Raw genomic sequence first — 288,358 nt, 5'->3', positions numbered from 1 at the left:
CAATATGACAAGCAAAGAGCGCTTTTTCTCAGAGTTCCCTGTCCTCGAACAACGGGGATTTACACGTAAACGAAAGGAGCTATTCACAAAATTCTTTCACAGTGAGCGCTATAAGGCTGTCATGAACACATTGATGTATTTTTTTTGTCCCTAGTGTAAAAAATGTGGACACTAGAGCGAATTGAAAACAAGTGACATTTCTGATTTTGTAGTAAAAGCGCTGTCAGGATTATAATGGGAGTCAATCGAAACGTTGTTTGCCATGCTCATCTCTCCGATTGCCTGTGATGTTGCGGTTTGTGCCATTTATCAAGCTGCTTTGCTCCTCAAACTAGCGTATTGCTAGCGCAAAATGGACAGGTTTTTGAAGAAGAGACCGAAGGAACAAACCAACAACCCTGCTGTGGAGGACACTGCTGCGAAAAAAACTAAGAAGTCCTGGCCAACTAAAATCCGAAAATATGAGGCAGCATACATTAAGTATGGCTTTACAGCCATACAGAAAAATGGCCATGATTGCCCGAAATGCGTCCTCTGTCTGGAGACCCTGTCAAACGAGTGCTTAAAATCTTCGAAACTTCAGCGTCACTTGGTACAAAAACATCCGACAGATGCCGAAAAAACAGTAGATTTCTTCAGACGCAAAGAAGAGCATTTGGTCAGGCAATCTGCTGCATTCACCCAGCAAGCTACTGTCCCCGAGCGGGCCCTGAAGGCATCATTTTTAGCCTCGTACCACATTGCTCGTGCTAAAAAACCTCACTCAATTGGAGAAGATTTGATTTTACCAGCCACCAAAGACATTGTCCGAGAATTGCTTGGTGAGGATGCTGCGAAAAAAAATCGATGCTGTCCCACTCTCTGATAACACCGTGAGCCGATGGATTGGTGACATGGCTCAAGACATATCTGCTCAGCTGTTGGAGCAGGTGAGAGCCAGTGAATACTTCGCACTTCAGCTGAATGAGAGCACAGATTTATCCAATGAAGCCCAACTGCTTGTGTACATCAGATTTATTTCACAGGAAAGATTTGTGGAGGAAATACTATTTTGTAAAGCACTTGAAAGAAGAACTACTGGGAAAGACATTTTTCAAGTTTTGGATGATTACATCGAGTCTAACGGATTGGACTGGACCCATTGTGTGGGGGTGTGTTCGGACGGAGCCGCGGCAATGACCGGGAAGATCAGTGGAGTGACCGCTCTCATTAAGCAGAAGGCCCCGCATGTAGTGGCCACACACTGCATGGTCCATCGCGAGGCACTGGTCGCAAAAAGGATGGATAACGAGTTGAATCAGGTACTACAGGAGGTTATACAGTTGATTGTTCAGTGCGAAAATATTTGTGTTGAAAACATGTTAGTTAATAATATTCTTATGCTAAACAAATGTAACAATTATTGACTATTGAATAAAAGTAAGAGAAAACATTCTAAAAGTTGATGTTTCTTTACATATTTTGTAGCATTGTCTGTGGGTTTGCAAAGGGGGTCCCCGGCCAGAAGCTAATGCTGTTTGGGGGGCCTTGGCATGGAAAAGTTTGGGAACCCCTGGCCTAGATACACAAAGTCATGAACAACTTCTAGTTCATAGCCAGCAATTTTGATTGAGGGTGGGCAATCTACATCTTGGCCCATAACTTGTTTTTTTTTCAGGTTGATGACGAGACCAAAATCTTGGCACGTGGAACTGAAGGAATCGATTAGTTTTTGCAGTTCTTCTTCTGAATGAGTGGTGATAGCAGCATCGTCAGCAAAGAGAAATTTTCTGAGACATCTCACTTGAACTTTGGTTAGTGCTTTCAGACGGGAGAGATTAAAAAGCTTTCCATCTGATCTAGTGTATAGATAAATGCCTTCAGTAAACGATCCAAATGCCTGTTTCAGCAGTACGGAAAAGAAAATCCAAAATAATGTGGGAGCAAGTACGCATCCCTGTTTGACTCCATTTCGAATGACAAAGGGGTCAGACGTTGAACCATCAAAGACAATTGTGCCATGGGTATTGTCGTGGAAAGACCTGATGATATTGAGGTGGGGTTTACATTAGACCGTATCAGCGGATCATCAGATTAATGTTTTTAAAACGATTAGTGTGCACACAGCAACACCAATACACGATTCGCGTGCACATAGCAACGCCAATACACGGATACGCTCGGCTCCACAGGCATCCTGTGCTCCAAATCACTCCGCCCTGAACAGCAAGTGCCCTCTGGAGGGTGCGCACTCCGGCCCTGCGCAGCTCACAGAGCATGCGAGTGGAGTGCACGAGCAGTGATTTGGGACTGAGCCGCTGTGTGTGTGATATCTCAGTGCATGTCGGGCATGCGCATCACTTACCACTTGCAAGTGGAAGGATGGCAAGCCTAAAGACAATCATAACTACACAATGGGCAGTATTTGCATCAGTATTTGCAGTATTTTCATACTTTTATACTCTTAAGAAAGGTGATACAAGGCGGAAGTCCACGCCGTTTTTCAGCAGTCGCATCACATGACCAACGCCAGCGAATCAGGAAGGTGGATGTCACAGTGACATTGTCCAATGACGACGCCAGCTAGAGCTCAGCACAGCATATCCGCGTATTCTCAATGTTTACACAGCACCGGACCAGACACGATCTAGATTGAATACGTGGACCCTGGCGGATTCCCGTTTCCCGGCGTTTCCAGGCGTTTTAATGTAAACAGACAGTGCATCCGCGAAGAAAACGAGACAGATACGGTCTAATGTAAACTTGGCCTAAGAAGTAGGGGAGGGCAACCAATCTTATCCAAGATCTCAAACAAGCCAGCACGACTGACAAGATCAAATGCTTTAGTTAGATCAATGAATGCAATAAAGAGCGGTCTAAGCTGTTCTCTACATTTCTCTTGAAGTTGTCTAAGAGAGAACACCATGTCGATAGTCGATCTGTTTCCTCTAAAAACACATTGAGATTCTGGATACACTCTTTCAGCAAGAACCTGTAGTCTTTTCAGCACTACTCTGGCAAACACTTTGCCAACAATGCTTAAAAGGGATATCCCACGGTAGTTGTTGCAGTCACTCCTGTCACCTTTGTTCTTGTAAAGTGTGATAATGTTGGCATCACGCATGTCCTGAGGAATGACTCCTTCGCCCCAGTATAAACAAAGGATCTCATGTAACTCGGCAGAATGTCATTTGTGCAGCATTTCAGAATTTCAGGGGGTATGCCATCTTTACCGGGGGCTTTTCCAGAGGCAAGTAACTTTATTGCCTTGTTTACCTCATCCAGATCTGGCTCTCTGTCAAGGTCTGCTAGCACTGGTAGTCTTTCGATAGCATTCAACGCACCTTCATTTACCACAGTCTCTTTTCCATAAAGATCGAAATAGTGTTCCACCCAGCGTTCCATCTGTTTCTCTCTGTCCTGTATGACTTCTCCAGCCAAAGTTTTTAGAGGGGCAGTCGACTTCTTTGTGGGGCCAAACGCCTTCTTGATACCATTATACATTTCTTTGACATTTCCAGTGTCTGCAGCGTTTTGTATTTTGGAACAGAGTTGAACCCAGTACTTGTTTGCACAATGCTTTGCTGTTTGTTTTACTCTGCTGCGTGCTGATTGTAAAACTTGAAGATTTTCCTTGCTAGGGGTCTTTTTGTAAGATAATAGTGCTTGTCTCTTCTCTTCTATGAGTAGTAGTATCTCCTCTGAGTAAGCTTCGAACCAATCAGGATATTTATTTTGTTTTTTACCAAAGGCTTCTAAGGCAGAGTTGTAGAGAACGTTCCTAAAATGCTCCCAACGCTTGCAGGCAGAGTTGGTAGCTGTGCTGGGTAGAGCACTTTCCAATAACGATGTAAATTTCTGGACCTTTTCTGGATCACATGTGTTAGTTGTGTTAATGTGAGATAGACACTTCTTTTTGCGTGATGAAGCTTTTTAGAGATTAGCTTCACTTTGCTGCAAACTAAAGAGTGGTCAGTATCGCAATCAGCACTGTGGTATGAGCGAGTGAGCTTGACGCATTGTAAGTCCTTCCTCCGAGTCAGAATCAAATCAAGTTGATGCCAATGTTTAGAATGGGGATGCCTCCACGAGACCCTGTGATGTGGTTTAGTGTTGAAATAGGTGTTGGTAACACAAAGATTATGCAGGCAGCATAGTTCAAGCAGCCGTTGACCATTTTCATTTAGCCTTCCTACGCCAAAGTGACTCAGACAGTTTGGCCACGAGTGTTGATCTTTACCAACTCTAGCGTTAAAGTCACCTAGAATGAAGATTTTATTAGTGCTGGAGATCTTTTTGATGGCTACACTGAGTTCATAAAAAAACTGGTCTTTAGCATCATCAGTAGAAGACATTGTTGGAGCATAAGAGTTGATGATTGTCACTAACCCAACAGATGTCTGTAGCTGCAGGGACAAGATACATTTACTACCTTCTTGTGGAGGAATAATGGACTCTAACAAGTTGTTTCTGAATGCATAACCAACACCATATTCTCTCGTGCTCCCTGATGGACGACCTTGCCAGAAAAAAAGTATACTCTTTTTCCCTGATAGAGCCTGAGTTAAGTAGTCTAGTTTTACTGAAGGGCAACAATATCCAACTGTAGTTTGCATAGTTCCAGATCTATCACGGCAGTCTTTCGAGCATCACATATTGCATTTAGGTCTTCAGTCAGGCCAGGTGTCATTGTCCTGACATTCCAAGTGCCCAGTTTAAGAGTGTGTGATTTATGTTTTCCTTTGTTTGTGCCTGGTGATAGTTTTATGATCCGCTGTTCGGTATTATCCTAGACCTCGTCCACCTTACGAGGCAGGCAGATCATGACGAGACAGCATCTAATTGACTGGGGGCTGCCCAGCTTGAGGAGGGCGGTAGCTGTCTAATGAGGCTCAACAGCCTCTCCCACCATCGGAAGAAGCCCCTGGTGCCTAGCTCTACGTCAATCGAGCCGTGACTTATAACCGGTAGACTGCTGCTTCCCGTGTTGTGCCTACGCTGTTATAGCGAAGATGGAGTGTCCTCTCCAGTATGCAGGGCCTGGGTAGGAAATTCGGGAGACTGACTGTTACCCAGGCAGAAAGACTCCCCTCTCCACGTTGATGGGTGGTCCAAAGGAAAGGAGTACACCAGTACGTTATGGGTCCAGCAACATCGCAGGAGTTGTCAGAGGGATCCTGTGCACAGAAACCAACTGCCAATGGGACTCCGGCTCCAGATTTATCCTCAGGGTTTACTCCCGAAGCCTTTCCCGCAAAAGGGTATGCCCGCAAGGCAGCGGAGGTTTGAGATTGGAGTTTTCCCTTTCCTAGATGAGCTGCCTGCCAAGGCTATCGAACCCCATCTGTCCGTGAGACATCATATCCCTGACAGGGGAGGCATTAGGGTGTGCTAATGCTTGCCCAAGGCGTACACCCAGGCTAGTGGAGGGAAGGAGGTGCCTTACTTCTCCATTCTAGACCAGCTCCAAGCTGGGTCTAGCCACTGCCCAATGTAAATGTAAAACTCCCAAAACCCTCCGTCGGTAAACTCATGCCCTTGTCTGTCCCTTCTCGTCCATCGTCACATGTAGCGGTAGACTTTGTCACTGACCTGACCCCCTCACAGAATTGCATGGTCATTCTGACCATTGTTGACAGGTTCTCATGTAGAGTTAGATTTATTCCCTTCGTTAGCCTACCCACCGCCTTTCAGACAGCTGAAAGCCTTTTTAATCGTGTGTTTTGTTTTTTTTTTTGTCTGTTTGGTATCCAAGAAGATAGTGTCTGATCGAGGGCCCCAATTCACCTCGCATGTCTGGTCTGCTTTCTTTGAGAGACTGGGAGTTAATGTCAGCCTCAGTTCCGGTTACCATCCCCAGTCTAATGGTCAATGTGAGAGGGTTAACCAGGAACTGGGAAAGGTGTGTGGTTTGTTTTTTTTTGAGACTATACGGTCATGAAAACCCAGCCGACTGGTCTGACTATTTGCCCTGGGCCGAAATGGCCCAAAACTCATTAATTAGCTCTGCTATGGTTCTCACACCCTTTCAATGCATGCTGGGCTACCAACCCCCCCCCCCCCCCCCCCAATGCCATGGTCGGCCACACCCTCTGACAACCTGGCCATGGACAGTTGGATGCAACGGAGCAAGCAAGTCTGGGAACAGACCCACCTGCAGATCGAGAACACCCTCTGCTGATCACAAGAGGCTGGGGTATCATCATAGAGGGGACACCCCTACCTACCTCCCTGGGGACTGAGTGTGGCTGTCAACCTGGGACTTCAGGTTTCCTGAGGGAGGTAGAAAATTATTACCCAAATACATAGGTCCAATTAAAATTCTCCAGCAAATTAATGAAGTTACATACAAATTGGATCTGCCTGTGCATTACTGTGTTTCTAACTCAGCCTTTCTCAACCGGGGTGCTGTGGCAGCCTGGGGTGCTGTCTAGCTTCGTTAGGGGTGCCATCAAAAAATTATATATTCTAACATTGAAATAAATAAAATGAATTAAAATTCCAAAAAACGATAGTTACACTAATGCAGATCATCGCCGCCTCATGCATCATCAAAATTTGTCTCACGGCCCCCTTTCCCATGTCACAACGTCACTGCCAGGGTCAGCGTGACTGTGTATATTTTATATGGGGATGCCTTGAGAATTTGCATACTTCTGAAGGGTGCCATGACTGAAAAAAGGTTGAGAAATGCTGTTCTAACCCTTCATGTATCTCTCTCTTGAAACCTGTTGTCTCTGGTCTGTTGGACGAGGCCACAACCGATGTTACACCCCCACCTCTGCTGGACATAGAAGGTACCCCGCTGTATGCTGTCCACTGGTTGCTGGACTCCAGAAAGAGAGGAGGGACTCTGCAGTACCTTGTGGACTGGGAGGGCTATGAGCCTAAGGAGCATAGCTAGGTTCCCGCACGAGATATCCTGGATCCAGGGTTGGGGGAGGAGTTCCATCAGCATCATCCAGAGAAGCCCGCGCCTTGGCCTAGGGGCCATCCCAGGCGCCATGGGTCCACGGTGACGATCCTCTGTCCAGCACCGTGGCAGTTCTGATGGCTCGCTCAGGAGTGTTCCCGGCAACGTGGGTGGTGGTCGCCCTTGTCCTTCGGCCTCGTTGGGTGGGGGGGGGTACTGTCATGCTCCCGGGCTCACCTAACACTCAGGACTCCACTTCCCACAATCCCCCTTGCACACCTGTCACTACCACGTGCACTCCATCAGCCAACCCGGAGCCACTTCCTAGGAGTGGCTCCCCGGAGTTCTAATTATCACCTGTACCTCTTTGTTTATATCTGTATTTATACTCTGTTTTTGTTCTGATTGCATTCCTGTGTATGACCTTTTTTGCCTTCCAGTTTCTTCTTATCTCGCCTAGCCCTTGTGCTTGCTCGTTTCTCTCGCTTCCTGGTTTTTCGATCTTCACCTGTTTCTCGACTCCAATTTGCTTAGCCCTTGTGTTTATAGTGCCTGTGTTTTCCTGATTCCCGGTTCTTGGACTATTGCCTGTTTCCTAACCACGATTTGTCTAGCCCCCGTCACTGTGTTGGAGTTCCCGGTATTGACCTGGCCTGGCTTTTGTACATTGTCTTCTCTCACTGTGTTTATTAAAGCCTTGAGTTTAATTTTAATCCGCAAGCATCTGGTTTGTCACAGCCACGTTACACTATCTTTCAGAGATTTAAAATAAATAAATAAATCCATAAAACGGTTTCAATTTTGGTCTCCACCTGAAATTATTTATCTGTAATATATTAAGGTGGACTTGTCCAGGGTGTACCCCGCTTTTCACCTGTAGTCAGCTGGGATAGGCTCCAGCTTGCCTGTGACCCTGTCGAACAGGATAAAGCGGCTAGAGATAACAAGATTAAGGTGGGTTATTTTGGACTTTTGTGGGACCAAATGCAACAGCACCACCAGCAGTCATAAGAATATTACACAGAATCATATGAAGAAACAAGGCTGGGACTGATTTTCTTTCTAGCCCAGACAGTAAATTCATCCAGGCTGTCAGGTACAAATGAACATGGAGACAAATTGCACCCACTGTTAAAGTATTGATTTATGAAAAACAAATATGTGAACGATGTCACATACAAAATAATCTAAGGAAACATGCAAATGAGACTTCTGCATGTAAGATTCATCCTCAGAAGCCATGGCAAGTTTGGTCAAAGAAAATCCTTTAAGAGTAATCTGAACAGTAAAACTTGCTACAAATGTGAATTTGATAATAAACATTAGAAAGTTCATCAAAATACAATATTAAAGGTCATAGGCAATGGTCGGAAGTGAAACATAGAATATCAACTTTATTGTCTTGAACGACCCAAAAAGCGAATTCAATCTTCCTAGTGTCTAATTTGCACCCTAAAATTGAATAAAATGGTTAAAATATACTGTTTTGCCCAATTTCCGAAGGTTTGTTTATATCTGCGCACTTTTTCACCGTCAGGGGACAGTCGTCATGACGTCATTCAAGCCAAACAGACTGGGAGCAGTTCTGTGTTTACCTGCAAACCGAGCACACGTGTACGGACTTTGGTTGTGTAAAATGTCTGATAATGATTTTTGAAGTAGGAACTCTCCAAATTGAATATCGAGAGGTGAAACCATATATGTATGAACCTATGGCCATTGCGAAGCAATCGGTGAATGTGGCTCACTGGTTTGATCGTGCAGCCTCAGAATCGGACAGCGACTTGGCCGATTCTGATCGCGGTGACCCTGGACCTCAACAAAACTCGCACCCAAAAGATTTATCCTGGTAGTTATGGTAAATTCTTACTTTCGTCGTAATACTAAACAAGAGCCCTTTTGAGGAATAATTAAACCGCCCTCCCTAGTGGATATAAGTAACGATTACTTGACAGTGCGCCGGTAGGCCACATTAGCCTGCCATCCGCGGCATTATACTATTTATGGGCTACTCCAGACCTGGGCATTTTATGGCCCGTGGGCCGCATCCGGCCCTTTGGTTCATTCTGACCGGCCCGCGTAAGGTTAATGAGAAATTACAAAATAAACATATTTTCTAATTTTACCTCATGCATGGACTGAATGTGCATTGCTTTTATTTTGAAGTTGTGTTCAACAAAAACGCAATGCGCGCAACATGAAAATGACATGAAATCCCACGAAACCTAATCCAGCGATAACTACTTCCGTAATTTGTCCAGACCAACCACAAACTTGTACGTCATCCTTCAAACGGTCCAGCCAATCACATCGTGTGACATCACCAGCAGGCGCCGGAGCCAATCTCCGGCGAAAAGCACCAAATGAGGTGATTACACTACAAATGTGGGCATCATTATTATAATATGATGTATCTTGCTTGATATTTGGAGTAGAAAGACAATATTGTCATGTCTTTATTGTGTTTTGGGGTGAATGTGACTGAAAAAAAATGGTACAAACGTTCACATTTTGTTAACCATTGTTTTGGGAAATTTGATTGAATAAATTACATTTTTTGTAAGGCAACCTTGTTTTTTCCATACTCTTACCAGACTTAGCAGCTTGTAAAAACAATGTTATTTATTGCTTTATATAAAGAAATACAATTAATATTATGCAGAATTTAGTTCAGCCTTTTGGTCCGGTCCTCCACAAAATTTTCTGTTTCTCATGTGGCCCCATGGAAAAAATAATTGCCCACCCCTGGGCTACTCTAAGCAAGGAAATATCCCTTTGTCTCGTTTCCACAATGATTGTACAGGATCCCTCAGGATTCTTGACTTGTCAAATGTAAGCAAAAGTAATAATGTTTACCTCCAATCTTCTCCTTTTTGCTTGAGCGTTGCTGGTCCGTTTCTTCTTTGACTGCTTGATTTTGTTTCACACGCACAATCCACTCTCTTCTCCTCTTTCGGAAAAAGCCAACCCTCTGGCTTCACGCGCACAATCCACTCTCTCCACCTCGTCTCCTCTAACGGAAAAAAAACAACCCTCTGGCTTCACGCGCACAATCCACTCTCTCCGCCTCGTCTCCTCTTTCGGAAAAAGCCAACCCTCTCGCTCCACCTCTTCTTCTCTTCTGGAAGAAGCCAATACACTCTCTCTGCCTCTTCTCCTCTCTCGGAAAAAGGTAAAAACTTCTTCCTGAACCGGTCCCGTTGTTACAGTTCACTGCACAACAATAAGGCATGGTTTTTCTTTGGAAATTCACGAACGCATGTCTGCACTCAAGCCGAACGGCAATGCAAGTAAACAGAAGTGGACTCAACTCAAGCAGTTTGTTTGTCTTAAATGGCATCATGCACCGAGTGGTCACGAAAATCACCAAACAGAAATGCGCCGCGATCCGCACTAACTCATTTTAATTATTACTTATTAACAATACTTCTTGGGACCAGAAGAAAATTACAGAGGGTTTTTAACATATAAAGTTTCAAATGTGCATAAATTGAAAACTGTTGCCTATGACCTTTAAAGTAGATTAAGGACATACAATATGATTGCGGATTTTGCAAGAGCTGAATACCCAGGGACGAAGTATTGATTGAAGTTTAACATTCCAAGGGATCTCTCCCATTTTTCAAATGGGGTTACTCCAGTGGCCTTTATGAAGTCAATTTGATATGCTCTCAACTTGACTTGGATGTGTAAAAACTCCATGGTCATCAATGATGTGGCCAAAAGATTTGATGAACTTCCTCACAAAGTAGCATTTGTTGGGAGCCAATTTCAAGTTATGTTCACAAAGTCTACTGAACACCATTTCTAAGTGAGCTAGTGCAGTGCTTTCATTTGGTGCAAACACCACAATATCATCCGAGTAACATAAACTGAGTAAATTTTGATCACATTCAAAATATGAAAACTAACCAATCACTGAATGCCCATTTAGCATGCTTGTCTATGGTGGGCACCAAGGGGAGGAGTTTGTGTAGGAGGAGTCAGTATAAAAGTCAATGCATCATCAAAATTGTAGAAGAGTTTCCTGCTCCTTCATATGAAGCTAATTTTGGATCTGAAGAGAGTAATTTTGAATAAAAATGCTGTCACTAACAAATAGAGGAATAGCTTTAAGCTCAGTAAGTACTTAACTACACTCACTGGCCACTTTATTAGGTACACCCATACCCCTGCTTTATTATGCAGTTATCTAATCAGCCAATTCCTTGACAGCAGCACAATGCATAAAATCATGCAGATACAAATTAAAGGCTTCAGTTAATGTTCACTTCAAACATCAGAATGGGAAAAATTGTGATCTCTGTGACTTTCACTGTGGCATAGGTGTTGGTGCCAGATGGACTGGTTTGAGTATTTCAGAAACTGCTGATCTCCTGGCGTTTTCACACACAACAGTCTGTAGAGTTTACACAGAATCTCTCTCAGGCCAGTTTCAGTCGTTTCCGGCTATGCCAAGTGAAGATTGTCATTCATTTGTGGTTGAGAGGCGGGACCATTGTCTCTTGAGTTTGTCTGAGTTATTTTGATGGTCATGCCTGATCCCTTGATGGAGGCACGCACGCCATCTATGCCGGTCGTGAGCAGCACTGGTCCAACTGGTGGGTTCTGTCTTGAAGTCCTTCAGATCGGGCTTCAGCACATCCTTATAGCGAAAACATGGGTGCCTTATCGGATGGGTACCCTCCTCCAGTACACTGTGTAGTACACCATGAGGGATCCTGGTCTCTGGCATCCTCTCAACATAACCTGCCCACCGGAGACGAGTATATTTGAGCCTGGATGACAATGATTTGGGAATTGATGATGTTAAACAGGGTTTTGTTGGTCATTTTATCCTTCCATGTCATTCCAATAATTGATCTGAGGGATCTGGTATGGAATGCATTGAGTTTATCCTCCTGTCTGCAATAGGTTGGCCAACATTCAGATCCATACATCAGAATGCTCAGTACATAAGCCTCATAAACTTGTATTTTGGTCCTGATGGTGAGGTGTTTGTCCATACATGTTTTGTCAGCTTGCCAAGAGCAGTGGCTGCTTTGCCAAGATGTGTGGAGAGTTCCAGGTCAAGCGATAAGTTGGATGTCATGGTCAACCACAGGTAGGTGAACTTATTAACATTATCAAGGGTTGTCTCATTGATAGTGAACTCATGTTTATCAGAAGAGTGGGATAGCACCACAGTCTTTTTCGGACCAATTGTGAGGCCATAGTCTTCGCAGGCATTGGCAAATCTATCCAGGAGCTCTTGTAGCTTGCTTTTGGAGAAAGCACAGAGGGCGACATCATCTGCATACAGAAACTCACTGATGAGATGGTACAGTTTGCCTGCTAGTGCCATTACACCAGCCTTCAAAAGCTCGCCTGGGATTGCATCTTCACCTGATGCCTTAAGGCCCGGTCACACAGCGCTTTACGGCTTTATCACGGCCAAAACCCGTCAAAAAGTGCTCTCCCGTGAAGCAGACGATATTGTTCGTGTTGATGTCGAAGTTAAGACGTGTTACAGTCGATATACAGACGTGACAGGACGCAGGGGAAAATCGGAACGGCGTCGGACGCGGCAAAAAGTTTTGGACTGCTCAAAACTTTAGACCGCGGACAACCACGGCCGGCACACGTGGTAAAGACGTGCAACACAGGTGAAAAACACGTGATAATCAGTGTCCCGGCCGTTATTAAAACTTGGGGAGACGTGGTAAGACGCGAAAGTTTGGCGGTCTATCACGGGCAGAGCACGGTCATCGGACGGGTGTTACGCGTTGGTATCACGGGATATAGCGTGTGTTTAGCGGCTTATCACTGAGAAATGGATTTTTCCGCGTACATAGCACTGTCTAAGCCTGTTAAACGACGTCTCAAACAAGTTCTAAATTCGATTGATCACTGTCTAATCACTTCTGCATCACTTCTGATTTGCGGCATGTAAATACCGTAATTTTCTGAGACCTCGGCACTTGCAGTCTAGATGTCAAGGGGTGAACATGAACCCTCAACGCTGTGATGTCCTCATCTTAATGCTCCAGCACCAACAGAACCAACTGATACAGGCTCAACATATCCTACCGCTTTTATATGCGCAGCAAGCCGCTCTTCCAACGACGCTGAGCCGCGGTTACCCGTGATTTGGCAGTGCTATGGCAGTGAAACAGCCGCCGACGGCCATACCCCGTACAAAGCACGGCAAAGCCAAAATTGACCAAAAATTACCACTTACGACCACGTCCACCTGATTTTTGTATCTTTTTGTACGTGAATAGACGCGGAGTGCTGTGTGACCGGGCCTTTATTAGGCTTCAGTTTGTTTATTGTCACTACTTCATCAATTTCAATTGATGCTCTTCAAGCCAGGACAGTTTAAGCTTCCTCGTGTGATCCTTAACACTTATCGAGAGCTTCTCTCATCCCCAGCTCATCTAAATCAGACGAAAGGTGGGGCCAGTACATCTGAGATTCACTGGGGATGTAGGAGTTTCCATAAGAGTCAGCAGTGCTGACTTTGAATACCTTCATGGGACTCCAGCTCCATTTGGTAGATGGCTGTTGACTCCATGTGATCAAGAGAGTTCTTCCGCCCTTAAATAGACAGGTCTTGTTTTTGTCCTGCCAGGGTGTCCACCCACCCTCCTCACACCTAGGTGTGGGGTTGCCATTACACAGAATGGTGCAAAAAAAGCAACAACAAACAAAAAAAACCATTGAGTGACAGTTCTGTGGGTTGAAATGCCCACTAATGCTATTTGAATTTCTATTTTATTTCTATATATAACATGCCCAATCCAAATGTTTGAAATTGTAATTAAATATGAAATCGATGTGTAAAATTAAGATAACAGTTAGGGTTGGATATGAACTTGTGGGTGCAATCAGTTAATTATTGAAATTAAGTGATCAATCTCGTTAAATCAGTCTCATTAAATTTGAAGGTTAATAATTAAAATGAATTAATCCCATTGAATCGTTTACTTTGACTCATTTGAATTGAATCATACCATAGAATCAGTCTCATTTAGTGAATTGTTCAGTGAATCGTTTAGTGAATCATTTAGTGAATCACACCATTAATCCTGGTGCTTAATAATAAATTACCAAACAGCTAGATTATGGTATATTTCCAAATTATTACAATCACTTACCACATTACATAACTTTTATATGCACCCTTTTGAATTCGAGGGAGATTGGGGACTTCATATATATTGTTCACACAAATAAACACAGTTTGTTTAATAAATGAATTTATTATAACAAAGATAAAAATAATAAATCAATATATACAAGCAGTGAGGTGTGTATATACATGTGTGGTGTGTGTGTATGGCCTAGCTTGTTGCTAGCTAAAACAAAAGAATGTTATCTAAATAGAACAAAGGATTAGCTCTGTTGTTAATGTGTGCTTGTGTGTGTGTGTGGGACTTGACCATGTGTTTAGCCTCGTGTAGCTAACTACACATGGTGAAGGCCTAGATTAGCCTTGTGTTGCTAGTGTGTGTTTGTGAACGGCCCTATGGCCTAGCTAAAGTGTGTTTGTTAGGCCTGGTGAGGCCTACTGAGCACGTGTTGCTAAAGACAAAGGGAAGCTGTCTAAAGTGTATCAGGCCTGGTCAGGCCTGTTGAGCACGTGTTTTCTCAGTAACAAAAAGATTCCACACTCATAACATTACCAAACTCACTGAAACCTTGATAAGGTCAAAATGTATGATAAGGAAATTAGTGTTAGTCAGAGAGAAGCATGCACAACCTATTAAACAATTGAGAGAACATAGAACAAAATAAATCAACATGCTGCGTGTCTAACAGTGTAACAGATAAACCTGGGTTTAAATTCACACTATTTCAAATAAAAGCAAATTCCTAAGACTATCCTAATTATGCCCAAATGCCAAAATCTTACTTAATCCTGCCTTTAGCAAGATATGAAGAACTATTCGCCGGTGTAGTTTCGGGCCTCGCCATGGGAGCACGTGAGCCGCTCGTGATGGAGGCGTAGAAACTTTCGGGTCCAGCGGAGCACTTGGGTGGTTCCCGTGGAAAGCAGAGGATTCTTGGTCCGAACCTCAGCGTTCGTGAGGAAAAGTCTCTGATCAGAATCAGATGCACAGTGCTTTTGAGTTAAAAAGGATTCAATCGCTTCTTAACTTTTAACTGCCTGGGCTGCAGTCGTGACGTCACTTCTAATACAAGTAAACCGGTTGTAACTCAGTTTGAGTTTAAAGATCGCGCGACTCTAGAGTTTACCTTTGCCAAGGGTAAGAAAGAAAATCGTGCTGAGTGATGGATCTTGCAAGAAAGAAGACGTCTTTTTGGGTGGAGAGCATCCCTTTATGCGTCTAGATTCATCGGAAGCCAGACGCGAGAGACAAAGATGGAAGCGTTGTCCCATTGTTTTATGCTTCCTTGTATGATGACGTAGATGATCCTGCCCCGGCATGACGTAGGTCAACGCAGAAGTAGGCTGATGGGAAATGTAGTTTCTTAAAGAGACAAAATGGCGGCATGATACCTACAAACTGTGCAATAGCTGTGTACAGGGAAAGTTGGGAACTACTCCGAGAAATGAAATATACTGCCGTCAAAGATCTGACTGAAGGCTGCCATCTACTGTGCAGAAACCTACACAAACTGGGACGGAATACTATGCATCAAAAACCAATCACTGAACGTAGAATTAGTATCCACTCTCCGTGGTGAGTCACAAGGGGTGGAGTTTCTCCACAGTCAGCATAAAAGTTGATGCATCTTTCCTGTATTTCAAAACAGTAGTAGAGTCTCCTGTTCCTCCAGAAGTATAAAGATGGCAGCACAAACAAATAGAGGAATACCTTTATGCTCAGTAAGTACTTACAGGCTATGTCTCAACTAAAAGAATACAGTGGTAAATCATGTCATACATTCTTAATAGGAGACAGATCTGGATTTGCAGCAGGCCAGTCAAGCACACACACGGTGTCTACGAAGGCAGGCTTTTGTCGCCCATGCAGAATGAGGCCTGGCATTGTCCTGCTGAAATAGGCATGGACTTCCAGGAAAGAGACGTTGCCTTGATGAATATGTCTCTCTAAAATCCCAATATATGCCCCAATATATCAATGGTACCTTCACACGCATGCAACTCCCCCATGCCATGAGCACTGATGCACCCCATACCACCACAGATGCTGGCTTTTGCACCTTTCTCTGATAACAAACTGGAGGGTTGTGTTCACTTTTGGCACTGAGAACTTCATGTCTGGTTTTCCCAAAAACAAACAAATGTGGACTCATCTGACCACAACCCACACTTCCACTGTCTTTCGGGTCTATCTGAGATGAGTTTACTTACTTAATCCTCTTTGTGCATAAGGCCGCCACCAGAGCTCGCCACCATGGTCTGTCAGAAGCACACTTCTCTAGGTAACCCCAGGTCCATCCCTGCTCCTTCATCTCCTTTTCCACAGTCCTCCTCCAGGTCTCTTTTGGTCTGCCCCTGTTTCGCTGGCTGTCTGGAGTCCATCTGAGGGCTACTCTCTGCAGTTATACTGGTAGCATGCGTAACACATGTCCAATCCATCTCTATCGGCACAGTTGAATTTCTTGTGTGATGGATTTTGTCGAAGTTTTTCCATGCAGTTCAGCATTGGAAATAGTGTTTGGCGAAAAGATTTTCAGAATTCTTCTGAGGCAGTGGTTCTGGAAGACTTCCAATTTGTGGCTGATGGTCTTGGTCATTTTCCATGATTCTGAGCCATACAGGAGAGTGCTCAAGACATTACTTTTGAAGAGCCTGATCTTGGTGGTGGTGCTGATGTTCTTTGCTCTCCAAGTACTTCTCAGTGCTGTAAAGGCCTGGCTGGCTTTGAAAATTCTTGCTCTGATCTCCTCCTCTGCATCACCATTCCTGCTTATTTTGGATCCCAAATAAGTGAAGTGTTCTACATCTTTTATTTCTTCTCCATTGATAATAGCGGAGCTTTCATGTGGGCCAAAGGCCCGCGTGAGCAGAGCTCCATACTTAAGAAAATATGGTAACACATCAAGTTGATTTTTCATGGGGACGCAGGGATCCCTGCCATGTACATCCGTCCATCCATGCCCCCAGGGCTGGATTACGGACCGGGCCAGTGGGGCCAGCGCCCAGGGGCCCAAGGGGTCCAGGGGCCCAGGGGGCCCATAGTGATGCCGATGCCAATTGTGACATCAGAGGGCTTCTATTCTCTAGGATCTTATGACTACTTACACTGTTATAGGGCATATCTGAAGAAAACAGAGGGAAGGGGTGGGTTGGTGGGCGGCAGGGGACAGCAATCAGAGGGCCCCTGGCCCTGCTGTAGTGCTTCTCATGAAAACTCCTGAGGCCGTAATGTCTGCCAACTAGGGGTTCAAGGAAGTAGGGGGAATGCTTTCAGAGGATCCTATGATTATGAAAGCCCCTGCTAAGGGTCGTGACTTCTGGCTATCTGGGGGCCCTAGAGAGAGCCCTAACGGGAAAGCATACTGTTAAGAGTAGCACCAAATTCTGGGCCCTATGGACCTAGCTCAAATGGACCCCCCCACACACAAAAAAAACCTGACTCCCTGTGGGGCCCCCCGATACGTAGGGCCCTGGTGACTGAGTCCAACTTTCCCCCCTACTTCGACGCCCCTGAAGAGAGCCCTCTGATTACAAATGTCCTTACAAAGGGCCTCTGATTTACCAAGGGTTTTGGTGTTGGGGTTCGTTTTTGTTCCTTACTTCATGTCATGTCATAGGCAGATAATAACATGCCTTGTGTGCCTCACGCCAGGGACACATACACGCGAATTTGGCAAAGCGAAGCGAAATTCACCATTCATTCCTATGAGGGAAGCGAAGTGGGGCGAAGGCAAGCGAACAGGGCGAAGCAAAGTGAAAATATTTGGCCAAGTTTAATATTATGCAAATGAGGAGTGAATTTCGCCTGCAGCGGCCAATCAAATCAACAACATAAATGTTTTAATCGATTTGATTCGCCGCTACGACCTCAAAGCCATTGTAAGGACTAGTGTATTTTCAGTGAGAAATTTCGGAAGTCTAAGTAAAAATCTAATATCGATTTTCCAATGGACTGACCAGAAGGGGCGGAGACTTGGGCTCTCTCTATATATAGGCTCCCTGCTTCAGTACTCCTCACAACATTCTGACCGTTCAGCTTGACAACTTGCTCTGTGTTCAGCCTGTTCAACCAGACTTGTTCAGCAGTTTAGCATCCAACAGCTTTTTTAAAGGCTTATATCCATTTATATATTATATTATATTATATTATATTATATTATATTATATTATATTATATTATATTATATTATATTATATTATATTATAACACATCACTGCACATTCAAAGGTTCAAAGCCTTTGTAAAAGGCTAGTGCATTTCCAACAGCCTTTGTGAAGGCTCATTGTCTTTATTATATTATATTATATTACTAGAAACAACACTTCACCTTCAAAGGTTCAAAGCCTTTTTAAAGGCTCATTGCCTTTAATTATTGTATTGCGTGTGTGTGTGTGTGTGTGTATATATATATATATGTGTGTGTGTGTGTGTGTGTGTGTGTGTGTGTGTATATATATATATATATATATATATATATATATATATATATATATATAATTATTATTATTATTATAATCAGTTGTGAGAAATTTAGGAAGTCCAAGTGAAAATCCAATAGATATAACACTCCCACATTACACTTGGCATCAGTAATATGGATTGCAAACAAAAAAGTGGGGCTTCAAAACGAAAAGACAAAAAATTAGGGAGGCAAAGCAGGCCGATTTTTTTTAAAAAATGTGCCTCTGATTTCTAACTTTTTCGACAAGACTCAAGATTCAAGTATTGATAATGCCATCAGTGGCCCGAGTTGTAGCAATGAAGAGATCACTACTGCTTGATCATACAGGAGCCCTCACAGACCCAATCAAGTGTAGACCCGACCTGTCAGGCCTCAGGCCCACAATCAGACCAGGCATCGCCTGAGAAAGTGTTTCCAAGTGAGGAGGAGTGCACAGAGCTCAGTTTCACACCAGAAGCTTGGGACTCCAACTCCAGTTGTGAAACATTTAATGACCCTGCTTTACGGCCAAATACCACAACCGACCAAGACTGCACTCTTGTTAGTACAGGAGACTCACTGTCAGACCAGGCATCGCCTGAGAAAGTCTTGTCAAGTCAGAAGGGGTACACCGAGACCAGTATCACACCAGAAGCTGGGGGCTCAAACTCCTGGTGTGAAACAGATAATGACCCTGCTTTATGGCCAAGTTCCATTACTGAACAAGCCAAGTCGATTCTGGTTAGTAGAGGAGTAGCTGCTTTTCAAAATCGAAGTGAAAAATACCCTGCCTCAAGTAGGGATAGGACAATGGAGGGCATGACTAGGAGTTTCACAAATTCCTTACTCAAATGTTCTCTACCTAATGGCCAATCTGTGACTAGGCAGTGGCTACTTTACTCCCCTTCAACTGGTTGCATCTTTTTGTTTTGCTTGCAAGCTATTTTCAATAAGCACAATGCGTTTGTCCATGGGTTTTCTGATTGGAAACATTCTGAGTGTATCGGTGAGCATGAGAGGAGTGAGGGGCATAGGGCTTGCATGCTAGCATTACACAATCGCTCCAAAAACACAGGAAGAGTTGATTCTGATCTTGTCAAACAAATAGATGCAGAGAGGCAATACTGGCGGGAAGTTTTGAAAAGAGTTGTTGCTGTAATCCAGTTTTTGGGGGAGACGATGAGCAACTGGGATCACCTCACAATGGTAATTTCTTGGGCATTGTCGAACTGTTGGCCAAATTTGACCCTTTTCTAGCCGACCATCTCCAAAGGTTTGGAGGCAAGGGCAAAGGCTCTGTGTCCTACCTCTCATCAACAATCTGTGAGGAATTTATCCACTTAATGGGAGAAAGAACAAAGGAAGCAATTATCAGCGAGATTAAAGAGTCCAAATACTTTTCTGTTATAGTTGATTCCACTCCAGACCTTGCTCATGTGGACCAACTCACTTTTATTTTCAGGTTTGTAAATAATGGTGGAGAAGTAGTTGAGCATTTTCTGGCTTTTGAGCCTATTGGAAATCATAGTGGGAGCAGTTTGGCTGAGTGTGTTGTTGCTATGGTGGAGAACCTGGGCCTAGACTTAACTAACTGTAGAGGCCAGTCTTATGACAATGCAAGTAATATGCCAGGAAAGTACAATGGAGTCCAAGCTCATCTGAAATGAATAAACCCATTAATTTGTTATGTCCCCTGTGCAGCACATTCGTTGAATTTAGTTGGTGTCAATGCTGTTGACAGTTGCCCAGAAGCTGGCCATTTCTTTGACTTTGTGCAATCACTATACACATTTTGTACCTCGTCAACACACAAGTGGGGAAAGGTGTTTCGTGATACAGATGTGAAACTCACATTGAAAACGTTGTCAGGTACTCGCTGGAGTTCAAGAGCTGAATCCACAAAGGCTCTTTGGAAATATTATCCACAATTGAGAGAGGCGCTGAACAATATTTCCAAAGAGTCACAGGAGAAATGTGAAACTAGAAGCGAGGCCTCTGCACTCTGTGGCAAGCTGGACACCCTAGAGATAGCCTTCATGGCACACTTTTGGGATACAATACTGCAGCGGTTCCAAGCCACAAGTCTGCAGTTGCAGAAACATAACATTGACATACACACGGCTTCTCCTTTCACTTCGTGACTTTGTGGCCGAACAGAGAGACAATTTCGCCTTTTTTGAAGGGTCAGCTTTAAATGTTACCCATTCAGTCTCCCAAGACTACAGGCATGACCTCCAGCGCACAAAGAAGCGCAAACATATGGCTGATGAAAGTGAAGAGCCAGGTGTTGAATTTAGTGGAAAAGAAAAGTTTCAGATTGAAACATTCAATGTTCTAATTGACAAACTTGTGTCCTGTCTTAACCATTGGTTAACTGCATACACACACTTGACCAATCTTTTTCATGTTCTTTTCATGCCTGACAATATGTCCAACAGTGAGCTCACTTCAAGGGCCAAATCACTTGCTGCAGCATATCCCACAGATTTGGACATGAGCCTGGCAGATGAACTTGTACAGTACAAATCATTCATGTCAGAAAATCAAAAATGCCTAAGTACAATGCTGAAGACCATGGTGGATTTGGATCTACAGTCCACTTTTCCAAATGTCTACATAGCACTCAGACTTTTTTTGACCCTGCCTATTACAAATTGTGAAGGGGAACATTCATTCTCCAGACTGGCTCGTATTAAGAATGAACTCAGGATGACAATGTGCCAAAACCGCTTGAATTCACTTTCTCTTCTGGCAATTGAATCAGAGTTGGTCCGACAGCTTAACTTTGATGAATTAGTGGATGACTTTGCAAGAAGGAAGAGTAGGAAAAAACTTATATAGCCTAGAATGAATTATTCCTTAGGTACGGCTTAATTATTGACATATCCTAATCAGTTTCCTTGTTAACTTCTTGACACAATACATATATCTTTAATCACTGACATTGTATGCCTTAATGTTCTAAACATACAGTATGTTCACATGTCACTTTATTTACTTCATTCACATGTTGCCCTCTGCTAGTTTGCGACCTCAGTAGCCTTTGTGTGTGTGTGTGTGGGGGGGGGGGGCTTTGCGAACTCTTGGCCCCGGGGCCCAGACCCCCCATAATCCGGCCCTGCATGCCCCTGACGATTCTGATTGGCTGTTTGATTTTGGCGGGAACTAGAAGCGAGTGCGCCTACATAACTTTTGTCTACAGATAATTTCATATTTATCAGGTTTTCCACCGAGAACAACTCAAACAGCGCAACAAAATAATAATAATTTTTACAAACTTTAATACAAGCTTTAAAAAGATGTCAGAACAAGTTAACCAAGGAGAGAAAGATGAAGTCAAAACTGGGAAGAGAAAGAGAGTTTTGACAGGAAGAAAAGGAAAGAAGACGTGAAAGAGCTAGAGAAAGGCAAAGAAATCTTTCACAAGAAAAGCAACAAGCTGAAAGAGAAAGAAAATGTGTAAAAAAAATGAATTAATAGAAACGAGTTGTAGGAATTTAATTCTAAATAGTGATGTTGATTTTGAAATCACTGCAAAATCCTTCGGGATCTGACAAGTTGACCTGAATCCAGTCAGTGTTTTCATGAATCCTGTATCTTTTGTATTCAAAACATTTTGCTATAAATCCCTAAAGCACACTGTAGTTTATAGTAATAAAAAGAATAATATACATGTGAGTTTGGAGACATTTATCTTCTTGTGATAAAATTGAAATTGAAACACATCAAAGTACTTCATCTGTTGCATGTTTGTTTTCATTAGAATGAAAGCTCCACTATTAGGTAATACCTAATTTTATATCAATGGCTGCTTCCATCCTGCTGTTCATTCTGAGGTGCTTGGTCTTCTTGGCGCTGATCTTCAGCCCAATCTGCTCTGTTGTACTTGCCATGGTGGTGGTCTTGGCCTGCATGTCTTGATGTTGGTGTGAGAGCAGCGCTACATTTTCCGCAAAATCCAGATCTTCCAGCCATGAGGTGAGAGTCCAGCGGATTCCTCCTCTTCCCTCTGCAACTGTCTTCTTCATGATCCAGTCCATTCCTAGGATGAACAGATACAGAGAGAGAATGCATCCTTGCTTCATGCTGCTGTTTACATGGAATGCCTTTGTCAGTTTCGTGTTGCAAATTACTTTTGATACAAAATCTTGGTACAGCATCTTCACAATGTTTACCATCTTCTCTGGGATGCCATAGTGGCGAAGAATCCTCCCCAAGGAGTCACAGTGGATAGTATCAAAAGCCTTTTCCATATCCACAAAGTTGGCTGAGATCGGTTTGGTCTAAATCCTGCCTGCTCCTGTCTGATGTGACGCTCCAGTACCTGTACCATTCTTGTGTGGATGACTTTGCTGAGAATCTTGCTGATGATGGAGAGCAATGTGATCCCCGCCAGTTGTTGCAATCTACAAGGTCTCCTTTCTTGGGAAGTTTGATGATCAATCCAATCTTCCAGTTTTCTGGCACAGTTTTCCTCTCCCAGATGTCTCTAAAGATCTTGGCATTTCTGTCTCCTCGGCCTTCAACATAACTGCCGTCACTCTGTCTATGCTTGGTGCCTTCCCATTCTTCATCTTCTTGATGGCTGCCTTGACCTCCTCTAGGGTTGGTGGCTCTATGCTGATGTGTAGGTCCTCTTCTGCAGGGGCTATCTCTGCTACTACTAGTAGGTCAAGTCTATTCAGGACGCACTGAAAGTGTTCTTTCCACCTGACAACCTTCTCTGCTTCACTCGAGATTATATTTACTACTTCATCCTTCACGGGCCCATCACTACTGTTGAAGCCACCCTTGAGCATCTTTGTGATTCTGTAGAGGGTCTTAAGGTCCTGTCTCCCTGCTGCTGCTGCTTCTTCTGCCAGCCCCTCAATGAACTCCTTCTTGGACATCTTTTTCACCTCCTTTTCCAACTCCAAGTATCTAGCCTTCAGCCAATCTTTGATCCTCTCTGATCTCGTGGAATTGATTTTCTGCTTCACCTTCTTCCTCTCGTCAATCTTCTGCCAAGTTCTTGTCTGTATCCATTCTTCCTTTTTCTTCTTCTTAAAACCCAGTACTTTCTCTCCTGTTTCCCTAAAAGCTTGATTGAAAGTATCAATGTTCATCTCTTGTTAATCTCCCAGAACTCTGAAATGGTTCTTCAGCTCTAGTCTGAAGGCTTGTTTGGTCATATCATCTTTCAGCTTACTGCAGTCGAACTGCCTTCCTTTCTCCTTTCCACTTCTAGTCTTGCGAAGTTTGATACTGATGCTGGCTACAAGAAGACTGTGGTCACTTGCTACATCTGCACCTCTGCAAGCCCGTACATCCCACAGGGAGCTTCTCCACTTTCCATTTATAAGGATGTGGTCAATCTGGTTCTTGGTTACCCCATCTGGTGATGTCCATGTCGTCTTGTGAGTGGTTTTATGCTGGAACAATGTCCTACCAATCACCAGATCATTCTCTTGGCAAAAGTTACATAGCCGTTCTCCGTTGTCATTGATGGTACCGCAGCTGTGTCGCCCCATCACTCTTTCTCTGCACTTGTTGTTTTCCCCAACTTTAGCATTCAGGTCTCCTATGATCAGCAGCATGTCATGCAGCCGTACTTCTTCTGTTGCCGCTTGTAATGGTTTGTAAAATTTATCCTTATCTTCCTCGTCAGTGTCCTCAGTCTGTGCATAGCATAGTATCACTGTCAGCTTCGTGTACTTAGAATTGAATCGGGCCATAAAAAGCCTTGGTCCCAGTGGCTTCCACTCCATCATGGTCTTCTCCATCTTGTTGCTGATGATCAGAACAACCCCTTCTGTATGTTGGTTATCTGATCTTCCTGAGTAGACAATAGTGTGGCCAGACTGAAGTTTCTTCTTTCCTGTCCCTGTCCATCGGGCTTCACACACTCCTAGGATGTCTAGCTTGTAGTGGTCAAACTCTTTCACCACCTGGGCAAGCTTGCGGGTCTGGTACGGTGTCCTCACATTCCAACATGCCACCTTCGTCCTCTTCTTTGGTTTCAGGGAGTCCCCTGTCAGGATGGCAGCTCCTGGCTGGGTTTGGCTGTCATTTTTCATGGACATGCTTCATCCCTGTCACCACTTGTAACTTCATCTCTGGTGTTGGTTTCCATGACAAATTATTTTTGATGAGGTGGTGTTGTCAGCCCCATGCTCAACCCTCCTCCTTTATCCGGGCTTGGGACTGGCAGGATTCCCTAAGGGGACTCCAGGCAGAGTTTTGAGATGAGGTTGGGCCCAGAGAAATCAGTGGCGTTTCTGCATAGAATTGATGAATGGCTTCCTCCTGGCATAATACAATTTCTCGCTACATTTCTGGATGCAGTGGCAAACTGTGTTCAGTGATGATTTTCCGAAGAACTCCAAAGCCCATGTGGCTATATTTGTCACATTAGCATGACAGTTTCTCAGGCAGTGTCGCCTGAGAGCTTGAAGGTCGTGCACATTTAACAATGGTGTCTGACCTTGCCTTTTATGCACTGAGAGGTTTCCAAATTCCCAGAATCTTTTCATAATATTATGTACTCTAGATTTTGAAAACCTAAATCTTGCACTGAGAAATGTTCTTTTTGAATTGACTAACAATTCTTTCAGGAATTTTGGCACAAATGAGTGAGCCACGACCCATCCTCACTTGCAAAGACTGAGTCTTTGGAGCATGCTCCTTTTATACTCAATCATGTTCCCAATTAACCTGCTTATTGTGGAATCTTCCAAAATGGTGTTACTTGAATATCCTATAAACTTTTCTGTCTTATTTTGCTTCTGTCCCAACTTTTTTGATTGTGTTGTAGGCATCAAATTCTAACTTGGTTTATATTTACAAAATACAATTAAGTTGGTCAGTAAAATGATTGAAAATATTTTCTTTGTACATTTTTCAGTTAAATAAATGTTCATGTGAATTAACAAATCACAAATTTTTGTTTTTATTGCTTTTTGAAAATGTCCCAACTTTTCTGGAAATGGAGTTAGTATTACTCTTTACAAGGGGTGGCAATAATTGTGGAGAGCGCTGTAACTTACATCAAGATATTTGTTTATGTTTGCTGGCTTTTGGATCTTCCTTCTCAGCTCCTTGCAGCACTGCACATGTTCCAAATGAAAATCAGATTGAACTGTCTGTGGCACATTTCAGTGAGAGTAATGTGGAGATCATTCAGCCTCTGGAAGTGACAAATACACATGATCATAGAAGTCCAAAATCTGTCCCCCTTTGGCCTGCTTAAAAAATGGTTCTTCCTGGAAATACCCATCAGTGCCCAAGTTCTACTCTTCTCCAAAAAAAAGGAAACAGTGAAAAAACTACACATTCACCTCTTGCCAAACAATCTCCTCTCTCTCTCATTATCTCTAGCGGCTTTATCATTTTAATTTTATACCGGATGTTGTTGACAAGCCAAGGGCTAAAATCTTTAGATTTTCAGAAAAAGTCTTTGTTTGTAATGAACACAAATTCCACCAAACTATCAGTGATATTTGGTTTAATGATTTCAAGTTAAATTTTAGTTCATGTTAAAAAATTATTCACTAAAATATTTTTCTGTCCATGAAGGTGCAGAATCAACATGAGGGTGACACATACATTAAGTGTAGCTCCAAATGTCAATTGACCCCTGGTGAAAAATACAGACCACTCTGTGAGCCTTATGTATCCCAGCCAAAGGTAAACTCCACTTTTATTCGTGGAGAAATAAGATTTCTTGACACATTGAAATAGTGTATTCAGCTATCTTTGGTTTTCTTAGGTTCAGACATTTAGCTATGACGTTGGCCCCAACTATCACCCCATATTTGAAGTGATCCTTGATCCCAAGGTTAAAGACCTCACATTGAGTATTTTAGATGAAATTGGCCAGTATTATAGCATTACAGTATAGCACTGAATCTTATTTTCTGCCATTATTACCTCAGCTGATAGTCAAGAAGCAGTTCCAGTCAGAATAGATCAAGGTAAGACTTTCTGACTGAAATTGGCATCATGTACAACCCTGATTCCAAAAAAGTTGGGACAAAGTACAAATTGTAAATAAAAATGGAATGCAATAATTTACAAATCTCAAAAACTGATATTGTATTCACAATAGAACATACACAACATATCAAATGTTGAAAGTGAGACATTTTGAAATTTCATGCCAAATATTGGCTCATTTGAAATTTCATGATAGCAACACATCTCAAAAAAGTTGGGACAGGGGCAGTAAGAGGCTGGGAAAGTTAAAGGTACAAAAAAGGAACAGCTGGAGGACCAAATTGCAACTCATTAGGTCAATTGGCAATAGGTCATTAACATGACTGGGTATAAAAAGAGCATCCTGGAGTGGCAGCAGCTCTCAGAAGTAAAGATGGGAAGAGAATCACCAATCCACCTAATTCTGCGCCGACAAATAGTGGAGCAATATCAGAAAGGAGTTCGACAGTGTAAAATTGCAAAGAGTTTGAACATATCATCATCTACAGTGCATAATATCATCAAAAGATTCAGAGAATCTTGAAGAATCTGTGTGTAAGGATCAAGGCCGGAAAACCATACTGGGTGCCCGTGATCTTCGGGCCCTTAGATAGCACTGCATCACATACAGGCATGCTTCTATATTGGAAATCACAAAATGGGCTCAGGAATATTTCCAGAAAACACTCCAGAGAATATTTCCAGAGAACATGGTTTGTGAATTTCCAAGATGGCGACGCGTACACACGCAGCGGCTCCTCTCTGTCCGGACAGAACGGTGTTTTCGTGTTTTTTGTGTTTTAAAACAGTGTGTATCTGTTCATCTTTGTCGCGTCCAACAGTCTTAAGGCGCATGTGGCCTTGGGCAGAAAACCAAGTGTTGACTAAATTTGACCTTAAGCAGAAGAGCAATTACTGACTACGCCACCAGGGGACTTTCACCCCAGGAATATCAACCAGAAAACACTTCACAATGTTGACACGCAAGGTTCGTTTGACTAAAGACACCAGAAACCAAAGTTATGAAAATACAAAAAGGTTATTTTATTTTGTTACAATGTTTACAAAAATAAAAGTTCCTTCCTTTACTTCACAAACAATCACTTTCATTCACACTCACAATCCAAAATTTGACTAACATGTATGTGGGGCAAGGGTAAGGGAAAAATCAATATTAACAGGGCTGAGGCCTACCAGCAGGGGGCAAGATACCAGGAGATGGAGAAGGGATCCAAGGAGGCACACCATGCAAGCCCACGTGTCACACTCACTACAAACCAAATCGAAATAAATCAAATAAATCAAAAACACGGCAAAAGGAGAATTCCACACAGGCACATGTGAACACACACATGGACAATAGGAAAACACCACCACCTAAGGGATCAGCTGCCACCCCGCCTTGGGCACACAGTACCTGAAAAGTAAATAAACAGAAAGGAGGTATGAAGAGAGAAAATCAAACAAAGAAATAAACACAGCTTGATCACAACAAACTAACCAATTAAAACGCACAACCACACACGATGTAAACTAAGGGAGGGGAACTACGTGGACCACTGATGATCCACAGCTTGCAATGGCCTCCCACCAGTACTGGCATACAGTTGGCAACCAAAGGCTGCTTGCCACGGCAGAAAAGGTTGGCAGACGTGGTTGCTAGCCACATACAAATTCACATAAAGTAAGCTCTCGCGAGCATTAAACCAAATAAACAAATAACAAAATAAAGAAAAGGCATTAACATAAATCAGGCCCAATAAGATAGCCCACTGGCTATCCGCAGCTATAGAAAAAGAGCCTCCTGCCAGCAGGTGAAACCTGAGCAGGACTAAAGCAAATAAACAAAAATACCCAATTTAACAGAAAAGAAAATATCCCTCACACCACACTCCAAGCACACATACACGCACACTGATTATAGATGAATGATGATCAGACACACAAACACTACAAAGATTAAAACTAGTGTTAAAGTGCTGTAGTGGTTGGTGGTTTCGCAGCCCTCCTCATGCAAGCAGCTGCGCCAATCAGAAAAAGCAGCACTTGATAAAAACACGTTGGCAAGAACAGCAGCAAACCGGGACCAAAACCAGCAACACCTAAAGAACACGAAAAATACTCAATTAACATCACGCTTAATAAACTCAGAGTAGTAGGAATTCAAGGGGAGGGGCACATACCACACGATCCAAAACTTCTCGCCTAGTCCCAGCGAGGCTCACAGAATTCCATGGGTCATCTGCACTTAATAACAGACGCCAAGAGAACGTTTGGAAATCACCGCACACAAAATGCGCAGCTGGGCAAGGCCGGAGGAAAGCCAAACAGTGGATGCACTGAAAAGCAGCCAGAGCCGGTCACAACTGAAACAAACAAAAGTCAGCCAGAGTAACAGACAATTCCAAACAAGCGTGCTTACCGGCCACAGGTAAATGGGAAGGGGTGTGACAGGAAACAGCGAGGGGGGGTCATCACGCCTCCAGAGTTCAAAATCACTCTGCCATAAATAGGCTGGCAACGCACGCCATTGGTTGAGGCTGCCCCAATTGTTAAGAAGCACTTAACTCAGTTCATCTCGCCACACGCACATACTCCCGTGAGTTTCTGCTCGACATCCGCAGAATTATATTCACGGATATAAATCCTGCTGAGGGAATTTACAGTCATACTGCTGGTAGCAATATACATCCCTCCCGGCTCCAATAACAACAGGAGTGAAGCACTGAATGAACTCTATCAGCACATCAGTGAGCAGCAGACAGCCCACCCAGATGCTTTTCTCATCCTGGCTGGGGATTTCAATCATGCAAACCCCAAGAGCGTGTTTTCAAAACTCTATGGACATATCAAATTTCCCACGTGGACACAATACTCTGGACAATGTTTACACCATGCATAAAGACGCCTACAAAGCTCTCCCCCACCTTGGGGCCTCAGATCACACCACTGTTATGCTAATGCCAGCATACAGGCCGCTGGTCAAAGTCACCAAGCCAGCTACAATGCAGATACATGTATGGCCAGAGGGGTGGCCAAAGGAGTCCTCAGAGGCACTCCAGGACTGTTTTTCCACCACTGACTGGAGCATGTTCAGACAGGCGGCCACCTACAACAACATCACAGATCTCCAGGAGTACATGGAGACCATCACTACCTACATGAGGAAGTGCATGGACAACATTACAGTCACCAGAACCATCTCCATTCGGGCCAATCAGAAGCCATGGCTGACAGGGGAAGTCCACAGTCTCCTGTGGGCTCGGAACGCCGCCTCCAGAGCTGGGGACGAGGTGGGCCTGAGGACAGCTAGGGCCAACCTGTCACGAGGCATCAGGGTGGCCAAGAGACCGTATTCCAGGTACATTGCTGACTATTTCAATGACAGCAGAGACTCCAGGAACCTGTGGCGGGGGATTCAGACCATCACAGACTACAAGCCCTCGCCGCAGACCTGTGACAACTCGACGTCTCTGCTGAATTAGTTGAATGACTTCTTCACTCGCTTTGAGGCAGACAACAGCACCACGGCACAGAAGACCCCACCACCTCCTGGTGACCAGGTGTTGATGCATGAGGAGAGCTCTCAGGACGACAAATGCACGAAAAGCCCCGGGTCCTGATAACATTCCTGGTCGTGTCCTGAAAGACTGTGCCGAGGAGCTCACAGATGTCTTTACAAACATCTTCAACATCTCGTTGAGCCAGGCTGTTGTCCCCACGTGCCTCAAAGCCACCACCATCATCCCGGTCCCGAAGAAGCTGTCTCCCTCCTGCTTCAATGACTACCTCCCGGTCGCACTCACTCCCATCCTCATGAAGTGCTTTGAGTGGCTAGTCATGTGGCATATCAAGTCTGCCCTCTCCCTGCCCTGGACCCTTTCCAGTTTGCATATCAGTCCAACCGTTCGACCGATGACGCCATCTCCACTGCTCTCCACTCAGCTCTCACCCACCTGGAGACAGAAGACTCGTATGTCAGAATGCTGTTCATAGACTTTAGCTCAGCATTCAACACAATCATTCCTCAGCAGCTCATTGATAAATTGGACCAGCTAAGACTCAACACCTCCCTGTGCAACTGGCTGCTGGACTTCCTGACGGGGAGACCACAGGCTGTACGGGTCAGCAGCAACTCCTCCAGCACCATCACATTGAACACAGGGGCCCCCCAAGGATGTGTGCTGAGCCCCCTCCTCTTCACTCTGCTGACCCACGACTGCATGCCAAATCTCTTCATTAAGTTTGCGGATGACACGACTGTGGTGGGTCTCATCAACAATGGCGATGAGACAACCTACAGGAGTGAGGTGAGCCGCTTGGCCTTGTGGTGCAAGGACAACAATCTCCACCTGAACGTGGAGAAGATGAAGGAGATTGTTGTGGACTTCAGGAGAGTGCACACCCAGCATGCTCCACTATCTATCGACGGTGCTGCAGTGGAGAGGGTGAGCAGCACCAAGTTTCTGGGTGTGCACATCTCTGAAGACCTGTCCTGGAGCAACAACACCGCATTACTGGCCAAAAAAGCCCAACAGCGTCTGTACTTCCTCCGCAAACTGAGGAGAGCAAGAGTCCCAGCCCCCATCATGCACACATTCTACAGAGGCACCATCGAGAACATCCTGATAAGCTGCATCACCGTGTGGTACAGCGCCTGCACCGTGTCCTGCTGCAAGACTCTGCAGCGCATCGTGAGAGCAGCTGAGAGGATCATTGGTGTGTCTCTCTACCTTCTCTAATCGTTATTTATAACTACCGCCTCACCCGCAAAGCCATCAGGATTGCAGGTGACCCCACCCACCCATCTCACAGCCTCTTCAGTCTGCTGCTGTCGGGGAGGAGACTGCGGAGTCTCCGGGCCAAAACCAGCAGGCTCAAGGACAGTTTCTTTCACCAGGCAGTGAGGAGGCTCAACTCCCTCCCTGTTCTGCCCCTCCTCCCCCCTCTGCCCCATGCCAAAGATTCTGCTCGCACACCCCCCTGCCCCCCCTTCAGCATCTGACATGTCACCCTCACAGTCCCCCCCCCAACATACACACACACACACACACTCTCAACGTTCATTAACACACTGAACTCAGGGACTGCACATTTCACTTTACCTCGCTCATTTGCACTATTCCTCACTACCTCACCTTAACAGCTATTAGTTTATTGTTTACACTGCTTATTTCATGTTTAACTGCTATACCTCAAGTGCCCTTGACTGTTTATTTGCACCAATTTGTGTGTGTGTGTGTCTATATATATATATATATACACACACACACACACACAGTATAAACACTCTAGATAAGAACTAGACATAGACTAAACACTCATATATATATGAGTGTTTAGTCTATGTCTAGTTCTTATCTAGACTGTTTATATTGTTTATTTCAATTATTCTACTTTTATTTATTGCATTGCCTGTTGGGGCGGCACGGTGGTGTAGTGGTTAGCGCTGTCGCCTCACAGCAAGAAGGTCTGGGTTCGAGCCCCATGGCCGGTGAGGGCCTTTCTGTGTGGAGTTTGCATGTTCTCTCCGTGTCCGCGTGGGTTTCCTCTGGGTGCTCCGGTTTCCCCCACAGTCCAAAGACATGCAGGTTAGGTTAACTGGTGACTCTAAATTGACCGTAGGTGTGAATGTGAGTGTGAATGTGTCTGTGTCTATGTGTCAGCCTTGTGATGACCTGGCGACTTGTCCAGGGTGTGCCCCGCCTTTCGCCCGTAGTCAGCTGGGACAGGCTCCAGCTTGCCTGCGACCCTGTAGAACAGGATAAAGTGGCTACAGATAATGAGGTGAGATGAGATGAGCATTGGGTCAGAGAGGACTGAAATTTCATCTGTGCTGTATGTCAAGCATGTATCGCATATTTGACAAAGTTGACTTGACTTGATTATCTGTGAACACAATTCACCGTGCCATCCGCCATTGCCAGCTAAAACTCTATAGTTCAAAGAAGAAGTTGTATCTAAACATGATCCAGAAGCGCAGACGTCTTCTCTGGGCCAAGGCTCATTTAAAATGGACTGTGGCAAAGTGGAAAACTGTTCTGTGGTCAGACGAATCAAAATTTGAAGTTCTTTATGGAAGTCAGGGATGCCGTGTAATTCGGACTAAAGAGGAGAAGGACGACCCAAGTTGTTATCAGTGCTCAGTTCAGAAGCCTGCATCTCTGATGGTATGGGGTTGCATTAGTGCGTGTGGCATGGGTAGCTTACACATCTGGAAAGACACCATCAATGCTGAAAGGTATATTCAGGTTCGAGAGCAACATATGCTCCCATCCAGATGACATCTCTTTCAGGGAAGACATTGCATTTTCCAACATGACAATGCCAAACCACATACTGCATCAATTACAGCATCATGGCTGCATTAAAGAAGGGTCCGGGTACTGAACTGGCCAGCCTGCAGTCCAGATCTTTCACCCATAGAAAACATTTGGCACATCATAAAACAGAAGATACGACAAAAAAGACCTAAGACAGTTGAGCAACTAGAATCCTACATTAGACAAGAATGGGTTAACATTCCTATCCCTAAACTTGAGCAACTTGTCTCCTCAGTCCCCAGACATTTACAGACTTTTGTAAAGAGAAAAGGGGATGTCTCACAGTGGTAAACATGGCCTTGTCCCAACTTTTTTGAGACGTGTTGTTGTCATTAAGTTTTTAAAATCACCTAATTTTTCTCTTTAAATGATACATTTTCTAAGTTTAAACATTTGATATGTCATCTATGTTCTATTCTGAATAAAATATGGAATTTTGAAACTTCCACATCATTGCATTCTGTTTTTATTTACAATTTGTACTTTGTCCCAACTTTTTTGGAATCGGGGTTGTATTTTTCATCATTTATTTTGATGAATTCTGTTGAAAGACTCCTGCAGAGTACATTATATAATTTAATAAAACTCTATTTCAGGTGCTGAATTTGTAGATAAACACAGAGACATGCCCATACAGAGAGTTTAATCAGTAATGGAAATAGCAGATACTTTACTCACCAAGAATAATGAAAAGTACAGTGATATCAATAAGGCACCAACACCACAGGAAAAAGTGAGGATATTGTACAGATTTCTTGACTCAGGAGGAATGAAAACGAAAGCAGAGTTCTACAAAGTCATAAAGGAGAAGGAGCCTTTTGTAGTTCATGACCTGGAGTCTAGATCAAATAATACATAGATGGTCCTCAAAGGAGACTTTTACACTCTGAAGTGTGAATCAAAGTTAAGATCCCAGTAGTGGTTAGTACAAGCACGTACTCATTTCCTGCATAAACATTTATAGAATTCTGCAGAACACAAGCACATATTTCTTTGCATATTTTTAATCAATATTTTAGATAATGAAGATAAACAAAGGCATAGCCTATGTTATATCAAAATAAACTACCCAAACATTTTTACCAACCCCTTCCTTGACTTTATATTTTGTACTTTTTCTGAAAAATGAATTTGGGTGCATTTATGAACTTTTAATTGATATGTACAGCTACTCTATATCTAGATATCTAGACAATCTATAGAGCCTAAATAAATAAAATATCTGCAGTTAATTACAGGTTTAAGAATTTTGTTGATTGTATCCGTTATATTTAAATCTATGGCCCACTTTACACGGGGACGGTCTGAAACAAAAACGCAAAAGTCCGTTTTTGTTCTCACTTTTTTCCGCGTCTACACGACCGTTTTCAAGGAGGAAATCTGCGTCTATACGGTGACGCATAAATGTGTGGAATTCAATTGGATGTTGTAATAGAGTGTGCCGAGCGGATGGATGGAGTAGTCAGTCAGAATGATGAGCAAAACAAGGAAAATTCTTGTACAAAAATAGTTTTCATTTTATTCTTAAGCCGGCAGTTAACACAAACAGGACAAACAAACAAACAACAACAAAAAAAAACACTGATGACAAAACCAAACAAACAAACAAAAAAAAATTCTGGGACAAAATGTCCACGCAAGCTAGGCTACTCTGGCATTACTCACACAGAGCTCAAGTCATGCGTCCTCTCCCTGCCGAGGCCGTCTCCCCAATGAACAGTGCAGCGCATATTTAAAAGACTACGGCACAGTCTTAACACAATTAAAATCAATCAACACATCTAGACAGATTTTAACAGCTCTAAACATTTTCACTGCATGCATTACACTCCTACAACAATGTGCAGACCTTAAATATTACAACAAACACTTACGTAAGATTTTTAGACCATTTCTCTCCGCTCTAATGAGCTGCTTTCCCGCGCATCGCGGAAGAAACCTGGAAAAGCGCTTTCAGACCTGCATTCTGGTTTGGTCCCGCACCCGGAAGACTACAGCAGGTAAATGGCTACAAACATTTCTGGCTGATGTTAGATAAACTCTAGCAGAAAAGGATTCAGATGTTAAACGTGCGCACTTAATGAATCTTTACACGCTATTGTTTATAGTGAAAACTAATAAATGCTTGCGCCGTTTTAACCTGTGTCGCGTCTTTTACTATGAACACATGTACCAAACATTTCAGGTTTACATATCTAAAAGTTGTAACAAATGTACCCGTAAAGCCCCCATTACCAAACCCACAACAAACATACAACACAGATTGTATTTGGAATGTCTTTGCAACTGTGGTTTAGTCCATTGCACTTGACCATTGAAACATGACCAGCGGGAGGAACCGCTGTTTAGTGACGGACGCATTGCGCTCTGTCACAGATGTGCATGCCAGGCGGTGCTGTGAAAGACCTCCGCTATGTCTGCACGCATGCGCAACGTCTTCCGTCTTGTCTGATCTGCACATCTGCGCCGCGAAAACTTTGACTACTCTGGCTATGGTAAGTAAGAAAGTAAGTAAAAAAGTAAGAGCATACTATACCCGCCTCTGTTCATTAACGGTATATGTGCAGATTCGGTATAGATGTTCGAAGGACTCCTGGACGTTTATTAAAGCTGCCAGAGCAGCTTGAAGGTCCGTTGGATCGATATAATCAGACATGCTCTTACTTTTTTACTTACTTTCTTACTTCCCGGGCTGGCATGTACAGTATATGACATATGTATGACGTAAACGCGTACCCGACGTGAGCAGATCCGAGCAGAGTTTCGCGTATTGGGTACTTTAGACGGATATGCAACGGGGGCTGTTTTTAACTTATCCACTCTGGAAGGCGTTTTCAATTTTATCCGTTTTTCAGCCTCGGAAACGCCGTCCCCGTGTAGACGAAAGGCACTTCCGATAAAATATTTAGTCGTTTTTACCCGACAGCGTCCTCGTGTAAACGGGCCCTATAAATATTTCCAGTGAAGTGGGTGGTAAATGTAGAGACAGGACCAGTAAAATGTTTGGATACACCTACTCATTCATAGATGTCATGACGCAGTGAGAGGTGGATGTATGTGCAGAATTATATTTATTCAGATAGTGCAAAAAAAACACACACACACACATTACTTGACACCAGGTGTAATGACTTGAGGCCTCTGCATGCTCTTGCGACAAGGCTTTCGCAGATAGCTTTTCTCAGACAGTTGTAATTTATCGTTGAGCGGGGAGTATAGGCGTGTATAGGCGTGCGTGATGTTATTCACCGCCACAACCAGGCCCGCCGACAGGGGGGGACAAACGGGTATGTTGTCCCGGGCCCAGGAATGGGGGGCCCAGGAATGGGGGGGGGCAGAACTGGGCTCTCATGAAGTTGCGATTATTTTATTTCATTTCAAAATGTGTTGATTTGGGGGAGAAATGTGCTATATTTGCATTCAATAAATGATTTCTAGATCTTTTGCCTTTATTGTCTTTGAAAAAGGCGTCAAGAACCCCCTACCACGCCTAATGCAAAGATGGTTTGGTCTGACTCGTTGATTAAGGGGAAAAAAACAACATCGTTCGATCATAGCGCTTCGACAATCAGCGTGCGTGCCATTTGCCAACATGCACAAGTCAGGAGCACAGAAAAGAAAAGAAAAGAAAAGAAAAGAAAAGAAAAGAAAAGAGAAAAAGAGAGGAAGAAACCAAGAGACTCAGGGGCTCACTGCATAAATATTTTAAAAAAGATTCGGATGATGCAGCAGGTACTAGCAAAGGCAGTGGGACAGCTGAGCCAGGTAAGACACAGCCAACTTTTTCCAGCCCTGTAAAGTAACCCCAACCAAGGCACGCGCGGCACGCAATTCATGTTACAAACGAGGGGAGAGCAAGTCACACTGAACACCATATCAAACGCACAGGGCATTGAATCATTTCATAACCACAACGGCTTAATAACATTGTGTTTCATATATCTGATTGAAGCTAAGAATATTCACATTAGCCCACAATCATATCCCGCCGTTTCTCGAGCAGTGTGTTCTTCTCTGCTTTTCACACTGGACAGTATGCACGCACAGTATACTATGTTCGCCCCCAGCCCTGCCCGAAATCCCCCGTCCATCGCTGCTCCTTCAAGAGCACCCCAATCGCGTGATTATGGACTATCCACGAGTTTAGGAAGGCATTGCGGGGGCTGTCGCATGCAGGCTTGGGGCGTAATGGAATACATTTAATGGCGTTCGGTTAAAGGATACAAAATAACAGTAACCGCTTATTCCATTACAGTACAGGGGGGAAAGATTCAGTGAAATTGGAGATTACTTCACAGGATCACAATGTGTGTGAGGTTGCTGGTTTTGGGCTTTTTTTTCAAGCCTGCATTTTACATTGGCTTTTCATTTGCTTCTGCTCCGCTAAACCCACACATGCACAAACCCGATAGCAGCTGACAGCGGCTCCGACTTTGCAAAGCAGCACACTGTGCTTCTGAACCCTGCACTCACGTGCCGAAATATGCGGGCACCAATATGCTGGCACCGCGTCTCAGCCCCCTGGTAAGATAACGTGACATGCGCTCAAACATGTCACAGGAGAGGCTCAATGGGCTGGCAATGCTCTCTGTACTGTATACTCGCTCCTCCTACTCAAGCGAGTAGGACGCTTCTTTGCTTTGCTCCTGCTTTGCTCCTGCTTGATCTTTATTTTACTTTACTTTCTCATTTAATTTCCACTATTTTTTCATTTTATTTTTCATCTTTATAAGCTTTTAATTTAATTTCCACTATTTTTTTCATTTTATTTTTCATCTTTATAAGTTAGCTTTTAAAACAAAATGCCAGGGGGCAAAAAATCCAGGAGATCCTGCAGAAAATGCACAGAACTAGAACAGAGGATTTCTATCCTGGAATCAAAGATTGATGCTCTGCCAAAGACGGACGAGTTAAGAGCGATATCTCAGGAAAGGAGTACAGAAACAGTGGCTGAGAATGCAGAGAATGCACCCCGACAGGCCGATGGCATTGCAGATCGAGTGGATGAATTCATCGATCTAACAGGGCAAAATGTGAGTACAGAAAACTGGCACATGATGGGTGGCAGGCCCAAAAATAAAAACAGAAGAGTAATTACCTCAACACCAGCTCGTTCTGATACTATGCAACCCATGCTCCACAGCCATGCTATTAGAAATAGAGCTAGGTCTACAAATTACAATAGGATTTACAATCCTATGGAAAATCCACAGCCCATAAGGCTTCAGAACAAATTTGAATGCCTCAGGGATGTGGAAGCGGAATTTTCAGGCGGACAAACGCATCGTAAAAAGAGATCGCACCACAACCGAAGAGCTGTTGGAAGAGGCAAAAAGCAGCTCATAACACCACCTGATCCCACAACCCTTGTTCTTGGTGATTCCACTGTAAGACATTTGAAAGGACATGGGATGATTATTTGCTGCCCTCCAAATGCATCCATCTCTGACACCAAAGACAGCATTTTGAAGCTCATGTCCGAGCATAAAACTATCAAACGTATTGTTGTGCATGTGGGAGCAAATGATGTTTTCAGAGAACAGCTTTTTGTCCAAGATGATTTCAGAAAACTTTTTTCTGATCTCTATAAGACTGGAATACAATCTTTTATCAGTGGCCCACTCCCTGCAAGGGGAAGCTTTGCATTTACTCGACTCTTCAGTCTTAACACCTGGCTTGGAAAAACTTGTTTTTCATCTGGTATGAACTTCACAGACAATTTTAACCTTTTCTGGAATCACAGAGAATTCTTCAAGCCAAATAGCACTGAACTCAGCTGGATTGGGACCAAAGTCTTAGCAGATCATTATAGACTTGCAATTTTCTCTCAGCCAACATTGAGGAAAACAGTTGATAAGATGTCGCAGACTGACCTAGTTAATATCAACAATACCTCTGCAAAGCCAAAACAATCATCTATGCAAGTCTTCGCCAAGGACACACAGCCATCTGGGGCAGACTGCCAAGAACCATCTGGGGCAGACTGCCAAGGACATCAACAATCACACGGAGAATGTGAGCATGCGATTTTATCATGCGATTCCATCCAGATTGAGGACCTGACTAAAGATAATCATGTCAAGGCTGCATCGTCCACATCTCGACCCCATGCAAGTATCACAGAGACTATCAGGGAGACAGTCACCACAGAGACAGTCATGGAGACACTTACAAAGACCTCACCAAAGTCTCGCTCTTCTGATTTTATTGTACCATCTCCGTCTCCCCCCTGCATGGATTTCCCTAATAGTATGCAGAGACTGCTGCCAATGGCTACACTCTCTTTTTCCAGCCCAAATCTGTCGCGACAAGCAGTGTACCCAGTTCATCAAAAATTAACCAACAGACTGAACTGTGTTCGCCCAGGACTTTCAGCTGACTACCAATCTTTTTCACCATCTAAAAGATACATGACATCTCCAATTCTTTCACCGTCAAACCAAATGGAACATACAGAAAGTCTTGTATGATGTGCTGTGGGTCCCTGCATTGGGTGTAGTTTTGAAAACAAGCTGGGACCCAGTATGCCTATGCCATTCTCTATTCCTGTGTTGATAAGAAATAGAAAACATAGAGCATATTTAACCCAGGGGGTAAACCAGTCTAGTCTCCTTCCTGTTTCAAAACAATATCAGAATGCCCAAGCGGATATTACTTCTAGACTTTCTGTAAAGCTAGCTCTTCTGAACGTTAGATCACTTTCAAACAAGTCATTTTTAATTAATGATCTTATCTGCAAACACAATCTTGATTTTTTGCTTCTAACTGAAACTTGGCTGGATCAAGCAAATAGTGCTACCACCCTTATTGAAGCAGCTCCCCCAAATTTTAATTTTATGAATGTTACCCGACAGGGGAAAGGTGGAGGGATCGCAAATATATTCAAAGTCTCTTTTCAATGTAAACAATCCTCACTTGGTGATTTTACATCCTTTGAACACTTATGTGCACTTGTTACATGCTCTCCTAACATATTATTATTAACTATTTACAGGCCTCCGAGACATTCAGCCAAAGTTTTTCTGGAAGAGTTTGGTGAACTGTTGTCAGTCATTTGCTTAGAGTTTGACTGTCTTATTATATCTGGGGATTTTAACTTGCATGTAGATAATCCTGAAAACACTTATGCCAAAGAACTACTTGCACTTATTGACAACTTCAACCTAGTACAACATGTACAGGGGCCGACCCACTCTCGTGGTCATACCCTTGACCTCGTCATCACAAAGGGTCTTACTGTTTCTACTACTGTTGTTGACCTGGCCTTATCTGATCATTTTTGTGTTTTCTCTGATGTTTCTATGTCTCCTCACATTCAGAACAGCTCAACGACTATGGGTAGGAGAGTCATAAACGACAACACATGTGTTCTCTTTGAGCAAGCTCTCTCTCGGATCTCAACCAAAATGTCAGACTCTGTAGATGATTTACTGGAAATTTTTAATTTAAATATGACCCAAATTATGGATGATATTGCTCCATTCAAAATTAAAAGAGTCAATAATAAGCAGAAAGCACCATGGAAGCAATACCCAGCTGTTAAACTGCTAAAGAGAGAATGTAGAAAGACTGAAAGAAAATGGCGCAAATCTAAACTTCACATCCATTATCAGGCGGCACGGTGGTGTAGTGGTTAGCGCTGTCGCCTCACAGCAAGAAGGTCCTGGGTTCGAGCCCCGGGGCTGGCGAGGGCCTTTCTGTGTGGAGTTTGCATGTTCTCCCCGTGTCCGCGTGGGTTTCCTCCGGGTGCTCCGGTTTCCCCCACAGTCCAAAGACATGCAGGTTAGGTTAACTGGTGACTCTAAATTGACCATAGGTGTGAATGTGAGTGTGAATGGTTGTCTGTGTCTATGTGTCAGCCCTGTGATGACCTGGCGACTTGTCCAGGGTGTACCCCGCCTTTCGCCCGTAGTCAGCTGGGATAGGCTCCAGCTTGCCTGCGACCCTGTAGAAGGATAAAGCGGCTAGAGATAATGAGATGAGATGAGACATCCATTATCAAATCCATAAAGAGATGCTTTGTAAATATAATTATGAAATTCATAAAACAAGACAGTCTTTCTTCTCCAACATCATCAACAGGAATATGAACAATGCCCGTGTGCTATTTTCAACAGTAGAGAATCTAACTAATCCCCCACCACAATTAGCACCTGAACTTCTCTCAGTTAATAAATGCAATGAGTTTGCATCCTTCTTCAAAGGTAAAATTGATAAAATACGGCAGAATATTGCTCATAATATATCTCAGTTGCAAATAATTGAAAAACTGCAATCACCAGTGACACAGACAGATAACTTCAACACAATGTCAGAATTTTGTTTAATTGATTATGAGATTCTTGAAAAAACTGTACAAAATCTCAGTTCCTCAACATCTGAATTGGACATTCTGCCCACCAACTTTTTTAAGTCTCTTCTTCATCTTATAATTACAGATGTGCTTCAAATCATAAATACATCCCTAGAGACTGGCATGGTTCCTGTGTCCCTGAAAAAAGCCGTTGTAAAGCCCCTACTTAAAAAGAATAATCTGGATGCTTCAGTATTAAATAACTACAGGCCAATATCAAATCTACCATTCATCGGGGAAATCCTTGAAAAAATTGTCTTCAATCAATTAACTGCCTTCTTGATATCAAACAGCTGTTTTGATAACTTTCAGTCAGGATTTCGTGCCAATCATAGCACTGAAACAGCGTTGATTAAAGTTATAAATGACATACGTCTTAATACTGATGCAGGCAAAACATCGGTCCTGGTATTACTGGACCTCAGTGCAGCTTTTGATACTGTTGATCACAACATACTGCTATATCGACTTGAACACTGGATTGGGTTAACTGGTAAAGTTATCAATTGGTTAAAATCATACTTAAAAGATAGAAGCTTCTTTGTTACCATGGGAAATTGTTCATCAACATCAATGTCCTTGACCTGTGGTGTCCCCCAGGGGTCGATTCTTGGACCATTACTATTCAACCTTTATATGCTCCCACTTGGGCAAATTATCAAGAACTATTCAATTTTGTATCACTGCTATGCAGATGACACCCAAATTTATTTTGCTCTATCGCCTAATGATTATGCCCCCCTTGAATGTCTCTACCAGTGTATCGATCAAATCAACAACTGGATGTCACAAAATTTTCTTCAGCTGAACACAGATAAAACAGAAGTAATTCTATTTGGGAAAAAAAGATGAAAGACTCAGGATTACCACTATTCTTGACACAAAGGGGATTAAAACAAAAGAAATGGTTAAAAATCTTGGTGTTTTCATTGACAGCGAGCTAAACTTTGACAGTCACATGAAAGCAATCACTAAAACAGCATTTTATCACCTAAAAAACATTTCCAAACTAAGAGGACTTATGTCAAAAAATGATCTGGAAAAACGTATACATGCCTTCATCTCTAGTAGGGTTGATTACTGCAATGGCCTTTTCACAGGCCTGCCAAAAAAGACCATCAAACGACTTCAGCTGGTTCAAAATGCAGCAGCTAGGGTTCTCACACGAACAAAAAGAACAGAGCACATTACTCCAATTCTATTGCCGCTTTTCCACTACAAACGCGGCTGAGCCGTGCCGTGCCGAGTCGTGCTGAGTCGGGCTGAGCGGGGCTGTTGGAGTTGCATTTCGACTACAACCGCGCTGAACCGTGCTGGCTGGAAGTGGGTGGACACATTGGGTGGAGTTAGTGAAAGTGGGTGGACGTCACGTGATGTCGTTAAGCAGCGCAAACAGTGACATCAGTGACAGTGGCGGAACAAGTCAGAGCCGGGCCGGGGGCGGGGCAAATGACCGGGCCCTTTATTAAAGCTTATCATAACATCATTTTAGGCTACAAAATATCCGCAACTGCGGTGTTTACCAATTTCAACACTACCGGGTGCAACTATATGTTATTTAGTACATCAAGTCCTTCAAACTAACATGTAACTCAGAAACAAAAAACATTAGGATACTGTACATGGCTCATAATAAAACATCAATAGCCTATACTGCGCACATTATTTGAAGGGCATACGAATGAGCGCTCAGAGTGGTGACAGGAAGAGTCAGAAATAAAAGGAGGGCGGTGCAAACCTCACTGAATGCACTGTGTTTACCAATTTCAACACTACGGGGTGCAACTATGTTATTTTGTACATTAAGTCCTTCAAACGAACATGTAACTCAGAAACAAAAAAACATTAGGCGACATACTGTACATGGCTCATAATAAAACATCAATAGCCTACTGCGCGCATTATGTGAAGGGCATACGGCGAGCCTTGCGCTCCGCGAACTCGTCCACGATGCTCTGTATGTCACTGATTCAGTGATCTTTTAAGCGGTAGTCTCACGACCCGGATAGTAAACAATAAGCATGGAGGACATGGAGTCGTTAGTGTTGCTGGTCTTGGTGCTGTGGCTTGTTGTCGGTGACAACGCCAACAGATACTGGCAAGAGCGTATAGATGAGGCGAGGCGCATAAGGCTTCAGAAATTCTCGTAATTCGTAATTATTCTCCTTCCGGGTTTGCAGTGTTTACAGATCCCAGCGCGCTCGCGGGGCGTGTGTGGGTATGTGAGGACACTCCTCCTCACCAATCAGTGCACAGGGGAGTGTCTGCTCACGCCTCCAGCCTCAGTCGGCACGGTTTGGCTCGCTTCAGCCCCACTCCAAAACGGTGCGAGTTTTAGGGGCTAAGCAGGGCTGAAACGAGCTGAGTGGTGCCGGTTTTTGGTAGTCGAAACGCGAGCCGTGTCAGGCTGAAGTGAGCTGAAGCGAGCTGAAGTGAGCTGAAAAAGGGTAGTGGAAAAGGGCCATAAGGTCCCTTCACTGGCTTCCAGTAAGCTACAGAATTAACTTTAAAGCATTGCTGCTGGTGTACAAATCTCTAAATGGTACAGGGCCCAATTACCTCTCTGATGTGTTGCAGCGGCTTAACTCAATCAGATCTACCAGATCGCAGCAGAAAAATTTACTGGTAAAACCTGTTGTTAAAACAAAGTGTGGTGAAGCAGCTTTTAGCTACTATGCAGTACAGCTATGGAACCAACTGCCAGAGGACATCAAAAATGCTCCTGCTGTTGGCAGCTTCAAATCTAGGTTAAAGACCAAGCTGTTTTCAGATGCTTTCTGCTAAATTATTAATATTGTCATCTCTACATGTTTTAAACTCTTTACTTTTACAGTCTCTGCATGTTTTAAATTTTACTTAACTTTTATTCTATTTTATTCTGCTGTTTTTTTAATTGAACTTTTACTTCATTTTATTATTTTATTTCTACTATTGTTTAATTCTTATTATTTTTCTTCTCCGTTTATTTTATGTAATTTTATTTTCTATTGCTTACTGTTTTGCTTTTACTTCTGTAAAGCACATTGAACTGCCACTGTGTATGAAATGTGCTATATAAATAAACTTGCCTTGCCTATAGAGCACGAACTTGCGAAAAAGCTGGACTTCAATGACCTTATTGACGACTTTGCCACAACAAAAGTCCGGCGCATTGCATTTTGCACCTGAATAGTTTCAGACTAAGGAAATGTTAAAATGTTAAAACTGTAAAAATCTTGAAATGCTAAAATGAAATGGTTGTTGACCGGTTGAATGGTTTTTGAATACCTGTCATTTAAGGGTTGGAGTGAGTAGAGACTGGGATAAGAGAGGTGTGTGTGTATGGGGGGGTTGGCCCGGAGGGGGTTGTTGGGGGGGCCCATTCAGAGCATTTTGTCCCAGGCCCAGCCAAAGCTGTCAGTGGCCCTGGCCACAACGCAAGGGGGTGCGAAGTCGCGAAATCGCTGGGAGTAGTTGGTGGGTGTGGTTAGTGGAGTGTTTATCTTCCGGTTACTGAGCAACAGGTCATTCAACACCGCTGTCCTTATAATGCGCTGTCCTTATAATGACTTGAACTGGAGTCATATAGATGTACGTACTTCCTCACTTCCTCGATCAACCGCTCTTCGTGCTGCTCTATCTTCGCTCATGTTTTTAAAAATGGCGGTTGTGAAAACAAACCAAACCGGGGAAGTAGGGAAGCGGAAGTGCGTGTACAGCGGATGTAGAGTGGACCAATCAGAGCCCTCTTGTCTGCGACACTGTCTGCGAGGCTGTCCGCAGTGGTCACAAATTTTGGGAGGTGCGCGCAGAGCGTCTGCGAAGGTGGGGGGCTTCGCAGACGCCATCTGCAAGGACTGGGTTGTCAGCATAAATTGGCCCTTAGCCACTTTATAAAGAAACCTTTATTCATCACATGCACACTTCAAGCACAGTGAAATTCATCCTCTGCATTTAACCCATCTGAAGCAGTGAACACACCCACACACTCAGAGCAGTGGGCAGCCACACCAGAGCGCCCAGGGAGCAGTCAGAGGTCAGGTACCTTGCTCAAGGGCACCTCAGCCCAAGGCCGCCCCACGTCAACCTAACTGCATGTCTTTGGATTGTGGGGGAAACCGGAGCACCCGGAGGAAACCCACGCAGACATGGGGAGAACATGCAAACTCCACACAGAAAGGCCCTCGCCGGCCGCTGGGTTCAAACCCGGAACCTTCTTGCTGTGAGGCGACCATGCTAACCACTACACCACCGTGCCACTCTTATCTTCCCTGACCCCGCCCTCCATTCACAAACTGCCGCTTGGCCACGCCCCCATTGCCACAATGGAGTTATGTGATAAATAAGATGTTTCGTATTTTAGATTCTTCCAAGTAGCCACCGTTTACCTTGACGCTTTGCACACTACTGGCATTATCTTAACCAGCTTCATGAGATAGTCACCTGGAATGCTTTTCAGTTAACAAGTGTGCCTCCTCAAAAGTTAATTAGTGGAATTTCTTCCCTTCTGAATACATTTGCGATCTAACTGTAATATTGTAAACAAATATTCAGGGAAAAATCATTTATTATTATTAAGGTAAGCGTACCCAATAAGCCCATGTACCATTTAAGCCCACTTTCAACTTTGGGGTCAAATTACAAAAAAGGAAAACATTTTTTTTGCCAAAAGTTACTTCATTCAGTTAAATAATTTGTTCTTTACGAAGTGTTTTTTATTGCATACCAATAACATTTTGTATGGTTGAATTAGCCCCGCCCATGTGTATACAGTCCCAGGACAACTGACGAGAAGACACAGAAAAACTTTGCACTTTTGCAACCTGTTAGAAATCCCCAATTTTCAACACTTTTCAGCTACATCTTTGGTAAGTATATTGATATTATGTCAAATAAGAGGCAAATGTGCTGATTTTTATTGAAAAAAATGATGTGTTTTCTTAAATTATATATTTTCTCTTTTAATGAAAAGATGAGTTTTGTGAGCTTGCAAAAGTAGCTAACCTCTCAAAAAAACGCTAGTGTTGCTAATCCTTCTCCAGCAGAACAGTTAAAGTTGTTAGATAGAAATAGTGACCATTTTATGATTTGTTTAACATTGATATTTAAATATATGTATCATAAAAGGCCCTGTTTAGTTGTGTGTTTACATAAATTAGCCTTTTGTACAGGTGGGCTTAAATGGTACCACCCATTGAAATGTATGCAAACTACAGCTAGCAAATGCTAGTCAAAAAGGGCAGTGCTACAAGCAGCATCATTTTGAAGCATTATATATGTAACGGCCAAAGTAGAATTCATATAGATGTGAATTACAATTTATGTTAAAAGGTATATATATAATTTCATTTGAGTGTGTAATTTCATATAAGTAGTTTATTTCATGATTAAGATGATGAATAATATGTGGCAAGGTTAAAAGAATTAGAATTACAATCAGAATTCATATGTTAAGAATTAGAACTGTCTCACGCTTCTTAAGAATTCATATGTGAAGAATTAGAACAAGAATTAGAACTGTCTCACACTTCTCAAGAATTAGAATTAGAATTCATTCAGCTATATAAAAACGGTCTCACGCTTCTCAGGGGAGATCTCAAGAAGCCGTGGAAGCGAACAGTTTTTCTTATCTGACTCTCTGACTCGCCGACTCTCTGTATCTTAGAACCTTTGTAATTGTTAAACGAGGATTAAAGAACAACTTTCAAGACGTTTCAAGTGGATTTATTGCAAGGCACACGGACACTGAGAGTGGAAACAGTTACTTTGGGACAGAGACTTCGTCAGCGTAAGCTATAGCACTTTTCTCAAGGTCTCACTACGAACGAGCCTCTACAATATAAATAATATATAGCGCGAGTCCTCAATGAGTCCACGCCACCAGAGGGTGAGACGTCTTACGTCATGAAATTTCTTGACCGGGGCCCAAACAACACGCACCATCTCCCTTCAAGGGAGAAGGTTGAAGATGTGGAAAAAAGTTCATACTGTGCAAGGCAAACCTAGTGGGAGCTGGCCCATTCTACCTCAGCAACTACACTGAGGTGGAAAATGTATACAAACAAAAACTTAAGATGATCAAATCCGCTCGCTGATCCGCTTGCCTGAAATGAAACAAAATTAGATGAAATGATTCATTGTTCTAGGGCGACATGGTGGTGTAGTGGTTAGCGCTGTCGCCTCACAGCAAGAAGGTCCTGGGTTCGAGCCCCGGGGCCGGCGAGGGCCTTTCTGTGTGGAGTTTGCATGTTGTGTCCGTGTGGGTGTGCTCCGGTTTCCCCCACAGTCCAAAGACATGCAGGTTAGGTTAACTGGTGACTCTAAATTGACCGTAGGTGTGAGTGTGAATGGTTGTCTGTGTCTATGTGTCGGCCCTGTGATGACCTGGCGACTTGTCCAGGGTGTACCCCGCCTTTCGCCCGTAGTCAGCTGGGATGGGCTCCAGCTTGCCTGCGACCCTGTAGAAGGATAAAGCGGCTAGAGATAATGAGATGAATGAGATTCGTTGTTTTGTCATGTTGATCAGATGGTCATATTTATGAAAAAGAATGTTTACAGCACACTTTCATTGTTATTTCATGTATTGATTATTTATATTTCATTAAACAACATTATTCTATGAAATATGTTGAAGTGGGCTTAAAGGGTACCGATGGTACCCTTTAAGCCCAGCCAGACTTTTGACTTTTTTACTAAAATATCTTAATCGTGTATTTTGAAATTCACATCAACTCATCAATAAGCATTGAGATGAGAGGTAAATCTTACTATTTAGCAAATCATTTCACTAAAACGTGTGAATATGGATGAAAAATAAAGAAATTTAGATTTTGGTGGGCTTAATGGGTACGCTTACCTTATATTTTGTCCATGTTTTGTTGTGCTTTTACAATAAATGTCAATGCAACTGGTGTAAGTTTGATGGATGTAACAGTTTCCTTGTATTTGGCCTGGAGGTGTGTATACTGAGCCGACTGCATCTTGTGTTTGCTCATCTTCAGCATCTTTTTTTCTTCTCTGATAGGATCAAGGTGAAGGTGGTAACATGTATAATTTAATATGCACCTCATTTTGCCAGTGTAGCATCTGAATTTTCAACAGATTGCAGAGGGTAGAATTCATTGCCTGCCCCCCCCCCAAAAAAAAAAAAAAAAAAAAAAAATATATATATATATATATATATATATATATATATATATATATATATATAGATGCCACTGCCACTAATGTGTCAGTTAATTCAATTTTGAAACAAATGTGTGTTTGTAGGGCGGCATGGTGGTGTAGTGGTTAGTGCTGTCGTCTCACAGCAAGAAGGTCCGGGTTCAAGCCCCATGGCCGGCGAGGGCCTTTCTGTGTGGAGTTTGCATGTTCTCCCCATGTCCACGTGGGTTTCCTCTGGGTGCTCTGGTTTCCCCCACAGTCCAAAGACATGCAGAGGTTAGGTTAACTGGTGACTCTAAATTGACTGTAGGTGTGAATGTGAGTGTGAATGGTTGTCTGTGTCTGTCAGCCCTGTGATGACCTGGTGACTTGTCCAGGGTGTACCCTGCCTTTCGCCCGTAGTCAGCTAGGATAGGCTCCAGCTTGCCTGCGACCCCGTAGAACAGGATAAAGCGGCTAGAGGTAATGAGATGAGATGTGTGTTTGTATGTAAAGTTACGCCTGGACTGAAGATATACACAACCCCTGATAATATATGAATAAAATATTTTATTCTCTGTGCCCTTTGCAAATCATTTATTTTGTGCCCTACTAAGAAAATGTACTTAAACTTTAGACATGATGATACTTGCTAAGATTTTGAAAGTAAATTGGCACGTTTGCTCTCTACTGCATGTACATGCTTGAAGAGGCTTGAAAGGAATAAACAGTCAAAGTATGTCATAACAGGTTTTCCTTCTGCTCTTCTTTTCGCTCTGGTCGAATTCATGTTGTGAGATACTTATAAATGAATGTGGTTTGCTTCTTTTCAAATTTAGATCTCATCATCTTAGGAAGAGAGAACGTTGTTATCTGCTTCTGTTCCGAGAAAACTTATTTTAAGATTAACTTTCTATTTACAATTTAATTTACCCAATCCAGATGTTTAAAGTTTTAATGAATATCAGATGTGGTGGATTATGGTTTGATAAGAACTCTGTAGTTTCTCTATACAGGAACATTTGGGAACTATTCTCAGAAATGAAACACAAAGTGTAGATCTGATTGAAGGCTGCCATTTAGAACAGCATTCCTCTTCTTTGAACTAACTGCACAACTTCCTCGATCATTTTATTTGCCTTAACCACATTCACAAGTTCTGACTGAGGTACATGCAATTACCAAACAGCACAAGAAAGAAAAGCTAGAATAAACAATGTGCAAAAGAAAACTCATGGCATACAGAGTTATCATAGTACACTGATCATACAGCAGATACTCTTTCACACTGAGAGGAATTTGTAGCTTATTTAGCATAATTTATTCCTGTTACGGTCAGTTCACATCAGTTTTACCACTATGTATCTGCATTCACAAATAAAAACATAGTCCATGAAATCCTGTGAAAAAGCTACATCTTGACTAACACATCATTCTATCATGTTATTTGCCAGCACTGTTTGTTATTTCAACTAATATTCATACTTCATTTCACAGTGAAAAATTATTTTATAAAAAAATATGAAATAATTGACGGAGCACTCCCTATCCACACAGTAAAATCATGACCTTTTAGCCAGTTGCTAAATTTGTCACAAGCTGCCCATTTAAGAGCAAAAAACTCCAATCATTGGGCTGGACAGTTTTTCTGTGACTGAATTAAATACTTGTTAGCAAATGCTATCAGCATAACTACTGTATCACCCTCCTGTACTTGAAACAAAACAGCCCCAAGACCATCCAAGGAAGCATCGCTTGACAAGAAGCATTGACCAAAGTCTGGGTGAGCCAAGACAGATGAATTAATGAGAGCTTTTTTTTTTTTTTTGAGCTCAGCAAAAGCATGATCCTGATCAGCAGTCCAATCAGTTCACTTTAGCACCCAACCCATTACAATCCATAACAGCACATACACCACACAAGGGGTGGAGTTTCTCCAAAGGCAGCATAAAAGTTGATCTATCTTTCCTGAATTTTGTAATAGTAGAAGAGTCTCCTGTTCCTTCAAGAAGCATAAAGATGGTAGCACTAACAAATAGAGGAATTCCTTTATGCTCGGAAAGGACTTACAGGCTATAACTCAACTAAAATATGAACAGCTGTCTTTCTATATACAGTGGTGCTTGAAAGTTTGTGAACCATTTAGAATTTTCTATATTTCTGCATAAATATTACCTAAAACATCATCAGATTTTCACAAGTCCTAAAAGTAGATAAAGAGAACCTAGTTAAACAAATAAGACAAAAATATTATACTTGGTCATTTACTTATTGAGGAAAATGATCCAATATTACATATCTGTGAGTGGCAAAAGTATGTGAACCTCTAGGATTATTTGAAGGTGAAATTAGAGTCAGGTGTTTTCAATCAATGGAATGACAATCAGCTGTGAGGGAACACCCTGTTTTATTTAAAGAACAGGGATCTATCGAAGTCTGATCTTCACAACACATGTTTGTGGAAGTGTATTATGGCACGAACAAAGGAGATTTCTGAGGACCTCGGAAAAAGCGTTGTTGATGCTCATCAGGCTGGAAAAAGTTACAAAACCATTTCTAAAGTGTTTGGACTCCACCAATCCACAGTCAGACAGATTGTGAACAAATGGAAGAAATTCAAGACCATTGTTACCCTCCCCAGGAGTGGTCAACCAACAAAGATCATTCCAAGAGCAAGGTGTGTAAAAGCCGACGAGGTCACAAAGGACCTCAGGCTAACTTCTAAGCAACTGAAAGCCTCTCTCACGTTGGCTAATGTTAATGTTCATGAGTGCACCATCAGGAGAACACTGAACAACAATGGTGTGCATGTTAGGGTTGCAAGGAGAAAGCCACTGCTCTCCAAAAATAACTTTGCTTGTCTGCAGTTTGCTAAAAATCACATGGACAAGCCAGAAGGCTATTGGAAAAATGTTTTGTGGATGGATAAGACCAAAATAGAACTTTTTGCTTTAAACGAGAAGCGTTATGTTTGGAGAAAGGAAAACACTGCATTCCAGCATAAGAACCTTATCCCATCTGTGAAACATGGTGGTGGTAGTATCATGGTTTGGGCCTGTTTTGCTGCATCTGGGCCAGAACAGCTTGCCATCATTGATGGAACAATGAATTGTGAATTATACAAGCGAATTCTAAAGGAACATGTCAGGACATCTGTCCATGAACTGAATCTCAAGAGCAGGTGGGTCATGCAGCAAGACAACGACCCTAACCACACAAGTCGTTCTACCAAAGAATGGTTAAAGAAGAATAAAGTTAATGTTCTGGAATGGCCAAGTCAAAGTCCTGAACTTAGGCCAAGTTTACATTAGACCGTATCTGTCTCGTTTTCTTCGCGGATGCACTGTCCGTTTACATTAAAGGGATAGTTCGGGATTTTTGACATGAATCTGTATGGCATCCCCATCAATAGTGTCATGCAAACACACTGACTTACCCCTGACAGCATCCTGTGAGTCCAGTTCTTGTCCAGTTTTGGTCCAGACGAAAGTAGTCCGGCAAGTTTGTTGGGGTCACGAAAGTAAAACGTTTTTCGTCTCAAAACAGTATGTGTTCAAAAGAGTGATACATTTGCTTCACAAAACCATTGTCAAATAAAAATTCAGACCTCGAAATCTCTTGGCACTATTTTCTCTCCCTTCTTATCACTGCGCGCTGCCGCCAGGTGACAGCCACGGCTGTTTCATTCATTGTTTACTAGTGATGGGAATTTCGGCTCTTTTGGCTCTTCTTACTATAAGGAGCCGGCTCTTTCGGAAGATTTTTTATAATTATTTCTCATGACTTGTACATTCACATCGAGTACACATATCAATGCAAATTAACACGAAGGGATTTACTAGACCAATTTATATCTGGAACTATTTTCAGCCACAGCACAGGCAAAGCACCGCTGCAGGCGCAAAGACACCGCGCAGCGCCTGAAAACGGGTGCACAGCGCCTGAAAACCCGTTTTCAGGCGCTGCGCGGTGTCTTTGCGCCTTCCTTTTCCTACCTATTCCTTTAATTGCTGCAATTAACTAGTTAATTCTGATTCTATTTCTCCTCTCAGTTATAATCTGTCCTGCTTTTGAAAAGATCCTCTCTGGGGGGACAGATGCTGCCACTATACACATCCTCCGTGCCATCACGTGTGTAAGCCGTGGATAGAGTGCAGCCTTGGTCTCCCACCAGCTTAGTGGGTCTGCGTTTCGCTGTCACCTGGCGGCAGCGCGCAGTGATAAGAAGGGAGAGAAAATAGTGCCAAGCGATTTCGAGGTCTGACTTTTTATTTGACAACGGTTTTGTTTTGCAAATATATCACTCTTTTGAACACATACTGTTTTGAGACGAAAAACGTTTTACTTTCGTGACCCCAACAAACTTGCCGGACTACTTTCGTCTGGACCAAAACTGGACAAGAACAGGACTCACAGGATGCTGTCAGGGGTAAGCCAGTGTGTCTGCACGACACTATTGATGGGGATGCCATACAGATTCATGTCAAAAATCCCGAACTATCCCTTTAAACCGCCTGGAAACGCTGGGAAACGGGAATCCGCCAGCGTCCACGTATTCAATCCAGATCGTGTCTGGTCCGGTGCTGTGTAAACATTGAGAATACGCGGATACGCTGTGCTGAGCTCTAGCTGGCGTCGTCATTGGACAACGTCACTGTGACATCCACCTTCCTGATTCGCTGGCGTTGGTCATGTGACACGACTGCTGAAAAACGGCGCGGACTTCCGCCTTGTATCACCTTTCATTAAAGAGTATAAAAGTATGAAAATACTGCAAATACTGATGCAAATACTGCCCATTGTGTAGTTATGATTGTCTTTAGGCTTGCCACCCTTCCACTTGCAAGTGGTAAGTGATATGCACTGAGAGCACACACACAGCGGCTCAGTCCCGAATCGTGGCTCGTGCACTCCACTCGCGCGCTCTGTGAGCTACGCAGGGCCGGAGTGCGCACCCTCCAGAGGGCACTCGCTGTTCAGGGCGGAGTGATTTGGAGCGCAGGATGCCTGCGGAGCCGAGCGTATCCGTGTATTGGTGTTCCTGTGTGCATGTTAATCGTTTTAAAAACGTTAATCTGATGATCCGCTGATACGGTCTAATGTAAACACCACCTTAATCCAATCGAAATGTTGTGGAAGGACCTGAAGCGAGGAATAGGCTAAAATTCCTCCAAGCCGGTGTGCAGGACTGATCAACAGTTACCAGAAATGTTTAGTTGCAGTTATTGCTGCACAAGGGGGTCACACCAGATACTGAAAGCAAAGGTTCACATACTTTTGCCAGATATGTAATATTGGATCATTTTCCTCAATAAATAAATGGCCAAGTAAAATATGTTTTTGTCTTATTTGTTTAACTGGGTTCTCTTTAACTATTTTTAGGACTTGTGTGAAAATCTGATAATGTTTTAGGTCATATTTTTGCAGAAATATAGAAAATTCTAAAGGGTTCACAAACTTTCAAGCACCACTGTAAGAAGTAGATGTGTTAAGTTAAGATAACAGTTAGGGTTAGATATGAACAGTGGAATAGCTGTGGACAGGGAAAGTTGGGAACTACTCCCAGAAATGAAATATACAGTTGTCATAGATCTGACTGAAGGCTGCCATCTACTGTGCAGAAACCTACACAAACTGGTACGGAACACTGTATGCATCAAAAACCAAATCACTGAACGTAGAATTAGTATCCACTCTCCATGGTGAGTCACAAGGGGTGGAGTTTCTCCACAGTCAGCATAAAAGTTGATGCATCATTTCCTGTGTTTCAAAACAGTACTAGAGTCTCCTGTCCCTTCAGAAGCATAAAGATGGCAGCACAAAAAAAAAGAGGAATTCCTTTATGCTCGGTAAGTGCTTACAGGCTATAACTCAACTAAAAGAAGAATAATTATTTGTATAGTGTAGCAATAAATGTTACATTCATGTTAATAAATGAAGGTTAGTAAATAAATGTTAATTCATAGAAAATTATAGTCACAGATGTAGTTCTTTGTCAATGGATTTTTAATTCACTGCCCTGCATATTTAATTTGAGATGCGTGAACTTCAACAGTATGGCATGAAGATAAATCTCATCTCATCATCTCTAGCCGCTTTATCCTGTTCTACAGGGTCGCAGGCGAGCTGGAGCCTATCCCAGCTGACTACGGGCGAAAGGCGGGGTACACCCTGGACAAGTCGCCAGGTCATCACAGGGCTGACACATAGACACAGACAACCATTCACACTCACATTCACACCTACGGTCAATTTAGAGTCACCAGTTAACCTAACCTGCATGTCTTTGGACTGTGGGGGAAACCAGAGCACCCGGAGGAAACCCACACGGACACGGGGAGAACATGCAAACTCCGCACAGAAAGGCCCTCGCTGGCCACGGGGCTCGAACCCGGACCTTCTTGCTGTGAGGCGACAGCGCTAACCACTACACCACCATGCCGCCATGAAGATAAATAATTGACTTAATAAATAAGTTAATTTTATCAAGTAAAATTATTTGAATTGAACAACTGAAGCATACCTTTCAGTTTCCTTTTCTCAGAATTTTACTTCCTTGTGTTTAGTAGGATATTTGTTTCTTCATTACTGTACTCAGGCGGTGTGATTGTTGTTCAGGTAGGAACAAGTCTATACTGTGTGCTTGATTAGCTGAAATGAGAGACAGCTGTGAATCATCAGTACTCAGATGAACTTGTGTGTTGTTGGGATCTGTAGTCTGTGTTGCCAGGTTTGTAAGCTGTTTGGATTCGTGGGAAATTGTGTCCTTAGTAGATTTAAGTGCAGATGTAATAAGAATTGGCAATAGTTGCGTGGTGAGCTTTTCAAGTCTAGAAGCGGTAGGTATACAAAGCATATCTTCTATCTCAAAGTGTTCCAGTCCATTTAAAGCTTTAAAAACCAACAAACAAGCCTGTGTACTTAATCCTACTATTAATTGGAGATAATGAATGGAAGGCAAAACTGGGGTAATGCGATTCTTCTTCTTTGCACCTGAATGCAATTCAGATACAGAATTTTGAACTAGTTGTAGATGTGCAACAGATGGCTGGCTGATCTCACTATATGTTTTCTTGCTCATGTGAGGAATGTTGTTTGATATGGTGATTGTTCTGAGCTGAAGCTGATTTTAACAACTTTTCAAATTTTGTCTCTTTAAATTTAACTGTTAAAAATTACCCCAGGATTTTCTCCCAAGTGGCGCACAACACAAAGGTGTTTGCCCTGTTATTCAGAAAATGTGAGTTTGAATCTTGATGTTACCGGTATCTTCATCTATGGCTGGAAAAGCCTCTCCCCTATCAATCACAGTGACACTAGCTATTCATGGGCATCTGTGAGCTCATGTTTGCAGAAGAGGGCAGACAGCACTTTCTTGTCACAATTTTTCAAAATAATTAAAGAATCTTCAGGCTCCAAGAACGTGAACAGCCAAGTTTTCAAGATCTGAAATGGCACTTGCAGCCTGTCTTCCTTCCACCGATGATCAGCCCTCCTACAAAAAGGGAGTCAGTTAGACTGGTAGGAACAAAGAATCAACATGATTTTAACACAATTTTGTGAGTCTTTATTATTATTATTATTATTATTATTATTATTCATTTTTTAAGCAATTATACTGGCGCTCCCCAGTATTATAGGTGAGTGCAGCTTCATACTAAAGAGAATATGTTGATGCATCAACCTGATTTTTGATGGGTTTTGTGACCATATGACATCCATACGTACATATGTGCATCCAAACGATGTATGTATAGAGGATTTCGACGTGATGTCACAGGTGACGTGACGCCCCGGTGTCCACCATTTTGAAGGTCAAGCTAGCTAATGTCAACAACAGTAGCTAGTATGTTACTGTAGCAATGTTTACGTTCAGTCATTTGGATGACTGTTAAAACCTTTCAGTCTCAAGTTTTTCCTTTACTGTATTTACTAGTTTACTGAGCTAGCGCGCTCGCTCCCAGCCTGCCCGAGCGCGCTAGCTCAGTAAACTAGTAAATCCAGTAAAGGAAAAACTTGAGACTGAAAGGTTTTAACAGTCATCCAAATGACTGAACGTAAACATTGCTACAGTAACATACCAGCTACTGTTGTTGACATTAGCTAGTGCTAACAGCTAGCTGCTAGTGCACTACTACAACTACACCGACCCTAATAATACAGTTCTTGGTCATTGCCTGGTAACAGCAAATTTATAACGGGCCATGTCTCAACAGACTAAGAAGTTATTTCAATGACATTTAATAACATTTTGTTTATCCTGAGGACCGAAAGTAAATGAAAATGTGAACAAACTTTAGCTGTAATAAGATGGCGACCACCGGCTCCAGGGATGACCCGCTGATGTAGGCATGTTACCCAGCCTGGTTTTTAACGACATAGGTATACAGATCATGTGGGCCGAAGTCAGGTAAAGACGAGGGCTTGGTGTACTTCCGTACGTCAGTGAACAATCCTGGTGGAAGCAGGTAAACGTCGTTCTCTAAGCCTGCTAACCTCAATTTTTGCAAATACCTCTCCCTCTGCTCGCCCTGTAAATGCCCTACGTCGCTGGATAGTGAAGGTGTTTTCTGCATCTCGCTCCTTTTTCTTTTATGTTTTTTCCCTGGTATTTCCCACACGCCTGACTGCAGGTCAGGAAGATCACCCGCGCTGCAAAGCCAGAAAAAGATAGCCTGGTAACGTGTACGGATCACGTACACCAGCATCATTGATTTTCTGGTGATATCACTTCTTACTCGCGTCATCTAGGCCGGATAAAATACTCGACAATGAGACTTCGTCATGATCAACAGTGTATCGCTACCGGTAGTCGCCATATTTGTGACCGTCAAAATGGCACCGGCTACTTGTTGACATGGCAACGGTCACATGGGTCGAAAACCTCTATAACACCAAAGGGGACCCAGTCATAAATGCAAGGCAAGGTATCTCAAACACTTGACCATCAGAAAATGAAATTTGTATCTTTATTTACATAAGATGGATGGGTTTTTATCCAGCGGTTAATCCTAATTTGCTTTTGAAAAAAGAAAATACGATGGGATTATTTATTAACACATTTTCCCCTCCTTCATGGCTGTCCACTGCTCTGGGTATGTGTGTGTGCTCATTGCTCACTTGTGTGTGTGCATGAATGTGTTCACTGCTTCAGATGGTTGAAATGCAGAGGAGGAATTTTGTTGTGCTTGAGTACATATGACAAATAAAGGCCTCTCCTTCTTCCTTCTTCTTTATGGAAAATATTCACGATAGTTTCATATAAAACTAGTTAAAGCAGTTTTATTAATCTACTAGCTTGTTGGACAATTGACAGTCATAACCAGACACCTGCATGACATCAACCTTAAAATATCAAGATTGCAGCTCTAACCCTTGGAGCTCAGACGCTGCATTCAGTTAAAGAGTATGTTTACTTGTACCCCCCCCCCCCCCCCCCCCCAAAAAAAAAGTTTTTTATCCTACTGTTTTATTAATAACTGGCAACATATTTTTGCTTTGTATGCTTTTGTAGCTGAACAATTCCTTACTTTGCACTCTCGTGGAAACATAATTATTGTATAATTCAATAGCAATCATGAGCATCTTTCCTTAGTTTGAGAATCTAAAACTACCACAGATCAATATCAATTAGTTCTTATGTCTGATAATATTCGATCATAACCATATAGTAAAGATGAAAATGTAAATTGAAAGTGGTGGTTCACTGCTCTCCACCAGGCACCAAGCAGAGTCACACCATCATAAATGTTGTGCTGTTGTTTCTGGCGCATGACATGCAGGTATCAAAGAAAGGAATAAATATGTAGTCATAAATGCCATGCATATCTCATTATTGGTCTCACTGTCACAAGACAATGCAGCAATTTATTGATGTGAAATACACAACCCTACGCAATTCAGTGGTTCATATGCTATAATATTCTCTTCAGGTTGATTTTGTGCCCTTGAAAATATTTTCCTCAAACACTTAAAAGCTCCACTTTTCGGCAGTGCCTTAATATATATATAAAATGCTCTTCTTAAAACCGTGTAAGGCTTTGCAAAAGACATACTGTTATATTTAAATAAAAATGAATCTTGAAAAATTATTCTTCCTTCAGGATGTGATAATATTGTGAAATGACTTTTAATATGCTATTAAATGTCATTTCATGGTAGTGTAAATCTGGAGAGCTGAGCTAGTATTGGAATATTTATAGATATTTTATTGCAGCATTATGTGTCAAGGTAATTAATTATAATATGTTTTCTTCCTAAAGATCAGTCCACGGTATCTGCACACAAACTCCACAAGCCACACCTGGCCCTTTGGTGCCATAGCAGAACTGATTGGTGAGTCAAAATGGCTTCTTTATTATTTTCTTCATTCCTTCATCCATTTGATTACCGGACTGTTTTTCATAAACAATTGAAACCTTCCACATTCTGAACTATAGGCAATAATCTGTTTAGTTGACAAGGGCAGTACTAGAGATTAACGCTGAGGAATCTCACACCTCCCACTCACAGCCCTGAGACATCTGAACACCAGGAAGGGAAATTATGTGAAATTGCTGTTTTTGTGTTTTTTTTTAACTACAGTTCAGCATTCAACACTATAATTCCCTCCAAACTTACCACCATTTTGGAGGACCTGGGACTTCCTGTAGCCTGTCCCTGTGTCAGTGAATTTTCAAGTTCCTGACGGAAATCACAAGCAAAATGGTTGGGCAAACATGTTTCACTCTTCCTCACCCTCAGCATGAGAGCCCTCAGGATTGTGTCCTGAGACCCTACTGTACTCATTGTACAATTATGACTGTATGGCCACTTCCAACTCTACCAAAATTGTCAAGTTTGCTGACAATGCTATTGTGGTTGGCCTGATCTCTAATAATGATGAGAAGGCTGACTTGGAGGAAATTAAAAGCCTGGAAAACTGGTGCCAGGAGAACAACCTTGTCTTGAATGTCAGCAAGACAAAAGAGTTGATAGTGGATTTCAGCATGAAGCAGGAGAGGAGCTACCAGCCCTCCTCTCTTTTTTGTATATAATATGCATACAGTGGTGCTTGAAAGTTTGTGAACCCTTTAGAATTTTCTATATTTATGCATAAATATGGCCTAAAACAATCAGATTTTCACACAAATCCTAAAAGTAGATAAAGAGAACCCAGTTAAACAAATGGGACAAAAATATTATCCGTGGTCACTTATTTATTGAGGAAAATTATCCAATATTACCGTACATATCTGTGAGTGGCAAAAGTATGTGAACCTCTAGGATTAGCAGTTAATTTGAAGGTGAAATTAGAGTCAGGTGTTTTCAATCAATGGGATGACAATCAGGTGTGAGTGGGCACCCTGTTTTATTTAAAGAACAGGGATCTATCAAAGTCTGATCTTCACAACACATATTTGTGGAAGTGTATCATGGCACGAACAAAGGAGATTTCTGAGGACCTCAGAAAAAGCGTTGTTGATGCTCATCAGGCTGGAAAAGGTTACAAAACTATCTCTAAAGACTTTGGACTCCACCAATCCACAGTCAGACAGATTGTGTACAAATGGAGGAAATTCAAGACCACTCTTACCCTCGCCAGGAGTAGTTGATCAACAAAGATCACTCCAAGAACAAGGCATGTAATAGTCAGTGAGGTCACAAAGGACCCCAGGGTAACTTCTAAGTAACTGAAGACCTCTCTCACATTGGCGAATGTTCATGAGTCCACCATCAGGAGAACACCGAACAACAGTGGTGTGCATGGCAGGGTTGCAAGGAGAAAGCCACTGCTCTCCAAAAAGAACATTGCTGCTCGTCTGCAGTTTGCTAACGATCACATGGACAAGCCAGAAGACTATTGGAAAAATGTTTTGTGGAAGGACAAGACCAAAATAGAACTTTTTGCTTTAAATGAGAAGCGTTATGTTTGGAGAAAGGAAAACGTTGCATTTCAGCATAAGAACCTTATCCCATCTATGAAACATGGTGGTGGTAGTATCATGGTTTGAGCCTGTTTTGCTGCATCTGGGCCAGGATGGCTTGCCATCACTGATGGAACAATGAATTCTGAATTATACCAGCGAATTCTAAAGGAAAATGTCAGGACATCTGTCCATGAACTGAATCTCAAGAGCAGGTGGGTCATGCAGCAAGACAACGACCCTAAGCACACAAGTCATTCTACCAAAGAATGGTTAAAGAAGAATAAAGTTAATGTTTTGGAAAGGCCAAGTCAAAATCTTGACCTTAATCCAATCAAAATGTTGTGGAAGGTCCTGAAGCGAGCAGTTCATGTGAGGAAACCCACCAACATCCCAGAGCTGAAGCAGTTCTGGATGGAGGAATGGGCTAAAATTCCTCCAACAGTTACCGGAAATGTGTAGTTGCAGTTATTGCTGCACAAGGGGGTCACACCAGATACTGAAAGCAAAGGTTCACATACTTTTGCTACTCACAGATATGTAATATTGGATCATTTTCCTCAATAAATAAATGACCAAGTATAATATTTTTGTCTCATTTGTTTAACTGGGTTCTCTTTATCTACTGTAACGGTTCAGTGTTTGTGGGTGGAGCACAGAGGACGGCAGGACAGAGATCAGGTTTGACAGCACGTTTTATTGCCACACTTTTCAGCATAACAATTATGTATGCACTTTTCAGACACACACACTCAGCGTCTGGTTCAGGAAGAGCTCCCCTGCTCTCTGCTCTACCTCCCTAAATAGGGCGCGGTCACTGGGAAGACACACACAAACAGGTTAATTGCCATCAGGTGTAGTGATTCTGCCACTTACCTTCCCTGACTCCGCCCTCCTGTCACAGACCGGCACTTGACCATGCCCCCGCTGCCACATACCCCCACCGCCCGACTCAGGCCGGGCGGCTGTCCGGCCTGCAGCCAACTCCCCCCCCCCCCCCCCCCCCCCCGACGGGAGAGGAAGTCCGCCACGACCATCTGCGCCCCCGGCCTGTGGACCACCTTTTAAATTGAAGGGTTGGAGTGCCAGATACCAACGGGTGATCCGCGCGTTGGCATCTTTCATGCGGTGGAGCCACTGGAGGGGCGCGTGGTCCGAACACAGGGTGAAAGGGCGCCCCAGCAGGTAGTAACGGAGGGCGAGGACCGCCCACTTGATCGCCAGACACTCTTTCTCTATCGTGCTGTAGCGCCCCTCACGCACTGACAGCTTCCTGCTGATGTACAGGACGGGGCGGTCCTCCCCCTCCACCTCCTGGGACAAAACCGCCCCCAGCCCTCTGTCCGACGCATCGGTCTGCAACACAAAGGGGAGAGAAAAGTCAGGGGAGTGTAAAAGTGGCCCCCCACACAGTGCAGCCTTTACCTCCGAAAAAGCCCGCTGGCATTGCTCCGTCCACTGGACCGGATCTGGTGCCCCCTTTTTAGTGAGATCAGTCAGCAGGCTGGTGACGTCTGAATAATTAGGTATAAACCTACGGTAATAGCCAGCCAGCCCCAGGAACTGTCTCACCCCCTTTTTGGTCTTGGGCCTCGGGCAGGCCGCAATTGCTGCGTCTTATTAATTTGGGGACGCACCTGCCCGTTGCCCAAGTGGAAGCCCAGATACCGTACTTCCACCCGCCCAATCGCACACTTCTTTGGGTTGGCTGTGAGCCCCGCTCGCCTCAGCGACCTAAGGACGGCCCTCAGATGTTCGAGGTGCCGCTGCCAGTCATTACTATAGATGATGATATCATCTAGATAAGCGGCCGCATAAGTGGCTTGAGGGCGGAGGACTCTGTCCATCAGCCGCTGAAACGTAGCGGGCGCCCCAAACAGCCCAAACGGAAGGGTGACGAATTGGTGTAAACCAAACGGTGTGGAAAAGGCCGTTTTTTCTCGGGATAGTGGAGTCAAGGGGATCTGCCAATATCCCTTCGTCAAATCCAGCGTCGAATAAAAGCGAGCAGTGCCGAGTCGATCGAGCAACTCATCAATGCGAGGCATTGGGTACGCATCGAATTTAGACACCGCGTTGACTTTTCTGTAGTCCACACAGAAACGGACCGACCCGTCGGCCTTGGGTACCAAGACCACCGGGCTACTCCAGTCACTGTGGGACTCCGCGACGATGCCCATTTCGAGCATGGTCTCAAGTTCTTCCCGAACCACCTTTTTTTTGTGTTTGGGCAGTCTGTAAGGGCGGCTACACACTACTACCCCCGGGGGCGTCTCTATGTGGTGCTCTATGAGGTTAGTGCGACTGGGCAGGGGTGAGAACACATCCAAAAACTCGGCCTGCAACTGGGCGACCTCCGTGAGCTGGGTCAGGGAGAGGTGGTCTCCACAGGGGACCGGAGGGGTACGTGATGTCAATGCCCCTTTTTGAACCTCCGGCCCCAGCTCTGCCTTCTCCGGAACCACCGACACCAACGCCACGGGGACCTCCTCCTTCCAGGGTTTAAAGAGATTGAGGTGGTAAATTTGTAGTGCCCCACCCCTGTCCGTTCGCCTCACCTCGTAGTGAACGTCCCTGACTTACCGTGTGACCTCAAAGGGACCTTGCCACTTGGCAATCAATTTGGAGCTCGAAGTGGGCAACAGTACGAGTACTTTATCTCCCTGGGTGAACTCCCTAAGGCGCGTACCCTTGTTGTACAGGCAGGCTTGCCGTTCCTGGGCCTGCCGCAAATTCTGCTGGGTTAGGTGGGTGAGCGTGTGGAGTTTTGCGTGCAGGTCCATAACGTATTGAATTTCGTTCTTGCTTTGTGAAGGTCCCTCCTCCCAATTTTCCCGCAGCACGTCTAGGATGCCGCGCGGCTTACGCCCATATAATAATTCGAATGGGGAGAACCCCGTGGAGGCTTGGGGAACCTCTCGCACTGAGAACAACAAGGGTTCGAGCCACTTATCCCAATTACGTGCATCCTCACTTACGAATTTTTTAATGATTTTTTTGAGGGTGCGATTGAACCGTTCCACTAAACCGTCCATTTGTGGGTGATACACACTGGTGCGGATCAGCTTAATCCCCAATAACCCATACAGTTCCCGCAGTGTCTGTGACATAAATGTAGTGCCTTGATCAGTCAGAATCTCTTTCGGGATTCCGACTCGGGAGATGACGCGGAAGGGTGCCTCTGCAATATTGCGTGCTGAGATATTGCGCAGAGGCACTGCTTCCAGGTATCGCGTTGCATAGTCCACCAGAACTAATATAAAGCAGTACCCTCGTGCTGACCGATCTAATGGCCCGACGAGATTCATCCCAATTCTCTCAAACGGAGTCTCGATCAATGGAAGAGGGCGCAAAGGCGCTTTTGGAATGGCCGCTGGATTTACTAACTGGCATTCGCGGCATGCCGTACACCACCTACGAACATCGCCGCGAATCCCCGGCCAATAGAATCGGGCCATTATTCAGGCTAGTGTCTTGTCCTGCCCTAGGTGTCCAGCCATGGGATTAAAGTGAGCCACCTGGAATACCAATTCCCGGCGGCTCTTTGGAATTAAAAGCTGCGTGATTTTGCTCTTTCGTCTGAGTGTCCTGCGTCACTCGGTATAATCTATCCCTCATAATAGAGAAATAGGGGAAGGACGGGGTGGCGTTCGGCGGGAGCGTTTGACCATCGATTACTCTCACTTGGTCAAACGCATGTCGCAGAGTCTTGTCTCGCGACTGTTCTAACGGGAAATCCACGAGGGATTCCCCGAGAGAGTGAGGAGGAGCCTGGGGCTCCTCACTCTGACGCGGAGATGACGTAGACGGCTCTGTGACAGCTGCTCCCGCCAAAGCGACATCGGGACCTCCCCATGCTAAATGGCAGGACTCTCTACTAAGCGCGTCAACAACCCCCGAAATCCCGGCCAATCAGTCCCCAAAATCAGAGAGTAGGTAAGGCGAGGATTAATCGCCGCCTTCACTATAAATTTTTCCCCTCTGAAAAAAATGTGGACTGACACCAAAGGGTAGCTGTGAACATCCCCGTGCACACACAACACCTTCACCCCCTGTGCTCCCCCCAATGCCTCGTTCTGCACCAGGCTTTGGTGAATTGAGGTCTGATTACAGCCAGAATCCACCAACACCTGATATGTATCCTCTTGGATACTCACCGGTATGCGATATGCTCCGGCCCGATCGAGGGCGGCCTCTGGCACGTCGGGGATCCGAACCACCGCGCCCACCTCCATCGCCGTGCACTGCTGTTGAAAGTGGCCCGGGTCCCCGCAGCACCAGCAAACTGGCCCGGGCTTTCCCTCTGCACCGGTGATCTGGGGCTCACTCACCTGAGGGGGGGGAGAGACAGACACAGAAGGGAGAAACGGGAGGGCACCGCTGGTGCGGCAGGCCGGCTGGAGTGGTGCCGGCCCCCGCCTCCGCGGTGAGGGAATGGGGCGAGGACAGGACACAGGAGGAGGGGGAGAGAGAGAGAAGAGAAGAGAAGATGCCATCTGCTGTCCTGCCGCCGGGACAGCCGCCAAATGGTCCTCTGCCAGCTCGACTGCCTGATCCAGCGACACCGGGCGGTGGCACCAGACCCACTCCGCCGTTCCTGCTGGCAAGCGAGCGACGAACTGTTCCAGCACCACCTGGTCAATGATTCCCTCGGCGTCACGGTTGTCGGCCCTCAGCCACCGCCAGCAGGCGTCCCGGAGCTGCTGGCCAAACGCGAACGGCCGGCCGACTTCCTCCAAGCGCAACGCGCGGAAGCGCTGGCGCTGCTGTTCTGGGGTGCGCCCCACGCGCTGGAGGACGGCCCGGCAGAGGTCCGCGTAGGCCAGCCGGCGGCCGGCGGGGAGCTGTAGCACGGCCAGCTGTGCGTCTCCCGTTAGCAGGGGGAGGAGGCGCGCTGCGCGCTGCTCCATCGGCCACCCCGAGGCTTCGGCAACTTGCTCGAAGAGCATGATGAATGCCTCAGGATCGTCCTGTGGGCCCATCTTGGTGAGGGGAGACGGGCCCACGGTAGGAGTGCTGGTGGACCCCGCCGACGCAAGGAGGTGCCGGAACGCCTCTCGATCTTCTTGTTGGGCCAACACCAGGGCCTCGAACCATTGTTCTTGCTCCTTTCGGAGGGTGAGTAGTGCCTGGTGCTGGCTTTGCTGGGCCGTGGCGAGGGCATGGACCAGTTCAGCGAACGGGTAGGACTCCATGGGGCTGTTAGGCTGCTGTGCTCCAGTCCCCGGGTTTCGGCACCACTGTAACGGTTCAGTGTTTGTGGGTGGAGCACAGAGGACGGCAGGACAGAGATCAGGTTCGACAGCACGTTTTATTGCCACACTTTTCAACATAACAATTATGTATGCACTTTTCAGACACACACACTCAGCGTCTGGTTCAGGAAGAGCTCCCCTGCTCTCTGCTCTACCTCCCTAAATAGGGCTCGGTCACTGGGAAGACACACACAAACAGGTTAATTGCCGTCAGGTGTAGTGATTCTGCCACTTACCTTCCCTGACTCCGCCCTCCTGTCACAGACCGGCGCTTGACCACGCCCCCGCTGCCACACTACCTTTAGGACTTGTGTGAAAATCTGATGATGTTTTAGGTCATATTTATGCAGAAATATAGAAAATTCTGAAGGGTTCACAAACTTTCAAGCACCACTGTATGTGAACAATAGCCCAGCAGAGCAACAAAGAGGTTCCCTAGTGGGCCAATCAAATGGTTCACTGCAGCTCCAGAAACATAAGAAAAGAAAATGATTCAATACGCTCAAATAAAAAAGAAACAATAATGATTTAAGGTTGGTCTAGGAGAAATGGGGGGGGGGGGTGTTCCATGATGTATTCCTGCTCTCACGCCCAGTGTTCCCAGGAAGGGCTAATTGCCACTATCCTGACCAGAATAAAGAGATTACTGAAGATCATGACTGAATTAATGTTTTTTGTTTGTTTGTTTATTTGTTTTCCATGGTTAACTGAGGTTTATGATTTTTAGAGCTGGCTAAGAACATAAACACTCTTGAGAACACATGAAACAGTGTTTTTCTCCCCTATTGACAGACAATGCTTATGACCCAGATGTCAGTGCAAAAAAAATCTGGATAAATAAAACAGAGGTCAAAGGTCTGGACTGTCTCACCTTCACAGACAATGGAAAAGGCATGGACTATGACAAGATGCACAAAATGCTCAGGTATGATTGTATTCATGAAGACTGCCTTATCCTTCAGAGTGCAATTACATCATCCAGCAATTCATTTTAACTATGGAGACTAGATACTAACTGTGTAAACAGTATACTGTTTCTCTTTTTACTGACTCTCTCTCTCACAGTTTTGGCTTCAATGATAAGCAGACAGTAAGAGGCCATGTCCCAGTGGGCCTTTATGGTAACGGCTTTAAGTCGGGCTCCATGCGCTTGGGGAAGGATGCTATCGTGTTCTCAAAGAAAGCCAACACCATGTGTGTGGGTCTCTTGTCACAGACTTACCTCAAGATGATAGGAGCACAGACTATTAAAGTGCCTATTGTCATGTTTACCGGCACAAACCAGACTTATATCCTTTACCTAGAAACATCCATCCATCCATTATCTGTAACCACTTATCCTGTGCAGGGTCGCAGGCAAGCTGGAACCTATCCCAGCTGACTATGGGCAAGAGGTGGGGTACACCCTGGACAAGCCGCCAGGTCAGCGCAGGGCTGACACAGAGAGAAACAACCATTGACACTCACATTCACAACTACGGTCAATTTAGAGTGACCTATTAGCCTAACCTGCATGTCTTTGGACTGTGGGGGAAACCAGAGCACCTGGAAGAAACCCATGCAGACACGGGGAGAACATGCAAACTCCACACAGAAAGGCTCCCGTCAGCCACTGGGCTTGAACCCAGAACCTTCTTGCTGTGAGGTGATAGTGCTAACTACTACACCACCGTGCCTACCTAGAAACAGATAGATCAATTTCATATGAATGTTGGATAGAAATATTGAATCTAAAATTTGCATTGCAGGAGCATTTATAACTGCAAGAGAAAATAAGATGGTTAACAAAAAAAAAGACATAAAACAAATTATCACCAACCACTTAAACTACAAAATTGTTCTTCAGTTCATTTATATTATAGCATATTACATAGTAACTACTATAAATTATTCATTGTGTAAAGTAATCTTCTTTTGGCTGCTCCCGATTAGGGGTCGCCACAGCGGATCTTTCGTCTCTATTGCTCCGTGTCTTCCGCATCCTTCTCTACCACATCTGCCACTTTCATGTCCTCTCTCACCACATCCATGTATCTCCTCTTTGGCCTTCCTCGTTTTCGTGTGCCTGGCAGCTCCATCCTCAACATTCTCCTTCCCACATGCTCTGCATCTCTTCTCAGGATGTGCCCATACCATCTCAGTCTCATTTCTCTTAGCTTAATTCACAAGCTCTCTACATGTGCTGTCCCTCTGATGTGCTCGTTCCTTATCCTGTCCAACCCGGTCACTCCCATCGCAAACCTTAACATCCTCAACTTCGCCACCTCCAACTTTGATTCCTGTCTCTTCGTTAAGGGTACGGTCTCCAATCCATACATCACAGCTGGTCTCATTGCTGTCTTATACATCTTACCTTTCACTTTTGCTGGGACTTTCCTATCACAAATGACTCCCAAAATCCTTCTCCAACTGCTCCACCCTGCCTGCAGTCTCTTTCTCACCTCACTATCGCAGCCCCCATTTTCCTGCACAGTTGACCCCAGGTACTTGAATTCACCAACTTTCTTTACGTCTACTCCTTGCATCTTCACTACACTCTCATCCCCATTCTCATTGATGCACATGTATTCTGTTTTGCTACTGCTCACCTTCATTCCTCTTCGTTCCAATGCATACCTCCATCTCTCCAAACCCAACTCAACCTCCTTTCCACTTTCACCACATATCACAATATTATCCGCAAACATCATGTTCCATGGTGACTCTTGCCTCACTTCATCTGTCAAGCTATCCATCACTATGGCAAACAAAAAAGGACTCAAAGCAGATCCTTGATGGAGTCCCACCTTCACCTTGAACCATTCAGTTGTTCCAACTGCACACCTCACTGCTGTTTCACTCTTCTCATACATGTATTGCACCACTCTAATATACTTCTCATTCACTCCACACTTTCTCATACAATACCATAACTCATCTCTCAGCACTCTATCATATGCCTTCTCCAGGTCTACAAACACACAATGTAGCTTTCTCTGGCCTTCCCTGTACTTCTCCATTAACATGCTTAAAGCAAAAATTGCATCCGACGTGCTCTTCCTTGGCATAAACCCATACTGCTGTTCACAGATTGCTACCTCTCTTCTCAATCTCGCCTCCAATACCCTTTCCCATAGCTTCATGGTGTGGCTCATCAATTTTATTCCTCTGTAATTACTGCAGCTCTGTACATCTTCCTTATTCTTGTATATTGGGACTAGCACACTCTCCATTCATTTGGCATTTTCTCATTCTCTTGGATCTTATTAAACAAACAATCTCGTTAGGAACTCCACAGCCGTCTCACCCAAACATCTCCAAGCCTCAGTTGGGATACCATCTGATCCGACTGCTTTCCCAGTCTTCATTCTTTTCATGGCTGCCCTCACCTCATCCTTACTAACCAACTCGGCTTCCTGATTTGCTGTCTCCAGTGAATCTGTCCTTTTCTCTCTTGGATTCTCCTCATTTAATAAATCCTCAAAGTACTCTTTCCACCTTCGTAATGCACTCGGTTTGTCAGCACATTTCCATTTACATCTTTCATCACTCTTACCTGCTGTACATTCCTCACTTCCCTGTTTCTCTGCCTAGCTAGTCTGTACAGGTATTTCTCTCCTTCTTTGGTCTCCAGTCTTTCGTACAACTCCTGGTATGCATCTGCTTTCACCTTCGCTACCGCTCTTTTTGCCTTCTGTCTCGTTTCTCTGTATAACCACCTGCTTTCCTCGTTTCTCTGATCATCCCAATTCTTCTTTGCTAGCCTCTTCTTTTATAATTTCCTGAACTTCTTTGTTCCACCACCATGTCTCCTTGTCTTCCTTCCTCCTTCCCGATGACCACCCTAGCACCTTCCTTGCTGCCTCTCTTACGAGTACAGCAGTAGTATTCCAATCTTCTGGCAGACTTCCATGACCACTCAATGCTCGTCTCATTTCTTCCCTAAACTCCTTCTGATGTTCAACCTCTTTTAGTTTCCACCACTTAATCTTCGGCTCCACTATTTCACGCTTCCTCTTTTTCACTTTCAAGCTCATCCTGCACACAACCACTTGATGTTGTCTAGCTACACTCTCCCCTGCTATCACTTTACAATCTCCAATCTCCTTCAGGTTACCCCTTCTGCAGAGTATGTAGTCCACCTGTGTAGATCTTCCTCCACTCTTAAACGTCACTCTGTCCTGCTCTTTCTTCTCAAAGTATGTATTGACTATTGCCAAATTCATCCTCTTTGAAAAATCAACCACCATTTGCCCTTCCACATTTCTCTCTCTTACACCATATCTGCCCATCATGTCCTCATCTCATCGGTTTCTCTCGCCAACATGTCCGTTGAAATCTGCTCCTATCAGCACGCGCTCCTCCCTCAGTATACTTTCTACCACTTCATCCATCTTTTCCCAGAAAGACTCTCTCTTCATTCTCACATCCAACCTGTGGGGCGTACGCACACAACATTGATTACCACTCGTTGAATCTCCAACTTCATGCCTATCACGCTGACACCCTCTTCACATCAATCACACTGTTGACCAACTCTCCCCTCAAAACAATACTGTAACAAGTGTTCTAGGTGGGTAGAGCACAGAAGCATGGCAGGCCAGAACTGAGTTCTCAAAGACTCTTTTTACTGAAGCTTTTCAGCTTTAAACTACACACGCACACAAGCATCCAGGTTGGGAAAGAGCCCCTTTCTCTGCTCTCCCTCTCCTCTTATAGGGCGCAGTCACTAGGGAAGACACACAAACACAGGTTAATTCCCGTCAGGTGCAGTAATTCCGCCACTTACCTTCCCTGACACCGCCCTCCATTCACAGATTGACGCTTGACCACGCCCCTGCTGCCACATACCCCCACCGCCTGACTCAAGCCGGGGAGCCATCCGGCCTGCAGCCGACTCCCCCCACCCCCCCTTGACGGGAGAGGAAGTCCACCACAACCATCTGTGCCCCCGGCCTGTGGACCACCTTGAACTTAAACGGCTGGAGTGCCAGATACCAACAGGTGATCCACGCGTTGGCATCCTTCATGTGGTGGAGCCACTACAGGGGCGCGTGGTCCGAACAGAGGGTGAAAGGGCGCCCCAGCAGGTAGTAGCGGAGTGCGAGGACCGCCCACTTGATGGCGAGGCATTCCTTCTCTATGGTGCTGTACCTGCCCTCGGGCACCAACAGCTTGCGGCTGATGTACAGCACTGGACGGTCCTCCCCCTCCACCTCCTGGGACAGAACAGCCCCCAGCCCTCTGTCCGATGCGTCCGTCTGTAAAACAAAGGGGAGAGAAAAGTCAGGGGAGTGTAACAGTGGCCCCCCACACAGTGCAGTCTTTACCTTAGAGAAAGCCCGCTGGCATTGCTCCGTCCACTGGACCGGATCTGGTGCCCCCTTTATAGTGAGATCAGTCAGCGGGCTGGTGACATCCGAATAATTAGGTATAAACCTACGATAGTAGCCAGCCAGCCCCAGGAACTGTCTCACCCCCTTTTTGGTCTTGGGCAGGCCGCAATCACTGCTGTCTTATTGATTTGGGGACGCACCTGCCCATTGCCCAAGTGGAAGCCCAGTTACTGTACTTCCACCTGCCCAATCGCACACTTCTTCGGGTTGGCTGTGATACCCGCTCGCCTCAGCAACCCTAGGACGGCCCTCAGGTGTTTTAGGTGCCGTGGCCAGCCATTACTATAAATAATAATGTCATCCAGGTATGCGGCCGCATAGGTGGTGTGGGGGCGGAGGACCCTATCCATAAGCCGCTGGAACGTAGTGGGCACCCCAAACAGCCAAAAAGGAAGTGTGATGAACTGGTTTAAGCCAAACGGTGTGGAAAAGGCCGTTTTCTCTCGGGATAGTGGAGTCAAGGGGATCTGCCAATATCCCTTTGTCAAATCCAATGTCGAATAAAAACGAGCCATGCCTAGTCGATCGAGCAACTCGTCAATACAAGGCATTGGGTCCGCGTCAAATTTAGACACTGTGTTGACTTTCCTATAGTCCACACAGAACCGTACCGACCCGTCGGCCTTGGGAGCCAAGACCACCGGGCTGCTCCAGTCACTGTGGGACTCCTCGACGATGCCCATTTCGAGCATGGCCTCGAGTTCTTCCCAAACCACCTTTTTCTTGTGTTCAGGCAGTCTGTAAGGGCGGCTGCGCACTACTACCCCCGGGGGCGTCTCAATGTGGTGTTCTATGAGGTGGGTGTGGCCGGGCAGAGGCGAGAACACGTCAGAAATTTCTGTTTGCAACTGGGCGACCTCCGCGAGCTGGGTCGGGGAGAGGTGGGCTCCACAGGGGACCGGAGCGGTGGGCGATGCCGATTTTCCTTTTTGAACCTCCGGCCCCAGCTCCGCCTTCTCTGGAACCACCGACACGAGCGCCATGGGTACCTCCTTGCTCCAACGTTTTAACAGATTGAGGTGGTAAATCTGTAACACCCCATCCCTGTCTGTTCACCTCACCTCATAGTCGACGTCCCTGACTCACCGTGTGACCTCAAAGGGTCCTTGCCACCTGCCGATTAATTTAGAGCTCGACGTGGACAATAACACGAGTACTTTGTCTCCCGGTGTGAATTCCCTAAGGCGCGTGCCCCTGTCATACAGACGGACTTGACATTCTTGGGCCTGCTGCAAATTCTCCAGGGTTAGGTGCGTGAGTGTGTGGAGTTTTGCGCGCAGGCCAATAATGTATTGAATTTCATTTTTACTGGTTGAAGGTTCCTCCTCCCAATTTTCCCGTAACACATCCAAAATGCCACGCAGCTTACGCCCGTATAGTAATTCGAATGGGGAGAACCCCATGGAGGCTTATGGGACCTCTCGCACTGCGAATAACAGGAGTTCGAGCCATTTATCCCAATGGCGTGCATCCTCGCTTATGAATTTTTTAATTATGCTTTTGAGGGTGCGATTAAACCATTCGACTAAGCAATCCGTTTGTGGGTGATAAATGCTGGTGCGGATTGGCTTAATTCCCAGTAACCCATACAGTTCGCGCAGTGTATGTGACATAAATGTAGTGCCTTGATCAGTCAGAATCTCTTTGGGGATTCCGACCTGGGAGATAACGCGGAAGAGTGCTTCTTTCGAACAGGGTCTCGATTAATGGCAGAGGGCGCAAAGGCACTTTTGGAATGGCCGCTGGATTTACTAACTGGCATTCGCGGCACACCGTACACCACCTACGGACATCGCCGCGAATCCCTGGCCAATAGAACCGGGCCATTATTCAGGCTAGTGTCTTATCCTGCCCTAAGTGCCCAGCCATGGGATTAAAGTGAGCCACCTGGAATACCAATTCCCGGCGGCTCTTTGTGATTAAAAGTTGGGTTATTTGTTCCTTAGTCTGAGTGTCCTGCGTCACTCGGTATAATCTATCCTTAATAATGGAAAAATAGGGGAAGGACAGGATGGCGTTTGGCTGGAGCGTTTGAACATCGATTACTGTCTCTTGGTCAAACGCATGCCGCAGAGACTCGTCTCGTGATTGCTCTAACGGGAAATTTGTGAGGGATTCCCTGAGAGAGGGAGGAGGAGCCTGCTGCTCCTCACTCTGATGCAGTGATGACTTAGAAGGCTCTGTGACAGCTGCTCCCACCAATGCCACTCCGGGACCTCCCCCCACTGAACTACGGCAGGATCCACTCTTTACTAAGTGTGACATTAAATCCTGAAATCCCGGCCAATCAGTCCCCAAAATTATCGAGTGGGTAAGGCGAGGATTAGCCGCCGCCTGTACTCTAAATCTCTCCCCTCGAAACAGAATGTGGACCGACACTAAAGGGTAGTTGTGAACATCCCCGTGCACACACAACACCTTCACCAACTGTGCTCTTCCCAATGCCTCGTCTTGCACCAGGCTTTGGTGGATTGAGGTCTGATTACAGCCGGAGTCCACCAAAGCCTGATACATATCCCCTTGGATACTCACCGGTATGCGATACGCTCCGGCCCGATCGAGGGCGGTCTCTGGTGCGTCGGGGATCCGGATCACCGCGCCCACCTCTCTTGCCGAGCACTGATGCTGGAGGTGCCCTGGCTCCCCGCAGCGCTAGCACACTGGCCCAGGCTCTCTCTCTGCACCAGTGTTCCGGCTATCACTCACCTGAGGGGGGGTAAGACACAGACATGGAAGTAGGAAACGGTAGGACCCCGTGGGTGCGGCGGGCCGGCTGGGGAATGGGGTGAGGGCGAAGAACAGAAGGAGAGGGAGAGAGAACGGAGAGGGGAGAAGGGGAGACACACTGTCCTGCCGTTGGAACAGCCGCCATATGGTCCTCCGCCAGCTCAATGGCCTGATCCAGCGACGCCGGGTGATGGCACTGGACCCACTTCGCGGTTCCTTCTGGAAGTCGAGCGATGAACTGCTCCAGTGCCACCAGACCAATGATTCCCTCGGCGTCGCGGTTGTCGGCCCTCAGCCACCGGCAGCAGGCGTCCCGGAGTTACTGGCCAAACACGAACGGCCAGCCGACCTCCTCCAGGCGCAGCGCGCGAAAGCGCTGCTGCTCCGGGGTGCGACCCACATGCTGGAGGACGGCCCTGCGGAGGTCCGCGTAGACCAGCCGGCTGTCGGTGGGGAGCTGTAACGCGGCCAGCTGCGCCTCGCCTGTGAGCAGGTGGAGGAGGCACGCTGCACGCTGTTCCACCGGCCAACCCCACGCCTCTGCTACCTGCTCAAAGAGAGAGTGAGGAAGGCCTCAGGGTCGTCATGCGGGCCCATCTTCGTTAGGGTGAGGTGGGAAGGGCCCGCTGTGGTGGAGGTGGTGGACCCCACCGACGCGAGTAGGTGCCGGAACGCCTGGCGATCTTCCTGCTGCGCCAGCACCAGGGCCTCGAACCTTTGTCCTGTTCCTCCCGGAGGGCGACCAGCGCCTGGTGCTGGCTCTGTTGGGCCGTGGCGAGGGCATGGATCAGGTCCTTAAAGGGGGAGGACTCCATGGGGCTGTTCTCTTCTGCGCTCCATCCCGTGTTTCAGGTCCACTGGAACAAGTGTTCTAGGTGGGTGGAGTACAGAAGCACGGCAGGCCAGAACTGAGTTCTCAAAGACTCTTTTTACTGAAGCTTTTCAGCTTTAAACTACACACACGCACACAAGCATCCAGGTTGGGGAAGAGCCCCCTTCCTCTGCTCTCCCTCTCTTCTTATAGGGCGCAGTCACTAGGGAAGACACACAAGCACAGGTTAATTCCCGTCAGGTGCAGTGATTCCGCCACTTACCTTCCCTGACTCCGCCCTCCATTCACAGACCGACGCTTGACCACGCCCCCGCTGCCACAAATACCAACACCATTTCTCTTTCCATTGACTCCATAATAAAACAACTTGCATCCATCTCCAATGTTCTTGGCCTTGCTTCCTTTCCACCTCGTCTCCTGCACACACAAAATGTCCAACTTGCTTTTTTTCATCATACCTGCTAACTCTCTCGCTCTGCCAATGTTCCCACATTCAGTGTTCCTACCCTCAATTCTAAGCTCCTTCCCTTCCATCTTTCACGCTCTCTCCTAACACGCCTCCCCCCTCTCTTTCTCCTTCTCCGTTTTGGCGCAACAGTAGTACGCTTTCCACCGGCACCCTGTTGACCAACAGTACCAGAGGTGGTTGTTGTTAACCCAGGCCCCGACCGATCCGGTATGGTATTTCTCTTTTCATTCAGCATGTTAGATTTGGCATAGTTTTACACTGGATGCCCTTCCTGACGCAACCCTCTCCAATTTGTCCGGGCCTGGGACCGGCACCAAGAGTACGCTTATGCACCCCCAGTGGCTGGATTGTATAGAGCAGTGGTCACCAACCTTTTTATGCCCGAGATCCCTAACCTCTGCCTAGATGGCAAGCAAGATCTACCCCTTGAAGCGTTGACAGAAAAAGAAATCCAGACTAGACTGTTTCAAGTTGAGGCTTTTTATTTAGCCTAATTTTAACTGAATAAGATTTAAGACCCTGGTCCAACTTTTTAATTTCTTGTGAGAGCTGACTAAATGACTTAATTTCAGTACAACATACAATGGAAATTAACTATACACAAAAATATATAGGCCTATATCTGTAGTGAGCAGAATGAATGAACCACCAATGACTCAGATTATTAATATCAACTAATAACATTGTAATGAGAAAGCTGAACTGTTAACATCAGTTGCACTGTCTTGTTTGTATTGTAACACTAAATTAATTAATTTCACAGCAACATAAAATGGAAATTGTCAACTGAAATTACAACACAACAGTGATGATATATCACAAATTGTAACTTAAGTGACAAAACGACAACTTCAATTCAACATGAACTGATTTTCTTTAACCATACATACACAATAAAGACAAATGTGAACTTGCAGTGATACTACTACCAATGACTGCTGTCATGCTACAGAGGTTACAGTTCATCACGCAACTCAAGTCAGTGTGATGGCTGTGACTGAACATGGTCAGTGAGTGCCTTATAGTTAGGTTCATATCACGTATCATATTACAGCAGGAACAAGCAACATCCATGACCTTACACTTAAAGCTCGACAAAGGAAAAACTTGACAGCAAGCTAATTAGCATGTTAGCGGCTACAGTCGGTACTCGGCATGTTAAAAGTGGGTCAACGTTGTAACAACATAACGTTACTGTACAAGCAATGCTTATTTAACGGTAACAAACTTGAGCCCTATATGTTGAAATTCCTCTCTTATTCATTCGTTAATTTATCACACAGTCTTACCTCAGTCAACTTCTTCCCTCCTTCTGTGAAAATTCAATGTCTCAGACACGGACACGAGTGGGTGGGGGATGCGTTTGATTAAGTCTCCTGATTGGCTGGTGATAGATTGGTGGGCGGGGGATGCGTTTGATTAAGTCTCCTGATTGGCTGGTGCAGGGATGAGAATTTTCCGCCGATTGGCGGATTTCCGACTTTTTCAGACCAAAATGATCGTTTTTGAGATCGATGTAAATCCGTTGAGAAATTTTTTTTTTTTGGGGGGGGGTATGATTAACGATCTGTGGTCACCTTATAACGCAGACATCCCAAGTGTCCCGGAAGTTCCGGGAGTCTCCTGCATATTGATAGAAGCGAGCAAGAGCGTGCGCATCACGCATCTTACAATGTGCGCGCGCGAGGGAGACTGTGTGCAGTGTTGCCAGATACTGCTGACGTTTTCCAGCCCAAAATATGTTAAAAACCCGCCAAAATACACTTAAAAGCACCCAATCTGGCAACACTGCCTGTGTGCCTGTTCATGTAGCGCATGCCAGACAAAGAGCATCTTGATTGGGTTACTCAGCAAAATAAGCCAATCAGCTTTCAGTGTGGGCGGGCTTTTATCTCTTTTCTCGAGGACCGGAGTTTGAGTCAGTGCAGCCTACAGGATCGGCATGGCGGAGAGAGAGCGCGCGCCCCAAAAATATATCAATTACACGTCATATATAAGTGTGTATCTTTTATAAATGGGGTTAGCTTATCTAATGTAGCATGTTGGGGAGAATCATAGTATCATATCCATATTTCTGATAAAAATTTTAGGTATGATAGAATGTATAACTCTCCTACTTATTGCTCATTTCATAGGGGGACGGAATTTTTTAGGCCGAGATGAACTTAGTTTTTTATTTAAAAAAAATTTCCAATATGTAATGCCCATTGTACATGCCTGTTCTTTAATTCAAAATCACCATCTCGATCTTCAAATTGACCATATGGTATATGTATTACATTACACAACCTCCTGTCCAGATAAAACCTAGTTAGTACACACAACAGTTGAAAGGGAAGTGATAATTGATGTTGAATGTTGCCTACTTAATATGCAAGACCTCCTGCTACCATGATAACATCAGAAGAAAGCTTAAGAGAATTATATGATAGAACTTTTTTCTGGTTTGCACTTCATTTTAAAGGATTGGAGTATTCAAAGATGAATCACAAAAATGCAGAAATATAATACTGTAGAGCTCGTTTATATTAAAAGGTGCATTGATTTTTTGAAATCATCAAATGTGAATTGATTAAAAACAAGTCTCTTGTACCATATTAATCATTTTCACCTGGGAGTCCACCAAGAAGGGGAATTTATTTCCAAATAAATTGCAAATTTTTGCTGATAAAATTAATGGTTTTGGGGTTAAAAAAAAATAGCCAAAAATAATTAAACCCATGTCGTCCCCCCCGCCCTGGTTTTTTCAGACTTTTAAAATATTTTTCATTCTCATCCCTGCTGGTGATAGATTGGTGTCATTATAGCGTGTCGGAGCGGTTCATGCCAGGCTCGAGTCCGATCCACCACTCCGCGGAAACACTTCAAGAGCTACAGTAACACTGACAGCCAGGTTATATCCTCACGGTTTTATAGGCAATATCACGCTTCCTTTTGTAAAGGGGCGGCAGAAATTAAACAGGGGCAGGAATCACAGAAAGGGGGGCGGCCCGCACCTCTAAAACCCCTCGTGGAGAACCCTGAACTGTATTGCGAGGCTATCACCATGGTGGCGACGCTCAGAGACATAAGACGTAAGCAGCAGGAGTTAAAAAAAAAGAACCCTGCGACACAGAGGGGGAAAGCTGTAGTGGGCCTATCGGAAGATGTAATATGAACGCCAAATCAGATATACTGCAGTGTATTTCTGTATAATCTTCCAATTTCTTTCCTCATCCCCCAAGATCAACTGGGAAAGCCTCCGATATCGACCAGTCGATCGCGATCGACGGGTTGGTGACCTCTGGTATAGAGTAAAAGTAATATGAAGTGTACTGTATATGCAGTTATGAGTGTGAGGAATGTGTTGCATGTACTGGACCTGCCAGTGGGATGGGAGTTTAAGAGCATAAAGGTCGAAAGCAAAATAATTTTTTCCTGAGCGATTACCTCTGTACAGTTTGGCCTTTAACCTCAATGTTCACTCAGTGCTGCACCAGAGGATGAAGAGAGTCTTCGTGATATCTTGAAATATTCTCTCTTTACGACTGAGGAAGAATTGCTGTCTGAGTTCAGGGTCATTGACAGGTCATGCACCAACTCAAGTGGAACGCATATCATCATCTGGAATCTACGCAGGTGAAAATGCAGAAAATTTGATTTGCTCTACTATAGTTTTATAGGAGAGCTCTGTTTAGATTAAAGATGTGATAAAATACTGGTATGACATTTTATTGTACTCTAATATAGTTCTACTGTTAATATTATGTAATAACATTTATAGTTAATGACATGAACATGACGTCATTTGAAATGTGGTGCACATATTTTTTTTTAAACATGGTTGCATACCTGATATTGATAAACTGCTTAGGACCAAGAGCAGTACTGTGGATTATAAGAAATTCTATCATATTTTCTTCTTTTGTTTCCACTTCTAATTATTCTGCTGCAGAAGATCTTCAGGAGAATTAGAATTTGACTTCAAGAAGGACCCCTATGACATCAAGATCCCTGTTGATGTGTACACGAAAAACAGGGAGACGGCAAAGCGGGAGGCAGCAGGTGGCGTTTCAGTGCCTGAGAGTGAATATTCACTGCGGGTGAGAATTTATCATGCCCCCAGACCCCTCCAGAAGGGCACAACTGTGGTGCACAATCTGATCTACTACTTTTTATTCTCTGGGGGTTGGCAAGTATGTAAAAGGGGTCATTTCAGCATTTCAGAAAGCAGGGTTTCAGACTTGCTAACATTTATCATCTATATTCGGCATGGAATACCTGTGTCCAGGTTGGACACACAGTTCTAAGTGCAAATTGTTTATGAGCAAATTGTAGTCAAACAGACAGAGTATGAACATCAGACAACAGATAAAAGCAGCTCAATCAAGATCAAAGTGAAAGGAGAAATCAGAAATCAAAACCAAAGATAATCAGCAGGGAGATGATGCTCAAATGCACACAGAGATGGTAAAATGTCACAAGGAGTGATGGATAGCGGTCAAGTATACAGTGGATATAAAAATTCTACACACCTCTGTTAAAATTGAAGGGTTTTATGATTAAAAAAAAAATCAAACCAAGATGATTGTTAGATCATTACTGTAACCAACAAAATTTAAGTGAAAAAGAAATAAAGTTTAGGGGAGAAAAAAATGACATAATTGTCAAAGCTGCATCAGTGTGCATATGGTTTTAAAGGGACATGTGACTGTGCCTGACAATTCACCAATCACATTCAAACTCATGTTTAAAAGTAATTATAATACAGTATGATCCACCTGTCATCAATGAAGTGATTCTTAAAGGTGTCATTCCATGACAAACCATTTAATACGTGCTCTTTTTGAAATACCATAGGTCACTCTGAGTTGCATATGCATGCTGCACGTGAAAATGTTCTTCTACCCCCATTCCCTGTATTAGCCTATGAAAGAAAATAGACGGAAAAACGAGCGAATCAGAAAAAAGCCCTACGAACTTGCGTCACTTCGAAAATTAGTAGTCATGGCCTCGCCCATAACCCACTGGAGGGAGCGTCACAGTGCTGTTAGCCAATCAGAAGCGATATGTTTACATGTCATGAATATTCATGAGTAAGAGCTGAAATCCTGTCGTTCTCTCCCCACCCACTCCTCCACCAAACTAGAACAGCCTGAAACAGGAGCACCACAGCATTTTTTTTTTTCACCAAAACCAGCTCACAGAGCATTCATTCATACTAGAGACCACCGCACAATTAATGAAAAAACGATGCAATGTCACCTTTAATAACCCCAAATAATAGATCAGTTGTTTCTGTTGGATTTTCTTGACATCTTTTTGGTTTTATCCGACTGCTGAAGACATGATCCACAAAGAGCTTACAAAGCAGCTAGAGGATCTGATTGTGATAAGACACTGATCAGGAGAGGGGTATAAAAGAATTTCCAAAACATTAAATGCGTGTCATGAAACACTGAATGCCAACATCAAAAAGTGGAGAAAATGGGGCACCACAGTGACATTACCAAGAACAGGACATCCCGGCCAAACTGATGAAAGGTCACAAAGAAAACTAATCAATCAAGGAGGCTGCCAAGAGACCCTCAGCAACATTAAAGGAGCTAGAGGAGCATCTGGAAAATACTGGTCACTCCCTGCATGTGCCTGTCTGTGGGCTGGAGTGGCTAGATGGAAGTCCTTTCTCACCAGATCAATCAATCAATCCAAGCCCAAATATTTTATGGTTGAATGAGACAAAGGTAGAACTTTTTAGGCTTAATTTTAAAAGACATGTCTGGCACAAAACAACAAAGCTTATTGTCTACAAAAACCCTACCCATGGTGAAGCATGGTGGTGGCAGCATCATGCTATGTTTCTCTTCAACTGGGACCAGGGCTGTAATTAAGATTGAGGGTCTCATTAATAGCTCCAAATACCAGTCTTTTTTGGCACAAAGAAAAAAAAAACCCTCCTCTTTTGGACAACTTAAAATCTCATCTCATCTCATTATCTCTAGCCGCTTTATCCTTCTACAGGGTCGCAGGCAAGCTGGAGCCTATCCCAGCTGACTACGGGCGAAAGGCGGGGTACACCCTGGACAAGTCGCCAGGTCATCACAGGGCTGACACATAGACACAGACAACCATTCACACCTATGGTCAATTTAGAGTCACCAGTTAACTTAACCTGCATGTCTTTGGACTGTGGGGGAAACCGGAGCACCCGGAGGAAACCCACGCGGACACGGGGAGAACATGCAAACTCCACACAGAAAGGCCCTCGCCGGCCCCGGGGCTCGAACCCAGGACCTTCTTGCTGTGAGGCGACAGCGCTAACCACTACACCACCGTGCCGCCCACAACTTAAAATAAAGGAAAAAAAAGTCACCTTTCAGCCGATAACAACCCAAAGTAAAAACCCACGTCAACAAGTGCATGTCTTCAGAACAAGAAAATGGATATTTTTGTTGTGGTGCACGGTATTATTGATCTACTAATATATTGCAGTGCAATTTGTAAAATACATGTATCACGATACGTTTTTGACACATTGGTTCACTCGAGAATCCTCATATTTGTCTAATCCCAGAAATGTTGAAAATATTGGATCAAAAACATGTACGGGAGCTGTATTTTTAATTTCAGTATATAAATCTTGAACAATTTTATCCAACATACCAGTATAAAATTGTTTTTAGAAGAGAAAAAAAAAAGGTTTATGTGGCAGTGGGGGCACGGTCGAGCACCAGTTTGTGAATGGAGGACAAGGCCAGGGAAGGAGTGTCACACTTTATTTCGGGATGGTGGGACACTGAAGCACTGGGACAAGTGGGTTACTTGCTTCAGTTACTTGCTACTGCATGTTTCATTGTTTAAGCTTTTCAGGTTCACGACATACACATGCGCATACACAATTCTGCTCCGCAAAAAGTTTCCCTCTTATTAGCCCTTGGCTATCACTGCAAGAGGCGCACACACTCTCTCTCACACACACACACACACACACACACCATTAATTTGACACAAGTGCACTCGTTTTTCCACTCACATTCCCTGGCCTCATCCTCTATTCACAAACTGTCGCTCGACTGCGCCCCCGCTGCCACAGTTTAATAGAAGGTTCTAGAATTCCTGCGGTCACTTCATCAATTGCATTCAAAATGACAGCTTCCAATGACAGCAGCTTGTTCAGCATCATGAAAAATCCAAAAGGAAAGGATGCCGTTTGGCAATACTTCGAGTTTATAAAACGGAATAAGCCATATATGAAGAAAACATTGCTGGTTGCAAAATACACAAAACTATAGTAAAACGTAGTGAGGGAACCACAAATTTAACTACACATTTAAGGTGGCATGGTGGTGTAATTGTTAGCACTATCGCCTCACAGCAAGAAGGTTCTGGGTTCAAACCCAGTGGCCGACACAGGCATTTCTGTGTGGAGTTTGCATGTTCTGCCCGTATCTGCGTGGGTTTCCCCCACAGTCCAAAGACATGCAGTTTGGTTAACGTTTAGGCTGAAGTGCCCTTGAGCAAGGCACCTAACCACCAACTGCTCCCTGAGCACTGTAGCGTAGCTGCTCACTGCTCTGGATATGTGTGTGTGTTCACTGCTTCAGATGGGGTAAATGCAGAGGATGAATTTCACTGTGCTTGAGTGTACATTTGACAAATAAAGGTGTCTTTTTCTTCTTCTAAAACATCATCCAAGTGTGCTGTTAAAGGATATACGCAGAACCTTTATTTAACCTTTAAATAAATTTCTGGGTGGATAGTATCTCCATCCATCCAAGTAAGAAATACCGTTACCGACTTGCTCAACTAAGACTGATTTGACTTCATTGATTGTGGGTTGACACTCATTAAAACAGGATGTGTGTTATAACTTATGCAATATACATGTACATGCATGCATGTTCACTGATAAAACGTAAAAGGCTAATTAAATAATCAGATGAACTGAGACAATCACATTGTGAAGCAAATTAAATAATCTTATACCGGTAACTTAAACAGAATACAAGTTAAATGTGTTAATCTAAATGCAGGTAAACAACATGTTGTTTTTGTTTTGTATCCAAATGAGAGTCGGAGCTTACCCATCTGTGTTCTCGCTTCTTGAAGGCCAATCTTGTGGCTGATTGTTTTTGAAACAATCTGACTTTCAGTTGTTTGTTCAGTTCTCCGTTCATTCACTTCTTCCACATAAGGGCAACATGGCAGCAATATCCAGCGGAGAAATCAGACGGCTGCTCCACTCATTCTCCATTTTCTCCATATGGAGTACTCCGCCATTACTACTTGGCTAAGGCAATTACTAAAACCCAGGATGGGATGTCACCGTTTTTAGCAATAACCGTGGGGAGGTCACGTCCCAGTCTGTCCTGGGTTTTACCAACAACCCTCGGCTCACACTCTGGGAGAACTGGTGCAACTGAACTTTCCTTTTTTAAATAAATAAATAAATACTTTCCTTTTCTTGTAGTTTTATTTAATTGTTGGTACTGCACCCTCTTTCAATACAGGCTTATAGCCAACACTCCTCAACAGATCAGAGGTTTCATACCAGTCTTCAGTAAAATGTGCAGAGCAGAGGAGAAACCACTTCGTAGGCACCCAATGTGCCCGTGAACTTCTCACAAAACGTGTCCAAATCTTTGCAGTTTGAACATTCTTGGGCCATGAATGCAACGTAAATCTACCTTCTGTCATGTTGCTGCACCGGCCAGCAACACATCTATGTGGCATGGCAATAAATTAGCTCAAAATGGAGGACTGGAGTTGCAGTCAGCTCTGTGTTTAGTATAGCGGACATGGCGATGAGACCGATAGACTTCCTGCTGTGACGTTACGGACGTCAAGGTCATTCACTCAGACCACTATCTATATGAATCACTTTAATCGTAAAAATTATATTAGATTTATTGTTTATGATTAAAACTATTCCTAGGCCATTCTTGAGGTCTCAAGGCATTTATAAACAAAAGTGAGGCCATGGTTCTGCGTATCTCCTTTAAAAACAAGAATTTCATGAAATTACAAGAGACAAGCTCTCTACAGTTTTTTCTTCTGCACCAAGACAACCAACCATTTAATTATTTATAGGGAAGGAAAGTGAAACACAGCGATCCTAGTGGTAGCATTCCTAAGCTGAGGCCCACTTTACACGGGGACGGTATAAAACAAAAACGCAAAAGTCCGTTTTTGTTCTCACTTTTTTCCGCGTCTACACGACCGTTTTCAAGGAGGAAATCTGCGTCTATACGGTGACGCATAAATGTCTCCGCTATGTCTGCACGCATGCGCAACGTCTTCTGTCTTGTCTGATCTGCACATCTGCACCGCTGTTCTGTCAAGTTATCCTACCAAGCCTACTACGCATGCGCGAAATCCAGGAGGGTAGGAAAATTCAACAGTAGTTTTGTCCCACCGATCAGCTGGGCTGATAGAAAATCGGTGAGAATTTCACGCATTTGCCGATTTTTATGTTTTGTGCGTATTGGTCGAGTCTTTGGCCGAGTCAAATAATTTGTAATGACTTGTTTTGAATAATAAAACGGTCTGTATGAGAACTTGCTAGGATAACTTTACAGAACACCGGTCCGGCTGAGGTACTGTAGTGCTCGAGGGAGGAGCAGGAGCAAACCGAAACTTTTAATCTGCCTTTATTAAGTAACACTCACTCTTGTTTCGGTGAAGAAAAGGCAGTGTCCATCTCAGCAAAATAAACCCGTTCGGCTGCTAGTTTTGTTTTCAGTCTCGGGTTTATGGTTTCACGAGCGGCTTGAATAGGCGGCGCGCGCGCGTGCACGCACACGCGTGTAACTTGGCGACACCAAACTGAGGAGCTCCAGCTGGGCGGGTGAGCAGGAAAACACATCTACTGCATTAAAACACAGAGCAGCTTGAAGGTCTGTTGGATCGATGTAATCAGACATGCACTTACTTTTTTTTTTTTGGATAGGACAGTGTAGAGAGACAGGAAATGAGTGGGAGAAAGAGACAGGGAGGGATCGGGAAATGACCTCGGGTCGGAACCGAACCTGGGTCCCCGGATTTTATGGTATGATGCCTTAGCCATCTGAGCCACGACACCCCCACTTACTTTCTTACTTCCCGGGCTGGCATGTACAGTATATGACACATGTATGACGTAAACGCGTACCCGACGTGAGCAGATCCGAGCAGAGTTTCGCGTATTGGGTAGTTTAGACGGATACGCAATGGGGGCCGTTTTTAAACTTATCCACTTTGGAAGGCGTTTTCAATTTTATCCGTTTTTCAGCCTCGGAAACGCCGTCCTCGTGTAAACGAAAGGCACTTCTGATAAAATATTTAGTCGTTTTTACCCGACAGCGTCCTCGTGTAAACGGGCCCTGAGAGCCATACTACTGAAAATCCCATAGACCCGATTTAAAAAAAAAATCCCACGAAGTTATGACGTGGAACTTGTACACCCCCAAAAAGTAGGTTGTATATGTTGGGATTATCTACCAACTATGAAAGTATCAGGTGAAATTTCGTTGTCTTTTAAAAGATTGAAATTGCACCTAACCTGTCAGAAATGGACTACAACCAAACTGTCTAGTCAGAGTCACTCATATTATGTCAGCAATAGGCTTAGCTATCCCACGACTGGGAAGATCTGTGTATTTTGGTACAGAAATACTCCGCCATACTGAAATACTGCCTTATTGGTACAGAAATATTCCGCCAACCACGCTATACAAATCGGCATGTTGATGTAGGCTACTCACCGGCCACTACCTGCTACAGATTTGGAAAGGCGCTAGACTTGCGGTGACGTCACATACGCGACATCGGGTCCGTGTAGTCTTTGATCAGCTTCTTAAAAAACATTCAAAACAATTCAAATCGGTGGAAAAAATAAAGTATGATCACCAGGATCGATAGAGCTGCCCGACATGCACAACATATGGAAGCCATTGTCTTATCTTTGAAGTGTAACCTGAAATGTAATTTTTTGAAAAGATATTCCCATTCATTTTACCATAGAGGTTGGAACGCATCCAGTAGGGGGCGATGAGATTACTTTCCCTCCCTATAGAAGGTGAAGTGAATATCAGTGAATAATAACCGATGAATGGTTGAAAGAAATAGATGCAGGTAAGATAGTTGGTTCTGTTTTATTAGATTTCAGTGCAGTGTTTGATATTCTTGACCATAGATTATTGGTGAATAAGTTACATTGTTATGGCTTTGATCGAGGTTCTGTTGCCTGGATCAGTAGCTACCTTAACAATAGGAAATATTGTGTGTATTTTAATGGTGGTTTTTCAGATGTTAGAGAGATGAATTGTGGAGTTCCACAAGGGAGTTGTTTAGGGCCATTATTATTTTCTATATTTACTAACGATTTACCTTTAATTTTACAACAGTCGTCCATTACTATGTATGCAGATGACTCTACTATTTATGTAGCAGCTTCAACATCAAATGAGTTAGAAAAAATCCTAAATGATGAACTTGCATTGATAAGGAAATGGGTTAATTTAAATAAATTGGTTCTAAATATTGACAAAACAAAATGTATAGTATTGTCCTCTAAACGGGGAGGGAGAGTAGAATCAAAATTGAATGTAAAAATAGATGATAAAACAATAGAACAGGTCACAGAAGTGAAATTACTTGGTGTGTTGATTGATAGCAGAATGTCGTGGACAAGTCATGTAAATGAAATGGTGAAGAAAATGGGTAGAGGAATGGCTGCAATTAGATATTGTAAAAAATATTTACCAGGATGCTTTGTTAAGCAATTAATGCAGGCTGTGGTTCTATCGCAGATGGATTATTGTACTGTAATATGGTCAAATACATCAGAAAATAATCTTCAAAGGCTACAGGTTGCGCAAAATAAAGCTGCACGTATAGTGCTCAATTGTTCTTTCAGAACAAGAGTGTTTGATATGTTAAAAACATTGAACTGGTTAACAGTTAAAGATAGGTTACATCACACTCTTCTTAGTTTTGTAAGAAACATAATTATGACAAAGCGTCCTGTTACTTTGTTTAAATCCTTGGTGTTTTCTAGTAATATACATACATATTTTATAAGACATGCAGTACAGAGAAGATTTTTGTTGCCTGCGTATAGAATAGGGGCTGGGCAGAGAACACTGCATTATAGAGGAATGTTAGCATGGAATTCTTTACCCTGTTTTTTGGTTAATGAAGTAAATGAGAAAGCTTTTAAAATTAAATTAAAACTGTATCTGTTTACTCAAAATATATGATTATTTTCTGTTCCTCTATAAATAGGATATGTGGTACGATGACTAATTGATGGGACCAACATATTTAAGAAACAAATTTTATTTCCTCTTTTGTTTTTATGTTTTTGTTTGTACAGTTTGTAAAAATGCATGTCTATGTTAAAAAATTTTAAGGAATTGTAAGTTTGACCACAGGGAGAACAGCACCCTTCTGTGAAGGGGAAGCTGATGTGGATCAATATAAATAAATAAATAACTGAGATGAAACCGAGATGATTATTCACTGAGCCTGAGGTGGATACTTGTTTTAGTATAAATATACTGGTGATTACCTGTGGTTGGTAGAAGAGAGCAACTGGACTTGCTTGAAGATTCTTGAAAACGTTTCACCTCTCATCCGAAAGGCTTCCTCAGTTCTGTCTGACTAATAGGGAGTATCAAGTCTTTATCCTCTCATGGATCATCATAGAATCCGAATCAGAATTCTGATGGCTGCATTGTAGGTGGCTGATAAAAGATGTCTTAGACCAGTGGCGGCTGGTAGTCTTTCAAACAGGGGAGGCTGGTCGGTTACGATATTTCCAGATTTTAAAAGAAAAAACATCAATTTTTCCCATACTCTTGCCTCTGATCTGGCTGATTGTTAGCAGCGTCACAAACTGTGAAATAACAGGTTCTTTTGGCCCATTAGCCTACTGGCCAATATACATGATGGTGCACAGCAAAATCCCCAGTGTTGAATTAACACCCAGAGTGTTGATTTAACACCCTACTGTGTTTATATAGGTCCAATTGGACACAAATTAACTCTGAAAGTGTTAATTCAACACTGAGGAATTTGCTGTGTGGTGTTGGGGGGGAGGGGCATATTTTAACATTTTATATTTTAAAATTGTGGCATGTTGTTTAAAAATTGATCATTATTGAAAGTAGCAGTAGAGCTGGGTGCCACACATTTCATTCAATGACACTTTCCCTATATTTTACTTATTTTGACTGAGAAATGTTTTATTGACAATTTTGATAACCCTTCACTTTTAATCCAGGTCTGTAGTGTGAAATGTTCTCGGCTGTGATTTTGTTTAAAAATGTTTTCCAAATTGTAGCTGTGTTTAATTAATATCCAGAGAAATATATATTCCAATATAATATACTCAGCATAAACATTTTAAATAGATTCTATATTTTTGGTCCATCCATGACATATTACTAAAGTAGCCTATTTACTGTTGTTGATGTGGGTCACTTGCTGTTAGCCAATTCACTTTCTCGTACCAGGAGAGCTGAAAGGAACGAGTATTATTCCCTACCTTTTTCACCAAGTCAATTTGAGGCGCTGGTCTACCCTGCTCTTTAATTTTAATTTGTTCCTCGAAAGAAAGACTGGCAAATGGCTTCGCCAAAATTAAATCAGCAATGCTTGGCATCCGTGCGCAGCTTTCTTGCTAGCTGACTAGCCCCCTCAAGTTCAAGTTCAGTCACTCAAATAAATGAAATTTCTGGAGCTAAGATAGCAAACTTGACAACACTATATTTACACTTTATTTACAATGAAAATATATACAAACTAAAAAAGCTGGTAGAAACCGTATGTAATGAATGAAATCGAAATGTAAGCTGATCTCTTACAATACACCACAGCACTTGCGAATCTGCATGGGACTGAACTGAAATTCACCGCTGCCTGTCTATAGTTGAAACGAGCTGTCAATCAAAGAAAATATCCGGCCACTTTCACCAATCACCAGTCTCCTCGCGGAAACTGCCATGTCCCTCCCATGTGAGGCTGGGAGTCCGTAGGCAGGCATTTTCACAGTATTTGTCCAATAACCGTCTTGCATTTTGAGATTGAAAAGCGCATAGCTCCCAAATGCCACTGAAGTCCACTGAGGCTGGGAGTTCATGGGACTCCGTGGGCGGGCATTTTCGCAGTATTTGTCCAATAATCATCTTGCATTTTGAGATTGAAAAGCGCAGAGCTCCTAAATGCCATTGAAGTCCACTGAGTCTGTGCTGCATCGCGCTGTCACGAGGGGGAAAAACTCACGCACACATTAAAGTTATAAGGGAATGATTTCGCACTGTAGTGGGTTGAGCACATATATTTCTATGATTCTGGATCTGAAATAGCAATGTTATAAGGTCGGCTATAACATAAGCCTAGCGCAATTCATCCTACACGATGTTCGTCATTTTTAGAGGAGGCTGAGCCTCCCTCGTTGTCTTAGAGCAATCGCCCGTGTCTTAGACACCCACCTCTGTTCGTTCAGTGATGGTCGTTCCAGGTTGACAAAAATGAATGATCCTCTCTGGCTAAGATGTCTGCCAGTTTTCTGGAAGTCCTCTCATACTCCCGCACCAGTCGAAGGGATCTCATCCCAAAGTGCGTAGAAACATGTCTGTGAAGATTCTCTGTCATCCAGGTACATAGTAATCTGTGGTTGGTAGAAGAGAGCAACTGGACTTGCTTGAAGATTCTTGAAAACGTTTCACTTCTCATTTCGGATGAGAGGTGAAACGTTTCCAAGAATCTTCAAGCAAGTCCAGTTGCTCTCTTTTACCAACCACAGATTACTATGTACCTGGATGACAGAGAATCTTCACAGACATATACCGGTGATTATTTTCAAAAAATGATTTTTAATATGGTTTTTATTTCAAACTTCAAAAGCAGCATGCAAATTTAATAAAGGCACGGAGCAGACTTCTCACTTATCTATGCTGAGCCACATAAAATACTTTGTTTTGAAATCGATAAAATAAATCACAGTTCCACCTTACCTTTGAATACTTTTACACCAAACTTTGTAGCATCTTTAGTGCTTTTAGGAACAGCATTCATAATCTAATTTTTCCTCATTTATTGTGACAAAGCGATTGGCCGCCATTTTGCTGAGTCGCTCAAGGTGATTATCGAGAAATAGTCTGAATTTCTCGATCAATTAGCATGTGCGATTTTCTGTAATCACCTGTGTATTTATACTAAAGAGCATATGTTCTCTAGTAACAAGAAATACCAGAGTACATCTGAAAAAGCCCAACACATAACTTCTAAATTAGCAGGATTCATTGTGGAAGACATGAGGCCATACAGCATGGTGGAATCCGGGGAAATGTTGGCTGAATGTGAGCCCCAGTATCAAATGCCATCTAGAAAAAAAAAACTTTTTTGGAAGTAGTCATTCCAAAAATGTATTCTTAGTGTACAAAGAAGTAAAAAGTTTTGGTTTAATGCAAACTAAATCTGTGAATTCCAGTATAACAGATTTTCTTCATCAATTATTTATCTAGTTTTTAAAATATTTCTACCTGAATAAAATGTACTGCAAATTTTCATGAGTTTTATTGCCAGCAAAGTTTAAAACTCCACTTAATATTATACAACAAAAAGAAACATGTTGAAAGGGATTATGCAAGCATAAAAGTTTGTTAAAAGTTAAAACTAAAGACTTGAAAGCAAATAGAACTCACCAAACATGTCCAAAAATTTTTTTCAAATTCTCATTCATCTAATTTATTTTTTTGATGATTTTTTTGAAAGCAAAATGAGGGAAACTGTCTTTACTGGAAAAAACAACAAACCTTGCTAAAAATAGCCAGAATAGAAACTTTCTAACTATGGACTTTTTCTCTCTGGCATTTTTTTCTTTATTATGGAATATTTTGTTGTTGTTAATTTGTTAACAGATTTTTTTTTTGGGAAATTTATATTGGTGCATGGGCGGGACGGTGGTGTAGTGGTTAGCGCTGTCGCCTCACAGCAAGAAGGTCCGGGTTCGAGCCCCGTGGCCGGCGAGGGCCTTTCTGTGCGGAGTTTGCATGTTCTCCCCATGTCCACATGGGTTTCCTCTGGGTGCTCCGGTTTCCCCCACAGTCCAAAGACATGCAGGTTAGGTTAACTGGTGACTCTAAATTGACCGTAGGTGTGAATGAGATTGTGAATGGTTGTCTGTGTCTATATGTCAGCCCTGTGATGACCTGGCGACTTGTCCAGGGTGTACCCCGCCTTTCGCCCGTAGTCAGCTGGGATAGGCTTCAGCTTGCCCGCGACCCTGTAGAACAGGATAAAGCAGCTAGAGATAATGAGATGAGATGAGATATTGGTGCATATGAAATGTCATTATCTAAGTTGATACCTGGCCTTGATTTTGAAATCAATGGGCACTTTATAAGCCTGAGTTTTCTTTCTGCAATTGCATAGTTCTGTGTGTAATTCTGTGTTTAAAGATGCTATTAAACAATGATGTCTGAAATATACATCCTGTGTCATTATTTAACATTTTGTTGATTTTACATTTAAGTATGCATTATAACAAGCTTAAGTCTTAAGAAAAACAAGTTAACTGCAATTAATTGTGAGCAATTCATGAAAAATATGCAGTTAATTAGTTACAATTTAATTGATTGACAGCCCTGAAATTATACACACACACAGTATTATAATAACCACCCCACCAACCACCACTGTTGCGCACACACAATCAAAACATTATTTCATTTATCTTGGCTTCTGCGATATTACCAGATGTGTGTAGACTTATTATACCCACTGTATATTGTAATAATACACATATGCATGATTCGATATGTAGGTGAGTCAAAATGTGCTAATGTCTGAACTGAATTGAATTGAGGTTTCGCAGCAGCTCCTCCTCAAATCTGAAGGTGGAGTTTAACTCAGGAGTCAAAGTTATGTTTAACCACTGGTCAAGATCCAGTAGAGTTAAGTCTGCTTGTTTATTTTTCTCTTGATTCAGGCATACTGCAGTATCCTGTACCTGAAGCCAAGGATGCAGATCATCCTTCAAGAGCTGAAGGTGAAAACCCTTTATTTCCCAGACACTCTAGCAATGCTTCACATGGAGACATATAAACCTGCTTGTTTTGTATCCTTGTGCCAAATATTAAAGTAACAAAATGTAAAAATATATCTAACAATGCATATGTATGAGCTACTTAAATTATTCAAATATTTTAAATGCCACGATCCTTAAGTCTTTGTCTCAGAAAAAGGGAACGGAAATTATATTTGGCTTCAACAGAAAGAGCAGAGAACATTACGGATTGATGATGTACCACAAGAACCGCCTCATCAAAGCTTATGAGCATGTCCCCTGTCAGCGCAAGGTGAGGATCTCACAGTTTGTGTAATTCTTAATCTCACACACACACACACACACACACACACACACAGATTTTTTTCCCCCATTTAAAATTAGAAATAAACAGATGGTTTTAGGATATTGAAGCATCTCATCTCATTATCTCTAGCCGCTTTATCCTTCTACAGGGTCGCAGGCAAGCTGGAGCCTATCCCAGCTGACTACGGGCGAAAGGCGGGGTACACCCTGGACAAGTCGCCAGGTCATCACAGGGCTGACACATAGACACAGACAACCATTCAGACTCACATTCACACCTACGGTCAATTTAGAGTCACCAGTTAACCTAACCTGCATGTCTTTGGACTGTGGGGGAAACCGGAGCACCCAGAGGAAACCCACGTGGACACGGGGAGAACATGCAAACTCCGCACAGAAAGGCCCTCGCTGGCCATGGGGCTCGAACCCAGGACCTTCTTGCTGTGAGGCGACAGCGCTAACCACTACACCACCGTGCCGCCCCGATATTGAAGCATTTAAAACAAAAAAGTAAATGTTCAATATCTTGAATATTCAAGACTGCACGACTCTCGATGCCTATTTAAATAGAAGCATGATGGCACCACGACCAAGTGCTCTGGAAACTGGCAGAGGTGTTCAAGGAACTCGGACTCGAAGCCAATAGAGCCAGCCCATCATCCTCCAAACCGTGGATAGGTTTCGTTAAATGAGTGGAAGCAGGAAACATCAGCCAGAGGGAGTGGTCCATCTTGAAGTCCGGATGTGAGAGGCAGATGAAGGTTGACCACGACCAACAGCTCAAGTTCCATCCTGAAATAGTCATTTCTTCCCTACGGCCAGATATTGTTCTGTGGTCCACCTCTGCTAAGACAGTAATCTTGTCAGAACTCTCAGTACAGTGGGAAGAAATGATGGAGGCAGTCTTCAAAAGGAGAAGTACAGTGAGCTTGCTGCAGCTTGTACAGAAGCAGAGTGGAAGGTACGTACCTACCCTGTTGAAGTCGGGTGCAGATGCTTTGTTGGAAAATCCACGCAGCAGCTACTGAAGACCCTTGGAGTCACTGGGTCCAAGCAGAAGAAGACCCTCAGGGAACTGGCTGAGGAGGCAGAGAAAGGGAGCTTCTGGCTCAGAAGAAGAGACCCAAAGTAGGGGAGCTAAGGATCTTAGGGCCAGCCACAGGGAGCGGTAGGGAGGTGTCCCTATCGCTGCCCCACCACCTAGAGATGTTCTAGCTTCAAAAAGGCGAAGCATCTGCGGAGGGTGGCTCCCAGCTGACAACCCTGTGGCTGGCCCACTGGCACTGGCAGAGGTGCAACAGGCAGAAATGCCCTGCAGGTAACACCTGTGCTTTAAACAAAGCAAATCTGCGATATGTTTTAACTGCTTTTTCAGATGTTCATGTCTAATCTCTTCTATTGAAGCATCTGACACTGTAATGGATTTGATCTGAAATAGATCTTAAACTTAAGCTGCTAAATAATCATCACATGGAAACCCCCATGCTCTTTCCTTAAAGCTAGAATAGGTCATTTTTAGAACTCTTTGTTATCTTTCTTGAATTTCTCTTTACATCTCAACAGCAATGAATAAATCAAAATGCTTTGACAATAAAAAGAAAAATCTGTTATCTGTGGCACTGACAGGGCTGTAAAAAAGCCTGTCAATTCAGTCTGAATGAAATTATTGCATGGCCTACATGTACGGTTACCTACCTGCCTACCTCTGTGTGCTCTACCTCTGCACTCATTGCGCATGACTGGAGTCTTCCACAAAGCTAGGCCAACATATTGCTAAAGCTAGCGAGCTAATTGACAGCTGTGAATACTAACAATAGCCATGTTCATTGTTTACATTCATGCTAATTACATGCACCTCTCCCAGATTAGAATGCAATCAGCATGTGCTTATCAGGACACTGAACACATACAGTCTTTGCAAAGTAATGCACTTAGCGTGTTCAACCTCACCTTACCGAGCCTTTTTTTTCCACTGTTTTACTGTTTTTCTACTCCTGTCCATACATGTCAACCTTTAGTTACCCATGCCCTTACAAAATCTTTACTTTTCCCTTATACACACACCCATGAGCCCTTGTACACAAGAAAAAATTCCAATATATAATCCAAAGCACCCATTATTTTATTCCACATTATACACTCCTATTGTAATAGGCATATTTATCATACTGCACCAAGTTGATCAAATAAGCATGTACTGAATAAAAAGAAATTTTAGATCCCAGAGAGAAACATGGCAGAAGCACAGAAGCGGCAGGCCAGAACTGAGTTCTCTCAAACTCTTTATTTTAGCTTTTCAGCTTTCACTTTACACTCTCCCAGTCACATGCATGCACACACAAGCTTTCTGGTTGGGGAGAGAGCTCCCTTTCTCTGCTCTCTCTCTCTCCTTTTATAGGGCGCAGTCACTGGGGAAGACACACAAACACAGGTTAACTCACATCAGGTGCAGCAATTCTGCCACTTACCTTCCCTGACTCCGCCCTCCATTCACAGACCAATGTTTGACCACGTCCCCGCTGCCACATATCCCCGCTGCCACATATCCCCACTACCCGACTCAGGTCGGGGGAGCCATCCGGCCTGCAGCTGACGCCGTACACCACCTACAGACATCGCCACGAATCCCTGACCAATAGAACCAGGCCATTATTCGGGCTAGTGTCTTATCCTGCCCTAAGTGTCCAGCCATGGGATTAAAGTGAGCCACCTGGAATACCAATTCCCGGTGGCTCTTTGGGATCAAAAGCTGAGTTATCGGTTCTTTAGTCTGAGTGTCCTGTGTCACGTCACTCAGTATAATCTATCCTTAATAATGGAAAAATAGGGGAAGGATGGGGTGGCATTTGGCTGGACCATTTGACCATCGATTACTCTCACTTGGTCAAACGCATGCCGCAGAGTCTCATCTCGCGACTGCTCTAACAGGAAATCCATGAGGGATTCCCCGAGAGAGGGAGGAGGAGCCTGCTGCTCCTCACTCTGACATGGTGATGAAGTAGAAGGCTCTGTGACAGCTGCTCCCGCCAATGCCACACCAGGACCTCCCCCTGCTAAACTACGGCAGGCCCCACTCTTCACTAAATTAGTCATTAATTCCCCAAATCCTGGCCAATCAGTCCCCAAAATTATCAAGTGGGTAAGGCGAGGATTAACTGCCGCCTTTACTCTAAATTTCTCCCCTCGAAATAGAATGTGGACTGACACTAAAGGGTAGTTGTGAACATCCCCATGCGCACACACAACACCTTCACCAATTGTGCTCTCCCCAATGCCTCATCTTGCACCAAGCTTTGGTGGATTGAGGTCTGATTACAGCCGGAGTCCACCAAAGCCTGATACGTATCCCCTTGGATACTCACCGGTATGCGATATGCTCCGGCCCAATCATGGGCGGTCCCTGGCGTGTCGGGGATCCGGACCACTGCGCCCACCTCCATCGCCGAGCACTGATGCTGGAGGTGCCCCAGCTCCCTGCAGCGCCAGCAAACCGGCCCAGGTTCTCTCTCTGCACCGGTGTTCCAGAGCTCACTCACCTGGGGGGGGAAGACAGACACAGAAGTGAGAAACGGTAGGGCACCACAGGTGCGGCGGGCCGGCTGGGGTAGAGCCGGCCCCCGCCTCCACAGTGGGGGAATGGGGCGAGGAACAGAAGGGGAGGGGGTGGGAGAGAGAGAGGAGAAGAGGAGACATGCTGTCCTGCTGTCGGAACAGCCACCAAATGGTCCTCTGCCAGCTTGATAGCCTGATCCAGCAATGCTGGGCGATGGCACTGGACCCATTCCGCTGTTCCTTCGGGAAGTCGGGCGATGAATTGTTCCAGTGCCACCAGGTCGATGAGTCCCTCGGTGTCGTGGTTGTCGGCCCTCAGCCACCGCTGGCAGGCATCCCGGAGTTGCTGGCCAAACGCGAATGGCCGGCCGACCTCCTCTAGGCACAGTGTGCGGAAGCGCTGCCGTTGTTTCTCCGGGGTGTGCCCCACACGTTGGAGGACGGCCCTGCGGAGGTCGGCATAGACCAGCCGGCTGTTGGTGGGGAGCTGTAGTGCGGCCAGCTGCGCCTCACCCGTTAGCAGGGGGAGGAGGCGTGCCGCACGCTGTTCCACCGGCCAGCCCCACGCCTCTGCTGCCTGCTCAAAGAGAGCGAGGAAGGCCTCGGGGTCGTCGTGCGGGCCCATTTTCATTAGGGTGAGGTGGGGAGGGTCTGCAGCGGTGGAGGTGGTGGACCCCACCGACGCAAGTAGGTGCCGGAACGCCTGGTGCTCTTCCTGCTGCACCAGCACCAGGGCCTTGAAACTTTGCTCCTGCTCCTTCTGGAAGGTGACCAGCGCCTGGTGCTGGCTTTGTTGGGCTGTGGCGAGGGCATGGATCAGGTCCTTGAAAGGGGAGGACTCCATGGGGCTGTTCTCTGCGCTCCATCCCGGGTTTCGGCACCACTGTAAGAATCTGAGCAGGTGGCTGGAGCACAGAAGCATGGCAGGCCAGAACTTTTTAGCTTTTCAGCTTTCACTTTACGCTCTCCCAGTCACACACATGCACACAAAGCATTCTGGTTGGGGAGAGAGCTCTCTTTCTCTGCTCTCTCTCTCCTTTTATAGGGCGCAGTCACTGGGAAAGACGCAAACACAGGTTAACTCACATCAGGTGCAGTGATTCTGCCACTTACCTTCCCTGACTCCGCCCTCCATTCACAGACCGATGCTTGACCACGCCCCCACTGCCACAGTTTTAATATTAAATAGTTCATAAAAATTACACAAAGTTCTATTTGACAAGTGTTGACATCACCTACAATATTACATTCCACCAAAGAAAATTACTTGAAATATAACAGCAGTACGAAGTAGGTATGTTAATTAAAATAGTAGGTTACATGTAATAAATTATGTATAATCATAAACAGTAAATGAAGGTTAGTAAAAGTTCCATTTGAGAAAAAAAAGTGTTGACACCGCAAGCAGTGTTAGATCCAACTAACGATGACTGAACCACATGAAGTATATTATGTAAACAAGGATAAGTGAAAATATTAATAAATTATGAAGTTAAATTGAAAATCTTCCCAGTAATTTATAACAAGAATCTCATCTCATCTCATTATCTCTAGACCAGGGGTGTCCAAACTGATCCATAAAGGGCCGTGTGACTGCAGGTTTTCATTCCAGCCATGCAGCAGCACACCTGACTTGGCTCATTCAATCAACTGAACTGTCTTCACACAGTCAAATACTTGCAGCCACACCCACCCTTGATTAAAGGGTGGGTGTGTCAGTTGATTGAATAAGCCAAATCAGGTGTGCTGCTGCATGGCTAGAATGAAAACCTGCAGCCACACGGCCCTTTATGGATCAGTTTGGACACCCCTGCTCTAGACGCTTAATCCTGTTCTACAGGGTCGCAGGCAAGCTGGAGCCTATCCCAGCTGACTATGGGCGAGAGGCGGGGTACACCCTGGACAAGTCGCCAGGTCATCACAGGGCTGACACATAGACACAGACAACCATTCACACTCACATTCACACCTATGGTCAATTTAGAGTCACCAGTTAACCTAACCTGCATGTCTTTGGACTGTGGGGGAAAACAGAGCACCCGGAGGAAACCCACGCGGACACGGGGAGAACATGCAAACTCCGCACAGAAAGGCCCTTGCTGGCCACGGGGCTCGAACCCGGACCTTCTTGCTGTGAGGCAACAGCGCTAACCACTACACCACCGTGCCGCCCTATAACAAGAATTTAAATCTTATTCCTTTTTGGAGTGTTCTTTGTTGTACAAAGATGTTGCAGATTTGGCACTAGCTATAATATCACTGCCTGGGTAGCAGTTGTAGCTCCTCATCACAGTTCATTTTAATTTGCAGATATGCAGTTAATGTGCAGCCATATTTCTGTACTCAGGATGAAATTTTCCTAACCAATGAAAAAGCCCTCTCACTATCTGCATTGCTCTGTGGGAGGCACAGCAAAGCAGTAAAAAGTTGCTTCAGCATTGGAAACCTGGCAACACCCAGAGCAGTTTTTACATCAAAGACCTTTCCCCAACATACATCTATTATTTTCCTGGTCAATAAAAGAAAAAGTCAGAGCACGGCAAACATGTAGATGGTGTTAAATTGCTTCCATCCCCTACTACACAATTTAGAGACAGGTTACCAACGGTCGTTACTGCCATTACTCTTCATTCTATACTTTTCCAGTTTACTGACGACTGATGGTAGTAATGAGTGTTGGTCATCTGTGTCTACATATAATGTCTGTCAGCAATTAAAATGTTTAGGGAAACGAAACCAGAAATCGCCAGGTAACTACAGTTGCCGTTGTATAAACGGCGACTCCCAGTATCGCCTCCCTAAATTATCATGATAATGGAGGAAGCTTTCCTACATGCAAACAGTAAAAACTTAAAAACCTATAAATGCTTACCTGTGCAGTCTTTGAATTGGGAAACTTTTTTTTTTTTTCGCTAGCTGCGAAAAATGGTCTGACACAGTCGGGGGGGGTTGTGTTCCATGAGAATTTGGCAGAACATAACTTCTGCAGCTGTCACAGAAGTCTGGGCAGTCCAAGCCGATGGACTTAAATGACCGAGAAAACCACGTGCAACTATAAAACCACATAAATCAAAAATGGTTCCGTTTCATCGGGCATGCGTGTTTGAAAAAATAAATTGTGGATGCTAAGAAAATTCTCGGAGTAACGAAAAAAAATCTGACACAAAACGTCATTTTCCCATATGAAAATCAGTGTACGCCATATTAGCCAAAAAATTGCATTTTCCCGTACAAAATACTGTTAGGGGTGATGAAATTAGGATCCAGAAGCAGAACACGCAGGCAGTAATCCAACAAATAATGAGATTCAATCCAGGGAAAGGGCATGGCAAAAAAGGTAAACAAACAAATGGCAAAAATAGTCCAGGTACAAAGAGACAAAAAACTTGACAAAAACACGACAGACAATGACAAAAACACTAGTCCTCAAAGCAAAGGACTGGAGACCAGGGGTTTAAGCTGTGATATGTGAAAGGTGGGGTGAACACGTCGCATGGTGAGTGGTAAAGCCAGTCTGATGGAACATGGATTGATTACCTTGCTGATGAGGAAAGGTCCTAGGTACCTGGGAGCCAGCTTGTGGGAGACGGTTCTGAGTGGCAGGTGGCATATGGAGAGCATGACTCGTTGCCCCACCCGGTAGGTGGGTGCCTTACAGCGGTGTTTGTTGGCCTGCCTCTTGGATGCTAGGGCAGAGCGAATGAGTCTTTTCCGGGCCATTGCCCACGTCCTCCTGCAGCAGCGTATGAAGATCTGGGCTGAGGGTATGGCGACCTCCTCCTCCTGGTTGGGGAACAGTGGTGGTTGGTACCCTAGTGAGCACTGGAATGGAGAGAGACCTATGGCAGATGAAGGAAGAGTGTTATGAGCGTACTCGACCCAAGGTAAGTACTTACTTCAAGAACCGGCATCCCTGGACGCCATGTACCTGAGTGCCACCTCCAAATCTTGGTTCGCCTGTTCCGCCTGGCCATTGGTTTGAGGGTGGGACCCTGAGGAGAGGCTACAGGAGGCCCCAATGAGTTTGCAGAAGGCCTTCCAGAACTGCGCAGTGAACTGAGGACCCCGGTCGGAAAGTCAGTGTATGCGGAAAATATGGAGGATGAGTAATTTGGCGGTTTCTTTAGCTGTAGGAAGCTTGGGCAGAGGGATGAAATGGACTGTCTTGGAGAAATGGTTGATAACTATGAAGATGCATGTGTTGCCATCTGAGTTGCGGAGTCCTGTGATGAAGTCCAGGGTGATGTGAGACCAGGGTCAATGAGGAATCGGGAGGGGTCTTAGCAAGCTGGCAGGGGGGGTCGATTGGCTGTCTTGTTCTGGGCACATGTGTCGCAGGCTGCCACGAACTCCTGGACGTCTTCTTTGATGGATGGCCACCAGAAGCACTGTTGGATGAGCGCCAGGGTTCGAGCAGCTCCCAGGTGACAAGCCAACTTGGCGCCATGACCCAACTGCAGCACCTGGGTTCGCACAGAACAGGGAACAAACAAATGGTTAAGTGGTATGTTGCTTGAGTTACTTTCACTGGGGTCCTGCTCCAGGGCCTTCTGCACAAGCGTCTCAACCTCTAGAATGGCAGCTCCCACCAGGCAGCATGGAGGAAGGATGGTCTTGGGTAGCTTGGACTCCTCTTGGTGGGAAGAGAACATCCTGGACAGGGCATCGGGTTTGCCATTCTTGGAGCCTGGGCGGTAGGAGAGCGTGAAGTTGAACCGGGAGAAGAAGAGACCAACAGGCTTGACGGGAATTGAGACGTTTGGCAGACTTGAGGTACTCCAGGTTCTTATGGTCGGTCCAGACTAGGAAGGGGAGATCCAACCCCTCGAGCCAGTGCCTCCACTCCTCCAAAGCTAGCTTGATGGCCAACAACTCTGTCGCAATTACGTTCAGCAGGGGACAGCCGGCAAGAGAAGGAGCAGGGGTGGACTTTATCACTGGCCCTCTGGGAGAGAATGGCTCTGACCCTGGACTCGGAAGCGTCAACCTCCACGATGAACTGTTTGGTCGGATCGGGTATGGTGAGAATGGGTGCTGTGGTGAACTTGCGCTTGAACACGGAGAAGGCTTTCTCTGCTTCCTCCCCCCACTTGAACTTGGTCTTAATCGTGGTCAAGGCAGTGAGAGATCGGGCCACTGTGCTGAAGTCGTGGATGAAGCACCTGTAGAAATTAGCAAATCCCAGGAAACGCTGGAGCCCTTGTCGCAAGGATGGGGTAGGCCAGTCTGTGACTGTCTCAAGCTTGAGAGGGTCCATCTGGATCCTAGCCAGGGAGATGAACCCCAGAAACGAGAGCGCTCTGGTGGAATTTGCTCTTTACCACCTTGACAAACAGCTTGTTTTCTAGCAGGCGCTGGAAGACCTGCTGGACGTGGCCCGGATGTTCTTCCAGGGAGCGAGAGAAGATCAGGATGTCATCCAGGTACATGAAAACAAAGATGTTAAGAAAGTCCCTTAGGATATCGTTGACAAGTGCCTGGAAGACCGCGGGTGCACTGGTCAGGCCGAAAGGGACCACGAGGTACTCGTAGTGGCCAGTGGTGGTGTTAAAGGCCATCTTCCACTTGTCCCCCTCTCTGATCCTGATGAGAAGGTAGGCATTGCGTAAGTCCAACTTGGTGAATATCTTGGCTCCCTGGAGTAGTTCAAAGGCCGTAGACATGAGCAGTAAGGGGTAACGGTTCTTGATGGTGATGGCGTTGAGACCTCAAATCAATGCAGGGGTGGAGCAACTTGTCCTTTTCCACAAAGAAAAATCCCGCCCCTGCTGGGGAGGATGAAGGGCGGATAATCCCTGCTGCCAGAGACTCGGAGATGTACTTCTCCATGGCTTGCCTTTCAATGGGAGAAAGTAGAGTTGCCCTTTGGGTGGCGCCGTCCTGGGCAGGAGGTTGATTCCACAGTCATAGGGTCTGTGAGGAGGGAGGGACACTGCTTGGGTCTTGCTGAAAACAAGTCTTAAGTCCAGGTATTCCAGAGGCACATGAGAGAGGTCAGGAAACTTGCTGGCTGAAGGCTATGGTGGTTTGGTGGGAGGCAGAGCGGAGTTCAGGCAGGAAGCTAGACAGGAATTGCTCCAGCCTAGGATGGTATTATTGGCCCAGTTTAGGTGGGGGTTGTGCTGCGTTACCCAGGGTAATCCTAGGATGATGGGTACGTGGGGGTTGTTCATGAAGTGGAGTTGGATGGTTTCAGAGTGGTTGCCGGAAATCCTCAGGATGAGCGGAGTGGTAAGATGGGTGATGGTGGTCAAGCCAGTGCCATTGAGTGTCAGGACTGTGAGAGGGACGTCGAGGGCGAGTAGCAGAATTCCCAGACGCTTGGTGGTGGCAGAGCAGATCAGGTTCCTGTCCACCCCGGAGTTGGCGAGAGCCTGGAGATGGTGATGATGGTTGTCGTGGATGACAGGGAGTAATGGTCGATCAGTGGGGGGCTGGTTCTGAGTGTTGCCCACCAGGGCCCCTCGATTCACTGGTGGTCTCGTTCCCTTTAGTGGGCAGGCTTGGCAGATGTGTCCTCGCTGACCACAATAGAAACAGGCCCCTGTGCTCCACTGGTGCTGTCGTTCCTCCATTGACACCCAACCCCGGTCTACGTGCATGGGTTCGACGGGCGCGACGAGGGGTGGAGAGGAGGTGAAGCTGGGGTGGTTCTTCTCTCTCCTCTGTTGCTAGACCCGGGCATCGATGCAGTTGGTGAGGTCCATGAGGCTGGAGAGGTTCAAAGGCAGTTCCTGCGATATCAATTCGTCCTTAATGGCCTCAGACAGGCCGTGCAGGAACGCGTCGATCTGGGCGCTCATTCCAACTGCACGATGTCGCCAACGTCCGGAACTCAATGGCATAGTCCGAGGTAGACCGGGACCCCTGCCACAGCTCCAGGAGCCCTCTAGCCGCCTCCCGGCCAGACAGAGAGCGGTTGAAAGTTCGCCTCATCTCCTCGGAGAAATCCTTGAAACAGGAACAAAAGGGTACATCGGCGTCCCAGACCACTGTTCCCCACTCTCTGGCCTTGCTGGTGAGGAGCGTGATTGTATATGCTACCTGGGAGCATTCTGTGGCGAAGGCCAGAGGTTGCAGTTCTAGGCTCAAAGAGCATTGAGACAGAAATGATCTGCAAGTACCTGGTTCTCCATCATAGGGCTGAGGCACTGGAAGTCTCGGTTCGCAGAGAAGAGCAGTGGCAGGAGCTGAAGTAGGAGACAGCTGGGCAGGGGTAGGCACAGCTTGATAGTGCTGCATCTGTGTGGTGAGGAGGTTGAGTGAGTTGGACAGGGTGGTGAGGTTCTGGGTGATCTGATGGAGGTCTTGTTGATGGGTCCCAAGGAGAGTCCCTTGCTGCTGGATGGCCGTTCTCAAACGGGTGAGTTCTGCTGGATCCATGCTAGCCAGAACGTACTGTTAGGGGTGATGAGATTAGGATCCAGAAGCAGAACACACAGGCAGTAATCCAATAAATAATGAGATTCAATCCAGGGAAAGGGTGTGGCAAAAAAGGTAAACAAACAAATGGCAAAAATAGTCCAGGTACAAAGAGACAAAACTTAACAAAAACTTGAACAAAACACGAGACAGACAAGGACAAAAATGCTAGAGCAAAAAAACAAACAAGAAAAAAACCTAAGTGCAAAAACCATGAACTAGAAAAAACCCTTAGTGCAAAAACCATGAACTAGAAAAATAGCTTGAGCAAAAACCATGAAACACAATGAAGGCACAGAAATGGCTAGAATAGCAAAACAAGACGTTCTGGCAAAGTCAGGGTCTGAGAACGGCTTATTTATTGAGGTATTTCACCCACGTGACCAAGTCATGTGATGCTGCCATTTTGGACGGCACGGCTCGAATCCGTTTGAATGCGAGGAAGGCGACAAACGAAAAACATAAAAGAAAAAGGAGCGAGATGCAGAAAACACCTTCACTATCCAGCGACGTAGGGCATTTACAGGGCGAGCAGAAGGAGAGGTATTTGCAAAAATTGAGGTTAGCAGGCTTAGAGAACGACGTTTACCTGCTTCCACCAGGATTGTTCACTGACGTACGGAAGTACACGAAGCCCTCGTCTTTACCTGACTTCGGCCCACATGATCTGTATACCTATGTCGTTAAAAACCCATCGCCATACACAGGTATTGATCTGAAAGCGTATAAGAGTTTGGATACCTACAAATATTTTGTGTCAGGTTGGGTAACATGCCTACATCAGCGGGTCATCCCTTGAGCCGGTGGTCGCCATCTTATTACAGCTAAGGTTTGTTCACATTTTCATTTACTTTCAGTCCTCAGGATAAACAAAATGTTATTAAATGTCATTGAAATAACTTCTTAGTCTGTTGAGACATGGCCCGTTATAAATTTGCTGTTACCAGACAATGACCAAGAACTATATTATTAGGGTCGGTGTAGTTGTAGCAGTGTATTAGCAACTAGCTGTTAGCACTAGCTAATGTCAACAACATCATAGCTGGTATGTTACTGTAGCAATGTTTACGTTCAGTCATTTGGATGACTGTTAAAACCTTTCAGTCTCAAGTTTTTCCTTTACTGGATTTACTAGTTTACTGAGCTAGCGCGCTCGGGCAAGCTGGGAGCTAGCGCGCGCTAGCCGGCCGCCGGCTTGCCCGAGCGCGCTAGCCGGCCGCCGGCTTGCCCGAGCGCGCTAGCTCAGTAAACTAGTAAATCCAGTAAAGGAAAAACTTGAGACTGAAAGGTTTTAACAGTCATCCAAATGACTGAACGTAAACATTGCTACAGTAACATACCAGCTACTGTTGTTGACATTAGCTAGCTTGACTTTCAAAATGGCGGACACCGGGGCGTCACGTGACCCTGTGACATCAGGTGAAATACCTCAATACACAGCAGAGAGAACCAGGAAGTGAAATGCAGGCTAGATGGAATTCCTGTCCCGGATCCGGATTAGCACTGACCTGGGAGATAAGTAATCTCCGGAGTGGAAGTCTGGGGCGGAGCATGACAAATACGGGAAACCTTATAACTTGACATGTATGCATGTCTGTATTCTGGATTCTGCTTTTGTCTCTGCCTCATCTAGCCTATGCCTCGCATGACCTTTGCATGTCCAATGTTTTTGATTCTGCCTAACATTTTGGATTTGTATGCCTGACTGTTGTTTTATAACAAATTTGCTTCCTGCGATTACATCCGTCTACCATCCACCATTACTTGACAGCAAACAGATATGTAGATCTCGGAAAATTTTATCCAGACACAGGTAGGCCTATCCTGATGCCAAATTGACTCATGGTCTCTCTACTTATGGCCCTGAATTAGTTCACAATGTTGGGGGGCACCTTGGCAGCTCCTTCCCTGGGTGATGCAGTTGTTGACTTATTGATGACTGTGATGTAGGGGTCCAGGCCACAGTTCTTGTGAGAATTGTTCCAAAAATGGTATACATTCAGTCAACTGAACCTGGTGCCAGTCTTTTTTGCAGGGGCTGCTGGACAATTGTCAGGCCCCAAAAAGTACCATTCAAATTTTGGACACAGCTGCTCATTCATAGATTTTCTGTATTTTAATTATTTTCTATACTGTAGAACAATACTGAAGACATCAAAACTATGAAATAGCATATGGAAAATATTTGGAATTATGTGGTCAACAAAAAAGTGTTTAAAAACAAAACATTTCATATTTTAGATTCTTCAAAGTAGCCACCATTTATCTTGATGAGGCTTTGCACACTATTGGTATTATCTTACCCAGCTTCATGAAGTAGTCACCTGGAATGCTTTTCAGTTCAGAGGTGTGCCTTCTTAATACATTTCAGACCATCATACAGTAAATAGTAAATAATAAAAATACAGTAAATAGTCCTATGCCACAACTGTAGTAATCTATATTATATCAAGAACCACTCAACTAAATAAAGAGAAACAACAAGCCATGACATGAAGTTTCTTTTAATGAATAAAAATAAAGAAAAAACACTGTGCGAAGGTGTGTCCAATTTGACCGGTATTGTTTATGCTGAAAGTCAACTTTGCTCCCCAAAGTGCTCAGTGTGAGCATGCAGCATTCTCTGAAGATCAATCTTCAGAGCATTCCACATTGTGTACATCACACAACTTATGGTACTATTTGAAACACACCCCAGGTATTCATTCACTGAACTAGTTATTCATCTGTCACTGAGAAAATACATGGGATGATCCCCTGACTAAGCAGAGGTTGGACTTATTTTTGCACATACAACAAAATGATAACTTTTTATCTGTAATTCTCGATAACTGTGCTTGAGTACATGTCACCCAATATGCAAGAGTACTTATTTCAGGGGCTTTCATCATGTAAAAGAATACATAATCCGAGTCAGTTCAGGGGTTATTTTATGAAGTAAACCAAACAAAATGGTCTTTTATTTATGATATTTATACAGTAGTGTTTATGTTCTGTTACCAGGCCGGCAACACAGGAGAGGGCATTATCGGGGTGATCGAGTGTGACTACCTCGAACCAACTCACAATAAGCAGAACTTTGATGATACTGAAGACTACAGGTGTGTTTAAGTAATATCTTCAGATGGCCTATAACTTTCAGGAGTGCAGGAGTCAATTATCTCTATACAAAAGGTTGTTTATAGTACAGTATACAGTAAGGGTATTATCTCAAGGATTTTAAGGCCACTGATTTTTTTTTAATGTGGATATAATTAAGGATGATATGTACAATATTGTCTTTGCAGGAATACCATGACAAATGTCAGTAAAAAGCTAAAGGATTATTGGAAGAACTATTGTTATAACTGGACTGGAACTTCGGATAATGTGTAAGTTTAAAAGTGCCTCTCTCTCTCTCTCTCTCTCTCTCTCTCTCTCTCTTTCTCTCTCTCTCTCTCGCACATGCACATGGAGTGGTGTTTGGTAAAATTGTTTAACCTTTTTATGGGTGTAATTTTTTGATCATTTAGCACAATTTTCCTACATTTAGAGATGAATTAATGCAACAAAACCAATGTTCCATTTCCTCATGTTATTTTTCTGTGTAAAATGACTTGAAAATTGCTCATTATTTGTAAATAATGTGTTTGGATCCACCCATTATCTATATCGCTTATCCAGCAGGGTCACAGGGGAAGCTGGAGCCAATCCCAGCTGACTTTGAGTGAGAGGCAGACTACACCCTGGGCAGGTTGCCAGTCTATTATAGGGCTAACACAGATACAAACAACTATTCGTATTCATTGACCTAATCCGCATGTCTTTGGAGGCAGCCAGGCAGGCACACGGAGAACATGCAAACTTGACACAGAAAGGCAGTGAGGTTCGAACCCAGAATTTTCTGGTGACAGTGCTAACCATGGCACCACCATGCCACCCTTACATGTTAAATGTAAATATGAAATGTAAACATAAAAGTCAAACGTTACCAGGGAAGCCATGGCCGAAAGGTTAGAGAAGCAGCTTTGGGACCAAAAGGTCACTGGTCCAATTCCTTGGACCAGTAGGAATAGCTGAAATGCTCTTGAGCAAGGCACCTAACTCCCAACTGCTCCCCGGGCTGCCCGCTGCTGTGGGTTTGTCAGGGTCCTGTTGTAGGTTGCTCTGGATAAGAGCCTCTGTTAAATGCCCGTGTAAAGAGCGAGTCCACGTTTGATGGTGTTATTTACTTTGGCTATCAAGATGCTTGTTTGGGATCAGGATGTCATCAATACAGTTATTAAATCCTTAAATTTGTCTCCACTATGAAATTACAGATGTCCAGAAGTAGAGAAGCAGATACACAGCACATTAGTGGTAGCTAAGCTGGCTATCTGACTAGCTAGCACTATGGGTGTTGCCTACATTTACATTCACCTTCTTCAGTATTTTTGCATGCTTATACACTGAAAAAAAGAATATGTGGTTATGCTGATGTGAAAGAAAATATGAAATATCATTTATGTAAAAATGTTTTCTTTCTTATCAAAACGTGATTTCATTGCTATTTTAAAATGTAATTTAAACAAATATACAGTCTACTAGTAATTAATTAACCAATTTACATAGAATTAACATGCTCTAATTATAGACAGGAAGACTGTAATTCATAGTAGTAAATGAGCTTGCTTCTGTGGTATGATTGGATAGCATAGTGAGAAGCATCACTGCCTTGTAGCTCAGTGATACTTGGTTCGGTGAGAATGTGTTGAGTTCACTTTTATTCCATGACTATCAAATCATCCTGGCTGTACAGAAACAAATGGTGTAAACGCACCTCAGTTCATTTACAAAGCACTAATGTACAGTACACATTTAAATCAGGTAAATTAAATTATTCTTTTTTTCATTGTAACTTCATAACAGAGATGAATTTCAGGATTATCTACTAAGACAAAGGTCCAGTAAGGCAAATGAAGCTCAGTGGCAGGATTCAACCCACAGTCCACTGAGCATTACTATCCCAGTGACTGAGAGAGACTCAAGCACACCTTGTGACAACCTGGAACCTAACCAGCCACAGCCTGCATTGGAGAAAAACATCCAAGGCCACAGAAACCAAGTGAAGTGGCCAGAATCCTGCAGCAAGAAAGAGTGGGCAACAATCAATACAGACCTGATGAACATCCTGAGTAGCCTCAGAGGAACAGTTGAGAAGAAGCTGGAGAAAATGGGTGATCTTATCAACTCCTATGGAGCAGAAAGATTTGGACTAAAACAGCCAAATAAGAAGGAAACAACGACCCCACCCAAGTCCAGAAGGCAACAAGAGATTGATCAACTTGTCAAGGAAAGATGACAGCTGAGGAAACAATGGAGGAAAGCTTCAGTGGAGGAGAGAGCAGCCATTGACCTCCTGCATGAGGATCTTAAGGGTCTTCTGGCAAGCCTGTGAAGAGCTGAAAACCTCAGAACTTGACACAAGAGGAAGGAGAAGGTAAGAATTTCCTTCTACAAAGAGCCCTTCAGGTTTGTAAAAGGTCTGTTCACAAAGGAGAAGAGCGGGTCTCTTAAGGTGTCAAAGAGGGAGCTGGGGGACCACCTGAAAGAAACATAGACATCCAGAGACTTGAACGAAGGGAGATACCCTCAGACATGCCACCAGTACCTCAGCCAGAACATCTACTGGATGACAGTCCCCCACGGTGGAGTGAGGTTGAGAAGGCAATTAAGAAGGCAAGGGCAGCTTCAGCTCCTGGACCAAATGGAGTTCCATACCAGCTGTACAAAAATGCTCCCGACGTTTTGCGGTTTCTCTGGAAACAGATGAAGGTGGTTTGGACAAAGCAAACCATACCAAAAGCTTGGCAGAGAGCAGGGGGTGTAATGATACCCAAGGAAAAGGATACATCTAGCATCAACCAATTCCGGCAGATCAGTCTCCACTCAGAGGTCCGGGGCCTTTCAGACAGTTTGAGGCAGTCTGCTACACCTTGACATTTTTGAGTTTTTCATCTAACTAAAAACATCTATACAAAAGTGGCACATATGGTGATATTCTAGAAAACCTCAACAATAACAATATGAGAGTAAAGTAAATGTAATGAAATTAGTTTTTATTAAAATTCAGTGTAAACACAACTAGACAAAAACCTATTTTCAAAGGTCTTCAAATCTTGTAAAAAAACACACTATAAATATATCTAGCCAAGACTTTTGAAGTTTGAACCTTGTAAACATAAGTATTGGCTACATAAAAGTAAGAAGAGCATTCAGTAATGTTATGTAGTTTCAATACAAATTGCAAAAAAATCAGACAAACTGAAGCCAGTGGCTATTTCAAATGAATACTGATTAGATGGGTGTATCACACCTGTAACTGCCCCCACCCCCCGTCACTGTCCATGTGGTGTTGGCTGTCAATCTGTCAATGGCTGTCTTTGTCCTGTCAGTGGCTCTGCCAGGGCACTGTTGTTACCTTCCCCCAAAGCTTTGCAAGCTACTGCAAAGAAAGTAATGCTGTGTTCACACTTATACCAGTACGAAAGTGGTATAACTGTATCGATACAAAGTATACCGGTACAGTTTAGTGCATCTGTCCACACTAGCAAGAAATGTTTGCGGTTTTCTTTCACGGTAGTTGAAATGCGCGTGCGCGAAATGTTTCTGTGGTTACCGAGTAACTTCCTTCCAAGAATATGGCGGATGAAACAACGTGTGTGTGCTTTTTGTTGTCAATGTACAGTCTGTATTTCTGGTGGTCATTTATTCAGTCGAATCATATAACACGCGCGAGGCAGTTGAGAAAGAAACAAAGAAAACGAATCTCCCTTTCTGACTGGAAAATGCTGGCAGATGTTGGTCAACGCCTTGCCTTTCCTCCTGAGATCGCTGCCACTACTCTTAGGCCTGACTTGGTATTTTGGTCACCATCTGCTAAGAAGGTCTATATCATTGAACTCACTGTGCCCTGGGAGGAGTCCGTAGAAGAGGCATATGAAAGGAAACACCTACGATATGCTGACCTTGCTGCGGAGGCACAGCAACGTGGCTGGAGGACGGAGGTGTGCCCTGTGGAGGTGGGTTGCAGAGGCTTTGTGGCGTCATCCACCACCAGGCTACTCAAGGACATGGGAGTAAGAGGCCACGCCCTACGTCATGCCATCAAAACGCTGTCAGGAGCAGCTGAAGTTAGTAGCCACTGGCTTTGGCTGAAGCACAAGGACACCTGTTGGGCATCAAGTGGCAGCCAGGGATGACACAGAGGGGGGTACTTCAGGGACGCCTGGGGTTACCGTTGAGCCTTCCGGAGGCGTCGTGGGCTTAAATCAACGAAATGCTGATGAAGGGGGTGCCCACTTGATAACTCCTCTGTGTCATTTCCGTTGGCAAGTCTTAGTACATGCTGGCACATAAAGGATAATTCCAACTCGTCCTGTGTTTCTTCAATCTTCTTCAATCTCCCCCCTCACTTTCTCCCTCTTCCCTTCTCTTCCCCTCCCTTTCTCTCCCTTTTCCCCTCTTCCTCCTTTCTTCCTCCCTCCTTTTTCCCCCCCTTTCTTTGCTCCATGTAGCTCCACGGTCGTTTTGAGCCATTTTGACGTTTTATTTACAGCTGGAAAGCACGTGCATATTGCCGGAAGAAGTAGGAATGGTTCATTGTGCATGCGCATTATATTTGTATCGATACAGAACTACTTCATCTGTCCACACTACAGCGAAGCGCTACAGTACCGATACTGTACCAGTACGAAACCCATACATTTGTGGGTTTCGTACCAATACAGTTATATCGCTACAGTACCAGTATAGTTGCTAGTGTGGACAGGTATTGCGGTACGAAAGTAGTATCATATCGGTACAAAATCCCTAGTGTGGACAGGGTAATAGTCTCTCCTCAAAATTTCTCAGTTAGTATGTAAACAAGTGAACATGTGGACTTGTTTATACCGGTGAAATGGGGCGTGTTCTCACCCAGTCCTGCTAGACAATGACACTATTGATTGCCCGAGTGCTTAGCATCTGAATAGCTGAGGGGTGTGTCATTAAGAGGCTGCTACTGCCTAGAGAGCTGAAATAAAAGAAATTTATTTATTTAGAGAGCTTATATCTAAGATTTCTTCTTATTGTCTTTACAAAGAGCCATCAATAAAAATTATTTTAAACACATACTGTATATATTTGAAAACTAGAAGATTCAGGGTTTCTAATGGTGTCACTTATGTCTCCAGGACAAAAACTTGCATAGCTTCAGATGTGTATTTGGAACAGTCCTCAATATCCCCCGGGGGGGAGAGCAGACCTTTAATGTTGAAGGCAAGAAGGCATACCAAGGTGTTCCCAGTAGAAGTTGGGTGTAGAGGTTTTTTTGCCAAGACTACAACTAGGCTCCTGAACAGAATGGGAGTGAAAGGACAGGCCTTCCAAAAAGCAGTGAAGTCACTCTCAGAGGCTGCAGAGCGAAGCAGCAACTGGCTGTGGATCAAGAGGAAGGACTCCAGCTGGGCTGTGAGATGACCATTGAGGGGGAAATGACCACTGAGGGGTAAAAACAGAGGGGGGCACACCTGGGATGCCAGGTGTCACCGTTGAGCCCTCTGGAGGTGTCGTGGGCCTAAATCAATGAAACATCAAGGAAGGAGGGTGCCCACCTGATGACCCCAATGAAGTCTTTACCACTCTCCCACTCAAGACAACAGGCAAGAAGTGTTGATTATTCAAGAAATTGTACCATCAAGTCCTACAAGCTCTACTGGTTGTAGTGATGACATTACAGCCCCTGATGACCATCCTGAATCAAGCTCTGCAATATAATTCTGAAAGCAAAAATGAACCATCTGTTTACACTATAGTATCCATGACAGTACAGCTGTATATTTCTATATGTATATTCGCCTTCTCAAGTGATGGGCACGACTTTGGAAATTGTATAGCACTGACAAACTTACAGATATGCATGTTTAATTGTACTTTATTGATCTACAAGAGGAATTTCAAGAATAATGAAATGAAACGCCACACAGACCATGATGTCATCAGGACAGTCATTAAATCCTTAAAGTCAGAGTAAAACAGCAATACTGTATGTGTTCTTAGTTTGTCACAGCACAGACAAATGTGCTATTATTCACCCAGCCAATTTGGAATGATTAAAAAATCCATGCAAATAAAATTAGGTTTCAATATCATGAAAAAAATAAGCAGTAGTCTGTGCTCTGAGACACTGGGGGGGCGTGTCTGCTGAAGGTGCTGAAACCACACCCAAATGTGGGAAAGGTGTAGCGTCTCTTAAAGGACATGGGACATGGATTTTTTTCTGGGTATAATTATGTATAAAGGACATAAGAAATGCCATCTAAATCACTGCAGGGCGTCAAAAATGTGAAAATCATCACATTATTCAACTTTTTTATACATCAGCGTAAAACAATGATTCGTTAATTAGCTAGGTGGTCACATGACCCGTGACGTCACAAAAACTTTCCAAGGAGCCAGCGCTTGGGTATCTAATGTAAACAGGTTACCGAAATGGACACCATCGACAGTGACATTCCCGATGTTTCACAGAGATGTGAAGTTAGACCCTATCAATTCGAACCGATAGCTGGAAATTCACATGAACATGGATCTTGTCTTTACTCTGACGGGTCAGATGATTCTGAGAGTGAGAGTTCATTCAATCCCCATGAAACTGAAAGCGGTCGGCTCGATAACACATCCTGGTAAGTTAAAAACAATTCTGCTCAAAGGCTAATGATCTGTTGAAAGAAGTATTATTTTTGTATCATACATTGAAAGTTCATCATAGATCTAGCTAAAGTCCGTTGCAAGCTAGTTTTTTTTTTGCTGATATTTTTCGAGATTGATTGAGATACAATGCTTCCAGAGTCCGAGATGAAAACATTCAAAATGGCGAAACGAGTCAGAATTATGATAATCAATAATTGATACACCCAAAATTATAATACTAATCCTTACCTCGGCTTTCAGTCGCTTAGCGAATGCACCTCGGCATTTTTCCGCGTGAGGCCCATGGTAAAACCACACTTCCAGGAGGGGCTGCCGTCTGCCTCCCAAGCCGGCCGAGAGCGCTCCTCGTCGGGCACGGCCAGGCGGGCGAATGCCCTGGTCCGTCCGCCCTGTCTAAAAAATAATGGTACAACTCCGAGTGAAGGTATCAATGCGCTGTCGCAGCGCGCAGAAGGTGTTAGTACGCCTGTCATTATAGTGCGGACTTTCCATAGCATAGAAAATCGCCACGTTTCAATTTGTGTAACTGAACTTTGTTTCATGTCACTGATCATATAAACCTATGTAAACAGGAAAAACGCAGAAGAGTTTGGTCGCATCTAACTACAGCCCCAAAAAATACCATTGGCCATGCTGAGCCTAGCTACATTGCTAACAGGAGTAACAGCGCGTCTGACTGACTGGGAGGTCGCAATACACCATGATGTTCAATGTACGTTAAACACTCTAAAAACGAAACAATTTTCTTGTCATCCAAGACACAAAAACTATTTTGTCACATTCGTCATCATCACGATTCACACTTCTCCATATTCATCTACCCGCTTGTGCTGTACCCGAAAGTTTTTGTGACGTATGATCACGTGACAGCGGCTCTTCCGGTTGTAAAATATGCATATCGGAGCTCGAGCAGAAATGCCATATAATCATCACGAATATAACGATTTTGCTGAATTTAATAGATAATTTTGTATTTGTTGATGCAATTATTTCATATTTTTAATGGAAAGAAACTGATATAGCGTGCATTTATGTTTCATGTCCCATGTCCTTTAACTGTCAAACACCACTGCAACCTGAAAAATGAATGCTAGCAGCTTAATTGCAGTTGCACAGCCTTTTTTTTGCATTTTATATTTATGCCCCAAAATTTCTGGCAGCACCCCTGTGTGTATATATATATATATATATATATATATATATATATATACAGGGGTGCCGCCAGAAATTTTGGGCCCCATGAAAGATTAGAATTTTGGGCCCCCCAACTTTGCCCACCCTCATCACAATTGCACTATTGTCATTATTTGACTTTTGATAGCCCATGGACCTTGAGTTTGTGACTTTGTTATTACATTTTATGTATTAACCTACCAGGGACTAGATGAAAACTGGTCAGTGACTAATTCTGGTGCATTTACAATCACAAATGAAAATTCAAGATTTTGCCACATGCCTTCTTGTGCTAGGACAATTGGTAGTGAAACGTGTGATGTGACTGCTGTATCCCTCTTTTATGTGTGCTGCGCTTTCTCCAGCTCCTCAATTTGAAACCAGTGGTTTAGAACGTGTGAACATTCCACACACGTAACCATGTCAAACACTTGACTGGTGTCCGTTATTAGCAACACTTTAATCTAGCAAACTGTATATGGCGCTTGCTCATTAAAAACTTCAATCCTAAAGCATTTATGGGTTGTATTGCTGCTTACCTCCTTCTCCAAAGGCGGGTTCAGTGGTTTGGTAGGGCGGAGGTCCCCCTGAGGCTGAATCTGTGCATATTTAGGGCACCCCATTAGTTATGAAACTGGTTATTAGCACTAGTTATTAGCACCAGCATAACGTAATATTTCATCTTGTTTATCACACAAGTCAGTTCAGTTATTAAAATTGAAAAAATGTCACTGTACAAACTGTAAAAGTGTTCTCTTGATAGGCTAATCCAACCACGTTCATACTGTTCATTTACCATTCGCTAATATTTTGAACACACATGTGAGCGATAGCTACTTTTCTTTGGGAAAAACTGAGTGACCAGTTGCCTGCCTCTCCGGTCCCTCTCAGCTTTCAGCTGCCTTTCTTTACGTTTTTGACAGCCACTCTTCATATTTAGCAATCATAGACTGTACGCACTCCACTGCTGGCTGGCTGGCTGCTGCACCGCGACTCAGCAGCAAGTAGCGTTGCACTGATCAGCACACAGATTTAACGCATCGCGTTTCTACCAGAACTGGACCATACCATTTCGCAAAAGGGGGAGGGTTAAATGACTATGTTGAAGAACTCAAGAAATAGACAACCTTGTTCAATTAGCTCATTTTACCAGATGGAATATTGCATTGTTGGTATTTCAAAAGTCTTATTAAAAGCATATTATCAGCCCCTTAAAGGGCCCCATGGCAGTGCTGGGCCCCGAGAATTGTTCTAACCTTTCCCCCCCTGGCGGCACCCATGTGTGTGTGTGTATGTATATATATATATATATATATATATATATATATATATATATATAAAATGTATTTTGTTTTTTTCTCACAAAGTTTCTGGAAAAATATTAACAATAAAAATCTTAATAGTAACCTGGATATACTTTGAATATATTGTCATATAGGCAGTCAGATATGAAATACATTTCTAATAATGTTAAATATAAGTTTGTTAAACTCAAACTGCTATGGGTATAAATCAGATATTCTACGTTTCCGGGTTGTTTCCAGTACAACAGAAGCAACACTGCATGTGCACTGACACACATCCTCTATAAAAGTCAGATTGATGAGTATAGGAGTATATTTACAGGCAGAAGCTGAAATCTGCTAAGCCTGTAGTTAAGACAGTCAGTACGTTTACATGCACATCCAAATCGAGCTACTGTCGGTAATCGAGCAAAGGGTCCCAGCAGGGGTGCCAGAGAAATCCAATCCTACATGCACAAGTGAAATCGGGCTATTGTGCAAGGTGCATTGTGCACCCGAGCCACACGTGGCGCTACACGCCCCATCGTGTTGGTACACTTCCGGTTGTCGTCATGAAGAAGAGCTATAGTGTTGCCAGATACTGCTGACGTATTCCAGCCCAAAACATGTTCAAATCCGCCAAAATGCACTTAAACCCCCCCAATCTGGCAACACTTGCAGTTCCGTGTTCAAGCTGTTAGGCTTGCTCTAACAGACTGTATGGCTACAAACTGTCCGGCGCAGACCACTGTTTTGTAAGACAACTTATTTTGCACAATAATATTTTTCTAAAGTCCATTTTTTGCTTACAAAAAAATTATTATTTTTTGCTTACAATTTAACTTATGTCTTAATAAACACACAAGTTCAATTGTTTTGTTTTTATTGACATTCTTCAGATGTTGGACATATATATATATATATATATATATATATATATATATATATATATATATATATACACACACACACACACACACACACACACACACAAAAATGACTTGTTTATGTACACAATTCACAGCTATGCAACAGCTGTACAGATGTATTTGGTGATACAGTAAGTGAGCTAAATTTTAACAGTGCAAACAATGCCACAAAAAGAAAAGATTCATGCCGTTGTCATGATTCGTTGTCATGCCGACCAAGGCTGTTGTTTTTCCCGCTTTTGGTCTCGTCACTCGTCACTTCCGGAAGGGGCAGCGCTGAAGTAAGCGGCTTGACTCCGTAGCTCGATAGGGTATACATGCACTAAGTAGCTCGGCTACAATCGCATAATCTAGGTCGTGTAGCTCGATTGCGAGAAATCAAGTTCGGTTCAATTTCAGCCTAGCTAAGGTGTTTACATGCCATTTAGAGCTTCGATTTCAGTCGAGCAATGGCAGAAATTCGATTTTCTCTATGTGCATGTAAACGCACTGAGTGAGGAGATGGTCTGATGAGGCCAAAGCGGAACTACAAGCCTGCTTTGACTGCACTGATTGGAGTGTTTTTGAGGCTGCAGCTTCAGACCTCCATGAACTGACTGATACTGTGACATCTTACATCAGTTTTTGTGAGGATATGTGTGTGCCCACCAAGACCTTTCGCACATACAATAAAAACAAACCCTGGTTAACCGCAAAACTCAGACAGCTTTGCCAGACCAAGGAGGAGGCCTACAGAAGTGGGGACAGAGTCCTGTACAAACAGGCCAGAAACACACTGACGAAAGAGGTGAAATCAGCTAAGAGGAGCTATGCTGAAAGGATTAAAAACAGCCTTTCAGCCAACGATCCAGCATCAGTGTGGACAGGCCTGAAGAATATCACTAACTACAGGAGACCATCCCCCTACACTGCAATGAACCATCAACTGGCTGACGAGTTGAATGTGTTCTACTCCAGATTCGACAAATTCACACCTCTCCCCCCCAGACATTAAAGACCCATTCACACCCCCTGCTCTTCTGCCTCCTCTCGCCTCCGAACCCACACCAGCACTCAAGATCTGTGAAGAGGATGTTTGTCAGCTTTTTTGCAGACAGAAGATCAGGAAGGCACCTGACCCAGATGGTGTATCACCCTCCTGTCTGAAGGTCTTTGCTGATCAGCTGGCTCCCATCTTCACCCAGATCTTCAATAGATCCCTGGAGCTGTGTGAAGTCCCCTCATGCTTCAAACGCTCCACAATAATCCCGGTTCCCAAGAAAACCACCATCACAGGACTGAATGACTACAGGCCTGTAGCTCTCACAACTGTAGTCATGAAGCCCTTCGAGAGACTGGTGTTGTCACACCTGAAGGACATCACAGACCCCCTGCTGGACCCCCTGCAGTTTGCCTACCGGGCAAACAGGTCAGCGGATGATGCAATCAATATGGGACTGCACTACATCCTGCAACACCTTGACTCTGCAGGGATGTATGCCAGGATTCTGTTCGTGGACTTCAGTTCGGCATTCAACACCATTGTTCCAGACATCCTCCACACCAAACTCACCTAGCTCACTGTGCCCTCCTCCACCTGTCAGTGGATTACAAACTTCCTGACTGACAGGAAGCAGCAGGTGAGGATGGGGAGCCTCATATCCAGCACTCGGACTGTCAGCACTGGCGCTCCACAAGGGTGTGTGCTCTCCCCACTGCTCTTCTCCCTTTATACCAATGACTGCACCTCAAGAGACCCGTCCGTTAAACTCCTGAAATTTTCAGACGATACAACGGTCATCGGCCTCATCCGGGACGGTGACGAGTCTGCATACAGACGGGAGGTTGAACGGCTGGTCTGATGGTGCGGTCAGAACAATCTGGAGCTGAACATGCTCAAAACTGTGGAGATGACTGTGGACTTTAGGAGGAGCCCCCCCACTCTGCTGCCCATCACCATCAACAACAACACTGTGACTGCCATTGAAAGCTTCAGGTTTCTGGGTTCCACAATCTCTCAGGACTTGAAATGGGAGACAAACACAGTCACTATCATCAAAAAGGCTCAGCAGAGGTTATACTTTCTGCGCCAGCTCAGGAAGCTCAACCTGCCTAAAGAGCTGCTGACACAATTCTACTCTGCCATCATTCAGTCTGTTCTTTGCTCTTCCATCACTGTTTGGTTTGGATCGGTCACCAAACAGGAGAAGAACAGACTGCAACGGACAATAAGGTCTGCAGAGAAAATTATTGGTGTCAACCTGCCCTCCATTCAAGACTTATACTTGTCCAGAGTCAGGAAACGGGCAGGTAACATCTCTGCGGACCCATCACACCCTGGTCACAATCTGTTTAATCTTCTCCCCTCAGGGAGGCGATATAGATCTCTGTATGCAAAAACAACCAGACACAAGAACAGTTTCTTCCCTCAGGCTGTCTCTGTGATGAACAGCTAAAATACAGATTCATATATCAGTAATATCACTTGCAAAATATCTGCACACTCATACTGTCATTCTGTGCTCACTGTTACTTATATTTATACTTATTTAAATTTACTATTCATCTTTGCACTATGCACCATATTGCACCAAAAGGGAAATCCTTTCTGTGATGAACAGCTAAAATCCAGATTCATATATCAGTAATATCACTTGTAAAATATCTGAACACTTATACCGTCATTCTGTGCACACTGTATACTTTATATTTATTTAACTATTCCATACTTGACTTACCAGGATTACTTTACACTATGCACCTATTTTTGTTGTTGTTGTTTGCTTGTTTGTTTGATTTTGTGTCTACGCTTTTTTATCTGTTTTGTACTATGAGAGCCAAGTGTACCGGAGTCAAATTCCTCGTGTGTGTCCACATACCTGGCAATTAAAGTGTTTCTGATTCTGATTTACATAAACAATAACATGATTGTGTGGACTTCCAGGAAGCAACCAGATCAAAACTGGATTCAATGTGATGATTGTCTGAAGTGGTGAAAACTTCCAGATGGCTTTAATGATAAAAAATTTGCCTAAAAAGTGGTTATGCAGCATGAACCCTGACCCTCAGTTCAGGTGTATTTGTGTACCTCTATCTCTTCCTCTGTGTGTGTGCAGTTGTGTCCTCATGTGAGTGTTTGATTTTCTCAGGAGCTGTGCGGTTGCAAACGCGTTCGACAGTTCTGATGATGAACAGCCCAGATACCAGAAAACCTACAAAAAGCAGTGAGGAATGAATCCTGTTATTTGCCATAAATATTTCTTCTAACGTACATTTCTTTTAATGTTATGCAGTCAGGTCCATAAATATTTGGACATTGACAGGGTTAGTTATTGTTATTTTAGCTGTCTACCACAGTATATTGCAAGTGGAGGTAAGTATGACAGTGTGTAGACTTCCATCTTTCTCAGGGCATTTACATCCATATTGAGTGAATGTTAAAGGAATTACAGCATTTTTGTATGTTCTCCCTGCTCCCCGCTGCTTTTTTTTTTTTTAAAGGGACCAAAAGTAATTGGACAGTTGGCTGTTCCATGGCCCTTATTATTTGACTTGTACATATGCAGAGAAAAGATTTAGCACTGATTTCAACTGTAGCATTTGCATTTGGAATTTGTTGCTGTTAACTCTCAATATGAAGTCCAAAGAGCTGTCAGTGCCAATGAAGCAAGTGATCATTAGGCTGAAAAATCAAAACAAACCCATCAGAGCAATGGCAAAAACTCTAAGTGTGGCAAAATCAACTGGTACTTCGGTACATTTTTAAATGGCAAAATGCATTAGTGAGCTCAGGAACACCAAAAGGCCCAGAAGACCCGAGAAATCAACTGGTAGATGACAGAAGGATTCTTTCCATGATGAAGAAAATCCCTTCACAACTGGTAACCAGATCAAGAACACTCTCCAGGAGCTAGGCGTATCTGTGCCAAAGTCAACAATAAGGAGAAATCTTAACCAGTAAATATAGAGGGTTTACCACAAGATGTAAACCACACTGATTAAGCCTCAAAAACAGAAAGGTCAGATGAGAGTGTTTGTTTGTCCACTTCTGGAATAATACCCTATGGACAGATGCAACAAAGCTTGACTTCTATCCAAATGATGGGAAGATAGCATGGTGAGGGACAGTATAGGGAAGGGAAGGAACAGTTTATGAAATATACCACTCATCCCAGATAGCACATATTCAGCGGCCCAATAGTGACAGTGAGCGGCAAACACATCTGGTGGTCCGTTATTGGACCACCAGTGGCTTGCGGGTGGCAGGACACACGAGAGTAACAAGATTTTGTAATTATAATAGCCATAGTCATTTCCAGCCATTTGGCGCCACATGGTTTACCATTACGTACAGCAGGGATCTAGGCACCGATTTCTTTACAAAACTTCAGTACAGGTAGGTTTAAAATATTTTCTTCTCTTGTGATAGATAGATAGATAGATAGATAGATAGATAGATAGATAGATAGATAGATAGATAGATAGATATCTGCATCTTTTTTTTCTTTTATCAGCTTGCCGACATCGGCCCGACGAAGGCCCGCTGGTCATACCTCTGATGGGCCGCCATCATAGCTGACAGTGTGCCGACGTTGGGCCGATGTAGGTGTGCTATCTGGGATGTTGTGGTGTGCATGTATAGCTGCCAATGAAACTAATTCCTTTGCATTTATTGATTATGTGCTGAGTGACAAAAGTTGCAGGATGAATTCTGAAGTGTATAGGGCTATATTACCTGATCAGATTTAGCCAAATGGTTCAAAATTCATTGGAAGGTGTTTGACAGAGCAACTGGACAATGAGCCAAAGCATACTTTAAAAGCAACCCAGAGCCTCTTAAGGGGCAGAAGTCAATCACTTGACCTGAATTCAACTGAGAATGCATTTCATTTGCTAAAGGTAAAACTGAAGACAAAATGCCTCCAAGAAGAATCAGGAACTGAAGACAGCCGCAGTAAAGACCTGGCAGAGCATTGTCAGGGAAGAAACCCAGCACCTGGTGATGTCTATGGGTTCTAGACTTCAGACAATCAGTTATTGCACAGCATTTGCTCCAAAGTATTGAAAATAACAATAAATTGTGTTTGTTAGTTTGTACAATTACTTTTGGATACAAAAAATTCTGCAAATCCTTTACTGTTCACCTGATTTGGATGTATCCATCCATCCATCAATTATCTGTCACCGCTTATCCTGTGCAGGGTCATGGGCAAGCTGGAGCCTATTCCAGCTGACTATGGGTGAGAGGCGGGGTACACCCTCGACAAGTCACCAGGTCATCACAGGGCTGACACACATAGACACAGACAACCATTCACACTCACATTCACACCTACGGTCAATTTAGAGCCACCAGTTAGCCTAACCTGCATGTCTTTGGACTGTGGAGGAAACCAGAGCACCTGGAGGAAACCCACGCAGATACGAGGAGAACATGCAAACTCCACACAGAAAGGCCTTTGTCGGCCACTGGGCTCGAACCCAGAACCTTCTTGCTGTGAGGCAACAGTGCTAACCACAACACCACCGTGTCGTCCCCGATTTGGATGTCAATATCTTCAAATTAAAGCTGCACTTCAAGCTTCGATTTTAATTTCAAATCATATATACTGTGGTAGAGATCTATCACAATAACTTTCTCACTGTCCAAATATTTATGCACCTGACAGGAAATAATCTTGTGTATGTGTTTTGAAACAGCAAGCGAACCCAGAAGTTGCAGCAGAATAGACAACGTGTCATGCAGGTGATGTCATACTGTTTTACCAAGCTTTATTGGGACAGTGTAGTATATTTTCTATTCCCACTGTCCAAATTGAGAAAAAGAAACAGCTCAGTAGTCTAGAGATTCATCTTCAAGCCTATATGCATGTTGTATGTGATTCCAGAGCTTTGCAAAAATATGTCAAACAAAAACACAATGAGGAACTAAGTCTCCTTTTCTGTATTCATGTTTTGCCATTGCAGTTGTTTAAATGTATGAAATTTATATAATTATCTGAAAAGTCCCTACAAGCCATCAAATTTTACTAGTCATAGGAATACTTGAGTGTGTTGTTGTGCATTGCTTTTATAAAACAAGCCCCTGTATTTCTTTTCTTTATCAAGACAGCTCTCGTTGTTCAGTTGATTTACTTTGTAATGAACTTAGTACAGTATTGCTGTGCAGAGGACTGAAGCTCTGAATGAACAGCATGTTGCTTTGTTGAGGAAAGAACAGGATGTGCATTGTGAAGTTCAGTGTTATCGCCATATTAGCTAGACTGTGAATTATGTAAATGCAGTTAAATATTAACCGTTAAGGTGTGTGTCACGGGCTGAGCCGTGACGCTGACATAGCGCGCAGCACGCAGGCAGCCATTTGCCGGCATTTTTAAATCGCTGCTGTCCTGTCCTGTTGCTATTTTCATTGCCACCACCGTATGTACTGTTTAAGATCTCTTTCATATTGTCATTAATCACCATTTGCCACAGATTAATTACGCAGGGCCAAACTTAGTTTTTAGAGTGCAGGGAAAGGCCTACTGGCACTTCTGGATGGCTATTGTTTGTGCATCTGACTCATTTAAAATATTCACTTAAAACATATTGTCATTTTCATTCTTCATCTGTATAATCTTTGTCTAGTATCAAAAAGTAAAATAATTCACACTGGCTGTTAAAAACTTCATTTATTGGTTAAAACGTTTGTTATTATAACTCCGTTCGCAATTCACTCACTGGCATTCAAAACGTTCTTCCGTGTCTCGTTTGGGGAAACAGATGGACTGTTCCACTGGGGGGGGGGGGATAGAGGGGTTTCCCGGGTTCTTCGTGGGGCAGCCCATTGTGATGGGGGTGCTTTAGGGGTAATGACTTAAAAGCCATTTTGAGGGTTCAGTAAGGTATTTTTGTGCATGTTAGTTATTGTATGTATTTGTGTGTTATGTGTTTTCTTATTTGATTTATTATTTGGTAATAATTATGTTGTTGTTTAGTTAATTGATTATTTTTGACAGTGGGGCTATCCAGTGAGTGGGGCTACAGTTAGCAATGCTCTATATTAGGCCCAAGAGCCTCAGTAGGTGAGGGTTGGTGGTGAAGTGAACGTGTCTTGTTAATTGAAGTTGCTCTTGATAGTGGTTCAGGGTCTGAGGGCTTAGCCTGACTATTTATGCTTGTTTATTTTCATTTTGTACAGTTTTTGTATATTTTTTCATGCACATTTGTCATTGTAAATATTTGCACATTTGTAAGAAAAGAGAAAAAGAAAGAAAAAATAAACAAAGCATTGAAAACGTTGAAAACTATTTGGTCTCCTCCATCTTCTCCGCTGCTGTGGCTATCCTGCCACATTTGGTGTCAGAAGCGGGATCTCAGGAGATCGGCAGAGAGGAGACAAAGAAGCCAAGAAAATGACTTCAAGGAAAGATAAGAAAAAGCTTGGCGAAGAAGAGGGAGCAACAGGTGGCGCCACCGAGTCTACAGTACCTGCTCCACAACCTGATATGGAGGATACAGCTCTTGGTCATCTGGCAAGGATGTTCGAGTCCTTCATGGAGGTGCAACGGGCCAGAGATGAGCGGCTGAAGAAGGAGTCTTCAAAGCAAGCCCACCAGTTCCAGGTCCTCTCATATCAGGTGAACCAACTGCAGCTGGATGCAGAGATGGCTCGAGGAAGGGCAAACACACCCGTTCCTTCAGAGCAATGGGTCCTGACACCTGAACCACCATTAGAGGCCGCCAGAGGAGGGAGAGGCTATAAATCAAAGATGGCTAAGCTAGAAGACTCTGATAACATCGAGCATTACTTGACCACCTTTGAAAGGTTAACCACTGTCTTTGAATGGCCAAAAGAGGACTAGGCTGTTCACCTGATTCCACTGCTGACTGGCAAGGCCCACAGTGCGTATGTTGCCATGGATCCAGATAAGACCCTGGACTATGATTACCTGAAAGAAGCAGTGTTGAAAAAGTATGAGATCAGCCCAGAAACGTATCGCTTGCAGTTCAGAGCCCTTGAGACCAGTCCAGATGAGACCCCACAGGAGCTTTACATCAGACTCAAAGATCTCTTCTGTAAGTGGGTGAAGTACGACCAGAGCAGCAAGATGGCCCTTATGGAGACCATGGTGCTGGAGCAGTATCTGCGCGTGCTCTACCCAGAGGTGAAGACCTGGGTTAAGGAGCATAACCTGGCAACGGCAGCAGAGGCCACCCAGCTGGTGGAGAACTTTGTGTCAGCACACCGAGGCCCCAGGAGGTGCTGTTATGCCGGAGTGCTTGATCGTCAACCATGGGAAAAGTCTGATGGTGCTGGTTGAGGAGTCGGTTCTGATGCTGCTCTTAGTTATAAAAGAACCCCACCACCCCCAACCAGTGCTCTGTTTAAAGGCATTTCCTGTTTTAATTGTGGTAAGGAAGGTCACAAGAGTCCCACTTGCCCCATCAGAAAACCTAAGCCTGGCTATCTCTGTTATGTCCCCCATCCCACCTCACCCTTTAAGACCCAGCAGAGCAGGGACCCCATTATTAGCATAGAGCTTAATGGAAAACCTGTTACAGCTTTGGTAGACACAGGGTGTTCACAGACATTTAGTTCAAGCTGGTCTAGTCCCCCGGGAGTTCAGAAATTGTAATGACAAGCTTGCCATCTTTTGTGTGCATGGTGATCAAAGTGAGCTCAGCACAGCAGATGTGTATGTTAAAGTAAGTGACCAGACATACTTGCTTAGGGTAGGGCTAGCAACCAAGCTCCCTTATCCAGTATTATTGGGTCAGGACCTCCCAGTGCTACCTGAGCTAGTAAATAGGATTGCATGGTGTGGTGTTGTCACTAAAGCTATGGCCAGGGAACAGCAGCAAGCAGACATGTCAGAATTGCCTTTCTATGGGGAGGACATGGTAATGGAGCCCACATGCACCAGGGAAGAAAGGTGTGAAAGGCACAGGCAAACAGTGGACCAGGTGGTGAAGCATTCAGATATACAGGCTGAGTTAGTGGAGCCCCCCAGTTTGACTGCTGAAGACTTGATGTTTAAAAGTGATCTTACTGAGGAACAGCGTGTAGACCCCACCTTGGGCCCATTATTTAGGAAAGCTGTGGATGGTTCTTGCTTTGTTCCTGTCCTTGGGAGAGAAGGGTATATAATACAAAACAACCTCCTTTACAGACAGAGTGAGGAAGGGTTGCAGCTGGTGATTCCTCAGAAGTACCGTGAGCAAGTGCTGGAACTGGGTCACACTATACCCTGGGCCGGACACTTGGCTTACATGAAGACCTTACAAAGAATAAGTAAGCATTTCTATTGGCCAGGGCTTTTTGCAGAAGTGAGAAGATGTTGTAAATCTTGTCCCCAGTGCCAGCTATTTGGAGGTAGAGGCCTCGTACATGCTCCATTAGTTCCCTTGCCAGTTGTCGACATTCCTTTTAAGAGGATTGGAGTAGATGTTGTTGGGCCCCTTGAGAGGAGCAAGTCAGGGAACAGGTTTATTTTGGTTATCTGTGATTATGCCACTAGGTATCCTGAAGCATTCCCCCTGAGAGATGTTACAGCCAAATGTGTAGCAACAGCTATGCTACAACTCTTCTCTAGGGTAGGCATACCCCAAGAAGTGTTAACAGATCAGGGAGCAAACTTTATGAGTAAGACCTTAAGGCAGGTGTATGATCTGTTAGGCATCAAACATATCAGAACCACTCCTTACCACCCACAGACTGATGGACTTGTTGAGCGGTTCAACCAGACCCTCTTGAACATGCTCCAGAAGTTTGTGGTGGACAGTGGGAAGGACTGGGACCAGTGGCTACCCTACTTTCTGTTTGCATACAGGGAGGTTCCCCAGGCTTCTACGGGGTTTTCCCCCTTTGAGCTTCTATATGCATATTAGGTTCGGGGCCCACTGGATGTACTAAAGGAGACCTGGGAAGGTGAGACCTCAGGCCAGACTAACATCATCTCCTATGTGCTGAGGATGAGGGAAAAGCTTGCAGCTGCATCCACCTTGGCACGAGAGAACCTGCAGAGGGTGCAAGACTGGCAGAAGATGTGGTATGATCGATCAGCCTGGGCTCGCTGCTTCCAATCTGGTGACTGGGTCCTGCTGTTGTTGCCCAGCCCTGACAACAAACTGCTGGCAAAATGTCAGGGGCCCTATACTGTGACGCGGAAGATGGGGACTGGTGACTTATGAGGTCCACATGCCAGACCACCGTAAGAGGCACCAAATCTTCCATGTCGATATGTTGAAGGAGTGGAGTGAGCAGCCTGAACCACAGCCAGAAGCGCCTGCCATGTTCATCCAAGCGGTTGAAGAGGAGGAAGAGTACAGCGAGCAGTACCTGCCTGGCCATGAGGAGGGGAGCAAGCTGGACCTTACCCACCTGTCAGAGGACCATCAGCAGGAACTCTGCAGCATCCTGCCAGAGGGACTCTTCGTGGAGAAACCTGGATGGACGGAGCTGGTGGAACACCGGATTCTTCTGAGAGATGAGCAGCCGGTGAGACAGCCGTCTTACCGGGTTCCAGAATGTCTGCTTCCTGTCCTGAGGGAGGAGTTGGACATGATGTTGCATCTTGGCGTGATTGAGCCCTCCTTCAGTGAGTGGAGCAGACCCATCATCCTCGTGCCCAAGAAGGATGGCAGCCTGCGGTTTTGCCTGGACTTCAGGAAGGTCAATGCCCATGCCAAGTTTGACCCTTGCCCCATGCCAAGGGTTGATGACCTGGTCGAGCGCTTGGGCAAGGCCAAGTTCCTGACCACTCTTGACCTTTGCAAAGGATACTGGCAAGTGCCTTTAGCGGGGGACTGCAAGGAGCTGACTGCTTTTAGGACCCCCTTTGGACACTTTCAGTTCACCGTGCTACCATTTGGGTTGCATGGGGCACTGGCCACATTCCAGAGGCTAATGGACAGGGTCCTCAGGGGGACTGAGGGCTTTGCTGCTGCCTACTTGGATGATATCATCATCTCTAGCTCCAACTGGGGGGAGCATTTGCAACACCTGCAGCATGTCCTCTCCTTGGTAAAGGAGGCAGGCCTGACCATCCTTCCAGACAAGTGTGCCTTGGCAAGGGAGGAGACTGCCTACCTGGGCTATGTGTTGGGCCGAGGTGTTATCCGGCCCCAGGTGGGGAAGGTGGAGGCCATTATGGCCGCAGAGCACCCAACCACCAAAAAGCAGGTATGCTCCTTTTTAGGGCTGGTGGGTTGGTACCGGCGCTTTATCCCCAATTTCTCAGAAAAAGCGGTTGTGCTGACTGAGCTAACACACAAAAGCCAGCCAAACAGGGTGGAATGGACTGAGGCGTGTGAAGCAGCTTTCAAGGACTTGAAGAACTCTTTGTGCCAGGAGCCTGTGCTCCTCAGCCCAGATTTTGACAAACTTTTCACTGTACAAACTGATGCCTCTGAGAGGGGCTTCGGTGCTGTGCTGTTACAAGGGGACCATGGACTGCTCTGACCCGTGGCTTATATAAGCCGCAAGCTTCTGCCAAGGGAGTGCAATTACTCAATTGTGGAGAAGGAATGCCTGGCTATAAAGTGGGCATTGTACTCATTTAAATACTATTTGTTAGGATGCAAATTTGTATTAGAGACTGATCATAGAGCATTGTCTTGGTTGGGCCAAATGAGGGACACTAATGCCAGGATCACTAGGTGGTTTTTGGCAATACAGCCTTTTGAGTTTGAGTTGTTATACTGGACTGGGAAATTGAATTGTACCGCTGACTTCCTGTCTAGGATGCCACTGGAGGCATCTTTAGAAGGGGGGGGGGGAATGTCACGGGCTGAGCCATGATGCTGACATAACGCACAGCGCGCAGGCAGCCATTTGCCGGCATTTTTAAATCACTGCTGTCCTGTCCTGTCGCTATTCTCATTGCCACCACCGTATGTACTAGACTAGTACAATTTTCACAAAAGAGGAGTTCTAGCAGCAAATTTGAGGAAAAGTTGGTAAACCATGTTTTTTGCATAATTTGAGGGTGCTGATTCTGAATATTTTTGTTTACCAAGCTGAATTCTGAGTTTTAAGCCTTCTAAATTTGCATATTAAAATGAGAAACAATTTTTTTTCATTTATTATTATTATTATTTCTAAACTAATCAGTTAAACAACATAGCATTAGGCTCGAATTTCATATTTAAGTGCTAAAATAGTGCAGGAGTCATAAAATGTTTTCTTAACATATTGCATGGAATCAAGGTAATAAAACAAGGTAGAGCAGGAATCATATGACGTTTATTAATAACAGATGGGATAAAGGTAACAAAGCAAACAACATTCAGAAAATAAACAATTTTAATTAGTCTTAAACTTGAAATCAAACTAAGAATGAATACAAATACAAATCAAATTTATTTACAGCAGTTTAAGATTAACAGAGAGTGCCTCTCCAACTCCATGGACACTTGAACCATTCTCGTCAATGCAAAAAGTCACTGTGGAAAGAAAAAGTCAGACATCAGGATTTTATGGTGTGTTTGATGTTTGTTCTTTTAAGCTGTGTTAAAATTGTGAGATAAGAAGTTTAGAGAAAGAACTGCTAACTTACCTGAAGTAAGGTGTGTATCCCTAGTCCGAACTGCTAGCATTCTGGCATGGGTGATCTTGAGTACTTCTACATTTGCAGCCACCTGTACAGAACAAGCCAGCACTGCGACAACTGCATTTGCTTGTCTTACAACCATACTTGCATCTGCAGGTAACCATCAAGCTGCAGCTTTTGGGGATTGCTGCAACAGACATCAGTTTGGGTTCCAGGTGTCCATTGATGATGTTCTATCCCATTTCCTCTATAGGTGGTAGAATTGGATTTGTTTTGTTTGATTGTCTCCATACTAGAGCTTGATAATGTGCTCTTCTAATATGCCACTGAGCAGCATCACTTGTAGGGGGTAGAGCCTCAGGTCCCCAACATCTGGAGAAAAGAGTGGCTCTTGCATCATTGCAGCTGACATCATTGGTGTCATAAACACGACAAATGAACTTCTCTGCAGAATGTATGGTGGTTTCAGTCAGTTCACCCAGGCCAAGTCCATCTAGAAGTGCAGGCTGCTCCAAGAAAGTTTTCCATGATGTTTTCTTGCTATGTCCTGCAAAGTAGGAGACAGTATCACAGCCTGTTATTGCATGGAAAGGGAGAACATTCTCAATATTGGGAACCTGCACCCTCAGAGACTCACGCACTGTGTGTATGGGGATATGTCTTGGCTTCTTAGATGTCCCCATTCTCATCCACAACTGCTTACACTTCATCTCGTCAAAATGTGCAATTAACAGTAGGAGTACATCCGTATCTTAACTCGAGACAACAAGAAATTCTGCATTTGAATGCACACAGTGGAGGATAATTCTTGTGTCTGCTTCCTCATGGTAGCCCTGGAGAGCTGTGATGTCTACTTCTGAATGAGAACATTTTGCTGTATTCTCCTCTTTGAACCCTCCAGCAACAATGATAATCTTGTTGGCTGGAGCCTGAGCCAATAGCTCGTCTGATAGAAATTGAGCTAGATCTTCTTTATTCTTCTCCAAAGCAAGGAACTTAGACCAGTTCTTTGGAAGTGGTACAGAGCCATCTTCAATGGCACGGTGAATGGGTGTACATCCTCTTGCACGTTTCTCCCTTGTTGTGCTCTTAATCGATATGTCTCTGTATCTGTCAAACGTAATGTCGATTCTGTGAAAGTGTTTGCCAAATGCGAGCACTCCTCTCACAAACTTGCCTGCATATTCCCTGAATGTGTTGCAGTCAGATGGTTGCCCTAGAGTCATAACAAAAGCTTGACCATCTATCACTAGCGTTGAATGAACTTCTGTAGTGTACACCACTGCTGGACATTCCACATCACCACATAGCACCTGACTGAGGATGGATTTATTTCCACTTCTCAAATAACCATCACTGTCTGCAATAGCAGTGGGGACATTCATCAACTCATGTCTGAGGATTTGCCCCAAGTCCACGTCCCTTCCTGCGTCATATGCAGTGATAATAGACTAGTACAATTTTCAGAAAAGAGGACTTCGAGTGGCAAATTTGAGGAAAAGTTGGTAAACCATCGTTTTTACATAATTTGAGGGTGCTGATTCTGAATATTGTGTTTACCAAGCTGGATTTTGAGTGCTAAGCCTTGTAATTTGCATATTAATATGGGACTTGTTTGTTAACATTTTTTGAAAGTCGGCCATCTTGAAAGTCGGCCATCTTTAAACCATTGGCTTCCAAAATGTAGACATTCATGTACACATGCTAGAGCATCAGCATAGAAGATTTGGTGACAATCCATCAACCCTTTCAAAAGTTATTGCACAAACGGGGGCGTCGTGGCTCAGGTGGTTAAGGCGCCATACCATGAATGCGGGCGACCCAGGTTCGATTCCGGCCCGAGGTCGTTTCCCGATCCCTTCCCGTCTCTCTCTCTCTCCCGCTCATTTCCTGTCTCTACACTGTCCTATCCAATAAAGGTGCAAAAAGCCCAAAAAAATATCTTTAAAAAAAAAAAAAAAAAAAAAAAAAGTTATTGCACAAACAAAAAATCTTCATTCGCCTAGTATGACTGCTATGCTATTATTCTAATTAGCAGGCTTAAAACTCAAAATTCAGCTTGGTAAACAAAATATTTGGAATCAGCACCCTCAAATTATGGGAAATAGCATGTTTACCGACTTTTCCTCAAATTTGCCGCTAGACCTTTTTCTGAAGGTATTTCTGAGATTTTTGCCCAGTCTATACTGTTTAAGCTCTCTTTCATATTGTCATTAATCACCATTTGCCATAGATTAATTACACAGGGCCAAACTTAGTTTTTAGAGTGCAGGGAAAGGCCTACCAGCACTTCTGGATGGCTATTGTTTGTGCACCTGACTCATTTTAAATATTTGCTTAAAACATATTGTCATTTTCATTCTTCATCTGTATAATATTTTTCTAGTCTCAAAAAGTAAAATAATTCACACTGGCTGTTAAAAACTTCATTTATTGGTTAAAACTTTTATTACAACTCTGTTAGCAATTCACTCACTGGCATTCAAAACGTACTTCCGTGTCTCGTTTGGGGAAACAGATGGACTGTTCCACTGGGGGGGGGAAATAGAGGGGTTTCCTGGGTTCTTTGTGGGGCAACCCATTGTGATGGGGGTGTTTTAGGGGTAATGACTTAAAAGCCATTTTGAGGGTTCAATAAGGTATTTTTGTGCATGTCAGTTATTGTATGTGTTTGTGTGTTATGTGTTTTCTTATTTGATTTATTATTTGGTAATAATTATGTTGTTGTTTAGTTAATTGATTATTTTTGACAGTGGGGCTATCCGGTGGGTGGGGCTACAGTTAGCAATGCTCTATTTTAGGCCCAAGAGCCTCAGTAGGTGAGGGTTGGTGGTGAAGTGAACGTGTTGTTAATTGAAGTTACTCTTGATAGTAGTTCAGGGTCTGAGGACTTAGCCTGGCTATTTATGCTTGTTTATTTTCGTTTTGTACATTTTTTTGTTTTGTATATTTTTTCATGCACGTTTGTCATTGTAAATATTTGCACATTTGTAAGAAAAGAGAAAAAGAGAGAAAAAATAAACGAAGCCTTTTCGTTGGAAAACTATTTGGTCTCCTCCGTCTTCTCCGCTGCTGTGGCTATCCTGCCACAGTGTGGATCTAGAATGTGCCACATGACAGAAAGGGAAGATAGAAATATATGTAGTCAAAAATACTTGAAATGGGATCAACATGAATAGGTATAATGTGTGAGATATTTATGGAGAGTCATATATTCATTGTTTTCAATTTGTCTTTATCCTTCATTTACATGTTTATTTTTTTCTCTCAACAGAACGATGGATTTTTTACATTTAGACTTTCTGATGATACTTCACCTGATACTCAGGACACTGTTCAGCCTACTTTTCTTAAAAGGTACTGTATCACCCCCTCTTTCTCATGCTGCTTCATAATAGTATGGCATTATGAGTGCCTGAATTATTTAATTTTATTTCAGGAAGAAGAAAACCATGGACCTGAATCAAAAGAACCCTGAGAGAAAGAAAGCAAGAAGAAAAGGTTTGATAAGAACATACCAGATATATCACATGTTGATCTTCCATCCCTTACAAAAAAGTTTATTCAAGTGTGATTCTAGTATACTTCTTTTAAACTAAAAATAAGAGAGTATGCTTTCAGTTTACTTTTTATTTACTTATCAGAGATATACTTAATAAAGTTGTACATAAGTATACTTGGCTTATACTGAAAAATATATAGAAAAGTCTAAGTATATTAAACTTATACTTAAACTTTTGATCAAGATATACTTAACAAAAGTGTAATAAAGTATTAAAATATTTGTGCCTTATGTTTAAGTGTACTTGCCCTGTAGTTGTGTAGATTTTGGATGTCAATTTCAGGTGTCATTGCCATGTTTTTATACTTTGGCATTTAATACAATGTTGCTTTAAATTTAGATTTTTATAGAAAATCAGAATGTTCTTAATCCTGAGTATCTGTTTGTCAGTCCTACGCGCTGTGGTGCGTGCACCTGAAGGCACGCCCCGGGCTGCGCACTTGTTGAGCGGACTCCAGCACGCGCACCGTTAACAACATGCACCTGAACTTAATTAAGGAGCTATGTGCACCTATTTAAGGACTGTGCTGATGCACGATCTATGCGAAGTATTACAATACGTCAGTACGCATTACCGAGCTTTTCTACCCATGTTTCTGACTTCCTGATTCCTGTGCCTGTTTCTCATCCCCATTATTGCTTTAAATACATTTGTGAATCATGTGACATTTATTTGTGAATTAAAGCAATAATCTGATTCCATAGAGAGGGTGGCACGGTGGTGTAATGGTTAGCACTGTTGTCTCACAGCAAGGTAGTCCTGGGTTCGAGCCCAGTGGCCAACGGGGGCCTTTCTATATGGAGTTTGCATGTTCTCCCCGTGTCTGCATGGGCTTCCTCTGGGTGCTCCAGTTTCACCCCCAATCCAAAGACATGCAGGTTTGGCTAATATGGTGGCTCTAAATTGACCGTAGGTGTGAATGGTTGTTTGTCTCTATGTGTTGGTCCTGCAATGACCTGGTGACTTGTCCAGGGTGTACCCTACCTCTTGCCCAGAGTCAGCTGGGATAGGCTCCTGCAACCCTGTACAGGATAAGCGGCTACAGACAATGGATAAATGATTCCATAGAAGGCTAGTGTCTTTTTTAACTGCTGCTCATGCTTCTGTCAAGGCTGCCCCTTGTCGCCAATCCTGTTTGTGATATTCATGGATGGGATCTCAAGGCACAGCCGGGGTGAGGAGGGTGTCCATTTTGGGAACCTCAGAATCGCATCTCTGCTCTTTGCAGATGATGTGGTTCTGTTGGCTTCTTCAGAGTGTGACCCAGCAAGCGCTGGGACAGTTTTCAGCCGAGATTGAAGCGGCTGGGATGAGAGTCAGCACCTCCATGTCTGAGGCCATGGTTGTCTGCCAGAGAACGGTGGAGTACTCCCTCCAGGTTGGGAGTGAGTTGCTGCCCCAAGTGAAGGAGTTCAAGTATCTTGGGGTTTTGTTCCCGAGTGATGGTAAAATGGAGCGTGAGATAGACAGGCAGATTGGGGCGGTTTCAGCAGTAATGCAGGCGTTGTACCAGTCCGTTGTGGTGAAGAGGGAGCTGAGCTGGAAGGCAAAGCTTTTGATTTAGCAGTCAATCTACATTTCAGCCTTCACCTATGGTCATGAGCTTTGGGTAGTGACCGAAAGGATAAGATCACGGATAGAAGCAGCTGAAATGAGCTTTCTCTGTAGGCTGGCTGGACACACCCTTTGAGATAGGGTGAGGAGCTCAGACATTCAGAAGGATCTCAGAGTAGAGCCGCTGCTCCTTCATGTCGAAAGGAGTCAACTGAGGTGGTTCGGGCATCTGATGAGGATGGCTCCTGGGCACCTTCCTTTGGAGGTTTTCCAGGCACGTCCAACTGATTAGATTAGATAGAACTTTATTGATCCCTTTGGGCGGGTTCCCTTAGGGAAATTAAGACTGGGAGGAGACCTCAGGGTAGACCCAGAACATGCTGGAGAGATTATGTAACTCATCTGGCCTGGGAGCACCTTGGGATCCCCCAGAAGGAACTGGATAGTTTTGCTGGGGAGAGGGACACCTGGAATTACTCTGCTTTGCCTACTGCCACCATGACCCGACTTCGGATAAGCCAAAGAAAATGGATGGATGTTCATGCTTCGTTGTAGAGCAATGTAACACAATAGGAGTAAAGCATTATCTGCCTTCTTCTGAATATATAAGCTCACAAATATCCATGATTGGCTAATGTTGCTCTGAATGACTGGGAGAGTGAAATAAACCATCCCTCCCATCCAGAAAGCATGGCCAGTTTTGCTTCTTTGTCTCCTGACCATGGATGGCTGAAGCACTGCGTAGATTTGAATTTGTGATCTCGACAATAAGGTGAGTGATTTTTCTGTTGCATTACTCAGGAGCTTATTGGGTTGCTTTCCATGGAGATCTGGCACATTTCACCTTTTAGAGCTGGTGCTGTTGGAATGTCAGAGGGTTTAGACTGACTTTGGGTCTTTGTGACAGTGGTGCAGATGCCAACATGTACCTAAAATTTTCATGTTGAAGAAGTCAATCATAAAGTAGCAGTAGCCAATCCATCTAGTGAGATGTTTTTGAGAGACTGGATGTAACCAGAGAACCCAGAAGAAACCCAGACATGCACAGGAAGAACATGTAAAAGTCACACAGAGTCACCAAGCTTATGATTAATTATGTTTATGTTTTTTGTTTTTCTTTGCATATAGATTTTATGGAACATGAAGAAGAAGAAGAGGAAGAAGAAGAAGAAGAGGAAGAAGAAGAAGAAGACAATCACTCACTCTCTACACAGCACCCCCACATCAGCCATGTAAGAACTGTTAGTGATGACACTGAGAAAAGAAACTCTCCCAAGCTTAGATTCAGTAGTATCAAAGTAAAGGTTTTAAATAATATTGTTTGGTATTTTGTTTCAAAAACTATATTTCATGCTATTTTTATGTACAATTGAGGCAAAAAGTTTACATATACTCAGACTAAAGATATTCTCAACTTTTCACAGTTCCATATATTTCCTGTTACTGTACCATACTGTTACCATAAATGTTACAATTAGGGTTGCCAACCGTCCTGATTTGCCTGGGACGTCCCGAATTTTAGGTGAATTTAATTTGTCCCGCGAGGAACAGCTCCCGTCCCGTATTCCAATCGCAGTCGCAGTTTTTGATGAAATATGGATGAAATATTTTGTCCAATAGTAGCAGACTGGTGATTGATGACACATTCTGAACAGGGATCTTTGATAGGCTACTGTGATAAGGCACCAAAACTCATGCAAATGTTGCCGTGGGAGACGGTTGTTGAGTTCAGTTCAGTCAGTGGTTCTCTGCTCATGAACAAGTCAGCAAAAATGGATGAGCCTGCTAAGAAAAAGAGGCTTTGCAGCTACAACAAGGAATGGGAAGCAAAAAGGTCGTGGGTTAAAGCCACCACAGACGCTAGGAAAGCATTTTGTACATTATGCCGCTGAGAGATATCTATTGGCCATGGTGGCGAGCACGACTTATCCCGCCATGAAGACACAGACTCGCACAAAAGGGCTGTGCTATCGAAAGGAGCTAGCAACATCAGTACATTCTTCGCTGCATCTACTTCTGAAATCGACAAAGCGAGGTAGCCTATGTGTATCACACCATCAAACACGGCCATAGCTATAACAGCGCGGACTGTACAGAAGGATGAGGAGATGCTGGAAACTGGAATAGCCATGGAAGAAGTAACTGGTGAGCCTTCATTTGAATTTGTCTGTATATCTTATTTATGCAACCCACACACTTCCACTATAACATGGAGTGGCAGTATTTCTCAATCTAAATATAATTTTAATTTGTCTATGTTGTATCTTGTTTATGCAACCCACACACACAACTTCATGGGGTGGCAGTATTTCTCAATCTAAATATCATTTTAATTTGTCTATGTATCTTGTTTATGCAACACAGACATAAGTTCATTGGGTGGCAGTATTTCTCAATCTAAATATTTGTTTTTTTCTTATTTACTGCAGGATAAGAGGATGTCCATGCCACTGTTCTGTAAATAGTTTGGGCTGTGCAGAAGGATGAGGAGATGCTGGAATCTGGAATAGCCATGGAAGAAGTAACTGGTGAACCTTCATTTGAATGTCCATATAAACATCTTATTACACACACATAAGTTCATGGGATGGCAGTAGGCTATTTCTCAATCTAAATATCCTTTCTTTCTCTTATTTATTGCAGGATAAGAGGAGGCCCATGCCATACTGAAAAGATGCAGACCAACAACATATTCTCTTAAGTTTTAATAAATAGTTTAAAAAACTTGCATACATTTCTGTCTTTGCTTTTCCTTCAAGATATGCCCCTCAAATAGAATAACTATGACAATGGTTGGTTTAGGCCTAAAGCTTTTCAGAGTTTGAGAAATTTGAGAGACACTTGTAGGCCTAATGATTGTTTTGACTATTACTTAAACACACTACAGTTTTGCTCGTGCAGTATTAATTTACCAAAATTATACTGAAATTAGTAGGATTGTGGTCTGGATAAGGAAATGTTATGATTTCCGTCATGGGGCAGTGCGGATAGGCCTGGGAAAAAAAGTCCTGCATTTGGGTTGAAAGTGTCCCTCTTTTGGGATTCAGGGAGTTGGCAACCCTAGTTACAATAGTTAATTGCAGTATCTGCTTTTTTCACATTACAAATCTTCTTCAAACAATTGATCAGATACAGATCTATTTTAGTTTTAATTCACTGTATTAGAATTACAGTGGGTCAAAAGACTACAAGATTTCAGAAATTAATTTAAACAATTTAATTAAATTGATTTAGTTTAGAAACAGGCAGCATGGTGGTGTATTAGTTAGTGCTGTCGCGTCACAGAAAGAAGGTTCTGGGTTCGAGCCCAGTGGCCAACAGGGGCCTTTCTGTGTGGAGTTTGCATGTTCTCCCCATGTCTGCGTGGGTTTCCTCCGGGTGCTCCGGTTTCCCCCACAGTCCAAAGACATGCAGGTTAGGTTAATTGGTGGCTCTAAATTGACCGTAGGTGTGAATGTGAGTGGGAATGGTTGTCTGTGTCTATGTGTCAGCCCTGCGATGACCTGGCGACTTGTCCAGGGTGTACCCCGCCTCTCGCCCATAGTCAGCTGAGATAGGCTCCAGCTTGCCTTGTAGAACAGGATAAGCGGTTACAGATAATGGATGGATGGTTTAGAAACTTCTGATTGGCCAGTTTTGAAAATTAGGAGTTAATTGGAAGTGCATCTGTGGCTCTAAAAAGGCTTTCCTTTATCTATTTGTGCCCTTGATAACAAGGGAAAATTTCAAGATCTCAGGAAAAAAGAAATCTAGTTCCTCTTTAGGCACAATTTCCAAACAACTGAAGATACCATAACAATCAATACAAGTTATAATATGCAAATATAAAATGCTGTTTTGAGATTTGACTGAAATTTTTATGTGATCACCAGCTTTTCGACAGCATGTTCAGGTGAGACAAAAACAATTAACTATTTGGCCATAATAATCAGCAGTATGTATGAAGGGAAAAGGGTGAGGCTTTTAAAATGAAGAACGATGTCAGGAATGTAGACGGGAAGAGGATGCAGTTGCAGTTAGAAGTTTATTAAAATACAGGCAGACAAATCCAAAAAGCAAGTCAAGAATTAATGTCAAAAAAAAAAACAGGCAAGGGTCAGGCAATCAGCCAACGACTTGAATGAGGTAGAACCGCTCAACTAAATAAAGAGAAACAACATCCATCATTACTTTAAGACGTGAATTGTCTTTTAATTAAGAAAAATAAAGAAAAACATTGAATTAGAAGGTGTGTCCAAACTTTTGATTGGGACTGTATGTAACTCCATACTCCTGCTGTTTACCAATTGTTTTTGCTTCTGGTATGTGGCAGTTTACTTTGATGTGCCTTTTCATATATTTGGATCCTTTTTATGAATTTTTTTTTTAATTCTACACTCAAAAAAACCAACATGGGTGTTTGTTACATGAACCTAAGTCTAACATGTCACGGTTGACATTTAGGTCACTCAACAAAATTGTTTCTGGCTAAGTTAACGCATTTTACTTGGGTGGAAATACTTTCCATAATTTTATGTTCACTGAGCAAGTTATTTGCAAGTTATTTTTTTGAGTGTATCTACATTCACTGGATATGAGCAATTACATGCTCTTATTGCCTATTCTATTCTACTACGAGGCTATCAGCTCATATGCCATGAGTAGAGAAAAACAAAATGGCGGAGCGTGTTGCTGAAACAACCGAGGACAAAAAAACTCTGCTCGAAAACAAAACCCCCAAAATTTTTATCAAGTATTTAAATGAAACGGAAATAGCAAAACGAATGTAGTTTTTTGTTTGTTTTTTCCTCCCAATATATCCTGTTCCCCACTCCAGCCCAGTCAGTGGCGGTAATGCACCTTTAAGTTGGTTTGCCAACCCCCAAAATTAAACAAAATAAAAAAGAAATATATGGAATGAAGGTATTTGGTGTAAAAAAGATATATCTTTTTTTTAACTTTCAATAATTTTTATTATAGCATTTTTCACAAATTGCTACTGTCATTTTGCCGGTTCGTTTACATTCTAAGCGCAAATGATTTTGTTGGATATTTTGTATAAAATTTTTTTTAATTGAATTTGCAAAAAATAAAACTCAGTCCTACGCGCCTCGTCGGCTATCAGCTCATGTACGACTTGATTTCATGGAATAACTGTTAAATATTCTTTGTATTGCACTTTGGTCAGTGCTGTATAAATAAAATTTACTTAATATTCTATGACTGTGATTGTGAATAGGCATGTGACTTCAATAGTAAGGTGGCTGTTAGCATGCAAGCACGTGTGTGTGTGTGTGTGTGTGTTGGGAATTGTAGTCCATGGTGGCCATGTTTGAAGGCTGCAGTGCATTCTGGTAAACTGATTTCTGGGTGGATCTGTTTCTCAGCTAATATTTTGAGATGCTGTCTTATAGAATTAACATAGACACCCTAATTGACCTAACACAGGTAATGTATGATAATTGAAATGTGTGGCTTTGTGAAAAATTGAGTTCAAATGTCTTTAGTGGTGTATTTAAACCTTTGGCCTCAACTGTACTATTCTTGATTCTTCACATATTTAGGTCCACTGACTCAATCCAATAAATATTAACATATGTACATATTATGTGTGTTCAGGCAGTGTTCTCATACATAGATGCTACAATGTACTTTTCTTGAATGTTTCTTCTGTTCAACAGTCCTCAGCAGTCACAGATGTAGTTATTCCTGAATCAGCTAAACACTGTGCTGACAGTGGCGTATACAGGTACCACATACCTGTTTTATTTAGTCCTTCACAAAAATGAGGTTAACTGCTAACAATATTCTGACATGGTATTTTTTTTATAACATTAAAAAAGAGAGGTTTTATAAATAAATAAATAAATAAATAAATAAATTTATGTTTGCGTTGTCCTTTATGTCTTTTGCTCTGCAGGTTTCTATGCTCTCATGCTGGTCAATTTCACTGTAAATTGACCAACCTTGTATTTGAGATGAAAGGGAAAGGGGAAGTGCTATACAAAGTAGTGTCCTGGGATAACAGTCAGCTGGAGGGCAGAGACCAATTTCAGCCTGCAGGACCCCTGTACAGCATTGACTGCTCTGAAGGTTCAATTATTTATCTGCATCTCCCACACTGCGAGATACATACTGGTAAGATCTTTTTGGGTTAACATGTTATGATTCTAATCAACCTAATAAAACAGAAATGCAGAGTTATGAGTTATGTGGATTTAAATAAGGAAATACTTAAGAGCCTTTGACTGGATAATTACTGCAGTGATTAATATGTTTCAGCTGGCAACAAGCTTTTAACCCTAATTGAGTAGCTTCTCCTTTCTTAAACAACCACATCAGAAGACATATCCTGTGGTTCTGGAAAAGATGTTACTGTGTTCCAGAAGGTTCAAATTATTGGCTTGCATCAAGCAAAAAAAACAGTTAAGGAGATTGGCATAATTGGGATTGGGCCATTAGTAACCATGCACAATTTGAGGCTGATCAAACCAAGTATCACCAAGTTATTTACTCTTCTTTTTTCTTTGGCATGGCATCTCATGCAAATCAATTTCCCACCATTATGTCCTCATTTGAGGTATCCACTATTCCTTCGTAATTTATCATTACATATGTTGAAAGTTTATTCTAACCAAATGTGGCAGCGGGGGTGTGGTCAAGCGTCAGTCTGTGAATGGAGGGCGGAGTCAGGGAAGGTAAGTGGCGGAATCACTGCACCTGACGGGAATTAACCTGTGTTTGTGTGTCTTCCCCAGTGACCACGCCCGATAAGAGGAGAGGGAGAGCGGAGGAAGGGAGCTTCTCCCCAACCTGGATATTTGTGTGCATGTGTGTGTGTTTAGTGTGAAGCTGAAAAGCTGTAATAAAAGAGTCTGTTGTGAACTCAGTTCTGGCCTGCCGTGCTTCTGTGCTCCACCCACCTAGAATGCTTGTTACAGTGGTGCCGAAACCCTTTTGAACCTCCGGCCCCAGCTCCGCCTTCTCTGGAACCACCGACACCAGCGCTACGGGGACCTCCTTGCACCAACGTTTTAACAGATTGAGGTGGTATACCTGTAACACCCCACCCCTGTCCATTCGCCTCACCTCATAGTCGACATCCCCGACTCGCCATGTGACCTCAAAGGGTCCTTGCCACCTGGCGATTAATTTAGAGCTCGACGTGGGCAATAACACGAGTACTTTGTCTCCTGGTGTGAATTCCCTAAGGCGCGTGCCCCTGTTGTACAGGCAGACTTGATGTTCTTCAGCCTGCCGCAAATTCTCCTGGGTTAGGTGTGTGAGTGTGTGGAGTTTTGCGCGTAGGTCAATAACATATTGAATTTCGTTTTTGCTCGGGGAAGGTCCTTCCTCCCAATTTTCCCGCAGCACATCTAGGATGCCACGCGGCTTACACCCATATAATAATTAGAACGGGGAGAACCCCATGGAGGCTTGTGGGATCTCTCGCACTGCTAAAAGCAGGGGCTGGAGCCATTTATCCCAGTTACATGCGTCCTTGCTTACAAATTTTTTAATTATGTTTTTGAGAGTGCGATTAAACCGTTCGACTAAGCTGTCCGTTTGTGGGTGATAAACGCTGGTGCGGATCGGCTTGATTCCCAATAACCCATACAGTTCGCGCAGTGTGTGACATAAATGTAGTGCCCTGATCAGTCAGAATCTCTTTGGGGATTCCGACTCGGGAGATGACGTGGAAGAGTGCTTCCGCAATACTACGTGCGGAGATATTGTGAAGCGGCACTGCTTCCGGATATCGCGTTGCATAGTCCACCAGAAATAAAATAAAGCGATACCCTTGTGTAGACCGATCTCATGGCCCGACAAGATCCATCCCAATTCTTTCGAACGGGATCTCGATTAATGGTAGAGGGCACAAAGGCGCTTTTGGAATGGCCGCTGGATTTAATAATTGGCATTCGCGGCATGCCGTACACCACCTACGGACATCGCCGCGAATCCCTGGCCAATAGAACTGGGCCATTATTCGGGCTAGTGTCTTATCCTGCCCTAAGTGTCCAGCCATGGGATTAAAGTGAGCCACCTGGAATACCAATTCCCGGCGGCTCTTTGGTATGAAAAGTTGGGTTATTTGTTCTTTAGTCTGAGTGTCCTGCGTCACTCGGTACAACCTATCCTTAATAATGGAAAAATAGGGGAAGGACGGGGTGGCGTTTGGCTGGAGCGTTTGACCATCGATTACTCTCACTTGGTCAAACGCATGCCGCAGAGACTCGTCTCGCGATTGCTGTAACGGAAAATCCGCGAGGGATTCCCAGAGAGAGGGAGGAGGAGCCTGCTGCTCCTCACTCTGACGCGGTGATGATGTAGATGGCTCTGTGACAGCTGCTCCCGCCAATGCCACACCGGGGCCTCCCCCCGCTGAACTACGGCAGGACCTACTCTTCACTAAGTGCGTCATTAAATCCTGAAATCCTGGCCAATCAGTCCCCAAAATTATAGAGTGGGTAAGGCGAGTATTAACCGCTGCCTTTACTCTAAATTCCTCCCCTCGAAACAGAATGTGGACCGACACTAAAAGGTAGTTGTGAACATCCCCGTGCACACACAATACCTTCACCATCTGTGCTCTTCCCAATGCCTCATTTTGCACCAGGCTTTGATGGATTGAGGTCTGATTACAGCCGAAGTCCACCAAAGCTTGATACGTATCCCCTTGGATACTCACCAGTATGCGATACGCTCTGGCCCGATCAAGGGCGGTTCCTGGCGTGTAGGGGATCCAGACCACCGCGCCCACCTCCATCGCCGAGCACTGATGCTGGAGGTGCCCCGGCTCCCCGCAGCGCCAGCACACCGGCCCAGGCTCTCTCTCTGCACCAGTGTTCCGGATATCACTCACCTGAGGGGGGAAGACACAGACACGGAAGTAGGAAACGGTAGGACCCCGTGGGTGCGGCGGGCCGGCTGGGGTGGAGCCAGCCCTCGACTCCGCGGTGGGGGAATGGGGAGAGGGCAAGGAACAGAAGGGGGGACAGAGAAAGAGGGGAGGGGAGAAGAAGACACACGCTGTCCTGCCATTGGGAAGGCTGCCATCTAGTCCTCCGCCAGCTCAATGGCCTGATCCAGCGACGCCGGGCGATGGCACTGGACCCACTCTGCAGTTCTTTTCGGAAGTCGAGCGATGAACTGCTCCAGCGCCACCAGATCGATGATTCCCTCGGCGTCGCGGTTGTCGGCCCTCAGCCAGCAGTGGCAGGCGTCCCGGAGTTGCTGGCCAAACGTGAATGGCTGGCCGACCTCCTCCAGGCACAGCGCACGGAAGCGCTGCCGCTGCTGCTCCGGAGTGCGACCCACACGCTAGAGGATGGCCCTGTGGAGGTCCGCATAGACCAGCCAGCTGTTGGCGGTGAGCTGTAGCACAGCCAGCTGCGCCTCGCCCATGAGCAGGGGGAGGAGGCGTGCCGCGCGCCGTTCCACCGGCCAACCCTACGCCTCTGCTGCCTGCTCAAAGAGAGCGAGGAAGGCCTCGGGGTCATCGTGCGGGCCCATCTTCATTAGGGTGAGGTGGGGAGGGCCCGCGGTGGTGGAGGTGGTGGACCCCGCTGACGCGAGTAGGTGCCGGAACGCCTGGCGATCTTCCTGCTGCTCCAGCACCAGGGCCTCGAACCTTTGCTCCTGTTCTTTCCAGAGGGCAACCAGCGCCTGGTGCTGGCTCTGTTGGGCCGTGGCGAGGGCATGGATCAGGTCCTTGAAGGGGGAGGACTCCATGGGGCTGTTCTCTCCTGCGCTCCGTCCTGGTTTTCGGCACCACTGTAACAAGCGTTCTAGGTGGGTGGAGCACAGAACCACAGCAGGCCAGAACTGAGTTCACAACAGTGTCTTTTATTACAGCTTTTCAGCTTCACACTAAATATACGCACACAAATATCCAGGTTGGGGAGAAGCTCCCTTCCTCCGCTCTCCTTCTCCTCTTATAGGGCGCGGTCACTGGGGAAGACACACAAACACAGGTTAATTCCCGTCAGGTGCAGTGATTCCGCCACTTACCTTCCCTGACTCCGCCCTCCATTCACAGACTGACCCTTGACCACGCCCCCGCTGCCACACCAAATTTCAAGGAAATTTAATGTTGCCTTACAGCTAGAAAGTTCTGGGTTCGAGCCCAGGGGCCTTCGGTTATAGATGATTATAACAATCAACACTGTTCATCATCTGAAACTAGTGATATTCCAAAGCCTGTAAAATGAAGAAGCATTTGTCGGCCTTTGCCTCTCAACGTGCCGAAGCACTCAGCTGAACGAGCCTGTCTGACCGATAAACTCCTAAACCAAGAAGTATTCTCTTTTGGGTATGAATAATGTTCAGTGTACCTCACTAGCGGCATTTATTGAAGCAAATACATTTATACTGAACATGACACGGCAGATCAGCGGGTTTCCAAAGATTTTTTTTTTAATGTTTCCTGATATCAAGTTTTATTTAACTAATCACTCGTTTATAAATGTTTCGATAAGACATTCTGAGATTTGATGCTGTTGTTGTAGAGTGTGGTAGACTTGGTCAATCTCTAGGTTGTATGAATTCTTTTCACTTATATCTTACCTTCTCACCAAGCTTGATTTGGATTCAGATTTTCCTGCTGTAAACCCTTGACATGTTATCCACCTCTTTAAATCACCAATTTTATTGTTTTCCATGACAGAGCATGGCAAAATTGCTCTGTCAGGGAAGACAATCTAACATCCATAATATTGCTCAACTACCGACCCTGGCTATCCCCCATAATGCATTGCGATAAACAAGTAGTTATGCTGAGGTAGTTATGCTTGGGGACTATTAACTCGATGTCCTTGCAATGTACAAGAAAAATCATTGAACACCAGCAGCAGATTCAAAACCAGTTTCCCCCACTGACTGTGAGAGTCCCTCGGAGGCGCATGCACATTCTGTGTATTCGGCTGTGAGGGAGTCGTTTTTTGTTTTGAACAAGTGGTTCGGGTCTCTCATAAATTCAGAGCAAACTAAAGGACTACTTGGGCTATGATATTGTTCGGGAAAACCATGTTAGCTTGATGGTGGATCTCAGGAGGTAATTAAAGACACTCTTGGCCTTAAGAGGCTTTCAGGAAACCCACCCCTGTTCTGGTACACTGGCTTTCTTTCTTCTACTTTCTGACTACTTTCCACTACAATTGTCTAAGTGACATATCTCTGTGCCACACTGTGCTTTTGGGAGGTGGGATTCAGTAGGCAATTGCTGAAGTGGAACAAAAACAATTATTTTGTCTTGGTCTGAGTTATAACTTATTGACAGGAATTACTATTATACTAACAATTACACCAGTAAAAGATTCTTACAACAGCTGGTATTGGTAGTTATTAAGGTAAACAAAAACAGGTGGTCTGTTACAGTCATCCCTTCACCATGTCCACTTGTCAGCTTGCCAAGATCTGAGTAGCAGTCACTCACCTCATGAAGTAGGAACTTTCACTTTCAGTGCTGGAGCCAGCAGAAGTGGGTGACGCGTTGCACCATATGCATTGTGTGTAGCGAGCGCACAGCAGCCAGGAATTTGTTAGGGTTCACTTCCAAAACTACGTTGCTCTAAAACTACAACTTTTTCTGGTTCTAACAGTACCAATTAGGACCATGTAGACCCTTTCTATTTTGTGCTACAATGTAAGGTAGAGGTGGGGGTCAGCGTACAATTGCCGTTATTGATTTTTACTAAAATCGCCGTTTTTTCAAAATTCCAAAAACTATGTTCTTCTTAGGGCAGGGGTTCCCAAACGTTTCCATGCCAAGGCCCTCCAAACAGCATTAGCTTCTGGCCGGGGACCCCCTTTGCAAACCCACAGACAATGCTACAAAATTTGTAAAGAAACATCAACTTTTAGAATGTTTTCTCTTACTTTTATTCAATAGTCAATAATGGTTACATTTGTTTAGCATAAGAATATTATTAACTAACATGTTTTCAACACAAATATTTTTGCACTGAACAATAAACTGTATAACCTCCTGTAGTACCTGATTCAACTCGTTATCCATCCTTTTTGCGACCAGTGCCTCGCGATGGACCATGCAGTGTGTGGCCACTACATGCGGGGTCTTCTGCTTAATGAGAGCGGTCACTCCACTGATCTTCCCGGTCATTGCCGCGGCTCCGTCCAAACACACCCCCACACAATGGGTCCAGTCCAATCCGTTAGACTCGATGTAATCATCCAAAACTTGAAAAATGTCTTTCCCAGTAGTTCTTCTTTCAAGTGCTTTACAAAATAGTATTTCCTCCACAAATCTTTCCTGTGAAATAAATCTGATGTACACAAGCAGTTGGGCCTCATTGGATAAATCTGTGCTCTCATCCAGCTGAAGTGCGAAGTATTCGCTGGCTCTCACCTGCTCCAACAGCTGAGCAGATACGTCTTGAGCCATGTCACCAATCCATCGGCTCACGGTGTTATCAGAGAGTGGGACAGCATCGATTTTTTTTTTGGCAGCATCCTCACCAAGCAATTCTCGGACAATGTCTTTGGTGGCTGGTAAAATCAAATCTTCTCCAATTGAGTGAGGTTTTTTAGCACGAGCAATGTGGTACGAGGCTAAAAATGATGCCTTCAGGGCCCGCTCGGGGACAGTAGCTTGCTGGGTGAACGCAGCAGATTGCCTGACCAAATGCTCTTCTTTGCGTCTGAAGAAATCTACTGTTTTTTCGGCATCTGTCGGATGTTTTTGTACCAAGTGACACTGAAGTTTCGAAGATTTTAAGCACTCGTTTGACAGGGTCTCCAGACAGAGGACGCATTTCGGGCAATCATGGCCATTTTTCTGTATGGCTGTAAAGCCATACTTGATGTATGCTGCCTCATATTTTCGGATTTTAGTTGGCCAGGACTTTAGTTTTTTTCGCAGCAGTGTCCTCCACAGCAGGGCTGTTGGTTTGTTCCTTCGGTCTCTTCTTCAAAAACCTGTCCATTTTGCGCTAGCAATACGCTAGTTTGAGGAGCAAAGCAGCTTGATAAATGGCGCAAACCGCAACATCACAGGCAATCGGAGAGATGAGCATGGCAAACAACGTTTCGATTGACTCCCATTATAATCCTGACAGCGCTTTTACTACAAAATCAGAAATGTCACTTGTTTTCAATTCGCTCTAGTGTCCACATTTTTTACACTAGGGACAAAAAAAAATACATCAATGTGTTCATGAGAGCCTTGTAGCGCTCACTGTGAAAGAATTTTGTGAATAGCTCCTTTCGTTTCCGTGTAAATCCCCGTTGTTCGAGGAGAGGGAACTCTGAGAAAAAGCACTCTTTGCTTGTCATATTGTGTCTCTGCCCTGCACCTGAGCACCGTTACCAAGGCGACAAGCTCCACTCAGGGAGCAGAGAGGGGAGGGGCTGCTCTCTCTCTCAAACACACACAGGCTGAGAGCATCGTCGCCTCATAGCCTGCGATAGCGGCTGCTACGCGCACTGCATCACTCTCACGGTTTCCCGCAGGGGAATTGTCGTCTCTAGTTAATAATTATATTTTATAATAATGATTAAAAAACTAATTACAATATATTTAATAATAATTATTTTTAAAAAGTATATTGTGGCAGCGGGGGCGTGGTCGAGCACCGGTCTGTGACAGGAGGGCGGAGTCGGGGAAGGTAAGTGGCAGATTCACTTCACCTGAGAGCAATTAACCTGTGTTTGTGTGTCTTCCCAGGGACCGCGCCCTATTTAGGGAGGGAGAGCGAGAGCAGAGGAGATCTGTCCCGAACCAGACACCTGATGTGTGTGTGCGCGCGCGTGTGTCTGCGTAAACCCTATTGTGTCCCCTGAAAAGTGGAACAATAAAACTGTTTGTTGAACCTGATCTCTGTCCTGCCGTCCTCTGTGCTCCACCCACACCTAGGGAAAGCTACAGTGGTGCTGAAACCCGGGATATGGAGCACCAACCCAGCAGCCCCATGGAATCCTCCCCGTTCACCGACCTGGTCCACGCCCTCGCCACGGCTCAGCAAAGCCAGCACCAGGCGCTCGTCACACTCCGAAAGGAACAAGAGCAGCGCTTCGATGCCCTGGTGCTGGCCCAGCAAGAAGATCGCAAGGCGTTCCGGCGTCTCCTCGCGTCGGCGGGGCCCACCAGCGCTCCGGCCGCGGGCCCGTCTCCCCTCACCTTAACTAAGATGGGCCCGCAGGATGACCCCGAGGCTTTCTTCACGTTATTCGAGCAGGTCGCTGAAGCCTCGGGGTGGCCGATGGAGCAGCGCGCGGCGCGCCTCCTCCCCCTCCTGACGGGAGAGGCGCAGCTGGCTGCACTACAGCTCCCCGCCGATCGCCGGCTGGCCTACGCCGACCTTCGCCGGGCTGTTCTTCAGCGCGTGGGGCGCACGCCGGAGCAGCAGCGCCAGCGCTTCCGCGCGCTGCGGATGGAGGAAGTCGGCAGCCCGTTCGCGTTCGGCCAGCAGCTCCGGGACGCCTGCTGGCGGTGGCTGAGGGCCGAAGATCGCGACGCCGAGGGAATCGTCGATCAGGTGGTACTGGAACAGTTCATCGCCCGCTTACCAGCAGGAGCCGCGGAGTGGGTCCAGTGCCACCGCCCGGCGTCGCTGGATCAGGCAGTCGAGCTGGCGGAGGATCATCTGGCGGCTGTCTCGGCGGCAGGACAGCGGATGTCGACATCTCTTCTCTCCTCTTCTCTTTCTCTCTCTCTCTCCCCTCCTTCTGTGTCCCGTCCTCGCCCCATTCCCCCACCGCGGAGGCGGGGGCCGGCACCACCCCTGCCGGCCCGCCGCACCCGCGGTGCCCTCCCGTTTCTCCCTTCTGTGTCTGTCTCTCCCCCACCTCAGGTGAGTGAGCCCCAGAGCACCGGTGCAGAGGGGAAGCCCGGGCCGGTTTGCTGGCGCTGCGGGGAACCGGACCACCTTCAACAGCAGTGCACAGCAATGGAAGTGGGCGCGGTGGTTCGGATCCCCGACGCGCCAGAGGCCGCCCTCGATCGGGCCGGAGCGTATCGCATACCGGTGAGTATCCAAGGGGCTACATATCAGGCGTTGGTGGATTCTGGTTGTAATCAGACCTCAATTCGCCAAAGCCTGGTTCAAAACGAGGCATTGGGGGGAGCACAAGGGGTGAAGGTTTTGTGTGTGCACGGGGATGTTCACAGCTACCCTTTGGTGTCGGTCCATATTATTTTCAGAGGGGAAAAATTTATAGTGAAGGCGGCGGTTAATCCTCGCCTTACCCACTCGTTAATTTTGGGGACTGATTGGCCGGGATTTCGGGGTTTAATGACGCGCCTAGTAGAGAGTGGGTCCTGCCAGTTGACAGGGGGAGGTCCCGGTGTCGTTTTGGCGGGAGCAGCTGTCGCGGAGCCGTCTACGTCATCTCCGTGTCAGGGTGAGGAGCCACCGGCTCCTCCTCTCTCTATTGGGGAATCCCTCGCGGATTTCCCATTAGAGCAGTCGCGAGACGAGACTCTGCGGCATGCGTTTGACCAAGTGAGAGTAATCGATGGTCAAACGCTCCAGCCGAACGCCACCCCGTCCTTCCCCTACTTCGCGATTATGAAGGATAGGTTATACCGAGTGACGCAGGACACTCAAACTAAAGAGCGAGTCACGCAGCTTTTGATTCCAAAGAGCCGCCGGGAATTGGTATTCCAGGCGGCTCACTTTAATCCCATGGCTGGACACTTAGGGCAGGATAAAACACTAGCCCGAATAATGGCCCGATTCTATTGGCCGGGGATTCGCGGCGATGTCCGTAGGTGGTGTACGGCATGCCGCGAATGCCAGTTAGTAAATCCAGCGGCCATTCCAAAAGCGCCATTGCGCCCTCTACCGTTAATCGAGACCCCGTTTGAAAGAATTGGGATGGATCTCGTCGGGCCATTAGATCGGTCAGCACGAGGGTACCGCTTTATATTAGTTCTAGTGGACTATGCAACGCGATACCCGGAAGCCGTGCCTCTGCGCAATATCTCAGCACGCAGTATTGCAGAGGCACTCTTCCGCGTCATCTCCCGAGTTGGAATCCCGAAAGAGATTCTGACTGATCAAGGCACTACGTTTATGTCACGAACACTACGCGAACTGTATGGGTTATTGGGGATTAAGCCGATCCGCACCAGTGTATATCACCCACAAACGGACGGTTTAGTAGAACGGTTCAACCGCACCCTCAAAAATATCATTACAAAATTCGTAAGTGAGGACGCACGTAATTGGGATAAGTGGCTCGAACCCTTGCTGTTCTCAGTGCGAGAGGTCCCTCAAGCCTCCACGGGGTTCTCCCCGTTCGAATTATTATATGGGCGTAAGCCGCGTGGCATCCTAGACGTGCTGCGGGAAAATTGGGAGGAGGGACCTTCACAAAGTAAGAATGAAATTCAGTACGTTATGGACCTGCGCGCAAAACTCCACACGCTCACCCACCTAACTCAGGAGAATTTGCGGCAGGCCCAGGAACGGCAAGCCCGCCTGTACAACAAGGGTACGCGCCTTAGAGAGTTCACACCGGGAGATAAAGTACTCGTACTCTTGCCCACGTCGAGCTCCAAATTAATCGCCAAGTGGCAAGGACCCTTTGAGGTCACACGGCGAGTCGGGGATGTCGACTATGAGGTGAGGCGAACAGACAGGGGTGGGGCGCTACAGATTTACCACCTCAATCTGCTCAAACTCTGGAACGAGGAGGTCCCCGTGGCGTTGGTGTCGGTAGTTCCAGAGAAGGCGGAGCTGGGGCCGGAGGTTCAAAAGGGGAATTTGGCATCACGTACCTCTCCGGTCCCCTGTGGAGACCACCTCTCCCCGACCCAACTCACGGAGGTCACCCAGTTGCAGGCCGAGTTTTCGGATGTGTTCTCGCCCCTGCCCGGTCGCACTAACCTCATAGAACACCACATAGAGACACCCCCGGGGGTGGTAGTGCGTAGCCGCCCTTATAGACTACCCGAACACAAAAAAAAGGTGGTTCGGGAAGAACTTCAGGCCATGCTCGAAATGGGCATCGTCGAGGAGTCCCACAGCGACTGGAGCAGCCCGGTGGTCTTGGTTCCCAAGGCCGACGGCTCGGTCCGGTTCTGTGTGGACTATAGAAAAGTCAACGCGGTGTCTAAATTCGACGCGTACCCAATGCCTCGTATTGATGAGCTGCTCGATCGACTAGGCACGGCTCGCTTTTACTCGACACTGGATTTAACGAAGGGATATTGGCAGATCCCCTTGACTCCATTATCCCGGGAGAAAACGGCCTTTTCCACACCGTTCGGCTTACACCAGTTCGTCACACTTCCGTTTGGGCTGTTTGGGGCGCCCGCTACGTTTCAGCGGCTGATGGACTGGGTCCTCCGGCCCCACGCCACCTATGCGGCCGCCTACCTGGACGACATTATCGTTTATAGTAACGACTGGCAGCGGCACCTGCAACACCTGAGGGCCGTCCTTAGGTCGCTGAGACGGGCGGGACTCACGGCCAACCCAAAGAAGTGTGCGATTGGGCGGGTGGAAGTACGGTATCTGGGCTTCCACTTGGGCAACGGGCAGGTGCGTCCCCAAATTAATTAGACAGCAGCAATTGCGGCCTGCCCAAGGCCCAAGACCAAAAAGGGGGTGAGACAGTTCCTGGGGCTGGCTGGCTACTATCGTAGGTTTATACCTAATTATTCGGACGTCACCAGCCCGCTGACTGACCTCACTAAAAAGGGGGCGCCAGATCCGGTCCAGTGGACGGAGCAGTGCCAGCGGGCTTTCTCTGAGGTAAAGGCTGCACTGTGTGGGGGGCCACTTTTACACTCCCCTGACTTCTCTCTCCCTTTTATGTTACAGACGGATGCGTCGGACAGAGGGCTGGGGGCCGTTTTGTCCCAGCGGGTGGAGGGGGAGGATCGCCCGGTCCTATACATCAGCCGGAAGCTGTCAGTGCGTGAGGGGCGCTACAGCACGATTGAGAAGGAGTGCCTGGCGATCAAATGGGCGGTCCTCGCCCTCCGGTACTACCTGCTGGGGCGCTCTTTCACCCTCTGTTCGGACCACGCGCCCCTCCAGTGGCTCCACCACATGAAAGATGCCAACGCGCGGATCACCCGTTGGTATCTGGCGCTCCAACCCTTTAATTTCAAGGTGGTCCACAGGCCGGGGGCGCAGATGGTCGTGGCGGACTTCCTCTCCCGTCAAGGGGGGGGGGGGAGTCGGCTGCGGGCCGGACGGCTGCCCGGCCTGAGTCGGGCGGTGGGGGTATGTGGCAGCGGGGGCGTGGTCGAGCACCGGTCTGTGACAGGAGGGCGGAGTCGGGGAAGGTAAGTGGCAGATTCACTTCACCTGAGAGCAATTAACCTGTGTTTGTGTGTCTTCCCAGGGACCGCGCCCTATTTAGGGAGGGAGAGCGAGAGCAGAGGAGATCTCTCCCGAACCAGACACCTGATGTGTGTGTGCGCGCGCGTGTGTCTGCGTAAATCCTATTGTGTCCCCTGAAAAGTGGAACAATAAAACTGTTTGTTGAACCTGATCTCTGTCCTGCCGTCCTCTGTGCTCCACCCACACCTAGGGAAAGCTACATATATATTTTTCCGCAATTTTTTGTTATCATCCCTCCAACTTTCTGAGGCCCCCCTAGCGCCCCCACTTTGAAAACCATTGTCTTAGGGCATCCTTTAACAGAGAGCAGATTTTAAGGTGAATTGAATCTGTTTGAAATTTTAAGGTAAAATGCCTCAGATAAGTTCTGTCGGTGTGCCTTCCAGGCAGGGGTTCACCGATCTACGTCATTTCCGGCTTAGGCCATTCTCGGTGGAAGGGAAAGGAATTCCACGCATCACTTTTTGGTGAGACATTTGTAGCAGTTCGTATGGGTGGGTGGGGCACAGAGGGATGGCAGGCCAGAACTGAGTTCACAAAACTCTTTTATTTTCACTTTTCAGTGTCAGTTTCACTCTCTCAGCCATACACGCATGCACACACTCCAGTCATCTGGTTGGGGAGAGAGCTCCCTCTGCTCTCGCTCTCTCTCCTTAAATAGGGTGCGGTCCCTGGGGAAGAGACACAAACACATTAATTAACCTCAGGTGCAGTGATTCTGCCACTTACCTTCCCTGACTCCACCCTCCGGTCACAGACCGAAGTTTGACCACACCCCCGCTGCCACATGCCCCACCGCCCAACTCAGGCCGGGCGGCCATCTGGCCTGCAGCCAACTCCCCCCCCCCCCCCTTGACAGGAGAGGAAGTCCGCCACGAGCATCTGCGCCCCCAGCCTGTGGATCACCTTGAAGTTGAAGGGTTGGAGTGCCAGATACCAACGGGTGATCCGCGCGTTGGCATCCTTCATGCAGTGGAGCCACTGGAGGGGCACGTAGTCCGAACAGAGGGTGAAAGGGCGTCCCAGCAGGTAGTAATGGAGGGCGAGGACCGCCCACTTGATCGCTAGGCACTCCTTTTCAATGGTGCTGTAGCGCCCCTCACGCACCGACAGCTTCCTACTGATATACAACACTGGGCGGTCCTCCCCCTCCACCTCCTGGGACAAAACCACCCCCAGCCCTCTGTCCGACGCATCCGTCTGTAACATAAAGGGGAGAGAAAAGTCAGGGGAGTGTAAAAGTGGCCCCCCGCACAGTGCAGCATTTACCTCCGAAAAAGCCCGCTGGCATTGTTCCGTCCACTGGACCGGCTCTGGTGCCCCCTTTTTAGTCAGATCAGTCAGCGGGCTGGTGACGTCCGAATGATTAGGTATAAACCTACGATAATAGCCATCCAGCCTCAGGAACTGTCTCACCCCCTTTTTGGTCTTGGGCCTCGGGCAGGCCGCAATTGCTGCTGTCTTGTTAATTTGGGGACGCACCTGCCCATTGCCCAAGTGGAAGCCCAGATACCATACTTCCACCCGCCCAATCGCACACTTCTTCGGGTTGGCTGCGAGACCCGCTCGCCTCAGCGACCTAAGGACGGCCCTCAGATGTTGGAGGTGCCTCGGCCAGTCATTACTAAAGATAATGATGTCGTCGAGGTAGGCGGCCGCATAGGTGGTGTGGGGGCGGAGGACCCTATCCATCAGCCACTGAAACGTAGCGGGCGCCCCAAACAGCCCAAAAGGAAGTGTGACAAACTGGTGTAAGCCGAACAGTGTGGAAAAGACTGTTTTTTCTCGAGATAATGGAGTCAAGGGGATCTGCCAATAACCCTTTGTTAAATCCAGTGTCGAATAAAAGCGAGCCGTGCCTAGTCGATCGAGCAACTCATCAATACGAGGCATTGGGTATGTGTCAAATTTAGACACCGCGTTGACTTTTCTATAGTCTACATAGAACCGGCCCGACCCGTCGGCCTTGGGAACCAAGACCACCGGGCTGCTCCAGTCACTGTGGGACTCCTCGACAATGCCCATTTCGAGCATGGCCTCGAGTTCTTCCCGAACCACTTTTTTCTTGTGTTCGGGTAGCCTGTAAGGGCGGCTACACACTACCACCCCTGGGGTGTCTCAATGTGGTGCTCTATGAGGTTGGTGCGGCCGGGCAGGGGTGAGAACACGTCCGAAAACTCGGTCTGCAACTGGGCAACCTCTGCAAGTTGGGTCGGGGAGAGGTGGTCTCCACAGGGGACCGGAGAGGTACGTGATGCCAATGTTCCCTTTTGAACCTCCAGCCCCAGCTCCGCCTTCTCCGGAACCACCAACACCAACGCCATGGGGACCTCCTCGTTCCAGAGTTTGAGCAGATTGAGGTGGTAAATCTGTAGCGCCCCACCCCTGTCCGTTCGCCTCACCTCATAGTCAACGTTCCCGACTCGCCGTGTGACCTCAAAGGGTCCTTGCCACTTGGCGACTAATTTGGAGCTCGATGTGGGCAACAGTATGAGTACTTTATCTCCCGGTGCGAACTCCCTAAGGCACGTACCGTTGTCGTACAGGCGGGTTTGTCGTTCTTGGGCCTGCCGCAAATTCTCCTGGGTTAGGTGGGTGAGTGTGTGGAGTTTTGTGCGCAGGTCAATAACGTATTGGGTTTCATTTTTACTTGGTGAAGGTCCCTCCTCCCAATTTTCCCGCAGCACATCTAGAATGCCACGGCTTATGCCCATTTAACACTTCAAACGGGGAGAACCCCGTGGAGGCTTGGGGGACCTCTCGCACTGAAAACAACAAGGGTTCGAGCCACTTATCCCAATTACGTGCGTCCTCACTTACGAATTTTTTAATTATGGTCTTGAGGGTGCGATTGATCCGTTCAACTAAACCGTCCGTTTGTGGGTGATACACGCTGGTGTAGATCGGCTTAATACCCAACAACCCATACAGCTCATTCAGTGTACATGACATAAACGAGGTGCCTTGGTCAGTCAGAATCTCTTTCGGGATTCCAACTCGGGAGATAACACGGAAGAGCACTTCCGCAATACTGTGTGTTGAGATATTGCGAAGAGGCACCACTTCTGGGTATCGCGTTGCATAGTCCACCAGAACTAATATAAAGCGGTACCCTCGTGTTGACGATCTAATGGCCCGACGAGATCCATCCCAATTCTTTCGAACGGGGTCTCGATTAATGGGAGAGGGCGCAAAGACGCTTTTGGAATGGCCGCTGGATTTACTAACTGGCATTCACGGCATGCCGTACACCACCTACGGACATTGCCGCGAATCCCTGGCCAATAGAACTGGGCCATTATTCGGGCTAGTGTTTTATCCTGCCCTCAGTGTCCAGCCATGGGATTAAAGTGAGCCGCCTGGAATACCAATTCCCGGCGGCTCTTCGGAATCAAAAGCTGCGTGACTTGCTCTTTAGTCTGAGTGTCCTGCATCACTCGGTATAATCTATCCTTCATAATTGCGAAGTAGGGGAAGGATGGGGTGGCATTTGGCTGGAGCATTTGACCATTGATTACTCTCACTTGGTCAAATGCATGCCGCAGAGTCTCGTCTCGTGACTGCTCTAGTGGAAAATCCGCGAGTGATTCCCCAATAGAGAGAGGAGGAGCCGGTGGCTCCTCACTCTGACGCGGAGATGATGTAGACGGCTCTGTGACAGCTGCTCCCGCCAACGCGACACCGGGACCTCCCCTTATTAAACTACGGCAGGACCCACTCTTCACTAGATGACTCATTAATTCCCCAAATCCCAGCCAATCCATCCCCAAAATTATAGAGTGGGTAAGGCGAGGATTAACCGCCGCCTTCACTATAAATTTTTCCTCTGGAAAAAAAATGTGGACCGACACTAAAGGGTAGTTGTGAACATCCCCATGCACACACAACACCACCAATTGTGCTCCCCCCAATGCCTCGTCTTGCACCAGGTTTTGGTGGATTGAGGTCTGATTACAACCAGAATCCACCAACGCCTGATATGTATCCCCTTGGACACTCACCGGTATGTGATATGCTCCGGCCTGATCGAGGGTGGCTCCTGGCGCGTCAGGGATCCGAACCACCACGCCCACCTCCATTACCGAGCACTGCTGTTGGAGGTGGCCCGGCTCCCCGCAGTGCCAGCAAACCAGCCCGGGCTTCCTCTCCGCACTGGTGCTCTGGGGCTCACTCACCTGAGGGGGGGGGAGAGACAGACACAGAAGGGAAAAACGGGAGGGCACCGCGGGTGCGGCAGGCCGGCTGGGGTGGCACCGGCCCCTGCCTCCGGGGTGGGGGAACGGGGCGAGGATGAGACACAGGAGGAGAGGGAGAGAGAGAGAGGAGAGGAGAGAAGAGGTTGTCTGCTGTCCTGCTGTCAGGACAGCCGCCAAATGGTCCTCCGCCAGTTCGATTGCCTGATCCAGCGATGCTGGGCAGTGGCACTGGACCCACTCTGCAGTTCCGGCTGGTAGGCGTGCAATGAACTGCTCCACTACCACCTGGTCGATGATTCCCTCGGTGTCGCGGTTGTCGGCCCTCAACCACCGCCTGCAGGCGTCCCAGAGTTGCTGGCCAAACGCGAACAGCCAGCCGACTTCCTCCAAGCGCAAAGCGCGGAAGCGCTGCCATTGTTGCTTGGGGGTGCGCCCCACATGCTGGAGGACAGCCTGGCGAAGGTCCGCGTAGGCCAGCCGGCGGTCGGCGAAAGGGGAGGACTCCATGGGGCTGTTCTGCTTCTGCGCTCCAAGTTCCAGGTTTCAGCACCACTGTAGCAGTTCGTATGGGTGGGTGGAGCACAGAGGGACAGCAGGCCAGAACTGAGTTCACTCTTTTATTTTCACTTTTCAGTGTCAATTTCACTCTCTCAGCCACACACGCATGCACACACTCCAGTCGTCTGGTTGGGGAGAGAGCTCCCTCTGCTCTCGCTCTCTCTCCTTAAATAGGGCGCGGTCACTGGGGAAGACACACAAACACATTAATTAACCTCAGGTGCAGTGATTCTGCCACTTACCTTCCCTGACTCCACCCTCCGGTCACAGACTGCCGCTTGACCACGCCCCCGCTGCCACAACATTTAAATGTTTTATTTTGTTGAGTTTTCATCTCCACGCCTTGCAATTACATTGAAAATTGAAAGTTTGTGTTAACATCTATAAAATGACACCGAAGAGACCTGTTCATGTCAGTATCACTTTAAACAAGCGAAGGAAAATATCCACATTACTCATAATGAAGGGGGCTGCAAAACAGTCATTAAAATACACAGATGGCAAAAACAAACTTATACTTTTATGGGAATAGTATATGTTAGTTTAGTTTAATAAGTTAACATTTTGAAGAAAAATAAAACTAAAGACAAATTGTATATAATTTTATTACCCCATCACAGCAAGAAGGTTCTGGGTTCAAGCCCAGTGGCCGATGGGGGCCTTTCTGTGTGGAGTTTGTATGTTCTCCCTATGTCTGCATGGGTTTCCTCTGGGTGATCTGGTTTCGCCCACAGTCCAAAGACATACAGGTTCGGCTAATTGGTGGCTCTAAATTGACTGTAGGTGTGAATGTAAGTGTGAATTGTTGTTTGTCTCTGTGTGTCAGCCCTGCGATGACCTGGTGACTTGTCCAGGGTGTATCCTGCCTCTCGCCCATAGTCAGCTGGGATAGGCTTCAGCTTGCCCGCAACCATACTTTGGATAAGTGGTTACAGATAATGGATGGATGGAACATTTAGTCCAAAAATACAATATCAGGAAAGAAGAATGTCTTCAGTACCTCCAACTCTAAAGTCTGTTCTAAAATCAAAAATCAGTACCGTATATCAAATAACAGTTTACGCCCATCCCCACTAGTAGAAGAAATTAACAAAATAGCCAACCAAAAGAAAATAATTTCAAAATTTTATAAAATAATATTCACAGTCGACTCAACAATTTCCATACCAATCAAAGCTTAAGAAAAAGACTTATCATTTACTCCCAATCCTGAATTCTGGACTCAAATCTGCAGGAACACCATCACAATGACTAACAATACTATCCTTCACCTTATACAGTACAAGGTAATCCACAGAGCACATATCACCCACCACAAGATGTGTATGATGGGACTGATAGACTCTGAGACATGCTCACACTGTATATTAAACCCCAGATAATTATGTCCACTTCACCTGGCTCTGCCCACCCACTCAACATTTCTGTCAAGAAGTAATTAACATAATTTATTTTTTTTCGTGGTGCGGTTTCCATCAAATCCTGTGCTCTGAATGGCTGGCGAAAGGGTCCGTATCCTACGGCACGGACCCCAGTTACGGACCACGGTTATGGACCTCTGGCGACTCGCTCGTTCACAACAACTAAAACATAGTAGCATTTGTTGTTAACATTTATCTTTTTTTACAAGATTTATTTATAAGATTATCAAAAACCTTATATATTTCTGCCAGCATTTCTCAGGAGAATAGCATTAATTTTACAGCATAGATAGTGATAACGACAGTCTTCACAGCGAAAGCGAGTTTTACTACCCTGAGGAAGAAGAAATAAAATAAAACATTTCAGGAGAAAGCTAAAAACCTCTAACTTGCTAACGCCGAGCAAAAACATGGCTGAATCCTGAATGACTCAATTTTATATAAATAGGGGACCACAGTGGTGCTTGAAAGTTTGTGAACCCTTTAGAATTTTCTATATTTCTGCGTAAATATGACCTAAAAACATCATCAGATTTTCACACAAGTCCTAAAAGTAGATAAAGAGAACCCAGTTAAACAAATGAGACAAAAATATTATACTTGGTCATTTATTTATTGAGGAAAATGATCCAATATTACATATCTGTGAGTGGCAAAAGTATGTGAACCTCTAGGATTAGCAGTTCATTTGAAGGTGAAATTAGAGTCAGGTGTTTTCAATCAATGAGATGACAATCGGGTGGGAGTGGGCACCCTGTTTTATTTAAAGAACAGGGATCTATCAAAGTCTAATCTTCACAACACATGTCTGTGGAAGTGTATCATGGGTCGAACAAAGGAGATTTCTGAGGACCTCAGAAAAAGCGTTGTTGATGCTCATCAGGATGGAAAAGTTACAGAACCATCTATAAAGACTTTGGACTCCACCAATCCACAGTCAGACAGACTGTGTACAAATGCAGGAAATTCAAGACCACTGTTACCCTCCCCAGGAGTGGTTGACCAACAAAGATTACTCCAAGAGCAAGGCATGTAATAGTCGGCAAGGTCACAAAGGGCCCCAGGGTAACTTCTAAGCAACTGAAGGCCTCTCTCACACTGGCTAATGTTAATGTTCGTGAGTCCACCATCAGGAGAACACTGAACAACAGTGGTGTGCATGGCAGGGTTGTAAGGAGAAAGCCACTGCTCTCCAAAAAGAACATTGCTGCTTGTCTGCAGTTTGCTAAAGATCACATGGACAAGCCAGAAGGCTACTGGAAAAATGTTTTGTGGACGGATGAGACCAAAATAGAACATTTTGGTTTAAATGAGAAGCGTTATGTTTGGAGAAAGGAAAGCACGGCATTCCAGCATAAGAATCTTATCCCATCTGTGAAACATGGTGGTGGTAGCATCATGGTTTGGGCCTGTTTTGCTGTATCTGGGCCAGAACGGCTTGTTATCATTGATAGAACAATGAATTCTGAATTATACCAGCAAATTCTAAAGGAAAATGTCAGGACATCTGTCCATGAACTGAATCTCAAGAGAAGGTGAGTCATGCAGCAAGACAACGACCCTAAGCACACAAGTCGTTCTACCAAATAATGGTGAAAGAAGAATAAAGTTAATGTTTTGGAATGGCCAAATCAATGTCCTGACATTAATCCAATCGAAATGTTGTGGAAGGACCTGAAGCGAGCAGTTCATGTGAGGAAACCCACCAACATCCCAGAGTTGAAGCTGTTCTGAACGGAGGAACGGGCTAAAATTGCTCCAAGCCGGTGTGCAGGACTGATCAACAGTTACCGGAAACGTTTAGTTGCAGTTATTGGATTAAAAATGGCGGCTCGCCTCGGCTTGGTTTTCCCTTTCGGGTGCTCTCGTTTTCTTTTAGAATTTGTGAAAATCTGATGATGTTTTAGGTCATATTTATGCAGAAATATAGAAAATTCTAAAGGGTTCGCAAACTTTCAAGCACCACTGTACATATGCAGCAAAATGTAGTTTTTTTCCTGCCATGGAAGTGCACTTGTATACCGAGGAGAAAGCAATTTGCATTACAGCCGTGAATGAGGATTCAAAATGGCAGCTCTCCTTGGCTCGGTTTTCCCTTTCAGGCACTCTCGTTTTCTGTTAGAATTTGGTAAAGAAAAAAATATATTATTTACCAGCTTAAGGTCGGTCCGTATGGTGAAATACCGTGACCTCGGCCCAGAGGGCCTCGGTCAGTACTTTCAAGACCTTGGTCACGGTATTTCACGATACGGACCTCCCAGCTGGTAAATAACATATGTCTTTATGATCAGCTGCAGTATTCCAATATCTCCACCCCTCTGTCTTCTTGGACATCTCTCCATAAAAAAAAATCCACCAATCCAAAATTCAAAACCTATATTTCTCGACTTCATAATCGGCAAGAAAACTATGCTCCTAAACTGGAAATACATTATACATCACACAATGGTGAAACTTCCTCAAAGAATACGTATCCATGGAACAATTATATTACATTCCAGCACCAACCCTCACACTTTGCAAACATTTGGGATATCTTTATCATCTCATTAGACTTGCCTGTTAACTAATTCCTCGCTCACACACACACACACACACACACACACACACACACACACACACACACACACACAAAAAAAAAAAAATTATAAACCCTCTCCAAAACCTTCTTTTCTTCATTTTATTTTCTATCAAACCTCCTACATCAACACATATACATCCCCTTTAACTTTCTTACAACCCATTATAAGCAATGCTTGATCCTGTCATGTTGATCTGTCTGTATGTATGTTTATCAGTCTGTATGGTTGATTCTCTTCATGTCTCATCATGTCTTCCTATGTCATCTGTTTCTTAGTCTGTTTATCTACTTGGTCTTGTCATGTCTCACCATGTTAGTCTGTCCCTGTATTATCATGGTGTTTGGACATTTAAAAATTACTATAAACAGCAGTAAGCCGTAATAAATTAAACAAAGTCAATATTTGGTGTGAGATGACCCTTTGCTTTAAAAAAGTAGTCTCAAGTACAATGAGTGCAGTTTGATAAGGAAATGAGCTGTAGGTTTTACTGAGCATCTTGTAGAACCAGCCAGAGTTCTTTAGGACACTTTGACTGCCACACTCGCTTCTTCATTTGGCAGCAAAACCCAATCACCTTCATTGTGTTTTCTTTTTTCATCTGAAAAGTGGTCTCTTGGGTAATATGCTGCTCAGATACAAACATTTTTTTCTGTGACTTTTAAATTGTGCTGGGAAACGAATGTTTGGAACTCTAAAATGTTTTTGTACTGATTCGATAATGTAGAAATCCTAAAATAGAAATCTATAACAAAGTTTGCATTAAAAAAAATCGGTACCTAAGACTTTTGCACAGTGTGGGTGTTCCTAATAAAGTGGCCACTGAGCGTGTGTGTGTGTGTATATATATATATATATATATATATATATATATATATATATATAATGAGAGAGAGAGGAAACAAAACATGATGACCACTAATATGCTTAATATGCTGTTCGTCCTCTGCATGTTGGAGCTGCTGCAGATCAGACTTGGTATTCCAGCATTTCCCATTGATGCTGAATCGGATCGAGGTCTTGGGAATTTGGTGGCCAGGGCAACACCTTGAACTCTTTGGCATGGTACTCAAACTATTCCTGAGCAATGTGTGCAATGTGCGTTATCCTGCTGAGAGAGGCCACTGCCATCCGCAAAATACCATTGCCATGAAGTGGTGTACTTTACCTGTTCCAGAACAATGTTTAGTTAAGTGGCATTTCTCAACTTGACATCCACATGAATGCCTGGACCCAGGTTTTCCTAGCAGAACATTGCCCAGAGCATCACACCAACACCAGCTTGTCTTTTTCGCACAGTGCATACTCGTGCCATCACTTCCCCAAGAAAACAGCTCACACATTCCCATGCCATCCACATGATGTCAAAGAAAATGGAATGACCTTCTTTTGTTGGTTCATGCCTTGTTCCTACTCAGACCACTGTCGATAGATATTTACTTGCTGACTAGATGTACCCCACAAACCTTGTCATTTTGGAGAGGGTCTGACCTCTCTGATAGAGGATGTGACCACTATCAAAGCCGCTCAAGTCTTTACACCTTACCATTTCTCTCGTATTCAACACGTCGACCATGAGGACAGACTGTTTGGTTATTGTCTCATATATCCCAGATCTTGTGCAGTTATTATGAGCTAATCAACACGATTCACTTTGTCTGTCAGTGGTCAGAATGTTGTTGCTCATCGCTGTATGACACTATGTTTCATAATAATTGGAAAAATAACTTGCATAAAGATGTTTGATTATGTTTACCGACTTTTGGATCTTCCCTTTCAGCTCCTTGCAGCACTGCATATGTTCCAGATAAAAATCAGATTGCATTGGCTGTGGCACATTTCAGTGAGGGTAATGTGGAGGACATTCAGCCCCTGAAAGTGACAAATGCACATGTGATCATAGAAGTCCAAAATCTGTCCCTCTTTGGCCTGCTCAAAAAATGGATCTTCCAGGAAACTCCCATCAGTGCCCAAGTCCTTCTCTTCTACCAAAAAATGGAAATTGGGAGAAAACTACACATTTACCTGTTGCCAGGAAATGTGCCACTTAAAGAGGTATTCTGCTTCAATTTGTAGATTTATCATTTCAATTTTATAATTTTTGGATTTTCAGAAAATGTCTTTGTGATGAACATAAATTCCACCAAACTATCAGTGATATTTGCTTTTATGGGTTCAAGTTAAATTTTAGTTCATTTTAAAAATTCCATTCAATGAAATATTTTTCCTGTCCATGAAGGTGCAGAATCAACATGAGGGTGACACATTCATTAAGTGTAGCTCCATATGTCAACTGACCCCTGGTGAAAAATACAGACCACTCTGTGAGCCTTATGAATCCCATCCAAAGGTAAACTCCACGTTTATTTGTGGAGAAATAAGATTTCTTGACACACTGAAATAGTGTATTCAGCAATCTTTGGTTTTCTTAGGTGCAGACATTTAGCTGTGATTTTGGTCCCAACTATCACCCCACATTTGAAGTGATACTTGATCCCAAAGCTGAAGACCTCACATTGAGTATTTTGGATGAAATTGGCCAGGAGGTGTGGGAGCCTCATCAGGTCTTTCTTACAGGTAGCTAAGATTTTCATTTTTGTTTTCTTATAGTTCTAGGTTGACATTACTATCATATTATTTAAGGTTACATTATAGTATTGTAGCACTGAATCTTGTTTTTTGTCTTATTTCCTCAGCTGATAGTCAAGAAGCAGTTCCAGTCAGAATAGATTAAGGTAAGACTTTCTGACTGAAATTGGCATCATGTATTTTTCAGCTTCATAAACTCTTTCCCAATAGAGCAAAGTGTGTATTGCAACATTCAATTAATTTTTTTATTCATTGACCACTATTTACTAAACAAACACATGAAATAAGTTCTGACCCTGCAACCTTCTTATGCACTGTATATTTTTAATTACGTTTAAATATTTTGAAAAAAATATTTTGAAAAATATAAATAATTTCCAGTTAAGGTTTCACTGACATTTGTATTAAAAATATGGATTTTAAAGTCATCAAATTAAATTTATTTATGATGAACCTTTGATGAATTCTGTTGAAAGAGTCATGCAGTACGTGCTGTAATTTAATGTTTATCACTATTTTAGGTGCTGAATTTGTAGACGAACACAGAGACATGCTCATATAGAGAGTTTCATCAGTGATGGAAATGGCAGATACTTTGCTAAGAAAGAAAATCATCAGTCATGAAATATACAATTATATCAATAAGGCACCAACACCACAGGAGAAAATGAGGAAATGTACAGATTTCTCAATTCAGGAGGAATGTAAATGAAAGCAGAGTTCTACAAAGTTTGAAAGGAAAAGCAGCCTTTTGTAGTTAATGACCTAGAGTTTAGATCAAATAATGCATCGATGATCCTCAAAGGAGACTTTTACACTGAAATGTGAAATAAAAGTTAAGATCCCAGTAGTGGTTAGTACAAGCACATACTCATTTCCTGCATAAACATTTATAGAATTCTGCAGAATACAAGCACATATTTCTTTGCATATTTTAATCAATATTTTTAGATAATGAAGTTAGACAAAGGCATAGCCTATGTTATATTTCAAAATCAACTATCCAATTTTTTTTTATAAACCCTTTCCTTGACTTGGTGATTTGTATTTTGTACTTAAAAAAAAAAACAACATCATATGGGTGCATTTATGAACTCTTAACTGATATATACATGTACTAGATATCGAGACAATCAATAGAACCAAAAGAAATACAAATTTAGGCATTTTGTTGATGATCATCTTTGTAATATTTTAATTTACAATCTATAAATATTTCCAAGGAAACAGGTGGTGTGTGATATATATAATCACCTAGGTTAGGGACTGTATTTATAAATGTCATTGATGTGTATATTCTACAACATTAGGGATAACTCTCTTGTGCATATGTTTTACATGAGAAATTTTATTGTTTTTTGAAAAATATATGCTCATTTTGAATTTGATGTCAGCAACAGGTTTCAGAAAAGTCGGGATGGGGCATGTTTACCACTGTGTCACATCACCTCTACTTTAACACCACTCTGTAAACGTTTGGGAACTGAGGAGACCAACTGCTGTAGTTTTGAAAAAGAGATGTTGTCCCATTCTTGCCCCATATACAATTTTAGGTGCGCAAAAGTTCAGGGTTTCCTTTGTTGTATTTTGCACTTCATAATGCAATAAATGTTTTAAATGGGAGACAGGTCTCGACTGCAGGCAGGCCAGTTTAGCACTCGGACTCTTTTACTATGGAGCCATGCAGTTTTAATATGTGCAGAAAGCGGTTTGGAATTGTCTTGCTGAAAGAAGGAAGGCCTTCACTGAAAAATATTTTGATGCTGGCTTTTGAACTGTGCACTGATAACAAGCTGGATGGTTCTTCTAACTTTAGCCTGGAGGACGTGGTGTCCATGATTTCTCATCTCATCTCATTATCTGTAGCCGCTTTATCCTGTTCAACAGGGTCGCAGGCAAGCTGGAGCCTATCCCAGCTGACTACGGGCAAAAGGCGGGGTACACCCTGGACAAGTCGCCAGGTCATCACAGGGCTGACACATAGACACAGACAACCATTCCCACTCACATTCACACCTGCGGTCAATTTAGAGTCGCCAGTTAACTTAACCTGCATGTCTTTGGACTGTGGGGGAAACTGGAGCACCCAGAGGAAACCCACGCGGACACAGGGAGGACATGCAAACTCCACACAGAAAGGCCCTTGCCGGCCATGGGGCTCGAACCTGGACCTTCTTGCTGTGAGGTAACAGCGCTAACCACTACACTGCCATGCCGCCCCGGTGTCCATGATTTCTAAAAATAATTTCTACTTTTGATTCGTCAGACCTTGGGACAATTTTCCACTTTGCCTCACTCTATCATAAAAGAGCTCAGGCCCAGAGAAGGTGGCAGTGTTTCTGGATATTATTTATATATGGTTTTAACTTGCATTTGTGGATGCAGTAATGAACTGTTTTCACAGACAATGGTTTTCTGAAGTGTTCCTGAGCCCATACAGTGATTTCCACTCCAGGCATGTGTCTGCTTTTAATGCATTGTCACCTGAGGGCCTGAAGATCACAGGCATCCAATGTCAGTTTTCAGCCTTGTCTCTTGCGTACAGAAATTTCTCCAGATTCTCTGAATCTTTTAATGATATTCTGTAACATAGATGATGTGATCCCCAAGTTCTTTGCAATTTTACATTGAGGAATGTTATTCTTAAATTGTTGCACTGTTTGCCCCTCCCCATTTATATGCCACCGTAAGGTGCAGGAGGCATTATGTTTTCGGGTTGTCCGTCTGTCCGTGTGTCCGTCCGTCTGTGCGTGCGGCCGTCCTGAAACTTTGTGAACGCGATATCTCAAAGGCGAATGAAAGGAATTTCACCAAACTTTCACCATTTGTGCGCTTTGGGACAAACATAAACTGATTAGATTTGGAGATCAAAAGGTCTCAGGTCAAGGTCACTGTGAGGTCAAATGTCTGTCCGAAAACCTTGTGAACACAGTATCTCCAAGGCTAATACAAGTAATTTCACCAGGTCAAGATTACTGTGAGGTCAAATGTCCATCCCCAAATCACAACTTAATAAGGCGTGTAGTCTACCAGGCGGAGGCATCCCCATCGACGCCGTTGGCGTCGAGTTCTATCTAGTTAATTCTGACAGACTCAGCCTCTCTGGGATGCTCTTTTTTTTTTTTTTACCCAACCATGTTACTGACCTGTTGACAATTAACAAAATTTGGGTTTGTTTGTTTTTTTTAGCTTTATGCAACTTTTTCAGTCCTTTGTTGGTCCTGTCCCAACGTTTCTGAAGCATGTTGCTGACATATATAATATGCTAATTTTATATATATATATATATATATATATATATATATATATATATATATATATAAAATTTCTCAGTTTCAACTGATATGTTGTCTTTGTACTATTTTCAATAACATATAGAGTTTCCATTATATGCAAATCATCGCATTCTGTTTTTATTTATGCTGAACACAATGTCCCAACTTTTTTGGAATTGGGGTTTTACAAATGTAAGCTTCTAAGGTTGTTTTGCAAGGATTTGTCTGGATTTGTCTTATTAAATACAACATGAACTACTATGTCAGTGAGCAATAAAGTCAATAAGGCTTGAGTTTGTTGGTGAATTCATTAAACTTTGTGCAAATTATGAAATAAACAAAGGGAAATTTTCCAAATCACCTCCAAATGTTTGTTGTAAAGCAGTTTCCAATCCGATACTTGCGTACAAAAAAAAAAGTAAAAGCAGCTTTATTCTTATGTTGTTGTGTCCATGTTCAGAGGTGGCGGCAGGAAGTTTTGGATGGGGGGGTGACGTGTTGTGCGCCAAAGGCACACCAAATTTAGGGGGGTCCAGGGGCATGACCCCCCCCTCGAAAGTTTGGGATTTTTAACCCTCTAAAACGCCATTTCCTGCATTTTGAAAGGCAAATTTTGGTGGAGTAAAGCTAAGTTGAATGTCTCTATTAGAGTACATTTCATCCATGTATTTTTTTCTATATGAAACAGAACCAATGATACTATTGTTGCATATTTTTCAAATCAAAACTGTGATATTTGTGTATTGAAGCATGTACAGTATGACTGACATATGGGGCTGTATTGGTCAATTGGAAAAACTACATTCCCTTAGTTTTCTCATGGATCCCCCCCCCACACACACACACTCCTTAATGTCCTTGTTGAATTAAAGAGCTAATAGATTTACAGTGGTGCTTGAAAGTTTGTGAATCCTTTAGGATTTTCTATATTTCTGCATAAATATGACCTAAAACATCATCAGATTTTCACACAAGTCCTAAATGTAGATAAAGAGAACCCAGTTAAACAAATAAGACAAAAATATTATACTTGGTCATTTATTTATTGAGGAAAATGATCCAATATTATACATCTGTGAGTGGCAAAAGTATGTGAACCTTTGCTTTCAGTATCTGGTGTGACCCCCTTGTGCAGCAATAACTGCAACTAAACGTTTCTGGTAACTGCAGATCAGTCCTGCACACCGGCTTGGAGGAATTTCAGCCCATTCCTCTGTACAGAACAGCTTCAACTCTGGGATGTTGGTGGGTTTCCTCACATGAACTGCTCGCTTCAGGTCCTTCCACAACATTTCGATTGGATTAAGGTCAGGACTTTGACTTGGCCATTCCAAAACATTAACTTTATTCTTCTTTAACCATTCTTTGGTAGAACGACTTGTATGCTTAGGGTCGTTGTCTTGCTGCATGACCTACTTTCCCTTGAGATTCAGTTCATGGACAAATGTCCTGACATTTTCCTTTAGAATTTGCTGGTATAATTCAGAATTCATTGTTCCATCAATGATGGCAAGCCGTTCTGGCCCAGATGCCACAAAATAGGCCCAAATCATGATACTACCATCACCATGTTTCACAGATGGGATAAGGTTCTTATGCCAGAATGCAGTGTTTTCCTTTCTCTAAACATAACACTTCTCATTGAAACCAAAAAGTTCTATTTTGGTCTCATCCATCCACAAAACATTTTTCCAATAACCTTCTGGCTTGTCCACATGATCTTGAGCAAACTGCAGACCAGCAGCAATGTTCTTTTTGGAGAGCAGTGGCTTTCTCCTTGCAACCCTGCCATGCACACCATTGTTGTTCAGTGTTCTCCTGATGGTGGACTCATGAACATTAACATTAGCCAATGGGAGAGAGGCCTTCAGTTGCTTAGAATTTGCCCTGGGGCCTTTTATGACCTTGCCGACTATTACATGCCTTGCTCTTGGAGTGATCTTTGTTGGTCGACCATTCCTGGGGAGGGTAACAATGGTCTTGAATTTCCTCCATTTGTACACAATCTTTCTGACTGTGGATTGGTGGAGTCCAAACTCTTTAGAGATGGTTTTGTAACCTTTTCCAGCCTGATGAGCATCAGTAATGCTTTTTCTGAGGTCCTCAGAAATCTCCTTTGTTCATGCCATGATACACTTCCACAAACATCTGTTGTGAAGATCAGACTTTGATAGATCCCTGTTCTTTAAATAATACAGGGTGCCCACTCACACCTGATCATCATCCCATTGATTGAAAACATCTGACTTTAATTTCACCTTCAAATTAACTGCTAATCCTCGAGGTTCGCATACTTTTCCCACTTACAGATATGTAATATTGGATCATTTTCCTCAATAAATACATGACCAAGTATAATATTTTTGTCTCATTTGTTTAACTGGGTTCTTTTTATCTACTTTTAGGACTTGTGTGAAAATCTGATGATGTTTTAGGTCATATTTATGCAGAAATGTAGAAAATTCTAAAGGGTTCACAAACTTTCAAGCACCACTGTATAAGGACACCAATAGCAAAGTGAATAAATTAAGCTTTGATCATTTGTCTGTATTTTGCACAGATCACTGATAACTTGGTGCATTGGGATTGTTAGATGTAATTAATATTAGCGCAAAAATATTAGATAATAGATCTGTAACTTGGGCGGCACGGTGGTATAGTGGTTTGCACTGTCACCTCACAGCAAGAAGATTCTAGGTTCAATTCCAGTGGCCGATGGGGGCCTTTCTGTGTGGAGTTTGCATGTTCTCCCTGTGTCTGCATGGGTTTCCTCCGGGTGCTCCGGTTTCCCCCACAGTCCAAAGACATGCAGGTTAGGCTAATTGGTGGCTCTAAATTGACTGTAGGTGTGAATGTGAGTGTGAATGCTTGTTTGTCTCTATGTGTCAACCCTGCGATAATATGGCAACTTGTCCAGGGTGTACCCCTCTTCTCGCCCATAGTCAGCTGGGATAGGCTCCAGCTTGCCTATCCCATGCACAGGATGGGATAGGCAAGGATAAGCGGTTATGGATAATCGATCTGTAACTCAACACCACCTAAAATGAGATCATGGGACGAATATAGACCAATAACGTTAGGCTGATTGATGTACAGCAACCTAACTGTAAAGATCTAAAATTTAGATTTATTGCTGTATTATAATATTACCAGCAGACCTAGTTCGGCCCATTAAAAATTAAATGGTTGCTGTCCAATAGCAATTAATCTCAACTAGGTTTAATGCTAGTTAATACTACTAATAATAGTAATACTAATCACATTAACCAATAATTAATATTAGTCCGGGATATTAAAGCAGATACGCAGAACCTTTTTTTAAAATAAATTTCTGAGTGGATAGTATCTCCATCCTTGACTCTTGTATGCTGCATAAATGGGAATAAAAAAATATATTTTTGAGAGTTAAAATCAACCGCAAAGTTGGCATTTGAGTTGCCCCACTGAGCCAGCCAGCCCTGAGTCCGTGACTTCACTGCGGTAACCGGTTTTAAGGCTGAGGCCTTTTACAGCTATAGACCAAAGTCATATCAATAAAAATTTATGGTGAAAGTAAAAAATACCGTTACCGACTTGCTCAACTAAGACTGATTTGACTTCATTGATTGTGGGTTGACTCTCATTAAAACATGATAGGCGTTATAACTTATGCAACATGCATGCATTTTCACTGATAAAACATAAAAGGCTAAGTAAATAAATCAGATGAACTGAGACAACCACATTCTGAAGCAAATTAAATAATCTTATACTGGGAACTTAAACACACAATACAAGTTACATGTATTAATCTAAATGCAGGTAAACAACGTGTTGTTTTTGTGTGTTTTTTTATCCAAATGAGAGTCGGAGCTTACCCATCTGTGTTCTCGCTTCTTGAAGGCCGATCTTGTGGCCGATTGTTTTAAAACAATCTGACTTTCAGTTCATTCAGTTCTCCATTCATTCGCTTCTTCCATGTAAGGGCGAGATGGCAGCAATATCCACCGGAGAAATCAGACAGCTGCTCCACTCTCCATTTTCTCCATACTGAGTACTCTGCCATTACTGCTCGGCTCAGGCGATTACTAAAACCCGGGATGGGATGTCACCGGTTTTAGCAACAACCGCGGGGAGGTCACTGCCCGAGCAATATGTCACGTCCCGGGTTTTACCAACAACCCTCGGCTCACTTTTCAGGAGAACTGGTGCAACTGAACTTACTTTCCTTTAAAATAAATAAATAAATACTTTCCTTTTTTGTAGTTTTCTTTAATTGTCGGTACTGCACCCTCTTTCAGTACGGGCTTATAGCCAACACTCCTCAACAGATCAGAGGTCTCGTATGAGTCTTCAGTAAAATGTGCAGAGGAGAGACCACCGAATGTGCCCGTGAACTTCTCGCCAAATGCGTCCAAATCTTTGCGGTTTGAACATTCTTGGGCCATGAATGCAACGTAAATCCACCTTCTGTCGTGTCGCTGCACCGGCCAGCAACACATCTATGTGGCATGGCGATAAATTAGCTCAAAATGGAGGATCGGAGTTGCAGTTAGCTCTGTGTTTTAGTATAGCGGAAATGGCGATGAGACCAATAGACTTCCTGCTGTGACGTTGCAGACGTCAAGGTCATTCACTCAGACTGCTACCTACATGAATCACTTTAATCGTAAAAATTACTATATTAGATTTATTGTTTACGCTTAAAACTATTCCTGTGCCATTCTTGAGGTCTCATGGCATTTATAAACGAAAGTGAAGCCATGGTTCTGTGTATCTGCTTTAAGGACAAACACAAAGGGGGATTAAAACTTTTGCAAGACACTTTATGTGTGACAAAAAAAGGCTTCTTCTTCTTAATTTATCTTTCATGGCATTGTAAATCTGGATGCTTGGCAAATATTGCAATATTTATTCATCTTTATAGCAGACTTATTTGTCAAGATACTTGATTATAATATGTTTTCCTCCTAAAGATTAGTCCACGGTATCTGCACACAAACTCCACTAGCCACACATGGCCATTCAGTGCTAAAGCAGAACTGATTGGTGAGTCAAAATTACTTTTTTCTTCATTACTTTCCTTTTCCCAACTGATTACTGGATGATTTTCAGCAAAGAGTTGACATCCCATGCCTATCTTTCAAGTTCTGAATTTTGTCCATCCTGAGTACTCCACCATTACTGCTCGGCTCAGGCAGTTACTAAAACCTGGGATGGAATGGGACGTCACCGGCTTTAGCAACAACCGCGGGGAGGTCACTGCCCGAGCGATATGTCATGTCCCGTTCCATCCCGGGTTTTACCAACAACCCTCGGCTCACTCCAGGAGGAGTGGTGCAACTGAACTTTGCTTTAAAAAATAAATAAATAAAATAAAATACTTTCCTTTTCTTGGAGTTTTCCTTTTCTGGAGAACCAGAGGAGGACTGGTTCTCCAGAAGCCAAGCAGTATGGGAAGAGATTCACTAGCGCATTGAGACAGTGAATGCCAAGTACAAGGAGTATGCCGGCAAACACCGAGGTAACAATCCAGAATTTTCACCAGGCGACAGAGTATAGGTGTCCACACATGACCTAAGGGAACCCAATTCAAGCAAAAAAAAACTTCAGGCACACTACATCAGGCCATACAAGGGGCTACGTCGCATCAACGAGGTCTCCTACAGACTAGAGCTCCCACCACACAGTCGCATTGTTCCTACATTCCATGTGACACGTCTGAAAGAAAGAAAGAAAGAAAGAAAGAAAGAAAGAAAGAAAGAAAGAAAGCACAACTTTATTCAGCACACACTTGTGAAATTTCCTCTCTGCATTTAACCCATCTGAAGCAGTGAACACACACATGCACATCAGGGCTTTACATTAACTTTTTTGCTCACCGGCCACTGTGGCTAGTGGTTTTCCCGAGTCACTAACCATTCAGCCTTTTCACTAGCCACAATTTTGTTGCCAGGAAATCGCAGTTTTTTCTTCACCATGATATGTTAAAGTTCGGAAGATCTAGATTTAATTATGAATGGCAGTGTATAATGTATCTCTACAGTAGCACTCAAGTATTCAGTGCTGTTAAGATAGCTCCCGATATGAAAACATGCAACCAGTTGAGACAAAAATATAAACAGAGTATTCTGTTTATTGAACTCAAATTCAAGCCCCTTACAATATGAAATATCATATAATATGAAAAATAACATTCAGTACAACTGAACTGATTCTAATATTAAAAGTCCAATTCAAAACATTTATCATTGAAAAACATTTGATGTTTTGATATGCAAGTATTATGTGTATTATCAAGTATTATTATGTATATTATGTATTATCTATTAATTGTGTGTGTGTGTGTGTGTGTGTGTGTGTGTGTGTGTGTGTGTGTGTGTGTGTGAACATGTGTAGAGAGAGACATTAAATGTCCTCATTACATTCATCATCAGATGAGTCTGAATGGTCCATGAAAAATGGTCTTCGTGACCTGAGGCTTCCAGCAGGCCATAAGTTCTGATTATCTTTTTATTATAGTTTTCAAAAAGGGCACATCAAAGACAGATGTACAGATACTATAAGGATGGAGCATAAATGAAAGTAACAAGAAATACAAATAATAAAAAAAAGAAAAAAATATACACACATACATACACACACATATACAATTATAAAATAATATAAAAACACAGAACACAACACAGAACTCATGCTGGCAGCAAACCCAGACAAAACTATTCACAGAAGCTCTTTAGCAGCTATGTTCATCCATGTGTTCACAGTGGTTTCCTTTGCCTTGTTAATTTTTGCAGTTGTACCCTCTAAACAAACAATATAATGGAAAGAGACTATCCAGAATTGTCTAAGATTGGTATCTGGGTGTATCCATTGATGTAATATAGTTTTTTTTTAGCAGCGGTGAACCCTGCCATTAACACCCTTTTATCACACAGCGAGAACTGGTACACTGAGTCATCATTAAGTAAAAGTAAGCAAGGGTTCAAGTCAAAGTGTAGACCTGTAAGATCATATAACGTATGAATGACAAACATCCAGAAACTTTGTATCATTGGACAGTCCCAGAACATGTGTAGAAATGTACCAGTAGTTCCTGTGTTACAGATACTGCAGTATGGATGGGGAACAAGTTTCATGAGATATCATTTGTAGGGTGTATAATAGAAACGATGGATAGTCTTAAAATGAATAAGTACAGTACATGGCTAAGGTTTTTAGAAGTAAGGCAAAGGTTTGACCACACTGTTTCCCAATCCGGGTGGAATCCTAACCAGGAAAGTTCTACATCCCATTTTGATAGAATCTGTAGAGGCTTTTGAATACTAATGAGTAAATTATTGTAAATTATTGTGACTACACCCCTAGAAGACTTAACAGGATCAATCCAGCTAAACATTGGGTGGTTACATAAAGCAAAATTCCATGGGACGCCATAGGCTTTCATTGCAGATCGTAACCTGAGGTATAAGAAGAATGAGAAGCCAGGTAGACTGTATTCATTTTGGATATCCTGGAATGTGCGCAAACCATTTGCATCAAATATATTAGAAAAGGTGAAAAAAACCCTGGATGACCACAGAGGATAAGCAAAAGGTTTATGATCTGATAGGAAGCAGGAATTATACCATAGAGGAGATTGTTGAAAGAATTTCTTTGAAAGGCCTGTTGTTTTTTCAGCACTATATCATGCAGTTAAGGTTGACGAAACAATACTACCAAATTTAGGGTTGGGTTTATGCTTCCCTATCCCTGTGAAAGGCAAATCTTGGAGTCTGTGGGGGTACACTATAGCTGATTCTATACTTCTCCATGGCACTACACTTTCAGTGTCTGTCCAGGTGCTCATAGCCCTGATCTGAAATGCCCAGTAATAGAGCTTAAAATTAGGGAGGGCAAGCCCCCCTTCTGATTTTGTGCATTGCAAAACTGAAAAACGTATCCTGGGTTGCCTCCCATTCCAGATAAAATTGGATACTGCTGAATTCAAATCTTCAAAATATTTTGGAGGTGGTATGCATGGGCTCATAAAAGATAAAAAGTTAAGTCTAGGTAAGACATTCATCTTTACTGTACTGATTCTGGCTTGCATTGAGATTTTAGGATTAGTCCATCTTTGTAGATCAAGTTTTAATTTCTGACCAATTTCGCTAAAATTAATATGAATGATCCTTGACAGAGAATCTGTTATTTTAATTCCAAGATATGTGAATGATTTAGTGAATGCAATGTTCCTAGGGAGGATGATGTGTTGAGAAATGGTATTAAGGGCCATCAAAGATGACTTATCCCAATTTATCTTGTATCCTGACATATTGCTAAATTGGTTGAACAACTGTAACACCTTTGGTATAGATATGTTTAAGTCTGACAAGTACAAAATTATGTCGTCCGCATACAATGATATGTGATGTTGAGAGCCAAATAATGTAACTGGGGAGATTACTGGGCTTTGCCTAATGGCCTGGGCTAAGGGTTCCAATGAGAGAGCAAAGAGGAGGGGTGATAGAGGACAGCCTTGGCGACAGCCTCTCTGTAATGGAAAGGGTAGAGACTGGGAAGTACCTGTTGAGATAGAAGCTGTAGGATGTTTGTAAAGGGTCTGAATGATATTTATAAATTTAGGACCAAAACCAAAGTGAATCAATACAACCCATAGGTAGTCCCATTCAAGTCTATCAAAAGCATTGAGTGCATCAAGAGAGAAGGCTGCACAGGTGTCAGGATATGTATGAGCATGTTCAATAATGTGTAGCAGGCGCCACATGTTATCTGAGGCTAGCCGCCCTCTAAGGCTACGTTCACACTGCAGGCTGAAGTGACTCAAATCCGATCTTTTCGCCCATATGTGACCTGTATCCGATCTTTTATTGACAATATGAACGACACAGATCCGATTTTTTCAAATCCGACCCAGGCCGTTTGGATATGTGGTCCTAATTCTGATCCCTATCCGCTCTTTTCATATGCGACTTCAGTCTGAACCGCCAGGTCGCATTCATCCGACTTACACGTCATCAACAAGCCACAAACGTCACTATTCTGCGCTGAAGTAGGCGGCGGGTCTCTCAAAAAAAGTTAGAACAACATGGCGCATAATCACGGGCGCAGATAGAGGGGGGGACTCGTCCCACCCAGATTTAAATTCACCTCGTTCGGTCCCCCCCACTTATAGGGAGGAAAAAACGTCTATGCTGTCTTTCTTTGTATAAGGCAAACCTCACGGAAAAATCAAAAGACTAATTACCATTCGGTTGATTGAGGTGCACAGCAGTGTATACATAGTTGCAACAACTCACATAAAACAAAGACTGATATTTGGTTGGTTGAGCTGCGCAGACTGCACAGGTTGCGAGCTCGAGCTTGGTTGCTATGGTTACTAACAACAAGTTTGACAGGCATATCGGGGTTGGGGTTGGTTTGCTGGCAGCTTTGTCCCCCCCAGTTTTTTGTCCCTCCCAGTTCAAAAAACGTATCTGCGCCCCTGCGCATGACATCAACGCGAGGGACGCTTCGGGCTGTGAAGGTTCTGAATCTTCTCAATGGAAGGACGCAGAGGTTAGGGAGCTGATTTCCATTTGGGGGGATGCAGCTATTCAAGCTAGATTGGATGGGTCATACCACAACCGGGCAGTTTTACTTCCGTAAACACTGGCCATGCTCACTGCGTGTGACGTCGTCGTATCCTGCAATGCGCATGCGGAACACTTTTAGGTCGCTTTTCGTTCATACTGAGGATCACATACAAGTCGCATATATTTGTTAATGTGAACGACCTCACAAAAAAATCGGATTTCACAAAAATATCGGAATTGAGCATTAAGCCTTGCAGTGTGAACGTAGCGTTAGAAACCCAGTTTGATCAAAGTGAATCAGATTGTCCATTACGGGCTTGACACGGGAAACCAAGACCTTAGCTAGAATTTTTACATCACTATTAATTAAAGAGATAGGATGATAACTAGAGCAATCTAATGGGTCTTTATGTTTCTTCTGTAACAGAATAATAAGTGCTGTGTTTTGATCTCGATGAAGAGTACCATGTTTGATTGCATAGATCATTGAGTCCTGTATTAGGGGCCCGACCACATCCCAGACAGCCAAGTATAATTCTGGGGGAATGCCATCAGGACCTGGGGATTTACCTTTTTTGAGTGACTTGGCTGCCTTATAAAATTCCTCCAGGGTTAATGGCTCTTCTAGAAGTTCTCTATCCTGTGCTGAAAGGACTGGTAGGTTAAGGTTCTCTAAAAATGTTTTGCATGAGTCTATGTCAAGGACCACCTCTGAAGAATACAATGTGGAATAAAATTCTTTAAAGGTGTTATTAATAGCACTAGGATCGGTGAGAATTTTACCGTCTGTTTCGTATTAAATCTATATTAGCTTTGGACTCTGTTTCTTTCACCCTTAATGCAAGCAGATGACTAGTTCTGTCTGAATGAAAATAATATTTCTGTTTAGTTTTGTGAATAATAAACTCAGCTTTGGACATTGATAGACGGTTGTACAGTGGTGCTTGAAAGTTTGTGAACCCTTTAGAATTTTCTATATTTCTGCATAAATATGACCTAAAGCATCATCAGATTTTCACACAAGTCCTAAAAGTAGATAAAGAGAACCCAGCTAAACAAATGAGACAAAAATCTTATACTTGGTCATTTATTTATTGAGGAAAATGATCCAATATTACATATCTGTGAGTGGCAAAAGTATGTGAACCTCTAGGATTAGCAGTTAATTTGAAGGTGAAACTAGAGTCAGGTGTTTTCAATCAATGGGATGACAATCAGGTGTGAGTGGGCACCCTGTTTTATTTAAAGAACAGGGTTCTATCAAAGTCTGATCTTCACAACATATGTTTGTGGAAGTGTATCATGGCATGAACAAAGGAGATTTCTGAGGACCTCAGAAAAAGCATAGTTGATGCTCATCAGGCTGGAAAAAGTTACAAAACCCTCTCTAAAGAGTTTGGACTCCACCAATCCACAGACAGACAGATTGTGTACAAACAGAGGAAATTCAAGACCATTGTTACCCTCCCCAGGAGTGGTCAACCAACAAAGTTCACTCCAAGAGCAAGGTGTGTAATAGTCAGCGAGGTCACAAAGGACCCCAGGGTAACTTCTAAGCAACTGAAGGCCTCTCTCACATTGGCTAATGTTAATGTTCATGAGTCCACCATCAGGAGAACACTGAACAACAATGGTGCTCATGGCAGGGTTGCAAGGAGAAAACCACTGATCTCCAAAAAGAACATTGCTGCTCATCTCCAGTTTGCTAAAGATCACGTGGACAAGTCAGGTTATTGGAAAAATGTTTTGTGGACAGATGAGACCAAAATAGAACTTTTGGTTGAAATGAGAAGTGTTATGTTTGGATAAAGGAAAACACTACATTCCAGCTTAAGAACCTTATCCCATCTGTGAAACATGGTGGTGGTAGCATCATGGTTTGGGCCTGTTTTGCTGCATCTGGGCCAGGACGACTTGCCATCATTGATGGAGCAATGCATTCTGAATTATACCAGCGAATTCTAAAGGAAAATGTCAGGACATCTGTCCATGAACTGAATCTCAAGAGAAGGTGGGTCATGCAGCAAGACAATGACCCTAAGCACACAAGTCATTCTACCAAAGAATGGTTAAAGAAGAATAAAGTTAATGTTTTGGAATGGCCGAGTCAAAGTCCTGACCTTAATCCAATCGAAATGGTGTGGAAGGACCTGAAGTGAGCAGTTCATGTAAAGAAACCCACCAACATCCCAGAGCTGAAGCTGTTCTGTATGGAGGAATAAGCTAAAATTCCTCCAAGCCGGTGTGCAGGACTGATCAACAGTTACCGGAAACGTTTATTTGCAGTTATTGCTACACAAGGGGGTCACACCAGATACTGAAAGCAAAGGTTCACATACTTTTGCAACTCACAGATAGGTAATATTGGATCATTTTCCTCAATAAATAAATGACCAAGTATAATATTTCTCTCTCATTTGTTTAACTGGGTTCTCTTGATCTACTTTTAGGACTTGTGTGAAAATCTGATGATGTTTTGGGTCATATTTATGCAGAAATATAGAAAATTCTAAAGGGTTCACAAACTTTCAAGCACCACTGTATTCTAATTTCAATGCCAAAAGTCTCTGACAAGCTTCTTCTGAGAAAGACTGGGTCTGCTGGTGTTCCAAACACTTTATTTCCTGTTCCAGATCAGTGAAGCGTTTGTTTTTAAGACTCTTAGCATTTGAGGAAAAAGTAATACAGTTCCCTTGTATATAGCATTTTGTAACTTCCCAAAGCACCTGTGGGTTTGGGCAATGGTCCATGTTATGTTCCAGAAATTCCATAAGCCCAGTTCTGAGTTGATCTTAAAATGACACATCATATAGCAATGAATCATTAAAGCGCCATCTACAGGATTTGACAAGTGTGGACACAGGGGTGATATTACAGATAATGGAAGAGTGGTCTGAAATCAAGATACCGTAGGCAATATATCAATAGAGGACATGCACTGAAGTAAGGGTGCGCTAACAAAAATATAATCAATTCTAGAGAATGATTTGTGTCTTGGAGAATAAAATGTGTATCCTTTCACATGGGGATTATGCACACGCCATGGGTCAGTTAGATTCAATTCTGTAATAAAGCTATTAAGCAAAGATGAAGACATAGAGGTAGAGGAGTTAGGTATAATAGATGAACGATCCAACCCTAAATTAATGGATGCATTAAAGTCTCCCCCTATAATGGTATTGTGGTCACTGAATTCTAATAATTTGTCTGTGATATTGTGAAAAAATTGTTGATCAGGTTTGTTTGGGGCATAAATGGATGTCAACAGGAGTTTGGTATGATTTACTGTGACTGCTGCATAGACAAAACGGCCAAGGTCATCTCCTCCCACTAAGTCAATGGTTAAATGTAAAGACCTCTTAGCCAATATCAGTATGCCTTTGGATTTATTAGAAGCACAGGACTGCGCTAATAACTTATAGTTCTTGTTTTGGAAGCGATTTACATCCTCCTCCTCTTTCAAGTGAGTTTCTTGCACAAATGCTATGGATATCGCTTTGCGGTTCAGAAACTCTAAGCAACGGGTTCGCTTTACAGGTGTATTAAGGCCACACACATTCCAGGATATAAAGTTTAGACTAGACATGGTTACTTAGGTAGAAGAGACGCAGGATTGAGAAACAATATTTCTTAACAATCGCCCTATGAGTCAAATTCCATACCCAGACAAGAGAAAAGTTAACAGCTGCCAGCAAAACTATACAAATAACTGCAATCTTAACTATATACAAATACTTTACAAGCCGCAAGGAGTTCGTCAGAAAAGCCCCTTTGGTTAGCAAAAAAAAAAAGACAATTTCAGAGTCGTGGCTCTTCCCAGCGATGCAACCCCCTACCCAACCCACTCGTTACAGTGTCATGAATAAATGAAAAGTAGAGCAAAATATTGCTAGCTCTTTGATCAGAGTAAAGGTTTAAAGAAATCCATGCAGCAAACTACTGCATTAACCAACCTAGAAGTCCATCAATACCTTTCAAATTACGAGAATGTTAATGCACGCAACACAAAAACATATGCTAACATTACAGGAAGCCAGAGGGCTCTGCTATCAAAATCATGTCACCAACGCAAAAGAACTATGGATTCATTAGAGTTAGCTACACAAGACGGCTTCTTCAATCAGTACTTGCAGTGAGCGTAGGTTGTTCTAGCGTATCCATCTGGAGTTCTGCAGAGACCTCGCCGTCCACTTCGGGTATTCGGTCGACCCCCAAAGCCTCTCTTTCTCCCCCCGGTGTAGAGCCAACGGCCTCCCTGGGAGTAAGGTTGTTAGCCATGAGGAACTGCCTTGCTTCAGCCGGTGATCGACACAGAATTTGCCTGCCACTGTGAGTGATCTTCAGTGTAGCAGGGAACAGGAGAAATGTCTGAATCCCGTATGCCTCTATCTGCTTTCTGGCTTCAGCAAAGGCCTTTCGTTTCTTGGTGGTGTCTGCGCTGAAGTCCGGAAAGAAACGTAGAGTGTTCATACCATGTTTAATCGGATGCACTGCTCTTGCACCGCTTAGGATGGCTTGTCTGTTGGTGTAATCTAGCAGTTTAAATATGATTGTGCGTGGGCAGCTAGCATTACTGGACTTGTCAGAGTACAAGTGATGGGCTCGTTCTATCCTGATGTCTCATCCCACAACAGCAGGGATCCATGTAGGCAGGTTTGCCTTTAAGAATGCGATGCAGTTCTCACCTTCCACTCCTTTGCTCAGGCCAACTAAATGTAAATTGGATCTTCTGCTTCGGTCTTCCATGTCAGCCATTTTGATGTGCAATTCATCGATTTTCAGCCTCATAGCAGTGACCTGGTCTCTATCATGTCTAGCCGCTGCCTGTGTAGGATCACACCTTGACTGAAGACGTTTAACCATTTTCCCTAGTTGTTCAATTTGGCCTGTTGCTGTTGTTATAGTATCCGTGGTGGTCTTCAATTCAAGTCTTAGGTCGGATATTTGTGGAAGGAGAACATCATCTAAATCAGCTTTGACTGCAGCAGTGACGATGGTGTTTAGCTCTGCTCTCTGTTCGGCTAGGGCTTGCTTCACTCCAGCTAAGATGGTGCTTTCAAGATCTGCTCTCGAGATGCTAGTTGATGATTCTCTGAATCTCTTCTTCAGTGGAGGCTGTTCGACTTCTTTGGTAGCATCAGTAGTGTGTGGTGCCGAAGTTTTAGAGGTTTTAACGTAGTTCAGCATAATTTGCTTCCAGAAAACGTAAAAGTAACGAGTGGTAAGTGGAGCTCAACAAATTTACGACTGCACCGCCATGAATGTCACGTGACCCCCAGCAGGCCATAAGTTGATAGCTGGGGTGAGATCAACTTCTTTCCAATCACGTGAACGTTTCTAAACAGCAGCTCCATCCTCTCCAGCTCAGCCGACTTCATGACAGCCAAGGACTGAAAGCAATGCTGCCCTGTAGCGAACTAGCCATCTTTGCCTGTTTTGATGTTATAGTACCGATGTGTGCATTTGACTTTTCGTGGTCCTTTATAGTTTCGAGTTTAAAATTACTGGTGCCTGTCTTTGCCAGACTTTCTACAGTCTTTGCAATACAGGGTATTTTCGGTTTTGCTATGAACTAGCCAATCTCACCCTAACTTCCATTTGTCATTGAACTGTCTTATCTTCCTATTAGCGTCTTGCTCATCTCCTGGCCGTAGCCAGCTCTGAGGCCCCCGCGGTCCGGATCTTGGTCATTTTTAAGAGCTGAAAATACATTTGTACGCTAAATATTCAACTGAAAAAAAAATAAAGAATAACATTAAAACGTCTCCGTAAAAAGTGCATTGTTAATTCTGTTAAATGTTGATTCTGTCTTCTGTGTGTGTTTGGTGCGCACGGCTCTGAGACCAAGAACACAAAAGCGAATGAGCACGCGACTCGGAGGAGGAACGCAGTGCAGGAGACACAGGGTTTCCATGGGAACCATCAGCGCACTTTCATCAAGCTGTTCAATTTACATTTTTGAAGCAGCGCAGTTGTAGCCTGCCTTGTTTGTGATCTTGTCTCATCTCGTCTCGTCTTCTTCTGCTTATCTGGGGCTGGGTCGCGGAGGCAGCAGTCTGAGCATGGAAGCCCAAACTTCCCTTTCCCCAGACACCTCGGCCAGCTCCTCGGGAAGAACACCGAGGTGTTCCCAGGCCAGCTGAGAGACATAGTCCCTCCAGCATGTCCTGGGTCTTCCCCGGGGCCTCCTCCCGGGGGGACATGCCTGGAACACCTCCCCAGGGAGGCATCCAGGAGGCATCCGAAAGAGATGCCTGAGCCACCTCAGCTGATTCCTCTCGATGTGGAGGAGCAGTGGCTCTACTCCGAGCTCCTCCCGAGTGACTGTGCTTCTCACCCTATCTCTAAGGGAGCGCCCAGCCAACCTGCAAAGGAAACTCATTTTGGCCACTTGTATCCGCAATCTTGTTCTTTCGGTCATTACCCAAAGCTCATGACCATAGGTGAGAGTTGGAACGTAGATCAACCGGTAAATCGAGAACTTCGCCTTTTGGCTCAGTTCCTTCTTCACCACAACGGACCGGTAAAGCGACCGCATCACTGTGGAGGCTGCACCGATCCGCCTGTCGATCTCATGCTCTATCCTTCCCTCACTCGTGAACAAGATCCCGAGATACTTAAACTCCTCCACTTGAGGCAGGACTTCTCCACCAACCTGGAGAGGGCAAGCCACCCTTTTCCGGTTGAGAACCATGGCCTCGGACTTGGAAGTGCTGATTCTCATCCCAGCCACTTCACACTCGACTGCAAACCGCCCCAGTGCATGCTGAAGGTCCTGGTTTGAAGAAGCCAACAGGACAACATCATCCGCAAAAAGCAGAGATGAAATCCTGTGGTTCCCAAACAGGATTCCTTCCGGCCCCTGGCTGCGCCTAGAAATTCTGTCCATAACAATTATGAACAGAACCAGTGACAAAGGGCAGCCCTGCCGGAGTCCAACATGCACTGGGAACAGGTCTGACTTACTGCCGGCAATGCGAACCAGACTCCTGCTCCGTTTGTACAGGGACCGGACAGCCCTTAGCAAAGAGCCCCGAACCCCATACTCCCGAAGCACCCCCCACAGAATACCACGAGGGACACGGTCAAATGCCTTCTCCAAATCCACAAAGCACATGTGGACTGGTTGGGCAAACTCCCATGAACCCTCAAGCACCCTATGAAGGGTATAGAGCTGGTCCAGTGTTCTGTGACCAGGATGAAAACCTCGTTGTTCCTCCTGGATCCGAGGTTTGACTATTGGCCAAATTCTCCTCTCCAGTACCCTGGAGTAAACCTTCCCTGGGAGGCTGAGAAGTGTGATTCCCCTATAATTGGAGCACACTCTCTGGTTCCCTTTCTTAAAAAGAGGGACCACCACCCCAGTCTGCCACTCCAGAGGCACTGTCCCCGACCGCCACACGATGTTGCAGAGGCGTGTCAGCCAAGACAGCCCCACAACATCCAGATACTTGAGATACTCAGGGTGGATCTCATCCACCCCTGGTGCCTTGCCACCAAGGAGCTTGCTAACCACCTCAGTGACTTCGGCTTGGGTAATGGATGAGTCCACCTCTGAGTCATCAGCCTCCGCTTCCTCAGTGGAAGATGAGACAGTGGGATTGAGGAGATCCTCGAAGTATTCCTTCCACCGCCCTACAATGTCCCCAGTCGAGGTCAACAGCTCCTCACCCACACTGTAAACAGTGTTGGCAGAGTACTGCTTCCCCCTCCTGAGGCGCCGGACGGTTTGCCAGAATTGCTTCGAGGCTGACCGATAGTCCTTCTCCATGGCCTCACCGAACTCCTCCCAGTTCTGAGTTTTTGCCTCCGCAACTGCCCGAGCTGCGGCACGCCTGGCCTGCCGATACCCATCAGCTGCCTCAGGAGTCCCGGAGGCCAACATGGCCCGATAGGACTCCTTCTTCAGCTTGATGGCATCCCTTACTTCCGGTGTCCACCACCGGGTTTGGGGATTGTCACCACGACAGGCACCGGAGACCTTGCAGCCACAGCTCCGAACAGCCGCGTTGACAATGGAGGCAGAAAACATGGTCCACTCAGACTCAATGTCCCCCGCCTCCCTTGGAAGCTGGGAGAAGCTCTCCCGGAGGTGGGAGTTAAAGACCTCCCCGACAGAGTGCTCGGCCAGACGTTCCCAGCAGACCCTCACCATACGTTTGGGCCTACCAGGTCTGTCCGGCTTCCTCCTCCGCCAGCGGATCCAACTCACCACCAGGTGGTGATCAGTTAACAGCTCAGCCCCTCTCTTCACCTGAGTGTCCAAGACATAGGGCCGGAGATCTGATGAAACGACAAAAAAGTCGATCATCGACCTCCGACCTAAGGTGTCCTGGTGCCACGTGCACTTATGGACACCCCTATGCTCGAACATGGTGTTCGTTATGGACAAACCGTGACTAGCACAGAAGTCCAATAACAAAACACCACTCGGGTTCAGATTGGGGAGGCCGTTCCTCCCAATCACGCTCCTCCAGGTGTCACTGTCGTCGCCCACGTGAGCGTTGAAGTCCCTCAGTAGAACAATGGAGTCCCCAGTCTGAGCACCTCTCAGTACCTCTCCCAGGGACTCCAAGAAGGCCGGATACTCTAGACTGCTATTCGGCCCGTAGGCATAAACAACAGCAAGAGCCCTCTCCCTGATCCTAAGGCGCAGAGAGGCGACCCTCTCGTTCACTGGGGTAAACTTCAACACATGGCGGCTGAGCTGGGGAGCTATAAGCAAGCCCACACCAGCCCGCCGCCGTTCACCATGGGCAACTCCAGAGAAGTGGAGAGTCCAGCCCCTCTCGAGGAGCTGGGTTCCGGAGCCCAAGCTGTGCATGGAGGTGAGCCCGACTATCTCTAGCTGGTACCTCTCAACCTCCTGCACAAGCTCAGGCTCTTTCCCCCCAGCGAAGTGACAGTCCATGTCCCAACAGCTAGCCACTGTGTTCGGGGATCAGGTCGTCGAGGCCCCTGCCTTCGACTGCCACCCAATCCACATTGCACCAGCCCCCTACAGCTACCTCTGTGGGTGGTGAACCCACAGGAGGTCGGGCCCACGTCACGGCTTTGGGCTGAGCCCGGCCGGGCCCCGGGGGCAAAGGCCTGGCCACCAAGCGCTCGCATACGAGCCCCAACCCTGGGCCTGGCTCCAGGGTGGGGCCCCGGCTGCGCCATACCGGGCGACATCACGGTCCTTGATAGATTGTTATCCATAAGGGGTTTTGGTGAACTGCTCTTATTCTGGCCTGTCACCTAGGCCCTGTCTGCCTTGGGAGACCCTAACAGGGGCGTAATGCCCCCGACAACATAGCTCCTAGGATCATTCAAGCACACAAACCCCTCCACCACAATAAGGTGGCAGTTCTTGGAGGGGTTTGTTTGTGATGTTAAAAAAAATATTCGATAAGCCAAAGCCAGCACAGTCGTATAGTGGTTAGCGCTGTCGTCTCACAGTAAGAAGGTCCGGGTTCAAGCCCCGTGGCTGGCGAGGGCCTTTCTGTGCAGAGTTTGCATGTTCTCCCTGTGTCCGTGTGGGTTTCCTCCGGGTGCTCTGGTTTCCCCCACAGTCCAAAGACATGCGGTTAGGTTAACTGGTGACTCTAAATTGACCGTAGGTGTGAATGTGAATGGTTGTTTGTCCCTATGTGTCAGCCCTGTGATGACCTGGTGACTTGTCCAGGGTGTACCCCGCCTTTCGCCCGTAGTCAGCTGGGATAGGCTCCAGCTTGCCTGCGACCCTGTAGAACAGGATAAAGTGGCTAGAGATGATGAGATGAGATAAGCCAAAGCAATAGAGTGGAAAGTTTCAACTTATGTTTGCCTTGGGTAACTTTGCCTAAAACATGGTGGTGTATACTGATTTTTTTTTCCCAGGATTTTTTTTTGTGTGTAGGTGTAACGGATGCCAGATTGTTAATGTATCTTAGTTACATAGGCTACATGGTTAGGGTATCTTTTGTCCTCATTGCTTGGGCCAGATCAAACCATTAAACAAGCTTAAATTATTCTTACTCTTGCCACATACATGATTTTTTTTTTCAAAACTGATGATATTCAGTTCAAACACCATTAAAAGTAATTTCAGGAATAGATCTCTTGTGTAACGTGTAATTCACTCCCTCATTTAAATATGTCGAAAATTTTTCGCCGTGCGCTTTGCGCATCACGGACCTCGGTGATTTTAAAATGCTGCTCTGGCCCTGATCATCTCTGCCCTTTTTTTCCTGAGCAGCAGGGTTTAAAACTCCAGCGATATGCCACCACATAGTGCACTTGTCATTCATCAGCAACTTTATTGCTTCGTTCATTAACCGCAGGTTACCATATCACTGATTTTATCTGAGACGTTCTAAACAATTCTAACATGTTGTGTCAGAATGTTTATGCAGGTGCTCATGGGAGTTGTAGGCGTGTAATATTACATTGCAATGCGTTTATTATATCAGATGCCTTCAGAGAAAACTACACTTAAAATATATTGTCATACCACAGAATAAACCACCCGCCAAAGTGGCTAGTGGGACTAAAGTCATTACCCGCCAAAGCCAAATTTTACCCACATTTGGCGGGTGGGTGGGTGCTAATGTAAAGCCCTGATACACACACACATGTGAGCAATGAGCACACACACACATACCATTCTGAAACCCTCTATTCAAGGTCCACTTGCTGAGAACATTCTCATCCAGGAACATCAGCTTCTGAGTCTTGAGGGAGAACCCATCTATCAGGTAAACAGAATCCTTGATTTCAGAAGGAGAAGAGGACAGTTTGAATACCTGGTAGATTGGGAAGGCTATGGACCAGAGGAACATAGCTGGGTAGAAGCTAAGGACATTCTAGACCCTTGCTGACACAGGAATTCCACACCCAGCACCCTGACAAACCTGCACCAAGGGGGAGAGGACATCCCAAGAAGAGTATAGCTCCCAGAGGGAGCTCCTCGGGGGGGGGGGGGGGGTTCTGTCAGTAATGGTGTTGAGTCAAAACTCTAACTGAGCTACAAACATGGCTTCCCAAGACTACAACACCCAAAGTTCACAGCACCCCCTGTCTCCCTCTTAAGTGCAGCTGACTATCATTAACTTAATCAGCAGTGCTACTTAAGCCTCTCCCTCACACACCTTCAGTGCAAAGTATCGTTCTGTGTTTACCCAGTCACACTGAGCCCGCCCGCTGTTTCCTGAACCTTTGCTACATTTACCCATTTAACTCTTTAGTGTGCTCTCTACCATTCTGTTTGCCATTTGACTGACCCCTACCTACTTTTTGACTACGAGTTTGCTTACTGATTTAACTACCCTTCATGTTTGCATCCCCGCTCTCCCCTGCACTTTCATCTGTGAATGCCTGCAATCTGACTCTCTCTCATATATAAAATATAATCTAAAATTAGAGAAAGAGTTGCACGGTTGCACAAGGATATTAAGTTCATCTTTGAGTGGTGAATATATTCACAAGTGAATGATGCGAATGAGTGAAAATATTTTCAACAGGAGAAGATAATGTTCATATCTTTGTGCCATATGGTCTTTATATTATATGGACACTTCCACATCCAAAAAATATGCAAATTAATCAAAAGAATTTCAATTTTGAACTGGTTTGCCATTTTGACAATGTCTAGTCAGCAGGAAAACACTGGGCATGATGTCATTGGAGTGAAATATCGGAAAATATATCACTCAGATCCGCGATGTATTTCGTATGAAAAAATGCAAGTTTTTAAACACGAGAAGATGAACTTCATATCTCCACACCAATATGTGATTTTCTTTTTATTATATAACCACATTCACAAAGTACCCAAATTTATCAAAACAATTCATCGATTTCCTCACGAGTGACATACAGTATAGAGATTTGTCACAGTTTTGAATTTCCATGGATGTAGTTCATATGAAAAATAAAAGCAGTGCATTTCTCTTGAAAACACTCATACTGTATATATCTTGTGTCTTGAAACAGAAATATCAGAAGATACAGGAGGAGAAGAACACAGAGCAGGTAATGACGTGCTGTTTTAACATGATTTATCATGATGGTATACTTTCTTTCCTCTTTCTGCCCAGGCTGAGAGAAACTCTGCTGAGATATGATTTATAGAAAAGCTAGCAAGTATCTGAAATAGATTATATTCATGGATGACATATAACTAAAGTAGGTATGTTTTTATTATTTGTGATTAATATAATGATGGGGTTATACAGTAACATTCAGAGTGATCTTTGCACTCTGCTTTGCAAAACAAAGAGATGAGCATTGTAGTTTTCACTACAATTAACACTGTGTATTAATCTTGGTGCAGCCCATTTTCATGTTGGGCGATTGTTCTTAATGCAGCTATTTAAATGTATGAGATTGGTTTGATTTTCTAAGAAGATACAATTAAACCCTAGATCCATAGTTTTAGTCTTTGCTGAGATGTAGAACTAATTAGGTGAGATGTTAGTCATTGCTTTAGGAAGATAAACCTCTGGGTTTTCCTTTAGTTTGTCAGCTCAAATTATTTAGTTGATTACAGACAACTGCAGCTATGAACAAGCAGGATACTCTGCTTTTGAAGAAATTTCGGGACCTTGTGTTTCAGCTCTGATACAGAATTAATAATTTCATTTTAAAATGAGGGCAGCATGATGGTGTAGTGGTTTGCACTGTGGCCTCACAGCAAGAAGGTTCTGGGTTTGAGCACAGTGGCTGACAGGGGCCTTTCTGTGTGGAGTTTGTATGTTCTCCCCCTGTCTATGTGGGTTTCCTCCGGGTGCTCCGGTTTCCCCCACAGTTCAAAGACATGCAGGTTAGGTTAATTGGTGGCTCTAAATTGACCGTAGGTGTGAATGTGAGTGTGAATGGTTGTTTGTCTCTATGTGTCAGCCCTGCGATGATCTGGCGACTTGTCCAGGGTGTACCCTGCCCCTTGCCAATAGTCAAGTCAAGTTTATTTGTATAGCGCTTTTAACAATAAACATTGTCGCAAAGCAGCTTTACAGAATTTGAACAACTTAAAACATGAGCTAATTTTATCCCTAATCTATCCCCAATGAGCAAGCCTGTGGTGACAGTGACAAGGAAAAACTCCCTCAGACGACATGAGGAAGAAACCTCGAGAGGAACCAGACTCAAAAGGGAACCCATCTTCATTTGGGCAACAACAGACAACATGACTATAACATTAACAGTTTTAACATGAAGTCAGTTTCGTTGATGTTATAACTCTTCACTGATGGAAACTTGAATGCAAAACTGTTCATGACAACTGCAGTCCTAAAGTTAGCAAGTCAACTGTAGTCCTCAGCCATAAAAGCATTACTATAAGTGTCCAGAGTGTCTTCCAAGTATGACTTTCAACTGTCCATATGGGGCCATCCTCCACAGGAGCAGTGTGATGAGACTCCAAACAGGTGTAGGTGCAGTTGGTAATTAAGTGATCAATCTCATTAAATCAGTCTCATTAATCATTGAATCACTCATTGAATCATTTAAATTGAATCACTCATTGAATCGTTCTCATTGAATCAGTCTCATTGAATCGTTCCATTAATTTTGGTGCTTAATAATAAATTACCAAACAGCCAAATTATGGTATATTCCAAATTATTATGATCACTTACCATATTACATAACTTATATGCACCTTTTAGAATTCTTTGGAGATTGGGCAATTTCAAGTGTATTAAGCACAACAAATAAATACACACAGTTTCAATAATAATGGAATTTATTATAACAAAGATAAAAATGGATAATAGCAGATGGAATCATTATACACAAATATGATATGGTGTGTGTGTGTGTGTGTGTGTGTGTGTGTGTGTGTGTGTGTGTGAAAGGCCCTATGGCCTGAGCAGAAGGCTAGCATGGGATGCTAGCTAGGTATGTTCGTGTGTGTCCACGTGGTGTAGGGATCACCACGTGGGATTTGAGGAGAACAAAGGAGTTAGCATGGATTGCTAGCTAAGGTGTGAGTGGCCACATGTTTGTGTAGGCCCAGATTAGCCTCGTGTGGCTAAGCTGAGACAAAGGAATGCTAGCTAAGGTGTGTTTGTGAGTGGCCACGTGTTTGTGTAGGCCTAGATTAGCCTCGTGTGGCTAAGCTAAGACAAAGGAATGCTAGCTAAGGTGTGTTTGTGAGTGGCCACGTGTTTGTGTAGGCCTAGATTAGCCTCGTGTGGCTAAGCTGAGACAAAGGAATGCTAGCTAAGGTGTGTTTGTGAGTGGCCACATGTTTGTGTAGGCCCAGATTGGCCTCATGTGGCTAAGCTGAGACAAAGGAATGCTAGCTAAGGTATGTTTGTGAGTGGCCACGTGTTTGTGTAGGCCTAGATTAGCCTCATGTGGCTAAGCTAAGACAAAGGAATGCTAGCTAAGGTGTGTTTGTGAGTGGCCACATGTTTGTGTAGGCCCAGATTAGCCTCGTGTGGCGAAGCTGAGACAAAGGAATGCTAGCTAAGGTGTGTTTGTGAGTGGCCACGTGTTTGTGTAGGCCTAGATTAGCCTCATGTGGCTAAGCTAAGACAATGGAATGCTAGCTAAGGTGTGTTTGTGAGTGGCCACGTGTTTGTGTAGGCCTAGCTTAGCCTCGTGTGGCTAAGCTAAGACAAAGGAATGCTAGCTAAGGTGTGTTTGTGAGTGGCCACGTGTTTGTGTAGGCCTAGATTAGCCTCGTGTGGCTAAGCTAAGACAAAGGGAAGCTAGCTTATAACACTACTAAATCCACTGAAATCTTGATGAGGTCAAGATATTTATAAGAATGGAATTAAGGTGTTAGAAAAGATAGAGAAGCATGCACCGCCTATCTATTAAACAATTGAGAGAACATAGAACAATTATGGAACACAAAATCAGTGTGCACACTTAAACAGTTCCTGAGTTTAAATTCACACTACTTCAATAAAGCTAATTCCTAAGACTAGTCTTTTTATGCCCAAAATTTGCCAGTCTTACTTAGTATCTCGCCTCTACATGAGATTATGAGAAGATGTTCTGAGACGTTTGGAGTTTCACCATTGTGGAGATCTCCGTGAAGCACAGGGAATTTCTTGGAGAGGCTGAGTTCACAGGAGTCATAGAGACTTCTGTAGAAAAACAAAGAATTCTTGGTCCGACGCTTCGTAGCTCGTGGGAAGAAAATCTTTGTAGAACAACGTGCACAGAGCTTCAGTTAAAAAAAAGAAAGGGTCCAGCCACTTTCCTAACTTTGAATTAAAACTGCTTTTGGGCAGCAGTCGTGACATCACTTCTAATACGAATAAAACCGGTTGTAACTCGACTGAGTTAAAAATCACGCGACTCTGGAGTCTACCTTGGCCAAGGATAGCAAAGAAATCGCTCTAAATCGTGGATCTTGCAAGAAAAAGGTTTTTTTCTGGTTTGCTCGGGTGAGCAGCCTCTTTGTTTCCAGACACCTTGGAGTCCGGAATGGAAAGAGGAAGATATGGCGGATTTCCGGGTCTTTTATGCCTTCACGGAGGATGTGACGTTGATGATCCCGCCCAGCGTGACGTAGGTCAACGCGGAAGTTGGCTGATGGGAAATGTAGTTTCTTAAAGAGACGGGCTGTTGTAGTTCTTAGATGGACTGTGTACCTACAATCCCCCTTTTGGTCTCAGGGGTATGATGGAGTCATAGCACTGAGAGCACAGTACCGTACAGTCCACGTGTCCATAGTCCTTGAGGTCGCATCCTCTGTACAGTCCAAGGTGTCCTGTGAAAACTGTGTAAGCTCATGAGTTCCAGTAAGACAGTTGGAGGCAGAGGCATTTTGGGCATGTAATCACTATAGGCATTTGGGCATATAATCACTATCTAACTAGGTCAGAGTCACATCAAAAAAATTAAACAGTAAACACTACATATATATTTCATTTCCTACGCATAAAAAAACAAGAAAAGAGAAGAAATGAAGGAAAGAAAAGAGGTGTTAGTGTTTGGGTTTGTAAGTCTGACCGGGAATGTTAGTGTACGCTTATGGGTGAGTGATGCGTACAAGCTAGGTGGACAGGATGGGCCTAACTATCGTCCATCCCCTTTTGGAGTGAGGACTTTTCAAAAGGTTTGATTCGATTATTATGGACCCATCGATATGAGAGTGTTTGATTAGGCCTGGATGTCCTAATGCGATACGCGACAGGGAACGGTTTTCCCACGATCGAAAGGTCTCGACCAGGGTGGTAGGAACTTCTCTGAGATTCGGGCGTAGTAGGCTTTTTGTCCTTTTACGCTCGAATCAAGATTCTTTTGGGCCCATGTAAAGGTTGACTGTAGGTGGCGTCGTAGGTCGGCGAAATGTTGATGTGCGGTGTATGCAATTGCGACGCTCATGTCCTCTGGTTTGTATAGGAGATGCGGTGGGAGAACCATCTCCTGCCCAGTCATCATCCCAAAGGGTGTGACTTCAGTGGCGCAATGAGGGGTGGACCGAATGGCCCTTAGCACCAAGGGAAGTTTCACATCCCAATCTTTACCATGGTTTGTGACATACTTTCGCAGCATGCTCACAATGGTTTGAATGGCTCGTTCAACCTGACCAGAGAATTGAGGGTGGCACACGATATGGAATTTCGCCTCGACGTCTAACATGTTCCACAGCGCAGCCATTACACCAGCAGTGAAATGGGTGCCTGTGTCTGAGTCAATGGATAGAGGGAGGTTTTTCAAAGAATTGTGGCCACTAGGGGGAATCGCGATGTCGGGTGTTTCGACACCAGACTCGGTGTGCAAAGACATGAACTGAAGTTCATCGGAAATTTGATCTCGCGTGGCGCTTGGTTGATCGGTGTTTGCACTAATCTCATCGCAACGGAGTTGTGCATGTTTTGTGGGGTCCAACAACTGTGGGGTTTTGTTTTGTGTCAAGTTGACTAAGTTTATGTTGCAGGGCTTGGTTAAGATTGGGTCGCCTTGTGAGAGCCGTGTCTGAGAGATGGTGGTAAAGATTTTAGCGCACATGAGAGGTGCGTCTTGTGTGTTTGCCTTCGCCACCGGGGGGGCCCTACATCCTGACCATCGCCTGCTGTTTCACAGGGATCTCCTCCCCCTTTCACGAGATATACTTGTGGTTCCTGGCCTAGTCATGCCAGCGGGTAGCTTTTGTCATTTTTCTTGGGCTCTTTTGTTGTATCTGTTGAGGGGTCTGACCTCTCCTGTAACATTTCTTTAATCTCAGCCAACTGGGCTTTCAAAGAGTCCAGCTCTGAGCGGAACTCACCAGGTTGGTCTGAGTCACTGTCTCGGTCACCTCCACCCCTACGTGGAGAGCTACCATACAGTCGGAGTGCTCCTGCCATCTCTGGCCAGAGCAGGGATGACGGTCTTGCCGCCAACCGCTTTGTTCCTTATGACCATTCTCATCTGATGAGCAGTTGCCATGGTCACTGTGGCCTTGCCATCGGTCTCTCCTGGCCTTACCTTGCCGATTCTCCCACTCACCTTGGTGATGGCTCGGCAAGGGGCGGTCTGGACCAGGATTTTTCCAGGTGGGTCCCCCTTTTGGTGCTTCACCTCCTTTTAAGGCTAGCAGGGGCTTGTCCTCACCCTGGAGACTAAGGACTCTGGGTTCATCATCGTTTCCGTTTGTGGTTTTGACAATGGTCTCCCAGGTCATTTGGGCTAGTTGCCTAATTTCCCTCATCGAATAGCACCCTTGTCAACACGTCAGTGTGACTTGAGTCCGCATGCTTGGGTGGAGGTTATGTAAGAAGAGGGATTTGAAGCCTCTATCTTCTTCCAAGCCTGGTGCGCTACTACCCTGGAAATAGGCAGTATGTAGCCATCTATAATATTCATGAGGCACCTCAGACCATTTTTGTTTGATTTGTATAGCACACAATGTCACGGAGGTTTCATCCGTGTACGGCGCATATTCTTCCCTCATGTAATTGCGAAGTTTCGAATAACTATCGCGAACGTTTGGTGGTAATGTCTCTAAAAAGGCACGAATGCTGCTACTGGAGGTTTTCCAGATCAGTTTGAGTTTCTCTCGTGTTGTGGCTTTCGGTAGGTCTATCAGGCATCGGTCAAGCTCTCGTAAATAATCATTTACTTTAGTTCTTTTATTATCGGGATCGAATCGCTCGACATCTTGGGCAAGTAGGTCAATTTGCCGTATGTGGAGGGTTTGGTGAATTTCCTTGTGCGGCCTCCTTCGCTCTCCTGAGTACTCACTATCTGAGCTACTCTGGAATCGCTCCCGTTTCGCACGAGATGCGTAGTCTGATTCATCCGAAGATGGATCAGGGAAACTGTAGCGCACTGACCTGGGTGTGCTACGGGCCTGGGCTCGGGATGAGCGCAGGACAACTCCACCCTGGCTAAATGACGATGGAGTCGTGTAGCGAGTTGATGGAGTTTGGCGGGATGTCTGGTGCTCGACCAGGTAATCCACGATGTCCGGTTTGGACGCCTCTTCCCACTCTGAGCTTTGGCGCATTGTTGGGGGTCTTTCATGCCCCACACGCCCTTCTTGGGGGGTCTGCTCCTTGGCAGCCCTTTTGGCGGCCTTTTCGGCTTTCTCTAGCCTTTTGACACAATCAAGGGAGTTCTTCAAGAGACTATGCTCCCTATATAAATCATTGACATCGGCTGCCAGCTTGGCGTTGCTGGTGGTCAGCCTGTCAACCTCTCCGCGGAGGGATCTGATCTCTAGATCAGTATCCTGGAAGTGTAAAAGGAATAGCTTACCTAGTGCCTCTTGGACACTAATAGTTGTTCTCTTTGGATCTCTCATATGTTTTATTGAGTTGACTATGTTAATTTGGCATTCACGCCTACTCATGTCCTTAATGCTTGCCCTTTCGGAGTCAGAGCAGTGAATGAGGTCTGCAATGACCTCAAAGAGAGACACGTCTTGAGCGTTGTCTTCAATTTCTGAGACACGAGGAGATGCCATTTTGCTTAGGTTGGAAATTGGATAATTAATTAATCAATTAGTTAATTTATTAATTAATCATTATTAATTAATATTAACTATGTAATTAATTAATTAATTAATTAATTAATTAATAAGGTTTGTTTGTTTGGAAATGCTCTCTTATCCTAAGTTATCAATAGGTTCAGGGCTGTCGACAGAGGGGGACAACTGGGTATTTTGTCCCGGGCCCAGGCATGAGGGGGGGGCCCAGAACTGGTCCCTCATGAAGATGCCATTAATCATTCTGTTTCATTTCAAAATTTGTTGATTTGGGGGAGAAAAATGTGCTATATTTGCATTCAATGAATGATTTCTGGTTCTTTTGCCTTTATTGTCTTCGAAAATAGATTCAAGAACCCACCTACCACCCCTAATGCAGAAATGGTTTGGTCTTTGATTAAGGCGCCAAATAACACGGCACTATAGAGATCTTGCAGTCACGTGACCGGAAAGTACACAACCGCCATCTTGTCAGTCAAAAACACCACTGAATACTGCTGCACTCGTGTACAGAATGGATCAATTTCAACCGACGGACTACACAGCTCATTTTTCTAATGAACAGATAACTAGATATATGTCTAAAATAAATGATCTACAGATTTGTGACCCTTATGGCTTTCCGGACGGAATTTTCACGACCAGATTTTGAACTGCCAGCGGAATACCCGGACGTGTATAATTACCTCATATTAACTTTCCCTCGCTGTTCAGTGGTGAAGCACTGCGTGCTTATAAATCTCTGGACAGTTATCTCTACAGAAATTCAGGATTTGTCAGCGACTCAGATGTGGCATCTTATAAACAAGAATCCTCACTGGATGGGTAAGTCACTTAAGTATTGAGTATAGCACTGACCAGCCGATTATAGAATAGAATAAGGTAATTCCAAATCGTCTGTCTTGTTTACATGGATCTGGCATTGGAGAGGTAGAGACTTGGCAGTGGAGATTTGAGTGGCTGTTTTCTGAGCTTAGTCAACAGGCCGGCTCTGCAGCCTCACTTTTGCTTCCGCTCCCGGCGCCGCCTCCTTCGCTTTGCTTCCGATAACAATCCACGGAGACCCCGCTGGTCTAGCAATCTTGTCCGGAATGTTTTTTTTTTTCTTGTCCGGAATGTTGTGCATGCGATGGAAATCGCTACAAACCGTCATTTTCTGCTGGAAACCAATGTCCAGTAAGTCCATACGGTTGTAGTGGATATTGAAGTCCGGTACAGACGAACAACACGCAAAAATACACACAAAAAACATAAAAAACGTGCACAGGTAGGGAGAGCTTGTAGCCGCAGCTGTTGTAGTAGAATTGTATATAGTAGGGTTTTCCAGAAGAAAAGGTAGAAGTAAAAGCAGAAGTAGAACCAGAAGTAGAAGTAAAAGGCGGAATATGGCGTTTGACCGACACGATGGCGTCTGTCACAATCTGGATCGGCTGTGACGTCACATGCAAGTGCTCCATTCCATCATAACGCTTCGACAATAAGTGTGCAAGCCCGTTTGCTAACATGCACAAGTCAGGAGCAAAGAAAAGAAAAGAGAAAAAGAGATGAAGAAGCCAAGAGCCTCAGGGGCTCACTGCATAGATATTTTAGAAAAGATTCAGATGATGCAGCAGGTGGTGAAGGCAGTGGGGCAGCTGAGCCAGGTAAGACACAGATAACTTTTTTCCAGACCCGTAATGTAACCCCAGCACGCGCAACACGCCATTCATAATTATAAAGTAGGGGATAGCAGGGTACACCTGAGTGAACACTGAAATGCACAGGGCATTGAATTATTTCATAAACATATCGGTTTAATAACACTGTGTTGCATATATCTCAATGAAGCAAAGAATAGCACATTGGCCCGCAATCATATCCAAATGTTTTAGGCACGCTTGCTGAGCTGCGCTGAGCTGGACTCCGGTTAGCTGAAAGCCCGTGGAACGCTGCCTCTTGTTAATTAAACCTTAGTTTGTTGGAAATCATCCCGTGTAGATACGACGGCATGTGAAATTGCCAGCTAGATAGAGTTTAATGTAACGAATGGGCTATAAATGGGGTGTTTTGAGGTTAGTCTGTTGCAAAACATTAAACTTTCGCTTAGACTGGATACTCTTCAAACAATTCCCTTGCTCAAGTGAAAAATGATAGGCCTGTATGAAAAGCGCAATTAATGAAAGTAGCCTAATAAGCCCTAAATGAATAAAACAACCTCTGTTTTATTGTTGTTGCTTACATGTTAAGATTTTGAAATCTTCTCGGTCCAGTTCTATATCCAGGGAACGTTGTAATCCTTTTGGTTTATCCGTAATAAAAGTGTCAGCCCCCAGGTGAGATAGGCTAATGTTATGTGGTTGGGAGGGTGTCAATTTTTTTTGTAACATTCTAAATCGAGTACGGAAAGGACGTTTATGAAAAACGACAAAAAAATACACTGAAAAACTCACTGTACACATCACTAGTGGTGATGCTTCTATGTTCAGATTTTGGGAAAGCCATAACTCCGTTCTCATTGAGGCCCAGTTCCATCCCGTAAACAATCATTTTGGTTTATCAACTACCTGCGCTCAAACATGTCACAGGAGAGGCTCAATGGGCTGGCTATGCTCTCTATAGAGCGTGAACTTGCAAAGAAGCTGGACTTCAATGACCTTATTGACGACTTTGCCACAGCAAAAGTCCGGCGCATTGCATTTCGCACCTGAATAGTTGCAGACTAAGGAAATGTTCAAACTGTAAATATGTTGAAATGTTGAAATAAAATGGTTGACTGTTATAATGGGCTTGGAATACCTGTTATTTAAGGGCTGGAGTGAATGGAGACTGTGAAAAGAGGGGTTGGGTGTGGGTGGTTGCTGTGTGGTGATGTGCATGCACGCATATATGTGTGTGTGTGGGGGGGGCACTCAGATTATTTGGGGGGGGGCCCACTCAGATTATTTTGTCCCAGGCCCAGCCAAAGCTGTCAACGGCCCTGATGAGGGACCTTGTGCCACCACTGGAGGCCCAGTATTCTCTGGAGGCAACGGGTATGGAAGTGTTCAAGGGTGCGAATGTGGTGTCTGTATGGAGTCCACGTTTCGCTGGCATACAGCAAGATTGAGAGGCAGACCGCCCTGTAGACAGCAACCTTGGTCTTGATTGTCAGGTTTCTGTTCAAGAAGACTTTACTTGCAAGTTTACCAAAGGAGGCAGATGCTAGTCCTATATGCCATTGTACAGTACCTCATCTGTTACTGTATATCGCAGTTGGCATTCAGCGTTGATCCAAGGTAGGTGAAGGACTGCACGTTCTTCAGTGTGGTGTTCTTGATCTGGAAGTTTGTTGGGGCTGTGTGGGATGCTCTTTGACTCATAACTTCAGTCTTCCCCATGTTGATACTGAGCCCAGCCCGTGTGTAAGTGTTGTCCAGGGCATTGAGGCTCCTCTGCAGTCCTTCAATTCAATTCAATTCAATTCAATTCAATTCAATTCAATTCAGGTTTATTTATCATATGCATATTAGTACAGAGTACCACAGCAATGAAAAACAATGTGCCTTGGCACTCTCTCCACACCGTTCAATAAATAAAAGAAATACTATAAATAACATTAAAAAACATCCAAGTACAGTAAACCTACCGTAGTAACTAAGCTCAGACCTCAGTCCTCCTTCCAGTTGAACTATCATTCATTAGCCTAATTACCTGGGGGTAAAAACTATCCCTGAAACGTGATGTGCATGTTGGGATACTCTGCAAACACCTCCCTGATGAGAGGTGGGAGAAGAAATTGTGTGCAGGATGACTAGAATCCCGCATAATACTTAGTGCCTTGTTAGTACTGCATTTCCAGTATATATTTTGGAGCAGTTCAAGTGGAGCCCCAATAATTCTAGAGGCAGTTTTGACCACCCTTGCTAGAAGATTAAGATCATGTGAAGTAGTCCTGCCAAACCACACTATGATGTTGCCTGTCAATATACTCTCAATAGTTGCGTAACCGGCAACAGCAACATCGTCTGCGTACTGCAGTTCGAGAATAGCCTCTTGTTGGACTTTTGTTGGCGCTCTGAGTCTGTGCAGGTTGAACAGGTTACCTTCAAGTCTGTAGGTTAATGGGACGCAGTCCTCTGGATTTATATCATTCTTTGCTGCCAGCATCACTGCAGCAAGGAACAAGTTGAAGATCACAGGTGCAATCACACAACCTTGCCTGACACTGGTGCATACAGGAAATGCATCAGACTTTTCTCCTCCGCCCAAGACCCTTACCATGGCTCCGTCGTGCAGTGATTTCGGTACAGCTAAGAACTTGCTGGGGCAGCCAAAGCACTTAAGCACTTCCCACAACAGAGGTCTATTCACTGTGTCAAAGGCTTTAGTAAGGTCAATGAAGAACATATAGAGATCTTGATGTTGTTCCCTGCACTTTTCCTGGATCTGCCTCACTATAAATATCATGTCCGTGGTGCATCGGTCTTTTCTAAACCCGCACTGGCTTTCTGGTAGTACATCTTCAGCTACAGTTTAAATTAGTCTCAGCAGCAGTATCCTTGTGAGTACTTTCCCAGCACAAGATAGAAGAGATATGCCTCTGCTGTTACTACAGCCTGCTCTATCTCCCTTCTTCTTGTAGATGCTCACAAGGTCAGAGTCTTTCCATTGTTGAGGGACACATCCAGAATTCCAGGCAGCAGTGATGAATGAGTGGAGGCAGTGAACAACTGGCTCACCCCCAGCTCTCAGGATTTCTCCAGGCACTTCTTCAGGTCCTGTGGCTTTGCTGTTCTTAAGAGAGTTCACTGCCACTTGTGCTTCACTAAGTGTTGGCAGATTGTCCATCTCTGTCATTGTTGGGAGCTCTGGGATGTCCTCCAGAATGCTGTTGTCCATGTCTGTATGTCTGTTTAAGAGCTGTTTATGGTGCTCTGCCCAGCGAGCAAGAATGGCAGTTTTTTCAGTAATAAGCATTGAACCATCAGTGGTCCAAATGGGGAAGTATGACCCATGTCTTGGTCCATACACTGCTTTGAGAGCACTGTAGAAGCCCTGCTGGTTGCCACTATCTGCAAATCCCTGAATGAATGGCGAGAAGAGTAGTAGCATGGAGTGAAGCATGTGCAAAGGAGGTTTTAAGTGGAAGGAGGATGCACAGCCCTCAGTCCACTATCTTGGCCCCCCATGATAGCTCCAGTGGCAAGGGAAAGATCAAGACGACTGGCTCATGGTGGGGTTGCAGGGTGTCCAGTCTATGATCCTATGCTGGCACCCAAGTGCAGGTTTAACCACAGTGGCGTGGCCCCTCACATGGTTTAGCCTGCCTGCTGAAGCAGTGTACCGGGGTGTGGTGCTTGGAGCCAGCATGTGAGAGATTAGGGGATGGATGAGGACCAGAGGTGCCTGTCCACCCTACAAGGTAGGGTGCAGCAGACAGGCTGCCGAAGCCCGCCAAAGGTCAGACATCTACCCAGCGCCCCCTACACCCCATGCCCATAACCATAGTAACCCTTTCACAGTACAGTTTGAACACACCAATCTCTGTACTCGACACCATGTTCTATCTCCGCCCATTCTTCTGACTCCCTGGAAGAGTATTGGATACAGAGGATACCAGATACCAAATACAGTGATGTCATGACTGCTTTAAACCAGCGGCGGCACCGAAATTCTGCCTCTCTGGCGGTGGATTCCACACGTGAAAGAGAGAAGCCATGCATCGGCGCTACAGAAGGACAAGAACAAAGAACGAGCTATTGATACCAGACTTTAGCCAAAATTCAATGTATTTGACCTTCGCAGAGTTGTAATAATAACTGAACCAGTTAGTTACTGCAGCCCACACAGTGTTTCAAAGAGAAAAGGTGACTGGATCCCTTTTCCCTTTTTCAACGTCGACGAATTACAAACAAGATTCCTTCTAGATCATCGGACGACCGACGGGACACCGAGGATCTTCAGTTGACAAGCTGTAAGGAACAAAACCATCTTTTTCCTGGATCTGCGTCCCACACTATCTTCAGAGAAGACACACTTTCAATCGCTAACAAGAGTGAACCTCAAGTAAGGCTAGCATCTGGGCAAAAATTGTTAGTTTTACTTGTAGCTAGTTAATGTGAAGAGTGTTGTTTATTTGAATTCATTTATGATTTAAATGTATGCATTTTGATTCACATGAAGGTCGGTCTTAGACAAGGGTGTTGTTGATTTACTTTGTTTACTATCTGTATTTAGTTAGATTGTGCATGCTCTCTCTCTCTCTCTCTCTGTTTAACTCCCACTGTCGCACAATACCCCTCAACATTGGGTTTTCAGGAGTAGCTAAGGTTGACTAGAAGTTTGGCTTTGAGGCCTAGCACAAAGGCTTGTGCATTCCATTCACAGCCTCACTCCCCTCCTCCTTGTCATGCACATGCGCATGCCCTCTCTCCGTAGCTCCTCCTCATCTCGTTAGTGTGCAGCTGCACACATGCACCTACACGCCTACACTCACTCACACACACACTCACATAGACACACCTAAACATGTGATTTCCCTCTCACATTTTAACATCCGCTCGCCCCTACACTGACTGTTAGTGCCTTAGTTATCATCATATACACTACTGATTCTTATTTGTACATATTGTACTGTATCACCATATATATTGAATTATTCCTTGGCTGCTATTGTTGCTATATCTGATCAGTATTAGTTTGCTAATTCATATCAGCTATTTCAATAAATAGTATCTTTGGAATAAACTGTGTCCTGTTTATTGTTACAATATTCACTGAAGTGCCAACCTCTGCCAAGAAAAGTACTCTAATTGCCTTCACCCATTTGGTTGTATGAATGTTATAGATCTAGAGTAAATGTATTACATTAGAGCTACAATACTCACTAAACTATAGCAACATCACCACCAAGTTATTCCATTGATTTTAACAGTTTAACTATAAACTATTAGACACTAAAAGTAATGATTAATTAATTTATGAGACTGATTCCTTTTTATATGAGACTGATTTGATAAGCCTATTGCACCAACACTCCTCTGGCACTTTCATCACTTGGGACAAACCATTTCATGGGGTGATACATCCATCCATCCATCCATCCATCCATTATCTGTAAACGCTTATCCTGTGCAGGGTTGCAGGCAAGCTGGAGCCTATCCCAGCTGACTATGAGCGAGAGGTGGGGTACACCCTGGACAAATCGCCAGGTCATCACAGGGCTGACACACAGAGACAAACAACCATTCACACTTACATTCACACCTACTGTCAATTTAGAGCCACCAATTAGCCTAACCTGCATGTCTTTGGACTGTAGGTGAAACTGGAGCACCCAGAGGAAACCCACACAGAAAAGGGAGAACATGTAAACTCCACACAGAAAGGTCCCCATTGGCCACTGGGCTCGAAACCAGAACCTTCTTGCTGTGAGGTGGTGATAAAATTAAATACAATTTGTCTTATGGTAGGTTTTATTGTTCTTTAAAACGTTAACTTATTAAAGTAAATTAACGTATACTATTCCCAGAAAAATATCCTTTTGTTTTTGCCATCTGTGTATTTTAATGAGAGTTTTGCAGCCCCCTTCATCATGAGAAATGTGGACTTTTTACTCCACTTGTTTAAAGTGATACTGACATGAACAGGTCTCTTTGGTGTCATTTTACAGATGTTAACACAAACTTTCAATTTTCAATGTAATTACAAGGCGTGGAGATGAAAACTCAACAAAATAAAACACTCACCACAAAGCAATGCCTGGAATTCCCTTCCCTTCCACCAAAAATGGCCTAAACTGGAAATGACGTACAACCCCGATTCCAAAAAAGTTGGTACAAAGTACAAATTGTAAATAAAAACGGAATGCAATGATGTGGAAGTTCCAAAATTCCATATTTTATTCAGAATTGAACATAGATGATATATCAAATGTTTAAACTGAGAAAATGTATCATTTAAAGAGAAAAATTAGGGGATTTTAAATTTCATGACAACAACACATCTCAAAAAAGTTGGGACAAGGCCATGTTTCCCACTGTGAGACATCACCTTTTCTCTTTACAACAGTCTGTAAACGTCTGGGGACTGAGGAGACAAGTTGCTCAAGTTTAGGGATAGGAATGTTAACCCACTCTTGTCTAATGTAGGATTCTAGTTGCTCAACTGTCTTAGGTCTTTTTTGTCGTATCTTCCGTTTTATGATGCACCAAATGTTTTCTATGGGTGAAAGATCTGGACTGCAGGCTGGCCAGTTCAGTATCCGGACCCTTCTTCTATGCAGCCATGATGCTGTAATTGATGCAGTATGTGGTTTGGCATTGTCATGTTGGAAAATGCAAGGTCTTCCCTGAAAGAGACGTCGTCTGGATGGGAGCATATGTTACTCTAGAACCTGGATATACCTTTCAGCATTGATGGTGTCTTTCCAGATGTGTAAGCTGCCCATGCCACACGCACTAATGTAACCCCATACCATCAGAGATGCAGGCTTCTGAACTGAGCGCTGATAACAACTTGGGTCGTCCTTTTCCTCTTTAGTCCAAATGACACGGCGTCCCTGATTTCCATAAAGAACTTCAAATTTTGATTCGTCTGACCACAGAACAGTTTTCCACTTTGCCACAGTCTAAGCTCACCTAAATGAGCCTTGGCTCAGAGAAGACGTCTGCACTTCTGGATCATGTTTAGATTTGGCTTCTTCTTTGAACTATAGAGTTTTAGCTGGCAATGGTGGATGGCATGGTGAATTGTGTTCACAGATAATGTTCTCTGGAAATATTCCTGAGCCCATTTTGTGATTTCCAATACAGAAGCATGCCTGTATGTGATGTAGTGCCATCTAAGGGCCCAAAGATCATGGGCGCCCAGTATGGTTTTCCGGCCTTGACCTTTACGCACAGAGATTCTTCCAGATTCTCTGAATCTTTTGATGATCTTATGCACTGTAGATGATGATATGATCAAACTCTTTGCAATTTTACACTGTCGAACTCCTTTCTGATATTGCTCCACTATTTGTCGGCACAGAATTAGGGGGATTGGTGATCTTCTTCCCATCTTTACTTCTGAGAGCCGCTGCCACTCCAGGATGCTCTTTTTATACCCAGTCATGTTAATGACCTATTGCCAATTGACCTAATTGTTAGGGTTTTGCTGGCATTCGAACCCGGGTCGCTGGTGTGATAATCCAGTAAACCCCCACTAGGCCACCAGGAGGATGACTCAAGTGCAGAGGCGTGAGGCATAGGTACAGTATCAAAAAACAGTTTATTTACAATATATACAATCCGATGGAAAAAACAAAAAGAAAATCCAAAAGTTCAGAAGATGGCCAAAAATAAAAATATCCAAAGGTTCAAAGTCCCAAAAAACAAAAGGAAAGGCAAAAATGCAGAACGCTCAGAAGATCAAAAATACAAAGTCCAAAGAAAGCAAAAACATCAAAAACACAAGGGCACAGGCAAGATACGTGGGACAGAGGAAACTAGCACTAGACAACATAGCATAAAGACTCTGTGACTAGGGGAACAAACAGAGGGGTATTTATACACAAACTCATTAAGGAACAGGGCGGGGCAGGAAACAGGCAATCAAGACAAACACAAAACACAGTGGCGGCCTCTAGAGGCCAAAACAACCATGACAAGATAAACATAACAGCGGCCTCTAGAGGCCAAAACAGTCCCAGTCCTAACAGGACCCCCCCCCGGAGCATCTTCTGATGTTCCCAGGGCGATCTGGATGGGCCGAATGGAAGTCCCGGCACAGTCCTTTATCTAAAATGTCCCAGGCCGGGACCCAACAGCATTCCTCAGGGCCATAGCCCTCCCAATCTACCAGGTATTGAAGCCCGCCGCGGACCTGGCGGGAGTCAAGCAGGCGATGCACGGTGAACACAGTCTGACCCTGGAAGATGCGGGGGGGTGGGGGATTCCTAGGGGCAGGGGCATACGTGGACGTCATTATGGGCCGCAACAGGGAAACATGGAATGTGGGGTTGATCCTCAGAGTCCAGGGCAACTGGAGCCGGTAGGAGACAGGGTTCACCCTGCGCACCACCTTGAAGGGGCCAATGTAGCAAGGAGCAAGCTTGCGGTTCTCCACCCGCAGCGGAAGGTCCGTGGTGGACAGCCAAACCCGCTGCCCAGGGCGGAAAGCGTGGGCAGGTCTTCTATGGCGGTTGGCCTGAGTCTGGTTGGTTCTGGAGGTCTGGATGAGGGTCTTCCTGACCTTGCTCCAGGTCTTGCGACACCGTCTCACGTATTGGTTGACCGAGGGCACCCCCGCGTCCTCTTCCTGGTCCGGGAACAGAGGTGGCTGGAACCCGAATTGGCACTGGAATGGTGACAGCTTGGTGGCCGATGACTGCAGGGTGTTGTGGGCGTACTCTGCCCATGGCAGCCAGTTGCTCCACAATGTCGGGTTATCCATAGCCAGGCCTCGCAGGGTGGTTTCCAGGTCCTGGTTGAGCCTCTCCGTCTGGCCATTGGACTGTGGGTGGAACCCAGAGGAGAGGCTGGCAGTGGCTCCAATGACCTCGCAAAACCCATGCCACACTCGGGAGGAGAACTGGGGCCCCCAGTCAGAAACGATGTCCTGTGGGAGACCAAAAACTCAGAAGACATGAGTGAACATGAGTTTGGCAGTTTCCAGGGCAGAAGGGAGCTTGCACAGTGGTATGAAGCGGCAGGCCTTAGAGAATCTGTCTACTATGACAAAAATGACAGTATTACCTTGTGACTCAGGGAGACCCGTGATGAAGTCGACTGCCACGTGGGACCAGGGACGCCGGGGAATGGTCAGAGGATGCAGGAGACCCTGGGGATGCTGTCGTGGGTTCTTGCTTCTGGTGCACACTTTGCAGGAAAGGACGAATGACCTCACTTCCTTCTCCATGCTAGGCCACCAGAAGCGTCTTCTCAAAAAGTCCAGGGTCCTTTGAGCTCCCGGGTGGGCGGTGAGAGGGGACGAGTGACCCCACTGGAGAACCTTGGCCCGGGCTTGATGTGGGACATACAAGAGGCCCGGTGGCCCCGTTCCAGGACCGGGGTCCTGGTGTTGGGCTTGTCGGACGGCCTCCTCAATACCCCAGCGGACAGGGGCCACAATCCGGGACACAGGGATAATAGGACCAACTTCGCTCTCCCTGTTGGTGGGAGCGAACAGCCTGGAAAGCGCGTCAGGTTTGGTATTTTTGGAGCCGGGGCGGTATGATAGGGTAAAGTTGAACCGACTGAAAAATAAGGCCCACCTAGCCTGTCGTGGATTGAGTCGCTTTGCTTGCTGGAGGTACTCCAGGTTCTTGTGGTCCGTCCAGACCAAAAATGGGTGTTGTGCTCCTTCCAGCCAGTGCCTCCACTCCTCAAGGGCCAGTTTAACTGCTAGCAGTTCTCGATCCCCCACGTCATACCAGGACTCCGCAGAACTCAGGCGGTGGGAGAAGTATGCATAGGGGTGCAACCTTCCTTCCGAGCATTGAGAGAGGACCACGCCGACGCCGCTGTCCGAGGCGTCCACCTCGACGATGAAGGGTTGCGAAGGGTCCAGGAGGACCAGAATGGGTGCCGTGCAGAAGCAGTGCTTGAGGTCTTTGAACACCTTTTCCGCCTGAGGAGACCAGACATATGATCCACCTGTCCCTTTGGTGAGGTCCGATATGGGCGCTGCTACAGAACTAAAGTTCCTGATGAACTTGCGGTAGAAGTTAGCAAATCCTAAGAACCGCTGAACCTCTTTGACGGACTTGGGGGTGGGCCAGTCCTGGACGGCCAGGGTCTTGGCTGGATCCATCTGGAGTTGGCCTGTCTGTACAATAAAACCCAGAAAGGAGACCTCGGGAACATGAAATTCACATTTCTGGGCCTTAGCGAACAGATTGTTCTGTAGCAGCCTCTGGAGAACCTGGCGGACATGGTGGCGGTGCTCCTGCACGGTCTTGGAAAAGATTAGGATGTCGTCAAGGTAGACAAAAACGTACAGGTTAACCATGTCCCTCAAGACATCGTTGATTAGGGCCTGAAAAACAGCTGGTGTGTTGGTGAGTCCGAAGGGCATCACCTGGTACTCGCAGTGCCCTGATGGGGTGTTAAAGGCGGTCTTCCACTCATCTCCTTGTCGGATACGGATGAGGTGGTATGCGTTCCGTAAGTCCAACTTGGTGAAGATGGTGGCGCCTTGGAGCAGGTCGAATGCTGTGGACATCAGCGGAAGGAGATAGCGGTTGCGCACGTTGATCTTGTTCAGGCCCCTATAGTCAATACATGGTCAGAGCCCCCCATCCTTCTTGCCGACAAAGAAGATACCGGCACCAGCAGGTGAAGTGGAGGGTCGAATGAACCCAGAGACCAGGGCTTCCTTGATGTATTCCTCCATGGCCTTGCGTTCTGGCTGAGAGAGGGAGAACAGTCGGCCCCGAGGAGGAGTAGTCCCAGGGAGCAAGTAGATGGCACAGTCGTAGGTGCGGTGCGGAGGAAGAACGGCGGCCCTGCTCTTGCTAAAAACCTCTTTCAGATCCCAGTACTCTGTGGGAACTTGAGATAACTCAGTGAGATCAGGAGGCTCGGCAGGAGACACAGGAGAGCTAGAGAGCAGACAAGAGGCATGGCATGCAGGACCCCATTCCACAACCTGGCTTGTTACCCAGTCTATGCGAGGGTTGTGGCGAGTAAGCCAAGGAAGGCCTAGAATAACTGGGAACTCAGGTGAATGAATAAGGTGCAGGGATATTTCTTCTTTGTGACCTTGAGACTGGAGAAAGACTGGAGAAGTAACTTGGGTGAGTCTTCCATCACCTAAAGCTTGGCCATCCAGGGCAGACACAGACAGTGGTACTTCAAGAGGCGCAGTCGGGACATTGATACTTTGGGCGAAGTGGATATCCATAAAGTTTCCAGCCGCCCCTGAGTCTAACAAGGCCTGGCAAGAGTGGACGGACTCACCCCAGGAGATGGAAACCGGGATGTAGATTCCTTGGCCAGGAAGTCCAGGAGAGAGGGTAGGCCCCGTCACAACCCTCCCTCGGCTGGACGGGGCGGTCCTTTTCCCGAGAGCTCGGGACATGATGCTCGGAAGTGACCAGGCTTGCCACAGTAGATGCAGCACTTATCCCTCCTTCTGCGCTCCCTCTCAGATGCGGAGAGGCGAGTACGGCCCACTTGCATGGGTTCTGGACAGTCACTGGAGGAGGTAGATGGGCTCCATGTTGAGGCAGTGAGGCCAGGGAGACTCAGTACTTGGCGGCGTTCTCTAATCCTGTTGTCCAGACAAATGGCATGAGAAATCAGTGTTTCGAGGTCACTTGGGCATCTGATAGAGGCCAGACCATCTTTGATGAGGTCAGACAGACCATGGTGAAAGGCTGAAACCAGGGCAGTCTCGTTCCATCCACTTACTGCTGCGAGCGTCCGGAACGAGATGGCGTAGTCTGCGACGCTTCCTCCTTGCCAGATGGACATGAGCTTTCTGTCTGCATCTTTGCTGATGTCTGCTTGATCGAAGACACAAAGCATCTCCTCCGAAAACAGCTGGAAATCAGAGCACTCGGGTCCCTGTCTCTGCCAGATGGCTGTTACCCAAGCTCGTGCCTTACCAGTTAACAAAGTTATCACAAAGACAATCTTGCGGCGATCTGTAGAGTAGGTGGTAGGCTGGAGCTCAAAGGTGAGTTGGCACTGGGTAAGGAACTCCCGACACTCACTGTGCTTGCCGTCATACCTCTGTGGTGCAGGAAGGCTGGGTTCGCGAGGTGAAGGAGGCAGCATGGCAGGAGGCACCTGCTCCAAGGAGCGGATGCTGGAGCAGAATCAGGAGCAGGAGATGGGGGCAGAGAAGTCAGCTGTGCCAGGGTTTTCCCAATTTGCTGAAGCAGTACCTCATGGCGAGCAAGGGTCTCACGTTGGCTTGCAAGAGTCCGTCCATGAGTGTCCATGGTGGATCCGAGGCATGTTAACTCGGCCATCATTCCCTGAAGGTTAGCCAGGTAGACAGTTGAAGAAGCCTCTGCTGAGTCGGTCATGACGGAGTCTTTCTGTTAGGGTTTTGCTGGGATTCAAACCCAGGTCGCTGGTGTGATAATCCAGCAAACCCCCACTAGGCCACCAGGGGGATGACTCACGTGCAGAGGCGTGAGGTGTAGGTAGAGTATCAAAAAACAGTTTATTTACAATATATACAATCCGATGGAAAAAACAAAAAGAAAATCCAAAAGTTCAGAAGATGGCCAAAAATAAAAATATCCAAAGGTTCAAAGTCCCAAAAAACAAAAGGAAAGGCAAAAATGCAGAACGCTCAGAAGATCAAAAATACAAAGTCCAAAGAAAGCAAAAACATCAAAAACACAAGGGCACAGGCAAGATACGTGGGACAGAGGAAACTAGCACTAGACAACATAGCATAAAGACTCCGTGACTAGGGGAACAAACAGAGGGGTATTTATACACAAACTCATTAAGGAACAGGGTGGGGCAGGAAACAGGCAATCAAGACAAACACAAAACACAGTGGTGGCCTCAAGAGGCCAAAACAACCATGACAAGATAAACATAACAGCGGCCTCTAGAGGCCAAAACAGTCCCAGTCCTAACACTAATGAGTTGCAATTTGGTCCTCCAGCTGTTCCTTTTTTGTACCTTTAACTTTTCCAGCCTCTTATTGCCCCTGTCCCATCTTTTTTGAGATGTGTTGCTGTCATGAAATTTCAAATGAGCCAATATTTGGCATGAAATTTCAAAATGTCTCACTTTCGACATTTGATATGTTGTCTATGTTCTATTGTGAATACAATATCAGTTTTTGAGATGTGTAAATTATTGCATTCCATTTTTATTTACAATTTGTACTTTGTCCCAACTTTTTTGGAATCGGGGTTATAGATTGGTAAACCCCTGCCTGGAAGGTGTGCTGACAGAACTTGGCTTAGGGATTTTACCTTAAAATTTTAAACAGATTTTATTCACCTGAAAATATGTTCTCTGTTAAAGGATGCCCTAAGAAGAAAATAGTTTTGGAATTTTGAAAAAATCTTTTATGGCTGCAGAGATACTGTGATTTTAGTAAAAATTAGTCACTGTGTGTAATTGCGCACTGACCTCCCGCCTCTACCTAACATTGTAGCACAAAATAGAAAGGGTCTACATGGTCCTAATTGATACTGGTAGAACCAGAAAAGGTTGTAGTTTTAGATCAGCTTAGTTTTGGAAATGAACCCTAACAAATTCCTGGCTTCTGTGCACTAGCTACTGTACACATAATGCATATGGTGCAATGCGTCACCCACTCCTGCAGGCTCCAGCACTGAAAGTGAAAGTTCCTACTTCATGGACTGCCACTCAGATCTTGGCAAGCTGACAAGTGGACATGGTGAAGGGATGATTGTAACAGACCACCTGTTTTTGTTTACCTTAATAACTACCAATACCAGCTGTTGTTAGAATCTTTTACTGACGTAATTGTTAGTATAATCGTAACTCAGACCAAGATAAAATAATTGTTTTTGTTCTACTTCAGCAATTGCCTACTGAATTCCAACCTCCCAGAAGCACAGTATGGCACAAGTCAAGTCAAGTTTATTTGTACAGTGTTTTTAACAATAAACACTGTTGCAAAGCAGCTTTACAGAAATTGAACGACTTAAAACATGAGCTAATTTTATACCTAATATATCTCCAATGAGCAAGCCTGTGGCAATGGTGGCAAGGAAAAACTCCCTCAGACAACATGAGGAAGAAACCTCGAGAGGGACCAGACTCAAAAAGGAACCCATCCTCATTTGGGCAACAACAGACAACATGACTATTACATTAACAGTTTTAACATGAAGTCAGTTTCGTTGATGTTATAACTCTTCACTGATGGAAACTTGAATGCAAAACTGTTCATGACAACTGCAGTCCTAAAATTAGCAAGTCAACTTTTATGGCTGTAGTCCTCAGCCATAAAAGCATTACCCTTAACTCCCACAACATTTTCTATTCTATCCAGAAGAATGGACTGATCAATGGTATCAAATGCTGCACTCAGGTCAAGCAACACAAGCAGTGAGACACAGCCCTGATCAGATGCCAACAGTAGGTCGTTTACTACTTTAACCAGAGCTGTCTCTGTGCTATGATGAGGTCTAAATCCTGACTGATACATTTCATGGATGTTATTCCAATGTAAATATAAGCATAACTGCTGTGCCACAGCTTTTTCAAGGATCTTGGAGATAAAGGGGAGGTTTGATATTGGCCAATAATTGGACAGCTGATAGGGATCAAGGTCAGGGTTTTTAATCAGGGGTTTGATGACTGCTAGTTTAAAGGATTTGGGTCCATAGTCAAGCCTAAGAGAGTGATTTTTTATTTTTAGAAGCGGTTCAATTACTTCAGGTATTATCTGTTTGAATAGACATGTAGGTAAGGGATCTAGTACAAAAGTTGAGGCTTTTGATGCGGAGATTAATGAAAGTAATTCAATTTCTCTAAGGGGAGTAAAACATTCTAATTGCTGATCTGATACAGTTATATTGTTAACTACAGGGTCACTTACATTGTCTCGTCTCGTCTTCTTCCACTTATCTGGGGCCGGGTCGCGGAGGCAGCAGTCTGAGCATGGAAGCTCAAACTTCCCTTTCCCCAGACACCTCAGCCAGCTCCTCGGGAAGAACACCGAGGCGTTCCCAGGCCAGCCGAGAGACATAGTCCCTCCAGCGTGTCCTGGGTCTTCCCGGGGCCTCCTCCCGGGGGGAAATGCCTGGAACCCCAGGGAGGCATCCAGGAGGCATCCGAAAGAGATGCCCGAGACACCTCAGCTGATTCCTCTCGATGTGGAGCAGCAGCGGCTCTACTCCGAGCTCCTCCCGAGTGACTGTGCTTCTCACCCTATCTCTAAGGGAGCGCCCAGCCACCCTGCGAAGGAAACTCATTTCGGCCGCTTGTATCTGCCATCTTGTTCTTTTGGTCATTACCCAAAGCTCATGACCATAGGTGAGAGTCGGAACGTAGATCAACCGGTAAATCGAGAGCTTCGCCTTTTGGCTCAGCTCCTTCTTCACCACAACAGACCGTTAAAGCGGCCGCATCACTGTGGAGGCTGCACCGATCCGCCTGTCGACCTCATGCTCTATCCTTCCCTCACTCATGAACAAGATCCCGAGATACTTAAACTCCTCCACTTGAGGCAGGACTTCTTCACCAACCTGGAGAGGGCAAGCCACCCTTTTCTGGTCGAGAACCATGGCCTCGGACTTGGAGGTGCTGATTCTCATCCCAGCCACTTCACACTCGGCTGCAAACTGCCCCAGTGCATGCTGAAGGTCCTGGTTTGAAGAAGCCAACAGGACAACATCATCCGCAAAAAGCAGAGATGAAATCCTGTGGTTCCCAAACAGGATTCCTTCCGGCCCCTGGCTGCACCTAGAAATTCTGTCCATAAAAATTATGAACAGAACCAGTGACAAAGGGCAGCCCTGCCTGGAGTCCAACATGCACTGGGAACAGGTCTGACTTACTGCCGGCAATGTGAACCAGACTCCTGCTCCGTTCGTACAGGGACCGGACAGCCCTTAGCAAAGAGCCCCGAACCCCATATTCCTGAAGCACCCCCCACAGAATACCACGAGGGACATGGTTGAATGCCTTCTCCAGATCCACAAAGCACATGTGGACTGGTTGGGCAAACTCCCATGAACCCTCAAGCACCCTATGAAGGGTATAGAGCTGGTCCAGTGTTCCACGACCAGGATGAAAACCGCATTGTTCCTCCTGGATCCGAGGTTTGACTATTGGCCAAATTCTCCTCTCCAGTACCCTGGAGTAAACCTTCCTGGGGAGGCTGAGAAATGTGATTCCCCTATAATTGGAGCACGCTCTCCGGTCCCCTTTCTTATAAAGAGGGACCACCACCCCAGTCTGCCACTCCAGAGGCACTGTCCCCGACTGCCACGTGATGCTCATTATACCAGGGTGTTAATTTTTTTGTCTCTGACCATTTTCCTTTTAAGAGGAGCTACATTATCTAAGGTATGGCAGAATGTTGACTCTAAGCATTCAGGTGCCTGATCAAGTTCTGCAGGGGCTGACAGTGACCCAATCAAAGTTGATAACTCTGGGAGATCATTTATAAGGCTCTGTGCAGTAGTTTACGTGAATGTACGTTTAATTCAGTAGCATGGTGAGGTGCATATATTATTACTCAGACATATTTTGAATGAGATGAGATCATGATCTGAGATAACTTCAGACTGTGGAAGTATGACTATATTTTCTACGTTTACCCTGAATGTTAGTATTAGATTGAGGGTGTGACCACCATTATGGGTCGGTCCTATGACACTCTGATTAACCTCTACTAAATCTAAAATGGACACAAACGCTGTTTTCAAAGGGTCTTCTGGGTTATCAAAGTGAATATTAAAATCTCTGACAACTAAAGCTTTGTCTAAGGAAATAACCAGATCTGAGCTAAAATCTGCAAATTCAGAAATTAACTCAGAATATGGCCCCCGGGGCCTGTAAATAATAAGTAACGGAATTAACTGGGTAGACCTATTTTTTGAGGCTACATACATTATATGAGTATGAAGAACTTCAAATGTATTAAATTTATAACCAGGTTTTTGTGTTATACCTAGATAATCATTATAAATAACCGCGATGCTTCCTCCTCTGCCAGTTAGACGAGGCTGGTGTATATAACTGTATCAAGGAGGACTAGCTTCATTTCATGCTATATATTCATTTGGCTTAATCCATGTTTCTGTTAAACAAAGTACATTAAACTCCTGATCAGTAATAAGTTCATTAACCATTAGCGCTTTTGATGTAAGAGATCTAATATTTAATAGCCCCACCTTTAGATCAAAGGTGCTGACAGCAGCTGTCCAGTCAGTATGATCTAATTTTATATTGATTACGTTACTGGAACAAACTCTCTGAGTATTTCTACTTTTTTGTTGAGCTCGGGGAACAGACACAGTCTCGATGTAGTGGACTCTGAGTGACGACTCTGTGCAGTTAGCAGACAGTCAGTTTAGCCTGTTCGTCTGCTCATTGGCCTTGGCTCTGGATTGTCAGAAATTAACTAGGCCTGTTCTGAGACTATGACCTATGCTGCAGGCAGTGTTGGGGAGTAACGGATTACATGTACCGGCGTTACGTAATCAGAGTACAAATCATGAGTAACTGTAATCTGTTACAGTTACTGTTTTAATAAGTGGTAATCGGATTACAGTTACTTTGTTGAAATAAATGGATTACACGGCGGTACTTCCCTTTTCACATTTTAGGCTATAGAGGGCTACCGCATGACGTCACCGCGCCGCGGGAAAAACAGTGATAGCCGCGGCCGCCGAAAACCCAAACAGAAATAGAACGCAAGCAAGAGCGGTTAACGTTGGCAGCATCAGTCAGTCACAATCACACAATGGAAGAGGACGAGGAGCCCAAACCAACCCACCATGAGGAGCAAGAGCAGAGCCACCTCACGGGCAAGAACGTGTTTTTCTCCTGGAAATTAAGGCACCACTTTATATTTAAAGGACACAAAGATGAGCGGAATCTGACCGTGCAGTGTAAACTCTGCTTGCCAGCGACCAAGCTGCTGTCCACATCCAGAGACTCTACATCTAACCTGAGCAAACATCTAACAGTAAGTTTTAAAAATCAAACGTTAGCCTACTGCAACTAGATTGTTTTAGTTGTGTGTATCTGGTAATGTAGGTTGTGTGCCACTTCAGGAACATAATAGTAGCCTATTTGCGTGATTTTAACATTAGCATAAAGGCTACTCCATCAAGCAAATCTTGCTAGCTGGTGTTAGCAAAGAATCGTCCGTTTTTGTCATGTGCTTGCTTTTTATGAAACCAAACTAGGTGGGTCTTATCGAGTATTAGGCCAAAAAAAAAAAATAGTGTGTTTCCAGTAACATGAAATACTAAAATAAGGTCGGGAGGTAGGAAAGTTTTTTTTTTCTTAATTTTTTTTTTATTTTGTTCGAAAAAATTAACACAAGTAAACATCTTACAAAATAGTATTTTGGCACAGAATCCTTTATACCACACATCATAATAAAATAAGTGTTTTAAATCTTTAAACGAATAAAAAAAATATCGCGAGAGTTCGAGTTATGATCTACGGAAGCGATATTTCATGATATTTTCATGTAATAACGTGAAAACACCTTATCAATAAATAACGTGAAAATAACGTCCTAGGCTAGGCTACTTCCATTAAAAGCAGACGGCCTAGCCTAGCCTACTGTAGAACTTGGGTCGAGCAAAAACACCGAGCAAAAACATGGCTGAATCCTGAATGACTCCTATTTGTATAAATAGGGGACTACATAGGCGGCAAAATGTAGTGTTTTTCCCTGCCATGGAAGTGCACTTGTATACTGAAAAGGAAGCAATTTGCATTACAGCCTTGAATGAGGATTCAAAATGGCGGCTCGGCTCAGTTTTCCTTCCTCCTTCAGTATACAAGTGCGCTTCCATGTTTATGCAGGAGGGCTCATAGAAGTGGCGAAACATTTTACTTTTTATCGTTTCTTTCACAACTTGAATGTGTTGAAACAAAAAATTATGACAAACTAACACCGCTTACACTAAAATATCGAGGGAAATTTGTAATAAAACTTTACGGTCGGCAATTTCGACGCGGAAATTCTCGATCGGTCGGGTTACCGGAAACACACTATTTTTTTTATTTGGCCTTAGTAATATAACAGGACTTAGCTAAGTTCAAACATTATGTTGCCTTGTGGAACCAAAATTCTGATGGACTCTGCTTTAGTCCTCTCATATTTAGTCCTTTCATATTCAACTAGCAAGTTGCCCCGATATGCTACTAGCCTACAATGTCACGAGTGGTCATTTTGGAATATTGCACTCATTTAGTACAGGTCTGCCCTTGTCGAATCTACTTGTTGTTGATAATGATGATGATGATAATAATGTTTTTTAAAGAGATTGACAAAACGATTCTCTAGCCTTTGTGTAGGCTATTTGTGGTTAATATTAGCAAATAACATACATGGTATGGTTTATGGTATGTGGTTAACATTAGCTAGCAATATACTTTTAGTTTAGATATAGAATTATTTCCCTTGTGTGTATTTGGAATTACAGTGTTGGTTAATGTAGTACACTCCAAGTATGTTAATTTGTTCTGAAAGGAATGCCAACTGGACATGATTAAAGGCAGCTGTGATCTCATATAGAAAGCATGTCACTATCAATAATGTTTTTTTGTTTGTTTTTTGTCTTTTTTTTCCCTTAGAGGGTTCATCCCAGAGCCATGCACAGTCTTCACAGTGTACCCAAGGCAAACATGGATCATGTTGGTGGAGAAAGTAGCAGAGAGACCCCTCCTCCTCTCAAACAAGCCATACTTACCACTCCAGCCATCACACAAAGGAAAGTGAATTCATTGGTTTTTGATTACATAATTAATGAAGTTCAGCCCTTTTCTGCTGTTGAGAATACCACCTTCCGCCAGTTGGTTGAAGGCTTAAGTGGGGGAAGGACCCCAGTATGCAGAAAAACACTAATGCTACAAATTGAGAAAAGCTTTGAAAAAATGAAAGAAAATCAAACCAGAATCCTTGAAAATCCTGAATATGTGTGCACCACCACAGACATATGGACTGCTAATCACCGTAGCTTTATAGGCATCACATGCCACTGGATTGAGTCTGATAGCTTGGATCGCAAGTCTGCTGCACTGGCATGTGCGAGAATCAGAGGCCGTCACACCTTTGAAGTCATTGCTGCCAAAATCAGTCAAGTTCATGCAGAGTTCCATATTCAAGGCAAGGTCACTGCCACAGTGACTGACAATGGGAGTAATTTTGTCAAAGCTTTCAGCAAATATGGAGATTCAGAGACAGAAGATGATGCAGAAGAAAATGATGAGGTGCAGTTTGCCGATGTCAATACAGCACTCGATGAAGACCAAGAGAATGACTAGCTTAACTTCTTCTTGCCACCACACCATCGATGTGCTGCACACACGTTAAATCTCATTGCCACAACTGACATTGAAAAAGCTGCTTCTCAGGGGCTTTCCAGAAAGTTGTACAGGAGTGCAATGGCAAAATGTGCTGCCATCTGGAACAAGTCCCATCGCTCATCAGGTGCTGCTGACATCATTGAAGAAGTCGCCCAAATGAGATGTGTTGTTCCTTGCGTGACTAAGTGGAGTTCGGAGTATAATGCAATTGAGAAACTAATGAGCCTTCCTGAAAATCAGCTCAATGAAATTTGTGACCAACTGAAGGTGGCAAAACTTCATCCTCAAGAAACATTGTTTCTCAAAGAGTACACAAAAATCCTAAAACCACTTGCCCACTCAATCAACCTGCTCCAGGGGGAAAAGAACTGTTATTTTGGATATGTGATCCCCACCCTTCTGAGTTTGAAAGCCAAGTTATCTGAGAAGGTGGCACAAGTGCAATTCTCATCCCATATACTCTTAGCAGTCATCAAAGCTATTGACACTCGATTTGCAGCTGTATTGGTCTCTCACGAGGCAAGGATGGCAGCATCAACCATCCCCAAATTCCGACTCTGGTGGCTTGCTGATGATGAGAGAGAGTCCATGAAAAGAACAATGGTCCAGGAGGCTCGTCTCCTCAACACAGATCCAACCAACACAGAACCAACCAGCGCCACTGGACATGCTTCAATGGGAAATGAGCCAGAAGACGATGACACTTTTTTCTGTTTTCAGAGTGCACAGGAGACCAGTTCTACAGCAGAGGAAGAAGTGCAACGGTACCTTCAGGATCCAGATAAGACATTGGCCTCATTAAAAACATACCCAACAATCAGAGCTCTCTTCTTAAAGTATAATACCACTCTGCCATCAAGTGCTCCTGTTGAACGGCTGTTTAGCCATGGAGGACTTGTTTTCAGCCCTCACCGAAACCGCATGACAGACAAGCACTTTGAACAGGTGCTCTTGCTGCGCTACAACCGCCTTTACTGGACTCTAGACTAAGCAAGACAGATTTAAGTAGGTTGCTGAAAAGCAAGCTGAAAATATTGCGGTTTTGCTAACAGATAAAAGGAAAATATATGTCATATTTGTTTAAAATGTACATATGGTGACGAGGTTTGTGGCAAACAGCGTTTTTGTCAGTGTCACAAAGTTTGACGGACATTTAGTCCTTTGAAATTATTGGTGGATGAATACAACTGACTGTAATTCAAATATTTCACTTTTGATAATTGTTTTATAAAAGCTATTTTTTGTCCTTATAGGGAAAGGGAAATTGAAAATCCATGTTTTATTACTTTTTTTATTGCTACTTTATTTTAACTGTAGTCATAGTGATAGAAAGTGTTGGTAACCATAGCTGTAAATACTTTTCAATGGCATTTGTTTGCCTAATTTCAGTACAAAGTACCATCACTGCAGTTTTGGAAATAAAAATGTGGAAAAGGGCATTTTTGTCATTGTCACATCAAGTTTAATAGGATGTTTAATAGGATATTTAATAAGCTCAGTTTAGTCATTAAAAGAATACTGACAGTAAATGGAAAAATAAGTTTCATTTTTGATAATTGTTTTATAAAAACACTTTATGTCTATCTAATACTCTTCCACTTTCAAGTGTTGGAACTAAAGAAATCATTAAGGAAAAATTGGGCTTTTTTATTGTCTTTCAACAAATGAAACATATGATAGACCTTTTGTTGCACACCCCACATTTTGTTAATGCACAAAACAATATCACTATTGGTGGGTATAAATAGATTCCTGAGGGTCTAAGGTTTCAAACAGTATATGTTTGCCATATATATTTTGATGGAAATTCTAAAACATTGAAATAATTATCCGCCACCTCCACCATCCCCTCCCGTAACATACCCTCTTCTGCAAACAAATGGCATACAGTAAATGCAGGTTCTAAAGAATTAGGAGGAATGAGCAGATACGCAGCAGTGAAATGCAGAATTGGAGTGACCAGTGTGGAAGGAGGAAGGGGAAGATCATCTTTAAATAAAGTTTGTAGGGTGACTGCTGTGGAGAAAAAGCTCTTTCTGTATCTGGTGGTTTTGGTGGGTAGGCTCCTGAAGCGTCTCTTGGAGGGAAGGATCTAGAAGAGTCTGTTTGCCAGATGAGAGGAGTCTTTGAGAATGCTGCACACTCTGCGCAGGCATCCCTTCTTCGGCCTCCTCAATAGAAGTAAAATGCCTCTAATGTGTTGGGCAGTTTTCAACACATTCATGTAGTCTTTAAAAAGATGGTAATGTCAAGTAATCCAAAGTAATCAGATTACGTTACTCACCTTAAGTAACCTAATGGATTACGGTACAAATTACATTTTGGAGCATGTAATCTGTAATTTGTAGGGGATTACATTTTAAAAGTAACCTTCCCAACACTGGCTGCAGGAAATGAGACCAGCACCTTCCTGAGTGGGATGGATACCGTCCCACCCTAACAGGCCAGCAGTGCCCTCAAAATTAGCCCAATTATCTATAAAGCTCACGCTGTTTTCAAAGCACCACCTGGACAACCAGCAGTTCAGCGACCATAACTTGCTGTAAGCTACATCGCCACGCCGCATTGGGACACCACATTGGGATGGGGCCAGAGCATACTACAGCATTGGACATCGCCTTCGCTAATTTAAACACCTCTACAAAGTTACTCTTAGTAACCTCAGACTGACGAAGGCGTATATCATTAGCTCCTGCATGGATAACTATCTTTGAGAACCTGTGCTTGCCTAAGAACCTAAGATTACCTGCTATTTCTGGCACCCTGGCTCCCGGTATACATCTGACTAAAGCTGCTGGTGCCCCTAAAGGCTGACCTAATTTCACATGCCGTATGATAGAGTCCCCTATAACCAGAGCTCTTTCAGGTTTCTCCTTGCTCTATCACTAAGGAGAGCAAACCTGTTCGACACGTGACGCAGAGAGGAGTGGTGCTCCTGTGGGCGAGCCTCAGCGGGAGCTTTGGCTCTACACTTATGCTGCCGAGCCATCACCCATTCGCCCTGCTGTAAGGGCTCGAATGCCGGAGTTGGGGGATTACTAACTCCACCTAGGGCATCCATCCAGACTTTCCCCTACAGAAACTACATTGTTCTCATTCTCACCGGCCTTCTCTAAAGCCTGGATACGCGCTTCTAATACTGTAATCTTCTCCATCAGAGAGCTAACTAATCTGTACTTATCACAAGTAAAGCTATCGCTAGCGATGGAGGAAGAATGACTAAACATCCTGCACTCAGCACACTGAACAGGCTGAAGGTGTGCCATGATGAAAGGATTCACATACGGCACCTTAATTGAAGATCTGTTGATATTAAAACAGATCCTATGTGGATGGCCTCCACTTGTGGTCTTTATGCAGGAGGAGAAAAAAAGAAAGCTTCCGGTTTTGGCGTTCTTCCAAAAAAAGAGAGAGAAAAAAACGGAAAAAGGAAAGCAAAAGGGAAAGTATAAAAAGGAAAGCAAAAGTACAATAAAAAATGAAGAGGATACTGGAAAATTGTTTGGAGAAAAAATAAAAAAGATTAGTGATTAACGCCAACACTCGCGGAAAAAAGACTCATCGCAAACGACTCAGGAACCAGGAATTGCGTAGCACAGAATGCACATGAGCAACCCAATCACCCTTAAAAGCAGTGGCGGAACTAGACTTTTTTCCTTGGGGGGGCAAGGGGGTGGCCAGGACTATTTCAGGGGGGTCAATGGTTCCTACTACTACACACACAAATATGCACGAGCACTCACGATTAACATTAGCGATTGTGTGCTGTATATCTGTTTTTTATCTTATGTGTTTAAATTATGCATTATTGTTATTATTATTATTTATTCTTACATGGTGTTGCACCTGTTCTTGTCTTGTGTTCTTGGCCATGTCATGACTTCTAATTATTTTTGTCTTTTTGTTATATATACATACACACCTTTCTTTCTTTCAACATTAAAATTCCAGGGACTACAGATGAAAGAAAACTAGTCAGTGATTATTTCTAGTGCATTTACATGTTAATTAATACACATTGATCCTTCTTAAATAAATAAACTTCTAAACAATACTTTCAATTTACAATCATGTTTAAGTAGCTACGTATTAAGCACACAGAAGATGTCATTTTGAGTGTAAGTTGTAGTTTATTAATGTACAAAATGAATACGGTGCATTTACCAACACCCTGACACCACTGACTGGAACTAAAATGCACATAGTAACTCAAGTCACACAGTTACTCAGTTACTGACACACTGAGTCAGTTACACAGTCACACAGTTACTCACACACACAGGTACATATAGTCAGTTGTTCACACAGCCAGTAGTCCATCAAACCATCAACTTTCCACAAAAAATAAATAAATAAATGGCCAATTACCAATTTGACATGACATATGAAGACCACCAAGATTTAACTAAGTAGAACATACTACACAGGTAAGCAGGACACAGTGCAGAGCTTGGTCATAACCAAAAACTAATGATACCCATCTTAGCTTCAAAAAAGCATAATTCTTCTATTGTGATGAGAAGTGGCAAAATAACTGACAAAGTCATCCATGTTAAGGGCATGTGCCCTCCTGGACTCAAAACTTAGAATACCCAGATGATTTAACCGGTCATCGACCATTGTTGTCCTGAGATGTGTTTTTATTAGCTTTAAGGCAGAGAAGCTACTGACAGTAGCACAGTGCTCCGTACACTCTTTCCCTAGCAGAATGGGCGTTTTTTGCACTTACAACAAGAAGGTTGAGTGCCACGGTAATGAACACACTCCCTGTACTTCCTTCAAAAGAGGGTCTAGTCTTCAAAATACACCATGATTTACTTAATTCTGAACATTGTTCATACTGCTAAAGGTCACATCACACCTATTTTGACTACATCTGCGTTTTCACCTTTTCTATTGCCAAATAGAAGAATTGCCAAATCATTCTGATTTATGAAATGAAAATCGATTGGCCAGAAGATCCACTGACTGATCTTATTGAACTCGTGAACTTATTTTGGGATAAACTGCGGTCGTGTACTCACCGATATAGGTCAGTCTTAAAATCCATCTGGCTGAGTAGCAGCTGCCTTTTCTGTTCAATGGTTCCTTCTTCTTTTCTTCTTTCCCATGTCTTCTATTGTAAATTGGATTGCAACACCTTGTGGTAGCTTGCATTGTGCCATCTACTGTACAGGAGGAACCTAGCAGTCACAGACTTCAATGCAACTGGCTTTTCTCGTGTGGTGCCGTAACATGTCAATCATCTGGGGGGGCACCTGGGGTAGCCAATCAGATTCCAGGGGAGGCTAGTGCCCCCCCAGCCACCCCTGTAGCTCCGCCCCTGCTTAAAAGGTGGAGTTAGTAATCCCCCAACTCCGGCATTAGAGCCCTTACAGTGGGGCGAATGGGTGACAGTTCGGCGGCATAAGCATAGAGCCAAAGCTACTGCTGAGGCTCACCCACAGGAGCACCACTCCTCTCTGCATCACGTGTCAAACAGGTTTGCTCTCCTTAGTGATGCACCCACTGAAAAACCTGAAAGAGCTCTGGTTATAGGGGACTCTATCATACGGCATGTGAAATTAGGTCAGCCTTTAGGGGTGACCGAGTTAATAGCCCCCAAGCATAACTACCTCAGCACAGAGATATGTCACTTAGACAATTGTAGTGGAAAGTAGTCAGAAAGTAGACGAAAGAAAGCCAGTGTACCAGAACAGGGGTGGGTTTCCCGAAAGCCTCTCAAGGCCAAGAGTGTCTTTAATTACCTCCTAAGATCCACCATCAAGCTAACATGGTTTTCCCAAACAACATCTTAGCCGGGGCGGCATGGTGGTGTAGTGGTTAGTGCTGTCGCCTCACAGCAAGAAGGTCCGGGTTCGAGCCCCGTGGCCGGCGAGGGCCTTTCTGTGTGGAGTTTGCATGTTGTCCACGTGGGTTTCCTCTGGGTGCTCCGGTTTCCCCCACAGTCCAAAGACATGCAGGTTAGGTTAACTGGTGACTCTAAATTGACTGTAGGTGTGAATGGTTGTCTGTGTCCATATGTCAGCCCTGTGATGACCTGGCGACTTGTCCAGGGTGTACCCTGCCTTTCACCCGTAGTCAGCTGGGATAGGCTCCAGCTTGCCTGCGACCCTGTAGAACAGGATAAAGCTAGAGATAATGAGATGAACATCTTAGCCCAAGTACTCATTTAGTTTGCTCTGAATTTACAAGAGACCCGGACCACTTGTTCAAAACAAAAAGCAACTTGCTCACAGCCGAATACACAGAATGTGCATGCACCTCTCACAGTCAATGGGGGAAACATGTTGAATCTGCTGCTGGTGTTCAATTATTTTTCTTGTACATTGCAAGTACATTGAGTTAATAGCCCCCAAGCATAACTACCCCAGCATAACTACTTGTTTATCGCAATGCATTATGGGGGATAGCCAGGGTCGGTAGTTAGGCAATGTAGTGGATGTCAGATTAATTTTATGTGAGAGCAATGTGAGAAGAGCAATTTTGACATGCTCTGTTATGGAAGACAATGAAATTGGTGATTTAAAGAGGTGGATAACATGTCGAGTGTTTACAGCAGGAAAATCTGAATCCAAATCAAGCTTGTTGAGAAGGTAAGAAATAAGTGATCAGAATTTGTACAACCTAGAGATTGACTGAGTCGACCACACTGTACAACAACAACATCAAATCTCAGAATGTCTTATCAAAACATTTATAAATGAGTGATTAGTTAAATAAAGCTTGATATTAGGAAACATTACAAAAAAATCTTTGGAAACCCGCTCATCTGCTGTGTCATGTTCAGTATAAATGCATTTACTTCAATAAATACCACTAGTGAGGTGCACTGAACATTATCCATACCCAAAAGAGAACCCTTCATGGTTTGGGAGTTTTATCAGTCCAACAGGCTCATTCTGCTGCCAAGTGCTTCGGCACATTGAGAGGCAAAGGCCAAAGAATGCTTCTTCATTTTACAGGCTTTGGAATACTGCTAGTTTCAGACGATGAACAGTGTTGATTGTTATAATCATCTATAACATTGTGGCTGAATTATTATTTTCACATTTTTCACAAATTGCTACTGTCATTTCACTGGTTTGTTTGCATTCTAAGTGGAAATTATTTTGTTGGACGTTTTGTATAAAGTTTTTATTTATTGAATTTGCAAAAAAAAAAATGCTCTGTTTCTCAAAATCCAGTGAATGTGGATATAATAAAAGTTATTTCACTCAATCTCGTCATACATGGCTTATAGCCGACTCGGCGCTATGCGCTTCATTGGCTATCAGCTTGTATATGACTTGATTTCATGGAATAACTGTTAAATAGAAACATGATGAAGAAGTTATGTTCATTCATAAATCTTAATTAACCAAAATATCCTGATCAGTTTCAGCACTATTGCGGCGCCTTTGACTTCCCTGTTGAAGAAGGGATCTAAATGCCTTCACTGGACTCCCATGGCTGAAGAGGTCTTCAGTAAGCTCAAGACTGCCTTCACCACAGCCCCAATACTTCAACATCCTGACCCAACCAGACCATTCACGGTCGAGGTAGATGCCTCTGAGACTGGTGTAGGAGGAATCCTCTCACAGCACTTCAGCGAGAAACCCAAGCGCCACCAAGTAGCATTCTTTTCAAAGAAGCTCACCTCTGCAGAGAGAAACTATGACATCAGGAATAGAGAACTACTAGCTATCAAGCTAGCTCTGGAAGAATGGAGGCACTGGCTGGAGGGAGCCACACACCTCTTCATCATCCTAACAGACCATAAGAACCTTGAAAATCTCAAGAAGGCAAAGTGATTCAATCCATGCCAAACCAGATGGGCACTGTTTTTCACACACTTCCGCTTCACGATATCTTATCACCTAGGCACCAAGAACACTAAGGCAGACACCCTGTCTCAGATCTTCAGCTCATCTCCTCTCCTCACAACCCTGAATCTCATCCCATCCTAACACCCAAATGTTTCATCCAGGCAATTACATGGGACCTAGACAAGGAGATAAGGGATTCGCAACCTCAAACACCTCCAGAGAGCTGTCCACCTGGCCTCCTATATGTTCCAAACTGTGATGTACTGGGAATAATACTGTTATGCTCTGTGACATCCAGTGGTATGTGTGCACATCAGTAAATAAACCAGTGTAGGATTGCTCCCTAAATGTTGTCAGTCTTCATTCGAGTTGTCCTGCATATTGATGCTGTATTATGCGATAATATGACTGTAGTCTAACTGTAGAAGTCACAATAAATTGGCGATGAGATAAGTAACCCATTGATACGGTTGGATGATGAAGAAATCGCAGTGATTGAAGCCTTAGACCAAACTATCGAGGAGGGAGCAAATACGAGAATATTGAGACATATTCTCATCAGACATATTGATGCCTTTGATGAATCCATTGAGCAATGGTCAACATATGTTGAGAGGTTTGAACATTTTGTTAGTGCCAATGATGATCCTGCCTCAAAGAAAGTGGCTGTATTTTTGAGTGTAATGGTGGCTACAACGTATGGACTGCTGCGTAGTTTGCTAGCGCTAGACAAACCAGGAAGTAAAACATACCATCAACTCGTGACAATTCTAAATAGTCAATTCTCTCTGAAGCCTACTGTAATTGCGGAGAGATTCTGTTTTCACACATGTAATCAGGAAGAAGGAGAGAGTGTTGCACAGTATGTAGCCATTCTAAAGAATCTGTCTGAACACTGTGATTTTGGCGCTGATTTGCAAGATGCTTTGCGTGATAGACTTGTGTGTGGACTGAGTAATAAAAATATCCAAAGAAAACTGTTAACTGAGGAAGCTCTAACTTTTCAGCGTGCTGTAGACACTGCATCGTCAATGGAAGCTGTAGCCAGAGAATCTCAGCACTTAAAAAGTTCTCTGAAAGTGCATGCTGTATCGTTTTCATCACCACAAGGGGGAGACAAATGCTTTTGATGTGGCAAGACAGACTACAGTGACCGAGACTGTTACTATAGGGAGAAGTATTGTCACAATTGTAAAAAGAAAGGCCACATCACCTGCTTGTGTAAAAAATAAAAAGGGTGACCAAAAGTACACAAAGGAAAAGCATGAAACAAAAATGAAACTAGAGAAACACTCTGAAAAGGCTAGGAGAGAGAAAGTTCATAAAGTGGAGGCCAACACATTTGACAGTAAGAAGGATTCTGTATCTGATTCAGACTCTGAATCAACTCTGCATATGGTGTCAGCAGTAGTTTGTGACACGGAGCCAGTGATGGCAGTTAAAAAGGTCAATGCACCATCTTTGATGATGATTAGACCCAAGATTGAAGGTCATGCGATTGATATGGAACTTGACACCGGAGCAGCTGTGTCCTTGATTTCAATGCAGTTGTACAAAGCCAAATTTGCCCATTTACATTTACAGAAGACTGATGTCGTTTTGAAAACATGCACAGGAGAATTGCTGTTACCAGAGGGAATATTGAAAGTATTGGTGAAGATGAACAAACAGAAAATCAGATTGCCCTTATATGTTGTGAAAGGGAAGTCACCTCCACTGTTTGGCTGTGAATGGTTAAGGAACATAAAGCTTGACTGGTGTGAAATAAAGACAGTGAAAACCATGCACAAGGCTAGTGCGACTCTTGAAAACATGCCGAAACATCACAGCAAGGATTTCAGTGAAACTCTAGGAACATTGAAGGGGTTTGAAGCTTCCCTGACATTAAAACCAGGCCAACAGCCAAAGTTCTGTTAAGCACGCATAGTCCCATACACATTGAAACCAAAGGTGGAAGCTGAAATCAATAGATCGCTCCAACAAGGAGTGATTTCCCCAGTTCAATTCAGTGATTGGGCAACCCCCATAGTTCAAGAAGAATGGTGGTGTGAGAATTTGTGGGGATTTTAAAGTCACAGTTAATCCAGCTTTATGCATTGAACATTATCCAATACCTCGTATTGAGGATTTGTTTGTATCTCTGTCCAGAGGACATCATTTCAGTAAATTGGATCTCTCACAGGCTTATCTTCAGGTGCCTGTCAGTGAAAATTCATGGAAATATCTCCCCATCACCACACACAAAGGCATGTTTTGCTACAATCATTTGCCTTTTGGAATAACATCCACACCCTCAATTTTTCAGAAGATCATGGACCAGGTGCTACAAGGACTTCCCAATGTCCACTGCTTTCTGGATGATATCCTTATCACAGGCCGAGATGACGCCCATCATCTGGAAAATTTGGAGCCTGTACTTAGTCGGCTGAAACAATTTGGATTAAGAGTCCAAAAGGAGAAGTGTGAGTTTTTCAGGAGCTCTCTGGAGTATCTGGGGCATATAATTTATTCAAAAGGACTTCATAAGTCACCTGATAAAATTTGTGCCATAATGGATGCTCCTGAGCCCACCAACACAAGTCAATTGTGCTCTTCCCTGGGACTCATTAACTACTATGCACGTTTTGTTCCAAACCTATCAACCTTACTCCATTCATTGAATGTGTTGCTTCACAAAGATGTGAAGTGGGAATGGTCAGATGAATGTGACAGTGCATTCCGTGACACAAAAGAACAGTGTTTTGACCCACTATGATCCTAAACTTCCCGTTATACTTGCTTGCGATGCTTTGCCCTATGGCATTGGAGCTGTCATTTCCCATCAATTGCCAAGTGGCGAAGAAAAACCCATAGCCTTCACTTCAAGAACACTGAGCAAAGCAGAGCAAAACTATGCTCAAATTGAGCAAGAAGTGCTGGGAATCATTTTTGGAGTTAGGCGTTTTCACTCCTATCTCTATGGTCATCATTTCATTTTGCTCACTGATCACCACCCACTAACAACCATACTGAGCCCTAGCAAGGCAAGTCCTTCAATGGCTGCAGTGAGAGTACAGCGATGGGCACTCTTACTAGCAGCACACAATTACACTATCAAGTACCGGTGTGCTGCTGATCAAGGCAACACTGATGGCTTGTCCCATCTGCCACTTCCTGTGCAGCATAAGGAAAAACAGGGGACAATTGACACATTCCTTATTAACCACCTGGAATGTCTACTAATGCGCTGTGCTGACGTGAGAAGAGAAACCAGATCGGATATCACACTTTCACAGGTGATGGAGATGGTGTCAACCGGCTGTTTTCCCACCATCAAGGGCTCTGATAGTAGCCTTTTGCCATATCTACAGTAGTACGGAAGAATGAATTGACACTACTGCAAGGCTGTTTAATGTGGGGAAACAGGGTGATAGTTCCACCAAAGTTATGTCAACAGGTGCTAGAGGAACTGCACACAGGGCACCTTGGAGTGGTCAAGATGAAAGCCATGGCACAGAGCTATGTGTGGTGGCTGGGTCTTGATGCTCAGATTGAAGAGAAAAGCAAAACTTGTATGCTGTGTCAATGCACCCAGAAAACACCTAGTCTTACTCCTCTGCACCCATGGCCCTGGCCCACAGCCCCATTGCATCAAATTCACATTGATTTTGCTGGCCTCTTTGAGGGACGCATGTACTTTGTAGTGGTCGATAACCACTCCAAGTGGCCAGAAGTCATTCTAATGGACTCAACCACATCAGAAAAGACTATTTTTAGTTTTGAAAATTAGGAGTTAATTGGAAGTGTATCTGTAGCTCCAAAAGTGCCTTCCTTTTGCCATTTGTGCCCTTGATAACATGGGAAAATCCAAGACCTCAGAAAAGAAAATAATTCTGGTTCCTCCTTAGGCAAAACAACTGAAACAATTTCCAAACAACTGAAAATACCATAGCAATCAGGACAAGTTATTATATGCAAATATAAAAATGCTGTTTTGAGATTGAACTGAAATTTTTATGTGATCACCAGCTTTTTGATAACACGTTCAGGTGAGACAAAAACAATGAACTCTTTGGCCATAATAGAGATGTAGAGATCTCATTACTGACTACTACAACAACTTCAGGATGAGGGTCTCTTCAGGAGCAACTCTATTCAGTTGGCACAAGGTAGATATTGGCATCATCACAGGGTGCACGATCTCTGTGACACTATTCTCCTTGGCCATGAATATGCTCACTAAGTCTGCTGAGCCAGAGTGCAGAGGACCTCTTATGAGTTCTGGGCAATGACAGCCACCCATTAGGGCGTTCATGGATGACCTTACAGTCACGACGGAATCAGTCCCGGGATGCTGATGGATTCTGAAGGGTCTAGAGAAGATGATGGTGTGGGCCCGAATGCGTTTCAAACCTGCCAAATCAAGATCCATGGTGCTGAGGAAAGGAAAGGTGGAGGACAAGTTCCGGTTTAACATCGCAGGCACAGCCATCCCAACGATCACAGAGAAGCCAGTTAAGAGTTTGGGCAAGGTCTTTGACAGCTCTCTCAAGGATGCAACATCTATCCAGACAGCCTGTGCTGAGTTGAATGGCTGGCTGAAATCCGTGGACAAATCCGGTCTACCTGGAAAATTCAAAGCATTGGTCTACCAGCACGGCATCCTCCCCAGGATCCTGTGGCCTCTCCTCATCTATGCCATCCCAGTATCCACAGTAGAGACCTTGGAGAGGAAAGTCAGCAACCACCTGCGGAGATGGCTGGGGTTACCTAAGAGCCTGAGCAGCATCGCACTCTATGGGCGCAATAACAAACTGCAGCTGCCCTTTAAATCCTTGGAGGAGGAGTTCAAGGTAACGAGGGCTAGAGAAGTGTTGCTGTACAGAGACTCCAGTGATCCAAAGGTGGCCAATGCTGGAATCCAAGTGAGGACGGGTAGAAAGTGGAAGGCAGAAGAGGCCGTGCAAATGGCTGAAGCTAGGCTGCGCCACAGGGCTCTGGTGGGGGTGGTCGCACGAGGCAGAGCTGGTCTAGGATCCTTTCCGACTCCACAAATGAACACCAGAGGGAAGGAGAAGCGGCGCCTGGTTCAAGAGGAGGTGAGGGCTGCTGTGGAGGAAACAAGATCTTGCAGGGTGGTGGGCATGAGACAGCAGGGGGCCTGGACACGATGAGAGAATGCGCTGGAGAGGAAAGTGACCTGGACTGAGATCTGGAGAGCTGACCCTCACCGCATCAAATTTCTCATCCAGGCAGTGTACGACGTGTTGCCCAGTCCATCAAACCTGCATGCATGGGGTCTTGCAGAGTCACCAGCTTGCCCATTGTGTTCCAAGAGAGGCACCTTGGAGCATGTTCTTAGCTGCTGCACAACAGCACTTGGAGAAGGGCGTTACCGGTGGAGGCATGACCAAGTCCTGAAGACCATCGCTGAAGCCATCAACACAGGACTGGTATGGGCAAAGCAGCTGCGCCCCCCCCAAGTATACCATTGCCTTTGTCAGGGCTGGGGAGCAGGTTGCCCAAGCAAAGAAAGCACCAGCAGGCACCCTGACTTCTGCAAGAGACTGGCAGCTGCTAGTGGACCTTGAAAAACAACTGAAGTTCCCCAGCCACATTGCAGTCCCCAGCCACATTGCAGTCACCACCCTCCGTCCTGATATCGTCCTTGTATCCGAGGCCACCAAGCAGGTCGTAATGCTGGAGCTGACAGTCCCGTGGGAAGACCGCCTGGAAGAAGCTTTTGAAAGGAAGCTCTCCAAGTACACGGGGCTGGTCAATGACTGCCAGCAGTCAGGATGGAGGGCAAAGTGCCTTCCAATTGAGGTAGGCTGCAGAGGCTTTGCGGCCCGGTCCTTGGCCAGCGCACTGGGGTGTTTAGGCATCGTCGGACAGCAGAAGAGGAGAGCCATCCGCAATACCACCGAAGCGGCAGAGAGGGCCTCAAGATGGCTGTGGCTCAAGAGAGGAGAACCATGGAGTCATGGTAGCTAGCATGCCATCTGGACACAAGCTGGGGTCTGATCAGCCCCAGCTGGGTCACCTGGATGAGGGTGTATGATGTTGAAAGACCTGAAACACCCAATGATTCCAGGAACATCACTGACGATGTGTCCAGTTGCATCAGTAGATGTGTTTCCACAGTGAAGGGAAAAGGGTGAGGCTTTTAAAATGAAAAATGATGTCAGGAAGGTAGACAGGAATAGGATGCAGTTAGAAGTTTATTAAAATACAGGCAGACAAATCTAAAAGGTGAGTCAAGAATCAATGTCAAAAAACAGGCAAGGGTCAGGCAATCAGCCAACAACTTGAACTAGACAAAATCCAAAATGGCAAAATTCACAAACCAGAACAATAATCAAAAACACCAGACTAGCAAGAATACAAAAGGCTTGGTAAATTCAGACAACACAGTCCTGATCATTACTTCATGGTGTGTGTGTGTGTGTGTGTGTGTGTGTGTGTGTGTGTGTGTGTGTGTGAACAGGGTCCTGAAATAGTCTAGGTCTCTCAGATCTGCCAGTGAAATTCTTTTACATGTCCTAAGGTTACAGCTTAAACTAAAAGGTAATGGAGCTTTTGCAGTTGCTGCTTCTCATTTTATCCAATATGGCATTTGAGATCAAATAGTAAACAGTAAATAGTAAAAATTCAGTAAATAGTCCTATTCCACAACTGTAGTATTTTGTCAAGAACTGCTCAAGTAAGTAAAGAGAAACGACCCCAAACACTTTGTAGAGCCACATTTTGTTGCAATTACAGCTGCAAGTCTCTTGGGGTATGTGTCTATTAGCTTAGCACATCGAGCCACTGGGCAAAACTGTTAGATGGTTTGCACTGATGTCCAGCAACTTTCAAGTTATGTCACAGATTCTCAATTGGATTGAGGTCTGGGCTTTGACTAGGCCATTCAAAAACATTTAAATGTTTCCCTTTAAACCACTCCAGTAGAGCTTTAGCAGTATGTTTAGGGTCATGGTCCTGCTGGAACATGAACCCACATCCCAGTCTCAAACCTCTGGCCTACTTAAACAGGTTTTCCTCCAGAATTGCCCTGTATTTAGTGCCATCCATCTTTCCTTCAGTCCTGACCAGCTTTCCTGTCCATGGAGATGAAAAACATCCTGACAGCATGATGCTGCCACCACCAGGCTTCACTGTAGGAATGGTGTTCTCAGGGTGTTGGGTTTGCCCCACACATGGCATTTCCCATGATGGCTAAAAAGATCAATTTTAGTTTCATTTGACCAGAGAATCTTCTCCCATGTGTTTGGGGCATTTGCCACATGCTGTTGGGCAAACTCCAAATGTGTTTTCTTAAGCAATGACTTTTTTCTGGCCACTCTTCCATAAAGCCCCACTCTGTGGGGTGTACAGCTTAAAGTGGTCCTATGGACAGATACTCCCATCTCCGCTGTGGATCTTTGCAGCTCCTTCAGTGTTATCTTTGGTGTCTTTGTTGCATCTCTGATTAATGCCCTCCTTGCCCGGTCTGTGAGTTTTGGTGGGCGGCCTTCTCTTATCAGGTTTGTAGTGGTGACGTATTCTTATTATTTTGCTATAATAGATTTAATGGTGCTCCCTGGGATATTCAAAGTTTGGGATATTTTTTAAAACCCAACCCTGATCTATACTTCTTCACAACTTGTTTGGAGTGCTCCTTGGTTTTCATGTTGCTTGCTTAGTAGTGTTGCAGAGTCAGGGTCCTTCCAGAACAGGTTGATTTATACAGACATCATGTGACAGATCATGTGACACTTTGATTACACACAGATGGATCTTAATCAACTAATTATGTGACTTATGAAGTGAACTGGTTGGACCAGCTCTGATTTAGGGGTTTCATACGAAAGGGGGTGAATACTTATGCAAACTCCAGATTTCTATTTTTTTCATATTAATTATTGTTTGTGTCACAATAAAACAAAGTGCATAAGGGTAGGAGTAGGCTTCACTCAGTGTGTTTTTATTAATTCTGAGAGTGCTGGCCTAACATATAGTCAAGTCAAGTGAAGTTTATTTGTATAGCACTTTTAACAATAAACATTGTTGCGAAGCAGCTTTACAGAATTTGAATGACTTAAAACATGAGCTAATTTTATCCTTAATCTATCCCCAATGAGCAAGCCTGTGGCAATGGTGGCAAGGAAAAATTCCCTCAGACAACATGAGGAAGAAACCTCGAGAGGAACTAGACTCAAAAGGGAACCCATCCTCATTTGGGCAAATGACATATTGTCAGTTGAAAAGAAAGGGAAAGAGGCCACACTATGCATACAGATATTTATTCACACAGACTCGTTTTGGCATGTGCCTTCCTCAGTGTGCTCAAGTACATCAGTGTTACTACAAATCTTAAATATCCACACTCATGTACACACCCCATGTGACTGAACCTCTTTCTCAATTTGTTGACCATCATATTAAGGAACTGGTGTATAATTTGTCCTCTTTTCTGAAAGATACAACATATTTTCTGACTAAATTGTTGCATATTGGAGAAGTGAATGTATCTGATATGGTATGTACTATGGATGTGACTAGTTTGTACACTAATATCCCATACACTGTGGGTTTAGCAGCCTTAGAACATTACCTACGGATAAACCAAGTGCCACAGACTGAGTTTCTAATGTCATTAGCTTGTCAGGTTTTAACAAAGAATTATTTCATGTTTCAGAATAATTTTTTCTTGCAGACCCAGGGTACCGCAATGGGATCGCCTATGGTATCGAATTATGCCAACCTTTTTATGGGTACATTTGAGCATGATTTCATCTACTCTGATAATCCTTTCAAGAAACATCTAAAGGTGTGGTATAGGTGCATTGATGATATATTTTTTATATGGCTAGGTTCAAAAGAAGAACTGGTCACCTTCAGTAACTATGTGAATACCTGATTGCCTTCTAATAAATTCACATTGAATTGTGATGACAAGGTTATGCCATACTTGGATGTTGTAGTGAAAAAGTTGGATAACTCATTGCACACAAAGATCTATAGGAAAGAAACCAATCGTAACGCTTATTTAGATTATCAAAGTTTCCATCCACCTTCACTTAAATGCAGCTTGCCTTATAGCCAATTTTTAAGGGTACACCGTATCTGCGATAGTGAAGAAGCATTTGAGAGGCAAGCAGAAGAGCTATGCCAAAGATTTCTTGACAGGGGTATGCCCCAACCTTATTGCAGGGTTGTCTGGAGTGGGTGTGCACTATTCAATGCTCTGATTTAATGAGCAATTGCACACACACAGAGACACTCAACACGAACACTCCAGTTACCTTCGTGTCCACCTGTGGGCAGATAGCAAATAAATTAAAAATACTGTCCATCGTCATTGGCACATTTTAAGTAGTGATCCAAACATTAGCCATGCTTTTCAAGATCTCCCGCGCGCTTGGTATAAAAGAGCACCCAACTTGAGAGACCAATTGGTATGGTCATAGCTTCCTGTATTAACTCCATCGTTTTCCTTTAAGATTCCATATGGTAATTTTAAGTGTCTTATTTGTGTAGGATGTAACAACATGCTCACAGAAAAAAATCTTTTACCCATCCGAAAACAGATAGAGCATATAAAGTAAAGGGCAGAATTACTTGTTTATCTATGTTTGTTGTGTATTTATTGACATGCCCTTGAGAGCTATTTTATGTGTGCAAAACAAAACACCAATTAAAAACTAAAATTTGTGAACATAAATGTGCAATCAGAAAAAATGATGAAAGGTTGTCAGTTGCAAGACACTTTAATATTGCAGGCCATGACACCAAAGTGCTCAGGTTCATGGGCTTGGAAATGGTCAATCGGTCTCCAAGAGGTAGAGACCATGGGAATCGCCTTCTACAAAGGGAGGCTTGGTATATTTTTAACCTGAATACTTGCATTCCTCATGGAATGAATGAAGATTTGTCTTTGACCTGTTTCTTGTAAAAATGTGACGTGACGATACTTGTGCTGATTTCCATATTTTCATCTGGATTTTTTTTACAAGAGGTTTTAAGATCAATGGACTGTTTTAACTACTATATTGATATTGCCAATTATTGTATTTAACTTTACTGTATTGTCATTGGTTGATGATGGGGGTGTGTACATGGGTGTGGGTATTTAAGATTTGTAGTAACATGTACTTGAGCATGCTGAGGAAGGCACACGCTGAAATGCATCTTTGTGAATAAATATCTGTATGCATAGTGTGGCCTCTTTCCCTTCCTTTTGAACTCACAATAAAACAATTTTCACTTTTAAAGTGGTAGGCATGTTGTGTAAATCAAATGGTGCTAACCCTCCAAAAATCCATTTTAATTCCATCTTGTAATGCAACAAACCAGGACAAACACCAAGGGGGATGAATACTTTTGCAAGACACTGTACTATTGTCACACTGAATCTTGTTTTCTGTCTTATTACCTCAGCTGACGGTCACAAAGCAATTTCAGTCAAAATAGATAAAGGTAAGACTTTCTAAGTGAAATTTGCATCATGTATTTTTCAGCTTCATACGCTCTTTCCCAAAAGAGCAAAATGTACATTTGCAACATTCAATTTATTTTTTATTCATTGACCACTATTTCCCAAACAGAAAAACACAAAAGTTCTAACCCTGCAACCTTCTTATGTATCATATTTTAATCATATGTTTAAATATAGCCCTGTGATGACCTGGCGACTTGTCCCGGGTGTACCCCGCCTTCCGCCCATAGTTAGCTGGGATAGGCTCCAGCTTGCCTGTGACCCTGTAGAACAGGATAAAGCGGCTAGAGATGATGAGATGAGATGTTTAAATATTGTGAAAAATCTCATTTCATCATCTCTAGCCGCTTTATCCTGTTCTACAGGGTCGCAGGCAAGCTGGAGCCTATCCCAGCTGACTACAGGCGAAAGGCGACAAGTCGCCAGGTCATCACAGGGCTGACACATAGACACAGACAACCATTCACACCTATGGTCAATTTAGAGTCACCAGTTAACCTAACCTGCATGTCTTTGGACTGTGGGGGAAACCGGAGCACCCGGAGGAAACCCACGCGGACACGGGGAGAACTTGCAAACTCCGCACAGAAAGGCCCTCGCCGGCCACGGGGCTCGAACCCGGACCTTCTTGCTGTGAGGCGACAGCGCTAACCACCACACCACCGTGCCGCCTGGTTACAATTTAACAAAACTATTTTAGGTATTGAATTTGTAGATAAACACAGAGGCACACTCAGAGAGATGGATCAGTAATGGAAATAGCAGATACTTTACTAACCAAAAAAAATCATCAGTAATGAAATGTACAGTGATGTCAGTGAGGCACCAACAGCACAGGAGAAAATGAGGAAATTGTACAGATCTCTCGATTCAGGAGGAACAGAAATGAAAGCAGAGTTCTACAAAGTCCTCCAGGAGAAGCAGCCTTTCATAGACCTGGAGTCTAGATCAAATAATGCATCTGTAACCCATTCCCAGTAAATACACTGCTAGTCTAGGTTCATAAGGAGCTGAGGGACAGACCGTAATGGCCATAAATGAAAGTACACAGACAACAATGTAAATTGCAACTGTAAATTTTAGTAACTTTGCAGAATAACAAATGAAAATAAAAACTGAGCCCTTTAAAAATAATGAGTTGTTTGCCAGTAGTCAATAAAGTTGTCAGAAATGGCAAGCTGAGGTGAAGTGAGGACCTAAGAGCAGACTCAAAACAGGCAGAGTTCAGAGAAAAACTTCTTTAATGAAGTAGAGGGCAGAGGTACAATAGGGCTCAGGCAAAAGTCAGTGGTCAAAGAACAGGCCAAGAGGTCAAAAACACAGTGGAGCAGGCAGGCATGGTCAGGGACAAAAACAGGACAGAAAACTCTTCACAAAAAAACAAAGAACACAGGGACAAGGGAAATCCAGGCAGAGGAAGCGAAAACACAATCCAAAAGAACAGGCAGGTACAACAGGAGCAAAAAACTGGACAGAAAACTAGACAAGAAAAAACAAGTAACAATTCAGGCAGGGGGACTCAAGAAGGCACAATATCAAAAGGCTGTAGTGCGGCAAAGAAAGTCTACAGGAGACAGTCTGGCAACTGGGGTGGCTCCAAACAGTTCTTTAAAAGGCCCTGGCTGATGGGAGAGGAGTGGTAGCAGGTGTGGGAGTGCCACTTCAGGGAAAATGGCCGTCAGCAAGGCAGGACTGAATTACTGGCCCGGATTCAGCCTGGAGCCGGCATGGGAGTCCCACAAACTCAGGCATTGATGGACGGGACCGGACTGTGACAAAAGTTTGCATATTTATTCTGTCAATCCACTGTTCGTTTCTTAATGTTTGTAACTGCTCACGTGGCAGTTTCTTGTGATAAAAGTGCAGTCTTTAAGGATATGTGTAGCAGTTCTGGAAACTGGCACCACTCAACCACCAGGTAGAGTGTTTGATGAGTATTCGATGAGTCAAGCTGCAATCCACGAAAAATCAGCTGGGAGGCTCGCCATCAATTGATCTACAGAAATGGCACTCACTCCGTCTTTAAGACCTGACTAAGATAGATGGAGAGGGAAAACAGAACTTTCCAAACTCCAGGTCACCTCTACACACATCAGTTATCTTCTGTTTTGACTGGTTAGCTTGTACATACTTCTTTTTTTCCCTTTACTTTACTTTTAAATACTTTTAACTTTCTCTGCTCCAGTCGTCACAAGCACGTCTTCTCTCTGTCTCACACACAGATCTGATCACGTAGATGTGTCGTGGCCTGTCAGTCATGTTAAATTATGGCAGGACCTTACCAACTATGGGCTCTGAGTGGCTAATCATCTCTCTGTTGGTTCAGATGAGAAAACAGTAAAACTATATAGCTGATCATCTCTCCCATTGCTCAACACAGAAAACAGTAATATTATATCAATACATCAACATTTTTTAACCCTTTATTATGACTGGGTTACACATTGATGATCCTCAAAGGACACTTTGCACTCTGAAATGTGAAATAAATGTTAAGATCCCAGCAGTAGTTAGTACAAGCACATGCTCATTTCCTGGATGAATGTTTATAGAATTTTACAAAACATAAGCACTTTATTCCTTTACATATTTTATATAATAAAGTTAGCATAGCATATGTTATTTTAAAATCAACCATCCAAACATTCTCCAAACCTTTTCTTTGACTTGATGCAATGTATTTTGTACTTTTTCCCTTTTTTTTAACATATTCAGGTGCATTTATGAACTTTTAACTGAAAATCACGACTATACAGTATATCTAGATAGCTAGACAATCTATAGAGCCTAAATAAAATATCTGCAGTTAATTACAAATTTAGGTACTTTGTGGGGCGGCATGGTGGTGTAGTGGTTAACGCTGTCGCCTCACAGCAAGAAGGTCCGGGTTCGAGCCCCGTGGCCGGCGAGGGCCTTTCTGTGCGGAGTTTGCATGTTGTCCGCGTGGGTTTCCTCCAGGTGCTCCGGTTTCCCCCACAGTCCAAAGACATGCAGGTTAGGTTAACTGGTGACTCTAAATTGACCGTGAGTGTGAATGGTTGTCTGTGTCTATGTGTCAGCCCTGTGATGACCTGGTGACTTGTCCAGGGTGTACCCCGTCTTTCGCCCGTAGTCAGCTGGGATAGGCTCCAGCTTGCCTGTGACCCTGTTTAACAGGATAAAGTGGCTAGAGATAATGAGATGAGTATTTTCTACATTGTAGAACAATATTGAAGACATGAAAACTATGAAATAACATACTGTATCTGCAACCTTAGAGTGTGCCCGTTCATTTAAAGCTTTAAAACCAATAAACTTCTCCTTAATCCTCAAATTAACTGGAGATAATAAAAGGAAGCTAAAATTGGAGTCATAAGATTCTTCTTCTTTGCCCCCGAACATAGCTGAGATGAAGAATTTTGAACTACCTGTAGATGTGCAACAGATGGCTGGCTGATCTCAGCATATTTCTTTTTTAGCTCATGAGGAAAGAAATGGTTTGATTTTTGTGATTATTCTGAACTGAAGCTGCTTTTAACAACTGCAGTATTTTTTTTTTAATTTTAGTTCTTGATTTTAAAAAAAAATGACCTCAAGGTTGGCTCCTGAATGGTACAAAGAAAAACATTCACCCTATTGGCAGATTCTGAGTTTGAATCCTGCTGATACTACAATCATCCATTGCTGGGAGCAAAATTAGCTGTGCTCTCTGTGTGAAAGGGACGTCGTATTCTCTCTTTCCTGTCAATGACAATGACACTAGGTGATTATGGGTGTCTGCAACATGAGCCGCAGTTTGAGAAGATGTGGATGGCTCACTTCATGTATCTGGAAGGAAGTTTTCTCCCTCTCCAGTTGGTCTTCGTCATCATAATTTCTGAGACAAACCACTTATGAAAGTGACAAATCAACCATTTTGTTTTACTCTGCTTTGTGCAACAGTCAGTGCGTTTACATGCACATAGAGAAAATCGAATTTCTGCCGTAGCTCGACTGAAATCGAAGTTCTAAATGCCATGGAAACACCTTAGCTCGGCTGAAATCGAACCGAACTGGATTTCTTGTAATCGAGCTACGCGACCTAGATTATGCGATTGTAGCCGAGCTACTTAGTGCATGTAAACCCTATCGAGCTACGTAGTCGAGCTACTTACTTCAGCACTGCCCCTTCCGGAAGTGATGAGACCACAAGTGGGAAACACAACAGCCTCGGTCGGCATGACACTTCACCTTAGCCGCCACTTTATTAGGAACACTTGTGTCTGGGCATGTACGCACCCATTTCCAATTAGTTGGTAAGTTATTAGCATGTTAGCAGGCTAACAGTTAATATGTTCACCATTACAGATCAACTTCAACTTAGTGGCCATTTTATTAGGAACACTTCTGTTCGTACATACAAACACTCTTCTTGTGAACGATAACTTTGTTTATACTCTTGAATAGCTCTTCTTCATGACGACAACCGGAAGTGTACCAACACGATGGGGCGTGTAGCACCACCTGTGGCTCGGGTGCACAATGTACCTCACACAATAGCTCGATTTCCTTGTGTGCATGTAGGATTGGATTTCTCTGGCACCCCTGCTGGGACCCTTAGCTCGATTACCGACAGTAGCTCGATTTGGATGTGCATGTAAATGCACTGAGTATCTGAAATCAGTTTCAGTGAAGTTAATCTTTTTAGACATTTTGACATGCTCTATGTTGTCTGCAATCAGCATTGCCACAGGCAGGCTACTGGGCTTTTGAAAGGGAAGTTGTTTACCACATATGGAGATTTAGAGGCATTTCTTTATGCAGATGAATGTGGCTAAGATTATATCTAGTAGCTGAGAAAGAGCAACTTAAAAAATAGAAAGGCTTAATAGCTGAATGTGTAATGTAAATCTCAAACTTCATCGTACATCATGGACTCATTCATCTTCAGTAGCCATTTTATTTTGGTCAGGGTCACAGTGGATCCAGAGCCTGTCCCAGGAACACTGGCTGGAAGGTGGGAGAATTTGCCCGAAACGGTTTGCCAGTCCATCAGAGGGCAGCAAGTGCACACACACTAACTCAAACTGGAAAATGGCGCCCCCCGTGGCGAACGTGTTTGCGACGCGCTCCCGACACCGATTGTCTTTATTGTTTATTTTAGTAATTTTGATTGTGACAAATGCTCAGTGCTTGTACACTAGGATCACCTACAGCAGGGGTTCCCAAAGTGTGGTGCGAGCTGCCACTAGGGGGTGCGCAAGATAAAAAAAAATGTAATGGTGATTTTTAACTCCTCTTCTACGCTCTAACGGTTCTGCAGTAGTTTGTGGCTTCATTCATTCATTCGCGATGCTCAACTGGTTGAAATCGGCAAAACTAAATGCGCCACCACAAATCAGGGATGAAGGAGGAGACTGGGAGATGTTGAGAAAGATTTGAGGCTGAGACTGTCTTCAATTACCCCAAACATCGGAGAGTTCTGTGCCAAGATGCAGGCCCATCCGTCGCATTAATATTGGTATTTATTTGGCCAAATGACATTGATCTTGCTAAAAATATATACTGCTACTGAAAATAAGACCTATATATAGGGTGACCACCTGTCCCGCATAGCGCGTGCGCGTACAGCATTTGAAGCTGAATTTATGCGTCCCGCAAATTCAGAACGTGTCCCGCATAATCGATGCTTGCTGAGGGGGATGTCGCTCTCCCCGGGCCACCCAGGCAGCCAAACGAATATTACTTGACATTTCAGCACACCACCGTCTCCACTATAGACTGTAGAACAAAACCACACACACACACACACACACACACACACCCCTCACAACTGACTGGTTGTTGTCAACTTTTTGTTGTTGCCATGACACCGCACTCACGTGCACAGACAGTGACGAGGGACGCAGGTGCAACGCATGCATTGCTTTCATATTAAAAAATGGAGAAAGGGACCGGGGAGATGGCAGGTGAGGCACCGCCACCTCCAGTTAAAAAGAGAAGGTGTATGTGCAGGAAAGAGTGGGAAAATGAATATTTGTGTCTGAAAGGGGTTGAGGGGGATACCGAGAGGGCTTTTTGTGACCTTTGCAAAACATCTTTCTCAATCGGACATGGCGGGGAATACGATGTGAAACGACACAGGCTCGCGGAGACTCACAAGAAACGTGTGCAACAGAAAGAAACGTCTAAATCTATGGATGCTTTCCTCCGACCTAAAAACGACACTCTAGCTGACAAAGTGACTGCGGCAGAGGTGACGAGTGTGTATCACACTGTCCAACACGCAATATCATATCGGGCAGGACTTTTTTTTTTTCTACTGTTTCTGTGGTGCTGAGCCACTACAATTCATTTCAAGTTTCTATTTATTTCAAGTTTATTTGTATAGCGCTTTTAACAATAAACATTGTCGCAAAGCAGCTCTACAGAATTTGAACGACTTAAAACATGAGCTAATTTTATCCCTAATCTGGATTAACAATTCCTGTTAATCCACTGAAAACTAAATGGAAACTTGTCACTATTCCTGCTGTACTGATGCACTGCAAAGCCTCAGACGCAATATTATATTATGATTGATTTAAAGTGAATAAATTGTAATGGAAAATAAATAAAATTGAGTAGCTTCAGTAAATCATAAGTGGAAGTGTGTCTGTCAAGTCATAATTGAATGGTCAAAATATTATGAATGTTTATTTAAAAAAAACACATTTGGTGGCCTGTTCATGACCATACATCACCAATAACAGCAGATGAGGGTATTATTGATATACCATGTAAGGTAGTATGTGCTAGAAATGGGTAAACCACTATCTGTGAGTCTTCCAGCAGCCGGCGCGGCGCAGTGGGGGCGGCGTCCCACATTGTCCCTCAAAAACATACCCCTTGTCCCCCCTTGGGCTTATGAGCAGGTGGTCACCCTACCTATATAGCCTACTGACCCACCCACCGTCTGTCTCTCTCTCGCTGCAGACTGAGCCGCCAGCGCTGCACTTCACAATCAGATGGATCCTCTTCTTTATCTGTTCCTGATATGCTCCTTAATTATTGTATCTCTTTAAAATGCATATGTTCATAATTATCATTGCTATTTTTACTGTTATATGTTAACTTTTTTGCAAATTAAATTAATTCTCAATTCATTTTCATAACCTTGTAATGACAGGGTTGTGTTGCTAATGTTTTAAACACGGATGAAAATCATATATTTTCCCCATATCTGGCTGGTAGACTACATGCCTCGATGTGATCTCCCTTTGTAATGAATTTGCGCATTTACCGTGTTGCAATGTTTTAAAACTGTTACATTTCAATCAAATTCTATCTAATTCAAATACGAGAGCGCATAATATGTTAATGTGATTCGATGTTCTCATTCGAGCACGACGTGCTGCCTTTAGCCTTGGTCACAACCGGCCGTACGTGCTCCTACGGCCGGTCTACACGCAAGAAACGCACGGAGGGCGCATGACGTGCTGATTTTCGAGCTGCAGACCGGCCGCAGAGGTTCTTTGTCATGTCAAACAAACTCTACGGGCGCTTACGTTTTTTTTCCAGGTTGCAAGACAAACTTACGGCCAACGCGCGTCTTTCTCCATGAACAACAACAACAACAAAAAAAACGCAGCGATTTGGGAAACGCCAAAAATCGCACGGCCAAAAAATTGTACGTCCGGTTGTGACCTAGGCTTTTGTAAGAAAGCTTTGGTGGGTTTTTTTTCCACTTTTGTGGTTTCCTGCAGGTGTTGCAAACGATGTTTATCATTTTAGCACAATTAAAGATGCTGCCTTTATAAGAAAGCGTGTGTTTTTTGAAACTGGGGGACTGGGGGTGCGTCAACCTGGTTGGAGTATAGAAGGGGGTGCGCGGCCAAAAAAGTTTGGGAACCGCTGACCTACAGCAAAGACACACCTGGACATTGGTAAAATTCACCACAGATCCAGTCCAGTCCTTCTGGACTGTAGTTTTCTTCTCATCACTGACACCGACCGAAGCTACACCGACACCATCCGGCAGGCTGCATCATCACCAGACTCGAGTAGGTGAAATGGCCGACGATCCACGCACCCAAAACGGAGGTGCGGTAAGAGAGGCGGGCTACATGCTAGGCTAAAGGCTAGAGCTACAAGACCACTGCTACCTAGCCTTCTGCTAGCTAACGTTCGCTCGCTCGAGAATAAGATGGATGACCTGAGAACCAGGATAACATCTCAGCGTGAGATCAGAGAGTGTTGTGCCCTGATTTTTACGGAAACCTGGACTACTGCAAGCCTGCCAGACCCAGCCATTGAACTACAGACCCACTCCATGCACCACGGAGACCGCACATCTGCTTCCGGTAAAAACAAAGGTGGCGGTGTGTGTGTTTATGTTAACAACAGATGGTGTACAGACGTACAGGTGGTTGAAAAACACTGTTGTGCGGACATTGAAGTGCTGATGGTGAAGTGCAGACCCTTTTATCTACCGAGGGAGTTCAGTGCTGTGTTTATGCTGGCTGTTTACATCCCGCCACAGGCTGACCGCACTACAGCGCTAGGATTACTACATGACATCATCAGCAAATACGAGACCACACACCCAGATGCCGTGTTCATCGTGGCCAGGGATTTTAATCATTGCAACCTCATGACTGTGCTACCAAAGTACCATCAACAACACGTGAGCTTTCCGACAAGGGACAACAACATCCTGGACCATGTCTACAGCAATGTGAGAAATGGCTACAAGGCTGTGCCCCGGCCCCACTTTGGACAGTCTGACCACAACTCTGTGTTCCTCTACCCAGCTTACAAGGCCTTTCTCAAACAAGCCCCCCCAGTGAGTAAAACTGTTAAAGTCTGGAATGAAGAGACTGATCTAGTGCTCCAGGACTGCTTCAGTTCTACAAACTGGGATGTGTTTAAGACTGCTGCTTTGAGAGAAGACTGTTCTGTGGATTTAGAGGAATATGCATCTGTGGTCACCAGCTACATCAGTACGTGTATTAATGACATTGTCCCCACCAAGCACTGCAAAATATATCCTAACCAAAAACTTTGGATTAACAGTGAAGTACGCTCCATGCTACATGCACGCTCCACCGCTTTTGCCTCTGGCGACGCAGATGGATATAAAAAGGCCAGATATGACCTACGCAGATCCATCAGGGAAGCCAAGAGGCAGTACAGACTGAAGCTGGAAGGTTATTACAACACCTCAGACTCCAGATGCATGTGGCAGGGCCTGCAACACATCACCAATTTCCAGCAGAAGAACAGCAGGGTCACAGCCAACCACAATACATCACCAGATGAGCTGAACGAGTTCTATGCTCGCTTTGACACCCTCAACACCAACCAACACAGAGGGATTCTACCAACAGAGGCAGCACAGAGCTCTTCACCTATTGTGACCATAACCGAGGTGAGCAAGGTCTTCAGGAGGACTAACCCCCAAAAGGCAGCCGGCCCTGACAACATCCCCGGCCGTGCTTTGAGGGCCTGCTCCACACAGTTAGCAGAGGTCTTCACAGACATTTTCAACCTGTCCCTCTCCATGTCTTCTGTGCCCACATGCTTCAAGACCACCACCATAGTGCCCCTCCCAAAGAAAAACAATATAACATGCCTGAATGACTATCACCCAATTGCACTCACTTTAGTTGTAATGAAGTGTTTTGAGAGGATAGTCATGTCATACATCAAAAAGGGCATCCCAGACACAATGGACCCCCTTCAATTCGCATATCGTCAGAACCGTTCAACTGATGATGCCGTCAATGCAGCCATCCACACAGCCTTGTCATACCTGGAACACAGGGACACCTATGTTCGAATGCTGTTTGTGGACTACAGTTCAGCCTTCAACACCGTCATCCCCAGCAGACTGACAGAGAAGCTCTCCACCCTTGGACTGACATCCTCCCTCTGCTGCTGGGTCCTGGACTTTCTCACAAACAGACCCCAGGCTGTCAGAGTCGGTACCAGAACATCCAGCACCAAGACAGTGAGCACAGGGACCCCCAAGGCTGTGTGCTCAGTCCACTCCTGTACCCTCTTCACCTACGACTGCACCCCCACGCAGAGCAACACTTCCATCATCAAGTTTGCTGACGACAACACTGTCATTGGGCTGATCACCGGCGGAGATGAGAGCGCCTACAGGGAGGAGGTAGCTCAGCTGGTCTCCTGGTGCCAAGAAAATAACCTCTCCTTGAATGCTGAGAAGACCAAGGAGATGATTATAGACCCGAGGAAGAGGAGGAGAGACCAGCACGCCTCGCTGCACATCAATGGGACACAGGTGGAGAGGGTGAAAACATTTAAATTCCTCGGAACTCACATCAGTGAGGATCTCACCTGGACACACAGCAGACCATCAAGAAGGCTCAACAGAGACTCTTCTTCCTGAGGAAGCTGAGGAAATTTGGACTGTCCAACAAACTCCTCAGCAACTTCTACAGGTGCACAGTGGAGAGCGTCCTGACAAATTCCATCACTGTGTGGTACGGGAACTGCACAACTCAGGACAGAAAGGCTCTCCAGCGTGTCATTAAAATGGCACAGTTCATCTGTGGAGCTGTCCTCCCCCCACTACAGGACATTTACAACACCCGGGTCACAAAAAGGGCACAGAGCATCATCAGGGACCAAACACACCCACAACACAGACTATTCACGCTCCTACCATCTGGCAGACGCTACAGGAGTGTGAAAGCAAGGACTACTAGACTGACAAACAGTTTTTACCCCCAGGCCATCAGGCTTTTGAATCACAGATTATAATCACCATCTACCTCTATATTTCCATCAGGCTTTTGAACCACGGATTATAATCACCATCTACCTCTATATTTCCATCAGGCTTTGAACCACGGATTATATTAGCAATTTTGCACAAGACATTGCACAGTATATCTACCTCTATGTTTGCACATTGTTTGTTTGCCTCTCCTTTTTTTTAAAAGACATTGCACAGTATATCTATCTCTATGTTTGCACATTGTTTGCCTCTCCTTTTTTAAAATGTTATCTTCATTTTTCACTCTACCTTCATATTTTGCATTCCATATGCACTTTATATTTTATATTTCATATTTTATATATATATTTCTTTTTATATTGGTAAGCGTAGTTTGGTCGGGCAGTTGCAAAATAAGAATTTCATTACCCAATAATAAACTGCTGTGTCTGTTATTGTGTATATGACAAATAAAAATCTTGAATCTTGAATAGGTAGGGGCAGTTTAGACAGTGGGGAAAAAACAGAGAACCCAGATGAAATTCACATGAACAACTACCGTACAGTAGTGCTTGAAAGTTTGTGAACCCTTTAGAATTTTCTCTATTTCTGTGGCACATCACGGAAACCAGGGACACATGTCTGACGAAACGAATCCGAGATAATCGCAAAAGAAGCATCTCATCATCTCTAGCCGCTTTATCCTGTTCTACAGGGTCGCAGGCAAGCTGGAGCCTATCCCAGCTGACTACGGGCGAAAGGCGGGGTACACCCTGGACAAGTCGCCAGGTCATCACAGGGCTGACACATAGACACAGACAACCATTCACACTCACATTCACACCTACGGTCAATTTAGAGTCACCAGTTAACCTAACCTGCATGTCTTTGGACTGTGGGGGAAACCGGAGCACCTGGAGGAAACCCACGCGGACACGGGGAGAACATGCAAACTCCACACAGAAAGGCCCTCGCTGGCCAGGGGGCTCGAACCCGGACCCTCTTGCTGTGAGGCGACAGCGCTAACCACTACACCACCGTGCTGCCCGCAAAAGAAGCATTTTTTTTTTAAATTTGTGATTTTCGTTTTTTCCCATAATGTGCAAGTTGAGATCTTGAAGAATGCAATCAGTATTTCAGATAATAGATTGTTTTGTTGGAAAAGCATACATTTTGTGTTGCAAATTGTCTCATTTTTGTCAGGACTGTAGCCTGCTGGGGGGTGTGGGTAAATTACCATATGGGCCACTCACATGATGATTTAAGTCTTTTTTTTTCGCCAATCAGCTATATGATACGAGCTGAGCTCGTGGCTACATAAGCTGCATACAGGCATGTAATTTCACTATGGAATGAATTCACGTGACGACTGAAGCCTTTTTTTTTCGCCAATCAATCAGCTGTATGATACGAGCTGAGCTCGATTTAAGTCTTTTTTTTTTTTCGCCAATCAGCTGTATGATACGGAACAAGCTGAGCTCATGGCTACTTAAGCTGCATACAGGCATGTAATTTCACCACTGAATGAACATGGAGCTAGCTAAGCAGATTGCAGAGGAGGTGAACCATGGATGCTTCAGTGAAGATGCCTGGAAACGCTTCTTCGACGAGCCAGATGGAGATTTCAATTCTGATTCTGAAGACGAGGGCACCGACAACAAAGAAGACTGTATTACATTGGACAATATCCCCTATCTACAGCTGGCCGTAGCGGAAGATGAAGACGAGGAAGAATCTGTTGGCTTTGCAGCAGAGGAGTTGGCTGTAAAGATAGCAGACGCAATATCTACAGTAACCTTAGGGGATAAAGACACTGAAATGGAGAAAATCCGAAGGTTTGACTGTAAATGCTACAGAAGATGGAAGGAAAATTCTCTCCTTGGGACACATTCGTGTAGCCAGAAACTTCCTCCAGAGCTTGTGTACTGAATGCGATTGGATTCTCTAGCTGCAGAAAGAGAGTGGCAGGATATGCGCATCATTGGACACCTCGAAGCAAACAGACGCACGGTACTTACATCGGAGATGACCATTCGTAGCAATAAAACCCCACCCAAAAGGAAGTGTGCTAGGACTACTGTAAGAATATAATCCTGAATACTCCTAAACCTACTCTTGTAAATGCGCGGCCCAAGGGTGACTGTCGTGTAGTGTAGCAGTTTAGGGTTAACTTTAGGCCAGAGATAATACGCGCTGCTCTGTACATTTTGTACTTTTCATATGTTCTGTTCCTGTTTCATATCCTGATTTTGTCTATGTTTTTGTGTGAAACATCTTGTTGAACTGTGCATAACTCCTGTGTGACCTTGATACTGAGTGTGCAAAGCACATTCCATAACTTTCCACTGCTGATACTCCCTACGCAGAGTGTATATAAACGCCCGACGCAGCTGTGCGTTAGGGCATGACTGAGAATAAACCAGATTGATTTAACTCATGTGGTTCGCTCTCTTCTTGTCCTCGGAGATCTCCTGGTAACGCATCTGAACAGCACGCAGCGCAATCTTAACAATTTGGTGACCCCGACGTGATACTCTCAATCAGGTAAGACATGTTTGATTGACTACCTGGTTGGAAGTAGTTCCGTAGTGCCCTAAGGAGGGCTTTGTTTTCCCTGGTTCGAGTCCAGGAAGAGCGCGCTATAGAAATTTGTGTAGTGCCCTAAGGAGGGCTTTGTTTTCCCTGGTTCGAGTCCAGGAAGAGCGTGCTATAGAAATTTAGATAAATATCTGCTGTTTGTTTCTGTTCAGATCCGTTTGCTTTACTGTACGATGGGGGGCTCGTATCCTAAACCTGAGGTCACAGACACCCCGGCGGAATGGATGAATAAGTGTGGTTTAGGCTATTACGTTACGCCGTGGCTGGACAATTTGGCTGGGTGGACGGAGGCAAATCCTCAGATTCCATCGTATCCCCGTGATGGGACGTTTAATCCAGGCTTTCTTGCTTCAGCGCACCGTATGATTTATGAAAGCTTAGGCGATCCGGATTTGGACCGCCCTTATATGCGCGCAGGGTATGATAAATGGTTTGACATGAAGAAGGTATGGGATAAATCAAAGGGTGTTTACACCCCGAGACCTGTTTTAAAGGCTATTCCAAAACCAAGACCAACGCCTGTTACTAAAGAGGCGGCCGTCTCTTTACCCTCGTCGTCCGCCGATTTAGAAGCACAAACTAAAGTTCCACCCGCCCCTGCCGTTTCCAAGAAAGGCAAGGGTCCCAAGGGGAATAATGGGGAAGATCACGACGAGGAAGAGGGGGGCGACGATGACTGGAATGATCCTGATGACGTGGGCCCAGACGCGGGCTCCAGACCATTTCCCCCAGGCAACGTAGCATGTGTCTGGAAAGTGAAGCGCAGTGGGATTGATGTGGAGCCCCCGTCGCCATCAGCCCTTAAAGATATAATTTCCCTGCTCCCTTCGCCCGACAAACCGCTTCTTTTTGTCGACATGTTAATTAAGGCATCCCGTAACTGTCAGTTAACTGGTGCTGACTATAGGTTTATATTACAGAATCAATTAGGGGACTCATATGATGAGGAGCGTTTGCTCGAAATAGTCGATGTGTTGCAACCTAGAAATGACGTCGCTATGAATATAAAGGAAGAAATAGCTCCGGCTCAGGAAGGTGGCCGTCCGCGTCAGCGCACCGTGTCGACATTTTTTTGGAGGGACACACCGAATGCTTTGCAGCTCCTGCGTGAGCAGTTAACTAGGTATTTACTGGCTATGAAACAAGCGAACCGTGATCTGTCGCAGGTTACTAACTGTAAACAGGAAAAGTCAGAAGTGACGTCGGCCTTTTGGAAACGTTTTGGTGAAGTTTGGCAGCACCTGGGTGGGTTAGAATTGGACATGACTCAACCCAATCCAATGTTCCTGTCCACCTTTTTATCTAACTGCCGCCCTGAGGTTCAGAACGTTTTGAAACATCACTTGAGCGATAGGACTCATTTGGTCCTTCGCCAAGCGGGTGAACGGTTGAGGACAATGGAAAGTGATGGGTTGTTAGATTGTAAGACTAATAAAGCATGTTTATCTGTGGCCCCACAGGGCCCCGGGTCGTATCGTCATAATAATGACAAAACACGCACCGGGCCTCGCACATGGTCGGGTGGGAACCGGAAGAAAACAGGCAGGTGCCACTATTGTGGAAAGGAGGGCCACTGGATGAGGGAATGCTATGCGCGGCGGAGGGATGAGCAGAGTAGGACGGGAGAATTAGGGGATGTGTTGCAAGGCCAGAATCCCGGACCTAAGGGCTATCGGCAGAATAACGGACAGGACCAGCGCTATCACGCCCCGCTATAGGGCTGCCCCCAGGGTACGGAATCCACAGCCGTTGCCATGTTAAATCTCTCTTTTAGCTCTCCTCGTAACGCGGAGCTCCCTCTTGTGCCTCTGTGTTTGGCAGGAAGGGAGTATCCGTTTATACTTGATACTGGGGCCACTATGTCCTCAGTAGGGAGGGATTATGAGGGTCCTTTATCTACACGGTTTGTTAGCTCTGTGGGGATAGAAGGGGTTCCTTTTGACTCTAGTTGTACACCACCCTTACCTGTCATCTGCACTCTGGACCCTTCATTGCGTTTTTCACACTCTTTCATTTTTATGCCAGAGTGCCCTTTTAATCTTTTAGGTCGCGACCTCATGAGTCTTCTCGGACTCTCGATCTCCTTTAGCGGCTCACACATGATTGTTGATACTCCGGACGGTGCTCCGCCTGATGTTTTTGCTCTATCCAGTTCTGTGCTGCCACATAACATTCTGAACGCTGCTTGTACGTCCCAAGCTCTTTCCCCTGTTCTCTCTGCTCTTCCTAACACCCTGTGGGCGGATCATAAGGACGATGTGGGCTCTGTGAGCTGCTCTCCGTATGAAGCTGTTATTAAACACTCTACACCTGTTTATGTTAAACAATACCCTCTGTCTCCTAGTAAGCTCGATGGTATTGACAATATTCTACAATCTCTTTTGCAGCAAGGTGTCGTGGTTCCTTGTGTCAGCCCGTATAACACCCCAGTGAACCCGGTCCCAAAACCGGATGGCACATGGCGCCTCACTCAAGATCTACGTAAAATAAATGAACTCATCGTTCCCGTGGCTCCAGTGGTCCCTGACGTTCCTTCTCTTATGTCTTCTATTCCGTGTGACCATGCTTATTTCTCTGTGATTGATTTGTGCTCTGCCTTTTTCAGTGTTCCTGTGGGCCATGAGACTCAGCCCCTGTTTGCTTTCACACACAGGGGAAGACAATACACGTGGACGCGGTTGCCACAGGGTTTCATTGACTCACCGGCGGTCTTCACTGCCGTATTGCGGGACGCGCTGGCTGATCTCTGTCTTCCCCGGGGCTCCACGGTGCTCCAGTACGCGGATGATCTTCTGGTAACGGCGGAGGATCAAGACGCTTGTGCTGCCGCCACATTGTCTCTCCTCACACTCCTGGCGCAGAAGGGTTTCAAGGTCTCCCGCACGAAGTTGCAGTTTTGCCTCACAACTGTTCGCTACTTGGGACATGACCTCTCCCAGGGTTCCAGGAGGCTTAGCCCGGAACGCGTTCAAGTCATTATGGACACTCAGGTACCTGCAACCAAGCACGCTCTCATGGCATTTCTGGGCCTCATCAATTACTGTCGTCAATGGATCCCTGACTGTTCAATCTATGACAAGTGTTTGCGTTCAGCTATAAGTCACTCAGATCCTTTGACTCAGCCCCTGGTCTGGACTGAGGACATGCTAACGGCCTTCAAGGCTCTGAAGCAAGCTTTGTGCTCCGCCCCTGCTCTCGGGCTGCCGAACTATCGTTTGCCGTTTCACCTGTATGTGTGCAATCAGAAGGGGACCGCCTCTGGGGTGCTGGCTCAGGAGCACGGGGGGGGGCATGCGACCTTGCGCGTTTCTGTCTAAAACTCTTGACGCTGTGGCACAAGGGCTTCCTGGCTGTCTTAGGGCTGTTGCTGCGTGTGCTCTCATGGTCACGGACGCTGAAAAACTTGTTTTGTCGCATCCGCTCATTTTACACACTTCACATGACGTCGTGTACATTCTGCGGAATCTTAGCACTCAGCATTTGTCTGCTCAGCGTCGCTCTGGCTATGAGTTTATTCTTTTGGCCACAGAGCATCTCACTGTTAAGCCCTCCTCGTCGTTTGATTCTGTCGCCCACGCTCTTCAGCGTCTTCTTAACTCACAGGATGACGATGTTGCGTTTGACTCACATGACTGTCTTTCTAATATCGTTTTTGAGACTATCATCCGCCCAGACTTACACTCCACCCCTCTTTCCACAGGCGATTCTCTTTTTGTAGATGGTTCCTGTTCCCGCCCTGCGGATGGTGTGTTCCTGTGTGGTTACTCTGTTTGTCGCCTCCCTGATGAAATTGTTGAAGCTCATTCTTTGCCTTTTTCTTCTGCTCAGGCTGCGGAGCTCTATGCTTTGACTCGCGTGTGTATTTTGGCTCAAGACACAGACGTTACTATTTACACCGACTCACGCTACGCTTTCGGCGTGGCGCACGACTTCGGCCGCATTTGGGCGTCTCGGGGGTTTACGACAGCCGACGGTAAGCCCATTTCTCATTCTTCACTTGTTACTGATTTAATCACCGCCTGTCTCCTTCCGTGCACGTTGGCCATTGTTAAGACACGCGCGCACACAAGAGGGGACTCATTTGAAGTAAAGGGCAATTCATTCGCTGATCGAGTCGCTAAAGCTGCAGCCGCATCCGGTGTCCTGCCTCCAGGCTTTAATTGCGCTTTAGTTTCTACTGATCGCATGGTTAGCGCTGTCTTACCTGACATAGATCTCATTTCTATCCAGGCCTCGGCCTCTGTGGCAGATACACAGTTCTGGGACGCCCAGGGCGCGACAGAGAAGAGTGGCGTTTTGCTTGACGCACAGGGCCGTCTTTGTTTACCTCGTCACTGTACTCCCTTTCTCGTCCGCGAGTTCCATGGTCCCACTCATCGCAGCCGAAGAGGGGTAGTGGAGGATATGAACAGAACATTCTGCATCAATAATTTGCACACAGACGCACACAACATTCTGGACAAGTGTTTAACGTGCGCCCAGAATAATCTATCTAAACCAGGCGCGGTACATCAGCACCTTCCCATACCCGACACGCCTTTCCAAGAATGGCAGATCGACTTCACTCACATGCCAAAGCAGGGCCCGTTCAAATACCTTTTGGTCATGATTGACAAATTTTCACGGTGGATTGAGGCTTTCCCGTGTAGCAAAGAGAACGCCCGAACAGCAGTGAACAAACTTACACAGGAAATTATCCCACGTTACGGTCTTCCGGTAGGAATTGACTCTGATAAGGGAACGCCGTTCACCTCTAAGGTAACGCAGGAGCTATGTAAAGACCTCAAGATCAATTGGCGTTTTCATATCCCATACCATCCACAGTCCTCTGGCATTGTGGAGCGCGCGAATAGAACAATTAAGGGTAAGTTGCATAAGGCTATGCAAGACGCAGGCACGAAAAATTGGGTCCAAGTTTTACCGTTGGTCCTCGCTGATATGCGCATGACTGCTCAGGTCACTCTCGACAATTTATCTCCGTACGAGCTCGTCATGGGACGCCCCTTTCCTGTCCCTTGGCGTAGAGGCATGCAGGTTATAGGAACGGGTGATCTTGAAGTACATCTCAGCGAGTACGCGGTGGGTCTCATGCGGGTGCTGGATGAGTATTGGGCGAGAGTAAATTCCAAAAAGCCTCCCATTCCAGAGGCACACACTCACCCCTTTGAGGTAGGGGACAGAGTTTTAGTAAAGAGATTCGCTAAACTAAACGCTCCCATGGAGGAGTCACCCTACAGTGGGCCCACCGATGTACTCGCTGTAACTCGCACGGCTGTGCTAACGGACCTTTTTCCACAGTGGATCCATGCCAGCAGAATAAAGAAGGCTCCAATGTAATAGAAATCTATATTGTTGATGCTTAACAGATTTTTGTGTTTCAGAAAGTTGCTGTGACAATAGCTGACGGCCTTTTCAGGGATCCCCTTCCAGCATCTGGAGCAATCCAGTTTCGGCTGATCTACAAAGAGGGGATGGTTGGTGAGTCTTGCAAAGTTCTGGGCTGAAGAGTCTGAAAAGCACGGGAGCCTGTGATATTTTTCGCCGTCTGCACCCTGTGAGCATTAGAGAACAAAGTCAGTGACCAGTATGACTTTCTTCATCATCGTGCTGATCTCAACGCTTGGGGCAGGGTTACCCGCACAAGCAATACACCGGGACCCAAGGGATAACGAGTTTTGGAAATATATAAACTTCACTGTAAAAACATCAATGAATATGAGTATACCTTGTTATGTGTGTTCTTTGTTACCCCATGACAGCAGCGATCCTTTTCCGGTCCGAATAGCCCCATCTAACTACTCTAAGGTTAATATGACATGGCTCAGCCTGTGGCCCTCGTATACTCAAACTAAGGTTTTCCTGACAGACAATACAGACCCAGAGGTAAGGTTGTCAATACACTGGGATACCTCTATGAATTATTCAGTATGCTTTCATCGATATGAAGGTGACGGTACGGAAGTAGACCGAGAGGCGTTCAATCACTGTAGTCTTTCGAACCCAACCGTATGTATCCGGAGAAATTTTTCTTCCCCCTGGCAGAAAGGTCTACCTGGCTGCCGTTGTCAACATATCTTTAACCTGAAACGGGACACGGCGGGACGTACCATGTTTAATTCTGACTACCCGATCTGGCTACCAGATTGGTATTGGGATTGCAACCGGGGTAAGTTGTGGTCTTACCTTCCCTCTCTTCAACGCGGCCTGTGTGCCCTGGTTCAGGTCCAGCATGCATTTACTGTTGTGCCCGTCCCTGAGGTTCTCAATACGGGCCAAAGGCGGCGATCCGTAGACGACGATTTTTTCCCGCCTTCTGAACATCAATTAGAAAGCAAATGGAATAAATTTTGGCAATCGTTGGTCCCACAATACGGTCTAACACAGGTATGGAACCAACTAGAAGTAACTCACTATCGTCTTGCTACCTTTGTTAATGCTACTAACGCCGCTATGGAAGGCATCCGCGTCGAACTAACGGCGTTGCGCTTAATGACAACCCAGAATCGAATGGCTTTAGACATACTTCTCGCTAAAGAGGGCGGTGTTTGTGCAATGATAGGCGACTCTTGCTGTACCTTCGTTCCTAATAAGGACGACGAAAGCTTCGGGGAGATTGCAAAACAATTAAGAAAGATGCGACAGGTAGGTCACGATTTACATATGGACGAGCAAGCTAGCTCGCCCTGGGGATGGGGGTGGTTGCACGTTTTGTTCGGAAATCTGGCTCCTTATATCTCTATGATCATTCCCGTTGTGTTTATTGGCCTTCTGGTGTGCCTGTGTGGCCCGTTTCTTTTCCGTTGTTGCATGGATCGTATATATAATATGATGATCTCGCACACAGGTTATATCCCTGTGTCGGCCAAGACTGGGGTGTGAATAATACTCTGGGCTTGCGTCAGAGTATTAAAGAGGGGATTGTAAGAATATAATCCTGAATACTCCTAAACCTACTCTTGTAAATGCGCGGCCCAAGGGTGACTGTCGTGTAGTGTAGCAGTTTAGGGTTAACTTTAGGCCAGAGATAATACGCGCTGCTCTGTACATTTTGTACTTTTCATATGTTCTGTTCCTGTTTCATATCCTGATTTTGTCTATGTTTTTGTGTGAAACATCTTGTTGAACTGTGCATAACTCCTGTGTGACCTTGATACTGAGTGTGCAAAGCACATTCCATAACTTTCCACTGCTGATACTCCCTACGCAGAGTGTATATAAACGCCCGACGCAGCTGTGCGTTAGGGCATGACTGAGAATAAACCAGATTGATTTAACTCATGTGGTTCGCTCTCTTCTTGTCCTCGGAGATCTCCTGGTAACGCATCTGAACAGCACGCAGCGCAATCTTAACAACTACCATCGGAGGCATTGAAGTGTGCAAGGTGACGTTTCTCTTTCTGATGGGGTAAGTTTATTAATCTAAGGTTGTGTGGTTATTTTTGCATGTAACGGAGAATGTTGTGGTTTGGTTACATGAAACTAGCATTGTGTTAGTTGTATTATCATCATGCTATCTTTCTTACGGTGTGAGTAATTTTTCAACCACAAAATGTTAAAGTATACTTTTTTGTACTTCATAATTGTTTTGGGCATACTTTGCATGGAAGGAAAATTGACGTTGGCAATGGGCTTTTGTTTGTAAGCAACTAGCATTACGCTAGCTGTTGGGTCAAATTTTATTATGTGTAGATTATGATCAGAATATGAATCAGAATCAGTAGGTTAAATCAGGATATATGTAGGTATATGTAAGTTTAGTGAAATAGTAATTCTTAGCTTATTCTGTGTTAAAATTTAGTTTGAAATGACCTTAGGTCCGGCTGGACATTGTTTGGGAACATTTTGTTTATGAATGTGTATTTTGAACAGAGAAGTGTCTGAAGGTCTGTTTTAGTGTCAGATCGACTCATACCCACTTTGAAATAGTAGAATTAAAGTTCATGATCATGCTTATTCATTCAGTTGAATCTTAGGTCATGGCTTCATAAAGGCTATGAAATATACTGAAATATATTGAAATATACTATGGTAATGATTAATGTTAGTTTTATAGATCCCGTAATTAATGAATGCATTCCGTGATTAATGTTAGTTTCATAGTTCTAGATTAGTTTCATAATTATAATTAAGATCTTATGATTCTAAGGATTTTTAGTTTAAGAGCATTAACCTAATTTAGTTATAAGTTTAATCCTGTTAGTGGTTTAATTGTTCTCTCTCTTTCAGACATATTCTCATTGTTCTTGTGGTTAAGTTGTTCTTATTTTTTTATGTTTATTCTCTTATAACATTCATTATTAAGAGCATACTGTTATTTGTTATTTTACTTATGTTGATGGAATCAAGATAATCAAGATGTAATTTACTGACTGACCACACATTCATGTGTTAAGAATTATTCATGTTAATTATTAAGAATTAGTAAGATCCTTTCTGTGCAAACTAGTGTTTTTTGACCTTCTTCGTAGGCAAGACATTATCTGTTTAACATTCCAAACTATTCCACGAAGAATCAGACATAATATTGATTATAAGCCAAAATTCTGATATCTATCTGTACCTTACTGTCAGCAAAAATATGTTATTATATTATTATGATTGATTCAAGATCATTACACACTTCTACATAGACACACACCCATAGACACACACACACACACACACGAAGACAAAACATAAACATAGCAACACTATAAGACATTCCCACAAATGTTTTCATTCTGACGAAGCAAGCGAATAAACTGGCATGTGAACAACCCACACGTGTTCTCCTGTCCGTTTCTGAGCGATTGACTCGTCCTCGGGCCCGAAGGGAAGGCATCAGCACGAAGGAATCGGGGTCTCTTTCTGGGTGAACCCAACACTAGCCAAAACCTGTAGGCCTGTAATACATGACCACGTCTTTCTTTCTTATGCTGTAAGGAATGTAAGTAATGGGACTCTGTGTATGCAATTAGCATAACTTTACTAACTAGCCAAAATCTCAGAGATATGTACTAAGTACCAGTCAATAGAAGGAATTCAAGTATTATTCAAATTAATCTGGCTGTATACAGTAGGTGTCAAAGCTTTGTCCTCCAGTACACAAGGTGCTAAAGTGCAAAACAGTGACTTATTTTGTCTACGTGATTTGTCTACGTAGACAAGACTACATCCAAAGTCAGTTGACTAACATTGTGAAATTTCTCATTTTGTCTTTTTTCAGAATTGGCAAAGACACCTTAGCTGACATCGTCAAACACTTTGAAGAGAATGGGGCAACACCACGATTAAGGAAGAGGAAGAAGCAACAGCCACAGCCACCAGCTAAAATCATCAGCCATGAACACATAATCAGAGTTGTGGAATTTATAAAGAATTATGCAGAAGACCATGCCATCATGCTGCCTGGCCGACATCCTGGGCATAGAGACTGGCATGTGAAATTGTTGCCAACCCATGTGTCCAAGGCCTCGGTGTGGTGTCTCTACGTGAAATCTGCTAAGGAGCTTGGTAAATGTAAAAAATGATTTAGAACTGAGATCTTGTAATGTGAAGCACTTTAAGCAATTAAAGTTTAATTAACCATAAGGAATATCTGTTTTATTTTAGGTGAACGTGCAGTATGTAAATCAAGCTTCAGACAACTGTGGAAGCAGCTTCTACCTCACATTAGAAGTTGCAGGCCATGCACAGATCTGTGCTGGCAATGCCAGAGCAACAACGAGCTGCTGCTGCGAAGTGCAAACCTTCCAGAAGATAAAAAGTCTGGAGCAGTCAAGAAGCAGCATGATCATCTTGCACTTGTGCAGAAAGAGTGGGCGGTGTACAACAACATGGCTGCTGCCTGCAAAAAGACGTGTTGATTCCAAGCTGTCTTTTGGACCCTCTCTACCAGCAAGCAAGATGATCAGAATGCATTACAGCTTTGATTTTGCACAGCAGGTATTATTTAACAGACCTTTGCTTCAAACCAAAATCACCCTTCAAGGTACATTTAATAAATTACAGTGAAGTAATCATTTAATCTGATCCCCTGTCCATCTCTCCCTCTGTCTTCTTTAGTTACACTTTCCGTCAAACCCTCTTCAGCCTGGGCCGATGTATTTCCTGACTCCACGGAAATGTGGCCTGTTTGGTGTCCCTTGTGAAGGGCTGCAAAAACAAGTGAATTACCTGATTGATGAAGGCATGACACCTGTGATGACCTGGCGACTTGTCCAGGGTGTACCCCGCCTCTCGCCCGTAGTCAGCTGGGATAGGCTCCAGCTTGCCTGCGACCCTGTAGAACAGGATAAAGTGGCTAGAGAGATAATGAAGGCATGACATCAAGTAAGGGCAGCAATGAGGTCATCAGCTACATGCACCATTTCTTCAGCAACTTCGGAGTTGGAGAAACAGATGTCAACCTTCATTGTGACAACTGCAGTGGGCAGAATAAGAATAACTTCATGCTCTGGTACGCTGCCTGGCGGGTTGGACACAAGCTTCACAACACAATTGGCATCCACTTCCTTATTGCTGGACACACCAAATTTTCTCCTGACTGCGGCTTTGGACTAATCAAGCAAGCTTATATGAAGACCAGAGTCAACACTTTGGCAGACATAGCTAAGGTACTTCAACATTCTGCTTCTCTTCCACAACATTTTCTGTTCTGCTTCAATTAGACATTTAACTTATTTCTTTTTCTGCTCTTTTTGGCTTCAGGTAGTGGAAAAGAGCTCTCCTGAGAATAGGCACATATTCCACAGCTTGTTGGAATGGCAGATGGCAGAGTGTTAGTGAAGACCTTTGACTGGCAGAAGCATCTGAGTCCCTACTTCAGAAGACTCCCACGCATCAAGACTTATCAGCACTTCAGGTATATTGAAACTTTCACATTCTGTGCACACAAAGCAACATTTAATGAATATGATGTTTACAAGAAACTGGTTAGCCACATCTAAAATGTCGTATGTGCTTATTCTGTCACAGCTTTGATGCCAAGAGACCAGGTGTGATGCTTGCGAGAACTCACTGGGATGCAGAACCCTCCGAGTATCAGCTGCTGCACAATCCAGGGGTACTGCCCCCAACTGACAGTCTGCCTGTCCTCACCCACCTGGACTGAACATTGATAGGCAGACCTATCTTCAGGGTGCGATTTGTCAAAAAATCAGAAGGGGGGATTTTTTTTTTTTAATCATGAAACGTCACAAAATTAAGGTAATAATAGGCTAACAGCTCAATAACATCCGATGATATCAAATGGATAACACTAAATGAAAATGAACACTAAACCAGAGATAGTAAATTCATCTTCCTATCTCTCTGACTAAATACACGAACACTAACACAACAAAGTTCGCATTGCTTGTCGCGTTGCTGTGATGTTTCTCTCCCTCCGGATTAAATGGACAGTGACTCAAAAATCACTAAAATACATGAATACTAAATGAACAGTTTGCTCTGATGGCGCAGTTCACATTGTGCCCAGCTTTCCAATTTAAACTGTTTTTTTCTCATCCTTATACTTCCTGTTTCATGGACTGTAACGGATTTGCTTATTTAGTAATTTTAATACAGAATTTACTTTGAAATTATAATCAGACACTCCAACGCCCGCCCTAAAAAAAAAATCGGCCGTGAAAAAGGCGGCATCCGCCAAAAGGCGCGCTGTTTGCATCCCTGCATAGAACGCAAAGATATTGTTATTATCTACAATGTATCTATTTGCTGGGGACATTCGTGAACATCAAAGCTGCCACTTCGGGCCATTTTGAAAGTGAGTGCAATGTAGACCATAGAAAACTGTGTCACAACATGCCTGTCATGTCAACTTTTTTGGGGGTTTGTTTGTTTTATTGACGGGGTTGTCCCCGAGGATTTTTTTTCAGCAGAGATAAAAACCAGAGGGTGGGATGATCCCCCCATCCCTCCCAGCAAATCGCACCCAGCCTATGTTTATGAGAAAATCAGGCCTTTCTGTGCTGAGGAGGCAAGAGACATCACATGCCCAGCGCCCAAAGTCACAGCACAGAAGACTGCGCAGAAGAATCCACAGAAGAGGATGCGAACGTGATATCACCAAAATGTACTCTCCTTCAAAATACAATACGATACAATACTCTTATCCTTTGTATTATGTTTTTTTTTAATAAAAGCATTTCCATTTAAACTAAGTACCCTCTAATTCTGATCAGTGTATAGTTACGGTACAGGGGTGGGAAGGTAAATATTTTTGGGTAGATTGCAAATAATACCATCTCAAGTTCTAAAGACAGTGAAATGCATTCATGACCAATCTTAATTGTTGAACTAAACTGTTCACACATGCGTCACATATGCCTTCTCAATTGCTTTGGCTCATTTGCATTCACTTAGTGCATTTATGAAAATAAAACAGGATGGTTCAACAAAACACCATGGATCACTTGCAAAAGTTCACATCTCTGGCAAAACAGTTTACCTACGTGTCAAAACTAAATTCTGTTGTGAACAATTTGGGATTTGTCCATGTTATTTTGAGAATGTCATTTCAGTTTCTAACTGAAAAAAAAAACTTTATTTCTGACTGGCTGCTAATATTTAGAGTTAATGATCTAAAACCTAATACAAGTATTTTAATTCTCATCAGTCTGTGGCAGTCAGTCTGACAGTCTTTGACAGTTAGTAGGGGGTAGGGCTTTCCTTAATATCATGCAAATGAGCACCATTATGTGCCCTCCCTGCACCTAGAGTAACTGAGAAAGAAAACTTTGAGGGCAATTTTCTCCCTTTCCTGTTTTAAGAGGTATGCACTTTCAAAAGGCCACACATTCTTCAAATATTGTCAGATCTCCACATGGAAGGCATCATTGGAAAGCTTAGAAACTGTACTTTCTGAATCTGTCAATAACTCAAAATGCCCCCGGGCAGACATGTGTCCCTGGATTCTGTGATCTGCTTTATTATGACCTAAAACATCATCAGATTTTCACACAAGTCCTAAAAGTAGATAAAAAGAACCCAGTTAAATAAGACAACAATATTGTACTTGGTCATTTATTTATTGAGGAAAATGATCCAATATTACATATCTGTGAGTGGCAAGAACTGCCCACAAGTGCTGAAACTCCTGTGGACACTGATGAAAACTGCCTGGACTAAACAGACCATCCCCGCTGAGTGGCAGAGGGCGGTAGCAGTCCCAATTCCTAAAAAGCAAAACTCTAGAACCCTCGATCAGTTTAGAAGCATAGCCTTGCTGAATGTTGAGGGGAAGATCTTTTCAGTAATGGCGAGAAGAATGACTGCATACCTCATGGCCAATGGATACTGTATATAGACATCAGCTGTCAGAAGGCAGGGATTCCCGGTTTCCCAGGGTGTGTGGAACACGCCTCAATGATATGGGATCAAATCCAGACAGCAAAGAGGGAGAAGAAGGACCTGCATGTAGTGTGGCTAGACATAGTGAATGCATATGGCTCAGTGCCCCACCAACTCATCGCATTTGCATTGGACTTCTTCTATATCCCCACTAACATCAAGGCCATGATAGCAAGCTACTTTCAGGATATGCACATGTGCTTCAGGCTGCAGAATTTTACCACCAAGTGGCAGCAACTGGAGGTAGGCATTGCCATGGGGTGTTCCATCTCCCCCATCCTCTTTGTGGCTGTGTTTGAGGTCATTCTAACGGGAGCAAGGCAGGTGGTGGGGGGAGTCAGACTGCCGCAGGGCCGACGGCTTCCCCATTACGAAGTTACATGGACGACATCACATGCCTTCTACAAACGGCTCCATGCATGTCGAGGCTGCTCAGACGATTGGATGAGCTGATTAGCTGGGCCAGAATGAAGTTTAAACCGGGCAAGTCTAGGAGCCTCTCTATGCGCAAGGGAGAACGTAACGACAGGGCCGCATTCACCATAGGAGGAGAAAACATCCCCCTCATTGCTGACCAGCCAATCTGCAGTCTGGGAAGACAATATACATCCAGTCTCTCAGACAAGTCGATGGGGAGGACCATTCTGCAGCAGCTATCAGCAGGCCTGGAGAATATCGATGCCAGCCAGTTGCCTGGAAAGTACAAGGTGTGGTGTTACCACTTTGCCTTGTACCCAAGAGTAATGTGGCCACTGAAGCTCTGCGAGGTCACCTCCTCAGCTGTGATTCAGATGGAGACAAAAGCCAATGCCTTCATCCGTAAATGGCTGGGGCTCCCAAAGTGCTTTTCAGCAACAGGCCTGTATGGATGGAATGCACTCCAACTGCCCCTAAAGTCCATCACCCTTGGGTATAGGCAGGAGAAGGCAAGGCTTGTAATGGAGTTGAGGGAGTCTTCCAATACAGCGGTGAAGGACCAGTGGGTAAGGGTTAAGACAGGGAGGAAGTGGAAGGTGGAGGAGGAGGTGCAGAGGGTAGTAAGCAGGATACAGCACCAGGAAATGGTTGGCATGGTCCAGCTAGGGAGGGCAGGCCTTGGATGGAGGTAGCCACCCTGTATGTGGTCCAGAGCAAGTAAGAAGGAGAGGAAGGACCTGGTGGCTGCTGAGATGGCCAGGATGGAGCAGGAGGAGCTCAAAGTCAAAGCCATCACTCAGGGCCAGCAGGGCCGTTGGACAACATGGGAGGGCATGATGAGAAAAACTGTCAGCTGGGCGGATCTCTGGAAGACTCCACAGGCCCGCCTCAGTTTCCTAATCCAAGCAACGTATGACACCTTACCCTGCCCTCGTAACTTACATCAGTGGCTGGGGACAGAACAAGCCTGCGACCTATGCGGTACCAACAACGCCTCATTACAACATGTCCTGTCAGGATGCAGGACAGCTCTGACACAGGGGAGGTTGAGATGGCATCACGATCAGATCCTCCAAAAGCTGGCCGAGATCGTGGAAACAGCAAGGTGTGAGGCGAGCAGAGGAGAGACAGTGGGAGACCAACATCGCATCCACTTCCTCAGGCAGGGAGAACTGCCAGCCGGATTAGGAAGGATACTACCATCAAAACTCCTCAATCAAGGTGCAGAGTGGAGGCTGGCAGTGGATGTGGGCAGGCAACTTCAATTTCCCCAAGAGATCTGCAGTACCTCCCTGCGACCTGACATGGTATTGTGGACCACAGTGGAGAGAAAAGCACTGCTGGTAGAGTTGACTGTGCCATGGGAAGAGGGGTTGGCAGCTGCCCATGAGAGGAAGAGGGCAAAGTACTCTGACCTACTGGTAGAGTGCAGGGAAGCCGGATGGAGTACGAGGCTATACCCTGTGGAGGTAGGGGTAAGAGGCTTTGTGGCAGACTCGACAACCCGGCTGCTGAGAGACTTAGGCCTGCGTGGCACCAGGCTGCAGAGGGCCATCAGGGGGCTATCTGAGGAGGCAGAAAAGGCAAGTTTTTGGCTCTGGCTGAGACGGAGGGATGAAGCGTGGGGAGCAGGCATGATTTAAGAATGCTAGCTGCAGGGGGTGGCAGGAAGACGTCCCTGTTCACTGCCCCGCCACCAGGAGATGTTCTGGGTTAAGGGGTGAAACATCCATGAGCGGTGGTCCCCAGCTGATGACCCTGCAGCTAGCAAACAAGGCACCGGTGGAGGTGTTGCATGCCAAAAGGCAGTGCAGGAGAACACCTACCTGTATAAAGAAATGACAGTCTTTGACAGTTAGTAGGGGGTAGGGCTTTCCTTAATATCATGCAAATGAGCACCATTATGTGCCCTCCCTGCACCTAGAGTAACTGAGAAAGAAAACTTTGAGGGCGATTTTCTCCCTTTCCTGTTTTAAGAGGTATGCACTTTCAAAAGGCCACACATTCTTCAAATATTGTCAGATCTCCACATGGAAAGCATCATTGGAAAGCTTAGAAACTGTACTTTCTGAATCTGTCAATAACTCAAAATGCCCCCGGGCAGACATGTGTCCCTGGATTCTGTGATCTGCTTTATTATGACCTAAAACATCATCAGATTTTCACACAAGTCCTAAAAGTAGATAAAAAGAACCCAGTTAAATAAGACAACAATATTGTACTTGGTCATTTATTTATTGAGGAAAATGATCCAATATTACATATCTGTGCGTGGCAAAAGTATGTGAACCTCTAGGATCAGCAGTTAATTTGAAGGTGAAATTAGAGTCAGGTGTTTTCAATCAATGGGATGACAATCAGGTGTGAGTGGGCACCCTGTTTTATTTAAAGAACAAGGATCTATCTAGGTCTGATCCTCACAACACATGTTTGTGGAAGTGTATCATGGCATGAACCAAGGAGATTTCTGAGTGTCAGTAAACCTGCTGTTTTTGACCAAACTACAAACATGGACTCTATGAACTACACTTCCCAGAACTCACAGCACCCTCTGTCTCCCGACTATTAACCACAGCTGTTACTCATCACCCTATTAGTCCCTCTGCCTATTTAAATCCCACTCTCACACCACTTCACTGCGAAGTATCGTTCTGCCTTTCCCAGCACATACCGAGCCTTGTTTATTTCTGACTGATGCACAATTTCTCGATTTTAGCTTCTCCTCTCTCGTTTCCTCTCTTGCCTATCCTCATTTTCCCTGTTTGCCATTCGCCCGACCATTGCTAGTTCTTCGACCCTGATTCACATCTCACGTTTTGGCTTGTTCACTGTTTGTGCCACACTCCTCTAGTTTGACAGCATTTCAAAAATGCTGTCCAACTACAAATCAATTAAATGCATTATTGTGCATGTTGGAGCAAATGATGTTTTTAGGGAACAGCTCACTGTGAGGAAATCTTTCAAAGACCTTTTTTCTACCCTAAACGGACTTGGAATGTCTTTTTTTATCAGTGGTCCATTACCAGGATCTGCAATTACGGGTTTTCCCGACTGCTCAGTCTCAATACCTGGCTTGCAAAGACATGTTTTTCCTCTGGCATTAATTTTATTGACAACTTCAACCTTTTCTGGAAACGCAAAGCCTTTTTCAGCCCAAATAGCACAGAACTCAACTGGACTGGTGCCAAAGTCTTGGCAGACCATTATCAACACTCTGTCCACCATTCCATGCCGACCTTGGGTACACTCTCTGATAAGCGCTCTGTAGCTGCACTGAAAGGAGTTAACAACACTGATACTGTTAGGGTTTTGTTGGGATTCGAACCTGGTTTGTTGGTGTGATAATCCAGCAAACCCCCACTAGGCCACCAGGGGGATGACACAAATGCAGAGGCGTGAGGCAGAAGTAGAAAAAAGTATCAAAAGGTTTATTTACAATATATACACAAAAAATCCAAAAAGTAATAATCCAAAAACGCTCAGAAGATATAAGAGAAAAAATAAAAAATCCAAAAGTACAAAACAAAAGCCAAAAAAAACAGAAAAGAAAAGGCAAAAATACCAAAGCTCAGAAGATCCAAAAACACAGTAACTACTAGGTCCAAAAGAAAACCAAAGTGCAAAACAAACACAGTACAGAGGAAACTGGAGATAAACATAACAGCACAAAGACTCCGTGACAAGAGGACTGAACTCAGGGGGCATAAATACACAAACTAAATTGAACACAGGTGAAGATAATCAGGACTAAACAGGCAATTAACACAAACACAAAACACAGGAACAGTGGCGGCCTCTAGAGGCCAAAATAAACATGACACGAAAAGGAAATAACAGCGGCCTCTAGAGGCCAAAACAGTCCTAGTCCTAACAGGAGCGTCTCCTGACGTTCCCAGGGCGATCTGGATGGGCCGAATGGAAGTCCCGACACAGTTCTTTATCTAGGACATCCCGAGCAGGAACCCAGCAGCACTCCTCAGGACCATAGCCCTCCCAGTCCACCAGATATTGCAACCCGCCGCGGACCCGGCGGGAGTCAAGCAGGCGATGCACAGTGAACACAGTCTGACCCTGGAAGATGCGGGGGGGTTCCTAGGGGCAGGGGCATACGTAGATGTCAGTACGGGCCGCAACAGGGAAACATGGAAAGTGGGGTTGATCCTCAGAGTCCGGGGCAACTGGAGCCGGTAGGAGACAGGGTTCACCCTGCGCACCACCTTGAAGGGGCCAATGTAGCGAGGAGCAAGCTTGCGGTTCTCCACCCACAGCAGAAGGTCCTTAGTGGACAGCCAAACCCGCTGCCCAGGGCAGAAAGCGTGTGCAGGTCTTCTATGGCAGTTGGCCTGAGTCTGGTTGGTTCTGGAGGTCTGTATGAGGGTCTTCCTGACCTTGCTCCAGGTCTTGCGACACCGTCTCACATATTGGTTGACCGAGGGCACCCCTGCGTCCTCCTCCTGGTCCGGGAACAGAGGTGGCTGGAACCCGAATTGGCACTGGAATGGTCACAGCTTCGTGGCCGATGACTGCAGGGTGTTGTGGGCGTACTCTGCCCATGGCAGCCAGGTGCTCCACGATGTCGGGTTATCCATAGCCAGGCCTCGCAGGGTGGTTTCCAGGTCCTGGTTGAGCCTCTCCGTCTGACCATTGGACTGTGGGTGAAACCCAGAGGAGAGGCTGGCAGTGGCTCCGATGACCTTGCAGAACCCGTGCCACACTCGAGAGGAGAACTGGGGCCCTCGGTCTGAGACGATGTCCTGTGGAAGACCAAAGACTCGGAAGACATGATTAAACATAAGTTTCGCTGTTTCAAGAGCAGAGGGGAGTTTGCACAGTGGTATGAAGCGGCAGGCCTTGGAGAATCTGTCAACTATGACCAAAATGACCGTGTTACCTTGTGACTCAGGGAGACCTGTGATGAAGTCGACTGCCACGTGGGACCAGGGACGCCGGGGAATGGTCAGAGGATGCAGGAGACCCTGGGGAAGCTGTCATGGGTTCTTGGTTCTGGTGCAAACCTCACAGGACAGGACAAATGACCTTACTTCCTTCTCCATGTTAGGCCACCAGAAGTGTCTTTTCAGGAAGTCCAGGGTCCTCCGAGCTCCCGGGTGGGCGGTGAGAGGGGAAGAGTGACCCCACTGGAGAACCTTGGCCCAGGCTTGATGTGGGACATACAAGAGGCCCGGTGGCCCCGTCCCAGGACCGGGGTCCTGGTGTTGGGCTCGTCGGACAGCCTCCTCAATACCCCAGTGGACAGGGGCCACAATCCGGGACACAGGGATAATAGGCCCGACTTCATTCTCCCTGTTAGTGGCAGAGAACAGCCTGGACAGTGCGTCAGGTTTCGTGTTCTTGGAGCCGGGGCGGTACGAGAGGGTGAAGTCAAACCGACTGAAAAACAGGGCCCACCTAGCCTGTCGAGGGTTCAGTCTCTTGGCTTGCTGGAGGTACTCCAGGTTCTTGTGGTCAGTCCAAACCAGGAATGGATGTTGCGCTCCCTCCAGCCAGTGCCTCCACTCCTCAAGGGCCAGTTTGACCGCTAGCAGTTCTCGATCCCCCACATCGTACCGGGACTCTGCAGGACTCAGGCGGTGGGAGAAGTAAGTGCAGGGGTGCAGCTTTCCTTCCGAACGTTGAGAGAGCACCGCACCGACACCACTGTCCGAGGCGTCCACCTCCACGATGAATGGTTGGGAGGTGTCCAGGAGGACCAGAATGGGTGCCATGCAGAAGCGGTCCTTGAGGTCTTTGAATGCCTTTTCCGCCTGAGGAGACCAGACATAAGATCCACCTGTCCCTTTGGTGAGGTCTGACATGGGTGCTGCTACAGAACTGAAGTTCCTGATGAACTTGCGGTAGAAGTTAGCGAATCCTAAGAACCGCTGAACCTCCTTAACGGACTTGGGAGTAGGCCAGTCCCGGACGGCCAGGGTCTTGGCAGGGTCCATTTGGAGTTGGCCTGTCCGTACAATAAATCCCAGAAGGGAGACCTCGGGAACATGAAATTCGCATTTCTGGGCCTTGGCGAACAGATTGTTCTGTAGCAGCCTCTGGAGAACCTGGTGGACATGGTGGCGGTGCTCCTGCACGGTCTTGGAAAAGATAAGGATGTCGTCGATGTAGACAAAAACGTACAGGTTAATCATGTCCCTTAAGACGTCGTTGATTAGGGCCTGAAAAACAGCTGGTGCGTTGGTGAGTCCGAAGGGCATCACCTGGTATTCGTAGTGCCCAGACGGGGTGTTAAAGGCAGTCTTCCACTCGTCTCCCTGTCGGATACGGATGAGGTGGTATGCGTTCTGTAGGTCCAACTTGGTGAAGATGGTGGCGCCTTGGAGCAGGTCGAAAGCAGTGGACATCAACGGAAGGGGATATCGGTTGCGCACAGTGATCTTGTTCAGGCCCCTGTAGTCAATACATGGTCGGAGCCTCCCATCCTTCTTACCGACAAAGAAGAAGCCGGCACCAGCAGGTGAGGTGGAGGGTCAAATGAACCCAGAGACCAGGGCGTCTTTGAGGTATTCCTCCATGGCCTTGCGTTCTGGCTGAGAGAGGGAAAACAGTCTGCCATGAGGAGGGGTAGTCCCAGGGAGCAAGTCGATGGCACAGTTGTAGGCCCAGTGCGGAGGAAGAATGGTGGCCCTGCTCTTGCTGAAGACCTCTTTGAGATCCCAGTACTCTGTGGGAACTTGAGATAACTCAGTGAGATCAGGGGGCTCGGCAGGAGACACAGGAGAGCTAGAGAGCAGACAAGAGGCATGGCATGCAGGGCCCCATTCCACAACCTGGCTTGTTACCCAGTCTATGTGAGGGTTGTGGCGAGTAAGCCAAGGAAGGCCTAGAATAACTGGGAACTCAGGTGAAGGAATCAGGTGCAGGGATATTTCTTCCTTGTGACCTTGAGACTGGAGGAAGACTGGAGAAGTAACTTGGGTGACTCTTCCATCACCTAACGCTTGGCCATCGAGGGCAGACACAGACAGTGGGACTTCAAGAGGTGCAGTCGGAACATTGATACTTTGGGCGAAGTGAATATCCATAAAGTTCCCAGCCACCCCTGAGTCTAACAAAGCTTGACAAGAGTGGACAGACTCACCCCAGGAGATGGAGACCGGGATGTAGATTCCTTGGCCAGGGAGTCCGGGAGAGAGGGTAGGCCCCATCACAACCCTCCCTCAGCTGGACGGGGCGGTCCTTTTCCCAAGAGTTCGGGACATGATGCTCGGAAGTGACCAGGCTTGCCACAGTAGATGCAGCACTTGTCCCTCCTTCTGCGCTCACTCTCAGATGCAGAGAGGTGAGTACGACCCACTTGCATGGGTTCTGGACAGTCACTGAAGGAGGTCGACGGGCTCCAGGTAGCGGTAGGGAGGCTGGGGGGGCTCAAGACTTGGCGACGTTCTCTAATCCTGTTGTCCAGACGAATAGCATGTGAGATGAGAGTTTCGAGGTCACTTGGGCATCCAATAGAGGCCAGACCGTCCTTGATAGGGTCAGACAGACCATGGTGGAAGGCTGACACCAGGGCAGCCTCGTTCCATCCACTTACTGCTGCGAGCGTCCGGAACGAGATGGCGTAATCTGCGACGCTTCCTCCTTGCCAGATGGACATGAGCTTTCGGGCTGCGTCGGTACTGATGTCTGCCTGATCGAAAACCCAAAGCATCTCTTCAGAAAACAGCTGGAAATCAAGGCACTCAGGTCCCTGTCTCTGCCAGATAGCAGTAGCCCAGGCTCGCACCTTACCAGCTAATAAGGTTATCACAAAGGCAATCTTGCGGCGATCCGTAGTGTAGGTGGTAGGCTGAAGCTCAAAGGTGAGTTGACACTGGGTAAGGAACTCTCGGCACTCACTGTGCTTGCCATCATACCTCTGTGGTGCAGGAAGGCTGGGTTCGCGAGGTGAAGAAGGCAGCATGGCAGGAGGCACTGGAGCGGGAGCTGGATCAAGATGAGGAGATGCAGGCAGAGATGTCAGCTGTGCCAGGGTTTTCCCAATTTGCTGAAGCAGTTCCTCGTGGCGAGCAAGGGCCTCACGTTGGCTGGTGAGCATACGTCCATGAGCATCCATGGTCGCTCCGAAGCGTGTCAAAGCTGCCATAATCCCCTGAAGGTTGGCCGGGTAGACAGTTGAAGCAGCCTCTGCTGAGTCGGTCAGGACGGAGTCTTTCTGTTAGGGTTTTGCTGGGATTCGAACCTGGTTTGTTGGTGTGATAATCCAGCAAACCCCCACTAGGCCACCAGGGGGATGACGCAAATGCAGAGGCGTGAGGCAGAAGTAGAAAAAAGTATCAAAAGGTTTATTTACAATATATACACAAAAAATCCAAAAAGTAATAATCCAAAAATGCTCAGAAGATATAAGGGAAAAAATAAAAAATCCAAAAGTACAAAACAAAAGCCAAAAAAACCAGAAAAGAAAAGGCAAAAATACCAAAGCTCAGAAGATCCAAAAACACAGTAACTACTAGGTCCAAAAGAAAAGCAAAGTGCAAAACAAAGAACATGGTACAGAGGAAACTGGAGATAAACATAACAGCACAAAGACTCCGTGACAAGAGGACTGAACTCAGGGGGTATAAATACACAAACTAAATTGAACGCAGGTGAAGATAATCAGGACTAAACAGGCAATTAACACAAACACAAAACACAGGAACAGTGGCGGCCTCTAGAGGCCAAAATAAACATGACACGAAAAGGAAATAACAGCGGCCTCTAGAGGCCAAAACAGTCCTAGTCCTAACAGATACGAACTCTGTTTGGGTACAAACTGAAACTTCCAGGGACATCAACAAAGACTCAAAAACAGTACGGAAACACACTGTTGAGGTTCAAACTCAAGCAGTGGCTTACGACACGAAACACTCTGTAACAGTGAATCTGCAGGCAGAAAGAAGTGGGACTAACGCTCACTCTGATGGATTACAAACTGAAAAAATGATAAACAACATCAAACATACAGATGATTCACAACATTCCGGGAAATGTCCAATCTCAGTTCCCATTCTCAGTGGAGTCAAGCAAAACTCCTTGTCACCAACGAAGGCAACTAAGCCCCCAGCAACTACAGAGGATCATGCTGACTCATCTGCCCCCAATACAGTTCAGGAAAATGATCAGAGGGTGGATCTGTCACCACACACATCCCCGTCACTTTCCAAGACTAGCAACATGATATCTGAGCTAACGGGTAAGCTGGCAGAACTATCAGAAAGACAATCAGATAAACAAGCATCACCACAACCTCCTGAGACTGGCAATAGGCAATCACCAACAACAACAGTGGATGTAACCCCAAGCCCCTCTGTATCTCCTTCACCCCCCAGACTGCGTTTTCCTGAGAAAATGGAGAGACTATTGTCTTTAAGCCGAGTGTCTTTGGCAAGCCCAAGAGGACACTCAAATCAAGTAGCATACACAGAGCTGTCTCATGGTCAGGCCTTGTGTACCCCAACATCTTTAATGATATATCCAACTGCTACAGCACCCAAGAAACGGAAGGCACCACCTCCCCCTGTGACTACAGATAAGACTCAAGGACCATGTGCACAGCTACAGTTCACCGGCAGCAGTGATGACCGTCATGTTGGAACGAACTGATATAATCTGGGTCCAGATGGTAGTTTTGAAAATAAGCTGGGACCCATGACGTACTTTTCTATTCCTGTGCTAACAAGAAGGAGAGGTGTTCTTATACATCCTGTCAATGGGGTAAACTTGTCAAATCTCCTTCCAGTTCCAAAACAACCACAGAACGCTTCTGTGGAAATTACCCCCACATTCACTGTAAAACTAGCTCTTCAGAATGTAAGATCACTTAATAAGCCTTTTTTAATTAATGACTTCATCGGTACACACAAACTGGATTTTAAGCTTCTTACTGAAACTTGGCTTGAACAATCGAGCAGCTCTATTACTCTTATTGAAGCAACTCCCCCACTCTTTGATTTTATGAGTGTTGGAAGAGCCAATAAACAGGGAGGAGGAATAGCAAATATATACAAGGCATGTTTTCAGTACAAACAGACAACTCTTGGTGACTTTACATCTTTTGAATACCTAAGTGCAATCCTAAAATGTTCTTCGAACATATTAGTGTTGACTATTTACAGACCACCAAGACTTTCTGCACCACTGTTCCTAGAGGAGTTTGGGGAACTGTTGTCAAATATTTGTTTAGAGTTTGACAATCTTATTATTTCTGGGGATTTTAACTTCCATGTTGATAATCTAGATAACACGTATGCAAATGAATTTCTTACACTGATTGATGCCTTCAACCTAACACAACATGTACAAGGGCCAACACACTCCCATGGCCACACCCTCGACCTTGTCATCACTAAGGGTCTTAATGTATCTATTAGTGTCATGGACCTGGGTATATCTGATCATTTCTGTGTTTTCTTTGATGTTTCCATTTCCCCTCACTTTCAAAACAAGTCTGTGACTGTAAAAAAGAGGGTAATTACCAATGGCACAGCAGCTCTTTTTGAGCAGGCACTCTCAGAACTCCCATGTCAATCTTTAGATTGTGCAGATGACATACATGCCAACCTATACGGAATGTCCGTATTTTATACGGATTTGATTCAATAAACGTAGTATACGGGCATATAAATAAAGTTATATGGATTCTTTAAAAAAACTTCAATATTTATTTAGAGCTATAATCAATTCCCACAATGATAAAAGAGCGCATAACATTTACAAACGTACTGTACACCACAGACAGCCAGTAAAGAGTCTTATGAAATCGCGCGTTATCTTGTGGTAGCGAGACTTCGTTCCACTTTTGATCATGCGCACACCGCATTGCGAGAATCCCGCCAACCGGGAAGTCATAGACACATAAACATAGACGCTGTCTTCTGCATAGACTCATACGTCATCCTCGCCGCCATATTGGATGTGGCAAAGTGGAGATTCTTCACCCGTCTCTGGTATAGCGTCTAGACAGTAGCCGAGAATAAAGATGCCTCATTCATGTGCTGCGTTTAACTGTACCAACAGGTTTACCATCCAAACGAGATCACATGGGATTACCTTTCACAGGTGAGACTGGAAAAATACTTTTCATTGTATTTGGTCATTATAACGTAATTTTATGAACAGATTTTTCTGACTTTGTGGCTAATATGAAGTCTCATGCATAATAGCTGCTCAGTGAAACCTGTCTCCAAACAACGAAGTATTTCCTTCGTAACTACGCTGATAACACTTTGTGTTTTTGTCAAACATTGGAGCTTTGTATTCATTCTGAAGGTTTATTGTTATTAATATTGAATAAAAAGTAACTGGGATATATCATTGTTAATTATCATTCAAATTTTAGGTAAATTATTTTAATTTGCATCTTATACGGATTTTATAAGGGAAATACGGATTTTGGAGGTTGGTTATACAGGTTTGATTGACCAAAGGTTGACATGTATGAGATGATCTAATGGAAATATTTAATTCAAGAATGAATCATATTATGGATGCTATTGCTCCTTTAAAAACCAAAAGAGTCATAGACAAAGGAAAAGCACCCTGGAAATTAAATCCAGCAGTTAAAATGTTAAAGAGGGAATGTAGAAAGTCTGAAAGAAAATGGCGTAAATCTAAACTCCAGATTCATTATCAAATCTACAAAGGGATGTTATGTAAATACAACTTAGAAATTTCTAAAGCAAGACAGTCTTTTTTTGCTGACATTATTAATAGGAATATCAACAATGCCCATGTGCTATTTTCTACAGTTGAAAAGCTAACAAACCCATCAAGACAAATGCCTTCTGAATTTCTCTCAGTTAATACATGCAACGACTTTGCATCTTTTTTCAAAGGAAAGATTGATAAAATACGTATGAATATAGCCACACAGGTGCAAACACTTCAAAATCTGGAACCATTGGATAAAGAGAGAGGGGGTCGTAATACAATGTCAACATTTAGTTTAATTGATGTTGAGACTCTGAGAAAAACAGTACAAAGTCTCAGCTCCTCCACATCTGAACTGGACATTTTACCTACAGTCTTTTTCAAATCTGTTCTTCACCTAATATCAGACGAGGTACTTCAGATTATCAACACCTCCTTACGAACTGGCATGTTTCCTTCATCTCTGAAAAAAGCAGTTGTAAAACCCCTACTGAAAAAGAATAACCTGGATGTCTCAGTACTCAACAACTACAGGCCCATATCCAATTTGCCATTTGTTGGTAAAATAATTGAAAAAATTGTTTTTAATCAATTAACTGCCTTCCTGACATCAAACGGATGTTTTGATAAGTTTCAGTCAGGTTTTTGTGCCAATCATAGCACTGAAACAGCTCTTACTAAAGTCATGAATGACCTACGTCTTAATTCTGATGCTGGTAAAACATCAGTCTTGGTGCTTTTAGACTTAAGTGCTGCATTTGACACGGTAGATCATTTCATACTGTTACATCGACTGGAGCATTGGGTTGGATTTACTGGTATAGTAATCAACTGGTTAAAATCTTACCTACAACAAAGATTTTTTTATGTGGCCATTGGAGGCCACAGTTCATCACCCATGTCCTTGAACTGTGGGGTTCCCCAGGGCTCAATCCTGGGACCATTACTATTCAACCTTTATACGCTCCCACTTGGACAAATTATTAAGAATAACTCAATAAACTTCTATAGCTATGCAGATGACACTCAGCTTTACTTAGCTATGTCACCTAATGACTATGCCCCTCTTGAGTCTATTCATAGATGCATTGACCAAATTAACAAATGGATGTCTCACAATTTTCTTCAGCTGAATGCAGATAAAACTGAAGTAATTATATTTGGCAAAAAGGAGGAAAGGCTTAGGATTGCCACTGTTCTTGAATCTAAGGGGCTTAAAGCAAAGGATACTGTCAAAAACCTTGGTGTCCTTATTGACAGTGAACTTAACTTCAACAGTCATATGAAAGTGGTAAAAAAGTCTGCATTCTATCAACTAAAAAACATTTCTAAACTCAGGGGTCTCATGTCAAAGCATGATCTAGAAAAACTTATTCATGCTTTCATCTCCAGTAGGGTTGATTACTGCAATAGCCTTTTCACAGGTCTTCCAAAAAAGACCATCAAAGAGCTTCAACTAATCCAAAATGCAGCAGCAAGGGTTCTTACAAGAACAAAAAGGGTAGTCCATATCACTCCAATCCTAAGGTCTCTGCACTGGCTCCCAGTGAGCTATAGAATTGACTTTAAGGCATTACTTCTTCTATTTAAAACATTAAATGGGATGGGACCCAGCTGCCTACTGGATATGTTTCAATTATATGCACCAACTAGGTCTCTAAGATCACAGGAGAATAACTTGCTAGTAATACCAGCTGTCAAAACGAAGTGTGGTGAAGCAACCTTTAGTTGCTATGCTGCTAAGCTTTGGAACCAACTTCCAGATGATATAAAAAATGCTCCTACTGTTGTTAGTTTTAAATCCAGGCTCAAGACAAAGCTGTTTTCAGATGCTTTCACTTGATTAATTTTTACCTAAAGTGTAATTAATTTCTTTTAACATAATTTATTTTAATTTTGATTTTAATGATTTTATTTTACTTTAATTCTTAATTTTAATTTCTTTTTAATTTTGGATTTTAATGATTTCACTTTTACTTTAATTCTTTGTTACTCTTCTTATGCTTTTATTTTTTGTGAAGCACATTGAATTGCCTGTGTGTATGAAATGCACTATACAAATAAACTTGCCTTGCCTTGCCTTGCCTTGCGCATATGTCCATAAGTGCCTGCACCGTGACAGGATACTTTGCCATCATGGATGTAGCGGAAGAGGCGAAGCTGACAGCTCTCAATGCTCAGGGATGCTTGCTAGGAGAGCATCAGCAGATGCTAGCTGACCTCAACACCAGGATGTCACAACTAGCAACTGTGATGTCGCAGACCCTCCTGCCACGTTCTGAATCAGCTCTGAGTCCAGCACTACAACTCCCTGCCCTGGAGAAATTCTCCAGAGATCCACTCGCATGTAAGGGTTTCCTCCTCCAGTGCTCAATGTACTTTGCTACCATGCCTAACCTGTCTGATGAGCACAGAATAGTTAAATTTCTCTCCTTTCTCATAGGTAAAGCCCTTTGATGGGCCAGTTCCTTCTGGAACAATGGCAATGGACCCATGAAAGCCTATGAACAGTTTATTGCCCAATTTAAGAGTTTTCGACCACGAACCCAAAGGCATTGAAAGTTTACTCACCATGTCACAAGGTTCCAGAAGTGTGGCAGAGTACGCACTGGAATTCAGAACACTAGCAGCCGCTAGTGGATGGAATGAGCCTGCACTTAAAGTGGTCTTTCGCAAGGGGCTACACCCGGAAATACTGAGTGAGCTCGCCTGCTGGGATGAACAGTTGACACTGGATTCTCTCACTGACTTTGCAATCCATTTGGGCAATCTTCTGACTCACTGTCCCTCTCTACAAGAGGTTTGTAAGGCTGCTCATACCCCGGAAGAGAGCTCCGCTATGGAAATCTCCCACACCTGGTTAACACACTCTGAGTGCATTCGGAAGAGAAGGGAGGGACGATGTTTCCACTGTGGGAGTTCAGAACATCATCTCAACTGCTGCCTCATTAGTCCTCCTCACTCATCTTCTGCAGAATGTTCTCCATGCCACGTAAGTCACATTCGCAGGTTGACTTCCAAGTCATTCCAAGTTGCTGTGTTGTTGAAGTTGACTTCTTCTACCCACGTCCTCTCTGCTCTCATAGACTCAGGAGCAGAGGGGAACTTTATCAGTAGCATAGTCGTCCAGAAGTTCAACTTGTCCACAACCTCACTTCAAAGTCTGCTCAACATCAGCACGATTGATGGAGGACCCATAGGGGACGGTCGATTCTCTCAGCGCACCACTCCCATCCATGTCCAGTAGCATCCTTTTCCAAGAAACTCTCCTCAGCGGAAAGAAATTACGATGTGGGAAACTGGGAACTACTTGCCATAAAACTGGCCCTTGAGGAGTGGCGACACTGGCTGGAGGGAGCCACGCATCCATTTGTTATTCTCACCAACCACAAAAACCTTGAATATATCAGAAAGGCCAAGCAGCTAAATCCTCGCCAAGCCAGGTGGTCCCTCTTCTTCACCAGGTTCAATTTTACGATCTCATTTCGTCCTGGCGCCAAGAATACTAAGGCTGATGCCCTATCATGAAACTTTGCTCCCACACTCCAAAACCCTGGTACCCATCCCATACTTCCTCCTCAGTGCTTCATCCAGTCAATTACCTGGACATAGATAAAGAAATCAGAGGCTCTCAACCCTAAACACTTCCCAACGATCTTCCGCCCAGTCTCCTATATGTACCCAAGCATCTTAGGAGCAAACTGATTATGTGGGCCCAAGCCTCACCAGCCACTGGACATCCTGGCAGCCAACACACCCATCAGATGATCAGGAATATGTACTGGTGGGAAAACATGTTCACAGAAATCAACCAGTTCATCTCCTCATGTTCCACCTGTGCCCAAGCCAAAGTTCTGAGAACACCTCCAGCTGGCAAACTTTGTCCTGTCCCACTTCCTCAGAGACCCTGGTCCCACATTGCCATTGATTTCATCACCGACCTCCCTGCTTCACGAGGTAACACAATCATCATGGTAACCATCAACCATTTTTCCAAAGCCCTCAGACTCATTCTGTTACCTGGCATCCCCACAGCATCCCAAACTGCAGAACTGTTGTTCCAACATGGGTTCCATTATTATGGTCTCCTGGAAGACATTGTCAGTGATGGGTGCACAGTTCAGTCACACTTCTGGAAGAACTTCATGGAGAGATTAGGAGTGTTGGTGAGTCTCACATTTGGATACCATCCTCAGTCCAATGGCCAAGTCGACAGGGCAAATCAGGAGATTGGCTGTTTCTTAAGAATATTCTGTATGCGCAACGAGGGGGACTGGGCACGCTTCCTTCCATGGGCCAAGCATGCACAGAACTGCCTCAAGCACTCGGCAACCCAATTAATACCATTTCAGTGCATACTCGGTTACCAGCCACCCCGTTCCCTTGGGACGACTCGTCCAACCAGGTTCACTTCTCAAGCAAGAATTCCATGCCACACATCCTGACAAACCTGCACCCAGAGGTAGGGGTCACCCTAGAAAATCTGTAACTCCCGATGGTAGCTCCTCGGGGGGAGGGCTCTGTCAGTAAACCTGCTGATTTCAACCAAACTACAAACATGGACTCTATGAACTACACTTCCCAGAACTCACAGTGCCCTCTGTCTCCCGACTATTAACCACAGCTGTCACTCATCACCCTATTAGTTCCTCTGCCTATTTAAACCCCACTCTCACACCACTTTACTGCGAAGTATCATTCTGCCTTTCCCAGTACATACCGAGTCTTGTTTATTTCTGACTGATGCACATTTTCTAGACTTTAGCTTCTCCTCTCTTGTTTCCTCTCTTGCCTGTCCTTATTTGCCCTGTTTGCCCTTCGCCCAACCATTGCTAGTTCTTCGACCCTGATTCACGTCTCATGTTTTGGCTTGTTCACTGTTTGCTCTACACTCCTCTTCTGCGCATACATCCATAAGTGCCTGCACCGTGACACTGAGGACCTCAGAAAAAGTGTTGTTGATGCTCATCAGGCTGGAAAAGGTTACAAAACCATCTCTAGAGTTTGGACTCCATCAATCCACAAATCAGACAGATTGTGTACAAATGGAGGAAATTCAAGACCATTGTTACCCTCCCCAGGAGTGGTTGACCAAAAAAGATCACTCCAAAAGCAAGGCTGTAATAGTCAGCAAGGTCACAAAGGACCCCAGGGTAACTTCTAAGCAACTGAAGACCTCTCTCACATTGGCTAATGTTAATGTTCATGAGTCCACTATCAGGAGAACACTGAACAACAATGGTGTGCATGGCAGGGTTGCAAGGAGAAAGCCACGGCTCCCCAAAAAGAACATTGCTGCTCGTCTGCAGTTTGCTAAAGATCATGTGGACAAGCCAGAAGGCTATTGGAAAAATGTTTTGTGGATGGATGAGAGCAAAATAGAACTTTTTGGTTTAAATGAGAAGCATTATGTTTGGAGAAAGGAGAACACTGCATTCCAGCATAAGAACCTTATCCCATCTGTGAAACATGGTGGTGATAGTATCGTGGTTTGGGCCTGTTTTGCTGCATCTGGGACAGGACAATTTGGCCCTATGGATGGCATCTTAGATGTCATTAGAGAAAATTGGGAGGACAGGCCTTCTCAAAGCAAAAACAAAATTCGGTACATTCTTGACCTGAGAGTAAAACTCCACATACTGACTCACATAACACAGAAGAATTTATGACAGGTGCAAGAACATCAATCCCACCTGTACAACAGATGGACCCATCTAAGGGAATTTGCACCAGGAGATAAAGGGCTCATTTTACTCCCCACCTTGAGCAAGTTACATGCAAAGTGGCAAGGGCTCTTTGAGGTCACATGGTGAATTTTGGAAGGTTCCACAATAAGCAGATTAATTGGTAACATGATTGGGTATAAAAGGAGCATGCACCAAAGGCTCAGTCTTTGCGAGCAAGGATGGGTTGTGGCTCACTCCTTTGTGCCAAAGTTCATGAGAGAATTGTTAGTCCATTCAAAAAGAACATTTCTCAACACAAGATTTTAGGTCTTTCAAAATCTACATTACATTGTGAAAAGACTCAGGGAATTTAGCGACATCTGAGTGTGTAAACGGCAAGGTTGGAAACCCCTGTTGAATGTGCGTGACCTTCAAGCCCTCAGGCGACACTGCCTGAGAAACTGTTATAGACAATGTGAAAAATATAGCCACACTGGCTTAGGAGTACTTTGGAAAACCATTGTTACTTAACACAGTCTGCCACTGCATCCAGAAATGCAACCTGAAACTATATTACGCAAAGAGGAAGCAATTCATCAATTCTATGCAGAAACACCATCAATTTCTCTGGACCTGAACTCATCTCAGATGGACTGAAAGACAATGGAAATGTGTGCTGTGGTCAGATGAGTCCACATGCCAGCTTGTTTTCATGAAAACCAGATGTCAAGTTCTCAGTGCAAAAGGTGAACACAACCATCCAGTTTGTTATCAGAGACCAAATTATCACAGGTATCACAGTTTCATAGTTGCCACACCAGAAAAAAAAATCCATGTCATACAGTGGTGCTTGAAAGTTTGTGAACCCTTTAGAATTTTCTCTATTTCTGCATAAATATGACCTAAAACATCATCAGATTTTCACACAAGTCCTAAAAGTAGATAAAGAGAACCCAGTGAAACAAATGAGACAAAAATATTATACTTGGTCATTTATTTATTGAGGAAAATGATCCAATATTACATATCTGTGAGTGGCAAAAGTATGTGAACCTCTAGGATTAGCAGTAAATTTGAAGGTGAAATTAGAGTCAGGTGTTTTCAATCAATGGGATGACAATCAGGTGTGAGTGGGCACCTTGTTTTATTTAAAGAACAGGGATCTATCAAAGTCTGATCTTCACAACACATGTTTGTGGACGTGTATCATGGCACGAACAAAGGAGATTTCTGAGGACCTCAGAAAAAGCGTTGTTGATGCTCATCAGGCTGGAAAAGGCTACAAAACCATCTCTAAAGAGTTTGGACTCCACCAATCTACAGTCAGACAGATTGTGTACAAATGGAGGAAATACAAGACCATTGTTACCCTCCCCAGGAGTGGTCGACCAGCAAAGATCACACAAGAGCAAGGCGTGTAATAGTTGGTGAGGTCACAAAAGACCCCAGGGTAACTTCTAAGCAACTGAAGGCCTCTCTCACATTGGCTAATCTTAAGGTTCATGAGTCCACCATCAGGAGAACACTGAACAACAATGGTGCGCATGGCAGGGTTGCAAGGGGAAAGCCACTGCTCTCCAAAAAGAACATTGCTGCTTGTCTGCAGTTTGCAAAAGATCATGTGGACAAGCCAGAAGGTTATTGGAAAAATGTTTTGTGGACGGATGAGACCAAAATAGAACTTTTTGGTTTAAATGAGAAGCGTTATGTTTGGAGAAAGGAAAACACTGCATTCCAGCATCAGAACCTTATCCCATCTGTGAAACATGGTGGTGGTAGTATCATGGTTTGGGCCTGTTTTACTGCATCTGGGCCAGGACGGCTTGCCATCATTGATGGAACAATTAATTCTGAATTATACCAGTGAATTCTAAAGGAAAATGTCATGACATCTGTCCATGAACTGAATCTCAAGAGAAGGTGGATCATGCAGCAAGACAACAACCCTAAGCACACAAGCCGTTCTACCAAAGAATGGTTAAAGAGGGATAAAGTTAATGTTTTGGAATGGCCAAGTCAAAGTCCTGACCTTAATCCAATGGAAATGTTGTGGGAGGACCTGAAGCAAGCAGTTCATGTGAGGAAACCCACCAACATCCCAGAGTTGAAGCTGTTCTGTACGGAGGAATGGGTTAAAATTCCTCCAAGCCGGTGTGCAGGACTGATCAACAGTTACCGCAAACTTTTAGTTGCAGTTATTGCTGCACAAGGGGGTCACACCAGATACTGAAAGCAAAGGTTCACATACTTTTGCCACTCACAGATATGTAATATTGGATCATTTTCCTCAATAAATAAATGACCAAGTAGAATATTTTTGTCTCATTTGTTTAACTGGGTTCTCTTTATCTACTTTTAGGACTTGTGTGAAAATCTGATGATGTTTTAGGTCATATTTATGCAGAAATAGAGAAAATTCTAAAGGGTTCACAAACTTTCAAGCACCACTGTACAATAACATGAAAAGTTTATTGTTATAACAATATATTTTACATGTTATGACAATTTTAATGTTATTACATGAAACATTTCACGTTATAAATGTGATAATTTGTTTTCACGTTATAATGTGATAATTTTGTATCATCTCGTCTCGTCTTCTTCCGCTTTATCCGGGACCGGGTCGCGGAGGCAGCAGTCTAAGCAGGGAAGCCCAAACTTCCCTTTCCCCAGACACCTCGGCCAGCTCCTCGGGAAGAACACCGAGGCGTTCCCAGGCCAGCCGAGAGACATAGTCCCTCCAGCGTGTCCTGGGTCTTCCCCGGGGCCTCCTCCCGGGGGGACATGCCTGGAACACCTCCCCAGGGAGGCGTCCAGGAGGCATCCGAAAAAGATGCCCGAGCCACCTCAGCTGATTCCTCTCGATGTGGAGCAGCAGCGGCTCTACTCCGAGCTCCTCCCGAGTGACTGTGCTTCTCACCCTATCTCTAAGGGAGCGCCCAGCCACCCTGCGAAGGAAACTCATTTCGGCCGCTTGTATCCGCGATCTTGTCCTTTCGGTCATTACCCAAAGCTCATGACCATAGGTGAGAGTCGGAACGTAGATCGACCGGTAAATTGAGAGCTTCGCCTTTTGGCTCAGCTCCTTCTTCACCACAACGGACCGGTAAAGCGACCGCATCACTGCGGAGGCTGCACCGATCCACCTGTCGATCTCACGCTCCATCCTTCCCTCACTCGTGAACAAGATCCCGAGATACTTAAACTCCTCCACTTGAGGCAGAACTTCTCCACCAACCTGGAGAGGGCAAGCCACCCTTTTCCGGTCGAGAACCATGGCCTCGGACTTGGAGGTGCTGATTCTCATCCCAGCCACTTCACACTCGACTGCAAACCGCCCCAGTGCATGCTGAAGGTCCTGGTTTGAAGAAGCCAACAGGACAACATCATCCGCAAAAAGCAGAGATGAAATCCTGTGGTTCCCAAACAGGATTCCTTCTGGCCCCTGGCTGCGCCTAGAAATTCTGTCCATAAAAATTATGAACAGAATCGGTGACAAAGGGCAGCCCTGCCGGAGTCCAACATGCACTGGGAACAGGTCTGACTTACTGCCGGCAATGCGAACCAGACTCCTGCTCCGTTCGTACAGGGACCGGACAGCCCTTAGCAAAGAGCCCCGAACCCCATACTCCCGAAGCACCCCCCACAGAATACTACGGGGGACACGGTCGAATGCCTTCTCCAGATCCACAAAGCACATGTGGACTGGTTGGGCAAACTCCCATGAACCCTCGAGCACCCTATGAAGGGTATAGAGCTGGTCCAGTGTTCCGCGACCAGGACGAAAACCGCATTGTTCCTCCTGGATCCGAGGTTCGACTATTGGTCGAATTCTCCTCTCCAGTACCCTGGAGTAAACCTTCCCTGGGAGGCTGAGAAGTGTGATTGGTGCACACTCTCCGGTCCCCTTTCTTAAAAAGAGGGACCACCACCCCAGTCTGCCACTCCAGAGGCACTGTCCCTGACCGCCACGCGATGTTGCAGAGGCGTGTCAACCAAGACAGCCCCACAACATCCAGAGACTTGAGATACTCAGGGCGGATCTCATCCACCCCCGGTGCCTTGCCACCGAGGAGCTTGCAAACCACCTCAGTGACTTCGGCTTGGGTAATGGACGAGTCCACCTCTGAGTCATCAGCCTCAGTCTCCTCAGTGGAAGACATGACGGTGGGATTGAGGAGATCCTCAAAGTATTCCTTCCACCGCCCGACAATGTCCCCAGTCGAGGTCAACAGCTCCCCACCCGCACTGTAAACAGTGTTGGCAGAGTACTGCTTCCCCCTCCTGAGGCGCCGGACGGTTTGCCAGAATTTCTTCGAGGCCGACCGATAGTCCTTCTCCATGGCCTCCCCGAACTCCTCCCAGTTCCGAGTTTTTGCCTCCGCAACTGCCCGAGCTGCAGCACGCCTGGCCTGCCGATACCCGTCAGCTGCCTCGGGAGTCCTGGAGGTTAACATGGCCCGATAGGACTCCTTCTTCAGCTTGACGGCATCCCTTACTTCTGGTGTCCACCACCGGGTTCGGGGATTGCCGCCACGACAGGCACCGGAGACCTTGCGGCCACAGCTCCGAACAGCTGCGTCCACAATGGAGGTAGAGAACATGGTCCACTCAGACTCAATGTCCCCCGCCTCCCTTGGAAGCTGGGAAAAGCTCTCCCGGAGGTGGGAGTTAAAGACCTCCCCGACAGAGTGCTCGGCCAGACGTTCCCAGCAGACCCTCACCATACGTTTGGGCCTGCCAGGTCTGTCCAGCTTCCTCCTCCGCCAGCGGATCCAACTCACCACCTGGTGGTGATCAGTTGACAGCTCAGCCCCTCTCTTCACCCGAGTGTCCAAGACATAGGGCCGGAGATCAGATGAAACGACTACAAAGTCTATCATTGACCTCCGACCTAAGGTGTCCTGGTGCCACGTGCACTTATGGACACCCCTATGCTCGAACATGGTGTTCGTTATGGACAAACCGTGACTAGCACAGAAGTCCAATAACAAAACACCACTCGGGTTCAGATCAGGGAGGCCGTTCCTCCCAACCACGCCCCTCCAGGTGTCACTGTCATCTCCCACGTGAGCATTGAAGTCCCCCAGTAACACAATGGAGTCCCCAGTCTGAGCACTCCTCAGTACCTCTCCCAGGGACTCCAAGAAGGCCGGATACTCTATACTGCTATTTGGGCCATAGGCACAAACAACAGCAAGAGCCCTCTCCCCAATCCGAAGGCGCAGCGAGGTGACCCTCTCGTTCACTGGGGTAAACTCCAACACATGGCGGCTGAGCTGGGGAGCTATAAGCAAGCCCACACCAGCCCGCCGCCGCTCACCACGGGCGACTCCAGAGAAGTGGAGAGTCCAGCCCCTCTCGAGGAGCTGGGTTCCAGAGCCCAAGCTGTGCGTGGAGGTGAGCCCGACTATCTCTAGCCGGTACCTCTCAACCTCCCGCACAAGCTCAGGCTCTTTCCCCCCCAGCGAAGTGACATTCCATGTCCCAACAGCCAGCCGCTGTGTCCGGGGATCAGGTCGTCGAGGCCCCTGCCTTCGACTGCCACCCAATCCACATTGCACCAGTCCCCTACTGCTACCTCTGTGGGTGGTGAACCCACAGGAGGTCGGGCCCACGTCACCTCTTCGGGCTGAGCCCGGCCGGGCCCCATGGGCAAAGGCCCGGCCACCAAGCGCTTGCATACGAGCCCCAACCCCGGGCCTGGCTCCAGGGTGGGGCCCCGGCTGCGTCATCCCGGGCGACGTCACGGTCCTCGGATTTTTCTCCATAGGGGTTTTGGTGAACTGCTCTTAGTCTGGCCTGTCACCTAGGACCTGTCTGCCTTGGGAAACCCTGACAGGGGCATAATGCCCCCGACAACATAGCTCCTAGGATCATTCAAGCACACAAACCCCTCCACCACAATAAGGTGGCAGTTCAAGGAGGGGATTTTGTATCATGTTGTGATAATTTTAAACTCATGTTTGAATTGATGGTTTGAATGAGGTGTGGGGAGAATAAACTGGGTAATATGGAGAATAAACTGGGTAATATGGCTCATTTACATGATTTAAACAAGTTCTAGTTCATGTTTGGGTTGAACTGCAGTAAAGTTGGAAATATATTCACAGATTCAAACTTCCTGGATCAATAACTCTTAAGCGAAATGTTAAAACACAATAAATGCCTCTTTCCTATTGTACCAAGGTAGGCAACTATCTATAACCTAATTTTAATCAAAACGTGTTGTTCTCCGAGCTGGACGGAAAACATGAGATGAGTGCGCAGGACCATCTAAAAAGTGCAAGACCAAAAAGAGATGCTACGAAAATATTCAATAACATCACCCTTATTCACTGTTGTGTCACCAAAATCACTGCATACATCAACAGTCTCCAGTCTGTTATACTACAAAAGTTATTTTGGAAAAATGTGTTTTGCATAATTTTAGGGAATTTTCATTTGGAAAAAAAAATCAATAACTCTACTGTTATACACTGTAGTGTCACCAAAATCGCTAACAGGAAACTATTGATGTGTGCAGTGATTTTGGTAACACATACAAAGTAAGTGTGAGGAAACATGTAAATGAAGCTTTTGCATGTGGCCTGATGATTTGAATGTCAAAAGAGATTCCCAGAAAAGGAAAGTAAAAGTGAAAATTTCGTACAAGTGGAGACACAAAAGATGAGACACACACAAAAAAAAAAAAAACAGTTGGGGACAAAAATCTGTGATTTGTTAATTCACATGTACTTTTATTTAACTGACAAATGTACAAAACAAAGATTTTTAAATAGTTTTACTGATCAACCTAATTGTATTTTGTCATATAAACAAAGTTAGAATTTGATGCCTGCAACGCACTCAAAAAAGTTGGGACAAAGATGTTCTGTCATGGTGTTATTTTACTATATACCAGACAAGTGACTAGCCAGAGTCAGCATCGAGGTTCATGAGTCTTTTTACTGGAGCACCTAATGTTAGTTTTTACATACAACATTGTGCACACAGAGTCAACTAATGCAATGCGGCAACCAACTAAGTCAGTAAGGAACACAATACACATGCTACATAAACTACAATACATGATATACTCCTCCCCCCTTAACTGAAAAATACCACTTTTCCAAAGAAAATTCAGTTGCCGTAAGTAAGTAAGTAAGTAAGTAAGTAAGTAAGTAAGTAAGTAAGTAAGTAAGTAAGTAAGTTGCCTCATTTACCTGATTTAACCAAGTTCTATTTCATGCTTGGGTTGAACTGCAGTAAAGTTGGAAATATATTCACAGATTCAAACTTCCTGGATCAATAACTCTTAAGCGAAATGTTAAAACACAATAAATGCCTCTTTCCTATTGTACCAAGGTAGACAACTATCTATAACCTAATTTTAATCAAAACGAGTTGTTCTCCGAGCTGGACGGAAAACATGAGATGAGTGCGCAGGACCATCTAAAAAGTGCAAGACCAAAAAGAGATGCTACAAAAATATTCAATAACATCACCCTTATTCACTGTTGTGTCACCAAAATCACTGCACACATCAACAGTCTCCAGTCTGTTATACTACAAAAGTTATTTTGGAAAAATGTGTTTTGCATAATTTTAGGGAATTTTCATCTGGAAAAAAAATCAATAACTTTACTGTTATACACTGTAGTGTCACCAAAATCGCTAACAGGAAACTATTGATGTGTGCAGTGATTTTGGTAACACATACAAAGTAAGTGTGAGGAAACATGTAAATGAAGCTTTTGCATATGGCCTGATGATTTGAATGTCAAAAGAGATTCCCAGAAAAGGAAAGTAAAAGTGAAAATTTCGTACAAGTGGAGACACAAAAGATGAGACACAAAAAAAACAGTTGGGGACAAAAATCTGTGATTTGTTAATTCACATGTACTTTTATTTAACTGACAAATGTACAAAACAAAGATTTTTAAATAGTTTTACTGATCAACCTAATTGTATTTTGTCATATAAACAAAGTTAGAATTTGATGCCTGCAACGCACTCAAAAAAGTTGGGACAAAGATGTTCTGTCATGGTGTTATTTTACTATATACCAGACAAGTGACTAGCCAGAGTCAGCATCGAGGTTCATGAGTCTTTTTACTGGAGCACCTAATGTTGGTTTTTACATACAACATTGTGCACACAGAATCAACTAATGCAATGCGGCAACCAACTAAGTCAGTAAGGAACACAATACACATGCTACATAAACTACAATACATGATATACTCCTCCCCCCTTAACTGAAAAATACCACTTTTCCAAAGAAAATTCAGTTGCCGTAAGTAAGTAAGTAAGTAAATATGCCTCATTTACCTGATTTAACCAAGTTCTATTTCATGCTTGGGTTAAACTGCAGTAAAGTTGGAAATATATTCACAGATTCAAACTTCCTGGATCAATAACTCTTAAGCAAAATGTTGGTAAAACACAATAAATGCCTCTTTCCTATTGTACTAAGGTAGACAACTAGCTATAACTTAATTTTAATCAAAACGAGTTGTTCTCCGAGCTGGACGGAAAACGTGAGACGAGTGCGCAGGACCATCTAAAAAGTGCAAGACCGAAAAGAGATGCTACGAAAATATTCAATAACATCACCCTTATTCACTGTAGTGTCACCAAAATCACTGCA

At 44.5% G+C, this 288,358-nt stretch overlaps 2 protein-coding genes and 2 long non-coding RNA genes across 5 annotated transcripts; all 4 read left to right on the top strand.

Moving 5' to 3' along the window:
- Nucleotides 1-53,969: 53,969 nt before the first annotated feature.
- Nucleotides 53,970-167,010, top strand: LOC132891652 (MORC family CW-type zinc finger protein 3-like). Of its 2 annotated transcripts, XM_060929444.1 has the most exons (22): nt 53,970-54,048; nt 58,462-58,534; nt 66,153-66,285; nt 66,426-66,649; nt 78,228-78,381; nt 78,698-78,845; nt 91,718-91,846; nt 91,968-92,087; nt 106,079-106,176; nt 106,363-106,446; nt 119,300-119,374; nt 121,851-121,896; nt 131,958-132,040; nt 132,123-132,184; nt 134,929-135,032; nt 139,461-139,528; nt 139,700-139,917; nt 162,634-162,908; nt 163,093-163,203; nt 163,286-163,430; nt 163,550-163,588; nt 163,964-167,010. In XM_060929444.1, the coding sequence occupies exons 1-21, from the start codon at nt 54,010-54,012 to the stop codon at nt 163,585-163,587; spliced, it is 2,427 nt and encodes an 808-aa protein (XP_060785427.1). In that variant the 5' UTR covers nt 53,970-54,009; the 3' UTR covers nt 163,588; nt 163,964-167,010. The 2 variants fall into 2 exon arrangements, with proteins under 2 accessions (XP_060785427.1, XP_060785428.1); XM_060929445.1 differs by lacking the exon at nt 66,426-66,649 and having other exon boundaries at nt 53,986-54,048; nt 78,232-78,381.
- Nucleotides 167,011-171,678: 4,668 nt separating this feature from the next.
- LOC132891656 (uncharacterized) lies at nt 171,679-225,245 on the top strand. Its single transcript, XR_009655349.1, has 3 exons — nt 171,679-171,745; nt 188,227-188,265; nt 224,492-225,245. It is a non-coding gene; the product is annotated as an uncharacterized LOC132891656 (long non-coding RNA).
- Nucleotides 214,289-218,285, top strand: LOC132891654 (uncharacterized). Its single transcript, XM_060929446.1, has 2 exons — nt 214,289-214,753; nt 216,382-218,285. Exons 1-2 carry the CDS (start codon nt 214,529-214,531, stop codon nt 217,069-217,071), a joined length of 915 nt encoding a protein of 304 aa, XP_060785429.1. The 5' UTR covers nt 214,289-214,528; the 3' UTR covers nt 217,072-218,285.
- Nucleotides 225,246-258,423: 33,178 nt separating the features above from the next.
- On the top strand, nt 258,424-260,102 carry LOC132891655 (uncharacterized). Its single transcript, XR_009655348.1, has 4 exons — nt 258,424-258,586; nt 258,707-259,257; nt 259,352-259,505; nt 259,619-260,102. It is a non-coding gene; the product is annotated as an uncharacterized LOC132891655 (long non-coding RNA).
- The last annotated feature ends 28,256 nt before the right edge of the window (nt 260,103-288,358 follow it).

This window comes from Neoarius graeffei, chromosome 9 (genome assembly GCF_027579695.1).
Source record: "Neoarius graeffei isolate fNeoGra1 chromosome 9, fNeoGra1.pri, whole genome shotgun sequence".
Classification (NCBI taxonomy): Eukaryota; Metazoa; Chordata; class Actinopteri; order Siluriformes; family Ariidae; genus Neoarius; species Neoarius graeffei.
The sequence above is the reverse complement of the archived record's forward strand: the minus strand, read 5'-3'. Positions and strand labels throughout refer to the sequence as shown.

Coding starts and splice junctions, on each gene's coding strand:
- LOC132891654 (XM_060929446.1), top strand. CDS start 214,529: ATGGAAGAGGACGAGGAGCCCAAACCAACCCACCATGAGGAGCAAGAG. Junction 214,754..216,381: donor ACCTGAGCAAACATCTAACA/GTAAGTTTTAAA, acceptor TTTTTCCCTTAG/AGGGTTCATCCCAGAGCCAT.
- LOC132891652 (XM_060929444.1), top strand. CDS start 54,010: ATGGCAGCACAAAAAAAAAGAGGAATTCCTTTATGCTCG. Junction 66,650..78,227: donor TACCGGCACAAACCAGACTT/ATATCCTTTACC, acceptor CTCAATGTTCAC/TCAGTGCTGCACCAGAGGAT. Junction 92,088..106,078: donor ATGTCCCCTGTCAGCGCAAG/GTGAGGATCTCA, acceptor TTCTGTTACCAG/GCCGGCAACACAGGAGAGGG.